We start from the raw sequence: 241,121 nt of genomic DNA on the forward strand, positions 1-241,121 counted from the left end.
ATAAACTAACTAAAAATATCGAAAATAACCGAAATTTGAAAGAAAAAGACAGTACAGTAGAAATGGAGTACATAGTCCATACATTGTAAAACGATACAACGGGTGGTGTCAAGAAAATGTAAACCTTTTGCAAATTACAATAGAGTCCTAAATAAAATGTTAAACCACCTGACCGAGCGAAATTCAAGTCGCGCACGCCATGTTCGGATCGGAACTTACGAAATAAACCGAACATAGCCGAATAGAACGCCGACGGGCGTTCGGTCGGGCAGGCTCGTGTGACACGTCACACGAGCCTGCCCGACCGAACGCCGTGCGCTCTGCATTCATTTCATTCATCGCACAAGTCATAAGTGATGTCGAGAGCTGCGCGACCGCGTAATGTTTAGTGTGATGTGTGATGCTTAATTTAGTCGAGTAATGTGTGATATTACTCTACGCGGTCGGGTAATATTACGCGTAATGCATTACTCGCATCACTTACACATGTCTAACAATTACAAGCTTCACACCGACGCGTCACCGTCGGGTTTTATTTTAATTTTATAATTATAAGTGACAAAGAAAATTGTGATAAGTGTGATTTTTATACACATCTTGGTGATAATATTAGTGTTAAGATTTGTTAAGTTATTGTTGCAACGTGGAAAACAAACGAGGTAAGAAAGTTGTTGAAACTCGGCTGTCGGGAGAATTGTTTGGGATTACTGGGATCGATAACCTGGTCGGCTAGCCATGAGGCGCGACGCTGAGGTTATGTCGCGAGCCGCGAACAGGTATCGGAGTTCAAGTAACGGTCCCTCCGTCCGGAGCGGGCCGCCTCGCGTTACAGCCGCAGAATCCGGTCGTACCTAAGACCAGTTAGTTCATAATAGCGTCTAGATCCTCATTTGCCGTCCTCATTCCGTTACGCTTGCCATCGACCGTCACTGTAAATAAATATTCGGTAATCGGCTTTGCTTTTTAAAAATCGCCGAGTGCCTATACACCCTATACCTTTAGTTCGCTCGAGACCTATGGACGTTCCTTTTGAGATGTGCGCCTGTTTTCCAGCTTACCCTGCCTGCAGTGCGTGCCACGAGCCCCAGAGTCCCAGCCATTAGATTGAGTGGAGTGTCCCCTGTGCCCACACGTAGCCCTGTACGCAGCCAAAATTCCACGAGACACCACGGACACCTCCTCCAGCATGGAACTGGAGAAAGCCCCCACTCTTCACGAGGAAGACTCCAAAGTTACCCTCACTATCAGACTGATCATGCAGGGGAAGGTAAGAGAATTAACACTTGATTATTTTTCAAAATTGGCACTTTTTTATTAAAAATATTTTGGATTATTTTGAAATTGTGAAAGTGTAAACTTTACCTTCTTCTAAATTCCACTGTAGTTTGTACAGTAATGTGGTATTTTTTTTTATTAATGTAGTTATTATGTAGTTGTCTGTTTCCCAATCTGCAAGTAGTGCCAGTAATTAGTTTAGACAGTTAATTTTGGCTTGCATTAAAAACTAATTAGACACAGAGTATTTTAGACCTAGCTAGCATGCGCACTTGTGGTGTTTTTATTACATGTAGAACCTTAAGTATGAGAACATTAATAAATCAGGTATTATTTAAATAAGAAAAGAGTTCAATAACATAACAATTAGTTCACACATCAATTAACTTATACACTAAAACAAAACTTTCTTAACATAATCAACTTGACATACTCTACCGAGATAAAGCATTGTTTTGGTCCCAATGTCAAATAAACAATGTTCTTAAACAATCTCCTTGGGTCAAACACTGTGTACTAGTGTTTGCTACATTATCATTCAGTAGCTTTGTTTGTAAAACAATCAGAGCATTTGACATACCTTAATGATACAAATAAACAGAGGTAGTAGTATTTCTAAAATGTCAACAGATCATTTTACATTTTACAACATAATTTGTTAATTAATGTGCTAACTGCACAGTTATTATTTCATGTAATAAAAACAGTATGTTTGTCTTATCTAAAAATATGAATTCTTAACATTTTGGTTAGCCGTTTCCAATTATTGGACTTAGGTTGCATTCAAGACATGCATACTAGCAATAATATGTATGTGATGTGTATTAGCGATTCAACAAAAAATGTGGTTATTCTAGGTAATATTATAGTGCTGCACAAACACTAATAACTTTAAATTGGATAACCTATCTTGAATAATAAATGCTAACTAAACATGTTGCAATAAAAATTAGTTATGAATGTCATGATTTAATTATTTTAATTTAGAGCATATGCATTTATCAGCTAAGGTGTAATTTGTCTTTTAACCAACTGGCTAATAAAAAGTTTTTTAATTCTTAAATTAATTTCTTACACCAACAGATATTTAAAGCAATGTTTGACCACTTCTATGTTACTTAAACAAAACGTAAAACATGTGTTCAACATCTAATAAATATTCAATAGTACATTTAAATAAATGCTGTACTTTGTGAAAGAGTTGTATGTATTTGTTTGAACATATGGTAATCTAATATGACTTTGGTATTTTAATCTTGTTAGGGTGGGTACACACACTTGTAAGGTTGCTCAACGCAATATCCTGTTTGTTAACCATGTAGGCTTGCTTAACCACTAGGCTTTCAGTTTATATTCCTAACAAACCCTTATAGTGTCAGGGCACTCAATATTTATCTCAAATCTGCATGTGGCACATAACAGGTTATTAACACAATACAACTCACATGATATCGTAACTGTTTTATTTAAGCCTCATTACTCAACAGCATCAACTAATTTAGCACACCTAGATGTTAGATTTCACTGACATGCGAGATGTATTGATGTTAATACCTACCTATAGCTACCTTTACATGTAGGTACTTTTAATTGGCTGTAATCCAATACAAAGTACATTTGGCAGCCGGCCACCTATTGGCACTCGCCCTGTTCATCAAACTTCGATTTGTACCTTTTTCTAATTGGAGTAATGTGTGATATTTAATGTTGTCATTGTGTTTTCTCTGCCCACTTCCTTAATCGCAGTCTGCGATCGGTATATTTATCGTTCACTGACTGGCGCTCATATTATGTTAACTGTATTTTTTTGTGTAAACAATTCGATTAATTAGCTACTTTAATGATGTCAGGTTGTTTTCTCATCATGTACAACATAGCACATACGTATCTATAGATATTGCAAAATTGGAAAGCACCAAAGAAAGTCCCAAATAACTTCATAAATTCCAGGTTTACGTGAGAGTAAACTGCGTACTTTTATTTTCACCGAGTTCTCTTTATCACGCTACGATTCGTCAAAAGACGTAAAAGTGAAACTAAATTCTGAGCAGGTAATCAATTATTTACGACCAGCTCGGTAAATAATTCATAGATTAATCTGCAGTGAAATTGGTGTCTGTCAATCTTTGCTGAAGTGTGCTGGCGGCGTAGATTATGTTTGCTATTTGTGTCGTGTAAGCGGCGGCGTTGAGCAATAGCATTGTTCACATACTGCAGAAGTCAAGATGCCCAGTTGCCAGCACCGATCTGATACAACAAGTCTCTAAAACCGTCTCATTGCAACCCCGGTGCGTCTGACTGCAGCAAAGAATCTCTCTGCAGTGACTATTATTGGCCACTAGACAGGAAATCTTTTGTACTATAAATCTCACCGCGACTACATTAATTACAAGTGCGTGCGCCCGTTGCACAATACTTGCCAATGTAGCGGTCCCTTTGGTTATTTTCGACGACAATTTTAATTAAATCTAATGTAACACTAGTTCTTAGAATAACATCGATTCTGTTTGTTTGCAGGAAGTTGGCAGTATTATTGGCAAAAAAGGAGAGATTGTTAAAAGGTTCAGAGAAGAGGTAAGTTAGCTGCTTGTTAAGAACTTAAATCTATCCAAAACTCGGATAAAGTATCGTCTTTTGTGTTCATGTTGATTAAAAACATTGAAAAAAACTTGCGTGACTTGCTTAAGATAAATAATACTAAAACATTTTCCAATATGCTGCCATAAACGTTAGATTTATACAGCACGAATCCACGCTCGAGTTAACTTAACGCGATGGTCTATTAATATTAATAACATATTGTTTTCAGTCTGGAGCAAAAATCAACATATCCGATGGATCGTGCCCAGAGCGTATTGTCACCGTCACGGGCAACACAAGTGCTATATTCAAAGCGTTCACACTCATATGCAAAAAGTTCGAAGAGGTTTGTATGTTTTTTTATATGCTTTTTAACTTTAAGAATTTCAACCTTCTTCAAAAAACTAAAGGTTTTCTGGGGATAATCTTTGGATCTACTGAAACGATTTAAGAACCGTTGTACTAACAAAAAGCTATGTTACTTGGGAGTGTCATAGACAGCGTATATTTTATCCAGGCACGGAAATAAGTTACCTTAAGACGCTGGTGAAACCGCGGGAATCAGCAACTTGGATATAATTAGACTTTAACTAAAGGGAAAAGTAATGAATGTATTAATGAGTGATACATTAACCCTCTTATCACATTCTCTGTAGGTATACTTCTTGCGCATACCTCATTAACTTGTTGAAAGATAACAGAAGTCACTGTTACTATGCCATTACAATGTAGCTTGTTGTGTTGCGTACGGCAATCGAGAAGTGTAGATGCCAATTTATTGAGTTGTACTTATTTGTTCATAAATTCCCACGAATATCAATTGAAGTTTAAGGATAACTTAAAAAAAAATAACAATTTTCGGAATATTTACTGTGACGTGAAATAGAAGACGAGCCTACGATTCTAAGTAATATATGCATACCTACGACTGCCTAGCTTACTAAAGGATCTATCTAGGAAACCAGTCTACATAAGGCTGGTTTCCAAAACTCGTCGTAAAAGTAAAAAGGGACAAAAAGTGGAAGACATTTTATCGAATTCTTGACTGCTGGGACCTACTCATGTTCCATTTGGTAGGCCAATCTAGGCTCTTAGCTAAAATTGCTATTACTTGAATTAGAGGACGTCAGTCATCCTTCAACGTTATACTTAAACATGTCATGTAGGATAATGTTAGGAGGAATTAATATCGAAGTGACGACAAACGAATGTACCTATGCCGTACGCAGTTATTTTGGCTTATCCCAATTAATTGGGACTTGAATAATATCTGACCTATAGGAGAATACTAACGTAATTGTTTTTGTTCTTTGTACCCTAATGACTCCACTTCTAATGAACTGATTTGAATGATTCTTTCACTTTTGGGAAACTACGTTACTTACCTCCATAATTTTGTCCCATTTTCTGGAAGTTCTGGAGTTCCTCCGGACAGTGGGTGATAAATATAGACAGAATGGAGAGGACTTGATAGAAAGGTCTTTGCACTTTGAAGACGATTAAGGTAAAAAAGGTGAAACAAACCGCAACCTCGCGATTTCATTGATCCGATTTCACAAACGCAAGCAAACCGAGTTATTTTATAAATGTAGATTATGTAAGTCTGTCTTTGTGGATTAGAATAAAAATGCAGGTATCAGAAACTAGGATGTTAGGTTCACCAAAAGTCTCCTGAGTTTATAGGTATGATACTAACTTCTGCCACCGATTTCACCCGCTCGAGGGAACTACTTCCTGCACTCGGATAAAGACTAGCCTATATGTTATTCTAGTAGGTATATGAGCTTTATAAATTCCGACCAAGTTTCATCAAAATCCATCCTGAAACTTTTGAATACTTAAAACTTTCACGTGTACGATATTAGTAGGATTTATTTATTATTCATAGTCTAAAATTCATTCTACTATTACTATAGGTTACATGTAACCTCCGCGGATACCTATAAAAATCCAGCTTGAATATAAATAACGTTATCGATGTACAAGACTTAATGGCTTTCCATAAAAATGGCTATAAACAGCGGTTGGTAGGTGAATGTGTAACATTTAACTGTACATTATGTCTTCTCTCAAGAAACTAGTTTTTTACCGTAATTATGAATTGTCGAATCCAATAGTTGTTAGAAATACACGAGAAGCGCCTTCGAATAAGCATCCTTTAACTTATGAAAAAGAGTTAGTTACTCTATTACGCGATTTTAACCGCGTCTCGAGTATCTACAGATTTTACTTTACCTAGGCATTTTCAATGACAAACAAACAAAGAAAGAATCATAATCAAATACTTCGATTCTTAGATGGATGACTATCTGGTATCACGGACCGACTACGCCAAGCGTCGCTTTGCCTCATGATCGACCAATCCGTGTCGTAACTTAACCAGGGGCTCTTAGTGAGACATATCTCCGCAAATGCGCATGTCTTGATTTCTTCAAAGTAAAGCCTGATTTCATAACATATAAAGCATAAACCTCGCTATAGTTTAGAACTATTGTACATTCCAGTGGTGCTCTCAGTTCAACGAGGGCGGCGGCGGCGGGTCCCGCGCGCCCATCACGCTGCGCCTCATCGTGCCCGCCTCGCAGTGCGGCTCGCTCATCGGCAAGGGCGGCTCCAAGATCAAGGAGATCCGCGACGTCACCGGTGCTAACATACAGGTATGTGCCATGAGCGGGGATGCCATAAGGCAGGCTGGTCAAGCGCTTTCTACTGGGTCAAATATAGTAGGCGCGAACAAAACCACGTTACGATGCGTTCGAGTTCCTTAAAAAATATGTCAAAGATTGGTCTTGATTGATTGATGATTTGGTTTTAAAAGATATGGTGTGTTACGAAAGAAGGCGAAGCTAGTAACGTTCCTCGTTCTCGGAACACCCGCAATTTATGCGCTACTTTCTTTTGCTTATAATTTTGCGTTATGACATCTCCGCTAGTCAGTTTCTCCGTGGTTTAGCATGACTCATATATGAATGAGTCATACCTTTCATTCATAAAACCTTATTTGCCTTTCCGACTCCCACGATAGTATTTACTTTGCCGGAAATAACAAGTATTTAAATATATTGAGGCTAAAGTTACCTAAACAAGTTCATATTTAAAGGCAACAAGTTCAAGAGCATTATCGCCGCAGGCTATGCGCAAGTTCGCCCACTTCCTCTTAAACTTGAAAGTGTAGTAAAATCGCCATTTGGTTATAAACCGCATTCTTTAGGTCGGTCTTGAATTATTTTAGACATAGTTGAATTTGATGCGGAATGACTGTAACTAGCAAACTAATGCATAAATCATTTGCTCTTAAAGTTTTAAGGTGGTCTGGTAGACCATACATACAACCAGTTCTTGATTTCTTCTTTAAAATCATCATCTAAGATGAAACCTGGCGTTAGCATTGTTAGAATATAACCAGGATCAAATTAGACCGGTTTCTGAGCATATTTAGCGGCACGATCTACTTATAGAACAAATAATTTATATTGTTATGTATTTGCAGGTTGCAAGTGAAATGCTACCAAACTCAACAGAGCGAGCGGTGACAATCAGCGGGACCTGCGACGCTATCACACAATGCATTTATCACATCTGCTGTGTTATGCTAGAGGTGAGTTTAGTAAGATTTTTGTTATTTGATGAAATATGCTAAAATACGATAGTAATACTGATGACGATCACAAGAAAAGAAATTAAAGTAACATTTTTTTTTACATACTAGAAAGTACTATATGTAGCATCGTATATGTATTTCAATAAAGCTCAAATTAGTTACCTGGGTTGAGGATATCAGGTATTCTCTCCATTTCATTCACTGATTCTGCTTGCGATTAGATTGGAAGCCAACCCAAACGTAGTTGCGAAGAGTCTTAAAATAATTTCACATCTCTCACGGTTTGCGATCAATCGCTGATAGACACATCAATCTCTGCAATAAAAAACATATTATTGGTTATATAGTTAATTTAAAAATATATTGTTCTAGAGCCCACCGAAAGGTGCCACAATTCCATACAGACCAAAGCCAAATGTTGCCGGACCAGTCATATTAGCCGGAGGACAAGCGTACACAATCCAGGGCAACTATGCTGTACCTGCACAAGATGTAAGTTGATAATAAATACTCTTTTCACGGCCATTAAACGAAAATTAAAGAAAAAAGGAAATCTGGTTCTGTCTTGCCTATTCTGTTCGAAATAATATCTCAAAATTGTTGCAGGATTTTTAGTTTTTAAGATGTATTTGTTACTAATTTAAAGTTAGGAAAATTTTGTTTTAAGTAATATCTAATTAAAAAATTTAATGTTTTTTTTTACATTAATTTTATTTGATTACGAGGGCGGGTCAATAAGTCCGTGACTTTTTGAATTTCTGACCTCTTTACTGAAAAAGCAACACTACTCCTGTTAACAGGCATCTATGAGGTGACTCCTGACAAAATTTGAACTTGCTGCGTCAGTTAGATTGTGTTTGACAGCTATCTTTATCAGACTACCCAGTAATCTGAGGAAACAATGGAACAAAGTGAATTTCGTGTGCTCATTAAGCATTATTTTTTGCGAAAAAAAACCATTATCGAAACCAAGGCTAAGCTTGATAAATACTATGGGGACTCTGCACCATTGATTTCAATCGTAAAAAAGTGGTTTACTGAATTTCGTTGTGGCCGTATAAGCACTGAAGATGCCGAACGCCCTGGACGCCCAGTTGAAGTCTCTTCACCCGAAACAATCGAAAAAATCCACGGTATGGTGTTGGCCGACCGAAGATTGAAAGTGCAAGAGATTGTGGAAGCCGTAGGGATCTCGCATGGCTCAATGGTTTCAATTTTGAATGATCACTTGGGCATGAGAAAGCTTTCCGCAAGATGGGTGCCGCGTTTGCTCACAGTCGACCACAAACGCAATCGTGTAACAACTTCACAGGAAGGTTTGGCGTTGTTTGATCGCAATATGGAGGAGTTTTTGCGCCGTTTTGTAACAGTGGACGAAACATGGATCCATCACAACACACCAGAGACCAAAAAACAGTCAAAACAGTGGGTTTCTAAGGGTGAATCGGCACCAAAGAAGGCCAAGGTGAGTTTGTCAGCCAATAAAGTTATGGCGACTGTTTTTTGGGATGCACGCGGGATAATCCACATTGACTACCTTCAAAAGGGAAGAACAATCAATGGGGAATATTATGCCACCTTATTACCTACCGCTTCAAATACGATTTGAAAAAAAACCGAAATCATTTGGCCAAGAAAAAAGTTTTTTTCCACCAAGACAATGCAAGTACACATGTGCAGTTGCCATGGCAAAAATCCATGAATTCGGCTATGAATTGCTCCCTCATCCGCCCTATTCTCCAGATTTGGCTCCGAGTGACTACTTCTTGTTCCCAAACCTGAAGAAATGGCTTGGTGGAAAAAGATTTGACTCCAATGATGAAGTCATCTCGCAAACAAGGGCCTATTTTGAGGACCTCGACAAATTCTAATTTTTGGAAGGGATAAAAAAATTGGAGAAGCGTTGGACAAAGTGTATAGAGCTCAAGGGGGACTACGTTGAAAAATAAAATGATTTATTTATCAAAAAATCTGTGTTTTATTCCAAAAGTCACGGACTTTTTGACCCGCCCTCGTACTATTGGCTAATTACATATTTTAGTTCGTAATTTTTACAACATTATACGTGACATAATTCCCTAGGTATTGCCTATGATGCTATGGCTATCTCAAAGTGTGTCTCATAATCAGTCAAAGACATTTTTTAATGCGTAATAACTAAGTAAAGTACCTTAGTGACTCATTTAACAAATTATACAGTGAACATAAGTTCTCAAAGACACGTTTTATTGGTTTTGCGACATGTGTTTACAAAAGGGTCGACATTTACACAAACTACAATATGTTCCATCATTGTTTTGACTGATACTGATTTTATTATAACCATGACGTAATATATGAAATAAATGTATGTTTTTCGGCCTTGGATGGTCGGTTTTTGTAGCCAGCCTTTAATTTTGAAACAATTAGCAGCAATCTCACTGCCTTCATTTTCCTTTCATTCTCATTCATCTTCAGTGTCGTTTAGTCGGATTAATTGTTCTTTGCAACAAAAAAAAATACAGTATAGGTTTGTGAAAATCATACTTGCTGATATTGGTATAGGATACATACATACGTAGGAACAATTATCACAAACCTCAAAGGCGGGTCACAGCTTAAATACGTGTTGTGGCCCATACCTCTTTTGTACCTCCGTCGCCTGTTGATGCCTAAAATTTTGTCTGCGTAGCGACTTGCGCGATATTCCGTGACGATAAAATTTTTTTACTGGAACTGGAACTGTTCTGAACAGTTCCTGCTGGTAGGTACTGCTACGCCCTGGGCCGTCTTTAACCTCTTAGGGTCTCTGCATAAAAGGGGATCATTAGGAGTGTTAAAAGAAAAAAGGGGTTCATTAGAAGAGTGAACAACTGTAGGCGTATGGTTTTCGCGGTCGTTGAAGTGGCATAGGGGGCCCCAATGGCTGAAAGGGGGCCTTATAAGACCGGGAAAAGATCGGGTTAGTGACGGGCGTGGTTGGCAGGCGGTGTGCGCGCCGGTGTTCCCGCTGCTGGAGGTGAAGCCGCCGCTCGTGGGCGCGCTGCCGCCGCACCACCTGCTGCCGCCGCCGCTGCACGACCACCACCTCGTGAGTGCCCCGCCGACCTCACAGAGATACGCGCTAGCCCGCCCTTATATACGATACCCAACTGCCGTTAGCTTGCCAGCCTTGCATACTTACCTCTTTGGACTAAATAGGTCGGATACTTAGGTGCCATCTTCCTTTTTCAAACTAATGAGGTCGGATATGTCAGGTTGTGACTGTATAATGTGCGTTGAAAATACTTGGAATCTTCTGAGGGCTGTCGAATTTGGTCGTACAATATTTTGTCCTTCATTTTAGTCTCTTTGTCGGAACATGATGCTGTTTTGGTATTTATAGACAACTTCAGATTTTTCCATTTATTTTGAATGAACTGCGAGCATTGGACGTTTCGAATATAAGGGTGTTTTTGTTTCCTCTGTGTGCAAATAAGCATGAAGAGGAAACAAAATTCGAACAACGCGCGGCCTAGCTGAACCTAAAGTTAAGGGTTTCCAAAAGACCTTCACGTCCGTTACATTGAATGCTAAACTGATCTTGAAATAAAAGAAGTAAAATTTTCTGCTAAACCTGCCCCCGTAGACTTGATAAACCGGAATGTTCTATTTTGCCTGTTAGCAGAAGATCTTCTAGCAAAACCAAGAAACCCATGAACTATAGCAAAGTATTTAAAAGTATTCTCTATGAGGTTGTGTGGACTGAGTGACGTTATGTGATTGGTGCTGCCCCAGAATCCCCTCGAATTGGATGTGTGGTGTCGATCCCCGTAGCGGCCATGAATTAACCCTGTACTATAATAGTTGTAGAACCCCGGTGATGTGGACTCTAGGAATGAAATCCATGTTATTTTGCTCTGCTCTTTGCACTTTATGCTTGAAACTCATCGATATATTCTTTCTTGTTTGCACGTATCCCCACTTTGTATCATTCTTATTCCAATATGTTTTCCATATCGATCCGTAGTTTAGTATTTAATATTAGCACATTTGAACCGAATGTTATGTATATTAGTCGTGTAGTAACGAACATTCACATTAAAAGCTTTATCTGTTTGTTTTCTGGCATTGCCGAGATACGAGCGTAATGTACTTCAGACAGCTCGCACGTTGATGATCAAATTGTTACAAAGCGTTCCTGTACTTGCACCTCTCCTTATTTTGCCTCTGCCTTGCCTATTCCATTTTATCTTTTTATTTTCCACACGAAAAATAATAATGGTGATTAACCATGGTCGCGCATGGCTTAACGTGATTACAAGTTTATATATTAGAATACAGTCAAGTTTGCCTTTCTGTTATTTAAAAGGTGCATTTTTGGGCAGCACCATTCGAGTACTCACGACGTGGTTTAATTTTTTTCTGGAACCGCTATGAAAATTCGCAAATCCTTTACCTTTTCGTCCAATCTGAATCCATGAGCTTGGCTTGTCCGGTATGTTTAATTCGGATGATTGAAAGCTGAAAGTATGGTCCGAATTATTCATACGTCGTCTGAATTGGAGCGAAACATTGCGAATTTTCCTAGAGTTTAATATTTACTTTGTAAAATCTAGTTTCTACCCAGGTAACCCTATCCAGCGATCCCATCCCGGCTATGTCAGAGAAGATGAAAACAAGCAGCTGGAGCTATATATTATCTATATACATAAAATTAATATTAGCATATTGTTAAATACTTTGTTTAGAAACACTGTGTAGTATGATACATCTTCCTACTTTTGTATGAAACTTGTATTGTCTTGTAAAATATACTCATTCAGTAGTATGTAAACATAAGGCAAATTGTATATTATTACAACAAATATTTTGGTAAAAATGCTTACTAAAATACTTGTTTGGAACTCAATATGAAATTGTAGTTCTAAGGTTTGGATTGGGAAGTTTTTAGTACATATAAAAATCCAGACAGGTTGGTTACTGATGATTGTGTATTATCAAAAATGTCTGATACAAATCAATATATACTTTCAAAATGTATTAGTTACACAATCAAATAACCGACTTGTTTAATGTCCAAACACTTTTCTAAGTTCTAAAATTCTTTTCTAGATGGGAGGTTTGGCTAAGTCACCGCTAGCGGGCCTAGCCGCGCTAGGTTTGGGCGGCCTAGGCCCCGCCAACGCTGCCGGATTAAATCCTGCAGGTAAACAGAGCCTAAGTATGTATTATTATTTTAAAATCCATACTAACCACTTAATCTACCCGTAGAACGATATAGTTTGCCCGTCAACTTTAAGTCGTCTCGACCATGATGATTATTTTGCAAAAACTAAATAAAGTTGTTTTTATTCTTAAAATAACTAATTTATTCGCTCTAATTTTGATGGGTCAACATAATTAATTGTAAAAGAACGGAGCATCTTAAAGTTAAACCAAATTTAAAATGTCATGGCCAAGACGGTTTAGAGCAATTCTGTAGTGTGTAGAGCTAGAAAACCAAATAACAAGCTAATAACGCTGCATCATTCAAGCAAGCACAATTAAAAACAGCCTTGTAGAAGCTAGACTACTTTTACACCCAAACCCAATTATCTGCATATCTCGGTATCTGCATACCGTCTGTCTTACGACAGATTTCATTTTTAGACCATTTTTTTTTTATTTGCTCTTACAAGGATTCGAAGTAAGTCAAACATTTTCAGTTACAATCATAAGCCTTGTTAATTTGGTTTATTTACTTATTTTCAGCGCTGGCGGCTCTAGCAGGGTCACAGCTGCGCACGTCGAATCAGTCACGGAACCAGCCCGCCACCAACCAACAGTCGCATGAAATGACCGTACCCAATGAACTCATAGGATGCATTATTGGCAAGGTACGGTTTTGATACTTATATTATACGAGTTGGTTGTAATACCCCATATTATCTGTAGGACAGAATACCGCCTCACTGAGCACTCTGTCAGTATTTTATCGTATTCGAAACTGCTAATAAACCTTCTCGTCTCAGTTCATCCTAAGGTTGTCTGGAAGAGATCGCTCTTAGCGATAAGACATAATGGGCGGTCCATTATGTCACTTATTAGATTAAGATCAAAAATGTAAAATTGGTGTACCTAATAAACAATATCAACCACTCAAGCGTCCAAGCCGCGCGGTGATTCTCGGCCCACCTGTCCGCGCATGAAATGTCAATTGCTTTTTTACGACCAAGCGAGACTCTTTCAACAAAAACGATTACTACTGAAAAACTACAATAGCTAGATTCGAATAAAAAATACTCACGGAAAAGAACGCAAAATTTTATTTGATTAAAAGTAAATTACTTTAATTAATATTATAGGATGATAATAAAGTATAAAGTTGAGGATATCAAAAAAAATATCATATATTTTTTTTATTCAGAGTTTTATAAGAAAAATATAGTGGTTACTGGTAACAATGTTTTTTTTATTATGTTAGTACAGGATATACTCTTTAAAATGATACCAATATCTTAATATAAATATTTAGTTTTCAAAAAATAAACAAAGTTAAGTGTTTCTCAAGCGGTCACTGGGCCTCGAGCGACGTAAAAATGTGACAAGATGGCCGCCCGGCTAATAGCGTGATCACACGACGAGGTTGTTTTAATGACATTTTTTATAAAAAAATTAATTAAACGTTTACTTTTATATAATTTTATTACATATCCTTTTTTATTATACAAATTATGTGAAATAGAAAAAAAGAAAGCGGTTATTGGTATTAAAGTAAAATAAATACACTGTAAAACTGAAAAAAAAAAAAACAGTAAACAAACATTATAATGCGCAAGGGCCTAAGCTCAGTAAAGCCACATTTTTTACAAACCACAAAACATTCCCAAATTGATCATAAAACGCTCCGTGTGAACAAACCATTATTTACGTTGTAAGTAGATCTGTTCGAGGGGAGTCTGCTCACCAACACTAAAATCATGTATAACGTCCTAACATTTTAATCATTATAGACCCCATCTCAATGTATTTCGTTTGTAAATGGCCATTAACGTGCTTATAGTGAATGATTCTCGTATATTTTGCATTCATTTAACAAAAATAACCAATTAGAATACACTGTAAACAATAGAAAAGTATCAAACGATGATCGTGTAGTGATCGTATAACTTTTCCAACTAAATTATACTATGTAAACGTTTTGAAATTGTCGTAATAATACATATTTCGTAAAGGAAATTTCTTCACGTTTATTTTGATATAAAATAACAATCTAAATAAGGTATAAAACAAAAAACTTACCACATTTTTGTTAAGAGCTTCACACACAAAAAAGTCACTTGTCAAAAACGACGAACTGTCACTTTAATATATTTTTTTATAAATTTTATGTTGCCATTGCACAGAAAAAATCACAACTCACTGATGACAAATTTCATAACGCACCATCTAGTACTAATCAACTATATTAATACCACCTGGCTATAGCGCTGTACACGTTTAAACTGAACGATGTCGTTCGGTGACTGTAGTCACCATGGATGCTTAAGGCAAGAGTTGTTTGTGACTGTAGTCACCTCGGACGCTTGAGTGGTTATATCTAATATCTCTCTCAATATCGCTAACGCAGTTGCGCGTAAAAACTAGTCTCTAATCACTGCCTTAAAATAGATAGAAAAGGATAAGGGTCCTTAGAAATCGGCCACAAGTGCGTTCCAATCAGTAACCTAATAAAATAATCTCAACAGGGTGGCACCAAAATCGCTGAAATCCGACAAATCTCCGGCGCCATGATCCGAATATCGAACTGCGAGGAGCGCGAAGGTGGCAGCACTGACCGAACCATCACCATCTCCGGCAACCCTGACTCCGTTGCCCTGGCCCAGTACCTCATCAACATGAGGTAAGTCTAAAATAACTAATTAAAAACTTATTTCCACCTTACAGTTTCCATCCAACTCCGCCGGAGTATTATTTTGTCCGTCCACGAAACTCTTGCCTAGTCCACCCTTAAGGTCGATTTTTTTATAATCCTTCATTATTCCTGTTATTTATCTCACCTTTTGGGCCGTTTCGATATCTTTCTCGATTCATTAGAATTGTTTTTGAGTAATGTGGTGTCTGACCCGAGTTATAGGACTTTTATTTTTCTCGTTTTTTATTTATTGCTGTCGTATCATTTGTTAGTCGATTTTGGCTTAGTTTTTCGAGTTTTTGAATTTTGAACCTTAAGTTTTATATTCACTCACAAACGCTCAAGCACAAACGCCACACTTTTATGTTCTAGTTATTTAAATTGGCGCTTTTTTGTTTTTACTTAATGTATAATATATTTAATGAGTTTTTTTGAGTACATTTACGATATGGAACGAGGGAACGGGAAACCTATTTAACAATTCCTGATCCTTTGCCTTATACCATTATCCTTCATATAAATAAGCCGCAATGATTGTGTTTTACGTATTTTCAACTTTTAATTATAACTTATATAGTAAGTGTTAATTATGTGCTAACTATGTGTGATGAATTTTGAAAAATCTATTCGGGATATTTGGATCAACTGAAATGCAATTTGCATTGTAGAATTTAAGTACATTTTGGGATTTTTGCAGCATTTTCACCGAGCGTTTGTAAGTGATACAAAATATGGCGTAAAATTATTAAGTTTTATGTTACGCAGCCAACAGTTTTAATTTTGTTTTCTAAACCATGTTTTACCTAATCAACGTCACCAAAAAAAAATCGCGAACTAAAATTACCAGTGAATTCAAACGGCGCAAAAACATTACACTCCGAAACTCGGGCCAGCCCCGTCCCAGTCCTAGCACCCTCGAATAGGCCCAGAGGTCCCTTACAACATTCCTCCCCCGCTCCTACAGTGTGGAGCTACAGAAGGCGAACCTGGAGGGCGGCGCGAGCGGCGCCGGCTCGTCCAGTAGCCCGCTCGCGTCCGCCATCCCGCTGGCGCAGCTGCTCAGCAAGTCCGGCGCGCTGGGGGCCCTGTCCAGCCTGTCGGCGCTGGGCGGCCTGTCCGACCTGCTGGCCGGCGCCGCGCCCGTGCAGACCACGGGCGTGCACCGCAAGCACCGCCGCGCCGACGACGACGCGCCGCCCAAGGCCTCCAAGGACCGGAAGTACAACCCCTACTAGCCGCCGGGGGACTAGCTACATAAACATCGACTAGGCGTTCCATATATGGACGCCACGGGAACTACCCGAATCTGTCGAATTTTGCCAATCGAACATTGACTTTCCACTATTGTGATAATGTTCAAAATCTATTGAAGAAATTTGACAGATTGGGGTAGATTGATGTGCAGTCGGTACACGTAAAGGAACAGTAGTCCGAGTATAAAATTTGAGCACTCATGCAGGCTCTCGCCTGTAGACTACGCGTACGTTGGACCGTCTAGTCTAACGTAGCTTTATAAAGCCATCGAGTAAACTGTTCATGACGGCACAGTTAGTTTTGATTCGGTGTTGCCATTTTCATCAAGATTACGGGAGTTAAAATTTAAGTACTCCAAATGAATTTTCTAATTCGAACATCTATAATATTTGTGTCGTACACACAATGATACACACAATACAATAACATTAATTAACATGGCAATAGTATTTTAAATTATTGTGAATTAAGTTATCTGTTAATATGGGTTGATTGAATTTCCTATATCTGGCAATACTAACTTAATGGCTGTCATGTCGTAGTTCCTATTTTGTCCGACTGAACGGCTTACTTGATGGCTCTGTACTGTAATCATGTAACTACGATTGTCATCGAAGGTTTTATTGTTAAGAGCGTTTTGCGCTAGTGACGTCACGTCAGGGTCGGGGCGCCAGGTCCGCGAAACGCGTCAGTTTCGCAATAATGGTCGTTACGGCACGTTCTCTAAAACAGTCATCCATCATCGTCATCTTTAAGTATTATTTTTAAGAGTAAATAAAAACAGTTCTTTATTATTTTGAGAAATCCGTTTTCATCTTTTTACTTATTCAATATTTTCAAAGACACCTTTGAAAAGAAAAGCACTTTTGTAACTAAAATACTTAATCGTAAATTATTTTTCGTTGAAAACTTGTTATTTTTGAAAACGTAATGTAAAGTTCTTTGATTTAAAATACCTATTTAAACCACTATTTCTACATGTTTGAATATAAATATGTATTGTTGATAACCTATTTATAATTAAATCAATAATAAGTTTAATATATTTAAAAGTGTGACTGCGCTAGAGAGCTTTGAAAATGACGAAATATAAAATTTGATCAAAAATGTAATGAAAAAAATCTTTTTTATAAATATTAAAATAAGACTTAAATATCCTGGGACTAAAACATCATCATAAAATGAAATAAAATCACGATGGTAAAAGCTAGTACATAATGATTGTGTAATGTTACATGATGGACTAATCGACGGGAAATTATAAAATGAATACGACTAACGACAACTAGGGATCTTGACAATAGTAGAAGTACGTAGAAGCTAATGGCTGTAGAATATACAGAGTGCTTTGCGTTCAGATGTTATCAAATATCTATTTGGAATCAAAATACAGGGTGTCGCAATCAGAACGGTGCGTCAAACGATACTTCCTGCTGTAGAAATTCTATAAAATATAGCTATAGGCATTTTGTAATTCATCCCATTTGTACACATTCATATTAGCATGTAAACGAAGTATTGTTTGATGGCTGTACCTCTGTAAACACTTGCAAGGGAAGATCAAATTAGAGTTTTTGACGGAATTATTGTAATAACAAATCACATTTTGGTTCAATCATTTCAGTTTACAACTTATCTATTCGTTGCTAAATTGGTTTTCCTTAATAATTTTGGACGCATTTTAGAAATCAATGAACTCTTCAGCTTTGTAAAACTATAAATAAAAAAGTGTATTATGAATGGTGTGTTTTTATTTGGTAATGAGATAGTTTATAGTTTTATAAGGCTGAGCGATCGTCTGTGTATGACTTTGATTTTGTTAATCGTCGGGAAATGATTTGTTTGTAGTAGCACGAGTCGTTCTTTACGCCAAATATATTCCAATAGGAATGGGAATGTTGGATGTTTTTATTATTTATTATACATTTATAGCTACTTATGATTCTATCTCAAGATTATTATAAGTAGTTTGGACTGTTTTATATTTAGGTGACCTTAAGTATAAGGCAGAGGGCGCCGTCACGTTAGACATAGCGAAGCTATAGCAGATTAGTTAGGTGACGGCGGTGCTCTGCCAACACATTATTTTATTAATTAGTGCGAATTTAAAATTGAGGTCCAATTCGTATGTTTCTAATTGTAGTTCCGTAGGGAATGCAGATTATTTAGCTGTCAATATAATTTTTTATTTGTAATAAAAATCATGTTAATTTTAAGGTAGTAAACGTTTTCGTATTCGTTTCAGGTTTATATTACTCGCTAGAATCGTTAAGCAAAAGTGTATTGTTTTAAAGTACATACTTAATAAAAATAATAATAGTACGCGTTTGTTTTTCATTGATAATACGTTTCTTTTCTGACAGAGCGCGGTTTAGTCTTAAGTGCAGGTAATGATGTATAACTAAATGTTTCGAACACAAAGCCTCCTTGAAGACCCACGCCACCTCCCGCCTACCCACCGGCACCAAACATTCCCGTGATACCTGACATGCTGAACTTTGCTCCATCGTGTACTATCCTACTGCTCAATGGATCATCCAATGTCCTGGTAAGAGTTTTCCTTACGTTTAATTTAAATCCTAGCGTTCCAAGTTTGAACTGATTGTTGTGTCTGAACGGGTTTACAATCGGAACCCGTCGCTTTATCCTTTGATTTCCATTCCATCCAAGCTGTTATTTGAATTTGTTCATGATACCCAACACAATTCCATCTCGTTTGTGTCCCAATGAGTGGGGTTTTACTGATTGATATTTTAAAGATTTTGATACTTTTTGGAACAGATGTGACTGATAGTGGCGTTATAAATTCAAGTGTGAAGTAATGAGTGAATGTAATGTTTCCAGGATCACGATGGAGACGGCGGGGCTGCCGCTGCCGGGCTACCACTACATCGCCCCGAACCACATCGTGAAGGCACCGATCCATTGAATGGGGCTCCGCGGCCAGAATTCCGGCGTTGCGTACAAACTGTACAACACTGAACGCACCATTCTGATGCAGCCGCAATACGGGACTCTGGCTCCGATATATTTCTTCAAATGAACGTGACCAAAACAATCTCTCTAAAACGAGGTGACGCTATTGGCAAGACATTAGATCCACGCTGAATGTATGTTTACATTTGTTACGAGTTTATAAGTATTTTAGATATTCTTATATTTATTCTCCACTGTATTTGATTGATTGGAGCAGAACATGTCAGCGATTTATATATCAATAAGACCTGGGGAAGGGGTTTGAAAAATAATAATTATTATAAAAAAACATACGACTGACATTTTAAAATTTTTGCTAATCCGTGAACAGTGAACACTTTAACTTCACAAAACACTTATTTTAAATAGTTAAATATTTATAATGATTTGTCTCGTTCACTGATCACGGCTTATGAATTTATAACAAAGTGTGCAACAGGAGTTAGCTAAGCTGATCGAATTTACTATGGATTTAAGCGGTTGAGTATATCAATTGTCTATTGGATTTATTTTCCATTATGATCAGTACCGACCACAAGTAATAATGTTCAAAGTAAGTTTAATCGAGTGTCGGCGTACATTAGATAGGCGTAGATGCGTTACAATCGACCTCGGACCCGCTGACGTAGCGTAGTGTTAGATTAGCGAACAGAGTGAGAGGGTTTAAAGACAATATTTGTAAATAAAATAATCGTAATTACCTGGAAATTAGGTGTTACAGTAATAGTTGCGGCGCAGGAGCGGCGCGGCTGCACGAAACCGATGGGATCAAATCCTTTAAGAAACTTACTTTAAACGAAGACAGAGGAGAAGATAACATTTCAGTATATCATTTAAAATCGTCTAAGATCACAAAAAAAGACGTTAGGTATAAAAATAGTGTTGCTAAATGTGATAGTCTTCTAATTTATTTTACATTTGAACTATTAAGATCTCTAACGTATACACAATGTGTAGGATACATCGGCTACTGGAAATTTTAAGTCGAATAATTAATATTGGTCTAGGGATCAAAGCCAAAGATTGTTAAAGTTTGTTTAACATTAATAATGTTGCGGATTTATGCTAAATTATTCTGAGAGTAGTTAATGTTTAGTAATGTAATGTAGAACGGTTTATTTGAATTATTTTATCACCCTCTCCAGACTGCTCATTGTATTTAGTCTTAGATCAAATATAGTCCTGTGGTAATCAAATATTTCCAAAAAAAAGTAAAAAAAAACACTTAGGTATAATGTAGGGTAAGATAACTATAGGACCACTGGTATTAAAGAAAGCTTTTCGGTGAAATTACATTATATTTGCTTAAAAGTTGAAGAGTGCCAAGTCGCCACGAATACCGAGTGCCAAATATTGAATTTCAACTTTTGTATTAATGCGTGTAAAGTGCGCATGTCTTAAACATGATATATGGTAACATAACAATACAAGTATCAAGTTATAGGGAGTTCGTAAGCGAGCTGTATTATCCACTTCTTATTAATTTTGCACCCTAGTTGTAAGACTATGCGATTAGACTTAATATTCTCGAAACATATCCCAATAACATATTTCCCAAGTCTTCCCCTTGCAGTATTCAGTAATGAATGATTGTGCCAAAGTTGTGTCTAAATTTATTGTTTAATGTGACGTCGATAGTATTGAAAATTAGTTTTATTTCGTTGAAATCGTCGGTCGATATGCTAGTCAAATTGTTCTGAAAGTAGAAAAAATTAAGAAATTCTATATGCTAGTCAAAATTTTGTTTTTCTATCGATGTATTTGCGTTATGTGAAATTATTGAAAGTTTATTTTATTTTTGTTTACACCTCTCTCAAAGTTTTAACTATTTTTGTGTGCTTAAATTAACGTAGCAATAAAATTTTGATAAAATCAATTATTTATAGTCTATTAAATTGCAATTAAGACAATGTATAGAGCTTCGTAAAGTAAGTACACACAGGTTAAATAGAATTAATCTATAGATATAAATTTGTGAAAAGATAATTTTGAAAAAAAAAATAGTAATTTACTAAAGAGAAGAGATTTCATAGCTGTGATTAACGTTGGGGTTGCACTTTTGTGCTCGAGCTACGTCAGGAAGTGGATCGCGCGGACAGTGATGACGCAGGCAGTAGACTTAGTGCACGCTTGTAGCAGCACTCGCCGTCACACCTTTTGTATCTAACATTACAAAGGTAATTGTAACGCAAATACTTTCTGATAAAGAAGTATCAATACATCGGTGTTGTCAATGATATTAATACATTTTAGGACAATGCAATTTTAAATTATTAGTGAATAAATAATAATTAGTGATAATTTTTCATTATATCCTCGTATTATTACGTTCAGTTGTAATTTATAGTAATCACAGCAATCGATATAATCTTTATTATACTCATTATATAATTATAGCAATTATTATGATTCGTATTGTTATTGTTATTTTGATTTGCTCAATTTTGTCAATGTTGATGTAAGCTAGGCTGCGAAATGACGTTTAGTTTGTTTTCTGTTGTTCGATAAGCAATATTATAATTTAGTGTGCTATGCACATCGTACTCGTGTACGAATTAAGTAAACCTTATATTACATAAATATTACTTAATTTTAGTCGCACCAAAATATGCTATAGGCAAGATACGTAACTCGTTAAGTTACTAATGTATAAATAATCACTTACTACTTAATTACACTTAATTTTGTTACTCTTCAATCAATCTATGTTTTCTTTTTATTCTGTCTATTGCGTATCGTGCTCTATAACATATTTGATAATTAATTTTAACATGCGGTTATATTGTCGATGGTTTTATTGGATTGGAGTTTTCGAATACAGGAATGTTAATTTAGGTAATGTTGAGAATAGTATTACAGTGCCATCAGAAGTGTAAGAGATTAAGTAAGCAGAGCTAGGGAACTCAATCTTACTATGCCGAGTACTCATAACGCAAATGTTCTACACAGTGCAAGATTGCGTTCAATGACAATTAAAATAATAATTATTTACTGTATAATCAGATATCAGTTTTATCCTCGTTATTTGTATGTTTCAAATGTTCTTAATATATTTAAGACACTAAACTAAAAGTTAGTGCCTTTTGTTCTTAGATTTTCTTGAAATTATTTTAATCTGTAAGTTGTACGATTGTGGACTTCATTTGGATCGTGTTATGAATTATATAGCCTTTATTGACAGGGTCAGACAGCGCTGTATAATAGTGTAATTACATTCAATCTTAGCAAATATTGATTAATGTAATAGTGAATTACTTTACAATTTTCGTGTTAGCACATGTATTTGAAGTTCTTATTGCACCGTTTTTGAGAATCCCTTGGATTTTACGGTTAATAATATTAAAATTTGACATAACTACATTCTATAATTAAATATTTTGGATAAATTCTTACCATAAAACCACATCGTTCTCAAGTTTACTGGTGACATATTATGACAAACATAATACATAAACAATATTTTGCTATGGTATGATAAACATATAATCCATATTATACAGGTTCGACACGATTGGGTAAAATGGTTGTGTAAATTATCATGCATATTTACGATATCCAACAATAATTATATTCGCTTGATCCCGTTAAGTACACTACGATTTTATTAGACAAAATATTCATCTTTTAATACTACACTTTCGTAGTGAACAGGGTAACATGATACAGAGACATTTCATCATATCTTCACCTACACAGCTTTATAGTTCAATTGAATGTATTCCGACTATCTAAGAAGGTATTTTTATCCAAGAATTAAATCTTCTATAAATAATGAAGTATGCGCTCTGCTGGTACTAAAGGTACGGCGAACCGTGCTGTATGAAATTGATGATATTGAATAATATTGGTAAGGCGTATTCTACAAAGTATACGAACATACTAGTTGTGTGTATACAAATTAAAATGTAGATCCGCCATCTTATTTTCTGTCATATTGTGAATGTGCGTAGGCTATTAATTTCACAGTTTCGAAACCTGTTTAGTATTAAAGTTAATAGTAATTATTGACTGAGTATAGTTAAGAATTGTAATATCAAAAAACAACAAAAATATCTGATGTTTTTGTTTCACTGCTGTTACAGTAAGCATTTAATTTTTGTATTCATTATAATTAGTAAACATTAAAAAGTCTTGTTCTACAAATGTTATTTGGATATAAACGTGTAGACTTTATTGGTTTTAATCAATGACATAAATATACTGACATTTAAGTTTTGGAAGATGAGTGAAAATGTGTGTAGGTATTGTGATCTCTAATGCGGCTAATTGTCTAGTCAAACTAATGTAATGTTATTGAGTCTGCTGCGGCAGCTATTCTTCAATGTTGATATATTTATGGCGCTGACTGCCACTAACATCATAATATGCCATGCAATAATACCCGGTACCTAATTAAAAGTTAGATGTAACTAGAAACAATTTATGTACATTGGAAACACAAGTGTCGGGCGACATTGCGGTATTTTCTAGTGAAGTGCGCTTGCGTGGGAATAACAATGCTTCCCTGTAGAAATCAATTCTATTGATTGGATTTCTCAGGTCTTCAATAACATTGATACGAGCAGCAGGCCGCTGGACACGAGGCGTAGGTCCCCGGCTGTAGTCGAGGACAGTGACGAGTTGTTGAGAGTGAGAGCTTATCTTAGTAATAAATTGGTTGTGCGGATAATTCACGTAGCGTTCGTTTGCCCGGATGTCGCCGAGAATATATAGGAATGTGCATTGTATAATAATAAAGGATAACTTGCACATATTTTTATCAAATCTGATAAATAGTTTATTCTTTACTGCTTCTAAATGTACTGCAGATGCAAGATGTCGTGTAATCTATATTATGTTCTCACACACTCTAGATGTTCACATGTCATATCTTTCGAATATCACTGTAATTATCTACATATCTAATCGTTTTGTGTATTGAATTGATTAAATGTTATGAATATAAATGTTGTACTCACGGTTACAGTATACTGTCATGAGGTTCATTTCAATATGATATTAATGTTTGTTTTCATTATGTTAATTCAATAAAGTGTGTAAATAAAAGTAAATATCTTTAATTTCTTTAATACATCCTTAAAGTGTCTATTCGTGGCTTCCAGTTCTCTTGAACTCTTACTGCCTGCAGAATGAAGACAAAACTGCGCAGTGCAATGTACCTATTCAGTAATTTCTGGCCTTGCAGTATAAAGTGGGTACCTAGGACACAAATTATGTCCTACATCAGCCAGATTAAGATCACCTCAGTTAACTTGGTTGATCACTTTAAAGAAGGATAAACGCTGAATACAAGAGGAAAGTCTTCAGTAGCATGCGTTTGCCCTCCCAATTACAGTAATTTGGACCTCGATCTTCATGCACCAACTATCTTTGTTTCCAAGACCAGGCTTCCAGGGACACAATTAAGTCGGTGAAGTGCCTACATAGGTATCTTAAAACAAGATAAATCATCAAGATCTAAAATCCTCTCTAAGGCTAAATATACCTACTCATTAGTTTTTCGTAATTCTGCGCTGCGGCTAGGCTGGAGTAGTCACGGGCAGACTAAGGCGTCGTCCTAATTGGCAGCGATCGCGCGATGGCGCGATGCGTTTTTCATCTAAGACGTCGTCCTAATTGACAGCGATTGTACGATGACACGATGCGTTCTCGTCATGCGATGAGTTCAAACATACAGATTTCATCAGAGTGTCCTATTTGAACCTCGGAACCTCGCAAGTGAGATCGTGAGATGAAAAACGCATCGCGCCATCGCGCGATCGCTGCCAATTAGGACGACGCCTAAGGTTTTGGTCGTCTAGGTATATTCATCAATTCTTACAATCATCATCAAGAAGCTATTAAATCCAAGCCGAAAACTGCTCAACCTAAGGATACAGCGAGCTCGTTCTGCGTGAATCAGATTGACAATAATAAAAAAATGTGTGGTAGCTGTTTGTAACTATAAAAGACGACTAACATATTAGTCTGCCCGTGACCATAAATGCTGTAAAGGATCCGAAACGTCGGGAATAAATAAAATGGATATAACCGTGATAAAATCCGTAAAAGTAGGTAGGTATATAAATGTCTAATATTCGCGTACTTAAGTGTCAGAAATTAATAATTGTGTTTGATTACAAAATGTACCTACAGCACACGAGTCGAACCCGGGACCAATACGCCATACGTGTTTTCCAATACAGCTTACTTAAATAGGTAGGTGCCTACATACCCACCCACGTTATGTTAGACCTATCGTTTGGCACAAGTTCCAGGTAGCTTAACTCCACAAAAGCCGACTTACATCGTTGGTTATTCCCGCTCGGTAACACCCTTTCATCAACACTGTTGACGATCGGGAAAAAAAATTCCGTTCGTTCATAGTGTTGACGAACGCTACTTATTATTTTATAGTGTAAAATGGTTATTATGCACATGATAAGGCCACTTTTATTTTTTAGTTAATTGTGTTTTAAAAGATCCAACATAACCCATTAAAACATTTTAAAAATCCATGACATTTTATTTCCATATTTTAAAAATAAAAAACCGGCCAAGTGCGAGTCGGACTCGTGCACGAAGGGTTCCGTAAATTACAGTTAAATCAACCTATCTCAAAAACTATAAGAGATACTTTGATCAAACCAAAAATCGTTGAAAGAGTTAATTAGCATGCATCACCTCTATTTTTTTTAGAATTTTATACCCCGTAGTTATAAAAATAGAGGGGGGGGGACATACTTTTTACGACTTTGAGAGCTGATATCTCAAAAACCGTTCACTTTAAGAAAAATGTTTTTTAGAAAACTTTATATCATTTTAAAAGACCTTTCCATTGATACCCCACACGGGTATGTACATCGAAAAAAAAAATTTCATCCCTCAGTTACATGTATGGGGGGCCCCACCCCCAATTCTTTTTTTTACTATTTAGTGTCATATTTTTGTAGCGGTTCATACAACACATATTCCCATCAAATTTCATCACTGTAGTACTTATAGTTTCCGAGTAAATCGGCTGTGACAGACGGACAGACGGACAGACGGACAGACGGACATGACGAAACTATAAGGGTTCCGTTTTTGCCATTTTGGCTACGGAACCCTAAAAACCAGCATTCATGGACACTGCGAACGAACGAAACTTTTTTTTCCCGACCGTCAACAGTGTTGACGAAAGGGTGTTACCGAGCGGGAATAACCCACATCGTTTAGGTCAGTGGTTCTTAACCTTTTTGTCATGAGGGACCACTTTACCAAAAGTTTGGCTTGCCGGGGACCACCCCATTGATTTGTCTAAATTGAGGGTTCTTTGATGAAGGATACAAGCACACTTTATAATTAGCACTCATTTCTTTATTATTTAGCAAAAAACTAAAAGCTACAGATTTTATTTTAATGAGATTGTTGTGACTGCTTTCTTTTTAGTAACTTCAGAATGTTTGGTACAGCACTAAGAAATGCGCGAGCGAAGCGAGCGCGAAACTTTTTTCGGACTCGTACGGACGTAAAATGTATCCCGAACGTACTTAACTTTTTGTTTGTTGACAAATGCAAAAACGAGGCATACAAACGGGCATACAGTTGCTGAATACGCGAGCGAAGCGAGCGGGATATTTAAATTATTTTTTAAGACCCAGAACCAAAATTACGTAAAAGGGCTACATTTCAAACCTTAATTTTTTTCTGTTGGTCAAGTAAGATGAATAGCAACGTCGCGAAGCATAGCTTCGCGGACCACTTGGAATGCCTCCAGGGACCACCGGTTAAGAACCACTCCATCAATATAACGTCGGCATTAACCCGTTACTGGCGAGCTAATTGAGCTGGTAATAACAGTTACAATACACGACACTGATTGGCCTGGTCGCTGGACAACGGATTTCTATGCTATGGTCGAGCAATAACTAGGGCCAAGCCGAACCCCCTTGTGTGCTGAACCTGCGAAGAGCCTCTTTTACCCGATTGCGCAATACAAAGAGGCTTTGTAACTTTTTGGCACTATTTAGACCTAGTGGCAGCGGTAGATAGAAGGTAGGTAGGTCTGGGTATTTACCTACTGTTACTGTTACCTACAGCCTTTTTATCGTCCCACTGCTGGGCTGCGGCCTCCTCTCACACGGAGAAGTATTGAGCATTAATCACCACGCTTGCTCAATGCGGGTTGGTAATTTCAGACTATAGTCCAGGTTTCCTCAAGATGTTTTCCTTCACCTTTTTATCAGCCATTGGTGTCTAAGATATACTTAGAAAGTACATACAAACTTAGAAAAGATGCATTGGTACTTGCCTGACCTGGAATCTAACCCACACCCTCATACTCGAGAGGTTGGTTCTTTACCCACTAGGCCACCACGACTTTTAAGTAATACGACTGGGTATTTAGGTAACTAAAATTAGATATGCTGGATCAATTAAATTATGAAGTGATAAGCCATAACCTAGTCTACTAGGCCATTTCCTTAATGCGCTTAGCAAGTAAATACAAAGTCAAAGTCAAAATTGTTTACCTACCTACCAGCACCGCCAAGGACGAAACGAAGTGATGATGAACAATTTTCCCACCAGTACAGAACCTAGGTACCTAGTTCTAGTAGGTATCTACCTAGGTAAGCACCCAGGCACCTAGGTGGAAGTTATTTGCCTTCGTAGCTAAAGCTGTAATGAAACCGTTTAGCTATAATTAAAGGTTTATTTCTGCCACGCTATATTAGTATCCAGCGATTAACGCGATATATCAGTAGGTACCTAGGTAATTCCTAGAGCTGCGCTCGATATCGATACATATTTCAGCACCGACGGCGTGCCGTATTAGAGCTGTTGCATAGTTTACTGACCATTCATTGACCTATGGCATGGAATAAAAAATGGCTGCTATGGATACCAATCAGTCAACTTATTGAATGCAACTAGTTGTTCTGTTTTTGTTATTAGTACTTTTCGCCTGAAAATTCGTTTGCGTAGAAAAAGTGTCCTAGCTCCGTTTCCAGGATACCAACTCCGTATATTATTTCATCTGTATCGGCTTAGCCGTTTTAGCGCGAAAGCCTAAATCAATTTCCATACCTACTACAGCGGGCGGAACATCTATGAATTTTAAAATACATAAATCTTGACCTGCGGGAATCAGCATACCTATCTATAACGTAGGTACTCACCCCTTGAGGGTACATTGTGCAACCCGATGTAGGTACCTACTCCCTTAAGAAACCACTATGAAGTTACCTATGCACATCCTTATATACTTACTGCTTTATGTACTTACACCTCTTCTTTTTTTTTTTCCGACGTTAAAAATCATCAAATGACCCCTCCCGCTGTGGGTTAGCAGCGGTGAGGGAGTGTCAGACTCTTACTGACTAAAAACCGTCGTGTTCCGTCATAGGCCTTTTATGTACCAGGGCCGCGGTATCTCTTTCGAACAACCCGCAGATGTACTTACACCCTCAGGTGTACTCTTTTAATACACAGGTACCTACTCCACGTAGATGAATACAACGTTTTGTTAAGTGCTAGCATATATGCTATACCTACCCGCCCCTGATGGGAATCCAACCCGAAACTTTTGGAGCTAGTTTTCATTAATTTATATTATGGTAATTGAGACCTACTTATTTAAGTTATTCTAGACCTTAGATAGGAACCTTATCAAGGAAATCTGTTGAAAGTTAAATACACTGTCACATCGATCTTTATGACATCGTTGTTTTATTCGATTCCGAATCGATTTATGGTGTTTACCTATTTACTAGACTCTATTTTTATCTATCCTATAAGCAGGGATTTCAATGTTGCTCGCTGGCACCTCCAACCCTGACCCCTCTGATAAAATCGACTGATGGTTCGAATCGATTATAATTTAGTAGAAGTTAATAAAATATAAGCCTTTCGATTAGTTTCGATTGAGCTACCAGTTTACCACCTGATAAGAGGTCAAAAAGGTTAATTGAGCCTGATTGATTAAACCTCCGTAGCTTCAGATCGAAGATATAATCTTTGAATTAACCCTGTGTCAGATAGGTAGGTACATACCTAATAAGGTGATTTTGATTATTTCTATCATTCTAAAGGAGAAAATGTAAATACGTTAGGAAATAGAGCTCTTCCTTGATGTTAAGTATTGTTGGTAGATATAAACATTGCATTCATCCGATATACCTAGGTAACCTTCATACAATAACAATTACCTTACCTTATGAACTTACCTATTAGCTAAGGAATATCGAGACAATTACATAACTTCACTTTCAGACAACAATAATGTGTAAGCGTTATTGTACTTATCAGTGGCGTCTGGATGTTAGGCGGAAATTCTTGGTAATTATAACAAGGAGCACTGCCACTCCAGATGTGGCCTGTTAATTGTTTTATGTAAGGCTCACGTTGGAATGGCGTTTCTATCGTTCATCTAGTGTCTAATTTGGATAATTCTACTTATGTAGTACATATGTTTGAGTCAAAGGATTTATTAAACGGTTACCTACGTCTTCTAGTCTATGAGATATACACGAATTATAAAGAAAATTTTAAGTAAAGAACATAGCATCTTTCTGCAACATAACATAAGTATTCTAAAAGGAAATGTGATGTGTTGTTACATGCTCACTATTGCTCACTTATTACTTGTGAACTTCTGAAACAAAATAGCTTGTAGTGAACGCACATAGGACATCATACGAGGCCTCACGTAAAGCGTCTAAAGTTAAAACACATTTGGCATTGGCTGTAACATAAATTAAAAAAACAAAAAGGTTGGCATAAAGAAAACGTGACACAGGCATTTTCTTATTCTTCTTTTAACTGTTTATTTTTCAAAAGATAGCTTTGCTCTACGTGCCTACTTCCTAATTTGCGACTTCGAACAAAATAGCAGTCAAACGTCGTCATAAATCCGTTTCTGATTGTTCTTCGTCAATCATCATAAACAAATGTCCGACAGTCGAATCGACCTGACATGTAACCTGCCAGTCTAAGCGGCACCTAATAATAATGGGTCGTTACGCCACAGGTGTGCACAGTTGCACACAGCTCATAATCACTGCAGCGACAATATTGTAGGTATGCACAGCACGGCTTCTAAGAAGATGGGGATTGACTTCAAGCTTCAAGTTTGTAAGGAAGTTAAGTGGAATATGGAATAGTTTCTAGGAAATGAGTATGCTGCCAGACGCAGAGGAATTAATAATGTCTTAATGGCGTTTTCATCTTTTTATCTGAATTTGAATGTTTGTCATTTCTTCGTGTTTCGTGTACCTAATTATGATAGGTACTCAGAGAAGTTGCAATTGCGTTGCCTGAAAAGGACTAGGTAATTTACTTACGTTAGGGTTCTAATGATGAATGGATAATTCGGTATAGATTTAGGCTGCACTGAATTTATTTAAACATGACGTCATGAAATCGGTACCTGGGTAGGTAGGTATTATACGTATATAGATAATATTCACAGTATGCGAGTGTAGGTAATATCGGGTTGAGACATTATTTCTTTGTCTAGGTACAGCCTCATTCATGTCTAGGTACATCCACATACCGTCGTTATTTGTTTTATTGACTATCTTACAATTGACTTTTAATAGTTATAGGTGTTATCAGATCAGCAGTGCCCCATGTCTCATACGACACACCGTAAAATTCGTCCCTGCACAAGTAAAAGGTGAGGTCTAAAATCGAACTATTTTGGGTAGGGTTTGTCGACGTGTGAAGTAGTTTCCAGGTATTTTCTAGCTAGTCGGGTGTCTATCACGCGATACCTTTTCCTTATTTAGGCGTTCTTCCCCTGTCTAGTGAAATTGTGAATATTCTATGAGCTTTCGTAGGTAAGTGACAGCCGAAGGAGTTGCGTAACACTGTCAGATTAAAATAGCGACTATAGCGAGGCTTTTTATAGCAATGCCGTGCCTACAATTTAAACGAGTGTAGCTATTTATTTTTAACGGCACTCAAACCTTATTCGCAGTATTTGGTTAGCTACATTACCTGCCTCACTTGAGATCGCAGATAGCGCTCGCGTTCCGTCCTGCCATTATCGTGGCTTCACGCGATTCTTGGCACCATGACCTCTGTTTTGTTATTGACTTTCCTCTGACACTAAGTCACAAAGTGGGTCAGGATGTATGGAGAAGGTTGATGAATTCTGTTTGATTGCTCAGCGAATCCCCAGAGCAGTTTATAGCTGCAAGTTTGTTTAAGGCAGTCGCTGGCGAGCATGGAGTCTTTGCTTAGTAATTAGGGCAGTCACTCATATCAGTTGAAAGGAGCAGCAGGGCAAGTGGTGAGGAGCGAGAAAAGATTTACGAGGAGTGTGTGGTGGGGCGGCGGCAGTGCGCATGCCCGCCACTGCGCCACTGAGCGCGCGCTCCCCCTGGCGGCGCGGCGCCGCAGTGAGTTGCGTAACAAAAGCACACTCGGCTCCCGACGCTACGCTGAAAACTTTCGGCCGCACGGCCCGCGCCTACGGGATGGAGAAACGTAAAATCATATAAAACTTTTCCGCGGTGCGCGCCGTTTGACTCGCTAAAACTCTTCCTATCTAATTGGATAGTCCTGGTCGCGGTCGGATCGTCGCTTCTGCTTATTTTTAAGTTGTTAAAGTTTTTCCCGTCAAGTTGACTGTGGCGAAAAGTGAACTGTTGCGGTTTTCGCCGGCCGCTTTTATAATAGTGTGGACGTTCTGAGTGTTGTGTTCACTTGCTTTGTTTTTCTTTGCTCGACGGCGAGTGGTGGCGCCCTGGCGGTGGTCTGCTGGTGGGAATCGATACTGCGGTGGGAGCGGCGAAGGTATTTCTTTTTTTATTACCTTTGAATTAAATTATAGCAAAGTAGCTCTAAGTTTAATGAAGCCGTAACTCGACATACAAGTATTGAGGAGCGACGGCAACCCCGCAAATATGCGGGAAGATTTACCAACTTTCAGTAAAACTTTCACAAATCTAAGCAGTAGATGGAACCTTTAAAAGTGTATAGTTTACGCTTGCTTTATATTAAATTCAGAAGAATTAGAGATTTGAAAAGGTATAATTAACAAATATCTCATTCAAACATAAAACTGTAAAGTTGTTAATTTATGTAGTTAAAAAAAGGAAAATTGTTATAAGTAGCTATGTGTGTACCTAGAGGTAAACTTTTTATAAACATAGCTGCAAGCTAATTTATTCTCCATATTGCTTCTAATGTCAAAAGAACTGACAAAATATACCGTCTACTTTTCTTAGCTTCCAAAGAAAATCTGCCATAAAAATGTTTTGTCTGTCTTGTGTAACGGCTAATGTCGTCCCGACAGTTTGGCTGTCACTCCACAGCCGCTTACACTTTCTACGTCGATTTTTATTTCCATATTTGGGATACAGCCAAACCTATGACGTAGGTCTTCAACTAGGTCAAATATATAGGTCTGGAGTTGAAACACTTTTACGACATATAACATTTTGTTAATTGGTTTTGCATAAATTAATTAATTACATGCATTTATCTATCTTACTATGTATCTACTATTCTATTTATGATTAAGATTCCGGATAGTTGGCGCGCATGACTTCCTTTATCATGTTTTCATTGCACCTCTTTGATTACATTAGTCACTGTTGTACTAGCTACACCTACTTACTATAATTACATACTACAACATGCAATTCATATACAAACTAACTTATAATTACGAATTTATTTCTTTCTTTCTACTCAGCGACTCTGACGTAACAAGCTAAAGTTACTTTCCTTTGTACAGCTTAGCTTACATTTCTTTAGGATTCGAATCACGCCTGAACAAAATATTCATTTACTGACCCTCAGGTACAAAAATAAAATAATTAATAAATCAAATTACAATCACCGGTGACCGACGTGTTTTACGCGCACACAATACCTTTTCAAACGAAATAGGGGTGGGAACGAATTCGTGTTAATTTATTTGTTTAATTTCTGCTAAAGGGTTGGGCGCAAATTAATTTATATTCCGGTTAGGGTGTGATTACGAACAGGAAACTGATAAAAGAAGCCTTATTTATTACACGAGGATTTTCTTTTTTTTTACACGCTTTTTATTAGCTTCACCTGTATGTTTGTATGTTTGTAACCGACTTCTTTGGGCGCGATTTTGACCCACTTTAAATGGCCAGATTTCGTTCAAACTTTGTAGATTTATTGAGGACCGATGACAATACACTAATTTGATAAAATTATTCCATTTTTAACCGACTTCCCAAAAAGGAGGAGGTTACACATACACATCGATTACTCCGAGGTTTATAGACCGATTTACGTGATTCTTTTTTTGTTCGACTCGGAATAGCTGGCAGTTGGTCCCATAGTCATCAGGTTAGGATCTGATGATGGAAACCCTGAGAAATCGAGGGCAACCTTCAAAAGTTGTAGGCATACATAGGGTAAAAACTTGACACTCAGGTGTACGCCTAAAAGCACTATTCAACTGTGAAGATTTGGAGCTGACCTGATGATGGAGACCAGAGAGGGTCGAGGGAACTCGACAACTGAATATGTAAACTACCTCGTGTTTGGGCTTAGATTATTCGTATTGACAAGACCTATGCAACAGTGAAGGTTTGGAGCTGACCTGATGATGGAAACCAGAGAAAGTCGAGGGAACTCGACAACTGAATATGTAAACTACCTCGTGTTTGGGCTTAGATTATTCGTATTGACAAGACCTATGCAACAGTGAAGATTTGGAGCTGACCTGATGATGGAGACCAGAGAAAGTCGAGGGAACTCGACAACTGAACATGTAAAATACCTCGTTTGGACTTATATTCTTTGTATTGATGAGAACTTCCCACATGTATGGATAGTGACAACTATTCGTATCACTGAAAAGCTTTGAATAAATAACCTTTTTACAAAAAAATTAAACCGACTTCCCAAAACACTAAAAAGCAAAAAAAAAACTAATTTTAGGTGCACCGGCCTAGAAGTCGGTGGCAAAATTAACTTAGTAACATCCATTAGACACCGACTTCTAGGCTTTTCAATTTGCAAAATATGATTTTTGTTAATTTACCTATATAATTTTCATCTATAGTCGATAAGGTAAGAAAATTAATTAAAATTTTCTAGAATTTTTCTCTACAGTCGATAAGGCAGGACTCGATGTAAATTTTTATTTCCAATAATTATCTTTAGCCGTTTTCTCTAATATTGACAATTTTTTGTATACTAAAGAGAATTTTAATTCTACAAAACAAATAATAGTTTTGAAACAAACTAAAAAGTAGAAAATAAATAATAGTTTAAAAAAAAACTAAAAAACACGCTTTTTATAGAAAAACGAACTAAAAATTAGAAAATAAATTTTAATGGATTTAAATTAAGAAAACAGTGTTAAAAATTTCAATGAATATAAATTAATAATAGTATGAATACAAAAAAAATATTTTAAAAAAGCGTGGGGTGCTTTTAAGATATTATCGAAATGAAAATCACTGTACTCATATCTGTCAATAAAATATTTAGAACTATTGACACCATGCACCCCACGCTTTTTTAAATATTTTTTTTTGTATTCACACTATTATTAATTTATATTCATTGAAATTTTTAACACTGTTTTCTTAATTTAAATCCATTAAAATTTATTTTCTAATTTTTAGTTCGTTTTTCTATAAAAAGCGTGTTTTTTAGTTTTTTTTTAAACTATTATTTATTATTATCTGACGTGTTAATTGTAAACACCCAATCCTAGGGTTACATAAATAGGAGAAGTTTTCTGGAACACGCCCAAAACCATTCCTCGATTGAGGGTGCCTAGCTTTTGGAACTACCAGTGACGTCACGGCGCCAGGACTTTCGCAAAAACATCGTATTTTCTAGACTGTAATAATTCATGGCGTAACAAAAGGCAAGTCTGTCAACAACTTTAATAATGAGGTCTAGGACGTTTGAAAACTTTTCTGAGACATAGAATCCATTAATTGACCCCATAAAAATATTGACGAGCTCTATGGTAAATATAATGATAGGAATGGCAGTCCATGGTCATCGTTGTTTCGTTTCACAGAAATAGCACCTCAGTTTGGCGCCGTTAAACCCTGAATCAGTTTGATGAACGACCTCGTAAATTAGTTAATGGACGCTTTGAACCGCGTGTGACACTCGTACAGATTACAACGAGCCACTACATCAAATTTTATGTTGATTAAATCATCTATCGACAAGTATCAATTTGGTAATAGTGACATTATTTGGACAAGGAGACGGTTTTCAGCTTTTACCAAAGTCAAATGAAAATTGAAAGCATTAAGTACTTATTGTATAGGGTAAAATTAGGTAAGCTTTGAAAAAACACAAAATAAACATAAGTATATAACACAATAAATAAAGACCCACAATTCATTTAAAATACAAAATCCAAACCACAAACTGACAGATTTGATGTTAATCTGAAATCACATGCAGAGTTCAATCAGAATTTATGACCATGATATGCGCGCCCAAAAATGAAATGGACCCCTATCTACTGTAATTTTATTCAAATGCGTGCTGGTATCTAGTACTTTAAAATGTACAGCTATGTATAGGTGCATTCAGCAAAACCTTCGAAGCAATTCGTCTTGGAAGAGGATTGGACGGCGCGGCGTCACGTTTTAAAATCGCCGGAGCTCCGGCACGTAGCCAGACATTTATTGGATAAGGAAACCCTCTCGAGGGAAGAGGGAAATTATCTTACAAACACCCAATTTGTTCTGTACATTATCGGCCTCTACATCGGAACCTGCGATCCTGTTTGTCTCACAAAAGACGGTTATTGTATTTGCTAGGAACCAGAGTAAACAAATAGATTTTGGAGTAATGGTTTGATGGTAAAAAGAGCCACAATGAGTTTGATATTTCTTTTTTAGTGTGAAAAGTGTGAAGATTTAGCCTTAATCTTCGAAACGCTAAATCCCGCTGATACACCAAATAAACAGCCAACGTGAATATGACATTCAATAGAATGGATAGTACCCATTGAAGCCTTTAGTTACGGAGTTTTCCTACTGGCCAGTTGAAAAATAGACCAAGCAAAGACAAAAGAAAGCCTGTAGAAAATAAATCTCAATGTAGGCCTTGTATGAAATAGTGTTATGAAGATAAAATTGTTGGGCCCAAGCCAATATATGAAGCTAAAACCTTTTGACCTCCTATCGATACATAAAATGAAAACGAGACTACATGAACGAAGTAGGTTTCTTTGTCTAGAACCAGGCTATAAGGACATAAACGGTTAATTGATATTACAGTGTTCATTTGCAGTAGTTCCTACAATTTGTTAATACAATGATGAGGAATGGTTCACGAGATAATGGTACAATAACATTAATCATGGAAACACGCTCGGAATTGTAACACGACATCTAGCTAGGGGAAATAATTTCAGTACTGCAGTGTAATCGGCTATGTTACAGTGGTTAACTAACCACTAATACAAACAATAATTAATAACTAGACAATAATAAAATATGCAATTTGAGAACCTCCTTGTTTTTGGGAAGTTGGTTAAGAAAACAAATAAGTAATTTCTGACCACCATTTTGTTCTGTAGCGATAAGAACCTTTTCATATTACTTTATTCTTGGTTCACGCATTTCTTAATAATAATTAGGAGATACATATACTCCTATAAAAATAATTATGTTACACATTATATCAGGAAAGATTATCCAGTACCGTATGTCCCTTCTCAGCTCCAGGTGCAAAACACAAGAGTTGCCAGAATAGTTTCACCTTTCTCTGTCCACGCGGCGTTGTCTGTCAAAATCGTGACAAAATTAGATTCAATGCGTGACTCCGCCACCTTGTTCTCAACAAAAATAAATCATCTTGTTTCAATAGTACACACATGTTTAGTTACATGTTTTTACTATAGAATGAGATATTGTTTTTGTTTGTATTTCAAATTTAAAAGGAAAATATAATCCAGTGTGAGCTTATTTGAAGCCTGAGAAGTTGGAAATCTCAAGGACTTAAAAACTTTTGATGCCGCCCGCCAGTGCCGCTGCTAGCACATCTACTTTACACTTAAAACACTAATATGTATATTTTTATATGTTGTAGAATTAGGGACATAATCAAGCTTTTTACTGTAGCCAATTTACAGCTGAACAAAGTTCCCTATCTACATTTTATTTTCCCATCAAATGCCACATCATTATTTTATACGTACCGCTTCTATCAACAAAGACTCAAAGAGTAAGTGCTACAATAAAATTAACGCGAGCATTTCCTCACGAGTCCTCAAGACTGATAACAGCTGAGCATCGTAAACAGAGCCGCCTAAATCTCGACGACCTGTAACCATTGTTCAACGATGTTCAGATTCGGTTACAAGTGCGAATCAGTACTTATCAGGAGCCATTTTCCGCGAACGAGACCATGAAAATTCGCTGAGGGTTGTATATTACTATTTTGAGACCATAGGCTGTCTCCGGTAGTTAATGATTCGTAGAATATTACTACATACATTAAACTAAGTATTACTGATTTATATAAGAATTTTAGAGTTTAATTACTTTACAGATCTAGCAAGTATATAACGAAAGGAAAGAAGGAAAAGAAAAGCTAGAAAATTGAGTCGTACATGTATATTATTCTAATATCATGAGGCATATATTAGAATAATCGTGGCATGTCTACGATAACCGAGTTCTCAGCTATGATTGGTAGAAACTGATAAAGTCGCTACGTTCGTAGAACAAAATCACGTAAATACAGGCATTTTCTAACCATTTCAAAGAATTGATCACTGACTATAAATAAGACTGGTCGATAATTTGTTCTATCAATCAATGTGTGATTGAATAATCACTACATTTTTAAACAATCACTAACTTCGACGATTGATCAAAAATTCATGGACATATGTAGGTACCACCGAAAACAATGGCTCGATTTATATTTGGATGACTACATGATTTTTTTAAGAATTAAGACTCAACAAATAATTTATTACTTACGCTTACTGGTAGTGGTTATAAAAATACAATTATTCATTGCTCTAAAAGCAAATCAATAACGAAAAAAAACAACTCTTCCACTAATATTTTGTTCCTATTCAGCTTAGATTTAGCTCTCGGAACCAATTGTTAAGCGAGGAGTTCTATTTAATAATCAAGGACGGTGATAATATTAATTTCATTTTTATTTTAAACTACTCATCATAGTCTTGATTTGTCGCTATTTCATATTAAAAAACTTTTGTCAAGAAAATGAAAACTATTTCTGGTACCCAATTACTCTTTAGTGCATTGTGTATTGAGTAAAGGTTTTTAATTTATGATTGCCATTGAATTATCCAATTAGCCTTCAATTTAAAACTAGGCAAGGCTTAAAAGAAATATCTATAACCAGCAAAGCTCATTAGTCGTCGCGTCACTAAACTGCCTCATACTCGATCGTCCAACGACCTTGCGTGTGTCTATTCCCTATAGTATGACCAGTATTCTATAATAATATCTGTACCATCATCATCTATATTCATATTATAGGTACAGAGGAAACATTTTTTTTTTATTTATGTGCCCCGAAACGTACCTCAAAAAGCTCCGAAACTGTTGGACCGATTCGAAAGATTCTAACACTGTTGGGAAGCACTTGGGGATCGTGTAATCCCCGAGTAACATACGCTATATTTTACCCTGGAACTGAAAGTAGTTCCCCCGGAACGCGGGTGAAGCCGCTCGAAAACAGACTGTCTATGATATTTATTTACGATCTATGTTTAAAAATACATTGCTGAACATTCATAATGCGGGACAGAGCTAGCTCCAACTAGATTACTCATTAACGTATGTGATGTACGCGAAATAAATTAGCGAGCGTGTCGGTCGGATAGAATATAGCACGTGCAGTTTTTGTTAAACGAAATGAGTCTGTATTCATGTATGTCCTCTTATAAAGTTGGACTAATAAAAAGAATACCTTTTGTGACAGCTGCTGCTAATGATGTCCAGTTAGAATTTTCTATCAATATTTATTTACGAATATGTATGAAAACTTTTGACAGGTGTCAAAAGTTTCGAAACGCTAAGCTGCCTTTTATAATTAATGTTTTATGAAATATGCACCAAAACACCGGAATATAGCTGGCCTAAAATCCCGTACACACACAAATGTCAAATGTAATTGAAAAAAAATTGCGGAATAGAAATGACAGCTGCCCGCGTAAATCATTGTAACACGTTGTTTCACCAAGTTTAGAAAAACCTATGTCTATATCACCAGAGTGCGAGTTTTGGCAGTTGCATATAATGAGTGAAAGCTTATATCGGGTGTATCGTTCACAATCACATTAAATGAAATGCTTTAATATATTGATTAATATATGTCGATTCGATCAAAGAAAAAATAAAAATACGTAAAAATAAAGAAATGAATTTTTCAAACAAAGTAAATAGAATAAAAATGTGCGGAAATCAGAACACCATATAAAAGTCAGTCATTACAAACAACTGAAATTCTTAAAACTGACAGCTGTCAACTGATCAAAACATTCGATACTCCTAACTTTATATCTGCTTTACACATGATGTTGTAAATTATAAAAACGAAAAATGACTCCAGTGGCCAAACCACTGAATGGATTAGATTATTTTTTTACAACTCGCCATAGGATATTATAAAGTATATGCGATAGGATTTAATGTGATTGTGAACGACACACCCTGTATAAGTACATACAATAAAGTAATCTAAGGACAAGGCATAAAAATATTGTTAAAACAGTAGTTACCTACTATGGTAGTAAAACACTTTAAAATTAAACAATTAAGTACAACCTGCCCTCTTTATTAAGCATTAAATTTAGTCTTCATAAATTACTGACTTTATTGCTGGGTTTAAACCATCATCTTGAACTAAATTAACAGTCTAAACCTAGCACTGAAGCTGCTACCTACTCTCTAAGACTACGTTTTATAATTTAAGTTTATAATGCGGTCACACTTGCTAGCTTCCAGGTCTGTTTGCCAATAGCTGGACTACTTACTCTTCGACTTCATACTTTTGTACTGCAGTAAGTACAATGGGTACAAAGTTAAAATCTACAGTCCTCATCTAGTACAAAACTATGAAAGGCAAACATTGATGATTGAAAGGTAAACAACCTAGTTAAGTGGACCACAAAGGCGATGTGACAATGAAGTTGTTGTTAGTTATGACAGAATAATACTGTGATATATGACAATAGTTAACGTTGTTAGATAGCAAAAAAACATGTATGAGTTTGAAGCCCATTCAACAGCCCAGACAACATAGGTGTCCAAAAAAGCAACTTCTGACTTCGGGCTAAAAGGAGGCATTAACTTTAGCTTTGAAAAAATATTCTAAATACTCTCCAGAAAAGTTCTGACTCTTATATGTCGCAATATCTTAAATTATGGTCACTGCGTTATAGTATTTTTGAACATATTGAACAGAACATGTCCAAAAATAAACAGGCGGGTGAATTAAAACCTCCTTCTTCTTTGGGGGGAAATGGGTTGATAAAAGTTAAATTATGTCGGTTAACTATAGCTACGTGGCATTCCGTGTTAGCTCGTCCAAGTAAAATATGTAAGAAGTTCAAAAAGGGCACATAACAATACATGCGGTTATTGATCAAGTTGCACTATAAATAGTCTGGTCTGAGGTAGCTCACACTCGTCCACAGCAACCTAGGCCAGCTTTTAATAAAACATGCGACGAAATGGTATCGATTACATTTGAATACGGGTTATATCGAGTCCAACGAGCTGGGCCTGTGTATATATTTCTTGTATCTTTTGGGTGTATCTTTGTATATGTAGGCAAGGGTTAGGTAAGATTTACTTACCTATCTTAGGCAGACTGTATATTGAATAGTGATACAGTTTGGGGTGTAAAAAAACGCGCGGTTGACGCAGATCCTTGCAAAATCTGAGAAAAAAACAAAACCAAATTTTCCAATTAAGTAACAGCGCTTTCACACTAGTGAAATCCCCGCTAATAAAGCAATTAACAACTTCTGTTTAAATATGTGAATCCACGCGACAGGCTTTTTGACGCTAAGAATGTGCCACGCGTAAAAAGCCGAGCGGTAACTAACTTCACTGGTGTTCAACACTTTTAGGCCCAAAAAGCATTTGCGCTGGGGATCCAAAATAGTTAGAAACCAAATTAATTATTTCCTTAGGCATATGTACTTACTTAACTCCGCCCTACAGCCATGCAATAACTAAAACATTAATTTGCTCACGTACGACTACATACAAGGACATGTAGGTATAATATGCGGCATTTCGTAGTGCTCAATTATTCATTTGTACCTATTAGTCACAGCTCGACTTAAGAACTTAACTAGCATTTATTGCTGATTAGACGATCGATACAAATGGTATAACCACGTTTTCTTAACTACATTTGAAAGCTTACATAAGTTCCAAGTTAGTACAGTTTTTAATTCGAAGATGAATTTCTTTCTAAAACAATGCAAATTAACGAATCGATGCTATATTCAAATATACTTTGAAATTTGTGGTACATAAACAGCACTTCCACACCAGCGCATTTTCCGCTCAGTTTTTCCCACGACAGCGAGCAAATTGACAGCTCTCGGTACAAAAATGTCGTTAAAATGCCTCGCGATAGTTTTTTGCCGCTCTGAATATACTGCGCGTTTGGTTTTTTTTTGGCAGTGTGATAAGGCTGCAAAATACTAGGTACTTTTCCTTTGCAATGCTTTTAGCATTATATGCGCCAATTGACATCCACTGCTAAACGCAGGCCACCCCCAAAGCCTGCCAAACATCCCGGTCATAGGAAGCTCGCATCCATCCACTGCCCTCCTTCTCCAAATCGTTAGCTCACCATGCAGCATACTTGAAAACACATATTTATCCTGCCATCTAAAATCAACATACTCATTTTTCACCTCTTCTATTGCATTTCAGTTGACACAAGCTGTGTCAATTTGTCGTCCATAGCGATGCAGCAATGTACGAAACGTACACATTCCTCGTTCCGTTCAAAAATTAAGTAGACAAAAGCGGGAATTCCGTCGACTGGGCAGAATTTACTTTTACGACCGCTCCACTAAAAAACTGCAATTTTCGTTCGTTCAGCAATTCCTTTTGCGCCGTTTCGTGTTTAAAAAGTCACTCAGTAGTAATTTTAAAATGTTGAAAACGAATACTTTTGAGTTAAATGTCATGAATGATGCTAACGTTACCTTTGTAGTTCCATTGAATAAAGGCTGAATATTTTGTGAGTATTTTTTCAGTAAAGGAAATAAAAAATGAAACTACTCTACGTTGATACAAAGGGACAAAATTCTCTTCAACATGCCTTCCATGTACCATGTTATAAAATACCCTGACAAAACATCCCCTATTACTTCAAATACTTATAATCGTATTACTATAACAAAAAATAAATATTACCTTTTACACTTAACCTTGACAAAAATGGCATCAAGGATAGCTTAGCGTACCACAAACGGTGGCTTCAAGCTTCTAAGTAACATACGTTAGTGGGTGACTAATCACCGATTCGAACGGATAATTTGCTTTGCCCGGATAATCCGGATTACCCGGTTTGAGCTCACCATCTAACATTAACTGCTTCCGCAGAGAACGTGCCGTGGTAAATACCGTCGGTTACATGAACGTTTCGCTCCTGAAATGTTCGAAATGTTATTAGGATCAAAGACGAGTGATTAATTGTTGAAAGGTAAATAATATAGACACAGGTAGGTACTGTGATATATATTTTTGCTAGACAAACATTGTAAGCTCTTCCAATATTAAAATGTAGTCTCTGAAGTTTTTTGCCGGTCATTCGCTATAAAATCCACTTCTTGGAACAGTGCACATAGCTTTAGACACTGCAGTCGATACCTTGAAAAAGCACCTTTAGTTACCTACTGATAGCAAACAAGGCTGTTGAGCATGAGGTGCTGTTTTCAGGGTCCTCGTAAGTTCTGCATTACGTTTTCCTTTTTAGTTTATGCCCAGTATATACCAGTAAACTTAAGAAAGCTCTATTAGTTCTGTTTCGTCAAAAAAACAGTGATATATAAAGTTCTCAATCTACGAAAAATACAATCTTTCATGCTCCAGATTATGACAGCTCTAATAAAATATTTTTAGATTCAAACATTACTAGGAACTATTCGTTAAGACTAGCTCAGTAATTTGAAAGATTAACGCCTGAACACACACTGACGTAATCCATCGTTAAGTCTAATTGATTCAGTTGACACTACACTAAACATACATTGTAGTTAAATGTATTTATGTTATTAAGGCTACATCATTTATATTTTATTTTATTTAACTGACCTATTTTCTTTCTAGAAGTGCGATTGAAGGCTTTTAACTTATCAAACGTTTGCGGGATGGTTACTGAAACAGTTTTCGTCAAATTCAATGGCGGTCCGTAGCTAAATTCCGAGCACAAGTTCGCGCATGCGGCCAACAGCCCTTCAGCATCTCTGTCGCTGATACTTATAAAAACGCTTTGGCGCAGCCGTCTCGCGAGTTGTTCAATGAGTGAGAACAAAACTTTGGTGAGGAATTGGCAGTCTAACAAATCATAACGCCCAGACTATAAAAATCTTATTTATCACGAGGCCAGTGGTAGCAGAAACTTTCCACCATCAGATCTTGATTGAATCTTAATGAGTACCTATAATGGAAATAATGAGAGCATTTCATGGAAACCGTTTCAAACCGGCTCCTTTAGCCCGTAGCATAACATCAACTGAGCCAAACTGCTTTCAGAAATAATTTAGTGAACAACCATTAAACCTTTGATAAATAATTAATTTGTGCAATCAAAGCCCTTTCAGTTCGGTTCACATAAATGAGCCGTCGAAATTTCAACGCATTTCCTAACTTACATAATTCATAACTATGTATATTACATGTTTCTCCTACAAACAAATAGTTGGCGAGGCCTCAGGAATTCTGTCCGTACTATGTGATGAATGAAACACTTCGCAAAGGTCTTGGTAAACACTAAACAACACTAATTTGATAACAAAATGTCCGCAGGGCGGTTCCCTTTGTTACCCTAATGTCATTGTCGTGAACAAATAAATACAATTAGGTTTCTTTCATAGCGCGGGTTTGCTTCGGCCGCAACGCGTCACTTGTTATGACAGAATTTATCGTCGTTATAAGAAGGGAAAACCTTAATATTTTGAAAGGGAAAATTTTGCGAGCTTACAGGTTGCTATTATTTTGAAACATCGAAAGAAATGTAGAGGTATAATTTTTTTTATAACAACATTGTACAAGTTATGTACGTAGGTTTGTTTGTGCGTTGCTTCGTTTTGGCAGTGTTTTTAGAAACTATTTTCCTTTCTCTATCTATTATTAGTATACATATAAGATCAACTAAAACCTACCTTTTAATTAAGTACCTATCTAATGAATAGCACAAATTTAAATCAACCAAGAATTTGCGATCACAAGCCGATATTCATCTGCATAGAGGTCGCAAGCGCGAATATCTGAATGAAGCTACTAAACAATGCACAAAGGAATTCTATTTGTCATTACCGACGTGCCCGCTAGCTACTTGCTTTGATCACAAACTGTATAGTCAGATACAGTTAGCTTAGTTACGTATTTGTTATAATATCATAGGAAATCGATTTAAGACATATTTACTTTACGAAGCTACTCAAGGTACTAGATATTACGCGTCGCGTCGCGTCGAGCGGGACGGCTCTGTGTGACGTCGTCCGTAAATCTAGTACATTACAACTGCTCAGTGTCACGTCGCCGTCCCGCCTGCCGCGCCGCGCCCGCTGTGTGCAGAGACCTTAAGTTTTATAAAAAAACTAGTAAAAAAACATCACCATGCTTTAAGCTTATTAAAAGAATCGTCTGAAAAAATATATACTTATTAACAAAATATCAGTTTAATTTTCCGTCACTTGATAACACCAAAAAAAAAGTTGTAAGTCAAATAACAGCAGAATTTCCAACATTATCAGACAAGAACAAGTTTTCAGACAAATAATTATGTAACAACTTCAGACACGGCCGGGTGTCGCAAAAACTTCGACGATTCAGATTTCCGGTAAGACTCAAACTGATCCCGTCACAATTTATTTGATTTAAATTATGTCTGAACAAGCGACTGCAAACTTTTAACCGCTAGCAAATTGCGAAGAGCAATATACCGACTCAAAGCTTTCTGTGTTACAGGAAAATGATTTAACAAATTAATGTTTCAAGCAGTATACTTTGCCTAAGAAAAATAAAATAAGAAGAATATAGTCGATTTGAGTACCGTACCTACTTGCCTGAGTGATCTACCCAGTTTCGAAGACGATTTTTTACAGTCTCTTCACTACTATTACGGCACATTAGATACTAAGCGAACCTTAAACACAAAGGCTGTCTAAAAACTATTCAAACTGAAGAAAACCCAAACGGGCTCATCATAATACAAGCACATACTTAAACGTTTGTACGCACAAACGAGCCCACTCGTCCTCATAACGAATTCACAAGTAAGGACGGCCGACACGTTACGGTAATCAACTTCACCAAATCCGACTTCATAATAATATCATTGCACGGATTATCATGGGAATGTGCCGAGTGCCGCCAGTACCGTCCCAGTAAATATTTGGCGCAGATGGACGGTCCCTAATCTATTTTATTGCGTCCCTCAGGGGACTGTGACGTGTTATGACGTTCGAGCTCATTTCAATTACTCGAGCAGACTGCGGTGGCGAGATAACACTTATAAGTTAAGTGAAGCCTGTTAATATTCCCCAAACTAATAATGCTGTACTTCGGAGTCGCGTGAAATATAAATCAAATTAACTAGGCGTCATCATCGATCAATGTGAACACAATAAATATCTTGGAATAGTAAATTGTGTAAGTTGAACAGGTTGTATAAGTTCGCAATCGTATCAGCCGCGAGCTAGGCTTACCTCCAACTTGTATCCGCCCATAAATCCTGATATTTCCGATTGCACCGCCGTCCTCAGCCAGAAGTTATGCGCAACAATATTGTTCTCGACTTTGTTCTGTAAAAAGCTTGCGCTTCGAGTTTGTAATGGCATCTGCGTGGATTTACTTGTTTTGAAAGAAGATAATACTTAAAAGCTGTTATGTAATAACAAATAAACTCATTGATATATGTGAGCTGTTGTGAATAACACAGAAAAACGGACTCATTTAATTTATTGTGTGGTGAATTACGAACCCAATTACAAACGAAGCCCGTATCATGAACTTATTACACAAATATTACGAACAAAGGATGACACACCCCGTCCAAAGTGACATTTAAAAATCTCAGTAAAACAAGCCAGTTTATTAAACAGACTTTAATTTCACATTCACGCAAACATAAACGCCACGATGACGCACAAATTGCACCGAGTTTTGTTTCTGAAAACGTAAGATTTTGAATATCGTGCTTATTTATTTTACCCTAGAAGTTACCCTGCCCGAGGCGGTCTTTTATTAAAATATACACAAGGAGAGGCTTGAATAAGACATAACGAGTTGACTCGTGCCTGTAATGAAAGGACGCTACGAGAACGACCTAATGAATAATAATTGTCGGTAGAAAGCAATGTCACCCGAGACAATCTGTGGAGCTTGAAATGATATGCTGAGCAGATATTTAAACATTACCGACATTCACAAATTGCGCTAATGCGAATGGCTGAAATTTGTGACCAAAATATGGACTCTTTGAAAGGAATGACCTGAAAAATACTACAAAGATTGACTGAAAAATGGTGTTTACAGATGATTTTATGCGAGTTGATAGCTTCTAGAGTTCAAAAAGAATTTATGGACACCAAAATATGGCTTCAAACTCAACAGCTTACTGCAGTACAAAGCCGTTTACAGACAAAATCGATGGCCAGCACTATTTTTAAAACGACTGAAAATGTATTCTGTTCACAATTCCATCTCCGAATTTAGACTAACGCTGCTTTGTATTCCGCGGAGATCGTAGACTCAGACATCAAAATTTCAGATGCTATTCGCCACATGCAACGTCGACGTACTACATGAAAGTGATGTTATAAACAGACTAGTTATAAAGCAGGTTAATTGTTTATAATGACGAGTTTTATTGTTATTTTATTACCTTTCAAACATCTCTCTTTGGCTCAAGGCTGAAACGATTTGAAAACAAAAGCATGCTGGAAAAGTTTCTTGATCTCAAATTATTTTACATTACGATGTTTCCTTAATTATTAATAATTGAGTTTTGGAACTGATAACTGTTTTGTCTGTTATTGATTAATTTTCTCTACATAACCTAATCGACGTAACTACAACTTTTTCTCTCCTTGTACCCAAGAACAAGAAGAGCTACTTTCGATACGAAACAAAGTTCGTTTCCCAAGCACAGAACATTTTCCGAACACGTACTGGAACTTACAAGATAGTTAACAGTTTACAACGTCTTTATTAGTATTATACTAGATATAACAGTGAGAGAATGCAGTATATTCATGCCCAAGTATTGTGTGTCCGCCCCAGGGGTGTTTTGTAAAATGATCGCCGCATTGAATATTCATACGGAGACTGCAGAGAAGCCCGCCGGTATGCAGTCACCGGAGATACAGGTGATGATGAAACTGGCTTCTACAGAAGCTATAGTAATATTATAAAGCTGAATAGTCTGTTTGCTTTGAACACACTAAGCTCAGGAACTACCACACTGATTTGAAACATTATTTCAGTGTTAGATGATCCATTTATCGAGGTAGTATGTTTGTTTGCTAGAACGCACTAATGTCAAGAACTACCGGACTAATTTGAAATATTCTTTCAATGTTAGATAGGTACTCTATTTATTAAAAAGTACATATGGCACTTTTATCCGGGTGCACGGATTTGTTACAAGAAGGTGGAAAAAACCGCAGAAGCTAGTTGGGGAATAAAATAAAAATGTTACCAAGAAGTAAAATTCAATTTTCGCGTTGATTTGTGGAATCCAAGCTATGATAGTGTTTGTAAATGATAGATGAGTTAGTCGAGTGTTTGCACGATTTCAATCAATTAATCACGGCCTATCAGAATCAGCCGCTGCACATATCTATGCATATCTGAGTGCTTGTGGAAAATTGTTTGCGAACACTAATATTATATTAATGTTCTATTTTTGCTCTTTTATGAAAGCTGAGGTAACAAAAAAATAATTACATAAAAAATAAAATTAAGCTTAAAAGGGGCAAAAAAACCATCGTCATCGCTGTCGACTGGGAGCGTGCCCAAGAGGCTAGCAGCATTACCTCGTTGAATTGCCATGCTAATCCTTTGTCCAAGGTAATAGACAGCCTTTTGGTCGGGAAGCTTCATCTAGCTGCCTAGATAGGTCTTCAAATGTTATTATCAGTGTTCTATTTTTATGTTTAAGTAACTATAGGCTACCTTGGTGGTGAACCTGCTTCAGAGATTGAACATACTATTTGGTGATTAAGGAAGCGTGTATGGAACCTCTTTACTGAATGTACCAGTATTTTTCAGTGAATTCCTCTATTTCGCTAGACAGCTAATCGAGCTCGCTTACGAGTGCAAAAAAGGGTTCCTTGATTGAACTATGTTTGTATCCTTCCTGGGTCCATTAGCAACTTGCTGGTGTAACGATGAGTTTCTGTTTTACCACTACCTACTCACAAAGACTAAGTACATTACTTTATGACTACTCACGATTCACAGTATACCTATATATCTAAGTCGTTTTTAGGTTATTAATTGTCCAAATGGATCTCCTATTTCATTACCAAATAATCCATATTTCACTCTGTATTTTACATTTCACAATAATGGTGCATTAAAAAAGTATGCACGGTAACAGACTGCCTTAACGCACACACAGGATGCATGCGACCAAAGATTACAAAAGCTTCGCAGAGACGACATGACAATGACTACCGACCGCTTAACGAGACACGTCGCCTAACGAGGTTCTCTTGATCGAGGTTTTTTGTCGTCACGTGGACGATCGAGATGAATATCAGGAAAAGCGTTTCTGAATCTTTATCCTCCTTGTGCCTACTATGTTTCGTAGATGCCGTAACAATTTTTTGTAGCTGCAAAACTCTAGCTTGCTTTTTTCTAAATAAGAGTAAGCTTTGGCACCTTTGCTGTTATTATCAATTCAGTTTCCAGTTTTTGTTTTCAAAACAAGAAAGAAAACGGATGTACTAAACGTTTTAAGCTTGTTTTCTTTTACTTACTTACGTACTACTATCTGTTTTCAATTAAATAATAGATCAATTCCAGGCGCACCTGAAATGTCAAACCATCATCCTCCGAGCCTTTTTCCCAATCATGTTGGGGTCGGCTTCCAGTCTAACCGGATTCAGCTGAGTACCAGTGCTTTACAAGAAGCGACTGCCTATCTGACCTCCTCAACCCAGAAATGTCAAACCAAACCTAAATAATTAATTTGACCCGGCATAATATCCAGGTAAATCCATTAAAACCATATGAGATAAAATTAGCTTTACAGTGATTTAATTAAAAAAGGTCTTATGGGCCTTTTTCGGATGCCGGATAATTCCAGTTTAAATTATGTAAATAAGTGGTAGGTATTTGAAGAGCGACAAAGAATGACATAATTATTTCGTTTCTCGTTGTAACAAAGGGAGATTGGATTCGTTCAAATATTTGTACTGAGATCTGGGAATTGACATCGATACATGTTATTTGAGTATGTATGTAAGTGAAGTGTTTTCCATTAACGCAGTGTTTACATAATTTATTTACCTACTCTTTTTGCTCTCGATACTTAATTAACCATGTAAATTATTTTGCCTGTAATTTCCTTTTCTTTCATGGGCAACAATTTCGTGCCTATAGTTCGGCCATTCAGAGAATGCGTTCCTGACACGTCGCGATTGAACTGACGACGTAACTTTGCAATGGCGTTTTTATATTTATTTTTATATTTTTGCTGGTTGTTTACCGTTTTAACAATTGAGGAGCATTAAAACAACATTATTATATCAATAATCAATGAATGTTATTACGTCGTCAGTTCAATCGCGACGTGTCAGGAACGCATTCTCTGAATGGCCGAACTATAGTTCCGTGTTTTAAGGTAAAGCCGTAAAAACGAACTATACTTCCTCTAACTCCATATAATAGGCATGATGACAAATTTTTAAATTCCTTTGTATGATGTAGGTATACGTCTATTTTATATGAAAAATTATTAATTTTAAGAAAATGCGAAGTTTTTTTTATCAAATAATTGCATTTTTCTCTGTCCACTTTGAATCCGGCGCGAAAACGCTTGTCAATGTCATGTCGTCACTTGTGACGTCACGACTGAAATTACAAGACGCAAGTAAACAACGCTCGTGCAATAATTAAGTTTTTTGTGTTATTAAATATGAATTCGAAAGGGCATAGGTGTTGTGGGGTCCCCCAGTGTAAGAACACATCCAAAACAACTCCTGATAAGTTATTTGTGTACGTTCCTTACAATAAAAAAATACGAAACAAGTGGCTTAAACTTGCAAAGCGAGATTCAAAAGCAATATTGCCCAGGGTACAACTTTATTTTTGTGAAGATCACTTTGATGTAAGTTATTACATAGTTCTCTAGATTCTAGCATAGTTCATAATGTAAATAACTATTTCGAGGTTAGGTTTCATCTCTCATTGTTTTTTAATTAAACTAGTATACTTACATGGAAGTTTTAACATTTCTAAATTCAGCTGAACAAAAATCTTTATTTGATGCCAAAAACTTTCCCAGCATTATGATATCAATTCTAGGCAAATTAGCGCTGTTTGCCTTGATAAATCCGGGCTCCATAACTCGTGTTATAAACAATTAATTAATTAAAAACAAAGATCGCAGTGGAAGTTCACAATAACGAAATGTGACGTTCGCGCGCTTTCGCGCGAGTTGTTTTCAGAGATGACGTCACGAGCTCTGATTGGTGTTCAAGATATCATGGCGGATTGCCTTATTTCGTAATTTTATTTTATAAAAATACATATTAATCACATTATTAATAAAGTAAACAATGCGCGTTTTATATTCCAAGCTTCAAGTTTAATTTAATAAATATATTATTTTAATGATTTTTGATTACTGTCATCATGCCTATTAGTTACACAGGACGCTTCAGTAACTGCTCACTCATCTTTCAGTTGTTTTACCGTACTTAGCTACCCTTCATATTAACCAGTTACTAGTGAGGTCAGGGAGAGTATACACTGAGTATTATGTACGAGTATACTCAACCCTGAAGCCATTCAGTGGCGGCCAGATTGCCTCAGTCTTCGCTGTTTCATACATACTGAATTACTGAAGCACTCAACTAATAAAATATTTAAATTTTAACCAACGTGCTATTTTATGACAGCTCGAATGTCTTGCTGTTCTCTCTTGCATAATGAGAAGGTGGAAACTTAATCTCAAGTTGTATCACAAAACCTTCTAATGTAGGTACAATATTTTTTGTTTCATATTTATACTTATGTAAATTGTTGTGTTTGACAGTATGACATAAAAACAACTTACAACTTCAGAAATAACAATAAAAGTCATGAGGTTTTTAAACATCTAATTTCTAATAACCGTAAGTAAGCATGCTGTCAAGTACACCATTAATAAAACAGTATGAAATGACACAGCCTATTAATAAAACTGGGTCAATGCCCTACTCTAATAGAAAACCCACTCCAAACTTCAGTTGGCACGGAAAGTTGTCCGTCCATAAATAAGTTATTCCGAATTTTTCTCGCCAAAGCACCCCTCTTCATAAATAGAGCAAATAAATAAAAATTCGCCGACTGACTTATCGAAGCGAACACTGATGACTATCGTTATGCTAGTCAACACCAATCAATCAGTTTCATCGACCGCTTTATTTAAAAATAGCTGCAATTAAAGCCGATTCGAGCAAAAACTTGGACGTAATGCGGTGACCCAATTCGTGTGGTCACTCTATTGTACTGGCTTGGGAATTACGACGGCTTACGTACTGCTCGATTTCGATTTATTGAAGTCTTCTGATAGGCTTCGGGTCCTGTTGAAGTCTATGCAAACGGTATTGACAATCACAGTTATGTCGGACGTGTTGATAATTGCCAAATAGAATTCTATGTCCAAAGTTCTAGCAGAGGCAGTAAAAAGGATGATAGTGATGACCGATATAAAATAAAACATACCGAAAATATCCTTAAGAATCTCATTCATGTATTTTATCGTGTGAAAGTTCCCTAAACGACATTATAAAGATATTCTTTACGTAAAAATTACTACTTGGCTTGATGTTGGCGTAACACCCAGCCATTCTTTATTTACACCCAAAGATGTAAAAAATCTATTTTTGGCCAGAAAACAAAAGATATTTTTAAGAAAAAAAAAAAATTGCGTAACAGAATAAAAAAGTAAACTTGTATAAAAGAAACTATTATTTTCGGGAAACTTTATCTTTTATGGTCTTGTTTGCTTTCTATATTACTTATTGTTAGACCTTTCGTAAGTAGACAAACAAATTAAATCTCGTCGTATAAGCTTGGATTTTCCGATGTCCGCCAGACAAAATGGCTGTCGTCTCGTATCATAACCCGTGTCAGTCAGACAGATTTATGAGCTATCTTTTTTTATTGCTCTACGATTTATTGTATCCGAATTAAAGGACCGGACATTGACCGAAATGAAAAAGAACACCTGATTAAAATAAATATCTTTCTCGCCTTAAAGTCCCATGATTTTGATAAAATATTCGTTCAAGCGGTCTCTTAAAAACGAATTTAGATATGAAAACACGTGCGGCCTTAAGCCATTTCTAGAGGTTAAACCTAAGGAGAAAGTATTTAGGTACGTAACACCCCTTTGTGACCTAAAAACATTAAGCTGGTTGCTACGTCTTACCCTTCCCCAATTAGCCGGGTGGGCCTAAATGTCACTAGTCAGGAAGCATCGTGTAGGCCAAGGGATCGTGACAAGGCTATCGGGTACTGATCGATATAATTAAACAGTCACCCGGTGCCAAGTTGGCCAGACTGCCCGTGGCCGACTTGTGCCTAGATGAACAGTTTTTTTTTCGCTTTTTATGAGTATAGTTCTTTTGTTTGCATGTCTTGGTAGCTCTATTATTAGTTACGTAAGATGCCCAGTAATCTTAGATACTTTTAATCAGTTTTTTTTTTTTGTAAAATATCCATAGAATTCAATGATTTTATCAAAGCAATAACGATAGAACTGACCTAAAGACGACAAAAATGGTCACTAAGACGACTCATCAATCCAGATTTGTTAATAAAAGTTAGTGCCTATTAATGAAGATATCTGGAATAAATGCTATCGTCTTATTCAGCGTATAGCCGTGTCTTGGCGCCGATCACCAAACATCTGATCGTGAACTGACCAATCCGCATTCTTATGCGCATAGCGTTAGTCATTTGTTTCATCATGTACCTACGTAACATTTGTTATCAAACACAAGGTGTGTGAGATTTCCTAAGTCTTTATGAATCTGTAGGTAGGTATATGAATCTTTGAGTGAGAAACATTTGGTGTAGAAAAACAATTCGGCAATCAACAAGGGATAAACTTGGAACGCCATTACTTACCACCCAAGGAGGTTGGAGTGCGAGGCTAAACCTTATTGGAGGCTAACAATACTTTTCGGGTCATACCTACGTCAAACGTGAAAGATGGGTAAAGTAAGCCCTCGGAGCTCGGGCCACACATATCTTGAGTGGCGCCATGCATACTAACTCCCACGAACTACGGATATTGGGCATATTTTACGATTAGTTTAAGGTTTAGCTGGAAAGTAAAGGATTCATTCTTAAGGCACCTTATAATGAGTGAAAAACGATGAGTTTGATTCTTAAGGCTGTATATTCTCTTTTCTGAATAATTCATACATATTTAGGTATATTCATTATAAACTATTTTTTCGGAAATGGGTAATCATCAAATGACTGGTGAAGCAGAAGGATTATTTTCGCTCATTCGGGTATGATGACCACGAGAAGGCTAATTAGAATGTAACTAATACTCATATCCCATTAACATACTTGGGTAGGCACTTTCTCTGAAACTGCTCAACCACTCAGGAAAACGTTATCATAACTCTTAATTGCAGTCAATTTCCTTAGGACGTCGCAGAGGGAGAAAGAAACTTAGAATCTAGGATAAGAATTTTATATATTCAGAACACGAGCCATCAGCACAATCAAACGCGTTCCTATTACAGAAAGGACTAATTTAATCAAAGAGGACAAGAAATATTAAGTACTAGCAAGTTTCTTGATTCATAAGAAAATGGAATATAATATAAACAAAATGGAAGAAGTCCCAGTTTCATATAAACCTGTAGGTACACATTTAGATAAAATCAAATATAGGTTATGGCCCAAGTTGGTACACAAACTACCAACATTTTCATGAAATAGCGCAAATACATTCAGGTGCAATTTCCAAGCAGAATATTCACATATTTATATTACAATTTAAATTCCTATGAATTTTGCCCATTTCAGCCATATTGCGATATCAGTGTAATATGAATATGAAACTTACAAATATGCTTATGTACGATATTAAGTTGCATATTACCAAACTGCATTTCCAAGCAATCCAAAACAATTTCTTCTACTGTTAGCTCGTACGTAAAGCTCATCATTTTACAAAGAAGTGCAACAACCTACCCAAAGTTTTGCCATTCCGATTCCCACGAAACACTCTCGTTCCATGACACAGCTCATTAAGCACATCATTAATATCCCATAGACGTATCTTCGCGTCACTCCGCCCCGCTCCGGTAAAGGGACCCGGGAAGCTCACACATAAATATTTGACAGTCATATTTGCCCTACCATAGCAATGTTACTTCCGCAACATCAAGCTTAATGTAAGACTCATAAAGTTGGGAGAAAGCTGGACCCTTTTGCCACTTACTTATTGAGAGCATTTGGAAATTTTTGCCTGGTTGCAATGAGGGTGTTGTAAAAGGGTTATGGCGGTATCATTGTGAGATACTCTTCTTGAGAAGTATATTTAAGGTTCAGTAATAAAGACTGGTGTGTACGGAGCATAGCAGAAGCTTCAGAAATGTAATTATTTAATATAACAGCTTCTGGTTGTTCTATAATAATTAATTCATGTGAAAGTTTGATGTGTAAGTAATCTCATTTCTAAGTTCCGCGAAGCCATGGATTAACGTTATCCGCTACATCTTCATAAGTGTTACTGCACGAAAATATAGAATCGACGCCCACGAGTTTCCGAGGGGAATACTAACCATAATTACGAATATTACAGTACATATTTACGTACGTATGAACTAACGAGGTAAGTGCCAGTTGTCTCGGTTAATTTACCCCGACGGAACGAGTGCGGGGTCCACGATTTATATTTATTTTATCGCACAGCCGGCCGTGCCGGGGCTTTTATAAAAAGTTATGCCTACATACGGGAAAAATGTGTTTGTAATTTAATTTCAGGATTACGCAAATAAGAACTGAAATTCAGAAGAAAACAGCTACTGAATGGGTCGTAAAATACATTAGGTACAAACAGTAATTAGTGTCATTTAAATGTAAATAAAGCCAGCCACAAAACCTCACCTTTTATAATGTAAGCAGTGTAATGCTGAGCGCAATGCTAATTAGAAAACGTAGTCTCCCTTTAATTAACTAATAGAATAAAAGTTCTCGACACAATGGTAGAAATCAGTGCAATCACATCTACGTGACCAGTATTTCAATAAGGAGCAACTTTTCCCAACTTCGGACCATAGATATAATAAGTCACACACAACACTAGCGAACCAGAGAGAAAGTTTACGACCTCATTCATAAGTATGGATGTTCTTCTTCGTATTTTTATGTTTCTGATATTTTTATACGAGGTATTTTGAGAAATAAATAATGAGGACTATAATAAGGAGAGGGAACTACCGATTGTATTTTTATAATTTAAGTACAGAATATTCCCTAGAGCAACCGGTAATAGAAATATCTTGTTAAATGACTTATTACTTACCTAATTATGCCCAGCTCATCTAAAATGTACAATTGTAAAAGGGCAGCTGCATATCACTTTAACTAGAACTGGCTCATACCTTATTTATTTATGGTATCACAATATATGAAGCAGAGATAAATTATGGCATTTAAGCTGTTTATTATTTATTTTTAATATTTACATTTACCTTAAAATAACCAATTATTCATTTTAGGAGTAATTAGTCTTATTTTATTATTTTAATATATCCTTAAACACCGATTATTTATCAATTAAGAAACTTACAGTTGATAAATCGTTTCATAAATACTGTCTATTGTAAAACCTATCGCTTGACAAATGAGATTTTCCTCGATTCATCTCAGTCGGAAGAAAAAAGATGATAATGAGAAAACAAACGTTCATTTTTCTCGAGCGGCAACCCATTTTAATTTTCTTACGTTGGATCGTATTAATCAAAATCGCTCTTATTGACTACTACCTGTCTTCCCGCGGGTTCACCCGAACCAACTGCGAACCACTTGTCTTAGCCGAATGAAGTAAAGTCTATGTTACTCGGGAATAAAGGAACTTTCTTATGGTGATAGGATTTTTCAAAAATTCTAATTAGTTCAATAGTTTTGGAACCTTCAAGATATACATATAGAACCTAAACAAAATGCCTTAGATTAGTTTATGTGTTTGTAAAAAGAAACAAGTGAACGACGGCAACGTAATGTAAAGTAACCTACATCCCTTGAACATAACTTTCTATTAAGAAAAGGAAAGCCGAAATTCCCCCATTTAGTTGCCTTTGTAAGGCCGTATATACATCTATGTAGATATACTTACATAGCAAGCTCACAAGAGGAAATTACATGTTAAGGTCTGGGTTAAAATCGCTTCACCTTCTAATAACGTACGTACCTACAAACCTATCGGTAGTTATACTAGATTTGTTATTGGTCAAAATATTTCAAACTAGATTCCGCCAGTGATTTTTCCGCTTCCTGGGGGAACTACTTCCCGCACCCGGATAAAAAGAATACATATTCTAATGTGTAAGCTATATATTGTCAAATTTCATCAAAATCTGCGCAGGTATGAGCGCGTGAGGAAGTAAAGCAAATTAGTAAACATGCTTAATAGGTACAAACCTATAAACTTTCACCATTATTACACTAGTTACTAAATGGAAAAATTGTAATTAATTGGAAATGGTCACATGATTCGATCAGTCGTCAGCTGGACGTTCATTAGTTTAAGCTACATCTGTACTGCACACGATACATACAGTTAGTATATCTAGCATTAATTGCCCAAGCGGCCAGTTACACGTGTATCTCACCTCGCTAATTAATGAGAAACTGCAATAATGTACTCCATGAAACTAATACTATAAATTATACAAGAAATTGTAGGTGGTTATAATTGCACTATTTGAGTTAAAACTTAACTAAAAATAAACAATCTTAAAACTCTGCTTAAAAATAAAATACGCCTTAAAATTCAATGTAATATTTTCAAGAAGTAGGTACTTTACCTATGTAAAAACTGTGCAAAGAGTTCTACCAAGTTTGTTTACCTTTAATTAAGAGCCCACTCAATTGGAGTACCTGATTATAGGTCAGTTACAAAACTCCTTTTCTCTGTCTTCTTTATAACCACAGACAAGTAATCGGTTCTTTCACTCTAGAATTGCAAAGAATTCCTATTTACTGATCATTGGTCGTGCTGCACTATACTTACCTACTGGTAGATTGAACATTCTAGAACAATTAAAGTCCTTAACTATGCAGTTATAGTCTGAAATCATAGGGTATGGCAATATCGATGCTATCGGGAAACTATCAGCAAATAGCCAGCGATCGAATATTGGTATTTATTTTTTATGGAGGTGTGTATTTTGTTAAATACATATTTATTTCACAGGTTTAGTTGGTGTAGGTATTAATTTTGTTTTCGTGAGGTGAAAAACTAGAAAATGAATTGAATTTTCCAAGTTTAAGTTAAAGACGTGAGAAAAACAATATAATTTTAATAAATTGGTATCGAATGTCATTTTAAAAGAATTGAGTGTTTCGTAGAAAACATTACGAATTATACTAACATAATTCGTACAACGTACGTTATTAGTTATTATATAATTCGTATAAGGTCAAACTCACGTGATCACAAGTACACTGAACTACAAAAGCGTAATTACAAAATTCCTTCTCTGACTGCCTATTTTTAATTGAACTGCATTGTATGGCACCGACCACGTGAGTGTAAAGGACATTCAAAGCACGTGAGTAGATGACTGTACCTCTACCTACGTTTAGTGGTACTAAACTCATTTTAATGAGTTATGCCCGATTCGTCATTTTAGTGATTTGGCATCCATAAAAAACGTGTCCCGATTTGTCATTCCATAAAATATTTTATTTTGCTTAGTCCCAATTGGTCATCCGTACTTTATTTTGTAAAAAGTACTGTCAACAAGAAAAGCTTTACAATATTGTAATATGTTTTTTTTTATTTATGTTGGTTATGTTTTTTTCCGAATATGACAAGACGCTATTAATAAAATCGCGATTTCAACGGCGTCACACACCGCACGGCCAAAACCAAAATACCAGGATCGCATAAATCAGATGAGTAATATACCAATCAACGAGTGTCCATGGAACTGCCCACCGTGTACTAGGACCGCATAACTTACAGGAGTATAGCAGTCAAGAGTGTCAGGATTTTACGTTTTTTTCCTAATTGTAGATAAACATACCAATTTACACCATGTCGATGAATTGTATTTTATGTATGTGAACCAATTTTTTGAAAATCCCGGTATAACTTATTTTATATATAAAATCAGGTAATAAAACAGAAGAATTTTATTTTCTAGAAAGAGACAATATATAAAAGGGGCAAAGTATGGTCCGGTTTCTATTGTTTTGTGTAAGTAACTATTTACTATTATCGGTATTAGCAAAAAAACATGTGGTGTAAATGCATTATTAGTTGGTTATTGAGTGCCCTGGAAGTGTATGTGACTTGTGACCAAAACTTAAGCACATATACATAAATAAAATAAATATATTTTCTCAATTGTGTATGGATAGTAAAGCACTGGTACTCAGCTACATCCGGTTAGACTGGAAGCCGACCTCAACACAGTTTGGGAAAAAGGCTCGGAGGAAGAAGTGTATGGATAGTAAGAACAAGAAGTTTAAGAAGATAATTGAACTGAAACGTTCTGTTTAACCGAACAAGGACCAATTTAAAAGAAGAACTGCAGTATGTACAACACAACTGCAGACTACATTCAAATTATTTTTGTTAATTAAATTTTATATTTATGTATACAATCTCTTTGCTAGTTATGGGCCCCTGGTACTTTTGTTACCGGTACAAAAAGTATCGAGTCACATTTTCGGGTTTATAAAATGCCCATGTTGTCTTCACCTATGTTTTAATGTAAATTTTATTATATTTATATGAGAGCTATTAAAACCTTTACCTACATCGAAGTTTTTCATTTAAAATTTCTTCTAACACTTTTATTTCTGACGGTACTCTGATACGTGAAATTTTATGCGGGGGACGAATCGGAACTCAAAATTTAAATATTAAATTATTTATTTTGCTCGAATGACCAATTGGGATTTGGTGTATGGAAAAAATAGTTGGTGACCAATCGGTACTAATGACAAATTGGGAATAACTCATTTTAATTTTCTCTACGTATATACATAAATAATTATGTACCTATATGGTATACAAGGAGTATTGTTAGTAAATATTTGTACGAGTGCAGTGAAAATATATCTACGTGAAAGCTTGTAAGGTAGGTGTCTTTATTTACATACTGATTCATATTATATGTGGCCATGACCTTGACTCAGTCATTTCGTCTTTAGATAGTTTCGCTTCTCAATTATGACTTAATGCATCCGCTGTTTCCGAATATTTTTGTCAAAAATAGAACAATTACGCAATCGTAACACTGTTTTTATAAGCTTTTGACTACGTCTACACACTGTTTTTCATAACAACGTGGGTGCGTTTACAAACATAAGTAGATACATTTTACTAAATACCGACTTGGAACTTATCGATTTTTCACCCAATAGTACTTTTTATTGTGAAGAAAAATGCATAACTGTATTTTTACTGTCTTAGAGTATCCATATAATGCACTTTTTAGTCGGCCACACACTTCGTTTGGGCTCATAAATCAGTATGGTGATGAAAGGTACGCACATTACAAATATCAGGTAAGTATTTAGCCGGTATCGGACCGACTGAAAACTTAGAACAATATTTTCTTTAAAAAGTATATATTTGCCAAGCATCGGGCCAACTGTTTAGTCTGTCGTTTGCGGTTACTCTAAGGGGTTACTTCAAGTAAAATATACAGAATACACTAAAGAATTCGTAATGCATTACAGAAACAAGATTGCGCTTCTAGCATAACATCTGCATATTTTATCACAAAGGAATTGTATCGATTTATGCCACGAATGCACTCGTGCTCTGTGAAATGAACTGGCTAATGCAGCGACCCGTGAAACAGAATAAAGGTGGCCCATTGTTAAGTACTGACCGACCATCGATCAAAGAAATTGCACTACGAACCTATTTTCATGTTACGGAAAAGCGTTCTATACCTAATTCAGTTTTATCAGGAGCTTAAAATTTTGTTCAAAATGCAACATTTGTTTGGAATAAAAGTTAATTTGATGTCCCTTTTTATATCTCACTTGCAACTTCATAATTTAAATCTAGAATCTATGCCGAATATATTTAGACATCTCTAGTAGTCAATGCCTCATTTCCGCAGCAGCTAAAATTAAAAAGTAAACATTCCTTTTTTAAATGCTTGGCATCACACTCCTGATTGCATTCACACGTCATTGCCGCGTCGGCAATTGAAACTTTCGTACAATTTTTAATTAAACGACGATACTTTTATTATTAACATATACGTCATCTATGATAAACTTATAGCTGCCTTTAAATATTCGTACAAAAACAAAAATATTTTCTTACATCGTCACGTTCTTACATAAAGCTATAAAATTCGTACGTAAGTAAACGAGTTTGCCGCCAATTTGGTCAAAACGTTTGCTTATATTGCGACCTGGCGTGTTGCGCAAATTGAAATATCAGTAATACATACATGTATCTCTTGATTACCTTAACATAATATGAAATTCAGCTAATCAAAAGCCAGCTAAAAAATACTATACGAATAATTGCATAATTTGGTCAATTATTTACCTACTAGCTTCTTCCCGCGATTTCATCCGTGTCCCGAGGGATCTTCTTTCCTTACATGGATAAAAAGTAAACTCTATGTTAAAGCTATATTACCACAAAGTTTCGTCAAAATCCATCCTGTAGTTTTTGCGTTGAAGAGTAACAAACATGCTCACGTATTTACATCCCCGTATACTTTCGCATTTGGGTCATAAACAGAACATTAAAATTATGTGTGCGTTGACTCAAACTTAACTAAAACAATGTAAATCAACCATATTTATACTTACAGTTATTTAATATGAGTGTACACCATTAATTTACCAGGTAATTTTTACATTTTAATTATTAGTTTTAAAAATATTAAAATATAAACATCCTTTTTGTACCCCTCCGTGGACCGTTTCCAAACGCGGTTTCAAACTTCATGATCAAAATTAAAATGTAATAATTTACAAATACTAATACATCACCTCTTTTAACCGTTATTAATATAATCAAAATCCATTTTTCCACTGTTATACAATATTTAAATAAAATTTCTTCAAATTATGATACATGAACAATTTGTTATTAGGTCCGCGACTCTTTCCGTGGTCATAATATATACAATGTTTGAATTCTCAATATTTGGAACGCAGCCTAAATTGTTTATTTGAACTGGTAACATTTCAATCGCTGTCAGTTTAAGATACCTTGGTTTCGGTCTGCATGCGCTCCGTCAATTAAAAAACAAAAATTGCTTAAATCAAAGATTATTTCAGTATAATATAAAAGATCATTGCGACTTTTCTGTGACTTCGATACCACGGTAAGTGTTTTATCAAATATTATGGAAATCTATTAACATCAATTGTTATGGGACGCCATTTTTACAAGCATTGCTTTTTAAATTCTAACCTAAAATTTTGACGTGTTTTTACGCTTGATTTGATTGATTTTCTCATCCGTGGACAAACTTTTCCGTAGACAGTCACTTCTGTGGACGTAGACTTTTCTGTGGACATTGACACGGAAAAGACTGTGTCCACAGAAGTGACATCTATTAAGACTAAAACTTGCTTTTTGCAAACAAATTATGTGTTGAACAGCTAGAGCATTTGTTTTTGTTACTTTGCATAGGATATTATGCCATGTATAATATATTTATTGTCATGTTTATTATGGGACTTTTTTACCAATATTGTGTTGCATTTACGTGTTATGTCTTTTTTAATGCTTGGCTTGGTGTGGGTACATGGTTCATTGTCATTGTTTCAGTAAATTAAAATGCCTAGAAAAAATACACTAAAGAATCTTACTGATGAAGAAAAAAAGATGAGACGGCGTGAACAAAAAAAATTAAGTATGCGTCGAGCTCGGGCTAAGTTAACTGAAGCTGCTGTTGAAGAGATACGCAAACAAGATAGAGAAAGATACCATAAGAAAAAGGATAGAGGAGATATTAAAACAATTGATCAGTTTACACCGAGGCAACAGCGGCAAATAAGAAAAATGTGGCGCGAAAAATCGAAGAAACGGCGACAATTATTAAAGATGCGAAAAGCTACTGAATCACTTATACAAGAAAATACTCCACCGGCAAGTCCGTCTTCCTCACTCTCGCGAGTTGAATCTGGACGTGCAGTAGCTGCCCGAAATAAAAGAGCAAGAAAAGCTGAAAATGAGGCTTTAAAGAAAAAGGTGTTTCAGATGGGGAAGGTAATTAAAAAGTATAGAATGAGAATACGAAGACTAGAAGAAAGAAAACAGAAAGCATCGAAGTCGAGTTCTAGAAATAAAGTCTTGAAAACGGATATAAGAAAAGCTGTGCATGATTTTTTAATAAATGACGAATATAGTAGATTAACTGCAGGTAAAAATGAAACAATAACTAGGAAAAAAAGCAAAAGGCAAATTCGTTTACTAAATGACACACTTTTAAACTTACACATAATATTTAAACTCAAAACAGGATTTAATATTTCATATCAGACTTTTAGGAGATATAGACCTTTTTGGGTTCTGTTTCCAAAAGCAGCTTCAAGAAACACGTGTCTCTGTACGTTACACGAAAATAATGATCACATAATACGATCACTTCAAAAATCGAAAGTTGTTTCTTACGGATCTGCATCCGATGCCGCTAAGGCATTGTGTTGTAATAATACACTGACTCCTAAATGTTTAGAGAGAGAGTGTCAGAGCTGTCTTTATAAGAAAATTGATTTTAATAACTTTGCCGAAAACGATTATATAACTTATGATAGATGGGTTACAAAAGACGTGGATGTAGTTATCAAAGGTGTACAGAAAAAGTGCAAGAAATGTGTTAAAGAAACTGTTAAAACTACGATAGGTGCGCTAGTGAAGTTATTACATTTAAATTTACCAGTATTCATGCAACATGTAGCTAATATGATTCATCAAATGAGATCAATACAAACATTTAAACAACAATTAACGTCTACCAAAGGCTTGTTGCATGTAGACTTTTCCGAAAACTATAATTGTAAGTATAGTGCTGAGGTTCAGTCGGCTCATTTTGGTGGCTCGAAGCCTCAATTGTCTCTTCATACTTGCGTTTATTATAGCGCGGCAGAATTTCCGAATAATGGTTTCCAAACTACATCCATGTGTTCTATTTCAAAAAATTTACGCCATGATCCTGTTATGATCTGTGCCCACCTTAAACCAATTCTACAGCGAATTAAAGAACTCAGTCCAAATTTAACAGAACTACATATTTTGAGTGACGGCCCAACGACCCAATACCGAAACAAAACTATGTTTCTTTTAATTGTTAAATTCATTAGTCGAGAATTAAATGACGTGACCGATATTGTTTGGCACTATAGCGAAAAGGGGCATGGCAAAGGTGCTCCAGACGGAGTAGGTGGCTGCATAAAAAGGCTGTGCGACAGTTCGGTTGCGATGGGCAAAGATGTGTCTGACTATGACTCACTTATGTTATGTCTAAAAGAGAACTGTAAAGGAATTGAGATCTACGGAATTGGGGATCCAAATATTGAAGACATTCAAGAAATAGTAGATAAAAATGCGATGAAAGCTTATAAAGGGACATTTAAGATACATCAACTTTCTTGGAATCAAAATGATCCAAATATTTTACATGCCCGAAGGCTTAGTTGTCTGTCTTGTGCATCTAATGCTGTTTGCCCGCATTTTGAAATTGGCCAGATAAAGGTTCCGTCCAATAATACACAAACGCATAGTCCCTTGAGTATGGCTGACGCAAGGAACGTTTCTCCGAGAAGTGAAGACACGGCTAATGCTTCTACAATAACTTATAGGTCAGATCAGATTACACCTGATGGAGGTACTTCTCATAATGTCCCATCACGTCCCTGTAAAAGATTTGGTTTCCTGCCAGACTCTGATGATTCAGACGTGTCTTTACCTCTGCAGGATGAGAGATCCAAGTTCCTTTCAGACTCTGATGACTCTGATGTTATTTTTACACCTCGCTATCGTCATCCATTGCCCACAGACAGCAGCAGCGAAGGCGACTTCATTGTACGACCTAAGCAGTCTCAAAAACCTTTTGTCGATCCCTACACTGATAGTGGCGATGACGAATAAAACAATATGATATGTCTCATTATGTTTATTTCTATATTATTTTACGTTCAGTTTGGTTGACATTATGTTTGATTTAAGTCAACCGAAAATAAATCCCTTCTGTGGACATAAATTCATTATTTTTTCAAAACGAGAGGATTGTTTATTTTATGACATTTTTTATGTGAAGATGATTAATACAGCCAGATTGTTGTAATTTTAATAAAACTCTTTTATTTAGTTTAGAATTATTTAGACAAATTACAACTTTTGTCTTTTCTGTTGATTGTGAAGTCTTTTCTGTGGACAGTTATAAATTAAAATATTGAAAAACTAATTAAAATCAAAGCTTTGATCTCTGAGAATATTTTTATTATAATTATTTTATGTTTCTCAAAATAAATGCTGATTCGAACCAAACAAAATACGACTTTGATTTTATTTTTATTTTTGAAACCCAAGTTTGTTTATGACCCATTTATAAGATGAGTAGCATTATAATTATTATATGTGTATTCATACACTAAAGAAAATAAATAATCATGTACAATTTTGCTACAAACAATTGTTATGAAAATCCTCAAAATTCCTTTGAACATTAATCGTCACATAATCTTCAAGCTAATTAGGACTCTGTTCACAACAACGTGTTTCTAGAACCATCTCAATTATACAAAGCTTTGTAGTGTAAATGACTTATTTACATACTCACTACTCATACTTAATTATTATGATTGAATTTTCACCGCAATGCGCTATCCGTTTGAAGGTTTAAATATGTAGTGAACATTGTCGTATAATTTTACTTTTTAATGTAATCATTCGAAATTAAAACATTTTGAACCATTCGTTTTGTAGTTTTAGATGCGTTTTTCCTTTAAATAATATAATCTATTATAGTTCGGCCATTCAGAGAATGCGTTCCTGACACGTCGCGATTGAACTGACGACGTAACTTTGCAATGGCGTTGCAGTTACGATAAAAATATTTTTGCTGGTTGTTTACCGTTTTAACAATTGAGGAGCATTAAAACAACATTATTATATCAATAATCAATGAATGTAGTTACGTCGTCAGTTCAATCGCGACGTGTCAGGAACGCATTCTCTGAATGGCCGAACTATAATCTATCTATTAATGAGATAACTTCTTAGTAACTTAGATTCGGAACAGATATTTTAATTGATGCGTAATGTCATGACTATAAACATATAGGATAGTTAATGAAAAGACATAAATCTGAAAAACAATGAAAAGGTCCCATTTAGATACTGGCTAAATTATAAATAATGCAGGTTCGTTACCAAGTAAGAAAGAAAAATAAACACAAGAAAAAAAAACTATAATAACACATCCCCAGCCACAACCGTATAATGACAAGGTTGCATAGTAAATCGTTCTGTCTAATTGAGTCGCTTGAAAAATGTAGGTACGCATTCGCTTGAATAATGTGGTTACACGTTGTAGGTACAATATAATAGGTAAATGGGCAAGGCTGCTCATCAGGCCCGAACCGCTCTCAAAGTGTTGCCAGCTAAATTATTCAGCACATCTGTTCACACACATTCTCTAGGGAGGATCCACCTTTGCTTCTTGAAATCCTTTTTGGTGGCAGATTATGTAGGCCATGTTATTTTTGAAGCTTTGAGCTAGAGTTTCAATGCATGTTATTCTAAAAATATAGATCACGAATAGGGAGTTTATGTTTGTTTTGCATAACCATTAAATCGGTGTGATTATTTAAGTTAACAATATTTATATCTTATACAAAGACAAAGACATTAATTCCAGAACAAAGTTCAAGAACGAACTTTTTTGTAACTGACAGCGCTGAACAGCACGTGTATAACTAGTTAACAACTTATTTCGAGGTTACAACATAAAGGGACGGATTTTTATAACAATATAAACTCTAAACACCCCTTATAAAGCCGGGCGGGAAGGCATGACCTTATCGAGTTGACTGCTGCTAAATGACTAATCGATTTCTGCTAGCACGAAACGTTTAAGGGTGTTTACATACTAATCTTTGGGAAAATGTGCGGTAGCGAATATATCCTTTCTTGGAAATATAGGAGTAGGTTATCGTGGTGAAATGTATATTTAGAAACTACTTTTCTCACTTCTGTTGCTGCTGCGATATCATTGAAATTCTGACCTTTACTTGCTATACCACCTGAAAGTGATGCTATTGTACAGAATGACACCAAAACGTTATCAGATTACCTTGCAAATATGCGACAGACAATAGACGACGACGACGACAGTAATCTGCCAGTGTGCAGATATAATGTCTCTGACAATACTAGTTAGTGTGGGCGCACCTTTACTGATCGAACTTCTCGATTTTCATAAAGTTATTATTTAGCTTTTAAGTATAATAAAAATCTTATTTCTTGTTTGCATGGTAGCTGAAAAACTTCTTAGGTTAGGTATTAAGATATTTTTAAAATTATTAAATAAAACTATAGCATAAGATAGAAGTTAATACGAGTAGGTAGTTAAATATCTATTAAAACTTGAGCAAGCCAGATAACAGACTCCGCACAAAAGCTACTCATAGTCTCAGTGCAAACTGCGGCAAACTAATACAAGCAGACATTAACTGAGCTAGCCTCGAGATTCAACCGAAAGCTCTCTAATTAACGCATCACATTTAACGGCGAATCCCCATTCAAATTGCAAACTATCATAATAATTATAACTGTAGAAAACCGTCTATAAATTGTGCGGAACTTTGCCGCCTTAAAACATAAAACTGTTTTATCCTGATGAATACAAATGAGGTTGGCTTAAGTCGCGAGTCGGCCGCTTCCTACCCACGCTACGCCTTGCTTCAGCCACTAATGCGTGTTAAAACCGGCCTTGACATATATTTAGTAGTCATACCTTCCTTGCCTTTACGTTATGTTACCAGTCAATGACGGGGAGTTAGTTTGAAGCTTCACGAACAAAGCTTAGAGGTGTAAAAAGATTTACAATTGTTGAGGTGTAATATAATAGCCATGGTGTTACTAAAAAGGTATTATAGCACCTCAAGATACCCATTCATTTGTTCTGTGCTGATATTGTCCTTAAAAAAAAACGGAAATACAAGTACTTATCCTATAATAAAGTCTAGTAATATTAAGATAGGACCAATGATGAGTAAAGGCAAACAACATGCCGACAATTCATCAACGTTTTTGTGCGGTGCTCATACCACTAAGCCTGTCCTCATTCAGCTAATATTCTGCAGACAAACCGCAATTAGTGTCGCGGTCACTAAGCTTGGACTTAACTACTCATTACATGATTTTAGCAGCCACTGAGCAGCGAAATACCCTCTGAACGACCACCAACACGTTTGGGGATGTTGGTCACTTTTGGCCAAATGTTTGTCAGTACACGCGTGGAAGCGTGAACATAACCAATGAACACAAGTTACTGTTACTGCTAACAGTGAGCTGTTAACAGGTCTTTATCAGCGTAATGTTTGTGTGAACGGAGCGCAAATGACATTTCCCGATCATTTTACGCATTTCATAGATTATTGGATGTGGCGTATTCTGAATTGAGTGCATGTTTAACCGACTCTTATTAGGACTGGTGTCGCTTTGCAAAGCGACTCTCTGCTTTGTAGTATTTAGAATAGCTGTTTATACCGTCATTTTAGCAGATAAAAGATAAAAAAAAAGATAATGTCGGGACACCTTTTAACACACGGTTGGTTAGCCCCATGGTAAGTTATTAATTAACTTGTGTTATGGGTGCTAACACAACTGATTACATAAAGCTACACATATACATATTTATAAATACATATTGTAACACCCAGACCACGGCCAACAAGCATGCTCATCACACAAATGTCGACCGAACCGGGAATCGAACCCGGGACCTCAGATTCGGCAGTCCGGCTTGGTGACCATTGCGTCATAGAGGTCGTCATAATTTTAGCGGATACTTTCACAGGTATTATATGACAGTTTAATCCGCGTTACGATTTAATTTTAAGTGCACAGGCGATTCTTTATAAGATTAGCTAGTGTAAAAAAGAAAATTTCTTTTATCTTTGAAACTGATCAAATTAATAAACAAACATTGTTAGTTTCTAATCAGATGACGATATCTAGTAACTGCCAACATGATGGATAGCTGGAGTGGACAATTTGTAAATAACAAATGCACTTTCCACATTGACCCTGTAGGTTAACCACTAAATAAATATCTTCAATAGGTTGATGTACGTCATAACATGTCATCACAATTTCAGGCATATATTGTTCTTGAAATAGATGTCCCAATATAGTGGCAGGTCTCAGAATTTTAAAATAATGTTTTTTAGATATTTTGCATTTTACCTGGAAGCTAATATTTCCGTGCTTGTGTTTAAATTAGAAAAGCTTTTTAGTTTTATTTTGACCACGGTCTAATGCTGAACGCCACAAAAAAACTATTTTATAATGCATTATCTTGAAATGACTAGTGAAATATTACGTATAAAAGAAGAAGTGCAAGTTGCAAGAACATAATAACCCAGCTTCATACTGTTTCTTCGCAGCACTATTAACGTACTGAAAAGACCTTTTGTCTCCATTTTGATGTGGTACCAGCAACAAATGTTTTCTTTTATTCTATTTTTAATTCATAAAACAACACGCTAGGGGGAGTTCTATCTAGCCGTGCACTTTTAGCTCGCCTGAGGGAACTTTGTACCGGAATGAGATAAAAAAATGGACCAGCTAGATAAATGGCTTCTGACGTTAGCAAATAAAGTAGGTAAGGATTTATACAATGCTACAGAGTGCTTAAGAAAGCGGTTTGTAGAAAATGTTAGAAGTGTAATGGACTTTCTCGTTACTGACTAACGGTAGATAGAAAGGTAATACCTGTAAAAACAAAAAAAGTACATTTCTTCTTTTTGATTCTTCATTTTTGAACACGCTAGCGAGATAATACTGAAGAAAAATACAACACAACCTCTTTTTTAAGAAATAAAAGTTGTTGAAAGTTCTGGCAATACTTTTAACTTAACCGTTTGAATCCACCACTGTGAAATATAACCTAAAAACTTTTATTGTAGTTTTCAATGCAAACAGGTCAATGTTTATATTTGAATGTATGCAGCCTGAGTGAATCGCAGGCGATCCAAACCCATTTTAGCTAAAAGGCTTTCCCAGAGCTCACAACTTTTTGAATATCGAATGCATACAAGAAATACATAGAATAGAAACATCTGAAGGTCATCGTGTCTCACTCTGTGTAGCTGTAGATAAACAAATACGACGCGACATGTGACAACCAGATATGCAACAAAAGTTAACCAATGGAACATCAGCAAGAACTAATTTGTTTGTGTTACAAACATTCAAACGATTAGCACATATATTGTCGTTTGTGACCCTTAAAATAACAAGACAGTACGTCTTCTAATTTGGATCTTAATTTTAATCCTACATGACCCTAGAGACCCTAGAGGACCTCATTAAAAGAGCCTAGAGCCCTAGAGGGCTTCATTTAAAAAGGAATAGTCCTAAGAAATTATTACTTCAAAACCGAAAACTATCAATGAAGTGCTGTGACTGCTCTAAAATGATTCATGAATTTGTTATATGTCATTGATGTCGGACATATATTTTTAGTTCATTTTGCAACACTTTCCTCTAAAAATTCTAAATATAAAATTGTTTGACTAAAAATAAATATATAGAAATGTCTAATTTTATGATGCAATATATTTTACTATTTTTTACAGGTACATTCCATTAAATTTCCGTCCAATTCCAGCACTTCAGCCCTTGAAGAAATTTCAAATGCCAGTTACAAGCAAACTCTGTAAGTCTTTACAAACATAATTACACAAAACGGTTTTATTTAAAAGCTGTTTACTTTACGAAAGGGTTAAACCTATTAATTTTGCTAATAAAACAAGTGCAATTTATTATTACAGTTATTTACGGCTATTACAATTTATACTTACTTTTAAATATTAAGACTATACAGTAGTCCTATTAAATTCTTATTATATATCACACCAGCTTCCGCCAGCGGCTTCGCCCGCGTAGAGTTCGGTTATATCGCGTTTTCAAGAGAATCCTTCAAAAGTCCGGGATAAAAACTATCCTATGTGCTTTCTCAAAGTCAACTCTATCTCTGTACCAAATTTTATTAAAATCAGTTCAGTGGTTTACTTTCGCATTTATAATATTAAGGGATTTATTTTTGGAATACCTATGTACTGGACAAGCTATAGTAATCAAATATATTTTACATCTTACTACATGTTCTAATATAATTGAGATCACAAGCAAGGAATACTTCGGTCTATAATACATATTTCATTCTATGCACGTCATTTACGAAAGTTAACAAACGCTTGGGTCGGCACGTCCGGATCGCTACGGGCTACGGCGCGGCGTAGCGCACACAATATACTGCGCGTCTTGAAAAAGATTTTAACAACGCCTAAAGAAGCCGTATGCCTACTATGTATTATTATTAAATTTTGACTCAATATAAATTCGATAGCTCAATTTTTCATTTTTGTTGCCCAAAATATAATATAAATATTAAATAAACGCATTTATATTACGTTGCAAGCAAAATAAGTAAATAACTATAAATTCACACATCCGACTTCTGACATGTTAAATGCCATATAAAGTGGATTCACAGGCGACAATTGAAAACCACAACGTGACAGTTTGATTTCCCAGGGGATCACTGCCCATACGGGCCGTGGTGGAAAGGTGAAACTGAAATAAACAAAACTTTCCATACCCTTTCATAATAAAACAAAGAGAAAATAAAACAATGAAAAATCCCAAAACAAACGTGTTCAATAAATACCTTTATTCTATCTCTATGTAAATAAATGACGCACATACCCACATGGACTGTTTTTTTTTTCAACCTAAAATAAATTCCATGTAAAAAACCTTGATCAAATATGAAAACCAACCAGTTCTGCGAAATATAAACGAATATTTTTTTGGACATAACAGTCCTCTACAAATATTTCCCATTTTTTTTTTGGGAAGTCATCAGATGAATCCTCCCGCTGTGGGTTAGCAGCGAACTGTTACTGAATAAATTACTATATAAATATTTCCCAGCTATCAAGATTGTCCTACCACAAGTACGAAGTCAGTGTCCTCGCACAAGTACAGTTCGTACCCGATACAGTGAGCTAAGCAATCTGCCTGATGTATCCGCCTTCTGAGTGGCGGCACAATGGATATTCAATAGTGGGCCGGAGCAGAACGTCACGAACTGATAAGTTCCGATCAAATAAAGGCTTACAAGACATTTATTCTGAAATGTATGAAGCTATGTAAGCATGTGATTTAGGGGCAGTGATTGTGAATATTTGATATGGATTTTTAACATTTACCTGATAAAGTAATTCAACAAAAGAGCCACATTTAAAAGACCAAAGACCTTCTTTTGTTTTTCTTTGTTAAAGCACATTTTTACCAATTGAAATAAAGTACGAAAGAAAAAAATCGTCTGTTTTTTTCACGTGTAAAGAACATTTGTTAAAATGAACATCCTTCAGAAATAATCGTCCAGAAATAATCCAATTTGCACAAAACTAAAAAAAGAGGCCAGAACCAACAAACCTATACTTATACCTTCTTTAATGAGTAACGTAGCAGTCAGTTTGTGATCGATGGGCCTTTTTGCAAGGCACTGCGGATGTAGTTTGCGCGGATAGCGGAAAGATCGCAACCTTCTACAATTAATATACTGAATTGATATAATGAAGACATGCAGCACACTATTGCTTCGAAGGAAAAGCGCCTGATTTAATTTTATATGATAAAGGATTTTAGTTCTACGAGGATTTATTACTATTTTTATGACAGCTCAGTAAATGAAAAGGTTCCGGGTAGTGTGAAGGATGGATGTTATGAAAGTAATAAGGCATTTTTATAACGGAAGAATTATTTTAAATGGTGGTAGAGTAAATCCTTTTGTTTTTACAAGACATATAATTTTCTTGGAGCGTTTTCAGGTTGTAACACTTCAAAAATTTTTACATTTAAACTGTTTTCAAAACTATAATCGTTCTAAATGTTTAGTTGAAATATCCGTCATTGTAATTATGAACCTGCATGACTACATCAGAAACACAAATTCGCTTATTACAAATTCATACAAATCTGCTGTTTGATTCACTGGTTACGTATCTATTGAACCTCACTGACCACAATGAATATCGAAACATTAAAGTTATTCCTTTTACATCGACTACTTACACAAATGTACAGCCGCTAAGTTTTGTTTAATTTCATTAAGGCACGTAAGCCACCGTCCCCGGGGCGTCGTAAGAGTCTAAAGGATTACATCAAGTGGAAAACCACCGCAAGCCACGTGTTCTGGAAAAATAATACCTTCTGCGGGATTCCGTATTCCCTCGGGTATGGCAGGATTTGGGCAACAAACGTGCCTATAGACAATGGCGCCAAGATTGTGAGGGATGACAGCTCGTGTTTCGTGGCATAGATTGTTGGTCAATATTTTTTTTTTTTGATCGGTATAAACATTGTACCAACCGTTTTTTGTGTAAAAAGCTATAGACAAAATGTCTGAAATAAAAAAAAATCTGAATAAAATAAAATAAAAGCGGTATAAACACTGTACCAAATAGTAAAAACAATATCAGATAAATGACTAATTCAAAGATCAATATATAAGGGTTGGTGCGTAGGGCCCATGATATGTAGGTAAGTGCCTAAATTAAATTGTCCACTACAAGATCCATTCATTCTATGCATAGTATTTTCTTCGTAACGGAACCACTCATTATTTTTAAATGTTATACAATTAGAAGTAAAAATACGGTTGGTACGGGACTACTAACTTTGAATAATTAATAAATTGAAAATAACTATCCAGCCAGTCTTACAACATCCTTTGTTCTCGATAACGTCCAACGTTTGTAACTATAGAAAACTCTACTTATTAAAGGAGTCCCCATTAGGAACTTTTTAGTTTAAACGTTAGATTATTTCTAGAACACAAGTGGGGCTCTCATTAGTGAGCTCTTCGAGATAACTCCTTAAAGAAAACACGGTCAGTAACTACGTTCCTGTATTAACACACAAAGGAAAAGCGAAATAAATAGAACTCTGTATAAACAAGACAAAGATAATTAACAGCAGTAAAAGTTTTAAAGTACTTTTTCTTAATAACGTTGCTTTGAAGATTTTTTACTGGAAATCCGGACACATTAAGCGTCTCACGGAAAAATTACCCGTGGTCCCTCCCTCCCTTTTTGTATTCTAAGGGTGGGCCAACATCGGCTTTTGCAGACAGCTTTCACTTTATTTTTTTGTAAATACGTCACGAACGATAGTCGGACGCTAAGTAGGAGATATGGTTGCTTGGCTTTTATCGTTTTATATTTATCAACGTGTTTTACGTAGGTTGTGTTCTAGATCTTATATCTGGGGAAGAACACGTTTAAAATTGCGTATTAGTTTAAGTTGAGAATACATTACTACCATATAGTGCTGAATGAATGAATACAATTTTGAAATGAAATTATCTGACTTTTTTAAATTTATTGTAATAAAATTCAATAAAAAAACGAACATAATAATATAAAAATGCTAACGTAAAACTAATGTTTCGCAAAGTACGCGTGTATGCTAATGACCAGTCATTTACATGGCTCTATTTATAGAACAGACCAAAACAATATGGTGTAATTGAAAATAGCTTCGTTACATGGTATTAAGGCCGAGTGGCCATGAATTTTATTCATTTACAAGTGACACCCGCTTATTATTTTCTTACAATTAATTACCTAAATAGGCCGACCCAGGCATAGCTAGGTTAAACTGAATTATTAACAGTAGCTTGCAATTCTACATTACAATATGGCGTAGACAGTGACCATAACGTAAATGGGTTTCCTAGATACATACCTTACTTAGTGCTAGCTTAATGTATTTAAAAGATTTATCATGATTCATTTCTTATTGATTATCTGGCCTCGATTTCTAAATGGCTTCGACAGTTGGTTGAACCCTTATCGTACATAACTTTCGATCAACCGTATTATTCATGCCTTAAGATAACTACGAAAATTCTTTCACGCCGTATAAAATAAGCGGAATAAGTATTTGTTTGCATTTGGCCTTATTCAACTTCTTACTGAAAACTTTAATTAGGTGATACCTACTAAGTCACCTACATAGAGAACTAAATAAAGTCTCCCAATATTATGAGCTACCGTTCTACGAACACTCGCATGATACATGAAGCTGTCATATTTGATCTCATAAAGCGGCTGAAGCGTGCAAAATATATTGCCACCAGCTTTTGTTCACGAAGACGCTGAAATTCATATAAAGCGCTACGTGCTGTATTTACAACGTTGCATAAGTAAAGTTACACCAAACAATCATAATAAAAGTGCATAAAATATATTACCGTCTTTAAAATGTATCGCGGTCCAGCAAAATGAAATTATGTTTAAATTATACGGAGAGTTTATTCCCTGGAGTGAAATTGTTACTTATTTGTTTTATTTTTCTTGGTAATAATGTGGAGCCGGAATTTTTGCCTTGTTTTTGAACTGTCTAATACTAAGTAGATGTAAGTATTTAATTAATCTAGCAAATTACCTACATACCTTATTGGCTGTACCTTGCTACATAATGACAACCGATGTACCTAAACATAATGATCGTAGATTCGCTTTCATGCTTCACGTGCTACAAATCATTGTCAATTTACCTTCGAGTACTTACATAACCCTAAAATCCTGTAGTAAACAATATGCCAATACATTACAAATTACTATAACTGTATCCAAAATGTATTTACGTCCATTTATTTGAATGATATGCTTACCGACTGTAAAATTATCTCATTCACCATATTATAAGTAGTCCATAAATGGAATTTTGATGACAATCAAAACAACAAATACATCAGCAGTTAATATGTGGACCTCGGACCATCATCATGATTCTAAAGATCATATTCTGTGTTATTATTGTGTTACACGTCCAATCAACAGTGACTTGCTCGAAGTACAAAATGATTTATAAGGGAATAGAATACTGCAAAGATCCGGATCCGCCATACGAAGAACCGAGGAAAGTGGACGTCAACATTGTAGCTGTGAATAATACCAAGAACTTCTATTACAACGCAAATTTCACTGTATTAGAAAACTTATCTGGCTACTCATGGAGATTAAAAAATGGATACGAAAGATCAAGAAAACTCAACTTCGAGAATGATTTTGCTAATCTGTCCTGTAGAAGTTATCTCCCTAAACTTATTTATAGTATATCGGCGATCAGGTTTGATAGTAAGACATGCGAAATATTTAAAGGAAATTACTCATTTCGTAAGTTGGATGTCTCTAAATTGGACCGCGCATCAAAATTTTTACCAACGCGACGCTTTGGAATGAACGTGTTTTATTTAAGTTACTATAAACCTGGAGGTACCTGCTTTTGTATGATGTCACGTGTCTTGTTCGTGAAGGCATGAAATATAAATGGGATTTTTGTTTGAAAAGTGTAAAGTTTTGTTTGATTTTTCTACGGAGTTCAATCTAAACTTGCTTGAAAAATAAACGTTAATGCCATTTTAAAATAGGGCCTATGCACACCACGTTTTCTAAACGCGCCGTCGACGCGCTTTGGGAACGCGCGTCGCCGGCGCGTTTTTATCCTGCAGAGCAGTTTGTTGTCGTTTGTATCGGTACAAACGCGCGGCACCGGCGCGTCTGTATCGATACATACGCGCGTTTGCATCGCGTCTGCATCGCTACAAACGCGCGTCGACGGCGCGTTTTTATCCTGCAGAGTAGTTTGTTGTCCTTTGTATCGATGCAAACGCGTGTCACCGGCGCGTCTGTATCGCTACAAACGCGCGTCGACGGCGCGTTTAAACAACGTGGTGTGCATAGGCCCTTAATCAACTTGTTCTTGTAATCGAAAAACATTTTTAAATTGTGAAAAATACCAAATAATACATACATGATGAGTGAGTGATATTTCATTCGAAAAAAAATCACGTAGAAAAATGCAATCATTAAGACTAAAATATCATGTCAAAGGTTTTCGTCACACAAATCATCGCAGTATCCTTTAAAAAAATACAACAACAACGAGATAAACATCCCAAGGTTATTCAAACTAAAAATAAGACTAAATATGTTATTTACTAAGCACTAGTTATACAGCAGGTGTCGTATAGGGGTGGTAACACCTCATTATGCGCGCGAGGTCATCATGAAAGCATTAAAGAGCGGCTTGTAGGAGCGGGACTTCAGGCTGTCCCTGACACCAACTAAATGCTGGCCCGCGCTGATTCTCCGCGTGTGTACATGCACTTATTAATATGCATCCTGTATAGTGTAATTGCTTTTTTACTGCGGTAGTAAAAAATTGTGCAAGCAGTCTTGAGGGATATAGATTTTGAAACAATGTTGAGATAAGTCTCGATCGGGACGTTTCGGCCGAAAATCTCTGTCCACACATGACCACGATAGACGCGATGTAGATGAAACATCATCCTCATCCTCCGAGCCTTTTCCCAATCATGTTGGGGTCGGCTTCCAGTCTAACCGGATTCAGCTGAGTACCAGTACTTTACAAGAAGCGACTGCCTATCTGACCTCCTCAACCCGTTACCCGTACCCGTTACCCGGGCAACCCGATACCCCTTGATTAGACTGGTGTCAGACTTACTGGCTTCTGACTACCCGTAACGACTGCCAAGGATGTTCAATGACAGCCGGGACCTACAGTTTAACGTGCCATCCAAAACACAGCCAATGGTGTCTAAGATATACTTAGAAAGTACATACAAACTTAGAAAAGTTGCATTGGTACTTGCCTGACCTAGGATCGAACCCGCGCCCTCATACTTGAGAGGTTAGTCCTTTACCCACTAGGCCACCACGACTTTTTGCGATGTAGATGAAACGTGGGAAAAAAAAGAGATGGGTAATACATCGCGGTTTAACCCGGATTGTGTATACCAATGTGCACAATTCACGAATGCTTAAAAGCCAAAGGCTTAGTCTAAACAGGTAAACCACAATGTTTGTTTACATTTATAAATATGTAACAACCGGAAGCCGACCATGTCGTATCATATCCTTTTACCGCTTACGGTTGATCCCGGTTTGAGCGAAGCCCTGAAGGTATCAACGGATTTAACTTCGGACAAGCAAAGGCATGTAATATAAACACGAAGATGTAACAAAAATACGCAAAAACCTTCGTCAAGAAAATACTGTTTTATTTATACAAAAACACAGTAAAAACGTCGTATTTTTATATAAGTATCCCTTTGAAATATTCATTTAAATTCATCTACAGAACTCTCACGCAATTTTCTTCGTCCTACATTCTGAACTAAATAATTTACATAAACAAACAAGGAAATAGTACATTCTACTTTTATTTACTTGGGTTTAAGTACCAACAATAGAAATAGTCACGCATGTTAAAATGTCATCATGGCGTAGGTTTAACGTAGTATGTTCATATTTACTTAAACACACATTCAAGCTTTCTGCTATCTATTTTGAGCTGAGTACTAACAAAAGTTTTGAGACAAGGGCTCTCTGCTCTAAGATAAAACGTCTGTTAAGTGGCCTCTCAGCTAAAAAGGCTTGAGAGGCCGTTGTGAAACTAGTGGTGACGAGACTCTAACTGGTCTTTGTCTAACCAAGAATAAGAGACCGCCATCTGCGCTGAGGATCCTTGAGATCTAATCAAATAAGTGGAGAGACTTGATCGCTCTAATTTGTATTATCTCGCCTAGCGTACCAAGCTACTTTAAATATTTAGGTACTTACATACGAGTCTGTTAGAAATTTATTAAAAGTTCCTCGTGAGATGAAAATTACTTCTCTTATGGAGATATTATTATTTAGTATTGTTGCAGATTATAGATGAAGAATTGATGCCTATCCAGCGACCCATAAACAACAGAGTAAAACGATCACGTTTGTTCAGCATGATATATTAACAATACTCCAAAGTTATTCCGTATTCCTTTGAAAAAACATACTTCAGTAGTTGATGGGAAAAGTTGTTCCAGAAGACTTATTTCGGTAGACTGAACACCCTTTGTTTTAGGTGAAGGAAAAGGTCAGGATCGAGTCACGTTGCCAGTAACAATTTTATTCCATTGCTGGCTGTATTTTTTGTTGATGAAAAGAAAGTAGCACGCATCAGAGTTACCCGAAGGATTCTATGCTGGTGTTATATAACATTTTGTTCTTTTTTATGGTACTTTTTTGGTATGATGAGCTTTAGGATACGTTGTAGAATGAGGCATATTATGTCTAATACCAAACCATTGCTTATTTTTTCTTTGCATCATGTATCTATCTACTACATGTACACAACAATGACTTGCAATCATCATCATCATCATCATCATCTCAGCCATAGGACGTCCACTGCTGAACATAGGCCTCCCCCTTTGATCTCCACAGATACCTGTTGGAAGCGACCTGCATCCAGCGTCTTCCGGCGACCTTTATAAGGTCGTCTGTAATAAGACTTGTAATAAGCACAAAATATAATTAAACTAGCGTAAGGCCTCAGGCAGACAATAAGAGCAATCCAGTCGGGAGCCAATCTCCTTGACAATGACGCAACCGCTCCAAAATTGTAATTAGTTTCGTCCAAAGAATTGTATACGGAATTCCCAATATAAGCGAAAACAAACCTACCTACATTGATTGATGGGGCCAAAATCCATTTCGCCAAGTACTCTCCCAGGAAAAAATGTGTTCTAGCAAAGCTTTTAGGCTTTGTATTGATATAAATGAAACCACTTTCTACCCGTTTGCGTTTGTTAAAGCTGGTTTTTTGCTTATCTCCGATCTTTTTTTTCGCAATGACAAGAGAGTTTGTCGGGTTGCGACAGTGTATCTTGTAGAATATGGAGTCAATTTTTACATCGTTTTCCATATGTAGGCATATTTTCTTAATTTAAATAATTAATTGCTCTAGGTTGTTACACAAGATTTAAAAAAAAAATTAAGATTTTTTATTTAGAAGGTTGCTTATTTTATGTGACATAAAAAAAAAGAAATTTGGATGTTAAAATATTAGATCAATCATATTTATTCCAATTCCAAAAATTTCAATTTAAAAACGAAAACCTTTTGTCAGAAACTGAGGCCAGCTCATATGCAAACTCTTTCTAAAGTCAGCTTCTATCTTTGTTGCGTCACGTTCGAAATTTAAAACGTGTGAAAACGTATGTACAACGCAATAACCCGACGTCAAAGGACTCGTTTAGCCGAAGTCTGCAGGAGTTCCACTTTACGCCTAGCCAGTCAGTCGGATCGATAGCGAGCAGGTAGCAGTGACGTAGCCAACTCAAGTTCTAGATACCATGAGTTCACTGAACTTACGACGGCATTATAATCTGACCTCCAGGACGCCGCATATTTTCTTCTTTTTCTTCATTGTCGTACAATACAATAGCAGTTAAGTAGCTATCTTCTCTTCTTTTCTTTTATCTTTTATCTTTTAAAGTTATAACCGTGTTATAATATTCTAACATTATTAATTTAAGCTCTTGATTCGGAATTTTCCACATATAAAAGCTGGAATTAATCTCTTAAAATGAACTGTGTTTTACAAATTAATACTGCCCTAAGACATTGACTTTTTAATTAAGATAAATGAAGAAGAACCGTTGAGAGAAACCGTTAATGACTGCTATTACAAGGCTGATCAATTGGTGATGTCACACGCGATATTAAAAGCGTCCTGATTGAAAATTATGATAGGCAATAATATATCTTGGACACCAGGAAGCAAGGTTCAATTTACTATGTATGAATTCGAACCTGACGGGATTATTTTTATTGTTCTGTATGAGCCTTGATTAAATGTTCTATATTTAGAACGAACGTGAGTATTTCTGTAAGAGGTTCCTATTTAAAAGGAAAACAGAATTCTCTGAAAGCCCTACGAAGAGAGAACGTCGCTATTATTAAGATAATTCTGTCCCAAAGGCGTGATTACCTAATTATTTGTAAACTTTTGTACAAAAATATAACACTCGCGTTCCATAATGGGACCCGGGAGACACTTGAGCTGCAGAAGTTTGTGATTAGATTTCTTCGTATACCTACTTACACAGACAGACGCTCTTTCTTAAAAGGTTTAGAGATACGACTAAGTTTCTTTTATCGTTGTGTTTAACTTACAATTAGATAAGGACTTGAAGTCAGGATGAAGAAGCTTCACTGTCTATAAAAAGTCTCGAAAAATATTTATACACCAGTATAACAAATGTAATTTTCAAATTCTGATAGAAAAGTGCTTCATTCCGTGCAAGCATGATTCAAATACGTGTGCGTGCGTATAAATTCATTAACATAATGAATATGTATTTACGAAGAAGTTAACAAAACGCTCGGTGCTCTTCCAATGCATAATATCATGCCGAAAATATCCTAGGACGGCAAACACTACAAATGGATAGAGTCACGCAAACAATCGTAGCCTTGCTTGACGCCATTTAAATAAGTAGTTGTTTTCGCTATTATATGACATTGACCTATAAACATTAAATACATTAAAAACGTGACCCTCCTTCTGCGGCAATAATAAAACAAAATGCACCGCGAAATTAGACTCATTTCACTTTTGTGTATTTTTGTTAGCATTATGTTCATAAAAATGGCCGTGGCTACAAGGACACATAGGTATGCTTCGAGACGGTGTGACGTCCATAAATCAATGCTTTTGAAAAAGAAAAACTAGTATTAAAGAAAAAATACTGTAACTAAAAACGTAGCTTTATATACGAAAGTTAATCACGTTCTAGTGACATTTTAGAAAATAAATAGCATGAATTCAAATTATAACATGCAAAAACTCGTACCATAAATCTCGTATATTACCTGAAGCAGGAAGGGGAGGAAAACTCAAAAATGAAATGCTCTTTAAGTATAAAAAATAACAACAAAATATTTCGTAGCTACAATTTTCTTTTTCAAAATCACCAAACTGAGTATCGTTTAAAATAACGCAACCTTACGTAACCTAATTATTAATTAATTTCTATTAAGACATTACTTTGTAGTAATTTTCCAGGAAAGTAGGTAGAATCTATTTACGTGTGTAAAAGTTAAATAGAAACGTCAACTGCCACAATCGGAATGAAATTTTAAAATTACTTATCTTCCGTAATGTGGTTCTTTAACTTTTGGAACTTTCATTCTGTATGTGCGTTAATGGGAAAGTTAGTAAACAGACTTTGGAATTACTGAATCTTTTATTTTCAAATACCTACATTGGTTTATGTTTAGCGGGGAAAACCTTGTAAACATGAAAATTTCAGACTGACCCAAATTTTCAGAAGAAAATTAACAATGGATGTTTGTCCTCTAAGTTTATTATCCTCTAACAAAATAATTAATACGTTGTTATAATAGGAAACTTCATAACATCCATCGGTGCCGGCGGCAGCGGTCCGTCGATTCTAAATTAATTTCCAACTTTCTGATTCTGTTTTCGTAAAATACTCACTCAATGATCACTCGAGCTTAACAGTTTTAATCTATCCAATGTATTTAAAACAAACGAAGTATATTTTTAAATTGCTTTAAAACTAGAAGTAATTCGATAAACCAGTAGGTAAACTGACATAGTAGCGTGACTGACAGTTAAGTTTATCAAATATTAACGAGCACTTTCGATTTACCATAGCTACAAAAATATTTGACTCACTATAAATTATTAACGATTCCACTGGGACGTACTAATAATAGGTTCTAATTACTTTATATGAAATTGGATCAAGTAGGTAGGAAATATTATATTTCAAATATAAAAAAATATAAACACGAAGCTGAAAATTAAGTAAAAGTAAAACACAAATACTTTTTTATAAGATTGCCATAACATGGTATGATCGTTACCACGAATACCCGAAAACATTTTGTATATTTTTGGTGAACCGTGTTTACGTTTGATAGACCAAGTTTACATTTTATTCCACTCCATACTCCATTTTGTTATCCTATAATATTGAGTGTGAATACTTTCCCTGAATATAGCTATTCAGAACATAGGTAGGTATCTGAGTATAAATGTTACGTAGAAGGAGTATACGAACTAAGTAGGTCTGAGCACGCCATGCCCAAGTCAATGCTCGGTAGGTTATCGTCGTTCCTGAAAACGTTTAGAATACCTCGTGCTTTTAATTAAGCAGAAAATGTATAAATGTTAGTTTTTATTTTATTTGCAGTAACATTTTCAATGTTTGACTCGTGTTGAATTCATTTTAACGTTCGCTTCATAAAATGAACTTGGAAAATTAAAAGTATATCGTCGTATTTATAAAAACTTTCTTTTTTTACGTGCACTTTATTCAAGAGCAGAAAATTTAAAGGTATAACTGCTATAAAGTCATGCATGGCCCTTTTTCCAATTCTTGCCATATTTTTGTCCAACCCTTCTTCGCTGCAAATCATATTCGTTTTTCCCGATACGACAGTTGTCATTTCTTGTTATTGTTTCAATACTTCCTAAAGTTTGCAAAAGGAACGTGTTTCAAATCACTCAGATGTCAGTTCCGTTTAGGTTACCGTTGTCATAACAGTTCTTTGCAAAAATGAAAATATTGGTTTCTTCAAAAACTGGGTGCTTTTATCTGAAGTTATAAAACAAAGATGAATTAACCATATAATATAATAATATGCATAGTAGGAATGATATAATTCTTGATTCATAGTTTGTTGACCCGAATCCCTTCTGGGTCTCAACGAGCTCAACGAAAATTACAATCAAATTATTATGCCCCTAGTTTTCATACAACGTCGTAATCGTGTCCAAAAGTCTGACAAATGGGGTAACTTTGGTATAGTTATAGTTATTCTATCCCAGTAGTTAGTAAGAGGAGTTAGACTTTGTGTAAAATATCGAGTTCTATGTTTAACAAAGTTGTGATCAGTCCGACTCTATAGTTGACGTTGGGAGAAGGGGATGTATCTAACCCGGCTTGAGACCATAAATCATAAACTGTTGCAGGAAATAAAGGCTGTAACTTACTTAGTAGAACGGCATCGTGTGTCGACGTCAATACATAGCTAATCGCTGGATTAGGGACCGAAAACAAATGAACCAATCTCATCAATCCAAACTAACAACTTTGTCGAAATCAGCAGATGTCAAATAGAAGCTGTTCAATTGTCGTTATCCCGTCGGTTTAATTACTGGTACAGTGTGAACAAGATTTAGGGCAATATTTACATTTTACTGCAGCGGTACGTCGCCTCGTGGCCATCCAACCGAATGTAATTAGTGTGGCGAGGCGAGACAAAATGATGCTGCTGTTATGTTACTGGTTATGTCATGGAGTACATAGTGCATGGAGAGATCTGGATTGAAAGTTAGTTCTAATTGTACCTATTTTTAAAGTGGGTATTTATTCAAATTAAAAAGGCACTCCTAGTTAAGATAAAAAAAACAATCTCGTTTAATGCCATGCCCTCAGATTTCATAATCGCTTCCACATCCACATATCATGCTTAGATGCAAAGCTAGAACAGATAAAAGACAAAATGATGAACGCGTACCTACACCATGAATGGAGACATCATTTGTAAAAGATCACTCCATTTACTGCGCACTCCACATAAACGCAGGTTGATTGTCGGCGCTCAACAAAATTATTCTACGTTGGAAAACAGCGTGTGTTGAAAACATTTTTCAATAACGAAATGGTTTTGCCGAGCCATGAACATAACATCATTTGTTCTTATTAAATTGGATGGCGAGCCGGGCTGTTTGTGAACTTTCAGTAAATATTTATTTAAGTTATTTTTATCAATAAACTTTGTATGGGTAGCATATTGCATATTTTATTCGAGTACTGTACAAGAGCCTGTGCAAACCAAAAGTAGTAATGAAATTGTAGCCCATTGCAATTTCCCATGATCCAAAATAAAATTGGATTCACAACCCTCTCTCTTAAAGCCATGTTACAAAACTGACATGTAACAACCTACCTACATACATTCCAGTAATATATTATCCGTCCGTACTCACCGCGTCATTAGTTCCATACTCGTAATAGGTAAATAATTAATGACAATTTGGCGGATATCACGGAGCGGGTATTGATTCCTTGAATTAGTTTGCGGGTCGCGTTCGAAACTCCGAGCTTTGCGGTATCTGGGCTCTAGATCCCAACACGCCGATGTTAGAGGCATGTCGGCCGTAATATATTGTAGTAGACGACCATTTTTTTCCTAATATATTGAGGAATACAGAACTGGTTCTTCCTTTGTTTTCTGTTTCTATAACTTGGGCGATTGATTGTGTTCGTCATTTGTTTTTGTGAGTACCTCAACTGTAATCTATTACTTTAATAGTATGTGCTGATCGACTGATGGATAACTGTTCTAAATACCTAACCATTTGTGGCATACATTTTTGACTGATTCGAATAAATATCTACCTTGACACTTCAGTACATAACTATACTACCTACCTACAAGTAAAAGTTGCCCGTAACCAAATTAACATTAATGCTTATTATACGCCAAGGTGGTCATAAATACACAACTTTAATTCTAAATCAAATAAATAATAGCTGGCAATTCCACTATTTTCATTTTCAGAAGTAAAATAGCACCCAGAGTCACGAATCAAAGTAATTTCGTCCGCGGCGCGATCGAGTTATTTATTGAATTTTGTAACAGCCGTGTTCGACAAACTTGTTATATAACTACGCTTGTTCCACACTTACTGGATTTTGCTCAACACTTTGTTCTCATATACCTAGTTATTTCTTTGTTTGACCTGATTGGGGGTTAGAAGACAAATCGCAATTATGTTTTTAACATTATGTAAGGGCCCGCTTATGTCATTCAGTATCTCATTTTGTATAATAGGGTAAGGGTTATCACGTAAAAAAATAAAACAAAACAACGTCGATCTTTTGCTCCGTAGAAAACACCGTCCCTTTTAAAATGTAATTATCCCGAAACCACTCTAATGACAGTCCGGTTTTTGTGTCGCAAATCTGACATCCCTGTGGCTCAAACCACTAAGTTCAAGTACCTACCGCTATAAGTTAGATTGAATTAGATGCCGAGTACCTGAGCACACTACTGCATTTTATCACTACGGCCAATGTTTATTGCAAGAGGTATTGTTTTAGAAGACGGGAAGATGGCGATAGTCTTTTTTCGATACACGTACGTACTTTGTACAGAAATGTCTATAACTCAGGAATCGTGTACGGTCTTTGGAAATATAGAGCTGTTGCAGCGACATGAAATATGGGCACGTTAAGGCCGCAATTTCTCAGTGGGAAACTGTGTGGTTCCTTGTGTTTTCATCATATAAGGCACTATAACTTTTGTTAGTAGGTTTGTAGGTATAGTAAATAGTGATTGCTTTTATGCAGTCGACTTTTGCAATTCAATAAATTATTTATTTTGTTTGTTGATCTTAGTTATATTTACGAGCAAAGTTTTCAAATAAAATGTTGTTTCAAAAAAGTTTACATGCTCTTAAACTTAAAATCTTAAAACCAGACACTAACAAGAATACTTGCAATATCGACTGTAAAATAGATATTATCCATCCTTCATTAATTTTCATCAAGTAACTTCTGAGACAATATTAACTGGATTTTCATTTTAAAGACACTCCATCACAAAAAGTAGCGCCTATCTTTGACGTATAAAGTCGCAAACAAAACGCCCGCGGTAAGAGTTGCACTCGGCCGCGTTTTATTATTGCTCTTTTTACGTCATGCTCAATCCCAGGATTATCTCGGAAACAACTGTGAAAATCCCTGGATTACATAAGAGGATTGGGTTTTGTACTCCGACGGTATTTGGTCTAACTTTAAACAGCTATCGCTTTGCTGTTCTTTTGGTTTTCATTACTTCTTGCCATTCGTCAAGCTGTAATTCTACAGTATGCTTATTTAAAAATAAACTGGTGAAAATTAAAAAAATATACAAGTATGAAAGCATAACGCACGCAGCATTTTTTCTAAATTTTAAAATTTCAAAAAGGAACGTCCTAGAGACACTCAAAACAAACCTGTCTGCCAAGCAACACGAGCATACCAGCATTTATAAAGTATTAATACACAAAATAAAGATCCAATAAGTTCAATTAAAAACACGTAGGCGTTCGCCTTTGCCCATTCACCGGTGTAATTGGTTAATCGCGTTTTTACGCATAGGGAGGCACGGTAAACCGGAATTACACGAGTCACATCTCCCGCCTACATCGAGATTTAACCTTCTAAGCTGGAAGATATAGGCATCTACTTATGCCTTATACTTAGATCGTAGAGAAGAATAGGGTAGGGAAGGTCTTGTCTTTAAAAACGCTGGTCTCCTTGTGAGTGATCCAGTACTTTCTGTAATTACGCTTTTTTTCCGCAAAGTAGCAAAAAAGTTTAGGTTTCCCATTTTGAGAAAGAGTTAGTATATGAAAGGAGGATTATTTGCTTTGTCCCTAAGAACGTAATGTAGATACGTATACAAAAAAACAATCTCATATTTTGAAAATGTGTAAATAACATATAAGTTACGTACGTCATAATTTTATTTTCGCAACGCAGAAAGCAACATTACAAACCATGGAAACAGTGGGTTCCCCACAATTTAATAAGCCAACCCGTTGAAGTAAAAAGAAAATTTCGAACAAAGCGTTACTGAAAGAACATTCTGTAGAGAAACTTGAACAATTAACCATAACATTGAAGTTATTCCGTCGGGAATTCCGCCGAACTTCAATTATTATTCTTGATTTATTTCCTTTCAATTTATTGCTTTAAGACAATACTTTCCAATGGATCGAGGTAAAGTTGACTGAAAAAATCAATGAATTAATGTACCTTCATTCGCATTACTTAGATAACCTTACTATTTTTACCTACGTTTATTATTTAAATATTCTGTAAGAGAATTTGAAATTGTACAATAAAATATTACGACTTGAAGTAAATTTAAATAAAAAAAAAATAACTGCAGAATAAAGCTTAGAAAATGAATTAACACAATTACACCTTTTTTTACAAACATTCTGAAATTAAAACAAAGATTCTATATAAGCATGTCAAGCATTGTATCATGAAGGTGATCGTAAATCAGTAGTGTTGTGCTCGGCGAGTGAAGGATAAACCTCGTTATCTCCGGGAGGTCCACTTCACTCACTTAGCTCACATTACAACGGACAACGTGACTCAGTCCACACTATTTATTGCTCCTCATACCTAAGCTGTAGGTAGGTACCTACTGTGGCTCTTCAGTTTAGATTCTTTAGATACATAAGGCATGAATATCCTTTGTATTTCCTTGATAATGCCCTTGTTTTGGAAAATAGTACAAGGGTGTACCCTATGTAGTTTGTAAAGTTTTAGCATGCCAACACAACGCCTCTGATCTAATTATAATAAAAAGGCAATATGAAGTTTTCTCTCAGAAAATCGAGAAAGTGATTTTTAATATATAGCATTTACATGTGTACCAATATACCTAAGTAAAGGAACTCTTGCTAGCTGGAAATATCACTAAGAACGACTGCGGTCCCTTTCCGAATTGAAATTCCATAAAATTTCAACCCTTGATAAGAAAGGCCTTTATTAAACGGACGGGACTTTGAAATTGCAATGAAAAGGGGTCGAAGCTTGAAACTTTCGGTAGCTGCGAACTACGAGTAGATTCTATATACAATTTACTTGTGGCTAACTTTTGACCTAGTCGTTGGCAGTTTAATTACTGCTATTACAGTTACTATACTAGTTAAATTGTATCACTTGCATACAATCTGAATAATTTATACAACTAATAAGAAGGTATACTGTAGGTATGTTTTTCATTAATGTGATCAATTTCGAAAACCATTCGGATGCAATACTCTCACCAATTGATTTATAAAAAATACTTGATAAGACTAAACACTGGCCCTTATAATGTTTCGGCAGACCCTCCATATCTGGGCCTTTTCAATCATTGCAGTGAATCTACATATATCTGCCATGCGCCAAAGCAAATCTGAAACTGGAAAGGAGGTTAATTGAGTTTTGGTTTGTCTATGGTTTCAAAGTTTCACAAAAAAAAACTCAATATCTTTGTATTATCGTTCCAACATAAACTTACCAAACTTTTCACAACAGAACAAAATGTTGACAAACTTCAAAAGTTTTCGTCGTTTAAAACACAAACGCCCCTCGTTCCTCGACCCTGGACGAGTAGCGTTCTCGTCACAGCCGGGAACAGCCATAATTGCGTGCTGGCAACGCTAATAACAAAGTTTATTCGCAGCACGAATTCCTGATGCGAACATTAAAAGCACTCAGACCATCCGACATCTTAACCACACGCCGCAATAAACAGAAATACTTGTTTACCTTTTAGTTGCACGCTTTCATGCCTTGTGTAGTCTTGTAAGGGAATTTTACGAATAGTGAATACTGTTAGAAGTATTCCAAGACTGGTCTTCTTGTAATAAGGTCTTTATGTAATGTAATAGTATTGAATGTTCCTCCGAAAATACTGGCGGGCAGGATAAATTCATATTTCTATACTAATTGCAACTCCTTCAACGTGCGTAACCAGAGTATATTATTATTATATAATTTTCGTTGGAAAAACACTAGTAAACCACTAAATGTAAGTTTTGCACAAACTGTTTTTCGCAGAGAATGTGCAAACGAAATTAATAGCTTCAGAATATTCAATTTTTCACCTGAAAAGGTGAAAAATTCTTTAAAAACTTTTATATAATATTTATTGTGTATTTTATATGATGTTTTAATATAAAACAATATGCGTCAGATAGTGTTCATTTAAAATTGAAGGAAACAATGAAGATATATTTAATTGGTTTTGCATGAACCATATCTATATTGCATGAGGATATTTTAAAATTTTTATTCACAAAATATTTACATTAATTGAAAAATAATGGATATTGTATTTGGATATTTTAAATATTTTATCAGCTTCGAGGGAATTCATTGTTGGTATGATAACTGAGAATTTTAAATTTTACACTTACTTGTTTATTGCTATGATCATTTTATACAATTTAATTATATATACTGAACTTTCTAAAAAAGTAAATTGTTAAAGATCCATAGTGCATTTAAGATCCATAGTGTATTTAAGTCCTAACGAAGAGAGAAGTCTTATTATATCATCGTCACTAGACGGAATAAACTTTATATTAATTAAATGAGTCAACCTTTTTTACTCCCCGACAAGCAAATGAATGTGCATACTTAGTTATTCTCTGAGAATCCTTTATATAATTATACTTTCTCTTCATTTGAAATGACGTCACAGCTTTTTATCTGGCACATGCAGTTTCTTGTTCATTTAGAAAGTAATAGATTGACGCATTTAAATATCATCTGCCTGTCTAGCCTTTTCCCAACTATATTACGGTCGGATTTCAATCTAACCGGATTCAGCTAAGTTCCAGTGTTTTACAACCCAATACCACTAAATAAATAAAATAATAATTTATTGCCATAGAAATACATACTGCAGGATACCACAGAACAATTGACATAATAGGTTACATTTTTTTTAGATTTGTTGATTCTGGTACCCAAAGTAAGATTTAACTTGTGTTATGGGTACCAGGGTCCTCGCACAAACATGATTTGCTGATAACGTGCTCGCGTGTGCTTAGATTAAACTATATAATTTAACATACATAATCGGCAATACAAAAATAAGAAATTGTGTGTGTGTAAGTGTGCATGTGTGTATGCGTGTGTGTGTGTGTGTGTGTGTGTGTGTGTGTGTGTGTGTGTATGTGTGTGTGTGTGTGTGTGTGTGTTAGTGTATTTATGTATCTATGTGTACTAAATTGTATTCATGATTACCTACAATATTGATATTTTAAGGAGGTTCTCAGTTTCATCATATGTTTTATTTAGTAGCCAATTTGAAACAGTCCTTTTACATTTAAATGTTATTAATGGGTATAAATTGCAACTTTTATTAATTAAATTATACAGGTGACATCCAATTACTTGAAGCCAGAGAGCAGCTATGCCGTTGAGTCTGACATACTTTGTGTGTACGACGTTTAGATGCCATAGATTCGTCGTATTCTAGAGAGCTGTGCATCCTTAAAACTGTCCCTAAAATAAAAAGTTTTAAGGACAGCTCTCTGTGCACGTTCTAGTGGTAACAATAGAGTTTTAGCCGCACCTCCCCATACAGTTACACAATAAGTCAGGATAGACTGACATAACGCACAATATACCATCTTAAGGGTATTAAAGTCAAGGGAGTACCGAAGTTTTTTGAAGATGTACATTGTTTTACGGACACGGGCGGTAAGTACGGTTATATGACTTTTCCAGCTAATAAGTGGATCAATTAAAACTCCTAAGTATTTTACTTGGGTAGATCTTGTTATAGTTTGGCAGCTAAGACGGAGTAACATATTTTAAGTGCATCGCCTCGGATTCCCATCCTCTCCATCTTTGCCAGAAGCTGAGAAACAGAGACGGTGTCGAAAGCCTTAGTAAGGTCCAGGAAGATGCAGAGGCACTTTTGTTTTTTATCAAGAAAGTTAACTATTTTATCCACAAGAGAACTTACACAATCCTCCGTGGATTTACCCTCTCTAAACCCAAATTGGTTTGGCGCTAAGATGTCATTCCTGTTTAAGAAGCTAATGAGTCTAATATTGAGCAATTTTTCAAGGACCTTTGAAAGCGCAGGTAAAACTGAAATTGGCCTATAATTATTCACATCGTCTCTGTCTCCGCTCTTGAAGATAGGATGGACGATGGCTCTCTTAAAGACTTTGGGAAAGACTCCGCTGAACATAGCAATGTTACATATATGGGTAATCACCGGTACCAAACTGTTAGAACACTTTTGTAAAAGCTTCGTTGGGATCTCATCCCACCCAGCTGCGGCGTCACAACGCAGGGTTCGGATTATTTGTTCTACTTCACGCTCATCTGTTGGCATGAGTACAAGAGAGTTGGGAACACTAATATCACCTTCAGGGTTTGTCGGGTTTTGTCTGTTTGTCAGGATCTTTAGTGCTAGGTCATTGCCTATATTCGCAAAGTATTTGTTGACCATGTTAACAGATGCATTTTTATCGGGACCTATAAACGGGGTAAGACCACTAGGTAAGACTGGTTGTTAGACTTACTGGTTTCTGACTATCGATAACTATTGCCAAAGATATTGAAATGACAGCCGGGACCTACAGTTTATGTTGCCCTCTGAAACGCATTTAAATTATTATACGGTTCTAGATATAGACTATGTCTAATCTATTCTAAGCGTCACATAACAAGAAGAAATAATAAAAAGAATAACGAAGGCGATCATATTTTTATGTGTTATATCAAAATCTGAGATTTTAACAACGTTACTCGTCGACGCTCGCCCAATAAAGAAAATATAGACCAATAAAAATACAGACATGACATAGAGAAATAACGGATGATATTTATTTGTTCGGACGGTCGGTGGGAACGGAGACCGCTGACCACACGGGTGACTTCGTTAAATAAAGGAATCTTACCGTACCTAGATAAAAATGTATTTTTTATTTGAAGCAGAAATACATTTTAAATATACAAAAGAAATTAATGACTGCTGAAATGCTAACGAGCCCTTCATAACAATATATCAAAATGCAAGCAAAATCATTAATATTTTCTCTTGTCATTGTATTTACATAATGCAAATTTTTGTGTAATACAACAGGTGCAGAAAGCTTTCATAACTTGGTGTAATAACCTGACCTTTTTATTAAGGGTTATATAGGCATCTTATATCGAATATAACGGGGGTTATATTGAAAAAGTTAATAAAATCCCGCCCAATTTTATGCGCGCCATGCAGCGGAACAAGACCTTAATTGACGTCATAAATATTTGTTAACTTATTTTATTTGGATACCTTTATAAAATAATGTCCCCTGTCGAAATGCTTTTTTTCTGATCTTATAAATTACCTCTTGAACTTTGCGACTTTTATAAGTATTTAAGGCGATATAGTTTGTGATATTTAAAGTACGTTTAAACGCTATGAATAATTTGGAATCTTAATCAATAGCAACCGTATCGCAAGATAACACTTAATTAGCTTATATCCTTAGTTAGCACAGAACCCTATCAAAGTAGACACACACAAATACATAGGTACACACTCACTCACATACACATCATCACATACATAATTTCATATATACACACACACACACACACACACACTCAGTCCAATATAGCAACAATCATTGAATACTCATAAATATTTCCCCACACGCTGAAAGCTTGACAACTAAATAATACGGGATCTAAATGCCCAGGCCCGGAAACGGTCATAAGCGTTGCGGGCCGGATTACTGAACGACCGGCCCGGAACGCCGGAGGAGAACCGGACGCATCACAAGCTGACCCGGACCGAATCCGGACAAGCCGGAGATCATACGGAAGCAGTGGAAGTTTTTAACAACTTCAACTTTTTGAATGAACATTATTTTAATGCAGTTTTGTTTGAAGTGGGGATTTTTTGGTGTAATGTCGCTTGAAATTAAGTTTTGTAGTGGTTAGTGTTGTGTATTTGTTTAAATCTAGGTACGTTGTTTTGAACTGTTGTTAATACGTAGAAAAAAAATTACATACAGTGCGGATTTAACTGGGTCTTTATTAAGGCAATTAATTATTTCAAAAATCTACCGAGTAAAGAATTAACGTTAACGTTCAATGGTAGACCCTCAGTGATTTATTTTCCTTAACATTATGACTAATTGCTCTGAAAAAATATTATATTATAATTCCATTATTCTTTCGAAGCTTTCAGCGGTATTAATACAGCAACCGATGTTTTAACGAGTGTTTGGCAATAACGTACCAATTAACATCATTTATTTTTCAATATATGACCGGTTTAAATATAAAACTGATGTAGGCTATTTGTGTAATTCAAATTATTTTGTCTTACAAATGCATTCTAGTCCTACGGGGTTCATATTATGTTCCTGTTTTTCTAGAGATTTAAATTTGACTACGAAAACGCTACGAGAGCGGAGCCCCGTAGCAGCGTAGCGGCTACACCTGCTACGAATCTCGTCCTCTTCTTCTCATAATTACATTAAACGGCCTCTGCCGCTGATAAGCCAGGAACAATACCCTTTTTTTTTTTTTTTTTTTTTAGCGACGTAAAATCATCAAATGACCCCTCCCGCTGTGGGTTAGCAGCGGTGAGGGAGTGTCAGACTCTTACTGACTAAAATCGTCGTGTTCCGTCATAGGCCTTTTATGTACCAGGGCCGCGGTATCTCTTTCGAACAACCCGCAGCCCCGGCAGGCCTTGGCCCTGCTGGGCCCCGCTGGGGTTGCTGACATCTCTTTGAGGAGCGCGTGGAACAACGCGCGCCGTCGACACGGGTCGGTCTGTCGTCTAGAAAGGCAGAGGGACGATGAGCCACCCGAACTCACCGCCCACAGACCCACGCCTACGGTGGCCGGGAGTCATCTCGCGACACCCGGCGCCCATGGTGTCTACCTGGTCCAGCGCGGCGGCCGGGATGAGAGGTGCGAACTCTCTGGCGTTCCGCCTCCTCCTTCTCGAGCATGACCGCTTCGCAGAAGGAGGCGACGGCATCCCATTCCCTCTCGCCCCGGACCATGGCCTGAACCAGGGCCGGACGCGAGAGGTCGCCGCCGCCCAAAGCCTCGACGAGGACCCGGCGGTGCCCTTCCCATGCGGGGCACACCTGGACTGTGTGGTCCACCGTGTCCTCGGGGCTGTCCGCACAATGGTGACACCCGGGCGCCTCCTCACGACCGATGCGGTGCAGGTACCTCCCGAAACAACCGTGTCCGGTGAGGACCTGCGTCATGTGGTACGTGAGGGCGCCGTGACTCCTCCCGAGCCACTCCTCAAAGAGGGGACTTACCGCCACGATGGTGGCGTGCCCTGCACTGGGTTGCGACAGTCGCTCCCTCCAGGCCACCATGAGATCGCGCCGGAGCTCCGCCCGCTGCGCGACAACTTGCCGCGGCAACGGGGTTTCTCCCCGGCGCTGAGCCTCCTCGCGCCAGTCGTACAGGCGCAAGAAGACCCTCGCCTCCAGATCCCACGGTGGCAGTCCAGCAAGTAGGCCAGCTGCTTCGCGGGAAATCGTGCGGTACCCCCGGATTAGCCTAATGGCTATCACCCTTTGGGGCACGTTCAGGTAGTGTACAGCCCGCGGCCGTACCGAACGTGCCCATACCGGGGCCCCGTAAAGGGCCATGGACCGCAAGACTCCCGCGTAGAGTTTACGGCAGGGGGCGTTTGGGCCTCCCAGGTTGGGCAGGAGCCGCTTGAAGGCAGCCCCTGTCTTCTCCAGTTTGGGGCCCAAACGTCGGAAATGTTCGACGAAGTTCCACCGGCCGTCGAGGACGAGTCCTAGGTACTTCATCGCCCTCTCGACGCCGATGGTAACCCCCCCCACCGTGACCTGGGAGCCTGAAGGTGGCGCGTTCCGAAGCCCATGAAAGCACATGGCCTCGGATTTGTGCAAGGCCACCTCCAGGCCCAGCAGCTGGATCCTCTCGATGACTGTCGCAACCCCGCGCGTCATTATGTCGGCCGCCTCCTGGTGCGACCTCCCTTGTGCCAGAACCAGCGTGTCGTCAGCGTAGCAGACCACGCTGACGCCGCTAGGGAGGTCGGCGCGCAGCACCCAGTCGTAGCCGATGTTCCACAAGAGCGGCCCCAGTACCGACACCTGCGGAACACCGCACGACATTTCTCGCCGGTTCCATTCCCCGTTGTGACCAGGGTAGATGATGGACCTATCCGACAGATAGGCCTCGACCACGCGACGAAGGTAGGTCGGCACCCGGTGATACCGGAGTGCCTCCCTAATGCAACTCCAGGGAAGGGTGTTGAAGGCGTTGGCGATGTCAAGAGACACCGCCAAGACGACCCCCCCCCGGGACACAGCATCCCCCGTCGTGAGAGCTCTCACGCGCATGATGGCGTCCACCGTTGAGCGCCCCTTGCGGAAACCAAACTGGTGGTCCGCAAGGTCCGGCCCTATCCCCCCAAGGTGCGCGACGAGGCGGTGTGCGACAACTCGCTCAAAGAGCTTGCCCACCTCGTCGAGCAACACGATAGGCCGGTATGCGGACGGAGAGTCCGCAGGGCGCCCCGGCTTCCGTATGAGGACCAGTTTCCCTGTCTTCCAACGAAGTGGGAACTGGCCCCTCTCCAAGCATGCGCTGAGAAGCCCTCTAAGTCGAGGCCCGAGAGCCTCAAGGGCCAGGACCCAGGCCTTGCCAGGCAGGCCGTCAGGCCCTGGGGCGGTGTTTTTGGCTTTCAGCCTAGCCACCGCCACTCTCAGGTCCACCCCAGTCACCTCGGGGACATCGTCGTCGTCGGAAGTGTGGTCCGTCGTTGACACCGCGGGTTGCAGAGACATGGGCGGGGGAGAGTGTTCCCCGCGCGAAGGGAACAGAGCGCTCACCACCTCCTCCACCAGCTGAGGCCGAAGACTCTGGGTCAGCGGGGGGGCCCATGGGCGGAGCTTGCCCCGCACCATTTTGTACGGGCGCCCCCACGGGTCCCTGTCCAGAGACCCCAGCAGCTCCGCATTGGCCACCTCCTTGGCCTGGATGATGGCCAATTGGAGGGCGGTCTTCGCAGCTCTGTATCCCTCGTACAGCTCTGCTTCCCTGGCTTCTGCATCCGGAGGGCGGATGCGCAGCCTGCGGTGTCTGGTGTACAGGTGCCTCGCAGCGACGCACGCCTCTCGAAGGGCGGCGATCTCGCGAGACCACCAGTACACCTGGCGTCGGGCGCGTCCTGGCGGGGCTCGGGGCATGGCCACGTCACAAATCTCGGACATGGTCTCCCGGAACCACTCCGCCTCGTCGTTGATGTCGGCGGGCCTGTCCGGTGATGACACCCAGGCCTGCACGACTGAGGCTTCCAGGAGAAGCTCCCGGTCCAGGTGCCTCAGCGCCCAACGTGGACCACTCGGGGTCTGCAGGACCGGCGCGCTAGGGTTCTGGGCGGAGACGTCAAACCGGATGTACCGGTGATCGGAGTAGGTCTCCACCCTCTCCTCCACGCGCCAGTCAAAGACACGCGGCAGCAGAGCGGGGCTGGCGAACGAGATGTCCACCACTGACTCGCCCCGCATCCGTACACACGTGGGGACAGAACCCCGATTGAGGACGACCAGGCCTGCTTCCAGCGCCCAGTCCTCCACCATCCTACCCCGTGCATCTGTGCGTCGGGAACCCCAGGCCAAGTTCTTGGCGTTGAAGTCCCCTAACACTATCACGGGGAGGGAATAACTTCCGACGACGACGGACAACTCCAGGAGGGAGTTGTGGAACTCAGCGAGAGTTCGGCTCGGGGAGAAGTACACCCCCACGACGACTATCTCCCCGAACTGTGCTGCGACGCAACCCCTTCCACTCTTCACCCCTTCGAGGGAAGGAGTACCAGCGGCGGCCGACGATATGATGGTCACTGAGCCGCTAAGGTCCTTAACCCAGTCATCCCTGGGAAGGACAAAGTACGGCTCAGCGACCACGGCGATGTTGATCGACCACTGCGCCATGCTTTGGAGCAACAGATCCTGGGCACGGGCGCAGTGGTTGATGTTCGCCTGGAGGAAGCGTAATGGAGCCAGACTAGCACTCCATCACGTCTTCCTCCTCTTGAGACGCCGAGACGGGCGCTGCGACAGCAGCAGTGGCGACGTTGGCAGCGGCGGCAGGGTTGGAGGCGGCGGCGGCCCCAGGAGCTGCGGTGGTGGCCACTGCGGAGGTGGTGGTGGTGGCGGCGACGGACGGCCGGCCCTTGCCCCTACTCTTGGTCTTGGCGGGTGGGGCACAGGACTTGCTCCCCGCCCGGTGTTCGGCCGGCTTGCCAGCAGCCGCGCATGCAGTGCAGTGCGGCGCGGCACTACAAGCCACGGCCTTGTGACCGGGCTGACCGCAGCGGAAGCAGAGGGCGCTGCGGTCGACCTCCGAGGTGCAACGGACACCCACATGATGCCCGACGTGGCATCGGAAGCACCTCAGCGGTCGGGGGTCAAGCAGCTTGACCTGCGCCGACACCCAGCCAACCAGCAATCTTCGGCCGTCGACGATGCTCTTGGCCGCCGTCACGGGGCAGCTCACCGTGATGGTGCACGTGCCCCTGAAGTCGGGACGTATGGTGCCCGCCTTCACTTCGTCGGCAGAGCACCCACCCGTCCTAGCGACGGCGGCCACCACCTCCTCCGCAGTAACTGAGTCGTCCAGGCCCATGATGCGCAGATCCGCGCACTTGTGGGGCCTGGAGACTCGGGCATCGTCCGCACTTATGGACGCCCTGAGCCTCTCGGCTAGAGCGTCTGCGGCGGGCCCACTGGCCGCTCCTGGGACCTCCAGCATTCGGGCGCCCGTTGCGGTCACCCTGAGCCGGAGGCCGGAGGTGATACCTAGCTCCTGCAGGTTCACCGCCTCCTTTGCTTGGGCGAGCACGTCACGGTACGACACGCCCCTTTTGACCGCGTCCGGCTGTAGTGTGACTACTACAGCCGCGGTCTTGGGGGCGCGGAGCTGCGCCGCGGCGGCTCGCTGTCTGCGCCGCTGTTTTTGGGCCTTCTTTTTGGCCGCTTTGGCCGCCCTCCGTCTCTTTTTGTTTTCCCCCACCACCTGCCACTCGGACTGAGTGGCAGGGGAGGTAGGGGCCGCAGATGGATTCGGCTTCGGAGGGCGTTTCGCCACTGGTGCCGACGACGGAACCGGTGCTGGTGTTGGCACCGGGGTCCTCTGCGCCTGGACCGTTGTTGCGGCCTTGGGCTTTGGCTGTGCAGCCGCCTTCCTGGGCGGCCCGCTCGGCGCCGCCACAGGTGGCTTGTTCGGCGGTCCCCTTCTGGGCGGGGGTGCCGCTGCAGCCGCAGCCGCATAAGAGGCCCTTTGGGCCGCTGGGGGCTTCGGCGCCGCGAGGGGAGGCCGTAGGACCCTGCCCTCAAGGACGGAGAAGCGGGCCTGGAAGGCCGCCATCTCCTGCCGGACCAGGGCCAGTACCTGGCTCTCCACCGGGGAGGGCTGCGGCCGCTGCGAAGTGGTCCCGCTGCGTTCGGCCTCCTGCTCTCTTATCTTCCTCAGGTCCGCCCGTAGACTCCTGTTCTCCTCCAGGAGCGAGTTCAGGGCGGCCGTGAGGCGAGCCACTTCCTCTTGCAGCTTGGCCAGATCGCTCTTTGGAGCCTGGCCGAAGCTTGCTTCGGCTGCCGCAATTATTGTGGCCGAGGCCGAATCAATCGCCTTCCGCTTGCTGGTCCCGAGACGCTTTTGGGACACGCCCTTGAACGCGGCCGCCACCGTCTTGGCGAAATTGGCCCTCCGCTCCTGGTCAGAGCCGACGGCCGCCGAGTCCTCCTCGGAGGAGCTCTGTTGAGCTGCTCCTCCCTTGTCTTTGGGCGCCTCAGCGACCCTCCCCTTCTCCGGCCTCCGGTCGGCCTTTTTGGCCGGGGCCCCGCGGCCGCAGGAGGAAGACCCCAAGTCGTCCTTCTTCCTCTTTAGGAAGGCATCGACTCGGTGGTCCTTCTTACTTTGGGGGACCCTAAGGTCTCCCGCTGCTCCATCGCTGGACGCGGACTCGGAGTCCGAGTCCTCGTCCCACTCCCTTTCATCGTCTTTATTTTTATTTTTTTTTTCGATTAAGGTTTCCATACGGTTCCCACGATTATGAGAGCAACTAAACGTCGACCCCGGCAGTGGCCTCATACCGGGGCAAGCCTACATACTGTTGGGGGCGGCTGGCCCCAACAGGGGGGAGCGCTAACGACCGTGTCCCCCACGGCCATTCATCCCCTCGCCGCGCTCCCGAAACTTGGGATTGGGTGGTTTTTTATCTAAGAGGTGTCCTTCCTCTGGGCCGGGCGATTAAGCCAAGCCCTCGGCGGCGGCATTAGACATGCCTCCGTCTGCTGTCCAGCCAACCCGGCTCAGCAAACCCGCCAAAAGGTTTGCTCTTCGTTGTACGAAGAGCAAACTAGCACCGCTTTAGTGCGCCTGCACCTCCGCGGGTATGGCCGCATCCTTGCCATGTCCACAAGCGTCGACTGGTCAGGAGCGGCCCCTCCCTGGGTCCCTCTTTGTCTGGCCTCTCCCCTGAACCTTTCCGGCATGAGTATCTCTACCGGCAGAGCTTCAGGATCATTGAGGCACGCAAGCCCCACCACGACGACAACGTGGGGACCCCCTCGGTGGGGAGGAACAATACCCTTAATTACTACCAACGACAGTCTCAATGAATTTTATTAGGATTTGTTCATTAAGCTTGGTACAAGTGGAAGCTTTCATAATTCACGTCATCACAAATTGTTTTGATCTCGACTGCTGATTTTCTCAGCACACTGCATCTACATACTACTTAATGTAAATACACCTGGAGTTCAAACTTCAATGCAAAGTTCAACCAATCCGGATTTGGCTCCGTACTTTCATGTAAACGTACGCAAACCCAGTGAATCGAGTAATCTCATTAATTAATTCAAAACTTGGAAACATGGAATAGGTAACTGTATTTTACATTACTGGTACGTATTAACTGTGTGGAATAGGGTCATGTAATACCCTGGCTAATTAACACGTATGCATGCCGTGTATGCTATGACATACATACATGTGCATTATACCTACAGGTTTTTCTAAGAGCAACCTATAAAATAAATAAAGAAAAGGTCGATCGAATCCGTCTACGGTTACCTCTGTACATGAATAAGTATCTAAAAAAAGCCTCTGTATATACAAATTATTAATCCAACAAAAAATAAGAAAAGCCATCCAATTCGGGGCAAAGGCATCCCTTTACATAAAAAATGTGCATAAAAAGATTATTCTTCTAAAAAGGCCCATTTAGTCTCTTCCTCGAGATTTACGCACGAAACTGACATTAGCATAATGTCGCACCAAGGCTCGGTTTAAGGAACGAATTACAGTATTTTATAAAAGGAATCAGTCCTGAAATTCAGACTTCTTTTTCTAGGCTTAATAAAAAATCCTGGCCGCTGTCTGGATTCCCCGTCATCAACTTAAGTTTATTGCCATATTATCTTAATAAAACAAATGCCTTAGATTACTTAGCTACTAGCACTAACTTCTCCTTATAATAAGAGAGGAATACAAATAAATAAATATAAATCACAACAAATACAAATTTTAACATATTATGCACTGTCAGTCTGCAATTTCAATGGAATCAATAATTACGATAAAAATACAAATATCATCTACCCGTAGATAACTTCTAGGTATTAATATCAACATCCCTTTGTTTAGCACATTGGGAACAATAAAAAAACTTAATGCATTTAGATACAAATGAATGAGGCTCAATTTCGGGAACACTTGATTTACCTATAAAAAAAACTCGTTAACTGGGCAATGGACTGCCAATAACAAAAAAAAGCTCTTTTTATTTCTCGTATTTAACCCAAAAGGATGAATTTTATTTTCATTTGGGGGTTGTGTTTATGAAAAAAAAATATAGCGAGTATGTACTTATATTAAAATGGGTGGCAGTTGTTGTTTTAATTAAACCGGGAGAGAGCGCCAATGAAAAAGGGTAGGTTTTTGTTGCCAAATAGAAGAGTGGGTTACACTCACATTTCGAGGGTTCAGAAAATTAAAATCTAAATTAAAATCGTCAAACTTTCCAACTTATTCTAACTAGAGATGACCAAACCTTTCACAATAAGGTTGCTCAAATGATAGTATTCTTTTATGTCTGCTATTTATTATTCCTGCTTTAATATTAAATGTCAAGAACCTTGTTCGAAAAGAAGTTTCATAAAGAAAACGACGGGAGCTCTAGGATTTAATTTACAGTCAAATTAGCTCGTTAATAGAAATGAGTATAAATAACTGATAATGACTCGTTTTAATTTTCATAATGTAAGTTAGTTTTTCATGGTGGCAGGACGGCAAGGTCGCATGTGGCGCCATCTCGCGGTGGCACCAAGTCGCACTAAATGTTACGAGCAAAACATGTAACAGGACTGGGCGAACATAATAGAAATTTGCACTGCTCCGCCTTTATTTGAAGTATCAAATTGAGGGTATTGGCCTTCCGAAATCAATAGGTATAAGGTTACATAACTTGTTGCGATAAGATAAAGTTTTGGTCGCAGTACAAACATTTCGCTTTCCACTTTATTGTTCGACGTAATAAGTGAAACCACAGTTCGAGAGTACGATTTATCTGCCCATATAAATGGAAAATCATATATTAGATCAGCACTTCTCGGGTATACCATTTTTTCTCATGAATTTCTTATTTTCTTTCACTTTGGGGAGAAAAATGGATTTGCTTTGGGGAAATATATACCTATCTAAGTTATATTTTCTTTGTTCCTTTTAGCAAATTGATTTATTTTTGTAAACCACTTGTTAACTATTTAGTTTGAAACGTATTGAGGCCTATGTTCAGCAGTGGACGTCCTATAGCTGAGATGATGATGATGATGATGATGTATCAAAATCTTACGAACAATTAAATGACCTTCATTTTCTTAATGTAATCTTTTTGTTTGATTGTTTCAGATAGTTGGCGCGACATGTTGTGGCGAACAAAGAGGACGCGGGCGGGTTGATCCATCTCTCCACATGCCGACAGAGCTCTGCAGTCAGCAGAAAGGTATGAAAACAAACTTCTTTTACATTACCATGGAGTAATTTGCGCTTACACATCACTACATAGTATAAAACAAAGTCGCTTTTTCGGTCTCCATATCCCTTTGTACGCTTAAATCTTCAAGCTACGTAACTGATTTTCATGCGGTTTTTTTTAAATAGATAGAGTGATTTAAGAGGGAGGTTTATATGTATAATAACATACACTTAATAGTGAGGAAACACTGTTATCCCCTGCGAAGCCGGGGCGGGCCGCTAGTAGACTATAATTTACCTACTTGTTCCTTAACCAACATAAATAATCTTCAAGAAACGTAAAATGAAGCTCGTAATTCTATCTATCACAAAACAGCAATTTGTAAGTTTTGAACAGAATCCAATTCCGATAAAAATATTCAGCAGATCTAGGTACCTATGCGAAATAGCATTTCATCGGCAAAATCTACAAAGAGTTTCCATTCAATGCTATCTTGCGGGAATGAGTGAATCGATGCTGTACGACGTACGTTATGATTTTCTAAGATAAGATAGTAAAAACAAGGTATGTAGGTAAGCTTATTTCTCAGAACCTTACCTATAATAAAAATAACTTTGACCATTGGGCAGCACGGCCAATCACAAAGAACATGTTGCCGGCAGCAGGCCAACTTTGCAAAAGGAACGAGTATGAAGTAGGCCCCGGGTCATAAATTTCGATATTTCCCCAGACACCGCCTTTCTGACTTCATACGTCACGAGTATCAAGCGCAATAAACCTTTTGTTACAGTTTTTGTGTCAATATGGTTCACTTTACTTGAATACGAATACATTTGATTCGTAAATAAGTTATGAACGGAACTTTGCTTCAATATTTGATCAATAGCGTACTTAAATAATTTATTTCCTTTTGTAATGAATTATTCCTTTACAAGTACGGTAAGTATTAAAAGAAACACAACACGTAGCCGTTTATAAGAAAATTAAAAATGTAAAATCCAATTATGAGAAGGCATGTAAATGTGAAACATTATATTTAAAGGGGTAGTAATAAAATTGCATACAGTTAAACAATATAGGGAGGCGGTGTCGCGCTCGCGCCAATGATTCGCGTGTCGACTCTTATTGACGTCATAACATAATACCTACAACTTTTGAAAGTAGGTCATGTGTTTTCTGCGCTTACAGTAAAAAATAATATCATGTGAAGGCCTTGCAGCACGCCACGTACTACACACTACGACACCGCTCGCATGACCCTACTCGTGACTGTATTTTGATATATTTTATTTGCAAATTTCAAATGTAAATGAAAAAGGGTTGATATACAATGTGTTTATTACATGTTCGGGGAAAATCAAGATTGCTAAGGTATTTTATCACCCTGGCAGGTTGTATGATCTGAGAACATATTTTATCGGGTGTAGGTATATCTTAAAATGAAAATATGTAAGTAATATTTTTGGTCAAAAACGACTCTCTAAAAGAAATTACACTTACTTTTTTACAGTAGCGATTTTCCTAAGATTTTTCCTTCATCATTAGGCTAAGGTAAATGCCTGGTATACTTAGTATCTGAATGGCACGCAGCTTCTAAAGGAAAACTCTTTTCTGTACACAGATATTTCAACTTTCAACTTATGTACCTTCATTTTATTTACCCCCAGTAAGTAATCCAGCTTTACTCCTGCGAGGGTTCTGTTTGCCCTTCTAAACAACTGTCTTTGTTTTGTACACAACACATTCTCATACTAGAAAATTTAAAAAACACGCCATGCATCACATACAATTTGATAGAGATTTAAGTGGCATTCAAAGAGTTTGTGAACCCCTTAAACGACCTTAACAACTTTCTTGCAGCAAATACCGTAGGCAGGCGTAGGCTTTTAGACAAGAAGATATCCTTCGGTAGTCATTCTATAAATGAGTTACTTGACAAAAACCAATACATTGATTAAGCTCCTCAACCTTTAAATAAACTCAACCTGTAAACTTTCAGATGTCCTAATATGGGTTGGTCATGCGTCGTGGCACGCGTTGTGGCCATCTTCCTCATGCTCAGCCGAGCATCAGCCCTCACATCAGACATGTAAGTTACAAACTACTATTTTAGTCTTTTCATTTACTCAAACATAATATACAAACGACTTGTATATAAAAGACATTGTACACTTGTATACAAAGACAAGGTATATAGAAATGACATCTTAGCACTTGTCGTTGACTAAACAATATATAATTCCTCATGAAACAATATGTAAGAGGGTGATAAATCTGAAAGAGATTTGACAAGATGTACAGAATTTAGCAATAATAGAAAAGAAGGCAATATTAATTTAGTTACAAAAATGCTTAATTGACCAGAAGCGATATATAAAAATAAAGAATTGTGTGTTGTGAAAGTAGCGCTTTGTGAATTTATGCTGACGATAGATTTAGATGGTAATGAGTAGAGCGTGGAAGGACACACGGCGAGCGGCAAGCGGCGAAGCGTATTTAACTCGCCAGCCGCCCCACGCCCGGCCAAGCGTGAAGTTCCTCGCTCCATTAATACACCCTGCGGCACTATGCAAAACAAATTGTCTGTGGCGAGGGTTTTACCCCCAGTATGTTTATTATCCCGTCTACATCATCACTTTCCCTTAAATTGTGTAAACATAACTTACTTAGCAGCGTAGTGTCTTCGTTGTGCTCTTGATTAATTGCGCACAGTGCTAAATCCGTCTGGTTGAACTTTTGATTAAGTTTCAAATCTGTTTAGCATGAGAACCACTCCATGCATCTCACAAAGCTTTTGTTTCCGCGCACACTTACCAAAAGTTACCGTTTGACGTGTTTCGATATGATTAAATTGTTGTTCGATGTTACTGAACTTCTCGTAGTAGTTAGACAGTAACCACTGTTATTCGATAGGTGTTTGTTTCGTAGTTAGTTTATGTTCAATGTTAAAAATAATAACTTAATATGGCTTACCAGCTGTCATTGAATACTTCACTATAAAAATTACGATATTTATTATTAGACCGTGTCATTGCTCTGTTTATTAGCTTATTGGACGGCTTTTGTAGCAGCAAGGTAATAAGTGTTAATCTAAAATCAATACTAAGCGTACCGCTGTGCGTTTCCACACGCTTAATTTGCAATGATATATGTTAAGGCATAAATCTTTCTTAGTACCCGCTTTCAGGCCATTATTTCGATGATTTAAAAGGTTCTTTAGAAATGCAAAATTGCTTCACAGTTCTTATATAAAAGCCTATTCACTATTCTACAGATTTGCAGCGGGAAAGTCGGACAAAGAGATACTGGACAACCTTCTGAAAAACTCCCGCTATGACAAAAGACTGCTGCCACCAGTAGATGGTAATGTTATCATTTTGAAACTTAAATAAAATATGTAAATCAAAGTTTTCAAATTATATCTATCGTTTACCAATTACTTGCTCGATATAATTTGAAAATTTTCTGTTGTTGCGTATAAGTAGAAGGGTTAACTAGGTGATACAAAATTGGTGTAAATTGCAGATCCAGAATTCTGTTGTGGTCTAACTTCGCCCAACGACTCTCTGGCTCAAAATAATGTGGGGCTCTCGTCTCTGCGGCCTCGCTCGCACAATCGTGGTGCGTTGTGTTCCATGTTTATGAAAAGAGAAAACCTCCCACATGTATCTGGATCGTAGCAACTTTATGTCCTTGTAATTAATTCCTTGCACGCAACTTCAATTCTTCTTATACCTCACGCAACTGTACCTGGTCCTATGCTTTAGAATTTAATACCTGTGTACCTATCAGTCACTTATTCTTTTCTTCCAGTATGCTATGAATGCACCTGATTACATTGATGTACTAGTTTAGAACACACCCACTTTTATATTAATGAATTTAATTTCAAATGTTTATTATTTTCTTACTCGTCGGTAAGCTACATTGTATACTTCTTTCTCTATCTCATAAATAAAAAACACAGCGTTTAATAATTCAACCATGGAATATATTACGAGTTTTCTTTTTACGCCATGCTTTTTGCCTCAAATGATTTTCTCTTTTCACAAACATCAAACACAAATTATGAAACCTTATCTGTCGTAAATTCATACTTCTTTTCCAATAGAAATCGGATCTGCCAACTTCTTATTTACAATTTTAGTTATTCTAGCAACATGTGTAGCATACGATTGAGTTTCGCAATTTAATTTTATTAAACCTACCTTCCAATCATTACTTCTACTACATTCCAACATGTTTTGTTAAAGCGGAGATCCACCAAAAATACTGTCAAGTTTAGACAGATGAAAAGAAAACTGTTAGATAGGTCAAAATAGATAGTGTCCTACAGAAATCCAGCACACTTGTTAGCAAGCATGTACTTTAAGTGTATATCGTTGTTGTTTTATATTATTTAACTAACTCTACTTATTTTTAAATATCATCAAATATTATTTTCAGGTGTCCTCACCGTAAATGTAAGCGTACTACTTCTTAGCTTAGCCTCTCCAGACGAATCTAGTCTTGTAAGTATTTAATATCTAATTTATTCTCTCTACCTCTCTGTCTTTCCTTTGTAGTTTCAATTTTCTGTCTTAATCATCGCTTCCAGAAATACGAAGTGGAATTCTTACTTCAGCAGCAGTGGTACGATCCTCGACTGCGCTATTCCAACCAGTCCCATTACGACTTCCTTAACGCCATCCATCATCACGAAGATATCTGGTTGCCGGATACTTATTTCATCATGCACGGTGACTTTAAGGTCCGTATCGAACTTAACTTGGATAAGATTCTTGTCTAATTAAATTATATGAAGATACAGTTTACAAAATTATATTTTCATCTAATTTTATACATAATTATTTCCACCATGCTTTCTTCTGAAGGAGTTTTCCCAGCACTCATGGGTATTTATAACTACATACAATGCTTCACGATCTAAAAGGACCATTATTTGTACATACAAATATTTTTATAGCTGACACTTCATGCTCGCCTCGATTTCTTTCTGGTTTTAAACATGCAATCTAGAGTTTTGTCCTTTTGGAGTTGATTTTTGTAGATTTCATCGTAACATTTGGTCCGGTGGTTTTGGTGATAAGTAATATTTGTGAACACCACGTAGGAGTATTTAGGATAGGAGCGTAATTTTATAGTGCAAATGCTTTATTTGGATTACTTCTTGAACAAGATTATATTCTTAACTGTGCTTATTTTTCAGGACCCGATAATACCGATGCATTTCGCTTTGCGAATATATCGCAATGGTACTATAAACTATTTGATGCGGCGGCATCTCATCCTGTCGTGTCAGGGACGGCTCAACATCTTTCCTTTTGATGACCCATTGTGTTCATTTGCCTTAGAAAGTAGTAAGTCAATTGGTCCTATTATGCATCACTCCCTAACAAGTCAGAATTGATTGATTCAAACGTTGTTTGTTGAATTGTTTTATCAGCACTGTTCTCAGATGTAGAGAGGTATGTTGCATCTGTATGACAAAAGTTGTATTTTCCAGTATCGTACGAGCAGTCAGCCATCACCTACGTGTGGAAGAACGACGAAGACACGCTGCGCAAGTCACCGTCACTGACGACTCTCAATGCATACCTCATCCAGAATCAAACCATTCCCTGCCCTATCAAAGCCAGTTGGAGAGGTAAACTATAATATTAATCATATCTACGTAACTATTACATACATTAGATTATTAGATTAGATTACTCGGGCTGGTTTCCGCAACTCCACGACAAAGCGCGTATTTTGCGTGTGAGGGTGATAATGGGTGTTTATTCACTCGATCCACCCCAACTCCTCGAGAAAAGCCAGCAGAGGTTTAATTCTGCTGACTATCTCTTGGATAGTACCTGGGTTACCGAAGTACTTAGCCCTGTATATGGCGGTTTCAGGGCAGTCTAGTAGCACGTGTGCCGCTGTTTCTTCTTCCCCCATGCAGGCTCTGCATAAGGGACTGTCTGTAACTCCTATAACATAGAGGTGTTTATTGAAGGAGCCGTGTCCAGTTAGAACTGCCGTAAACTTACGTAAATTCTGCTTTGATAGGCCCATCAGCTGTTTAGTGAGGCGATCGTTGATGGTCGGGAGGGCCATCTTCGCCTGCCTGCACGCGCTGTGGTTAGTCCAGAGGTGGTTGTGTTTGTGCCTAGTACGCTGTCTTACCAGTGTTCGTAGGTGGCCGAAGGGGAGTGGCAGTATGGGTTCTGGTCCTACTGCTGTTTGGTCTGATCCCCTTCTCGCCAGCTCATCCGCTGCATCGTTGCCTCGGGAGCCACTGTGTCCTTTTATCCATTGAATGGTTATGTTATTTAAACTGCCTACCTTGTTTAACCGTTGGTGGCACTCGTGTATAAGGCCGGAGTTTGCGCAGTGTTTGCTTAGGGCCTGTATTACTGCCATGCTATCTGAGAGTATTCGGATAGAGTGACCGGTTACTTCCCGCTTTATGACTGCTTCGGCCGCTAGGGAGATGCCTATACATTCAGCTTGGAATACTGTATTATGTACTCCTAGGGGTGTGAATATGTGTATGTTTAGGTCTTCTGAGAAGATGCCTGAACCTGTGCCGGTGCTTGTTTTGGATCCGTCGGTGAAAATTCTTAGTTCTTTGGGATTATGTCCCTCGTAACGATGATCCTCAAAAAGTTGGATCCTGTATTTCTTATCGAATATAAAGACTTTGGGTATGCGGTCGTTTATAGCCTGCATAATGGGAAAGTCTGCATAAAGATTGTTTAGTATAGTTGTGTGTTTTGTAGGCAACTTGCTCCAGAGATTAAGGGTTTTGAGTCTTAGAGCCGTCATTGCTGCTTCTTGCTGTGCAAAGAGGTTCAGCGGCGGCAGACCTAGCATGGCTTCCAACGCTGCCGTTGGTGTTGTCCTCATGCCACCTGTGGCTGCCATGCAGGCTTGTCTTTGGACTCGCGCCAGTTTATTTGCGACTGTAGTTTGGTCGGTTTTGGGCCACCAGACTAAGGCGCCGTAAGTGATCATGGGGCGGATCACTGTTTTGTATAGCCATAGTATTATCTTAGGGGATAAGCCCCATTTCTTCCCTATCATTTTCTTACATTGCCAAAAGGTAATGCTGGCTCTGTTTACTTTATTGTCTATATGATTACTCCATTTCAGCTTACTGTCCAGAGTGACGCCAAGGTATTTGACTTCGTTGGATAGTTTGAGTTCTGTATTGAAGAGTTTAGGTAGTTTGTACGGTCCCAACGTTCGTTTGTTTGTGAACATGACTAACTCAGTCTTGGTGGGGTTTACTGAAAGGTCAAATTCCCTGCACCACTGTTCTACGATTCGTAGGGCCTGTTGAGTAAGGTTGCAGATAGTGTCAGTTACCTTGCCTGAGATGAGGATGGCAAGGTCATCCGCATAACCTATTGTGTAGTCGTGGTTTGCGTTTAGTTTTGTGATGAGATCATTAATCACTAGATTCCACAGGAGCGGGGACAGTACCCCTCCCTGTGGACATCCTCTGGCTATTAGTGCTGATTTGTCATCATCTTCAAAGCGTACCACGCGTTTGCTGAGCATGTTTGTGATCCAATCAGTTAGCATCGGGTTAACTCTGTGTCTGAGTAAACTCGTTGTTATGCTAACGAAGTTTGTTTTATCAAAGGCTCCCTCAATGTCTATAAAGGTGCCAAGGCAGATGCCTTTTTGTTCTATTGCCTCCTCTATCCGGCTTACTACCAGATGAAGCGCTGATTCTGTTGATTTCCCCGAGCTATATGCGTGCTGATTCGGATGCAGGGGGTTGTTTCTTAGCGCACCGTCCCTCAGCTCTCGCTCACATAACCTTTCCAGGGTTTTTAGAGCAAAGGATGTCAGGCTGATTGGTCTGTAAGATTTTGCGCTTGTGTAGTCTCCTTTACCTGGCTTTGGGATAAAGACTACTTTGACCTCCCTCCATTTTTTGGGGACATATCGAAAAGCCAGGCATGCTCTCATTAGTCTTAATAGTCTATATGAGATGTATGGTCCTCCCCATTGCAGGAGCGCTGGGAAGATTCCGTCCGGACCTGCTGCTTTGTATGGGTGGAAGCTTTGAATTGCCCAATGGAGTTTTTCCATTGTGACGATTTTTTGTGCGTATGACCAATCTTCTTCAGTTGGTGTTTGTGTTACCTCATGCCATTCTACATTTTGCGTGAAAACGCATCCTGGGAAGTGGGTCTCAATTAGGACGCGCTTCGTTTCTTCCGGCGATGTGGTATGTGTGTTGTCTGGTTTTCGGAGAGTGCCCAGACCAGGTGTGTTTTGTTGTGCTAGGATTTTCCTTACCCTGTTTGCTTGTTGACAGGACTCGATGTTACCACAGAACTTGCGCCATCCCCTGGTACTTCGGAATCTGATGCATTTCTTGTACCTTGATTTGGCCGCCTTATAGTCGTCCCAATCCTCGTCGGCACATGTATTCATTGCTCTGTTTAGAGTTTTTCTCACTTGTTTACGCCTGCGTTCTAGTTCCGCACCCCACCATGGTTGTTTCCCTGGTGTTTTCTGGTATGCAGTTTCGGGGCAGGCTGTTTGATAGCTGTCTATCATTGACTGTGTGAGGTAGCTTACCTGTTCGTCAATTTGTTCTGTGTCCACGTAATTTGTAGGGTCCCCGAGTTGCGCAAGTTTGGTGCTGAGCGTACGGGTGTACGTCGCGCGGTCCGTATTGCGTGGGTTCCGTTTCGGTGGTGTTTCTTGTATACAGACCTGTAGGTCAAAGCGGATCCATCTGTGGTCTGAGCAAGATGCCTCCTTAGAGACATGCCATCCTGTGATTAGCTCCGCTACGCTCTCTGATGCGAGAGTCAGGTCTATAATTGTTTGACTTCGTCTAGTGACGAAAGTTGGTTCTGATCCAGTGTTTATTAGTGATAGGTTGGTTGTGAATAAGTAATCAAATAAGGTCTTACCCCTATCGTTGTGTGTATCCATTCCCCACAAAGGGTGGTGTGCGTTGGAGTCAGTACCGATAATCACTTCCTTCCCTTCTCTCTCGCAGTGATTCACCAGGCGGGCGAGGTCGTAGGGAGGAGGCTCCTCTGCTTCGGGCATGTATACCGAGGCGAGGGTGATCTCCATGTTTAAAGCAGGTTGCTGTATTGAGATGGCAGATTGGTCTCTGCAACAGAAATCTGATAAAAACTGTGTTTTTATGTTTTTTGTTGTATAGATGCACGCCCTGGGATGGTCGTGATGTATGTCTACGTGAATCTTACCTCCAAGATTGGAGAGTCCTCTGATTTGGCCGGCCCTGACCCACGGCTCCTGGATTAGGGCAATGGCCGTGTGTTGAACCTCCAACCATTTGCGCAGCTGAGCCGTCGCGGTTTGGCTGTGGTGGAGGTTTGCTTGGAGGATTTTAATTGTCGACGAAGAAGGGGACGCCATCGCAGATTGCGCCCTCCTCGTCTCCTCCAAGCTGTAGCCCGGCCAGCAGGTCCCCGGACTCGACTTCGTCCCCCTCCAGGTCTGAACCCGTCAGAAGGGCTTCTTCCGGGTCGTCGTCCTGTGAGGGGACGGTTGCGGGTACGGGCACCGCAGGGCCCTCGGTGGGGCCAGCGCCCTCGCTGGTCGTGGTACTTGTGCCAGGCTGTTTCTGGATGGTGAAAGTGGCGGGGTCCCATCCCGGCGGAGTATCGGCAAACTTGCCGTTGTGACCCTGGAATTTCACGTACACCGCACCCAGCCCGAAGGCGAGGCGGCGCCCGGACTTCATCAGGGTCGCGATTTGTTCCTCCGGGATTCCCACCACCACAAAGCTGGCGCCTTGCTGCTTCTCCTGTCTTTGGAGCACCCACCTGTCGACCGCGATCTGCGGGTTCTGGTATGCCAGAATCCGCCCGATGTCTCGCGAGTCGGTGATGGCCCCCTGTTCATTAGGGATCAGGATGCCACACCTGATCCTTCGTGTAATTTCCGACTGGCTCTTGATGATCAGCTGGTGGCCGGTTGAAAGGGCCAAGTCGGCGATGGTTTTTTGAAGCCATGTCAAAGTGTGGTCGTTGGAGCACCACAGCTTCAGGACGCCTTCTGTGTAAACCGGCTTACCATTAAAAGCTGGCCCCGGTTGTTTGTTGTTCGGGGACCATGCCTCCTTTAGGATGGTCTTCTGTATCCCCGTCAGTATCGTGTCCGCTACGTCCTTTGTTAGGATCCCGGTGTGGCCGCATGTAACTGCGATGCACAGGGACTCCTTGGTTGCTTGAGCGTAGCTTACCCGAGGAGTGGCCCGCTTGGACGGGTCCAGGCACTGTCGTTTGCGCTTCCCACGGGGCGAAAGTGTCTCGTTCAGAGCGCGTTTGGCAGCTGTCTGTACCTCACCTGCAGGGCTTATTGTTTCGTCCCCTTCCTTCACCGGCCTGCCGGCCCCCGCGCCCGGCGGACGACCACTCGGTCCAGGTCGGCTTTCGCCTGCCTGGGCCTGTGTACGCCCACCGGCACAGAAGCATGGCTGGCCGGAGGTTGGGGCAGCGGGTAGAGCTGGTGTGTCGGGCGCGGCGTTCGCGTTCATGCGCGCTCGCCTGCGCTGGCGTGGGTTGATCTTCCTCTTCTTGGAGCTCACGCCATGTTGGTTTTGGTTAGGGCGTTGGGGTTGTGGAGTTTGTTTCCCCTTGCCCTTGCGTTTTTGCACCTGCCATGCGGAGGAGAAGTAGTCCTCAGTCCGGGTTACCGTATCCGCGTTGACGGAGGCAGATGGCCCGGAGGTGCCGGCATGTGGAGCAATTTGCTCGGTGTGCTGTGTTATGTGAGGACCGCCGAGGGGGTGAGCCGCCGACGGAACCGTCACGGGGGTGCTTGGGTCGGTACTGGTTTTACCCGTACCTATAACCCTCGCCCTGTTTGTGGAGTCGGTACCAGCTTTACCTGGTCCCTTCCTCCTGCTTTGACGTTTGGTCTTCGGCACGGTTCTCGCCATGCCTGGACCTTTGTCGCATTTGCCCACGGGGGCAGAATGCGCGGTGTTCGCGCAGGTCGTAGGAGTGTCGTCGGCTTTCGCTGACTCCACCCTTACGCCGGTAAAATTTATTTTAGTGTTATCCATATTTTTGATTATTTTAGTTTCATCTACCGAGCTCCCACCCTCCATGGAGCCCGCAACTGGGAGCGCCCTACTGAAGGTAGGCACGCTAGGACTACCCGGTAGATATAGGAACGCGAGGCTGGCTTACAGTGCGACATCGGGCACTCGATCAGGCTGGAGTCTGGAGCAGAAAGTCCCGACTTCCAACCTTCACTTGCACCGTCAGCATGACCTTCACCACCGCTACGGCCGCCCAAGGACGGCTTTCGCGGACCCCACGTCCCTCGCCTGTGGCCCTCTGACGGGACACGATTGGCCATTTCCCTAACCCATGGCTCTAAGGTAGGGCAACCGTTTCGCGTGAAATCCAGACCAAAGGGGGCGTGTTGCCGCACGGACGCATTACCGCCAGCGCCGCTTGGCTCAACCCCCCAGGATTCCTTCATCCCCACTTACGGCGCTCGACTGCGCAGGTCCTAGCGCAGGTGACTGTTTACTCCTACCCGCCATCATCAGAGAATAAGTGATGGACGGGCCCGCAACCACTTAGTCACAAGGATCACGGTAAGGAGTGGAGTTGGATTGTGGAGGGGTTGGGGGAAAAACTGGGAAAGGGTTAGGAGTTTGACTGGGGTTGGAAGTGACTGTATGTGCGAGGGATGGGTATGTGCGCTGTGCACACGACAGGACTTTGAAGGGGTGGGATGGGGGAGAAGCAGCTCTTAGCATAGGCAGGAGGGCGAGACCGAAGTCTTCCCTGCGACCTAAGGTCCCGGGTGACGCCGGTGTTACAGGCTCGAACTGTACCACGCACTTGGAGGCGGCTGGGGAGAACGTCAACCCCATACATATAACATATAACATACCAACATCGCTTCTAAAACGTTATATAATGATGATAATCCTCCAATTCATATATTTTTTTCGCCCTATACGGTAGCTTAGTAACCAAAATTAGATATTTTGTTGAAGCACATCTTATATTTTGCACAAGAGATGGTCAAAGGTTGCCTAATTATATTGAAATTCTGATTAACTCTTTTCAGCTTGGTCTTGATTTATGTAAAAGGTTAATTTTATAAATTTATTTTGTGTGTTATTACGAATATATATAGTAGTCGCTTGATAGTGTACGTTATGCGATCACACGTTGTCCAAAACATATTAGGTGTAACCCTAGCTAACCAGCATGTTCATCTAGGTTGTTCCTCCGATCATACAGTGTGATCACTAGTGTTGAATATTACTATGACTAGTAGTGTATAGTCATTAATACAAATTTTGCTATTTCTGACATTTAAATGTACTCATTAGTTTGTTGAGAATGTAGAGTGTAAGAATTTGTTAACGTCTTTGCAAGCAGCTGAGGGTAATTCACTTTACGAGGAAGACGAAGAGATGACATGTAATCTTTGCCAGAGACGCTTTGAGGAGCAAGGTACTTAAGTTGCACCGGACGAGGCACCGTTCTGTCCGGTGTCGTCGTATTTCAAATATTTTATGCTTATGTGTGAGTAAATGCGTAATTGTGTTATAATAATAAAGTGTTGTACAATGTGTTGTAAAATCGACCATGATGATGGAAAGTCGAAGGTTTGCTCCTTACGATTCCTCTGTTATATATCACCAAGCATCCATGTTGTTTTAGTTAAGTGCTCATCAGTTTTTATCATTATTTTCATGCATGCACATATAAAATCCATATTTGACTGTGAGAGCATGAGTTTGAGATAGTACGCTGTATTGTTTTTGATGAACGTCATACATAATGCTACAATGTATGTTCATAAACATAATATGACACGACAACACAACACGCATTACTCATACATACAGAACTGTAGTTAGTATACTTAGATGATGTTTTGGCTGTTCATTTGTACTTTAATTTAAACAAGGCCTCTGAATTGAGTTACTTGGAATTTTGTATCCTGGATCCTTATGTTTATTTTGAAATTAAACGATTAACTAACAGTGCGCGTGCTACGATACTCCAATTGTACCTAATAATATTCACTCCACAGGTAACTACAGCTGTCTAAAGGTCGACTTAATATTTACTAGAGACCGAGCGTTCTACTTTACTACAGTATTTATCCCTGGAATAATTCTGGTGACCTCTTCCTTCATCACGTTTTGGCTGGAATGGAATGCAGTACCAGCCCGTTCTATGATAGGTAAAAATGTGGCTGGTAACCGGAATGCTCTCGGTCTTGCGTACTGCATCAATTTTACTCTTCGTAGATGTGGCTGCGGCTGTTGATATAACACGCTATTTGTTGCAGGTTTCGCTTATTATATGTAAATAATACTCATACTCAACGTTTCTAGCCAACGAATCATTCTCGCCTGCCAATTTTTCTTTTTATTTATTTTTAGATTATGCTTGACATTTTTAGGTAATTACAGCTGCCTCAAAGTGGATCTTATCTTCACGCGGGATAGATCATTTTACTTCACCACAGTTTTCATTCCGGGGATCATTTTGGTGACTTCATCGTTTATTACTTTTTGGCTGGAATGGAATGCAGTGCCTGCTAGAGTAATGATAGGTTGGTTTCACTCTTTTATTTGCTCAATTCTAAATTAATACAAAAGTTAACCACGTTTACCTTCAATGTATGTCAAAAGCCTTTTATGGCTACTAAATTTAAAAAAAAATACTTTCGTGAGTATTGGGGTAGGTTTTCAAAATTTTATGCAAAACAAGCCTTGCTTTCATTGATTGGCTATTCGTAAGTAGATATATGTAAATTAGTTTTGGGTAATCGCATGAAATTTCTATTTTGTGTAGAGCTTTACAGTTTACATTCTCAATGTTTTAGTAACAGTATCATCAACACGCTTATTTTTTCGACTAATATCTTTAACTATATTTAAGTTGAAAGTAAATAGCAAAATTGATGAGATTCTTACATAGCTTTGTTTTGTATGCAGGTGTAACAACGATGTTGAATTTTTTCACTACATCGAATGGATTCAGATCGACATTGCCAGTGGTGTCGAACCTGACAGCGATGAACGTGTGGGACGGCGTGTGCATGTGTTTTATCTATGCGTCCTTACTAGAGTTCGTGTGTGTCAACTACGTGGGTAGGAAACGACCCCTACACAACGTCGTCTACCGACCCGGTGAAAATCCAGTCACACAGGTGAATACTCCTCTTTATCTCTCTCAATTTCACCGTCTAGAGCGTCATTAGTGCTACTTTGTGTCTATCTCTTTACATCAACTGCAACATTAATGACGATCTATTGACAAAATTGAGATGTACGTGTATTTTTTCTGCAAGGTTTGCTACGTATGTGTATCAAAGTAAATTTTGTAAAACGTGTTATCGATGTGGTTTTTCTTGATCATTGTCTACTTCCTTGTACAAAATTCAAAATTTTGTTAATAAGTGTCTATTGAAAGGCTTCGTGGGTATAGTGAAATACATTTAAATTACAATACAACATTTGTCCAAAGTTTCAGTATACCTACTTACATGTGGAATGCCCTGTACATACACTCAACACATATCTATGCTACTAAACGTTACCTCTCCTAACTGCCGTCCTTGTAGACAGCAAATTGGTATTAGATTCTTAAAATAAGCACTTTGATATTTTATGGTATTAGGGTATTTTGTTAGAAAACCCACAATCAATTCACGAAGGAATTTAAAAGTTCTACAAGTAGAGATACCGAACAGCTTTCTATTTTGATCCATGGTATAAATGAGATTTTAGAATAACAAATAACTTCCCTCGTGAATATTTTAACTTTTTTCTATCTTTACTCTTTGCAATGTTTTCTTTCAATCTTACAACAACAAGACATGGCATGATTAACGGAGTACGTAGGTACTTTATTCATACGTGTAACGGCAATGTCATGTTGTTTGTTTTCTTTCTATAGCATGCTTCACCTCTTTAACGTCTTTGCATGTATTTGGCTCATATTTATACTAAATTTAATGGGTAAGCAAGAATTCACCACAGTATCATTTGCAATCGTCACTTCACAAAAGACTACTTTGTGTGGCCATACATCATAACGTACCGTTCGTGTTTCTCAGTCATCATTACTTGCTTTTCATGATAAAATCCATAGCTCTGTATTAAAACTGTGTATCTGGCGTCTTTTAGAAAACATTGCAAAGGTACATACATATTGATTTCTACTCTGTGATTGATTTTCTGTTTATAATTTGTCAAAGTGGGTACCGTATCTATTTCAAAGTGCATACTATCCATTATAAATGTGGCCACTACAACCTAGTCTATGTTCACGATTGCACATCGTTAGACCATCTGTCACGAGTGAACAAACTGTGTGTGTGATGTGTTCGCAGCGATTGCCTGCAGTCCTGAGCAGAATTGGCATTATACTGGCCAGCCCCTTGGTAAGAACATTCGCCGCATTCATTGGCACTATCCAGACACTGTTCGTATATTTCCCTCTTTTGGTCAAGAAAGGCTGATTGCGTAGAATATAGCTTTTTGAATATTGCTTTTTTAACCATGATCAAACAGGTAAGTTTAGTTCAAAATTGGCGAAAATCTGTCTTTCTTGAACATTTAATTACAATTGTTATCTCACGCAATATGCATTTTATGTTTATGTAAAATAATAAAAATAATATTTTAAGGAAATATACGTGGACCTTGTCGTCATGTTCAGTCACAAAACGGTTATCGAGACCGCATGCTGTAATACTACTTACAAGCTTCAGTAGATTTGACACCCATTTTTCTTACAATTTTATTTATTTTAATTCCTCTTCCAAAATTGTTATATCTTTTTTCCCTTTAAATCCTAGGATATTAATGCATGCACGTCTTCCTAAACCTTCCTCTTAACCCCATACAAATACTTTGACAATGTTGATACTTCAATTTTGATCAAACAAAATTATTTTATCACTTAACCCTACTACACCAGGGTATTTTAACTTTACTTGTACTGATTCGATAATGTGAAATATGTTACTTTTGATAATAATCAATAGAACGCTTCTAGTTACTTCTTACACATTGATCAATACGCTTGTACAAACCTCAAAATTAGGTTCTGCAGCTTCGCGGTACGTTTGTACTATACAAAGTCATGCTTCGGCTAAACACTGGTATACATTTACGTAGGAGGCGATGGCTTTCCTCCAATGGGCCAGACAAGAGCCTCAAGTGGAGAGTAGCAGCGCTGTAAGTGACGTCACTGAGAATGACAATAGTTAGCCCCACATCACCAGCATCATTACTTCTGAGACTGATATCATGAAAACTAACGCATTATTTTCTTTAACGCTGCTTCGGAACGCTACAGCCTGTAAGTATACGATCATGTCAGCTTCAAACCCCAACTTAACTATTTGAACATATTCCTACGTAGTGAGAAGTAGGTACTCAAATGCCTCTTGGACACACATTTGAGTACTTATTCGAAACTGTGTACAGTCATAGGAACATAACCTAGATTCCTAGATTAGTTACATAACTAAGCATATTCGTTCTAGTTATATAGTTATTTAGTTAATCTGACACGTATTAATCCGATTGTGCTTTTTTACTTGGTGACCATTTCACTAAGACGTACTCGTAGTGATTTAAATAATTAATTATTTAGTATTAATATAATAATAAAAATATAATTATATTTTATTTCATGTATTGTTCAATTCAATTAGTAACACCTATTAAAAAAATAGATAGTACCTACTTAGTAAACATGTCTGTCTCAAGAACATTTGATCAAGTAAAATAAAAGGAATAAATCTACTGGTGTTGCAGGGTGATAAAAAGCGTGAGTCTACAGGAGGAGCGGACCTAGTGTCTTGTACAGCGTGCACGGGTCCCGGCGCCTGCACGCACACCGCCAATAATGGCGGCGTCTCGGAGGTAACTGTCCCTCCTCTCTCTCTCAACCGCTAACATAACTTTATAAATATTTTGCGAATGACCCTACATTACCATCTGATTTCATGGATTAAATTATAGGTATTGCACTTCACTTACGTGCATTCAACGATTTTCAGCTTCATCACCATAATGCGTCGAACAGGCTTATTTTATTTTCACGCTATTGCGTAGATCTTGCAGTAGATTCTTACATGGTAGCAACTTCAGATTTATTGAAAAAATTCTTCACCTGCCTTAGGTTTGGATACGTAAACAACAGTGACACAGATTCACGGTTCCATAAGCCTGTTATACACCGTAGCGGCTTACAGTATCATCATTCATTTGCATAATAATTTCTTTCAGCCATGTTTCGTCCAGGTTCGCAAAAAAGAACCACCGCACCCGATCCGCGTGGCGAAGACGATTGACGTGATCGCACGGATCACGTTCCCCACTGCCTACGCCGTGTTTCTCATCTTCTTCTTCATTCACTATAAGGCGTTCTCTTAATGCTGCCTTCACTTACCGCTGTCGCTGGCCGCTTCGTGTGAACGGACATTTACTGTGTTTTTCTACTATTCTTTTACTGCGTCACAAATATGTATGAGATTACGCTACTCACTCTATTACAATACATATTTGATGATTGTCAACGGTCGATAAGAATTGTGATTATACCCGTTTATAGTGATCGTACTGTTAAGATAATTATAGTTTAAGAGACTTGAAGCAGAAAGCTAACGTCGCAGCTTTCCATAATTTAACGTCAATAAATTGAAAGATGTGTGCGATTTTTCTACAGGTTTTGAAATAGTTTTCTACATGTTCATAGACGGACGTTTATAATGTATATCTACGCGTAAGAAATACTTTCTTGTGAATACACGAAACTTATGATAGGATAAAGAGGGATCAAATTATGTAATTGTATGAACATTCTCGTATCAACGTGATCACATCGGATTTTGTATGAATTTAGAGAGATCGTCTAGATTGTCGAACGGCGGAGTTTATTATGCCGAGCGCTGCCTTCGATGCGGAGAAGTAAAGAAATCTATTTCAAACCTAAAGACAGACCTAGCGTATTTTATTGCTTTTAAGTTATATTACTAGTAAGATAGCAAAAGACATGATTACTTTTTATATTTATTATTAGATGATAATCACCATAGATTAGTTTGTCCAAACCAACACCTACATATGTTGTGATAATTATAATGATATTTGCTTTGTAATGGTGAGACGTAGGCTATATATCGTCGTAACATTTCAAATAAAATGATTAAGTTTCTAAATAATATAATTCGGAGTAATGTAAAAAATAGCTGTAGATGCATAGATGAAGCTCAAGTCATTATTATCTTTAAATTCTAATACATAATATTTAAATACCAAATGAGTTCACGCTATTCCAGAGACGTACGATGGAGTATACCGATTGTGTTGATATTGTACCATGAACATGCCTTCTACATGTCAAAGAGTTATTTTTGCCTGATATAATATTAGTGGTTAATACAGAAATTGATGAATATAATACTGGCTGTAAATAATATTGAAAATAAATTACACCTATCAATACGTAAGGTATACTAACCTAATGAATATTGTAACCGATACTCTTGTATAAGTATCGTGAATATTGTGCTGTGAGACCATACCGTCACCCTATTTGTTGCGTAAGTAGATAACTTCACCACGTTAAGATATTTGTAATATTATTATAATATTGTCCTCTATCATCACACTCTAGTTATACGTAGTGTCCACAAATGCTAGAAGCCGTTAATATTTAGGTAATTTATATTAACAAACTTTTGTCCAAACCGCAATGCGCTTTAGTTTCCATATGTCTGTAGGATGTGCGTTTGATTGATTCGAATACCTACCTACCTGTCTGTTGATATCGACAAAAAAAAATATTATGTACGATAATTCATTTAATTTTTGACATCACCGGAAAATGTCACTGTTAGGCAAAATACTCGCCGCCATTATGGGACATAAATGCAAGTGGTCGATAGGCACACTTCTGCCTGTTCAAGTTTACACACGGCGGCGGGACATAGGTACGTTTCAAAAACATAAAGTTATTCACTGAACACCATTGATATTATGCCTTTTGCTTGTTAAGAAGTGGACCAAAGAGTCAACTGTTTTGAAAATTAGATTTTATATCTAAATTATTATAAAACAATAAATTATAAGAAAAAGCGTTTTGGCTGTGCTTTGAAATCCAATTATATGAAAAACGTAGGGATGCCTGATTGAATTAATTAATTATAATGTTCTAATTTAATTCTGTTTAAATTCATTGTAACGGGTGGTCAAATGCTGAGTACCTGCAGAAATAAAAAACAACGCTTTTGGCTGTGCGTAAAATTGCATCGATAATTTTCTATTTGAATACGCGAGGTGTCCATAATTGTATATTAAAAATAAAAGCTTGGATGCCTTATGTACCTATAAGTACCAAAGTGTAAACTTAGACACATAATACCTAATTTACGACTTAAGAAATACAGTCAACTTCTTGCAAGCACAGTTATCCTGCGTATATTCTACAAGTCTCACACTTACCTATCTAATGTAAAACGTTATCACCGCTTAACACAGCAACCTATGTTTTAATTTTTACACAATATTTTGCTACTGATCTCTTTGAGGATAATAATGCATAATATATCAATTATAGCTGTTTTCTTACGTTAAAAATAGGTACATTAAAATTCAATGAATGTTTAAATACAATGAGACCATTCCCTTAATATTTGGATAGATACAAAGTGATACTATTTTAAATTCGCTACGTTTTTATAGGTACTATTTAAAATGTAAGATAAAAGTTACATATCATTCGCTTTATAAGATTCAACCTTGTACCTATAATATTGTGCTATCCTGTTGATAAAATATTATATATTCTATGCTGCCTTTACATATGTATACATGTATAAGTTATACATTTTATATGGGTAGGTATTGTTTATTTATATTGTTAAGCTCAGTTCCGTTTTGAAAAAGTTCTGCCAATCTTTATAAATTGCTGATCACAATTATTTGGAAAATTAATTACGGATCTTGAACTACTTGGAACTGAACCACTTTTATATTTTGTATTTATGGTGCACTACTCGCTTCCCTCCATTAAACTATGCTTATGATCACAACCTTTGTATTCCCTACTTTGGTGCTTGTTTGTAAATTAAATCTTGTTAATTTTTATCACTGATTATTTGGGCTGAGTCCAAAATATGAACTGTTAATTTTATTTATCGAGTCTAAATTACTCCTTATTGTTCTACATTTAAGCTGTTGTTCTCTATAAATTTTATGTTAAGGGAGAGATAATTGCCAACAGGTGTATCTATTTGGAAAATCTCTTGTTCTAATGAGTTGTTATTGTTGTCTATGAATAATATAAAATGTTAATAAATTATTTCGATTTATATCTAGATTATGTTAAATAAAAATCGAGAGACATCTGGTATTGTTAAGTACTTTCTAAAATAAGTTTCTACACCTCCTGTTTAAATTAATAAAATATGGTAATAAGTATTTATGAACGTTTATTTTTCTATGATATATCTTGTTCACATTTTTCTAGTCATTTTTGTCAGTGAAAACTGGACCTCACAACTAGAAAAATTATAACCTACAATGCTTCGCTGGAAATGAGAGATTAGGCTAATAAAGCCGCTTAATTATAGGTATTAATTAAGCAACTTTAATTAATATATAGGGACTTATGTACAATATAATATGCTGTACCATAAAAACAATAAGATGAGTAGATTCTTCAGAAAAGCTTATAAGAAGGTTGGTTGCCCATTTAAGATTTAAGTGCAAAAGCTACGTAGTTACCAAACCACGTGAGAACGTTTCTAGGGGAGGTAAATTTTGAAACAAGCTACGGTACTACACCAGCTACTGTGTTAAGGACGAAATACGCGATTAACTCAATCACAAAAATTTTACTTGAAGTTCTTATCTTCTTATCTTCTTCTTATCTTATCTTAAAGTGTCTTAAACTGTCTAAGATTACTTGTTTTTAAAATAAGTAAAAATATTTAACTTCTGATTCAAGTAAGTATTCATATAATTCACGTACCTACACGAAGGTAGAACCGATTGTAATTGGTGCATAACACAGTCGCTGTAACAGACTTTAAGCAATTTCCCATTATCCTGATTTCCTCAGTAGAATCGATGTTCACCATCGACAAAGTCCTTCGTTATGTTTTAAATAAAGTCGTTACTTTTCTTTGATTACATAAAATGGGTTAAATAAATATAAATTGAACAATACATTTTAATAATAGGTACAATTATAATTAGGTAATAACCTCCATATTTAAAACGTACAAATGATAAAAAAATAAGAGAATTTTGAATCATTAAAGTTAAGACACACTTACCTAATTGCAAATAATTTAATGACTTAGAAAGTGTTCAAAATAATAATTTGCAAATTATAGAAGTACCTACTAGCAAATATGGAAAACCCTAGCACATTCCGTTGCTGGTTTTTGCATCTTAATACCTATATATATTTGTAGATATATTGTATAGCTTAATTTTAATTAGTATAGAGATTAAGAATTGATTGTCAACATTTGATGCATGAAAAGACACTAGTGAGATACCTAACTAATAACAATGAAACTCTTCTGTATTAAAAATATTGTTATTCATTGTTTATAAATAATATTGTACCTAATCGTAATAATTGATTCTGTATTATTTCAAGCCGTGACGTGTTAAACCTACCTACAATAAAATTGACTTTTGAAAAAAGCAACTGGCATTAGTTGCTTTGGATATAAGGATAACCTTTTGAAGTAGAAAAAGACCATCTATAAAAGGATGACAAATAGTCTCAATTTAATTAGCCCAACATCATATTCTTTATAAGTCAAGTTCGCCATTGCACTAAAACGTACAAGCTTAGGTAGTGTTTAGACGCGACACTTAACGAGTGGTAGGTAGGCGAATACCTACCCAAATGTTAATATTATATGAAAGTGACATAAGATATGTACCATAATTGCCTACCAATTTGAGATTACAATTTCCTGAATCATTTTGAGTTTCTGAAAGATCCTCTTGAACCAAGAGTTAGTTTATAGGTATAAGCAAATAGAACCTTCAGTAGCAACCTAAATACCAGACTTTTCCACACCTTTGATTGAGTACGATCCCGGGACCAAAATAATTTCTAAATTTCTTCAATCCTTTTCTGATGATAATATTTTATCTAAAAATACACCGGCCTTTTTTAAGATCACGTCGGTTTAAATATCAGAGGTTAGATTTTTCAACCTATTAATTTTAGTTTAAAAAAAAAATGACGGAAGAAAATAACTAGTACCTGTAGAAACAATTGGTTTCCTTTTTCTTGGAATAAGAACCTAAGCAGGTACCGAACATCAAACATAACTGTAGCGAATTAAAGCGACTTTACATTTGGCCTTAACTTAAAATTTGCAATAAACAAATTTTTTTTCAATATTCATGAATGTGCCCCACGAAACCGTTTACCTACCTTTTTATTTCTTAGCAGAATTTTACCAAAAATGTAGAATAGTAAGTACAGCTGATACCTAATTGTTGCCTGATTGCCATTTTTGACTGTTTTTGGGTTTAATGTTCAATGACCATAGAATCTGAAAAAGAAAAAACATTAAAAATACTGCGTTTATTAAAGTACCTACTTTGACACTGAAACTATAAAACAAGTTACCCAATTTTGCTTGGAATAGTTGGTATTTAGTATCAAAGCAATCAGGGAAATTATATAAAATAGAAATTAACTAACATTATAGCATAATAAATTCGTTATTTTTCTTATGTTCAATGCAATGTATCTCCTTCAATAGTTATATAATATGAATAATTTTTATTGAAAATGTTACAAATTCACAATAAAGTACCCATTATTTGTGCCTGCAATTAGATTGTTAATAAGGAGCTAAATACAATGTTTAGGCACTTGTACCTAGATACATTTAGAATATATTTGTACCTGCCACCTATACCTATGCCTCACAATTGTTTGTATTTAAAGCCGACCTACTGCTGTTTGGGTTATGGTATATAAGTCCTTAATTAGGTACAAACTGTTTTGTTATGCCACTAGATATTTGCTGAGTCAATAAACACCGTTTGCTTTTGTAAATACTATAATGTCAGCCCGCTGACCGCCCGTTCGTATTGTATTATGGCATTGTAAATAATTTTAATGTAAAATTTATGAATTACAATTTTCATCAAATAAAAACACAAATTCGATTTACCACTTTTATTTATTTTTCAGCAATTCCCAAATAAATTACCTACTTACAAAAACACTTCCGGACGAAGATTTACAAATTTCAACAGTTAAGTGTAGGTACTAATCTCAGGACAAAAACTTATTGAACAGCAAGAAAGCCCTTTTCTAATGTTATAAATTCATTCGAACAAATATTTGCTTATTTTTTAAAATAATGCTAAAACAATACAAAGAGGAATGCACTATTTAGCTAAAAAAATATATAAGTATTGGCTAATTTTTATTAAACTATAATCTTTCTTCCTAAAGGAAGTCGGTTAAAAAGCGGTAAGGAAGCGGAACACAAAAATATTTCCGAGAAAAAAAAAGGGCTAGAAGAAGCAATACGGACTTCAATGAGATAGTTGTCTGCACAATGAATAATAAATTCTTACCTTCATAATACATAATTTCAACACAAAAAAATGCAAGAGAAAAGCTTGAATCTAGACAAAATCACTTCTCAAGAATTTGAACTCCCGCCGAATGGCTGTCTGATTTTATTAGTTTATGGAACTAGCGAAGCTCCAAGAAAATGTAATGTTTTAGTCGATTATTTTTATTAGAATTGTAAATATGGTTTTATTTTAACCCCTCTGCTCGACAAGATTTTGACATATGACTATACCGTTGATTCGGCGGGATATTTTGAATCGCGACATGGAAGTCAAAAATTTGTACTAACTTTCAACACATGAATTCTAAGTCCGTAATGCCTGATTAGAAGTATTTTACCTATAACTTTAGAGCTCACTTATTTGACAACAACGTGCAAAGGTCAAATGGGGTCAGTTAATTCAGAAAAATATAATAATTACGGTGTTTTTAAGTCTATCGAAAAGTTAGGCATTTCAAATTTGGTGAAAACTTACCAATAAATAATCGCATCACTTTCTCAAACACAACACAAAAGTCATATTTATAACATTTTCAATCCATTGCAATACATTTCGTGCACTTATTTATGTTCAATAACTAAAAATCAGCACATAAAATACACAATAAAAATGAACAATATTTACAAGATCAAAGTCACAGACAAGTAGAGTTTGGAATAGAGTTTTATTTTTTTTTTCAATCATCGGTGTGCATTCGATACCTAAATCGGATATTTATTATAAATAATCGAATACCAATTTTATATATTTTTTTTAATAGCAACTTATTTCAATTTTATTTATTAATTTTAAATTATAGGTTCAATTTGTTTTTGTTGTTAAGAAAAAAGATATTTAAGTTTTATGAAAGTTTTTAGCATTAAATTTTTATATGTATTATTTATTTTGGTGTTGCGTCATTCGTAATAATTTTTAACTTTAATTGAATTTTTATTACCTATTACGGAATTTTAATTTATTCTTATATTATTTCTCAACAATTCTAAGATTTTTGTTTCGGCGGAGGGTAAGCCTGCTCATAGAGGTATTTAGCCTACTTCAATCGATCTCAGTGGCGTGCACTTGGAGAGGCCTATGTCCAGCAGTGGACTGCGATAGGCTGATGATGATGATGATGATGAAGAGGGTAAGCCTGTTGTTCTGAAATATAATGCGATTTGTAACTACCAAAGTAATGTACTTATTTGGTGATGAGAAACAATAATAATAATTGATTGATTTTAAAGTCACCAAATATTTATAACCGAATCCCAAAAAGGAGGTGGTTCTCAATTTGGATGTTTGTTTTTGGTCGAAAGGGTATATTCCCCATATTTGTTATTAGGTCCAGGATCTGATGATGGAAACCTTGAGAAATCGAGGGCAACTCTCGAAAATTGTAAGCATAGATAAGGTTATAACTTGACACTCAGATGTATGTCTGATAACACTATGAAACAGTAAAGGTTTGGAGCTGTCCTGATGATGGAGACCAGAGAAGGGCGAGGGATCTCGACAACCGAACTTCTCTCGTCTCCATCTCCTTCACTGTTGCAGAGGCCTCGTAAATACGAATAATATAAGCATAAACACGAGAAAGTTTAAATATTCAGTTGTCGAGTTCCCTCGAACTTCACTGGTCTCCATCATCAGTTCAGCTCAAAAACTTCACTGTTGAATAGTGCTACCAGGCAAACACCTGAGTGATAAGATTTCAACCTATGAATTTCTGCAACTTTCGAAAGTCGCCCTCGATTTCTCAAGGTTCCATCATCAGATCCTGACCTGATGATAACGGGACCACCTCGGAAGTATACGCTATCAAACAAAAAAAGAATCATTAAAATCGATAAATAAATGGCTGAGTAATCGCGTAACAAACATACAAAAAAAAACGGTCGAATTGAGAACCTACGCTTTTTGGGAAGTCGGTTAAAAATAAGTCGGCGGCGGCCATCTTTACATCTTGGACCAGCTTTCGATGAACAGCGAACTATTTGCCCTTTCAAACAATGAAATCGTCATAAAATTTTGCGATAACTACACCTAACTACGGCTCTCGTCAAATAGCTTTGCCGCTCAGTTAAAAGTTGGAAGTAACGAATCGCCATTAAGTTTGGCAGGTCTACAGGAATCCTGCACATAAAACACCCGAAGAAATAAATAAGTCTTCATTTGCCGTCTTCAGAAACCCTAAAAACCGAAGATTTTTTTTATTCCGGCTACAACGTATTTTCTACCACTGATTTTCTAGCATTTTTTTCAAAATAAATTAAGTCATTTTACTTTTCCTAATTTATTTTCAGATTATGGTAAGTACCTATACAAAAGTGCAATTTAGTAATATTATAATATAAAATTATTAAATCGATTCTTTATTTTAACGAATCGGATCATTCGATGCAAAACTTCTATCACCGTCGCAATCTTGTCTATGCGTCTTCAAATTTAAAAAAACAACTAATGTAAACAAACATGGCGAGTTCGATCAGAATTCCCGGTAATTACGATTGGATTTTAAAAAGGTATATTTCTAACGGGATGCTAAATATGAAAGGTTTGAATGCGTAAAAATAATTTAAATTTATTTAGTTATTTTATTTAGTACTCACAAATGTGGTTTGATTGGAAAGAAAATAAATATGAGCGTAAATAATTAGGAAAGTGTATGACTGATTCGCAGACCCCCAATTGGGGTCTAAACCGAGCTTACGGTGACATTGATGTTTAGACCCCGATTGGGGTCCGCTACGGATTTGACGGTTAATATATTAACTGATTTGGAAAGTAGAGGACCAACTTTATAAAAGTAATAAATTGTTTTTTTTTTTATTATTATATTAATGATATTAATGAAAATTTTGACGTTTGTTAAAATCTTGATTGAAAGGCACATCACTACACCGTATTATTAAAAAAAAATGTGGTCATGACAACCGATGTGAAACTGAACCGAAATAAAAAACAATTTTATTTCATTAATAAAACTGATGTATATAGTGACAACGTACTCTATATATTCGAAGAAATGATAATGTTTCACTTATGGTCGGTTCTACAGTGGTACCTGCGACCTTTCATCAAATGGTTCCTCAGAAAAACTACGAAGTTGTGTGAGCTACAGAGAATTTGTTACGGTGATAAACCTGGGGCTGAAAGAACGCGAAATGTGGAGAAATCATTGATGCTATCTCGTACCCGAGATGTGCAAGAGGTCGTAACGTTTTTAGACACTGTTGTGCGTGAAAGGAGATTTGTTGCTCGTAATTTTCGTGAAATCTTAGACCCGTCAATTAATATCATTGTCAGGGTAAAGAAAATAAATCCAAAACTACATGGGCCTTTTGTAGTATCTTTCCGACGATGCTTAGAACAAATCTGGAGCTATAAATGTTTGGTAGACGACGTCGAAAGGCTACGACAGACACAGTTTGACAGCAACAATGATGAGCATGAGAATAAATTGCTTAAATTGTGGTCCCTTCTAGTGCCCCATGTTACCCTTGACGCAAGGGTGACAAAGCAATGGCAATACATAGGATTCCAAGTAAGTTTATAGGCAACTAATATAATAAGAAGAACTCCAAAAGAAGTGACATAGGTTATAGTTTATCCCGGTACAGTAAGAAGTTTCCTCGGGATGCAGGTGAAGCAGTGTTTAAATAGATATTATATCTAATCTAACAAGTTGTACATGTATTTAATAATCCTGTGCAATTTTCAATTAGCTAATGATAATACAAAATAACTAATACTAAACTCATTATATTAATAAATATTTTAATTGCAGGGTGATGATCCAAAAACAGATTTCCGTGGAATGGGCATCCTTGGACTGGATAATCTTCTATATTTTGCTATGGAGTATCCTCAAATATCAAGCCATGTGTTAAGTCACTCACTGCATCCCAAATATGGCTACACCTATGCTATAGTAGGTATTAATATCACATCTATGGCATATTTTTTACTAAAAGATGGTTCTGCTAAAACTTATATGTTTAATGCGAAGCAATATTTACCTAATGTGAACCTATTCCACAAATTTTATTGTTACTTATTTTACGAATTTGATAAAATGTGGATAGAGTCAAAACCGGAAAACATAATGGAGTTTTCTGAAATTTTTAAGAGGTTTGAAAATGCGGTTAGAATGGCTCTGGCTGATCCTGCTTCAGTATTTAGAATAAATATTAATGTTGACAATGTTTAAATTAAATTTGACCCACCAGCTAATAATGCTAGTGTTATTCAGATCACTTAATTATTTAATACCACAAAATATTCTAGGTAGCACATGAGACAGAGTGACAATAATGAATTTAAAGGTGATACTTAAATAATACACAACATAATTATTATGTTATTTGCTAATAACACGAGCTTACATAATAATCTAAGTCAACAACTTAGATTTTTTGATGGATTGAGGTTTTTTTTTTTTATGTAGTTAGTTACATATTATTATGACAAACATAACTTATTTTCAATGTAAAGATAACAGAGAAATTACATACAAAATTAGAGATATTAATGTGGACCATTAATTAAGATTAACATAATTTTTATTTCTGATCTCTTCCTTGACTAATAAAAATAACCGTAAGCTCTTGAAATAGTGCAATACTTAGGACAACTAAGTTAAGAGTTTAGTTTTTGCTGTACACAAACAAACAACTTATGTTTAGTCACTGTGTATAAGTTTTATGTTGGGTTGGTTTAGTATATACCCAAACAAAGTCAATTATTTTAATTTATGTCCGAAATATATTATACTCATTTTATTATGCTTCAAATTGATATTCTGTGATTGTTAATCATTTTAATCCTGAGTACCTATTTTAATAATACTGATGAAACCTGCATTTTTTTTCAAGGCAATAATTTATTTCTAAATAATGTTAATGCACGATTTTGCTTAAAAGAAAAAACATGATGCTTCTTGCACTGCTGACATGATTTGTCAAATACTACACTTATCTATAGTAATATAATAACGGGAAAACATTTATTTATTTGCATATACCCTAAAGTTCCGAAACTACTGGACCAATTGGAAAAGTTCATTCACTGTTGGGAAGGTAGACTACCTCGAGAGTAACGTACAATTATCTTTTGTCTGAGTATGGGAAATAGTTACATCGGGACGCGGGTAAAACCGCGGGAAAACAGCTTGTTTTCTAGCGTCACTGGCTGTATAATTTTATAGGGTAGTTAGGTTTTTTACAGAATACTAATTTTCATTTATTTTTTTAAATTATATGGATGGAAATTAAAGCAATGCCAGCAATCTATGACTACTTTTTAAAATTAGGATATTTATGATAGAATGCCATCACAAGAGCAAAATAATCACAACTAGATCAAATGCTTATGCGCGTCTAAAAGGGCCATGCAATCTTGGCAAAAATGTTTTATGCACATTCACGTCCGCGCAAGCTATGGCTGAGGCATGTCCTGTAATATGGTAGATGCAGACTCTTAAACGAGCTACACAAATTTATCCATATATGTATTGCCATCCTGGAAATGTTTGACAAATATTACCAGGGCATTACTGCAATATTGCAGTCTGGCTGGTATTGCTTGCAATGTTGCTGGCTAGTGGCCACTGTGCAGCCACATATTGCATAAAAATGTAGCCCATCTAGACATCGCGCCTTCAACATGTACAATATTAATATAGACGAAATGTTGCAATATTTGGTATGTTGGGTGTTTATCAGATAATAATTAGTAAAAGTATGAATTAATTTATGATGTAACATGAGTGTTGTATGTGGCTTTTGCTATTTATTTATTTATTAAGAAAAATGCACATATTAAAAGTGTTGGACTTAACATGTTTATTTTCTTTTCTACCTTTGATTATATTATTTAATTAAAACACATTTTCAAGGTTTCTTCATGTGTATTTTAATGTCCTTGTCTACAATATACATAGTAAATAAAATATATGCAATAGTACTGAATTATAAATCCAAACAGCAACAAAAGTTACACTTTTGGATTCAGACCCTTTATCACCAAGTTACTTATTCACAACACAAATTAAGTAAATGCAAATTCTATAAAAATAAACGATAACTATAAATAAAATATTAAATGCATAAAAAATAGTTTTTATAGAATATAAAAATAACAAGATTATTTACTCTTCTTGTCTTTTTTCGGATCCTTGGCAGGTCTTGATTTTCCTGCTTTGAAAAGTGCTATTGCTGCAGTTATAGCTACTAATCCAAATCCTGCAACCCCGATTTGCCATATCCAAGGGTGTTCAGAGAGTATTTCTAGAGCAAAAGCTATGCTTACTTTAATCATTTGGACACACCAGTCTACCAGTTCATCGCTGTAATGAAGGAAATTAATTTATTTATGGGGAAATTCAAATTGATCACTATTCCATCAATAATTAAAATGGTAAATTACTTACAAAGGTGACGCCAGCAGGGGCACAGTTTCTCCTTTAGAGTTCTTATACCAGTCTTGAGCAAAAGTAACAAAAGATTTCACATCTTTCTTAGGCAAATCAAATCTGTACACCTTTCCAAGACGGAAGCTGAGAAAAGTGATAAGGGATTAATAAAAATGCACAAAATTTATTTTAAAAATATGTACAAAATGACACATAAAATACATCTTTATAAATTCATACTTAAAATATTAATAATTTTATAAATTCGTATAAGATTATTAAATAACTTACAAGAGGAAACTAGGCAGTTTGTTGACATTGAACCTCTTAGCTGTGTTGAGACCTGCCAGGTTGGCATCCATTCGTGCAACGTTGATGCGGCCCTTCAATGTGGCTCCCACACTCTCCCATACTGCATGCAACCTCTGACACTCCACACAGGATGCTCCATAGCTAGAAATAGAATGAAGATTTATAGAATGAGTTTCAAAATTTTCCAAGTTTTAAAATTAACATTTGTTAAACTAGCACTTGTTTTAAGTTATAGTCCTTTCAGAAATCAAAGGGCAGACCTATGCAGCAGTGGATATCGTATGACTGAAGTACTTAATGATAATAGTAGTGAGATAATAGTCCAAGAAATTTTCAGATTAAGGACTATTATTAGTCTAAATTATATAAAATACACTGCGCTTGCTAGTCCGTGGTCTCCACTCCAGCACTTTTCGGCTCCATAGGCCACCTGCTCTGCAAGCAATATGGCCTGCCTGTGGAGATCTAAGGGGGAGGCCTATGTTTAGCAGTGGACGTCTTATGGCTGAGATGATGATGATGATGATATAAAATACAAACTGAAATACTTACAACATGACAAACCAATCACCAGTGGTTGCACCAGTAGCTGCCTGAGTCAAATGCTCAAATATTTTATCAGTGAGCTCTTTAACTGAAGGCGCCTGGTTCTTCTCAAAGAACCCGTATATTTCATTTTCATCAGGTTCCCCTGAAAAATTTTGCTTTGTATAAAGTTGTTGTTGATATTGGAGTTTTTGTGTCAAAATATCTTTAACTTATCTAATCAAAATTAATTATCAAAAATCCCAAAGTAGGTTTGTAGTTCGAAAGATAGCTGTTGGACTGCGGTTCACAAGTTTCTAAGTTCAAATATAGAAGAGAATTGTAGAAATACATAAACAGTCTTACCATTAAAGAGTAAAGGTACACCATGTCTAAAGAAGACAAGTGCGGGATCCTTGGCTGGGTTATACAGCCTGCTCAAGTGGCTGTTTATTGCTTTCACACTAACAGCATTCAAATGCTTCTTAAAATCATCCTGTAGACTCTCTATGTGAGTTTCGAACTCCACACATTTATCACAGTTGGGTTTGCCTGAAAAAGTCAATATAAAATTTTAAACAACATATTTGGTACATTATGCATTGGTGTAGTAAATTAAATACATTTTATGACTCTGACTTGTGGTGTAGTCAAGTAAGTCTCTGCTAGTTAGGACCAAGCTGTGTGATACTAACAAACACTGATTAATAACAAAGAACAGCTATTATAGGAATTGGGATCATTACGCTTTGTGGTTCATTTAACAAAACCATAGGACCTAAAAATTCTGATTCGAGATGAAGACAAAGGATGTGACTATAAAGTAAAATAGTAGTGATTATAAAGTAGACTTATGAGTTGTGTTAGCGAAGGACGCTGTAGTATGGACAAAAAATACCGGCAAAGATTACAATCACCGCACATTCTGGTTGTGAATAACTTTACAATTTCTTCATAAGAAAATCAAGTTTCTATGCATAAATATGCAATTACTTACTAAATAAGACAATAAGCTTTTCTTTTTCTCTAATTAATTCAAGGAGATCATCATCACTAACACTTTGTAAAGTTTCGCTGCTTGCTTTTATGAATGAAAAAAGAAAAAGTATAAAACACACTTTGAAATGCATTTTATTTACAAGTAACTCTTATCGATAGAAAATAGAACTCAAACTCTTTTTACTTGGTAAAAATCTAAATTAAAACAGTGAAATAGTAAATAGAATTTAGTTATTAAACTCGGTCAGTCCATCACTGCACGTCACTGTCCTTCACCTTTCACCTCACTCACTCACACATTCGTAAACTAGAGAGGAGAAAAGTGAGTGAGATTAGGGTCATAATGAAAGACTGTCCCGGATGGATGTAACCCCAAGCAACGTGGCAATGCAAAAATAGACCTATAGAACAGTAAAACTCAACTAGCATAATGATTTAGAAAGTTCGAATTTTCAGACCCCTTTCATTGCTGCATAGCTATTAATAGTTTAGCAGCCGGGTCATACTTTAAATAAGGGTGTGGCATAAAAAAATATATCGTTACATATTTCAAACTGGGTTGAATGACGAGACCTAATCGGTGTTTGTTATACAAGGGTCATTTGTTGAAAGTCAATTACAAGGTTGTAAGGGGTCAGTCGCACTGTTTCTTTTAGTCGATTAAAAAAAAATTACGCCATCGATAGCATCGCCTAAATAATATGACATGAGAAGAATTGTGCACAGGGAATGTCAATTTGACAACATTTGTATTGTAGTTCTGTTCTGTTATTATCTGTAGTCGACGCAGAGACGTGAGGTGGTGTGATTGTACACGATTAAAACAAAAATAATATTGTTGTGAGATTAATTTCAGTTTGTTTAAGACCTACACTTAATTATTAAGGTATCTTGAAGTTATAATTATAAAGTTTGTTATTTATTGTGTTCTTTTAAGTCAAGAAAATAAAGGAAACCATCAACAGGTGAAGGCTTATTAGAATTTCAATGTCACAGCCTTTTCTGACCCACCTCTTCCCTTGTTACCAATCTAAACATGATAACCTTGTTCGATCAAACAAACTTAGCTCGTAGGCTCGTACTAGAACTGTCTCGGTTCTTGACGAAGCCGCATATAGCCTCAATAGTTGGCAATTTATCGATCTCTAAAAGATTAAGAAAGCTCTTAAGAAGGGAGGATAGAATGAGTCATAGTTCATAATTTGGTTGTGCTGACCTAATCCCAGTCCATTGTGATACTTGAATATTATTATTTTCTTTGTAGTTCGTAAAAAAATGGCGGAAGTTGAGGAAAAAGTGGTGATGACACCAAAATGCAAGACTGCTAATTCAACAACCCTTGTGATTGAGAGGAAAGTGGTGGAACTAGAAGCCAGTGATAAAATCCATGTAGCCGGCGGAGACCACACAGGAATCATTGTCAATAAAGAAAAAAATTATGGTATGTTCATTTCATGACCAGTTCTAAGCCCAGTGTAAATAATATACTTTCCCTTCAAATGTAATCCTAGAAACAGCTTGTTAAGTAATGGTTTCTGCTCCCTGCTTATAGTTAGCATAACAACAGTTAGATACAATTTATATTGGGAACGGCCGTTACCAGTCATGAACTAAAACAATAACATTAACCTAATTTTGGGTCCCGCCCACTGTAGGTAAATAAATAAGATTTTATGGATACCTTGATCATTTGAAAGTCAAGTGAGATTTATTGTTTTTTGAGGGTAGAAAGTTAAATCTTTTCTTAACAAAGTAATCCAGAGAAACCAAAATATGTCTTTTTAGGTATTTTATAAATGTTGTATTTATATATATTTATTAAATTTTTAATTTAATGTTTGACAAATCAATTCTTTGGATTGAGAACTAGTAGCTGCATATTTGCATAAAATATTACGAGCCTTGTTGATAAGTTAAAAGCTTTATATTCATTAGACCCTATATTCATGCTTTGTAGGCATAAATAATATATTATCAGTACTACCATGTAAAAGGTTATCAACAATTTGACCTTGCAATTTCCTGTAGGCTAGCTTTAAAATACATTCTAAATGTATTTTTATATCCCTGTTTAGTACACATTACATTATTTAAGTAACTGTTTCCTTTCGGTTTTCCTGTTGCCAAAGCTTCTGCAAAATAATAAATAAACATTGGTTTTAGAAAACATCAATGTTCAAAAATAGAAACTATTTAATTAGAATCAATAATTTACAATGCTAGCGATCCCACTTTCATTAAACAACAATAATAAATTTAGTAGCAATAAACACAAAATATGTTTTATGCAAATGAAGATAAAAACAACCTTAACGAATATGTCATAAAGTCTAGAATTGCATATACTTGTACTAAGAATTGTTCTGAAGACTTATGAGTAATCATAAAATGTAACTATTCCTCAACGGCAATTAAAAATTATCATTCATTAAATTTATCAACTCACTAAGCAAGACAATGAGCATTGTTCTTTATTGGTACAATGTGCTTGCAGCTTGATAGATACGAAAATTAATTGTATGTAACTTAAGTTTTTTATGTTGGAAAAAAAAACAAAAATGTACACAGCATTTATGATTACTCAGCATTACTAATGTCTGAGTCTTGAAATATCTTGCACTCTATTTTGTAAAATCCCAGATTTTATTTTTTGTTAAAATTAATATTCGTAAAATGTTTTCATATAGTTAAAAGATCTATCTTTTTTTTCACAACATAAGTATGTGTGAACGATTTTAATGATGTTCTCATGATGAACAACTTTGAATCATCATTGTGTACACTATTTGGCGATAATGCATTATGTATTCATGTTTCAGAGAATGGAGTGTCGGAGCCTTGCCATGCCCAGTTGGAATTCTACGTATATTTGGTGTCCGGCGCGACGGGCACTCACACAAGAGAAGCCCGTGCATTGCGATTCTGGTTCAAACCAAGTATGACGCCAAATGAAAGACCTTATGAAGCACAAGCTTTCTTCAGAGAACTTGTCAGCCCACAAGATTTTCCTAAAGGTAATATTTATTTTCTTGCCAAAAAACATATTATAGTTAAATCTAGAGAATATTAAATCTTGCTGATAGTTACATTATGCAGTTTAAGAGTATACAAGTGTACATATTGTGACTTGTATGGAACTGTGACCATTACTGAATTACTTTTCTAAACCGAAAAATGAAGCCTCTATTAAGTATTTAATACTAATTTTTGTAACTTTATCTTGTTCTTGGGAAAAGGCTTGGGGCATGATGATCTTATTTTGTTTCTCAATTTCAGATTATGTGGGCTACATAAAGAAAATAATGAAATTAATGCAGCACAAATATAACCAGCTAAAACTACTTGAAGTAGAATTAAGACAAGAAGCGGCCGGACCTCCTTTACCTGGTAAGCTAACCTCTTTTCTAATTATAGTAGTCATTGCACATACATTGGGATAAATAACAGTAATAGAATTAAAAATAATGAGTACATCTTTAATATGGGGTTGCTTGAGCATAGGTGCACTTATAAACAGTTGAATAATGAACCTTTTATTTCAATGGCCTTTTTATTTATTGAAAAGCTGGGTGCAGATCTAATCAATGTGGAATTATGTTATTTTACTAAGGCTTAGGCTATAAAGATAATTATTTAATAATCACAAGTTTATAGTATTGATTTCCCATGAAGTGATTGTTCTTCTTACAGTTATATTTTAAACATAAGATATGAAATCATTGGATACGATTGATAAAGAATAAAGGTTTTTGTTCCAATATTTCCCTTACTATAATTGTCATTGAACATATTCTACTAGAGGGTTGCTCAATAATGAGACAGCTATATGACATAGATTTTCATTATTTCAGTCTGTACCCAGCGTAAATAATTTCTCTTAGTTTTTTACCCTTTATAAAGCTTAATACAATAATAATAAGTACTTACATATGTTTTTAATTTTATGGTACAGAAGCAAATGGCGTTATAACGAGTAAGAGTGTTATATACAACTTTTCTAATGGCTGTATGTATATTATTTTAGTATGTATTACTTTTATGCATGTATGTACTGTATTCTGTATCTGTTTGAGTGTATCTTCATCTTGAAATACAGTTAGTGCTCTTTAGTTCAGTCACAACCATAGAAACATCATCAAATTTAAAAATCAAAACTACTTACAATAAATATAACATTGTAAGTAGAATATTTTCTAAGACAGGATGTCTTAAATCTCCAGTGAAAGTGGTTTTACTGTTGAGTTAAAACTGGATTTTACAATTGGCAATCTACAAACTTTCTATTTATTATTATTGGGTATCAATCATATTAAAACTATCTTAGAGACAAAAAAATGCAGAGTAATAATATTTACTAACATGACATTCTCTCAGCACTTTAGTTATCATTAGATGATAAACCACATTTCAGATATCAACAATTGAATAACTTTAGGATTTCCTATTGATAAAAATATGTATCATATTTTCTTAACTGCTTGATAAACATAATATTACCTAATAGTGTGATAATATTATAATTTTAGTTTTTTTGTCATATCATAGTGTTATATTTAGTAATATACCTACATTTTTTTGTTTTGGTAACACTTTCATACTAAGCTGCATTCATTAGTGGCGTTGAAGTGGTGTTTATACAAATAGTAACCAAGTTATTAGGTCAATTAATTTTAGAATACACGTTTTTCCTTTCAATGCAATACACTAATGTACTGATAGCATGTTTGAGTTTGATATTGTTTGGATAATAATTTAGTTAATGTACTAGGTACATATTATTACGTTATGATTGTCCCATAGTCTGAGCCCTGAAGACTCTGGGTTCGATTCCCGGAATTGACAATGTTATTGAGATGTGTAATCTGATATTTATCGACAGCGACCCGGAATCTAGATTTGCGCAATTTTCTTTATTGGAATTATATATAACTGTAGCTGGAATTGCAGATTTCCAGATTGAACTTACCCTTTAGTCATATAGTTTTAGCAACAACTACCCACAGTAGCCATCATGACATGTCGCCTGGCTGTTTTAATTAAGTTAACATCTAAGAATTAATGCATAATAATCGTCTTTAAATTCTTCAGTAATAGTAGTCATAGTATATTTTAATTTTTATTTGTCTAACCAAATAATATTAAATATTGCCCCTATACTCCCCTCCCTAGCTGGCATACAGAATATATTGTTTTCAAATCAGTGCTAATGTCCGCTATAAAATTATCATATTATCGTCACAGAAAATGACATCATAACTTTTATGCAATGGCAGCGACAAAAATAAAGATGACGCAGTGATAAAATATTTCTATGACGAATCAATGTATGATGATAACATGAGATTTTTTTTTCGACCTTGGATCGGAAATCTCTAAAAAGGACCTAGTAAAGTAAAAAAATAAGAATTTTTCAAAAATATAATAACTTACCTAAAATAACGACTTCAATAGCATACCTTCAACTTTTTCCTAGGTGTGAAAAATACTATGCTGAAAACTGCATCAACATAGATTTAGCCAAATGTGAGATTATCGCACACAAACATACCTACCTACAATTCAAACTGAGAACCTCCTTTTTTAACTGGTTTAATAAAAAAGCTATGAAATTGTTGTTTTGGCAATGTTTAATGCATTTTGTTTTATTTTAGCGTACATTGAAGACAGTGTGTTGAATCAAACTCAGGATACGGTTATATCAGAACAGAGAGTACTGGACATGATAGAGAATGCATATCCTAACCCATTGACTGTGGACGATTTTGTCACGTAAGTAATTAATATCTAATTAAATATTTCTAGCCTTTTTGATACAATTCTATCTACTAGTTCCACTGCTTAGCAGTTCTACAAATATTCCAATCTCTATAGGACACTTGACAGTATTACAATTTTTTTTTTCTATAGTATATATTTTTTCACTGACAAAATCCTTGTATATTTTTATTTCATTGTGTAATATTGAAATCTGAAACATACTTATAGATCACTTAGTACTTATATTTACTAAACATAATTAAAATGTCTATGCTTTAATTCTACAATTTCATATTTATTGCAGAGCTGGAAAATGGTCGAAAGCAGAGGTAAAAGATGCGCTGGAGTCGCTAGAAGAGAAAGGATTGACGCGTGCCATGTCAGAAGGATTGTATGTTCGACAACATAGTGTAGATACACAGGTAATATTAAAAGGAATATTAAAAAAGAACACCTATATACTAAACCTATATACCTATATACTAAAAATAATGTACATAATTTGCAATCTTTTGACTTTAATTAAGTCGACGTCCTGTAGACCACTCTTATCTAACTACATCGTGGCCGTTTATATTATACCTACTTATTTCATTCAAACGGATTAAACAATATAATTGAATAGGTAGAGACGGACTGTCTTAGGTTCACACAAAATTAATAATAGTACCTACTCATTCTTATTTTCTTAAAACACTGCACTACGTCTTTTTTCCAGTGTGAGAAATACCTACCACATGCATAAATGCAGTGGTGAACATAAATAGATAGCTGGCCTCTTTTAATTCTGAATTATTGCAATACACTTCCCAGAAACTACATTTCAACCTAATGTTGCTTTAAATTGGGTTGAGAATTGTTTGACGTCACATTTCTTGAGCATGAATTATTGCTGAAGGAACCACTTGTTAAGGCGGTTGCATCAAATCCCTCTTAAAATAAATTTAGAAGCAACGCCATCTATCATTACAAACAAGCTTTACCGTACCTATCGAGAGCTAAACCAATAATCGCAAATATTGAACTTTGAAATACAGTAACATCCTTTTATATTAGTAATAAACTAGTACATAGGTAATCAAACAGATGTCGCTGTTGGTCACTGTAAACAATGATTTATATTGTTTAGTTTCCTTGGTTGAGTAATGTTTTAACTTGCATACATAGAGATACCTAAAAAATGTATGATTCTAATACATGCAGGAAAGTTCAATGAACGCTTTAGAAGCTCTTAAGGAGGAAACAAACAGAAATAAAGTGGATCAAACTGATTGATGCTGTAATATATTTGTTAAATTGGTTTAACCACGGTTTAGCCTTTACGGATATACAATCAAAGAATTTTGAGACTAGGTAGAAGATACATACCTAATTTTGAAATGACGAATTAAATCAGAAAGCATAGTTGACGGTCTCACTTCTGTACCTACATTTCTACATACATTTTCATAAGAAAAAGAATAAGTAACAAAGCCTCATCCAAGAAAATTCCTTCCTTTTTCAAATTGTAAGAAAAATAACTGAATAACGCCATTGTTTTGCACCAGGTCGTGAAACAAATGCTATAGTTGTGCTCGTCGCGCCAGCCGAGCATAGCTTTTTTAACCGCACTGTATAATCAATAAGCAAAGATGATTATCTCACTTCTGTACCTATATTTCAACACGATTTTTTATAAAATAAGTCCTTTCTTCTTGGAAATGTTAAAAAATATATTGAAATCCACCAATGCTTTGTGGCAGGTTGTGAAACAAATGCCACAGTTGTGTTCTTCGCGCCAGCCGAGCATAGCCGTGATAACTGCTTTGTATTGCGAGAAGCAAGCCGTCGATGCCATGATGGATAACCAAGAGACTTACGTGAGATACACCACTGTTGGTAAGTTGAACAAGTATTCTATTTTATTCAGACACTACAGGACTGATAAAAAAAACCGTGTTAGATTTTTTTTATTACAATATTAGCTGTTTCTCACGATTCCACCGATGTCCCTTAAGAACTCTTTCCAGTACCTACCCAGAAAAAATAGTGTAGGATACTGAAAGAATTTTTCAAATCGGTTCAACAGTTCCGGAGCCTAGTAATCGCAAAGCGGGACGCAGTCGATACCGTGGGAAACAGCCAGTATTGAAACGATCACTCCAAAACGACTAATTCCATTGACATGAGGTTTAAGCACGTGTGATTCTATAAATAAATTATAAAAATCGATAGTACAATTCGTGACCTGCGCTCCTACAACTTTTTACGATAATCGTTAAATAGAGAAGAGTACTATAAAGAATATTTTACAACTTATATCGTAAGCGGAAAAGATGCGTCAGAGGTTCAGGCGGATAGTCGCACAGATGTTGAAGATAAGATTAAGGGTATTCCTAAGTGATTGTATAATAATCTAGTTAGTGGCAAGAAGTTAACGAAAACATCTCTTTTGAGTCATGAAAAATGTTAATCTTTTTCCCCTTCTAATATTGAGGCTATATACTTACGAAGTTAGAAGGTATACATAGGTAAAAAATGCGTTGTAAACCGCAAGGTAACATTAGTATTAATTTTACTGCAGTCATCCCTTGGAATTAGTGCCGCTCGTCACGTTTCAGAATTTAACCTTCTGAGGGATGAGCAAATAATATTATTAAAAATATTACTTCATCAAACGCAGCCTTGCAGTCAGAAATAAAATAATCAGTATATATTAACTAAGAGATCATTAATCATTCATAACATATTCGACTAAAATATTACACATTTTAATTGATGAGTCAGCCTTGAAATGTACCTAAGAATGTACAAGTTCAAGTAACGTACTTGACACCTTATCCTTGATATCCTCGTAATGATTCATGAATTACAATCATGACTTATCAGTCTAACCACCGACCAGTGTTAGTTTGTTCAATAATGAGGTTTGTGAATCGAATCGAAATACCTATCGGTATCGCTATTAGGGGCATTGTTTACCAAAATGATTTACGTTGTGCATGGAAAATTATTTTGTTTTTTAATTCTTTGTTTATATTTAGTCTTTAATGGCCTTACTACAAAAACTTTAAACCCTGTTTTACACTTGTCTAATAAAATTTTGGCTGCAAAATGAACCATATGTCAACGTCATAATTTGTCATTTTTTTAGACAAGGCATAAACTGACGTTTAAAAGTTTTTGTGGTAAGGCGGTAATCGTTTTAAACATAGACCTGAAAGGATAATTAGAGAATGTAGCAACTTATTAATTCAGCATTCAGTGTCATCTTATCTAAATTCATGAGTATTCAGAACTAGAAATGGCAATGAAGTATAAAAGGAAATAAATACTTGTGATAGTACCTACATCCTTACAGTGTACTCAAGCACTGTTGATTCTTAGTCATTGTCAGGAAGTATCCAATTTGAAGTAATGCCCGTATTATTAAGAAGTCTCGAATTTGTCCGTTATTATGAATTCGACCCCTATGGAATCCTATGCAATCCTATGCATTATTGTCATTACTCACGACGGAACGGAGCAGGTATATGCGCTTAGGGTGAGAGATGTGCGTTTGTGAGTTTGTGTACGTTTGAGCAAAGTAATGTAATATCCTTATCCCTCCTATCTTCTAAACTAATGATCTGATTTTGAGACAGTTTTCAATAACGGATTTGTGTTCGATGAGTTCATGTTCTTAGATAGGTGTCATGGCTATAACTCACTAGGGGGCGCCACAATATTAGTGCCAAACAATGTTGCAATGTAATCAAAACGTCTGATTACAATTCTGTTTTCATCAGCAATGTGTACGTGCTTAATACATGTTCCCAAATAATAAAAATTACGCCTGTAACTCACTAGAGGGCGCTACAATATCAGTGCAAAATAATATTGCAATAACATATTATATAGACTATAATTCGTATATGCTCTCTAAAAAGTCTGAAATAAAATTAAGCAAAATTAAAAATTTTGAAAAAACCCCCGACGGTAAAAATCTTATTGAAAAATAATAAAATAACTCAAAACCCCCGACTTAACCCAATTATATCTCTATCTCTAATTATATATAGGAATATCGTCGGGGGCTGCCTTTTCTATATGACATTTAATAATTAATTGAGTGTATTTTATGTCATCGTTAAACATCTACAATTCTTCGATAATTGTATTCACGACACTAGAAATCCTTTAGCTGGTTTAATGGCAGCCCCCGACGGATATTCCTATATAATTGGGTTAAGTCGGGGTTTTGAGATATTTTATTATTTTTCAATAAGATTTTTACCGTCGGGGTTTTTTTCAAAATGTTTAATTTTGCTTAATTTATATTTGGTTTCGGTCTCACTACATCTATACTAATATGATAAAGAGGAAACATTTTTTGTTTTTCTTCGAAACTAGGTACTGATCCGATTTAAAATCTTACACTGTTGGGGCGCTACACTCTTCCCGAGTACATAGTCTATATTTTATCCCGGTTCGGGCAGTAGGTAGTTCCCACGGGACGCGGGTGTAGCCGCGGGAAAACGGCTAGTCCGAAATAATACCTACATACTACTCTTACACCTTGCTTGCGTCACATGAAAAGTCCTAGTTTCCCTGAGTCACAGTATAGGTACCTACTCAACTAGTTTCCCAGAGCCTTAGTCACTTATATCGAGATTGTTTTATAAATATTGACGTCAATTTAATTTAACGCAATAATAAGCCAACCTACGACTCGTCATTAGAAAACACGTAGGTAAACCTATGATTATCCTAACACCTCTATGAACATGTGATTGAAGAGCTTTGGCTTAATATCAGAAACTAGAAACTACTAGTCCGGATTCAAAAAAAGCTTTTGTGTTAGATAGAGAACATTTATCGAAGAAGACTATTGGCTTTTTATACGGGTGCGCAAAGGGCTTCCCACGGGACACGGGCAGAAGTTAGTCATCAAATTACGCAAGTTCATGCTAGTTACGATGCGACTATCCTTGTAAACTTTATGGAAACTAAGCTTCTAAGATACACGTGACTATGTTTACCTATTTATGGTATTCCCCTTATTTTGATTATGTTATAAATATCCCAGTCCTGTGTATTTTATGAATGAAATAGTACAGGAAAACAAATACGGAAAACTTTAATGCACAACATCACGTATGCAATCATATTTACGTCAATCGTAACCATATTGGATAACGGTATTATTGGGAAAATATCCCACGGTGATACATAAGACAATGTATAATAGGGTTGTTTCCAATTTTCGGAAATCTATTTAGATAGCTTCTAAATAATTTTAAGATCACCCTCTCTTTCATTTTTCGTCTCAAATCTTTTTATTTTTTATGTATTACATGTTTTTCTATTTGTCTTAAAATATTGCTCAGAAAACGCTAGATCACGTGACTGTGACGTCAACGTTCTCTGTTCATTCCTTTACATTTTAAAGCACATCTAACGAGAAAAAACTAACATACCAACTAATGGATTTCTTAATTTTAATAATGTATTTTCATAAAATAGCTACAAAAACTATAATATTTTATACATATAGATTATTCTTATACATTTGCACAAAAATAAAATACCTCAAATGTTTTGAGTTGTGTACGCGGAAAAATGAAATGGTGCAAAGAAACGTAAAGTTTGTGTTTATTTATATTGAGGTTATGTTTGTGTCCGCGTTCGAAAAGATTTGATGCTTTTTCAAAAAACTTAAATTAAATGAATGTCTACAAGGTTTGTGTTGTGCGAGACTGTGGAAATACGACCATTAGTGCTCTAAATAAACTGTTCATCCACGTACCGCTGAATAAAAATCTTGGTTATTGGCCAAGAATTGAGCGACCATAAAAGAGTCTACTCTTGGCAGATTGGAACTATCAGCTTTCATAAATCCTTTCTCCATAATTCTTTAGCAGTTGTATCACTTCAATGCAATTAACACACAGAACTTCACAGAAGCAAATAAACAAAACATTAATTCTGAGGTTATTTCGATATATCTGTCACTGTCAAATACTTGTCACTGTCAAATATAGAAAGGATGACGTCATCGGTCTCTTCTCGTCCTTTTTAATGGCGTGACGTCACAGGCTCAAAATTAAAATTTCATAAATTAATTAAAAAATATATGGTCAGTTATAAATAATATAATATAGCTTATCGTGTTTCTAGTTTTGTGAACTTTCGTTGCATTTATTTAATTTTATCTAAATGAATACTAGGAAACAACCCTATTATGAGATTGACTATAAATAATTATGTGTAGGTATAAGTAGTCTTGTAATTTTGTTTTTACGTACAGTAATTGCGAGTTCCTAATGATCATTCTTCGGCTGTTCTGAATAAGTCTGGGTTTCTATCGTTAGAAGATTTTTGTGTTTTATAACTGTTGTTGTGAACCTGCTGGGTTAAAAAAACGGCTCCATTGTGACCAGAAAAGTCTTAATTACCCGGCTGATATTTTATGTCATAAACATAACTCTGTAATTGAGAAAATAATACAAATAAAATTATGTGAAAAATTGTATTCTATTTTAAATATGTCACGCTTTGTGTGCATAAGCAATTATCTTCACAAGGCACATACACAAACAACAAAATAAGTAGGTTTAAAATTACGTAACTATGTAATTATAATAAGCAACATCTAAGGACAAAACAGTAACTTTTAAATAATGAATGTCTATAGATAAATGGTGGGATCTTGACGACTAAACATTGGAGACACGTAATTTTCATAGATTTCTAAATTGTTGATTCATTACAATGACAAACAGTGATTCTTTTTACAACAAGTCACGTCTACGTCTCGTTACTGGGCACTTGATAATCGCTAAAGTAAATCGTATTGTACTAGTTGTAAGGTCGAGTGTCAAGTGACATAATTCAATTAGCTTTGAAGATTGGCCTCTAACGAATATGTAGGCGTGGCCATCAAGGTGATTGTATTTTGTTTTTTAAGCAACCATTTTAGTATTCAGTATAAGTTGGTTTTCTCTATAAGGCAATATATACAAATTTACGTATCATCCTTCACTAAAACAAGCGCAAAATTCTCATATATAAGGAAATTACCAATTAGATTGTAACATCATTAAATAAATGCGGTTTTGCTAATAATTTTAACCAATTTGCATAAAGTGCAATATAGGCAATAGTGGAACGATTACTAATGGAAAGATAGTAATTAACAATGCAGGAAGGTCAATTATACATTATCATAATAGTATCCACGTCTATTTACTAATTGCAATATATCTAAATGCTTGAATAGGATATAATTGTTCATAGACAATTGCAAGGATTTATGATATCTAAATACCATACTTAAATACTTCAACGGCAAGTATACACAACTATTGTTCTTCATTCCTGTATTATTTTCTCGATATAAAACAATATACATTTCTGTAAACAGCTACAATTAAATTAATATCAATAAAATATAAATAGATTGGACAGATTCATAATACTTGTGATGTCAGACAGCCTGAAGCATTTCCAGACAAATACAAAAGGTGTAACAACAGATTCTTACAACAAATATTGGTATATAAAGGACTTTACACTATCCAAAATGGAAATCCAGTCCTGATACCCTATTAACATCACCATTGACGGTTAAGAATCTTATGTTCGCCATCTCATGTACTAATTCCACAGTATGCAAGTAGGAATCTCCTATGTATATATCCATCATTGTGCTATCATCCCTCATTTTAAATTGCATACGGAAGTGATAATCTGGAAGTAAACATAATGATAGTTATGTGTCTGTTAAAAACATATGGTAAATATTATATTAAAACAGTGTATTATTAAAGACCAGTAAAACAAACTGATAGGGAAGGTTAAGGTAATCTTAAAGAATTTATAAAATTAAATAAGGTGTATTTTGAGGAAAGAAGTGCTGCATTAAGAGAACACAAGACTAATAGAAGTCTAGTAAAGTAATGACAATTTATTTTTTATTGTTACTGATGGCCGCTACTTGTTAAAACTGAATTATTTGTCAGTGCAGTATTTTGGACTTTAGTGATGCCTTCAAAGTTAAAGAGATGATTGGAATGATAAGAAAACATGCCCCAAACCGTTATATACTCACAAATAACCAATGTTATTCCTTTTAGATGTCATGCATCTACAACATTTTAATACAATGTACATACTTTTACCTGCATAGAAATTTACGGCTGAATCTTCGTACTCAATAGTTGGTGAACCATCCTTCACTTTAGTTATAGTCAGTTTGTCAGAGTACTGAGGTGGGAAATACATCTCTAACTGACAGGCAAGGTTGCTGTAATCTGGTGAATTATACCCAATCACTAATCCAATTCTCAATCTGAAATTGTGAAAATGAATCATTAGGTACATCACTATTTGATAATGAAACAAAAGACGAAAGTTAAAAAAAAATACATACAAGCTTGGCTGATTTGTTGTTTCACAGTTGACAGTAATTCTGTCATTGGGTTCCAATTGTTTTGGTAAAACAAATATTCTTTCCATCTTTAATTGTGGCGTGGGCCACGGCGGAGCTCGAGTCAGTTTCCCGGTCCCGTTTAGCTGCACACTATACGGCTCGTCAGCGGGCGTCCCGTTTCTAACATAAACAATACGATATTAGTGTTACGATGTAACTACAATGTAGAATCACGAAATACTTTGATTATGTAGATCCTACATAATCAAGAGGTATAGTTCAAAACATTAAATTATGGATGATAAGATGAGATATGGTTTAATGTTTACATAGCATTTCCACTACACTGATCCTAACCTATAAACTGCATAGACACTACATGACTTTATATTGACTCAGGTGGCATTTAACTTGCAAATGATAAGGACGGTGATTATAATTAAAACGTATAAGTTGTACACTTTTTACATGATTTTGCGCAAAAATACAAGAGCTCTTTCTGTTATTGTTTGACGTCTAGTCAAAAACTGACAGGTCAACAATAGACTATCTATGACATTGTCAAATAAAAAGCTGCGTCCGGGAATGTTCTTGATTCTATTTCGTCACGTTCAACACTTTTCTATTTTCAAGTGTTTCACTCACTTTATTAAAGTCATTTTTAACTTTTCGATATAAAACTACGTACTTAAAATCATACCCAAATAGGCACTCCCAACAGGATTTTGCCATCTCCAACTATTTTGGTACACAATATTTTTCTTACACGTCAGACGTTTACAGGCGTCAGTGTTTCACCGTGCCTGCTAAAGATGAATCTGAGATTCAAGTTGCTTTACGATGACGTAATGATGAAAACAAACACACAGGCACTGATTCCACCGACCTCGAAATCGTCTCGTAGATTGTTCTACGTCATTTCATCGACGCGTAGCTCACTTCGACATTTCACTTGATACTGCAGGCTTGTTTTCTGTTGTATTACATTCACCCGCTGTATATTTAAGAACGTGTAACACTTAGAACAGATGCTGCGTGAAAACTGGTTAGAGAATCCTCGCTTTGATTTTATAATAGCATCGGTATTGTCGATACATGTGTATATTATATGTTCGTGTATGGATTGTATTGATACACAGCTTGAGAGTTGATAATATTGATAATGATAAACGGTTCATCGTAAACTTAACTATAGTGTCTACCTATGATTACCTACTGATTCAAGTTTATTGTGGGCTCTTGCATCATTGTCGTCGAGTTGATAAGCGTTTTTTTTTTATTTATTAAATAAAACACATCATCACTTCAAATTCCTACGTTTTAAAAATCCAATGTTGAAGAATCTCATCAGAAGAATCCTCTTATCTGCTTATTATTGCCGCACTTCTCACTGTTATAGTTTAAAATAAATAATGATTTTTTCATTTTCTTTTCATTAAAGGAGATGATCAAATAAAAAAACCTTGAGTCGACCGAAACTTGGCCATTTTCGATGATATCATATTTTTTGTTAAAAGTCTCAGTAGGCTCGGAGAAAATATGTGAACCAAATGTTTGGTACTAAAAGGTGAAAAACACTCACTTAATTTTACTCTGTGTTCCTTTTGCATTTGTTTTCTTTGCTGTACTTTTCATAGCTTATTTTTTGAACACTAACAAAACCAAATACTTTAACAGCAGCCTGGCCTTCCAAAAGTTTTCCTTATACTGAATGAATATTTCCAATACTTTATCAGTAAGAACTGATAGTAGTATCTTTATATGGGATTCGGGACTAGTCATATTTGTAAATAAAAAAATACACAACGTAATGAATGGCGGTACGAGTTTACGATATTCGTGAAGGTCGAACGCTCAAGTCTTTTAACTTTGGTCATTTTACAGCCTGTGAGTAGGTTCATTTTAATGTGTCTCCACTACCCATATCAGTAAGTTCGTGTTTATGGCATGGATGGAGTATTTTGAGGATGTTTGTCAAGAAACTTCAAAAAACTTCCTAGGAGTGTCTACGTAAATACATGGTGTGTATTTAGCAATAAAGATTAGGTCTTAATCCTGGAGCCCGATTCTCCTAAGTTAATACTGTCAAAATCGAATAGAAATCGAATCGCAATATGATCGCAATAGCAGTTTTAACAAAATTGGGCATTCTGCTACTAATAAAAGACCAATCGTATTCGATTGACATTTGATTGGTGTGCGATTGGTCTGCTATTTTGGTAATTTTGGTCTATACGGTAGTTTGCTGTACAATCATTTTGCAATCGTAAATCATTTGCAGACAAAATGATTCATTATTGAATGACAGAAAAGGATAAAAACGTTTATTTCAAAGAAAAAATAGCGGAATGCCACATATGCTGCAATCGTAATAGAGTCGGGATCGGATCTCAGTCGAATCGAGTCGAACGTGAATCGTATGTTGCTTAAGTAAAATTAGGAGAATCGGGCCCCTGGACACACTTTGTAGTCTTAACACTCAAGACTTACTTTGTTTTATTTAGATACAATGTCCCTTATCGTAGATACCTACTTATGTTTCGATATCCCAAGTGCTTAAAATCAAGTCTCCAGCTATTAATGTGCAAGAACAAGGCTTTACAAAGAAAAACACAATTTTTCTAAACAACGAACAAGCCTAGGGCCGAAGCAACCAGACATTTTGAATTAAAACTGACGGTTACTCTAGATTTATTTACGTTTAACTACAACGTGTATTGAAGACTGGCGCCAAAGGATTTTGTAAGACAATAGTAGTCCATTCAGTTCGCTCGACATCATTATAAGCACCACAAAGTTTATTGCCTCAACGATGTGGCGTGACGGGCGTGGGTTTGTAGACTAGACAAACAATACACACACGAAGATGATTCTTGCATAAGACTTAAGGTTCAATAAAGAATATGTGGATATGGGAGATAAAGCCGATTTTGTATTTGTGAAAGCGACAAAGGGTCCTTAAGTTTTCTTTAGTGATGCTATTTTCCCTCGTTCTCTAAAGTTATTTTCATTGTTCCAGATGTTCAATAAACCTTTTCTGGTTACTCTTTCAGTCTATATATTCACGGTTGCAGTTTTCCCAAAACGGATCCATATCGTTTACGCGGACTTAAATAGTTCTCATTGAGCGATTATCAAACTGTTTACGTTGGCATTGGTAATCGATTAACATCCCTTCTAAATCATCAGATGATCAGTCTCAGGACTTGCTAATGTCAAAAATTAAGGACATAGTACTATTTAGCTGATTACCCATGAACAGGAAAGAGTCCCACCTATTGTTAATCACCGTTGCCTAATCATCTATAAAGACAAAAGCATTGCAAATGCCATTATAATCCCAGAGACCATGTTTAATGTCTCATTATGCCGATACATTAGACCAGAACAAAAACCCCAGTTTATCGTAACATAGCAACACTATTTGGCGGCATAACACCTGTTCGCTCCTTTGTCCGAATTAGGCACATTACAGTTTTGTAGTTAAATCGGTTCATTAGAGAGATTCCGATGGTTATTAGCATATAATTGCAATGGAAAGACGTCATAAACGTGGTTACTAACTCAAATCTGTAGATGAATCATAGTGATGGGAATGTGATCTACGATAAATAGAGATATTTGATATTAAATGGAGAATGCAATATTTATATTCACAAAGATATTAAACATACATTTGTAGCCATTGTACCCACCGTAAATTAGATGATGGTGATTCAGCTAGGCAGCCGCACTTGTTGGCAACAGTACAAAATGAATTATTTCACTATTTATTGGGATCAGATTTTGATATAATGTATTATAAGTACGTTGATCCAAAAATAAGCGTGTTGCATATCCAGTCTAACTTCACAGATGAAATGAGCAAGTTACCGTAAGGACTAGGCGATCAACTTCATGACGCATTGTTTGATCTGATTTATTCATTACAATTATCATTAATTCGTTAGTACAAAATAATACGTAAGTAATAGATGAATAAATAATAAGTAATGATTCTTAATCGATGTGCATAAATAATATTATTTATGTGCCTATTATATTGCGAGGATTGGGTATTCAATAAAAATCGTCGTATTTTTCTACTTTAAATAACTTATATTTATTTTTTGTACTTAAATTACCTAATACAATTATATACACGAATGAGTAAGCATCTTTGTGCCGGAACCAGCCGCACAAAGTTTTTGACTAGAAAAATGTACAATACATGTCACTTAAATCTATTTGAGCGTCTTAACCCATAGGGCGAAAATATGTAAATCACATTCTAAATGTAATTACAAACATTAAGTACATGATTTAAATCTAAAACTAATTATTTGGTATCAGCACCTGAAGAGGGAGACTAACTTAAAGAGTATTTCTTTAAACTAGCATAACTAACAAAACATGAATACATTTTACTTAAATATTGACTATAAAATGCTTTCAGTCCAATAGAAGTCTAATGCAATTAACAATCTCATAGTAACGTATTTCTTTATCATAATTATGCGTCACATATCAAGCATAACGACGTATTTAGGTAACGTAGTTAATTATTCTAATGATTTGGAAATTCGAAATGTAGACTGCTAACTCTAGAGACACCATCCTTGATTACGATTGTATCAACGTCTTTGAAGCTGTGCACAGGGCATAACAGCTGCGAGCTAAAGTCTTCCCCATTGCCGCTGAATAACATGCCAAATAAATCCGTGTTCATGGTATCTACTCGAGCTATGATTTTCAACGCGAACGTTGGTGTCTCTGTAAATAAAAGTAAATAGTTTGTATTGAATAATACTAAAACAATTCTAGATTATGTCGATACATTATTCTATTTCATTTGTTTTCTACTGGTTAATCTGATAACGCAGCACAAAATTTTCTTTAGCTATTAATATTAAAAACAAAAATCGGTGAAGATACCAACCTCCTGACTCCACTGAAAGACTGTATTCAGCTCTTTCATATTGATCTACAGCTGGTGTTATATAAATATTCTCACTGTCTTTAATATCATAATTGTATGTGAGCCGACAACTTTCTTTCCCGCTCTTGGAAGGCAGCTCCACTATCATGCTGAAAGTAAACAATATAATTATTAGCTTCCTCAACTCTGATGTCTCAACTTTTCTACTCATGACCAGCTTTTTCCAAAATACATATAATGTCATTTTAACTTTGATACAAACTAAGTCAATGTGCTTAACTACTTACGTTGTTCTTGTCATATCGATGGTGCCCTTGATAACTATAACAAGGCCGTCCTTAATAATTGATGGGCCTGGCATTCCTATCTTTATATCACCTTCCGGGTCCACTTCAAATCCTTCCGAATGGGCAAAACTAAAAACCAAAATGATACGTTAGTTATTTCACTTTCTCACTGGATGGACATAATATTTTTCACAAAACTGAGGCACTAAATAAATGTTCACTTTATTACTTACCGGTGCTTTGTAATTAATTTTTCTTTATGTGGACGTGCTGCACCTTGATTGTAAGTTATCGCGAGCACAATAAACACGAAGGCTTTCGACACTGCCATTTTTCTCAATCACTAAATGTCTTCACAAACAAAATAAACCAGTCACTAGTGTGTATGGTGATAGACAGAAGTCAACTAAGGTGATTTAACCGCACAATTAATTAATTTGTAATTAATGTATTGGTAGTCCCAATAGTAGGACTATACCAATTTGCAGTTGGTTGACACTAACGAATAATATGGATGATCCTTCTCTATATAAATGCTGGTTGTTAAGTGATTCATTTGCAAATAGTCTAAATAATACGTCATAATTAACAAACGTGCCTACTAATATGGACGTAAATGTCAATATTGGTATCATATTTATACCACAGTATCCTTATGGGGGAGTTCCATCCAATCCCATAAGACAGGATAAAGTTCAACGGGTGGGTAATGGGTTATGTATATACGCAGATATTCACGTGCTCATTTCATGTTTCTTAATATTATTATATTGTGGAGTTATGTAATAGCCGGCAAATAATTTGTACTTATTTTTGTTAGTTAGTAGGAAACAAAAGGTACAATATCCTTACCGTCTTACCACAAAAACTTTTTAACGTCAGTTTAAGACTTGTCTAAAAAAATGTCAAATTATGACGTTGACATATGGTTCATTTTGGAGCCACATTTTTTTTAGACAAGTGTAAAACAGTGTTTAAAGTTTTTGTATTAAGGCCATTAGTGTTTAATTAAAGTCACTTAAGTAACTCTTCCTAATATCGAATCGAAATAAATTGAAATGTAAAGAATATTTATCGGTAATATTTATAAAAATCAAATCTCCAACTCCGCGTTCCCTTAAAATCACTAAAGTATGGACAACTTTTCAAATTTTTTTTTTTTTTTTACAAAAAGTATCCCTGTAATCGCTATAAGATCTCCGTTGTTTGACTATGTTTTTTTTTCTTCAGGGGAATCAAACGTGTACACATTGGGCACGATAGGCAACCATCGGGTTGTCACCACCAAACTTCCGTCCGTGGGTCGGACTCGAGAAGCTATGACCGCAGCTGGCAACACCACAACAAGACTGCTTGGAATCTTCCAAAAGGTTAGTCAATATTCTTCCAAAAGATGGTTGAATCAAAATGCGGATTCCAAATGAATATTATTAAAACGCTTGAGACCATTTATTTATCATCGAGAAAAGTTAAACAGGATCGAATTTATTCTATAAATAAATAGTCTCATAGATATTACAGCAATAAAACAACATCTTACCGCATGGGAAACACTAAGAATTCCTTGGATGGCAGATTGTTGGCGTTACCGCACTAAATTACACGAGCATAGAAGTAGTGTTGTTTTTGACTCATTCACAAGTATCTCCACTGGTTTTTGAATAATTAGTAACAATATTCACTGTATATATAGCTTTTAATTAACTTCCTAGTTATCCTGCACAAGTTATGCCTTAGCAAAAAAATCCCGTGTAGGAATAATTTTTGCTGGTCATAATGACATCAATAGGTATTATTACCCAAAAATATTTTCCAATGTCGTCAATAAAATGAATCAGGATGAACATTAATGGATAGGAGGTTACGAGTGTGACGGGTTAGTTTTTTAATTACTACATGCTTATATATTATATTTTCGTTCCTTGGGACCGGCCTTTCCTAACATTGATAGAGGTTTTCATTATGATGGAACATCTGTGCTGAATTAAAATAATAAGCGACTTTATATGTATTTTTTTTCTCTAAAATTAAAAGTTTAATTTAGCTTACGTTGCGAAAAATCTGAAGACACGATACGCTGTCCTGAGTGTGATTTTTTAGTTGAAGAATCGGCAACAGAATCAATTTACTTTCTCGATAACTATGTCATCGGATTAACAATACGAGTACGAGTTCTGGTATCGAAAATCGGCATTCCATCGCTTAGACGTGCTACCAGACATGACTCAGACATAGCCGATATATCACAAGGTTTGCGGGTCGGGGTGTGAGAAAATTTACATAGACGTCTATTGTTAAAGTTCTGGGATTGTAAGTAGGTTCTATCACTTTGATTGACTATAATTTGCCTATCTAGAACTGGCCGGCAAGAAAATTGTGGAGCTGGTTTCCTCGTAATTGTTTATTCATATGCCGTATAGTATAAAACTTCTCGTGAATGTAGTGTCTGCGATAATAACTAATGAAGGTTATTTTTAAACAGAATCAAGATATATCGATATTTTACCCATTGATACACCATGGCCTTGAGTCGGTTCTATTTTGTATCGATGCGTGAAATACCAGTGATTGCATGGGATTGGCATGTTTGGTTACCGTAAGGACAGAATTAGCTCAGTGGAAGTAACGACCAGAATAACTTTGTTGCCATATGTTACGGTATGTGGCTTCGAAATTGATTTAGTATTAATTGATATGAACTTCTTAAACTTTTAAAACCCAGATAGATGACGTTCAAGTTATTTTTATCAGATATCCCTAAATCATCATCTTAACATCGTAACATGTTTTGGGAATATTCGATAAAAAGAGCATTTCAGGAAGCCAATGTTTTTTCATAAATGGATGAATAGTAATAAAATCTACGGTTTACAGAGTTTACAACAGCAGCTTTATTCGTGGTTAACATTTCTCATTTTATATTCAGACAAAATGGGTCTACATCAAAACAACATTAGTTTATTGCTCAGAAGTAAATCACCTGTGATATCTTAATTTCGTCGCGCTTAACCGCAGCGCTGTAGGTATGTACTACATTAGATTATTATTATTAGTATTGTCTCAACTTATATGTAGGTAGATAATATATAGGTGCATCCACCTGTACCTACCTGTTTATTTTCAGTTCAATTGTTGGATTGTGTAATAATTTTATAAGGAAGGAAATTTAATTACAATATTTAAATATAATTTTGCAATGTTACGGCCATAGTCTGACCATGATATTCTAATTCTGTATTGCGTAGTTTTGTGGGAACGTACCTATTTATGGAAATCCTATTATAGTAGAGGTATATAGGGCCGCAGTAAATGTATGTGGGAATTTCCGAATTAGTCCCAATATGTTCAGCTTCAAGTTGGCGACTATAAGGGGATTCTTAGGAAATTTTGTACACGTTTGAAAACCAATATCCTAATTTATATTATGAGATTTTTTGAACATTGTGTGGAGGTATGTAGTCAATATTACTACGGTACGGTTTTATAGCCAAATACTGGCACATTAATATCCGAAAGGTGTGCATTAATTATACATTTTGATTAGTTCCCAGAATCACATTTTGTGTGCTCATAAATAAAGGTATTTAAGCACTTCATTGTGAATTGGCAAAGCCGAAGTATTGGACACCTCACAAACCTTGGCGGTTTGGCAGGTTATCCCGTTACTCATAGTATAAGAGACTAGCCGTTTCCCGTGGTTTCACTTGCGTCCCATGGAAACGACTGCCCGTATTCGTATAAAATATAGCCTGTGTTCACCGGGGATAATGTAGCTTCGCAAGAATGAAACAATTTTTCAAACAGGTCAGGTAGTTGCCGTGCCAACAAACTAACAGACAATCAAATCTTTCCTTCTTATAATATGTATTAGTTTAAGATGAAGCAAGTAATTCTGTCCGCAGGTGGAGTACGTGTTCCTAGTGGGAGTGGGAGGAGGGGTGCCACATTACACCGACTATGCGAGACACGTGCGATTGGGTGACGTTGTCGTCTCGTCGCCTGCGCCGGATTTAAACGACAAGTCAGTATCCCAGGCAACTATATGAGAAGTTATGTGAAGTCTGATCGATTTGCAAACAGACAAACACCTGACATATTTAGGTGGACAGCGGACATATTTAGAAACATGTGAATGTATTTTCTTTTTCAAGCTAGTTGTCCCATTTTTATGAACTCTTTAAATCTGCAACAGTAATGCTTGATGGGAACATGAATGGTATATTATGACTTGTGCCGTCGGCTTACATAATAATATTACTATTATCACACTGATGGAGCATATTCATTCGATGATGATAAAATCTCTTTCCTTATGTCCCCTAAAAGCACAATTTACGCGCACATGAGACACACATCGCGTTGTGGTTAAAAAAAATGACAGAATTTTACCTCTTGGAAATTCCGGAAGAGTATTTCCTTACAGATATACTGACGCCATTGACCTGTACATATTTTAAATGTCATGATCATGGTGGAAACTACAAGCATTAAGGTCAATAGAATTACGCATTACCTACACTACACATGAGTAAATTGAGTTTAGGAATTATTCGCCCATCCCTGTGAATTCGTCGTTTGGTCCATATCGTTTTTCATTTGCCCACATAAATGACGGTTGTGTAGAAGCATAAAAAATAATTAACAATTTTATCTTTTGCTTACTCTGTTTTATGACTCGCTTACAAAGATGAGAACATAATATAATTTATTGTTTTTATTTCGATTCCTTGGTTTTGCCCGAGAATCGAGAATGGAACATTTTTCTCTACTGAGGTGTCCAGTAGTGACGTTAAAAAACTGCGTCAATTCTTATTCGTCATTGTGTATCGAGAATTTTAGTGCAGAAACTTTGTACTATGATGAAATTACTGTTAATCCACAGATTTGAGGTCGCCTGTCTTGAAATTATCACGCCCACTTTGGAAACTGTATTAAAAGTAAATAAATGAAAACGCAAAAGACATAAAGTCCAATCATTTCAAAAGATAAAATTGTGCGTTAAACATTGCCTCAGGTACGTCATTACCAGAAAGTTATATTTCCGTAACAATGATATCGACTAGCTTTATTAAGTATCCTCAAACGTATTCGACAGTACCATATATGGATGTTTTAATTAGTTAGAGCATATCGGGGGCAGTGAGATGAATTATCCCCTAGCAACAAAATTTGTCGTGATCAAGCCACATCGTAACAGGAACTTGCGTAATCTAAATATATAAAACTCAAAGGTGACTGACTGACTGACTGACTGACATAGTGATCTATCAACGCACAGCTGAAACCACTGGACGGATCGGGCTGAAATTTGGCATGCAGGTAGATGTTATGACGTAGGCATCCGCTAAGAAAGGATTTTGATCAATTCTACCCCCAAGGGGATAAAATAGGGGATGAAAGTTTGTATGAAACTTTGTCAGTTTTAAACCGATCGGACTGAGACTTTGCATGCATAAAGCTACTATGGCGTAGGCAACCCTTAAGAAAGGATTTTGATAAATTCCATCCCTAAGGGGATAAAATAGGGGATGAAATTTTGTATACATCTTCTTAGATTTTATGAAGAAGTCCTGATGACGAATCAGAATTTTATGATGACGTTCGCTTAAATACGATTTTGATTAATTCAACCCCCATTCAACCCCCACGGGTGATAAAATAAGGGATGATGAACGCTGTGCATTTTCGTCTCATTTCTGAATCGCGGTGTTAAGATTCTCCGCCAGTTAATTACCTTCGAACTGAACTGTAGGTAATCTGTTTGTTTGGGTGCTAAACTATTGCTAACTATGGAGGAAAACTACTTGGGCTATTGTGATGGGATGTTAGTGGATGACAATGTATTTGGTACATGTAAAAACGGCAGGTGGAGACTCGCCACCTCACTTACTGGGCCCCCGGGAACCAGTCACTGAATAGCAACAAGAGGGCAACAGGGACATGAGCGGCTGAAGGGTGAGGATCCCTCGGCGGACTTTAAACGCAGATTACGCGCTCCCTGTACTTACCCTCCGAGCAGGGCTACTAATCCTGCTCTAGCACTCCACTCCACTCTGGACGGCCAAGCCAAGCCAGAGGCGTGAGACCTACCCCCGTCATGGTTCACTCTGACCGGCCGGAGATGGGGGACAGTATACTCTCCCTGGAGAACTCAGTATATATAGCCCCGCGGGGTCGCTACTCCCCGTCATCAGCCTTAGATGTCCTGCGGTGCCTATATCTCATTATTATTGTCGTTATTATCTCAAGAGCCTTTGTCCCAATTATGTTAGGGTCGACTTCCAGTCACGATGCAACTGAGTACCAGTGTTTTACAAGGAGCGACTGCTTATCTGACCTCCACAACCCGGTTACCCGCTCAACCCAACACCCCTTGGTAAGACTTACTGGCTTCTGACTACCCATAACGACTGCCAAGAATGTTCAATGACAGCCGGAACCTACAGTTTAACATCCCCTCCAAATAACGGTCATTGGTATCCAAAAAATACGTAGAAAGTACATACGAACTTAAAAAAGTTGCATTGGCAGGTACTTGCCAGACCTGGAATCAAAGACCCACGCTCATACTTGAGAGATTGGTTCTCTACCCACTAAACCACCACGACTTCCACTAAGTCACCACGACTTTGTCATCTATTTAATGGTTTTTTTACGTAATAATACGTGTAATATTTTTGCCACACACAACTTAAATGCCGACTAATTAGAATTACTACTTTTATCCCTATGGTCACGTCTATTGCGGTTCAGTTCTCAGCATTTTGTTTAGTCTGCTGTGCTTTTGCCGTTAAAGTACAAAAATTAAATATATGGAACGTTTCTAATGGTTATGCGTATTCCGGTGTTTTCAAGTCAACGGGCCCTTAAAATTCAATATCAGAGATCTTTGATTTTGTTGACCCCGTAGTCGCTGGCATAAGGGACAGGATCCGCGTACGAAGTCGCGGGCAGAAGCTAGTTTAATATATACGACGCGTGGATTACTATAGTTCGGCCATTCAGAGAATGCGTTCCTGACACGTCGCGATTGAACTGACGACGTAATAACATTCATTGATTATTGATATAATAATGTTGTTTTAATGCTCCTCAATTGTTAAAACGGTAAACAACCAGCAAAAATATTTTTATCGTAACTGCAACGCCATTGCAAAGTTACGTCGTCAGTTCAATCGCGACGTGTCAGGAACGCATTCTCTGAATGGCCGAACTATAGTTTATAATTAATACGCGAATAATACTGATAAAATCCTTATATGAACCACGAAGATATGGAAAACTTATGCGCAAGTAAACGCATGTTCATTAATGCAAATCAAAAACGTCTTGCTTCGGAAGAGGAATCTAAAGTAAACTGAAAAACTTGTAAAATATTAGGAGATTAGAATCGAGAAATTTTCTTGAAAGACCTTGAGTTCCTTAAAACTAACGCAGTAGCAAAAATTACTGCGGTCACATTCGTGGTAACAGCTAAAAGCTTTCCACTGCTGGGCAAAGGCCTCCCCCATGGATTGCCAGTGCTCGATCTTCGGCAACTCGCCTACATCCACGTCACATTGTAATGACAATAGTAATTAATAGTCATGATTACTTAACACAATTAATAAACCAAACTTCCATTGTGACTCCCAAAGCTCTATATGGTAATTGGAGTACGTGACTTCAAATTCCGCTTGTTAAATATTGATAATGATTTTCCATAGTGTGACGACTTATATTATGCCATATCGAGGAGGTACATAGTAAGTATGACGTATTCGTTGCTATGCGCACGATTACTTAGATTATACCTATATGTACGTCCTATATCCTTTTATGGTAAAGAGATTAGTTAGGTTTGTTAATAACTGTTTCGCCTTTCTTGTTGTGAAATATCATTACGTGTAAATTGTTTGAGAATATCGAAAAGAAATATTTATTTCAGTCGATGGACTTTTCACCATGTCGGAAAATCAGTTTTATCGGATAACCGCAATTTGTTATCAAATGCTCCATGGGAATTCACTCATTTGCACGGAACGGCAGTAAATAGATACTTGTTGACATAAACTAAACGTGATTAATTCAAATAAATATTAATAAAAATGTGGAGTGGGATGGAAGTAGGTGTAATTTATACAGATTAGCGATCTGTAGAAGGAAAAGCACGAGCAGTTAACATATGACTATATAGCTACATAAAGTATTCAAACGTAAAATATGTGCATATTGGGGATTTACGTGTATATTTAAATTGTTGTATGTTTATTTATCTCACGATACATAAGTTACCAAGGAAAATGTGTTTCTTCAAGATCTCCATCAAAGACTATAAAACCACTTGACTGCGCATACAGTGCCCCGACGCTCGCCAAACGTTAGCGATTTTGCGCGTACTATAAGGCTACGATCAGTACGATCCTTTAGTAGCGACCAAGTCTATGACCTGCGAACACGCTATATTATTGAGGATTTTATTTAGTAAAAAATAAAAAAAATGCCTACATGCGCGATGAAATGGTGCAGGAAACAATCCAGGACATCTAGTTACAAAAAGGATGGCATTGACAAGTATCAATACCAAAATTATTGGCTTTGATTTAATTATATTACGAAATGCATAAGTGTTCGCGCAAACACAGATGCACACACTCGTCCTCTCCCTCCTATCCCTAGTGGAACGGAAAACCGCTACGACTAGAGGAGAGTTTGGATGATGTGTCTGGCCGACGGTAACTATACGCTCTCTACCGTCGCCCTAGGCCTTCCACAAATGCCGTGCTGCTACGCCGAGTCCGCCAAGCCCGCCACATATCTGCTGTGGGTTGCCTTCCTCGCCGAAGCAGACCTTAATATTTCCTGCGCACCTGACTGCTTCCGAAAATGGACTCCGATTACAGCTAAGTCCCGTGGCGATGGGTTGAGGTAGAGAGGTCTGGTTTGATGCGAATCAGGCTTTGTCTGATGCCTGCACACGGGCGGCTCTGGGGGTGTATGTATGTACGCCGTGGTCGCTTTCGTTCTGCACATGGGGTGACAGAATGGATTCGGCAGCACCCAGGGCGACAAAGCAGCCCTATTTAGGGAGGCACTGCTTTCCCTGCTCAGCCAGGGAGGGGACTAGAAAAGGTGTCCCAAAAAATGCTCACCCTGACCTAAGAGAGGGTAGTAACCACGGCTGCCTCTGCATCTATTTATTGCGTGGTCGAAGTTCTAAAGTAAATAAAAATAAAACACCATCTACCAATTTGACTTTCGGCGCGTGGAACGTTCGGACACTTCTTGATAGTGATGCCAACGCCTGTCCCGAGCGAAAAACCGCCATAGTAGCACGAGAACTTCATCGCTATAATGTCGATGTGGCTGCTCTCAGCGAAACACATCTTGCTGACGAAGGGGAGCTGGTGGAACACGGCGGCGGGTATACTTTTCTGTGGAAAGGTACTGCTGCCTCTGAACCGCGGCGGTCTGGTGTTGGTTTTGCTATCAAAAACCATCTTTTGAGGCATCTTCAGGAATATCCTGTTCACATTTCTGACCGCGTGACCACACTGCGCCTTCATCTTGACCATAACAATTATCTTAATGTCATCAGTGTCTATGCTCCAACGCTGGACAAGTCTGATGACATCAAGGATAAATTTTACGAGGAACTGACACATTGTCTCGAGCGCGTACGCCCCAGTGAACAGATCCTACTACTGGGTGATTTTAATGCCAGGGTCGGGCGGGACTACGAAGCCTGGCCTAAAGTTTTAGGCAGACACGGTACAGGCAACATGAACAGTAATGGCCGACTGTTGCTTAGTCTTTGTGCTCAATTCGATTTGGCTATTACGAACACTATGTTCCGACTTCGCGCCAAGCACAAGACAACGTGGATACACCCACGATCAAAACACTGGCATTTGATTGATTACGCAATTGTAAGACAAAGAGATATTTCCCAAGTCCAAATAACCCGCGTAATGCGAGGAGCACACTGTTGGACTGATCACCGGCTTGTTGTCACTAAATTGAATCTTTGCCTACGTCGTCCCCGCAGATCAGGCAGAGCGAAGCCTGCGCATTTAAACGTAGATTTGCTTCAGAATCTCGGGACTAGACAACAGTACGCAGAAACCTTGGCTAGTACGCTTCCATCACTAAGAAACGGTGCGAGGGATGCTGATGCTGAGTGGGGAGCTTTATCTTCTCATATTCTGGACACCGCTAAAAGTACTTTGGGTCTTAAAGTCCGTAAGAACGAGGACTGGTTCGATGAGAATGATGATGCTCTCATGGCTGCAATCGGCAAACACCGTGCCCTTCTTAGGGAAAGTAGCGGAAAAAAGCAAGGCAGAAGTGCTGCAGAGATAAATAAGAGTGACCTGGAGCTGCGGAAACTAACTAGGGAAATAAAAAATCGGTGGTGGCAGGAAAAAGCTCGGTATATGCAGTGGCTCGCAGATACTAATCAGCTCGGAGAGTTCTACGGTGAGGTTCGAAAACTGATTGGTACGAAAAATTCGCTGAAGGTTCCTTTAAAGTCCAAGGACGGTAATGACCTTCTAGAATCCAAAGACGCCATTTTAAAGCGGTGGGCAGAGCACTTTTGTTCTTTGCTTAATTGTGATCGATCAGCAGATCTAGAATACATCAGTTCGATACCTCAATTACCTGTAGCAAATCTGCTGGATCAGCCACTGTCACGTAACGAAATTGTTCTTGCTATTAAACAACAGCCAAACAAACGCGCGGCAGGCATGGACTCTTTACCGGGAGAATTGATCAAATATGGTGGTGACGAGTTGCATTCCGCCATCTATGAACTTTTTGTCCATTTGTGGGAAACGGAACGTATTCCAGCAGATTTCAAAGTCTCTCGCATCTGTGCTTTATACAAAAACAAAGGCGACCGTTCTGACTGCAACTCCTACCGCGGTATTTCTCTTTTATCAGTCCCTGGGAAAGTCTTTGCTAGAGTATTACTGAACCGCCTAATGACCCTATCTGAAAAGATTTTGCCGGAAACCCAGTTTGGCTTCCGACCTGACCGTGGTACTTGTGAGGCTATTTTTTCATTGCGTCAACTACAAGAAAAGAGCCGTGAACAGGGGCGACAGCTATACCTGTGCTTCGTTGACCTTGAGAAGGCTTTTGACAGTGTGCCTCGAGAAGCCCTTTGGATAGTACTGAATAAGTTAGGATGCACGGATAAATTTGTAAGGCTTCTGAGACTCCTGCATGATGGCATGGAGTGCTGTGTCGCTGTCGATGACGATCAGTCAGACTTCTTTCCCGTTACCTGTGGGGTGAAGCAAGGGTGCGTGCTTGCGCCTACACTGTTCACGTTGTACTTTGCAGTCGTAGTACGCGATGCCTTACAATTGTCATCCGATGGAGTTCGCATCCGTTTCCGCACCGACGGCAATCTTTTCAATCTAGCCAGGTTTAAGGCACGCACTAAAGTATCGTATGCCCTGATCACCGAGATCATGTATGCTGACGATCTGTGTTTCGTGGCGGAATCCCCAGAAAGCCTGCAACAATTGATGTCCAATTTTCACGAGGTTTGTCAAAAATTTGGCCTGAAGATCAGTGTCAAGAAGACGGAGGTTATGTCCTTGGACAATAACGGTCACGAGACACTGACTATAAGACTCGGTGAGGACTCGTTAAAGCAGGTCGATAAATTCCGTTATTTGGGGAGCACATTAACATCGAAGTGCGACCTTGATGTAGAGATCAACAGCAGAATCGGTGCTGCTGCCGCAGCATTCGGCAAGCTGGATGCCAAGGTCTTCCGTTCCCATGATCTTAAACTGGCTACAAAAATATCGGTTTATATGGCAATAGTATTGCCTAACATCTTATACTCTGCTGCAACGTGGACTGTGTACCGCCGGCATATCCGCACACTAGACCAATTCCACCTCAAATGTCTACGTAAAATACTTAAGATCCGATGGTCTGATCGTGTGCGAAACACCGAAGTGCTGCGACGAGCCAATGTCGGTGGCATTGAGGCTTACCTTATGCGGCGACAGCTTAGATGGTGCGGTCACGTGTCACGTATGGCGGAGGAGCGAGTGGCTAAGCGCATCTTTTATTCCGAACTAAAGGAGGGCAAACGAAAGCAGGGCGGACAGTTCCTCCGATATAAAGATGTGCAAAAACGTCACATGAAAAAATGTGACATTGAGCCTTCGCAATGGGAAGGGCTAGCAGCCCAACGGCCTGATTGGAGAGCTCTAGTTAGAAACAAAGTTTCTGACTTTGAGGAGCGTCGTCGGTCAGAGCTTGATTCTAGACGCGACGAACTGAAAGCCCGACCACCCGCGGCAATCAGTTACAATTATGATAATGGTGTGCTCACATGTCCGCAATGTGCGCGGACCTTCTCAAAGAAGATTGGCTACTGTAGTCATATGCGAGCACACCAGCGACAATTATCTGTACGGAGTTGAGGCAGTCGCCGTGACCGAAATCGGTCTGGAGTCATCATCATCATTACGAAATACCACAGGGGTCTATTTAAATTGGTGATTGGTGAACCGCGCTCACGCTCGTTGATGTCTTTTGGGAAAGTCCTTTTCTTTCATTAAGAAATTCTAATATGTCCATCTCTTTCTTGCCCTTTGTATTCCTATCGATGAAATTTGGGCTGTTACCTTTAAGGATGAAGTGGATATCGATAATAGTACATTTACATTAAATAAAAAAATATGTTTTATTTTGGCTAATGAGTTAATTAACTGACCATAGCAACGTTAGAGGCAGCTGTTCCTGGTGCCTCCGCAAATTACTTTTAATGTAATCGAAAGAAGATTTTTGAAGATTCCAGAAATATAGGAGAAGTGGATATATACTATCAATGGGGAAAATTGGTCCCCATTGGTTACCAAAAACAATCAGGAACCTAAAACATTAATTCTAAAAACTTATACTAAATTAATACATTTTAAGAATCAATAATTTTCTTGTACGGAGTTCTTTTTTGTAATAGACTGATTTTTATTAAATATTCTTATACGATTTTTATTGAGTATTTATTACTATAGTTCGGCCATTCAGAGAATGCGTTCCTGACACGTCGCGATTGAACTGACGACGTAACTACATTCATTGATTATTGATATAATAATGTTGTTTTAATGCTCCTCAATTGTTAAAACGGTAAACAACCAGCAAAAATATTTTTATCGTAACTGCAACGCCATTGCAAAGTTACGTCGTCAGTTCAATCGCGACGTGTCAGGAACGCATTCTCTGAATGGCCGAACTATACGATGAAATACATTTTATCGATATTTTTTAATTGAAAGAGAGCAATCCCTTGCTGAGCGTACTCATGCAACTCGACCTTGAACTGACCAATAGTAGCCGCGAATTATGCCGCGTCCCCCGGCCCGCAGTGGTGAGTCATGTTCTTAGAAGAAATTGGCGAGTGCGCTCTCTAGTGGTTATTTACTTTATGATCTCCATAGATGTCTACGATGAGATTTTACGTACCTACCTACATGTAGGAGTTCAAACCGATTGTCGAACAAGGCGGCTGTTTTCTCTGTAAGGAGATCAACCAGGACCGCAGGACACATTCTTATAGTAGCCAAGCATTTGCGCAGACACAGGTGCACTCTCTTCTCTATTTCTTCACTCTCCTAGCCCAATGAGAAGACAATCCGATACAACCGGAGAGAGATCATGTCGCACTATAGACAACGAGGAATAATTATAAAACGAATCTGATGCAGATGCAAAGATGGAATGTCTTTCATCCTTTCTACTTCTTGTGTCTCACTCTATAAGCTAGGTGAACCAGCATTCGTTTTTGTTGAGCTCTCCAGCTAATTGTGCCAGTACCCTCAAGGGAGTATTACAGCTTAAAATAACGACCAGTACGCATTTCTTGGTTTAGTGGATATTTTATGAGTCTGAGCTAAATATGTAGGTAAGCGTGACGTTGTGCAACCGAAATTTTGTGGTCCCCAAACAAGTGACAACTAATGTTTGCGTGTTTGTCAAGTCCTGCTTTTATTTTCCTATCATTGTTTTAGAAACCGATGAACATCTCGTAAAAAATATTTAGGTAATTCATATGAATGAGGTCAGCTGAGTGAAAACTGGAAATTCCGTGATCGTATTAATTTAACGACCCTTTAATCCCTAATTGTAGTTATTCGCCAACAAATACTAAGCAACCATTTGCATAAAAACCTTTTCTTGGTTACCGATAACCTCAATAGATTCGTTATTTTGCTGGCATAGCTGGTTTAAATATCATGTTTAATTATATAATTCGTAGTCTTTCTTTGGCGGAAGGGCTATATTTGGACTAAGTAATTACATTTTAAGGCAATTTTGAGAGAAGGATGCAAAAGGCAAGATGCTATAAAATAAGATTTATTATAATTCTTTAGAAGTGATGAGCGTGGGCGCTCCAATACCTACCTACCTATGGAAGATCGAGTCGCTCTAAATGACAATGACATTGCCTGACCCCAATCGAGAGCAAATTCAATATACTTACCTAAGAAATAACTATATGTAGTAGTCATACACATGTAGGTAATATAAGTAATTATAAAAGTAAACATGCCTATGACTGTTATGCGTGGGAAATTGTTTGCGGTTACGATTCGTAAATCGAATTCCTTATATGGCGACATTTTTTGTCAGTAATCGAATCGTTTAATACATTGCCTAACATTCGTCATTGCGTCATTGAGTCACTAAATTGTGTTAGGTACACAGGTCTTACCTAGTTTAAAATGTTAGTACCCATACCATAAAGTAATAAGATTTTTTTTTTCACAGATACGTGTACATATTCTGCGAGAAAGCAGAACGAAATGCGAAAGGAGGTTGGGACTATGAGGTGAAACCTTATAAGCCTGCAGACTTCCTTCTTCAAGATATTGCCCTAAGGCTCACTAACGCCAAACCTCTTTGGGACAACTATGTTAGCGAAGGTATGATAAGTTAGAAAATATATAATTACCTAAGTAATGAATGGCTGAATTAAGAGTTATTTTGGATTGATAAAAAGCTAAGCTTCTTATTATTTACTGGTGGAAAATGCATATTTTACCTAGCGAGTATGATTGTGGATCCCAATGTGGAACTTGTATAGGAACCATTATTTCGTTTTACCCAACAGATAATAGTGGTGTTGCTTGCTCCTACACAAAACTATTTAGTCTGCATCTGTAATCATATTTCTTTATGACTCAGGAAAAAAGGCGGGATGTTTTACCTTCAAAAATGTATGTTAATGTTGTAAACACAGATTGCAGCATATGCGTTACGGAAATAACTTTATGAGTTATGAACAAAGCTATGAAAGATAGCGTTTGTTTTGTTTGATAAATTCTTTGCATAATTTTATCATGGAAACGAACCAGGTGTGCTTCGTTTCCGATTATTACGTTGTTCAGCATGTGTTTGGAATAATAATGGTTGAATTTAGAGGTTATGGTTAACACGTGTTCGCTTTTTCCCGCGTTTTCACCCACATGGATCACGCACTCAAGTAAAATATACAAGCTGTTGATTTGCATCCGTGCCATATTCAAGGACGTAATTATGCTAATGATTCTCGACCCAAATCAACAAAAAAATTGGTACGTAATTTTTTTAAATTTTTTTTTCGGAATTCCGTCAATGTCATCTAGCCGTATTTAAACTTGGCGCGTGTGTTACTGGCCTTAAAACCGTGCTGCGCCCTCACACAAACGCAAACCCAAAGCATACGCAACGATTATTCATAAATTTCATTCATAAAATTGGATTACTTCTGAAATACTACGACATTACAATGACAAAAAAAGCAGTGCATATTAGCGATTTCCCGTCTACTGCAATTCCAATCGATTATTTACGTATTTTATGTCCTCCTCCTGAAGTATGGCACAAATGCAAATCAACACCACAATTATCTTCTAATTTCAGTAAATCGATTTAGTTACCTGTCGGTACTTGTGCTGACAGACTCACAGGTAAAATTGCTTATATAGTCATTTATAATATTAGTCAAAATGGCATCGGGGACAGCCGTTTACCGAACTTGACTGTCATACTGCAGTTCAATGTGACAAGCAGACAACTGATTCAGAAGAAATGTGAGTCAGCATAACCGGTGTTTAGTGCGACAGTAAGGAAATCGACTCGGTTCAATAACCGAGAGCACGTGGTTTTGCAAACTACTTACAATTAGTTATTAGTTTTTTGCAGGGCACCAACAAGTTTCTTGCATAACTTAAATAAGTTACAGTTAGAGGACAATGTTCAAACAAACTACACTCGACTATGGAACAATTCAGTACTTTTAGTGCTGGAGTTGTAAAATAAAATTAACAATAGCTTCTGCCTAATTGAAAACGTTACTCTTTTTTGATAGTAATAGTTCATCTTTTTATAATAGTTCATATTTTTATTTTTCTTCGTGGGGGTAGGCCCATCAATAATTCTAAAAGTTACCGCAGCCCTGGAATTCAAAAATCAGTAGGAACGAAGACAGGTTTTAATTTTTTAAAGTCTAAAGACACAAATAGGGGAGCCGCCGCGGGCCCATATAATTCAAAATGTAGGTATGTCAGCGCCAGTTGCATTCAGTGCTCTCGCGACATGCATTTTAAAACACGTGCCCTGACCTTCTTCCACTCTGTGCCCTGACACTTTGGCTGCACCCACAGTGGAAAAGTTCATCTGATGATTTCCCACTTCTTACTTCCAGGTTTGGAGCGACTACGAGGAGTACCGGGCAGATGGGAGCCGCCGGAAGGCGCGACCGACCGCCTCTGTGTCGACATCGGCGAAGGCGCCTTTATCGAAGTGTCGCATCCCGCGCCACAAGGAGACCAAGTGTATGTCTTATTATTGGCATACTCACTAATAACATTTTTATATATTAAATGTATCGTATGCTTTATTATTTTTAAATGATTGTCAAGGAGCTTTCTCCGCCACATCTTTTGCAGTCTCTAAGGTTCTTGGTGGTCCGTGAATAACGGATACCTCAATAGCTTAAGAAATAAGACAAATGTCCCATAAGAGCGCACCTAAATGTTGAATCTTACTTTATCGAAAATATTGAGACAATAATCTAGGTATACTAATATTATAAAGAAGAAAACTTTGTTGGTTGTAATGGATAAACTCAAAAACTACTGGACCGATTTTAAATATTCTTTCACAATTAGACAGCTAAGCTCTGCGAGTAACATAGGCTATATTTTATCCCGGTGCGGGCAGTAGCTCCCACGGGACGCGGGTGAAACCGCGGGAAAACGGCTAGTCCAGTAATATTTGTATGATTTCACTATAAGATACGGCCTTTGTACAGTTGACCTTAGGGTCAAGATTAAAATTATTGTCGATTCAATTCGTCTCGTATGATCATTGGCAATTAATTATATTAATGTTACTAGACATCGGTAAAATGGGGTCAAACGTTTTCATGTGAATTATCCTGGTGCATCCTAGGTCACACGCACATAATAATGTTTTATGTTCACTTATGTCACTAAGATATTATTGTACATAGTTCCTGTAATTACCTTTATCAACTTACTAGAATAAGTCTGTAAATACCCATTCATGCAAAACAGGGTTTTCCAAAAGCTGAAATTGTTTACAAATATGGTTGTTGTTTACTGATTATTATGAAATAAATAATATTCGTTTACTAAAATTAATTTTAAAGGAAAAATGTATCGGAAATGTTTGATTGGGACTTGCCAGACGCTAAGATTGGACCGTTTTAGCCAGATTTATCCGTGTCAGTGACGCACTTTGCCCTGTTCACACGTACTTTTCAAATAGATTAAAGTGTTTATTTAATAACATCCTGTAGTAAATGGAAACAGCTTAAAGTTCAATGGACAACTTGAAGTGTAATGGATGGTAGATATGTTCAGTACAGACGAATTGCTGACTATTTATAAAATGTATTCTTATTTTGTTTATATCTTGATTATTTTTAACTTTAGTTTCATGGAGCTTTAATATCATGTGCCTGACTGATGCATACCTGGATTAACTATTTTTCAAAAATAGATCATCATATTTTATTTTCTAAGTTTGTATGTACTTTCTAAGTATATCTTAGACACCAATGGCTGATAAAAAGGTGAAGGAAAACATCTTGAGGAAACCTGGACTATATAGTCTGAAATCACCAACCCGCATTGAGCAAGCGTGGTAATTAATGCTCAATCCTTCTCCCTGTGAGAGGAGGCCTGTGCCCAGCAGCGGGACGATAAAAAGGCTGTAACTGATCATCATATAAATACTTATCTCCAACTTTCTTTAGACTCTGTTCTCAATGCTACCTCTGTTCTTACACCATTGATTCGAGTCTTTCCCTCTTATTATAAAAACTGCCACAAGTAGTGGTTTAAACCAGACTGAAGACGTCTTGGTTTGTTACGGTACTTACGATAGTCTTTACATCCTTATTACAAAACGTAGACTAAGAGAAGACTGTTTGGTACTTCGATTTGTCTGGGGTTCAAATAATATCCACAGATTATAAGCAACAAATATTTAAATCATTCTTTCAATCGTTCCGAATTCTATGCGCCGTTCCTTTTTACATTACTTTATTAAGTGCATTTTGATGAAAAATAAATAACTATGATAATAAAACAAATATCTATGCGGTTGAAAATATTACGTTTTATTATTTAAAGGTAATTTTATATTTCTAGTATCTTTTAACGATATACACGATCCAATTATTCTCTTTTAAACAACTATCGAGTTTGCGCGTATAACGGAACGTCAGTTTGTTATGTTTTGTTTTTAGGTTAGGAATAACTTGGAATACTTTCATCCCGATTTAAATGATTAAATAAGACGTTGTGCATCTCATTAGAACCTCTTCAAAATTAAATGCACAATAACTTATAAGTACACAGTATATCGCGTGCATTAAATTACCAAAAAAAGGAAACAACATAAAAGTAGAAAACTATCTTTTATTCCGATGTCTATTTATACAGTCAAACGCACTGATACATGTTGGAAACACAATCACACAATCTTGATCCGAATCTTGTTCGTATTATTTCGAAAAACGTAAATCGATATTTATATCGAAAATTGTCGTCAGGTAATTTGAAGAGATTTTCTCGATGACGCACTCTGTTGTGTCTCCGGACACTCTCAATAGTATTCTAACACATCCAAGTATTCCAAATCACACCTATTTATATCCACTTTCGTTTTTTTCATCACAAAACAAATAACCTCAAAAGTAAATAATGTCGGAATTTGACGTTTGTCGACTAAGTACTGCAGTTAAACTAGGGGGCTCGATGGTTTATCTTTTGTACTACAGATAGTAATAGGACTTGCGATAAACTGCGTTTTGTAATAACGTTTTTTCAAGGTCGTACTTAAAGCTGGATTAAAGGTAGTACAAAAGCCGATACTTATTTGTTGCCGCGTTTTATAATAAGAGGGTTTTGAGTCAAAATCCTAAAGGTACCTAAGGTTGGGTGCTATTAGCCCGGGAGCAGTTGGATAATATCTAGATCAGGCATACTCGACCGGCAGCCTCTGTGATTTTAGCGTGTTGAGTTTTTTAGCTCGAAAACATTTTTATTTTTTAATAAATATTATCAAACCATATCTTTTACGAGTAGGCAAATAACATTAGTAACCTTATAGTTATGTCCTGGTGTAATTAATGTGTTACAAGACAGTTTTATTTTTTTGCCTCCTATCCGCAATACCATCACCATTATAAAACCTTTCGGTACTCCTAAGTTTCCTTAGCTCCAGTCAATGCATAGTAAATAACTCTTGTTTGTGGTCGGGTAAAAATAATCCTGATGATGATGATGGATAAAGACTTCCAAATTTTTCCTCTCATATAATGAAAAATCATTGAAGTTTATTAATTTATTATTTATGTATTTATATTGCAGTGACAGAAAAGGCAGTCTCCGCGTGCACCTATCGCCCGTGGCAGGCGGCCGCGCGGTGAGCGGGTCGGGCGAGGCGCGCGCCGCCTTCGCCGCGCACGCGCGGGCACTCGCGTATGACTGCGAGCTCGACGCTGTGTTGGACAGCGTCATCGGCAATAGGAAGGATTGCTTCGTTTCTATTAGAGGTGAGATTCATTCATCTTTACAGCAGCCCTACTAAACCTCGGCCGCAGGCGCTGTGATGTCCTCCTACCCTTATCGGCTACGGCGGCTGTTCTCATATAAGGAGATTAGCCAATTGCGCAGGACATACTTCACTGAAAATCATTTGCGCAGATACAGGAGCACTCATTATTCCTTCACTCTCACAATCCCATGGGACGGTAATCCGACACGACCCGAGAGAGATCACGCGCTGGACCGACTTTGACTTGTGAAAGTTTCGAAAACCCACAAAGCGATTTCGGACCGACCCGGGAATCGAACCCGAGACCTCGAGCTCAGCAGCCCTTGCGACTGCTAGACCAACGAGGCAGTCAATACTTTGTGATTCGCCGAACTGGATACTACCTGGGTACCAAGCACCAGGGGGTGACAACGTAATGCCAAGCAGTTGATGCTAAACTAAGAAGCCTAAGCACATAAAAATATCATCATTAAAACAAAAAATATTTTCCGCAGGCATATCAGACTACCGCGACGGCACCCGCGGCAAGGAATGGCAGCCGCACGCCGCCCTCGCCGCCGCAGCTGTAATGAAAGCTATCGTCGCCGCCATGCCGCCTCCTACTGACTAAACAGTACTCCTACACTACGCACACGTCACAATAAGTATTTATATTGCATTTTACTTACGAAATTTATTCTAAAACTCGCGATTTATACCTACACATATGTACCTATTTATAAACAATCGAGACTTAAAAAGGTACGATACCTACCGAAGTTTCGGCCAAACTGCATCGTCCCGACTGTTTATAAATATGCAGTTTATTCTATCACTTAACCGGCTGATGGAACCGCAGAGTATAGGACGAATGGAGCACCCATTGAAGAATTATATTGGTAAACGTTAAGGAAAATTCAACTAAGAACTTAATAATTTGATAGATTTTCAATTCTGACTCTTAATTAAATATTGAAAATCCCACAGGGAATTCTCTTTTGATGCATGTGCAGAAATGGATATGTAGGTCTTTAGCAGATGCATAGTTTGGAACACTCCATTCGTTAACTGATCTGTGTCACATAATTTAAATATTCGACACTCGTATATACACAGCTATACGTTTTGTTTTTATTAAATGACTTTACATTTTTACACTATTATGTAGCTACTCGTGTTGTACAATTGTTACGATTTAGTACCTAAGTATATAGGTAGACGAAATATTAATGAAAAAAAAAAAAACTTAACTGTACCAATACATTATATGTAGATGTAAACCATTCCAAAATAACATACTTTACCTAATTTAAACTACCTGGGTAGTATTTCAAGATAGTCCTTAGCACGTATGAAAGTTTTGCAAGACTTAGATTGAAATTGATAATCACATTTACATAATTATTACGTGAAAAATTTGAACCCAAATAAAATCCTTATTAGTCAGAAAATAATGTTTTACGTACGGTAGTTATTTATACAGACTATTAATCTGGTTTTTATATCTAATATACAGGTTTACTTGCCTTAGCGTTGGCTGTTATAAAAGTAGTAAAAATAATAAATATAATTGTCTTATTTATAGATATTTACATAGGGTAGTTTTTAATAGTGCTAAAGTACACATAGTAGCCTTTATGAGAAACGTTATTTGTGTGGGTAAACACACGGTTTGTAGGAAAATCTTTTCACTTGGTGATGTCCTAAGGACAACTACAGAATATTCTTAGACTGTGACTAAATGCTTGAGACTGTATCAGATTTCTAATTCAATGGTACTACTATATCGAATGTTTAGCTTTCTTAGTGTACTGGAAATTAAATATAAGTTTATTGCTTTTTATGTTGTGTTGTGTTGTATTGCCAAATCAATAGTTTTTACTCAAGGGCTCAAATATATTCTGTCTTCCTTTATTTACGTTGATATTACATATTTTTGTATGTTAATCGCAAGAATGTTTCAAAACAGTTACCAGTTTTCAGATTATTATAATAATTTGCTTGTATTATTTAGTTTAATATTTGAAAGCCACGAAGTATTCCCAGTCCATTCCAAATCACTGACGAAATTAGAAAGATGCCAATACTAAATTGTTCACTTTGCATGAGCTTAGAGTGTACCTTAGATATAAAATCATTAAGTACGTATTTAATATTTCAACAAGTAATTTATTATTATTTATTTATTGAATACTAACTCACTGCCATTAATGGCCTATTTATAATTATAAGATTAACTTTGTTATTGGACGATGTTATATCAAAATATGTAATACATATTTTAAAACCAAAGTTTAGACGTTTGGCTGTTTTTTGACAACCTGGTCTAGTCGCCTAAAATGTGAACATTTTGTTGAGATATTTTATTTACACGTAATTCTTAAGGATCATTGACCTATATATAAATTGTGAAGTCGCATAGTTTTATCCTCGTTAATGTTTGTGAAATGTTTTCATGTTCCAATTTGATCACTTCTCCCAGTATATATAGTTTTTCAAGCATCCTTATATATACATAATTATAATTGGGGCCATATAGCCAGGATATGTCAATCCTGCTGTAATTTTTGTATATTTATATATGTATAAATATAATTTACTAGTATTTTGTAGTGCATTGTGTTATTATTTTAGTTAATCAGTTATGATAAAATCATGTTAAATTATTTTTAATGTTTGATATTATATGTTCGTAATGGACATCTGTCGTATTTTAGTACTGTGTTAGCAAGCTATTATACTGTCATTCTACTGTATTGCACAAATAAAGTCTATAAAAATAAATTGATTGTGTATTTTTTTTAATATCCTAATATTCAAAACAACAGTGGGGATGAGGAAAATCATATCCAACAAAGATTTTAAATCAATATTTTATTGTTTTGGAACTACAATGATTATATTGAAGTTCTAAGAGGAATGTATTTCACATAAAGTATGCAAGGATTAGTGTTCTTACAATTCAATACAAATAATGCTTAATTTAATTCTTGGTGGAAATGGCTGTACAACATATTCGAAAATTAGGTAACATCCTTCCAGCCTTTCCTTCTGATTTATTCTGAAATGTAAATTATTTTAGCAATTATTAAGTACTAAACAATAATAGCCCATACTATTAATACCCAATAGCCCAGGCAACTTAAAATGACCCAAATTTTCTTTTTGACCATCAACAAATAGACCAACCCACAAATTATTATTTCACATAACATCCCAGCATTTATTAAATCACAAGCTTTAGTTCCTAGGTGATACAATGCAAGTGGGTATTTGTAAGATAACAAATAAATTATGTCTTGGTTCATTTCAGACATTAGTTTGACCCATGTGAGCACAAATGCATAAACCAGCCCAATATGATGGCTCATGGTGATTGGTAAGGTTTGGTATTGTCTTTGCTTTGTGTTATATTACTTAACTGTTTGTATGCTACTAATTATAAGACAGTAAAAAATCAATTGTGTCTCGGGCCTACCTGTGCTCTGGCATACATCAGATTAAATTAATATTCTAGCCAACTTTTGATTGTTAGCCTGATACCTTCTTTGTCTTCAAATGGAAAGCAAAATACTATATTTTACATACCTTGCCTCAACATATTGCAGCTTTTGGAAGCACTCATGCATAATAAATAGAAAAAGGATATCCTCTAAATAATTCTGTCTACTGTGGAGGTTATATATTTTGAATAAAAATTACATTGCATTTGGCTACTCTAAACAATTTAGGGGTTATTCCCGTTCGGTAACACCCTTTCGTGAACACTGTTGACCATCGGGAAAAAAAAGTTTCGTTCGTTCACAGTGTTGACGAACGCTACTTATTATTTCGGGTAATTCCTGTTCGGTAACACCTTTCGTTCCTGTCGTCAACACTGTTGACGATCGGGAAAAAAACTTTCGTTCGTTCACAGTGTCCATGAATGCTGGTTTTTATTTGTTTGGATTTTTAAAATGAGCTATTGGTATCTATGCTTTCCATGATGCAGGTAACCTTAACCATATTCATATATATTCTTTATTTGGAAGAATTTAAGTTCCTATGTGTCATACAGGTTTATATAATTTTGATTAGGATTCATGTTTAGCTACGAGGGCAGACTAATTTCTTGTTTCATATTTCTAAATACACCAGTTCTAAGGACAGTGCAAATAGGTTTACATTCAAAGCAGGATGTAACATATAGGGTTAGAGTACAAGGGATCATAATTATGGTTATATTAGTACGTGGGAACACAGAAGCAATGTGTCATAATCAAATATTGTTACTTGCATCAGTCTTAGTAGCATGGCAGCCTTGTTCAATCATCATGTTATTGTTGATCTTCTATAAGTTTATAAAAAAGTAAAAAACACAATTTGACATACAATTTATGTGAAAAATTCATAGAAATTCATTATTTAGTTTATTATGCTTTGTTCAATTGACATTATCAGAGTAAAAAAGTAATTCATTTACACTTAAAAATATAAAATATGACTTCAGTTTCTTTATAAATAAATATATTAAGATTTAGTTAACCTACTTATTGTTGATTTACTCACCAACATATTTAACTTCATCAAAAGCTTTTCTTGCTTTCTTGAGTTCTTCATTCATTGTCAATAAGTCTTTGACACGCGCATACTTGCGCTGGTCTTTACGAACTAAGAATATAATGTCTTCTACCTGAACTCTGCCTGTTCGACCAACCTCCATTGCTCTGAAAGTTTAAAAAAATATACCTTAACAAGTTTAGCAAAAGAAAGAGTTACATACTCTTTCTTGGTTTGTGACCTTACCTATGAGTAGTTTCAGTAATAAATTCGATAACTAAATCTTCTAAGAAATCCACACTTTCTGTGTACGGATTTTGGTCATCCCCAAAGCCATACATCATGCATCTTAATTCTTTGCTGAACAGCCTTTTGCGACCTGAAGCTGTCGCCCCAAGCTGCTGCTCAGTTTCCTCTTCATCAAACTGTAATTAAAGTAAGACGTTTTCATATTGACATTGGTGTAACCACAAATTTTAATGCACACACACTTCAGTGGTTTTCTAACAAACCTGGTCATAAGAATCTCCAGCGTCAGGGGGCGTCGTCATTGTAAAAAGATCGTATATTGTCTTATAAACACTTTATTTATTTTGGGATAGTGTAGTGTTTTTATTTATTTTGGGAAAGATATTGAAAATGGTTTCCTTGATATTTTCATAAGTCAATGTCAAAAATGACGTGACAGGACTCCTGGACGAAAATTATAATTTCGTTTAGTAATTCGTTCGCAATTTAATTGATCGTCTTGGCTACCCATAAAGCAGGCAGCCGCAATTAGTATTTAGAACTATTTGATTCTTGGACTAGTTAGTCGATTTTTTATTCTTCTATTATAGCACTACACTAGCAATTTTGACAAATGACATGACAAATCTAACCTGTTTGATGGTGGATGACAGCTTCTTGTTGTTTTAGACCATTGACATATAAATAAATAATAACATAACATAACATAACATATAATTCTAAGCTCGATGTTTTAGACAGAGAGTATATAATCACTACGTGTTTTAGACTTGGTTCTGTAAATTGTATTATGTTTCATGGATAATTGAACTAAGGAATACTTTGGTTATTATCAGTTACATTACAGACACAATCAAACTGCAAAATGAATCCTATGACGTAAGTACAGTTTTAATATGCATGATGAAGTAACCCAATTGATGGCGGCGAATCATTTGGAAGCTGATGTATTGATTTCAGCAATGTGAAGAACGTTCTGAAGCTAAGTGAAAGGGAGCTTTCTGGAAAATCAAAAACCTCTTGGCATGATCAGTACAAGGACAGTGCTTGGGTATTTGTTGGGGGCTTGCCGTATGATCTCACTGAAGGCGACATTATCTGTGTTTTCTCGCAGTAAGTTTTAACATAAAACATTATCATTGGAGTTGAATACATTTAAAATTGTATACAGATAAATGGTGATATATCTAGCATGTAAAAACCTGGGTTCTTAATACCAGGGTTGTTGTATAAGTTTATACTTTTTGCTGATGTTTTAATTAGAATGCAAAAGCAATAATAATCCGTTTAATTCCCAGATATGGTGAAATAGTGAACATTAACTTGGTCAGAGACAAAGCAACTGGCAAATCTAGAGGATTTTCATTTATATGCTATGAAGATCAAAGGTCTACAATATTAGCGGTGGATAATTTAAATGGAATAAAAGTATGTAATTTTTTTTTATGATATGTAATTTACTTAGGTGCTATTTTACTTTTGTAATTATATTTTGCAAGGTGTATTAAGTTTAATTAGCTATTGTCTATTCCATTAGTTTAATCCTTTGCTTTAAAATATTTTTTAACATTTAATAACATATTTTTCCCAGATCCTTAACCGCACAATAAGAGTGGATCACTGTGAACAATACCGAGCTCCCAATGCAGACATGTCAAAGGTTGATGAAGTGACAGCAGCCATCAGAATGGAAGGCTGTGCTCCACAGCTTGTGACGAAAACAGAAACTGTTGTGAAACCGGTATGTTACACATTCATTTACTACATGACTTGTTTAAATGGCATTCCCAATATTCTGTTTATCTGCTGATTTGCTTACGAGAGATTGGATTTTGACAATAATGGCAAAATGGAGATAACCCCAAGCAAGTAATTTCAAATTCTTAATTACTGTAAGCAAACCAACACATAAATAGAATATTGGAAACATCCGTAAGTGAAGAAAAAAGTTTTAACAAGTAAAATTTATTTCCAGGAAAAAGAATCCAAGAACTCTGTAAAGTCTGGCAAAGTCAAAAAGAAAAAGGAAAAGAAGAGTAAAAAAAAGAAAAAGAAGAAAAGTAAGAGCTCTTCTTCAGATTCAGATTCTAGTAATTAAGTTCTTGATGTAAGTGTGAGAGCATAATAAAATAGCAATTATGTGAATAAAAATGGTAAAATTTTATTTGAAACAATACATCACAGTTTACAGTAACATGCAACATAGATCATCATTATTTAAAATTAATTCAATTGAACAATACTGACTAGATAATATACACCGTGACTTTTTAGTCGTCTTACAAAGGTGGTCCACTCAATGTATCCAACATAAAATACCACTAGACACGATTATTAATTTTATAGCCTTACTTAATTAAGATAATAGGTGCAAAGAAAAATACTGAAAAAAAAAAGTTTACGTACCTAACAAACGGTAGAAAGTAGGTACCTTCCCAACGCGCCGCGCTCCATTGATACAAGATTCGGGCAGCGCTCACAACAGGGTGTTCTTATAATCTACGTCATACATCATAATAATGAATTAATTTTTATTTTTAAACTAGCTTTCGCCCGCGGTTTCACCCACGTCCCGCAGCCGGATGGTGACAAAAACTGTCGTAAAACCTTCTACCGGGTCTAAGTTAATTCCCCTCTAATTTTCAGCCAAATCGGTCAAGCCGTTTTCATGTTATGTCGTGACAACGGAAAGCCGGTTTCATTTTTATATATCAGGTGTGTCGCTCATAATGACATTAAATGAAATGCGTTAATATACTGGTAAATATATGTCGATTAACACAAAGATAAAAGAAAAATACGTAAAAATAAAAAAATGTTTTTTTCAAACAAAGTAAATGGAATAAAAATGTGCAAAAATTAGAACACCATATAAAAGTCAGTCATTACAAACAACTGAAATTCTCCCTTGAAAACTGACAGCTGTCAACTGATCAAAACATACGATACTCCTGACTTTATCTCTGCTTTACACATGATGTTGTAAATTATAAAAACGAAAAATGACTCCTGTGGTTAAACCACTGAATGGATTAGGTTATTTTTTTTACAATTCGCCATAGAATATCATAAAGTATATGCGATATGATTTAATGTGATTGTGAACGACACACCCGATATATAGATTATTCAAATCTCATAAATATATATATATATATTTTATATGAACGTTTACTAGTCATTGGATACATTAAGTGGGCTGCCGTTGTAAGACGACTAAAAAGTCACGGTGTACATTTCTTTAATAAACTTTGACGCCACACAATATACTTGAAAAACATTAAAAAAAAGGATTATTTCACTTCACATTTCCTAGACAACAATAATTCGTAAAAATTTTATCCTTACACATTACAAAGGAACATTGTAAAACTCACAATTTGGAATGATTGAGAAATACTTTCAAATGCTATGCATTTCTTGTCTGACAGGACCTATAAATCTACATTCCCCAATCAATACGCAAAATATTCGATATATTGTTTAGAAATCTAATCTACTTGATTATAAGGGATCACAGGGTTATTTGGACTCTTTAATTATTGAGAATTTTCTTAATAGTAGCAGATATGGAGGCATCGCTGTATGCTATGATGCCTTCTTTGTTGCTGTAGTTTTGAGATTCCATATCCATTTCATCATTGTAAGTAATTGGGCCGTGAGTAGAGAAGGTAATGAGATCACCACCCCTAGCTCGGAGGATGGAGTGGGGGGCACAGGTGTCCCAGCGGAAAGTTGTTCCCTGTGACATGATGTATGCCGCAGCTTCTCCTGGAAAAGTTAATAGTGTTGTTTAGCTTAGATGTTATTATAGAAAGTCTATTATGATATGGTGGAGATTGCATATGGAATAATGTAATATTGCAGAAAAAGATTGCTGACATAGAGGTGTGAGCCATGGGTAGCCTTAGCCCCCCTTTGAATAGAAAAATACGCTAGAGATTAATTCTCATCCTGGGTGTCAATGCATTGGCAATTCGTTTTAAAAGTTATTTACTAATAGTTGTTATTTCTGAACTTACCTAGCACAACTTTTAGAAGCTTATGACCAGCCCCAGGGAGAGACTTGACTTCCCATCCAGCTTCTCGGAATGTATCAGCTATTTCTGGCTTCTCAGCTGAGCTCATGAGAATAATATTATTTTCATTGTTTTCCTTTACATCACTGCCTCCCCATTCATGAGTATCTTTGTAATTAATGCCCCATACCACTCGCCCTTTGCCACTAAAAGGAAGACAAAATTGAATTTAACACTTTTAAATTGTGTAGTACAGACACAAAATTTGGAGTATCATAAACACTTACTTATTATAAAAAGGTTGATTGATGACTCCAATAACAGGCTCCCCAGTAGACCTCACATAGGCACCAATGAGGACTGTCACACAAGGAAGACCATGATCTGCATCAGCTTTACCCTGGACACCAGCTATGAACTCGGCTGTAGCATCTAGGAACAAAAATATTATCCATTCATACATGTCTCACTCAAACTATTAAAGGAAAGAAGTACTGTAATGGGAAAAAAAATACCTATAGGATCAATCCAAATGCCTAAATCGGAAGTGTTAACTTCTGGAAGATCTTTTGGCAAATTATCACAAAATATATGTTCTGTGTCACGGTGCGCCGCTTCTGCCATTCGTTTTGCGACTGCAGGCGCTACTAAATACTGTAAAAGATCTGTAGTGCCTTCAACACTATCACATAATTCGATTCTTACACCTCCAATCTCGGAACATTCTTCGCCTCTTACATGCTCTGCAAGCTCCGGAAAATGATCCGCTATTTCTGTTTTAGCAGCTTCTTGAGCCAAAACATCGGCAATAGTTTTGAAATCTCTTTCAAAACGGGCGTTGGCATCGCCTTCGAATTTTTCTGCGACCAATAAAACTTCGTTTGTTGATCCTGCACAACAGGAACGAGCTACACATGCAGCCTTCTCTGATGCGTTTATAAGAGTGTTCAAAATATGTTTCATTTTTCACAATTTAACAACACATTTGATAGTAAAATCAATAATTAAATTTACTCTCAATCTCTACACAGAACATCTAAAAATAGACTTGTCAATGTCAACTTTGTTTACATTTAAAAAATCAATAAACACTAGGGATGTCCATATAAACCAAGGACTGTCACACGCAATAGCAATCGACTAAAAGCAATTTTATTATATAGCAATTACTGTGACGTATTTTCCATCATAGTTTCTGGATTTGCTTGATATCGTTATATCTAAACTAACGCTATAAAATTCTTGGTTTTATAGCGTTAACCTTTACAAAAACAAAACTGCGAATTATTTAAGAAAAAAAAAAACAACTATAGACAAATAGACGATCGCTTGGTTTAATCATGGCGGGAAAATAATACCGCCAATTCAAACGAAGTTAAAAAAGAAAAGTAAATCGGGACGACGTCGACGCCCAGACAAAGTTGGATCGGGACTGGAGGTTCATGAAGAAAATTCAATCAGGTAGGAGATACATTTTTATATCCATAAAACGTAGCATTAACTATATTACTCGTACGTAGATACCCAATTTATGCTATCATTTACATAAGCACAAGGCATAACACAAGGGAGACGCGAATGTCATAATTATTATCACTATAAATAAACTTTAATTATTAAATAACTTTATTGAGTGAATAAGTACTTAAATACTTTCTACCAGATCAAGATTTTCCATTCAGCCGTGCTTCCGGAGTTGAAATTATGTCAAGTGAATGGTGAGTGGGCATTGTTTGCTACTCGCTCTACCAACTACCTTCGCGATCTGGGAGACCATTATCTTTATGATGTAACTTGTAAAAGGCGAGGAAAAAATAGGGAGGTACCTACCTAACATATGTACAGGATAAGTAATACGGTAATACTTACCTACTTAGTTTTAGCGATTTCGTTAGTGGGAGTTGAATTTCTTATGCGTTAAAGAATGCGATTAAAGCTTAAACCGCTGTTGTACTCAACAGACTGCTATGTAGGTACTAAACCTAACGTACAATTAACCTTAAATCTGTAGGTTCCTACCAAAAATTACTTAACATATTACAATTTAAAAAGAGAGAATTGTAGTCCACAATATAAGAAATCTTACTTTAATAGAATCTACCTACCTAACTCAGGCTACCTTCTCTTGCAATTTCAGCAATTTGCACAGCGCATTGCACTCGAGTGTCGATATATTCACAAAAAAATAAGTTTTCATCTAAAAGGCATTCTCAACTAACAGTATGAAATCGTTTTGTCATTATTTAATGAAAGTGTTCAAGGTTGCCAAATATCAGCGAGTGAGTGAAACAGCAGCCAGTCATCATGAATGCGTGATACTTGTCGTGAAACGGTGCGTGCTTGACCTTAAAGGCGCGTGCTGATCGAACTATTTTGTTAAATCGCTACTAAATTAAATAAAGTACCGAATAAAGCAATATTGTAGAGACATGTCGCTGTTTCGAAGTAGTTCATGAACACTATTATCAATTTTCTTTTATGTTTTATGTTCTACGTAGTTCTAAGTAAGTCAATGTGTATCTCATTCATAACAGTGCATGTAAAACTGGTTAAGCAGAAAGCCATCCCCTATCTAATAGTAGCAATGTGCTTTTTGCATAGATATTTCTTCAGGTACCTACCTGAATCCATTTTTCAGTTTTTTTTTGTTATGTCATTGTAAACCTTCATGCCACAGAAAAAAATACACCATAGCCTACTAGTAGTATAAATAGTTTGCAATATAAAAGTCTACATGTACATTCTTCAAATCCTTTTAAAATGAATTATCAAATACCTACTTAAAACATATGGCACTCTAAGAACCTACGTAGGATTTGCTGTACCTCTTTCTATTGCGTGGGACAATAGGTAGGCAGGTATGTAATATGAATGTGATAGACCGATTAGGGACCGACAACCTTATGATTTTAAACACTTTCGTAGAAGTAATTAACAAAAAGTTTGTCGATATAAAAAAAGCAGACCGCACCTCAGCAGTCCTCAATAATGTAATATTGTAGTTCTACTAGCTAGACAATAACAGTTACTTTGACAATCCATCCTCCGAGCCTTTTTCCCAATCATGTTGGGGTCGGCTTCCAGTCTAACCGGATTCAGCTGAGTACCTGTGCTTTACAAGAAGCGACTGCCTATCTGACCTCCTCAACTCAGTTACCCGGACAACCCGATACCCCTTGGTTAGACTGGTGTCAGACTTACTGGCTTCTGACTACCCGTAACGACTGCCAAGGATGTTCAATGACAGCCGGGACCTACAGTTTAACGTGCCATCCGAAACACAGCCAATGGTGTCTAGGATATACTTAAAAAGTACATACAAACTTAGAAAAGTTGCATTGGTACTCGCCTGACCTGGGATCGAACCCGCGCCCTCATACTTGAGAGGCTGGTCCTTCACCCACTAGGCCACCACGACTTTTAGTTACAACAGTTACTTTGACAATAAGGTAGGAAATTAGATAGCCTGTATTTTAGACCTAAAGCGGTAAGATAAATTAGCACAACAGTTAGAAAGGTAGACCATGGCTATTGTCTATCCATTATCTATTAAGTGTCATGGGCACAAATCACTTACCTAATAATTCGCTACCATGGGCTTATCGGTTACTTACAATCTGTAGTTATCTGTAATTTAAATGTTTTGATCAATGTTTACGTCGTTATCAGTAAGTTTTTGCCAGGCTGGTTTGAAGAAACCTTGAGTCAATTCGTGCAACCTACAAACTCAGAGATAGGTTAATAGGGACTACTCAGGGTTTTAGATTTCCAAGATAATTAAAGTTCTTGTCCCAAGTAGTTTCATAAAAGTTTAAAAATATTTTTTGAACGAGGAATAACACTAATCACGAGCTGTGCAGAAGTAACTTAAGGACTTATATTGCAGTAAATAGTGGGTGTGTCATTCTTAAAAGCAACCGATGTTTATTTTATTTTTATCCATTAAAAGTGTTGCAAAGGCTACCAGAGCATTAATTTAATATTATAATAATTTCAAATATTTTGTTGCTCAAGCAGTTTTCGCGCAAGGAAGATTATTACGAAATAATGCCTCCTTTCAGTTAGGAATTATTTTGACCGAGTATTTTTACGCCTTTCTCTTAGTTTTGCAGACCTTGTGTGTGATGCCTGCTTTATAGTTTTGTTCAAAATAATTAATAAACAAACGACACTATACTTATTACCGTAAATTAAGTATTTTTCTTAAGCAGCTTACGAGCAGGCTAATTTTAAAGAGTGACCAACCAATTCTACTCGTTTGTAATGATCTTTCCGAATCGGAAGTTGACTGTTGATGTAATACCTAGGTACCTATGTTTTACGCCACCATTCCTCCATGTCTTTCACGTTATATAGAGGTAAGCATTCAATGCCTCCCTAGTATGCTGGTACTACCTCTTCTGAACTCTTCTCCCCCCTTTTTTTAAATGTATGAAGTTGTGTATTTCTTGTTGGAATTCCTAATAAAATAAATAACAATGAAATGAAAACGTAAATAAATTCCTTCAGTACTAATTGAATAATATGCTATTTGCGTGTAAAATAGCGCACATTTGTTCTAGCCGAGTTATGACAACTTTTTATGCGTTACTTTTAATAATAACCACAATCCACATCAAATCAATTTTATTATTACTTTTATAATCTACATCAGTTTTATTTGTGGCGAACGAATCTTGACATAAATATTAACTGTTGCATATTTTTTTACGCTACATCTGACATAATATTGTCAATTACAAAAACCACAAAAAGTGAGTGAATGTGGCGTAGCAACATCTAAATTCTAAACTCGTTCGCGCCACTGCAACTACATCTTACCTTGAAGTAAAAGTTTCATTCTTTTCCTTCCAATGACAACCGCAGTTAATCAATTAGTAAAAAGTCTTAAATAAATAAAGGTATAACATTTCTATCTCATTAGTCAAAACAATAGATATGTTAAGCTGCCTGACAATATCCTCAGTAATTAATTTGCGTGTGTTTTGGGTGTCACTGTGTCACGGCAATGATAAAAACAACTACCATGTCGCCTTTATCTAATAACAAGTTGTTGTAATAGGCGTCGGTTGATGTAAGGCTTTTACATAACATTCGGTAATGACATATATGCAGCTTCACGTGATGCGTCTTACGAGATGTTTTCAACAGTAGCGGGTGGTAATGGTTGCTGTGATACTATGTTACAGAAGAGACAGTCGAGAACATTCGACACTTATGTTCTTCTAAATAATAACTAAGCTGTCTGTGGTGGAAGTGTCTATGTCGACAGAAATCGGATAATTATGTCGATATAATTAATACTTGTTAGAGTAGGACTAACATAAAAATAGGTTTATGATAAGTAGTTAGTACCTACTGCTAATTTCATAGCTTATCATATTTTAATAACTTATTTCTGTCAAAATATTACCTTTGTGATTGCACCTTTAGCAAATGTAAGTGAACTTGTTTTCCCACTTAATACAATACAGGCCTGCATAAAATGTAGGTATGCCTTCCATTTGTCAGTCATACTAACTTTGATAACAACTGCTCAGTAAAATATCATTGACTCAGCTTAAGTACAATTTTATTAGGTACCTTTGTCCTTAGGTTTCGTTAATTGAAACGGCTGGCTTATGCAGAATTAAATCTCAGTCTTTGATTTTAAATCTATACGAGAAAAAAATATTGTAAGGTGAATTGTTTGAATAATGAACAGTAAAATAAATAAATTTACCTATGCAGTGGGTATTCGTGCTTATACTTTATGTATGCAAGTAGGTAAGGGCGCGCGTGTATTAAACAATTTCTTCAGCATAAAACGTTGACATATATTTGTCGCAGGGATATGATAAAAACGGGGATTTGATCAATTCCCTAAGGGTTTGATCAAATCACGGAGGATGTTAAAATAACAACACGATTTTATCTTTTCCCTAAACAAATCTAGTGAATTGAACAAATCCCTAAACTGGTTCAGTGAAATGACAAAAAACATATCAGGTTCTTGTTTGGGTCGCGCTTGCAAACACTAGGCAAGCCGTAGGTGTCTGTCACGCACGATGCAAAACGTATAGACGTGCCTGTAAGAAAAATAATGTTTTATCTAATTCACGATGCCACAAATCAGCTACATGTTTTAATAAGTTATTATTACAAATAGGCATATCTTACGCAACTAAAATACAAAAAAAAATGTTTTGTTCATTCTTTAAAAAATAAATATTGTTCTGAGTAATGGTGATTTTTATATCAATATTTCCTTGTATTGCACACACCTGATTATCATAATTAAATAGATATATCTTACCAAATAAACCTTCAAAATATCAAAGCAAAATTATTTTTGTCATTTCACTGAACCAATTTAGGGATTTGTTCAATTCACTAGATTTGTTTAGGGAAAAGATAAAATCGTGTTGTTGTTTTAACATCCTCCGTGATTTGATCAAATCCCTTAGGGAATTGATCAAATCCCCGTTTTTATCATATCCCTGCGACATATTAATTAGACCACTTTCTTGTATCCAACACAGTGCCCTTGATTTATAAAACCTTGTAAAAGGACCTTGACTGAGTCAGATTTTTACGATATTCCCGGCTACGCAAAGAACTTGTAATAAAATTGTGCTATGACTAATAAGTTAAAAGGTATGATCGGCACAAAATCGAAAAAGTACATACTTATTGTGAGAAAACCCCAATGAATTAAAAATATTTCATCGACAAGGATTCCTTTTGCCCATTATGTATTATATAATATATCACAACGAAATCAATTTGAAGAATGCAGTTCCATAATTTTCTTATAGGTAAGTAAATGCAAAAATAATATGTTGATAGGTCGGTACCTCTCTGTATTGTGTCGATCAATTTATGTCCTCCTGTCCACTTTTTTGTATTGGTATCACTACGTAGGCCTCATAGTGGTAGTTGATAATAATGGTGAGTTCAATGACCCCCTTTCAGGTCTATGGTAAACAAAAACTAACCTTGAATTGACACTTACCTAAAAAAATAGTGTAAATTCCTACTTGTTACGGTCTTTACCACTGTCAGAGTAAGTTCCAAGTAGGCATTGGTTTTTATGTTTGGTTATTTTTAACAGAAAGTAAGTTTTGCCTTCAAAGACGGAAGTGCAAAAATGTTAACATTCTGTGGCAGGATTTTCCCTACTCTTAATGTTAATTGTTTGGTTTTTTGGGTTAATAATAACAAATATTATTTCAAAATAAGTATCAGATAAGATGCTTTTTGTTTGATATACAAATTATTGTATAACATCCTTCAGATTAATGAAGATTCAAGGTATTCTGTACTTAAACTAGGTTACCTTTTTGGTTTTGTCGACTAAGTTGTTGGTTAAATTAACAGTAATGTTAGTAATGATGTACATAAAGGATAAATCGTTTTTAACTATTGGTTACCATTAAAATATGGAAAATCTAACGTATTAGTCTGTGGTGCATTAATCTGTCTCGTTATAGGTTTTATTAAATTTCATCTGCCAGTCATAAATAAGGCTAGTGATGCTGATCCACGTGTACATCAAATCGATAAGAATCATTCGCATACATATTGTTTAACTGTGTGAATAAATAATAACATTTTGCATTTTCAGTATTTTATTTTGCAAAAAACATTTTTTGGGTAGGTAGAGTTGGTCCATGAGCTTTCGAAAAAAACAAGTTATGTTTTTGAAATCCTTACAAAATAAATAATTAACGCATTTTTGGTGAAAGTTCCGAAACCACACTCGTTTGGAATACGTCCAATGAGTTTTAACCTCGTTATGATAAAAGTTGTAATTCCTTGAAAGTGGTAACAATCGCTATTGCATAACATGAATCACATGAATCAGGCTTCGTTTTAATGGAATATAATCATAAAAAACGTCTTCATATTATATTATTACGATTTATTGTTTTAAAATTATGTTTATTTATTGAAGTAAGCTATTTCAGCTATTTTCAGTGCTTTCTTAGATAGATTTATGAACGCCTTGACCTTTTCTCGTATAATAATTCTAATTACGGGTGTCGTGATCTCACGCAATATCGGTTGTCCAGTGTCCATGCTAAAGGGGAGATAAGGTGATTGTCGTAGCGACTAACGTAATGTAATAGTAGAAAAATGTTAAAGCCATAGTATTTGGTACTTTGAGATAATAACAGAAAAAGTTTAGTAGGGCAAGGGCGCTTACAATAGTTACGTTTTCGAAACTAGACTACAGCTTGCTTATACAATATTGAACGTGCACTTTTGCGTAGATATGTCATGTGTAAGAAAATCATAAACTCTTAGGTAAATACTATAGTACTTGAGGTATTCTGTGTAAATTCCAATGAATTCATATTTTCATGTTTCATTGTTATTTTTTTTACTTGTTACAAAAACACTACAATTATTTATTGTCTTAGGTATTATGAAAATATTAAAGATTTATCTGATGTTTTTCATGAAGGGTAATGAATTCATGGTCACGCATTTTTTTTACACTTCTAGTTATTTATGTGTGTGTAAGTTAATCCTAACAATGCAAATTATGATCTTGAATAAGTATCTAAGTATTAAGGTAATCAGTGAGAATGTTACGTATATTTTTAAAAGATTGTCTAAAAAATAGGTACCTATTGTATAAATCTTCAGAACTATTGAGACGATTGTGAAGATATAAATTATTTACCTATTCAACTAATCGAGGTAGTTATACCTTTAGCGCTCTCGCACACTGCACACTACACAATAGGTCAACAGTTGATCCAATGAATATTTTGATTCCAATCAAAATTATCAGTCGGTCTAATACCGGCTAAATACCTGATTTTCTGATTCTTTTATTGTGCAGCGGACTCTTAAAGTATTGATTATGTACCAATGATTTATAAATGTTCGATGTTTCTAACGAAGTATTTTATTATTTCCTTTTTTGTTATTTTTCTATTGTTTTGTTTTTCTCTTCAAAATACATGAGTCATTTTATACGTACGTATGTGTTTATTTTATAGCCTTTCACATGCATGTCACATTAATATTATGTTAATGTGGCTCTCGGAAGCCTTTCTACAGTCAGTCCTATGTTGAATTAACTTTGAAGTGTCGCTTTGTTGCGTTGACCCTTACTAAATGTTTATTTTAATAATGTTTCCAAACATCTGTTGCGTAATTACGTAGTTTTGGCGTCCTAATTATTGATTTATTATTCCAGTCAGGTGTGGTGGGTTACTGGTGAGTTTGACGTTGCCTAATTTGAACTGGTGTACTTGAAAAGATGGGGTAGATTAGCAGTATGTGACGCAATGTGCGCATGATATTCAATATAATTTGTGTGATGAGCATGCTTGTTGGCCGTGGTCTGGGTGTTACAATATGTATTAATAAATATGTATATATGTAATTTATCAGTTGTGTTAGCACCCATAACACAAGTTAATTAATAACTTAGCATGGGGCTAACCGACCGAGTGTGAAAAGGTGTCCTGCCATTATGTCCTGACATTATTAATAGTTTCCCGGGTGCAGCAAATGCAATTTTCTTAATCATGAATATCAAGAAATCCGATAACTGCAATCTTGATAGAGGACCGATTCGATTTCGAAGTCCTTTGTAGAATTAATCGGGAATGGGTTCCTGGGATTAGTTTTTAATGAAAACCTCATTAAAACTCAAACTAAGTTCATAAAAAGTAGATCTTTTTAATTTATGGAAAAAGTGATGACATTTTGCCTCTTGGCAGATATATCAAATACAGTTTATAATGATGCAATTTAATATTGTAATTAAAATGTTGTAATAAAGTTTTCTTACGTAAGATTTTTCTGAAACCCATTTAGATATACCAACAATAGCATTGTGATCTGGCCACGTAATGACTAATGTTACAGTAATATAACTAATCGATATTTCAGAAATAGTATTACATGACATTTTCCGGTACAATTTCCTAAGATTTAATTATAATTGTGATTTTAAATGATAAGTGATAATATTGAAGATATTTTTTTGTAAAAACACGTGGTTCTCATGAGTGTATGTAAATATGACCTTCAGAAATGAATCTATAGCGCCTTTAAGTAATTTACAATAGAATACAGCTTTCCCTTGGTTTCAGAGGTTTGTACAAGTTGAGCGCTCGTGGAGAATAGACCTCTATACGTACTTATACTAAGTTTCGATGTACGGTTTGGCGCGGTGTTCAAAATCTTATTATTGTGAATTGTTTATACATATACAAACTGGTGTGTGCTAGTGCTGTTCAGTTGACGATACATAATTCAAATCAATATGTTTGAAATAATAAGAAATAATATGAGCTGGTAAGTTTTATTTTTATATTTAATTTATTTAACGTTTTCAGTGCTAAAAACATTGATATGGATTCGCGCCTAGATTAAATAACTGTATCTAGCTTATTATTTTTAATTAAAGCAGAAAAATAGTCCATTAACGCCATTAGGACTGTTACGTACTTTGATACTGAGCTCTTCCATTTCACATTTATTTTTCAGTTATACTAAGTATGATTATTTGTTATTTGTATTTGATATGGCAAGCTTATTAGCGTTTAGTAGAAGCTCAGCATGACGTCCCGCGTTCGCTTCCTAAGTCGGGCAAAATGTAATGAGTTGAATGTCGCTAGCATTAGGTTCCGGTGGATAGCAGTAGGTTCTTTGAATTCATTTTAGTCTAGGTGGCAAAATGGTGGTATAACTGTTAGATACTAAATATTGTTTCGAATAGCTAGACATTTTATACATAATGGGAGATAATTTTTATTCATATTAGCTAACTTTTTTATGTTAACTTCGACTGAATCAAATATAACAGAATTAACGAACAATTTCTCTGCCAAGGCCTTCTGTTCTCACGCTCTAAGATCGTTAAAGAACCTCGATCTACATTGTTGCATGCAAGCAAATATCTTTAGCCTCCATTAATTCCAGGCTTTTTACAAAGTATCAAGATTGTCTTGCTATCATTATTAGGACGGATCACCGGCAAACATAATGAAGCAATTTGCAGAAACAAAGAAAACTCGGTCAAGTGCGATGTGCTCTTGTTCGCATCTATAAGGTTCCGTTCATTGTACAGAACGAGGATGCCACTTTCAGGCCTTGAATTACAGTAAATCATTGGCAAGTTAATCATATTTACCGGTTTTAAATTAAATTATGTCACAATAATGTAGCAAACAAGTTTATGAGCCAGTTGTATGAGACATGAATATGAATTGAAAAATGTTCGGAAAATATTACAAACAGACTTTAATTTGTAATGTTTGTATGAAACGTTAGAAGATGTGTATAAACTATTTCAGACAGACTAGACACCAACCCCAACACAGTTGGGAAAAGGCTAGGCAGATGATGAGGACGAATCAGACAGTCAGTCAGTGTATATTCAGATGAAGCTCACTCAAAGGACTCCTTTGGGTACTTTAACAATATTTTTCCTGTTAGGTACGTGCTATTTTAGCTCTGTCCATCAATGTAAAGGTAGAAGGTCTTTATAGGTATCAAATACTGCACAAACAAGGTAAACTCAACTTTTTATGCAGTTTTCCGATAGGGGAAAAACATGTCTTTTTTGTGTCATTTTGTTACCTTGTCTACGTAACGATTAATAAATACCTCCACAGGATATTTAAATAGGGGGTTTGCACACTTTTGTTAGTGAAATTAATAGGACTGTAACAAAATTAACGATAGGTACCAACGTGATCCCATAAAAGTTCAGGATGAATAGGTTGGATTTATTTATGGAAGCTCTTATGATTGGATCCACTTCTTACATGGAACCTTAAAACATTATCCTAAATAATGCAATTACGCTGGGATATCAATCAAACTACATGCACGCCTTGTTGTATCAATGTAAATACATAAATTAATAATGATATACAGAGTAGTTCAACACGCATCTTACTGCAGCTTTTGTGTTGTGCTATGGTTCATACATAAACATCTTTAGTATAGAAAACTCTTATTATTTTTGATTATCTAATATGCTCGTGTTGGGTTTGTATACCTAACTTATATTACGTGTATACAGCAATTTGGAAAACCGGCTCTGGAATTAATACATATTACACAAAGACATGTAAAACTGTGTGAAAACAAACTTTTTGGGTATTTGTAAAAAGGTATTAGAATTATGTATAGGCATCTGCTTTAACACAGTTGGTTAAACATGATAACTGCTCTTTAATTAACTATTTGGCTTCATAATTTACTGTTGTTTTCATATAAACCTACAAGGCATCAGAATCACAAAATAAACTCGAGGAAACTTTAAACAGGTTAGGCTAAAATTCCGCATTTGATTCATTTTTATATCTTCATCACAAAATATTATTCCTATTGTAGGATTTTTTTTGTTAGGAAATAAGTTCAATGATTTGTGTGTGTTAAATAATCATGGAATTGTTTATTTATTGCGGATTACTTTTATACTGCCTTGCACAATACATGATTAAGGCCACATTAAAAAAATGAAAATATAAAAGCATTTCTAATTGTTTCCAATTTAGCCATTTGTCATAATGCCTAACACTAAAAATCCAATCAAGAATATAATTTTGATTATCCTCTAAAAATACACAGCTTGGAAAATAAATGAACTTAACGAGATATGAAATCATTAATAACTCAGTTACTATTAATACCTTCCGGCCGAATCTATAAATTTTCTGTGTTTACATAGTCGATTTATTAAAATTTTGAGAAAAGTAGGAGACAATACCTACGTACTATATGTATGTATATAACACTCTAGTCTCCTCACGCGATTTTAGTGCAGCATCGTGAAGGAATTATCTCATGTTATGTTTGTGTTTACTTTTTCTATCACTATTGTTTAATTATATTTTATTTTATCTTGAATACTGTTTTGATTGATAATATGGGAGATATAGGAAGAGTAGGTAAAAACATTAAGCATATCGTAAACTGCAGACTAAACAGTCGACCGGCGACTGTTGCCTCGGTGGTTGGAAAAAATATTTTTTTGAAAATCGTGAATTCGATCAAAGCATATAGTCGATCTGATACCGGATAAATACCTGATCGTTGTTACGTGTGTACTTCCACTTATGTTCATACTGATTTATGAGCCCAAACCAACTATCGGACGACTAAATGTTACGTACTCTAACTCTACTTTAGCTTCCGTTATCATAGATCAGATTTTTAAAAAGACATAAAAGAACGCCAAAAAAAGAAGTTTTTTATTTATCAAATCTTCATCGCCTTCAAGAAATAAGTAGGCTTTTCGAAAGATGCAGCCAGATAAAGCTGCAATTCTATGTGTTTCAATGCGAAAATGTGGAATAAGTGTTATTAATTTTCTTTTCAGGAAACAGTGGTGGATCATCCTGACAGTGGTAACAACAATGATATCAGGATATCGACAAGGGCCATCACACATCGTGTTCATCATGGTCGATGATATGGTACATGCATTTCTTTAAACTTTTTTATTTTCTTATTTTGAAGCTTATAAAATATTAATATAACTGTTGAACTAAACATTTTTCTCACTGATGGCCCGTGGTGAGTTTAGAATGTGTTTTGTTTGTGTTTTCATTAGAATATAATATGCTATTGGTTTTCTGCAATCTTACAAAGAATAGATGAATAGCAATACGATATAATCTTAAAACAAATTTGGTAACAATCTTACATTTACATAAATGCAGGTATTATGTTTTGAATGAGTTATTGTTTAGCTCTAGTATAGCATTACTTGGATATTTTTAGTGTTATCATGAGAGTTATTAAAAAAGCGAGTAAGTAAATGTTATAACGTCACAGTTTAAGAATGTATTTGTTCTTCTGGGACTTCCCTGAAGATGGGAAGGATTGATAAGTCAGCTGTTACTCTTGAATTTTCAGTCGTACTTTTTCTTCTTATATTGATTGGCTTCTTAGCCTTGTAATTAATTACTTTTCATTGCCAAGTACGTCCTTAGTGCCAACGATTACGGAGAACAAAGTCAAAACAATTACATTTTCAACCGCCCTAATCGAATGTTACGCTAATTGTGACAATGCAAAAAGTTCATAAAACATTTTTCGAGTTAGTTGCTTCCTGTTTTATATACTTTGTCAGCAAATTAAAGTTTTTGCCGATATTAAATAATGTTTTTTGTTTAAACTACTTAGTATTATGTCTTTTAGTGATAGATAACGTGATATTTGCACTTTTGATAAATTCAGGATAATGTTGTTAGAATAATATTCAGAAAACTTTGTACAATGTCATTATATGGAAGTAGGTAAGATTAAACTACCAAATCTATTATAATAATCACATTTTCATCATCCCACACCGAGTTACGTGTCTGTAATCATCTAGTGGCCCGAATTACAATTTCATACCGATTTACGATTATACAAATGCTATTTGAAACCATTCACCGTAGGAATAACATACAAAGGTATTAATAAAAGTAACACTGTAATTACATGACCATTGTATGTAAAATTTGCATTATTATGAACCCGTTGAACAAGTGTTTAATCAATTTGTTTGCACTTCAAATTACTAGTTTGAATAACAATAAAGGGAATTGGGTGTAAAATAAATCGTTTATTTTAATTAAAAATTTTCTCTCAGCGGAAAAAAAGTTAGTAGCAAGAAACCTTACGTTTACCGGACCCATGTTAATAAATAAGGCTTTTAGCTAGCAAAATATTTTACTTGTTGCGATCAACATTTAGCCATTTCAGGGAAAAAGTTGCAAAAAAGTTGGTCGCAAAAATGCACTTCGAATTACGAGTACTATTATACAATTTTAATTATTCCATCAACTTTATCATTCATGTTACTTTAACTCTTCCTTAATAATTTAAATCCATGAAGTTCCGTTAGAAATTTCCACTAACTTAACAACAGAGAATAGAAAATTGTAAACAAGTCGCCGTTAAACATATTTTACTTATGCTCAGAATATTTTATTTTTTTTCTAGAGAACACAATAGCGGGAATTTGTGACGAACTCCTTAGAATAATTCATACTTTTATTTTTTACTCTTTGAATATTTAGTTCAAGTTCACAATTCCGCTAATAAATATTAATTTAAGATAAACTTGGTACCTACTTGAATAGCAATGCGAGGTTTTATTTATGGAAACAATTTGTAGTTCCTTATGAAAACCCATTTAGTTGTTAGGTTTTTGGTTATTACCCATTTAGTGGTCAGATTTTATTCTATTTAGTCTTTCAACATATCATTTATATTTTTAAACTAGCTTCTGCCCGCGACTTCGTACGCGGATCCTGTCCCTTATACCAGCGACTACGGGGTTAGCAAAATCAAAGATCTGAATCGTCTGATGTTGAATTTAAAGGGCCCGTTGACGGGAAAACAACGGAATACGCAAAATCATTCGAAACGTTCTATATATTTAACTTTTGTACGTCAACGGCAAAAGCACAGCAGACTAAACAAAACGCTAAGAACTAAAGCGCAATAGGCGTGACCATAGGGATAAAAGTAGTGATTCTAATTAGTCCGCATTTAAGTGGTTTTTCTGAACGGACCCTTAAATAACAAAGTAGTGGTGACCTAGTGTTTAGAGAACCAATCTCTCAAGTATGAGTGTGTGACTGCGATTACAGGTCTGGCAAGTACTTGCTAATGCAACTTTTCTTAGTTCGTATGTACTTTCTTAGAATATTTTGGACACCAATGACCGGTTTTTGGAGGAGCTGTCATTTCTAGTGTGTCCCGGCTGTCAATGAACATCCTTGGCAGTCGTTATGGGCAGTCAGAAGCCAGTAAGTGTGACCAGTTTTACCAAGAGGTATTGGGTTGAGCGTGTAACCGGGTTGTGGAGGTCCGATAGGCAGTCGTTTCTTGTCGTTTCTTGTTGTGTACTCAGTTGCATCGAAGCCGACCTTAACATAGTTGGGGAAAAGGCTCTTGAAGTAATAACAATAATAACAATGAGATTTAACGCAACAAAGTCGGAGAGCTCGTGATGTCACGTCTATGTAAAATTTGTGCTAAGAAGTGACTTAATACAAAATTCAAGCGTTTTGTATCTTCCTTGTTCTTTGTTTGTGAAAGAAAAAAAAACAATACTTGTCCATTATTTTAGGGTTATCTAAAAGACGGACTATTACTTTCTTTGATTCACCATGCTTATTTTGTATAATTTGTATCAGTAAACGTGTCCGACTCGCGAGACAATGAGTAGCATATTCTTTACTTGAGAAGTTCTCTAGACATATGGATGTAGATGCGTAAATATGCCAATGACGGAAGCGCGCTTCGCGATCCGATGAGATTTCCTCGGAGCAAGTAGCAGACTGATGTTCTCGAACAGCATCAAGTCCTTCCAAACGCTCTTCGGTATATCTTTGGGATCTTATGATTCTCTCCCTAAGAACATTGGAAAAGATTCGACCCATGGTAATAGTTTTATTGTGAAGAAGATACCTGATCAATTAAAATCTAGCTGACTGCCCCCTCGCCCCCCGCGGTACTGAGTAGGCTACCCTGTCACGAAGATAAATGAAAAAGAATACAACACTCAAATAGCATTAAAACTCGAACATTCATTCTATAAAGTTTTGTAGTAAAAGAGTAAAATTGACGATGATATACCATCACCATTGAAAGTCTGTCCTAAACTATTACCGCCTTCACTGCTTGGAGGTACTTCCAGCTTATTATATCACTATACAGTGAAATTAGAGATAGCTTTCATTTCCACATCAGTTGTTTCTGATCTTCGATTCTCATAAGTCAACAGAAAATATACATCAGATCGAACAACTTTTGCTAAAACGTCATTTCAAGTGTAGTAGGGCACTTGGAGTTCAACTTGAGATGTTTTAGATCTTCGATTTTTGTAAGTCAACAGAGAGTGCTCATCAGATTGAACAACTTTTGCTAAAACGGTATTCCTATGTATGCTATTGTGTAACTGGGCTCTTGAAGTTCCACATCAGGTGTTCCAGATCTTCAATTTTTATAAGTCAATAGAGAGTGCTTATCAGATAGAACAACTTTTGCTAAAACGTCATACCCGTATATGCTACAGAGTAGCTGGGCTCTTGGGGTTCCACACCAGGTGTTTTAGATCTTCATTTTTTATAAGTCAACAGAGAGTGCTTATCAGATAGAACAACTTTTGCTAAAACGTCATACCCGTATATGCTACAGTGTAGCTGGGCTCTTGGGGTTCCACATCAGGTGTTCCAGATCTTCAAATTTATTCTCTCAACCGAGAATGCTCATCACGTGGAACAATTTTTGCCATGGCACCATTTTTGTATCTCTTATAGTTTTGTTGATCTGTTGCAGTTCTGCACCAGGTCTTCAAGTTTTGAAGATAAATTATAGCCTATATGTTGCCCAGACATTATACCGATACAACAAAGAAAAAATCATTGAAATCCGTCCAGTAGTTCCGAAGATTAGCGTGTACAAACAAACAGACATACAGACATACAGACATACAGACAAACAGACAGATTTTTTTTTTTGGATTTGTGCTCGATTACTGTTTCTGAACTCCACTCAATTATAATTTTTTTATTATATTCAATGTACAGACAAAGTTTTTTTACAGATTTATTATATGTATAGATGTATAGATATTAGATTATAAAAATAAAAAAAAAACATTTAAAAATATAAAAAATAGATGGCCACCGATATCAGGCACAGGGTCCAAGGTACCGGTGGTTAGGGTCCCAGAGACAGAAACCTCCTCACAATACGCGCCGTATCAAGGAGTACTGCCTTCTGAATCAATCCCTTGATCCAGCCGAGACGAGACGACGAGACGAGAGCCTCCTGAGGTGTTGGTCGAGGCTCTTGGCTATTAGACCATTGGCCGTAATGACAATCGGCACAATAACAGCCGTGTCGACATCCCACATGGCGTCAACCTCGTGTGCGAAGTCAAGATATTTTATTTGTTTCTCTTTCTCAGCTTTCACGAGGTTCTCGTCATGCGGGACGGCGACATCGACTATCATCGCGCGGCGCGCTAATCGATCTATCACCACTATATCAGGCTTATTGGCTGCAATAGTCCTGTCAGTGATGATAGATCGATCCCAGTACAACGTGATATGGTCCTCTATGTATGTACCTCCGGTAGTTATTCGTCAGGATAACTTCGTCCATAATTGCACATACAAACCCTTCGGTTTCTCCAAATAGGTCTTCAAATCGAAATCGAAAAAGACTTATAATTAAAAAATATTTATATCTGGTCCAAGAAAAAAAATGTGCATTTTTTCTTTATTTCTTATTCATTCTGCGTTTACTTTTTGAGCCCTCAATTTAACAACACCAAAGTAACAAAAACAACTGGCTCTCGATCCAGTCACGGATTCTTTTTAATTGTGCTTAATTCCGAGTTTAATTTGAAAGTCCTTAAACAAACAATTTTAAAAAATTCGCGCTTGCTACGCTCGCGGCTGTTCACTTGACAATGCCTTTCCTTCTAACTTGATTAGAGTACTTTTGTCCCAAAACTCAAAAATTTTCGCGCTCGCTCCGCTCGCAGGTGCTTTACTTTCCACTTGTTCTGTTTTTTCATCCTTTTTTAGCCGAACCTAGAAGGTAGCTTGCCGCTTTTAAGTCTTTTTATTAACAAAAAAATAACTCCTAGTTTCCGTATGAACTTTCTTATTTACGACGTTCGATTGACGACGTTGATTCTTTAAATATAAACTGTAGTAAAAATAAAATTTTATTAATTTGTTTAACTTGAGCATTTCTACTCAAACATGACGTTTAGCTAAATCAAAACACCAGACCTACTCTCGCAGGGCACGCCACCATAGTGGCGGTAAGTCCCCTCTTTGAGGAGTGGCTCGGGAGGAGTCACGGCGCCCTCACGTACCGCATGACGCAGGTCCTCACCGGACACGGTTGTTTCGGGAGGTACCTGCCCGGGTGTCACCACTGTGCGGACAGCCCCGAGGACACGGTGGACCACACAGTCCAGGAGTGCCCTGCGTGGGAAGGGCACCGCCGGGTCCTCGTCGAGGTTTTAGGCGGCGGCGACCTCTCGCGTCCGGCCCTGGTTCAGGCCATGGTCCGGGGCGAGAGGGAATGGGATGCCGTCGCCTCCTTCTGTGAAGCGGTCATGCTCGAGAAGGAGGAGGCGGAACGCCAGAGAGTCCGCACCTCTCATCCCGGCCGCCGCACTGGGCCAGGTAGACACCATGGGCGCCGGGTGTCGCGAGATGACTCCCGGCAACCGTAGGCGTGGGTCTGTGGGCGGTGAGTTCGGGTGGCTTATCGTCCCTCTGTCTGCTTAGACGACAGACCCGTGTCGACGGCGCGCGTTGTTCCACGCGCTCCTCAAAGAGATGTCAGCAACCCCAGCGGGTCCAGTAGGGCCAAAGCCTGCCGGGGCTGCGGGTTATTCGATAGAAATACCGCGGCCCTGGCACATGAAAGGCTTACGACGGAACACGATGGTTTTTAGTCAGTAAGAGTCTGACACTCCCTCGCCGCTGCTAACCCACAGCGGGAGGGGTCATTTGATGATTTTTGACGTCGTTAAAAAAAAAATACCTACTCTCGCAACACATACTTTACACGTAGGACAAAGGGCCTCGCATAGACCTGCCGCACATAGCCTCGCAATCGCTAGGGCCGCCGCTGACTCCAGTACCCTCTTAAGCCATGTATGGGGGACCGAGTCGTAGGCCTTCTTATAGTCTATCTATCCAACATGTCGACAAATTCTTTCGGGATCGCCGAACCTGTTGGCTGATGACCATATCAGAGAGGAGCGGCTCCTTAGTAGCACGGGACCCCTTCTTACATCCATTTTGAGAAACTGACATAATTGAATATTTTTCAATATGTTGGTTTATTTTTAATCTCAAAATAGATGTAAGAAGTTTATAGACCGACGGTAAACAAGTGATCGGTCTATAATTTTTGGGTTCCGCGCTACTGCCTGATTTATAGAGCAGATGGGTAACTCCTGTTGTTAGAAACTGTGGGAGCGACCCGGCTTCTAAGGATGACTGAAACTGTGATGCTAAACAGGGGTGCGAACTTTGCAGCCACTTTAACCAGAAATTCGGTCCTGGTGATTTCCAGTTTTGCCTCGGACGAACTGCACAGGCTACGTCGGAGGAGGTAATATTTACCTCCTCCATTTCTGGTATTTGTTCACACTCCCGTTCAAGATCACGTGTCCAGTCACCCTCCTCGTGAAATACGGGAGTCGACCAGAGGTTGCGCCAAAACATGTTTGTGGCACCATCATCCGGTCGGCTCCCGTCCATCACGCATTGCTCAGGTTGCTCCCAAGTTCTACCCGTCGTTTATACCTTCGAATACGGCTCGCCCATGCACAGACTTTTTGCTTCAGGAAGTCAATGCGCTCCGTGACACGCGGCATATAATCATGAGGACTGAGTCCAGTCCCCATGAATGCACGCCTCACAAAGCGCATCACCCGTGGTCGGGTATTACCCTCCCTGAAGCAATATAGTTTGCCAATGAGTACTCTGGCCCCCTCGATACGACGCTCAATCCTGCATTGCCAAGCTGGTACCGCTGATTTTAGTCGTGTAGCTCTGTTACTGTCAGGGAATTTGACATTAGCAGCACGACATGCAGCAACAGCCGCGCAATACATAATTGAGTGTGTATCAAGGAGGTCTTCGCTGTTTTCAAAATATTTTTCCAACAGCGAATCCAGAGCACACACCAATGCCCTATTCTGTCTGTGCATAGGCAGGCGAGGTAGTCGCGGTCGGTTTTCGACGGGTGAGTACCTAAACTCCTGAATCGCATCTTCCAGAGCACTCCCCAAACGTTCGTTGCACTGAGTACTTACCGTTTACAACCCTATCGTCCTCATCCCGTTCAAGGAGATTGGACCGCGGCGTGACTCCGCCTGAAGGTGGCGGTGGCATTGCGGCCTGTGACGAGGTGGTGACCATAGGGCTGCTCAGCATCTCTAAGCGCAGCCGATCAAGTGCGGCGTCGTCCAGTCTGTGATTGCGCTGGATAACCCGCACCTGATCCGACAGTCGTTGGGCCGATACGTTGACGGCTGGCTCAAGCACCTGGAATAGAGACAGCATCCTATTAATTTATTGTTATCTATGATCCAGTTTAATGGCGGAATACTTAAATGCACCCTGTTATGCATTGAACATTTTCTGTAATAAGTACCCCATTGTTTACAAAAAATATCTATCCCTAGATCTCAATGCGTGACTTTTCAAAAACGGTATTTTAAATACCAAAATCGTGTCGATATTCGTTGTCGATAAAACTGCATTTGCTTGAGTACACTGGGCGGTGACACCGACATTGCTCCATGTCGGATGTCGGGTTGCGGCCGACCCTATTGTTCTGTATTGGCGAACGTTTAGGAACCCGTTTATCTGTATTTTAAACCTTTATTGAGTCTGGGGTTGACATTTAACAGATGTTTTAAGCTATTAAGTAGTTTTAGGTTTGTTGTCTTTGCTTACAAATTGATTATGAATCAGATCGGTACTCAACAGTTTATAATTTCAGAAACTTGTATTATTTAATTTAGATTCAGATTCTTAGCTGTCAACTCTCATTTTGAGCTTCGTACGTTTTTCAATGCTGTTTACATGTTTTGTAAATTACAATTTAATTAGATGTTGCATTTACGTAAACCGAACATTTTTGGAGTATTAATTTCACGCTCTAGTGATTAAAAAGAAACAATTTATTTATTTAATTATCATCTGTATTCCATTAACCAGGTTTTGTTTTTCACTGGCCATGAATTAAAGTGTTGATAGCTGTCACTGATAATTATTATTCATTTGCTGCATACATTTCAGCACTTTCAAAAAGTTAATGGTCTGGTAAAGTTGACTAACTACGTAACTAACGTAGCACTTGATTCATGAGGCTGTAGGTCAGGGTTTTTGTTCAGTTAATAATCGTGTAGAATATTTATCTTTCATATTTCCACAATGCCAAGAAAGAAAGGGTTCTCTGCTAATCTATGAAAATTGAAAACATATTGTCAATTTATTTTTCATTCACAGGGTTGGAATGACGTATCTTTCCACGGTTCAGATCAGATCCTGACGCCAAACATTGATGCCCTAGCGTATCACAGTGTAATATTACAACAATACTACAGTGAAGCTATCTGCACCCCAGCTCGCACTGCACTTCTCACGGGGAAATACCCCATGCGGTTGGGTAAGTACCCTCATTACAATAATCACTTCAGCTGCTCTAATTACTATCGCACATTTATGCATGTAAGAATTTCATTCCCATTTCGAGAAAGTGTAATGCAGTCGAAGGCAAACGACCAAACGAGAGTTGCTTACCTTCGGCCGTGATATACGCAATTTTGTGTAGGTATGCTTTCGCAAAACTAGGGCTTTTGGCAATGAATTAATACTGTAACTTTTTATGCCATGCTGCAGTGCACGTGCATACGATAACAATTTAATTGTTTTATTCATAACACGTCGTTTACACCGGTTTTGAAAGCAAAACAATTGATAAAATTCATAATCGATATTAATTGTGTGAGGGTTTGTGTTTTGGGGCTTTTCAATTTATCCTTTAACAATGGCAATCATGATACTCAATAGTTCAATATTTGTGTATTGTATCTACCTATTTTCTATTGTCGTAGTCCCCAGTACAAACTAAAATGTTAATATATGTACCTAGTTACTTAGTTAAGGTCTGAAAGGGAACACCATCCTTACAAGGAATTGATATTTTTCTAATTTGTCTGAATACTTACTTACTTAATCAACGTGTTAGACCCCTTAGAATCACGTTTTGTGTCATTACTATCAGGCAGCTGAATCATTTTCAATTAAAAAGATTTATGTGTGTTGGAATTTTAGCTGAATGTAATTTCAAGCGTGTTTTATTTAGCCCAACAGTTAAGTATAATTGCTGCATAACACAATGGTTCCTTTTAGTGTTTAGAGCCTGGCTAAGCACACAGATTAATTAGTATCTATGCATGAATTAAACCAATTATGTTATGTTATACCTACATGCAAATAAGCATAATTAATGGGTTTATTTAATTACTGGTTTTGAATATGGGTTAAATAAACCAATTGTCATAAAGTAAATTTGGAATTTGACAGCGGTAGGGATCGTGTTTGAAAACAAACTGTATCGGGAGTTATAATTATTATGTTTTACTCGCCGATTTAGAATCATAGTCGCGGGTTAGTTGTTAATGTCAAAAGTCGATAAGCTTACAGAGTTGATGTTAAAATAACTGTTATTTGCTGCGAAGATTAAAGGTTGAGTTGTTTAAATAATGATTTCGAGTTTGTTGATGGACAATGCAGTGATTGCCGCGGTGTGCGGCTATTTGTCGCGAGATCGCGTGCGGCCCGCTAGCGGCGATAATTACTCACTTTTAATTGATTGTACACTTAAATAATGTTTTGTTAGCATTAAGATGAGGCCTTTGACATCTATTTTGCAAGTGATTATTTATCATGAACTTAATAATCAACTCGTTTTTCACCTCTTATTTGCTCTTATACGTCTATTCCTTATGAAAAGTTATAAACTATATATATAATAAACAAAGTATCGCCGTTCGAAAAAGGCTTTTCGTTACAATCAATGAGTATTTTTGTGTCAATGAACACATTACGATTTACCCAGATTTCATTCGGAATTCGGTTAACATGCATGATTTTTATTTACACAGGAATGCATGGTCAGCCTCTATTCAACTCTGAAGATCGAGGCATACCTTTGACTGAGCGTCTTCTGCCATCGTACTTGAAGGACTTGGGCTACTCCACTCACCTTGTGGGAAAGTGGCACGTCGGGATGTCCAAGCCGGAGTACCTTCCGACCTCGCGAGGCTACGATCATCACTACGGCATGCGAGGCGGTTACGTCGACTATTACACTTACAACAAAGTCGAAACGGTAAGCAAACCGTCTCCTGTTGACTCTCACAATAGGTTCATTTATTCAGGTAATTAAGTGTGGACCCAGTAACCGAGCCATGAAATTCTAAAGGCCAACCAATGCGGATATGCAGTCACGTTTTGTTAGGCATGAAAGTACTTCAAAGTGAATGGTTTTAAGCACTATTTGTTTTAGGAATGGTAACGAATTATAAGTTTTCGGCTACGGGAACGGCATGTTTATTTACAAGATCGTTATTTATTCGCAGTGGCCAAATGGACGACTAATGTTCGGTCTAGATCTGTACGATGATGCAATACCGCAAGATTTCGAACAACGGTACATTGTGGACGCACTCACCGAGAAAGCAGTTAAAAGTAAGTTTGTACAGTAGTTTCGTTTACAATGCCGTTGTGAAGTTTTGTATTATCTCATGTTGCAACCGCCTTTATGCATTCAATAACGATGGAAATGCGCAAGATTTCATCTTGAATTGGTATTTTAAATTGAGTATGGTGGCGTAAAGGTTATTGCAATACTCATTTAGGTATGGAGTGTACTTCCATGATTGCAATGTAACCCATGCCTCGGGTTTCCTATTGCAATCATACAAATGTCCATTACTCAATCCAATCCAATTTTTGATTGGATGTAACAAAAACTACTTTTAAAATAAAATTGCGATCCTATTGTTTGAGTTTGGAAATAATTATGATATCCACAAAACCAATTAAACATGTTACTTTTGTTTCATCAATGAATATTTGCGTATGTATTTAGTTTCCTGTATATTAGACATCGTAATGAATATTTGCATTCTGAATAGAATTGCCGTTCTATTCGAACCCCTTCACTGAAATGTTGTTCTAAGTATATCTGATACAGTATTTTACGAAACTTTGTATACAGGCGCTATCTCAACAGTGTTTCAAGTAATAGATTTCTATATTGAGAATTAATTGACACAATTCGAGTAGCAAAATTATTACCTAATGCTTAAATTAAATCGCTCTCTTAGTTATCTCTTAGTTTTTAGCTCTTTCATTGTGAGTTAATGCATATTTATAGCCAATGTTGTAACCCAAATTATTAAGTACTAGCGACCCGCTCCGGCTTCACACGGGATAATAGTATTTTCCTACTATTTAATGTATGTTATGAGGTGCATAATACATATAAATAAACCTTCCTCTTTGATCACTCTATCTATTAAAAACCCGCATGAAAATCATTTGCGTAGTTTTGAAGATTTAAGCGTTCAAAGGGCCAACGGGACATAGGGTCAGAAAAACAAACCGTCAGTTGCACAAAGCTCCATTAAAGTTGAAGCTTCTTTCAATCTATTGCTGACTCTTTCTTTGTCAACCAAGATAAAAAGTGCGAGCCGTAGATTTAATGAAACTTTAATTTTAATGGAGCTTTGTGCAACTGACTGTTTGTTTTATACTATGTAGTGATTTTGAGTGGTTATTCTTGTTCTTAATATGTGTATTTCTCCAGTAATCCACCATCACAACGCGTCGCAGCCTCTGTTCTTACACGTGACGCACAACGCGCCGCACGCGGGCAACGCCGGGGGAGCGTTGCAGCCGCCGCTGTATTCCGCCGTCAAGCACCAGCACATCGCCAACTCTGATAGAAGATTGTATGCTGGTGAGTTGTTCTTATGTCATATGCCTTTACTCAATTATATTACATTAATCTGCCTAGCGTTTACCCAACTATATTAGCGTCGGCTTCCATTCCGACTCGATGCAACTGAGAACGGCATCACCGCTCGTTTTCGTGGAGCGATCTGTCTATCCGACCTCCTCGACTCAGTTCTCCTCAACCCGGGTTGATTTGTTCCTACATATTACACTGTAAAATACGTCCACGGTAAAAAATTACGCCTGTTTAATAAATAGTTTCAAAAGGGTTACAGGCACCGATAAATCTATTTCTTTATACATAATTCTTGCCTTTCGGCGAAAATTTTGGGACACATGAATGTCATCAATCACAACACATATTTTGCATAACAAAGTAAAAAGCGGCAATGTATGCGGTAATCCACCATGTGAGCTCCGTAAGTATGATGAACAACCAAAGATATTTTCCTTCACGTATGTTAGAGCAATGAGTAGAGATAAAACCGATTGCACACAGTAAAGCAAACTATCCGGGTACGAAGTGAACCAAACTTCGTTAGTCAAGGCTGTAACTAATCGGCCAACTGTTCTTGAATCCATATTTAAAAGCTTTAATTACCTTCTTATTAGGTGCTAACGTAAAGAAATAACCATAAAATCATTTGAGAACTTTATTCTTGTTCTAGTTTTTTGAATTTCGTTTGGGAAGTATTTAATTTGTAACGGAATATCCGTGCTTTACGTGTGCGGACTGATGAAGACCCGGTCTGGCACACGATATGCATTTCCCAGGTATTGTTTGAAAGCTCGCTGCGGAATGTGGCTTTCGGCTTAGTGGGTTCCCCGTACAAGGGGATTTTGGAATACACTAGGAGACTACGTAACAACTTTGCCCAGTGAATCACACGGTTCAACTTTTGTTTAATTAAATATTGTATTAATTGTGTAGTTCAGTTCTGATTATCCGTGAGCTACTTCTCATAAATTACTCGGCGCATGTAGCATGTGGTCTCTCTAATATTACTTCAACAGATTTCCGATATACTTTGCGAGTATGTCCCAAGGCTTTGTCCGTTTGTATCAAATACTAAATTCTAACATTTTTATTTCCAGAAATTGTGACACACGTGGATCGTAGCGTCGGCAAAATAGTTCAAGCTCTCTCAAATAGAGGAATTCTTGACGATACTATTATAGTGTTCGCTTCCGACAATGGAGCGCCGACGGTCGGCGACTTAAGAAACTGGGGCGTCAACTTACCCTTCAGGGGAAAGAAATATACGCCTTGGGAGGGAGGAGTGAGGGTCCCAGCGTTTATATGGCAATCTGCCCTCAGGCCTAGAGTTTGGCAAGGGTTGATGCACATTTCTGACTGGCTGCCGACCTTAATAACTGCCGCTGGAGGAAAAGTACCCACTGGTATAGACGGAGTGAGTCAGTGGGAGTCCATAGTACAAAGTTCAGCGTCTAAACGTAGTGAGGTTTTAATAGCTGTAGAAGACAGCAGTACTAATTCATGGGCAGCCTACAGAGCAGGGGATTACAAAATTGTGGTAGGAAACGTCACAGGTGTTAGTAACGGTTATTACGGATCAGAACTATTGGCGAATAAAAAGACTCCACCCGAATATTATCCTTCTTTATTATCCTGTTCAGTGACGAAAGCTTTTGAAGATGTTGGACTGTATTTAGATTTTGATGCTGTGAGAAGTACAAGGAAAGCGGCTACTATTAAGCAAGAGGACACTGTAAGAGATGCCACACCTTGTGTTCCTACACCTAGTAAGTTATTTAAAATTGTATTTATTCACGTAAGAAAATCTCTTTAGATTTGTTTAAAATCCTTAACTTTACTTGTGCAGAACAATGAATATCAATTTTTAAAAAGCAAATCACAGATTTTAGTACGTTCCACGCTATTGCACATGGCCGTAAGTTCTGAAACCAAAATGGTGGATGCAGTATCCCCAGCCATGAAAACGACATTAATCGTCTTTTACGACATCTATAGAAATCTTCCGTTGAGTGCTTCAATTTAAAAGAAATTTCGTTATAATTTTTAAGAACTTCTTTTTCAAAAACCATAAATGTGTGTGATATTTTCTACAGAGCGAGTACGGGCACAAATATAAGTACCTAAATCTAAATGTGTCTCTAAATGAATTGGGATTTCGGGGAATCCGTTATTCATCAAGATCATTCATTTGTAGTTGATTAAATACTCAGAATTCGTAATATGACGCATTAAGTATATTTTAATAGTCAGTATACATATAGTCAGTATAGTAGTAACATGTTCATAGGAAAATAGCGGGTCCTGTTGCTGGCAGCCCGCATGTCGTAACTAGGTTTCTAGATAAAACATAGTTTCGGACCTTCAACCGATTCAAATGTGTCTTAATTAAAAAATATATTATTTTGCTCTAATAGAAGGGAGCTATAATATTATATTATTTTGTAGTTTAGTATCAAAAAAATAAGACGGTATTATTTCTTCATCTACCTGTAATCGTTACGAAGAATTAAATAATCTGATTTAGTTAAAGTTGTATGAGGCCTCAGGGAAAAGCCTAATTTATTTAGATAATAGAAGTTAACAATCTAAAATTCAATTTTTCAGCTCGCGGTTGTCTTTTCAACGTACGTCGAGACCCTTCGGAGAGTCACGACCTTTGGAATCGAGCTGGTAAAATTGCCACGTTGCTGACCAGCCGACTCAGGGGTCTGTGGGCCACACAGCAAAGACGAGGGACTCCCCGACTCAATGTAGCCGCCGACCCTGCCAACTACAACTACGTGTGGACTCCTTGGCTCACACAAAATAACGTCACCAATCAAATCAATGCTAATACCAATGATGGAAGAATTAATAACTTTAACCTGTCGTTCGACTTCAGCCAACAAAAGACCGGAAACAAGAACACGACAGTCGCAGCCGTCATCAACTGCGACGGTACGACTGGCTTGAGGAACTTTTTGTGTATACTTAGAAGTGTGTTTTAATTACAACTTAGAATTAAAATTGTTGCTTTTGTACAGGGGACTTGTTCGACAATGTTTTGAAAGATTTCGTTTTCCAATACCTGGAGACACTTTTTATGTGTCAGGAATCTTTAAGATGCCATTTAATGTTTAACGATATGTTTCGAGATCGACTTCAAAGAGATTTGCTGTAAGGTATGATTGTTCTTTACTGGTAAATGCATCGATTTATTTTCACTTAGTTACCTACTGTTACCAAAATGTCATCTATGTAGACAAAGTCACTTCATCAATACCATTAGTATTAAGTGTCTCTCTAAGCTTACGTTAAAATACAATAAGTGTAAGTATTAGTAGAGCCAGTGTTGTGTAGTGATTATAATTATGTATTTGTATTTTAATGTGACGTTTTATTGTTGATCTGTTATTTATTGTAGATGATAAATAGGTAGATTGAACTAGCTCACCAACCTTCTTAGAGAAACGTATGAGTCTATTGGCACCTATAGCACCTTTAGTCCGTAACGTAGGTAAAACGTCGTGGAAGGTCCGTCCATAATATTTTAGGAAAATATTTATTATGAAATTCCGACAATATCCATACCTCTACCTTGCCAAATTGCGTATCATTTAAGAGCTTGATGGATTTAATTATATGACATTCCGTACACAAGTTCCTTCTAGAAGATCTAAGTTTCTTCTGAACCTGTATATCGAATAAGACGTTAAGAAGTTATATTATGGGCGGTATGTTCTACAGACTTGAAGCTTGTGTACCTAAAAGTAACTTGGGTTTACTCCAACGGATCGTGATTTGATACAAAACATAAAACGTCCTTCTAAACGGTCATGGTCCAAATAAATGCGTATCACCATGACTTATTACCCTTTCGATATTAAAAAAAAGATCATTCGTTTTTTGTCAGTCAACACGTGCCCCCGTTTTTGTAATGAAAATTCGTTTTACCGATTTTGATTAAATCACGATCCGATTAATCAATGTGAAATACGAGTAACTACGATCGATTTCACTAAGCGTACCTAATGAAGTAGTTTGTTTGTGAAAATCCGGTAAATGTACTGTATTAGAAGTAAATATAGGTACCTATGTTGTTTTTAAACTTATAAAGTAATTGTTTGTGATATTTAGCATTAAGGGCCCATTAAATAGTTAATTCATTAAACTTTAAAAACTATGGTTTAAGCAATGGTTTGTAATATGTAAATAATTTGTTTTATTTTTACTAAAGTCGTTGGAGTTCTGAAAAAAGGTCGCTGTAGTAAAATAAATGATTTCGGCTTCTAGGTATTATATTACATTTGTGCATTTCCATGTATGTATTGCTTTACACAATTAATCCTTAGCTACAACTAATTCAGTTCCTTTCAAGCAGTTTTGCTAGTGAAAGTAGGCTTGCAGTCCCGATATAGATATTCCAAAACGGTAAATCAAACAGATAGCTATCAGAAATCCCAAATGAATTCCACATAGTATTCGATGCAAGGGAACATGTGATCAATATCTCAGAATACAGAAAGCCGCAATCCTAATAAGCTTGCTTCCTCCGACATCTAGGAGTTTGAATTAAATCGAATATGATTTAGTTCGAATTAGTGTTCTGACGGAGCGGTTGCGAACCAATTGCTATTGTGATATATCGAGTTCATAGTGACTATACTTACCTTTTAATAGTTCCGTGATTTCGATTTCCTTTCATTCAGGCACCAGTACCGAGAACCTGCTCATATGGGAAAATTAATTTGAATATTATTCTGATATTCAATTACAATTTGTGGATGTCCAAAAGGACGAGCAAAATAGTTCATTATGAGTATGACAAGCCAACCGTTAAAGTTCAATGTTGAAATAGCAGTCGTTAGCGGCAGTTCCGGTTAGTATGAAAATGTGCGGTACTGGCCCAACTAGGACGTTTGACAACTACATTATGTACGCAAAGTTGCGGTGGCCGGTCGACATGTCCATTCCTATTTCTACGAACCGATTCAAACTGTTTCGGACAAATAGAAATCTTTTTCAATATTATAGTTCTCCTCTTCCCGTTACCATTTTGAATATAACGTTTGTTGTGGGTGTATTTTGCAAATATACAAAAACAATTATATTTTAGTAGCTGCAGTAAGTTTTGGCATATATTCGCTTTAAGAGCACAAAGCACTGCATAAGACCCGGCCCGACATATTGGCACTCAAATAGCCAAATTTTTCATAAAACTTTATGTTCACACAGTAAGTTGGCACCGTGCTCGCTGTAATTACTAAAGTTAAGCATGTCATAATGTTGTTGATGAGTTATTGGTTGACCCACATGTTCGCCGCGCTAAGTTGCATAATTACTGAAGCCTGAAGTTCACACTTGCTATTCAGCAAACTTTAGTATGCTTAACAATTTTATCACCTCTGCATGTTTTGTCTTATTTTACTTGCACATAGAACGTACAGAAATGGCTGTTTTAACAAATAAAGTAGAGAAAAAATGCTAGTCTGAAAAAAATAAAAGAAACCCTGTCAGTTGGTTACTATCCCACGCAGTTCGTGAAAAAATTGGTATCTAAAGTTGCGCTATTGTAGATAGGAATAGATTGGCAATCTGTGAGTGAAGCACCAGCAATTTCGGCCCAATCATTTGTAGATTCTATAGCTAGTGTAAACAGGACAGTGATGATAGCGTCAATCCAATAAACCGTAACATACTTTCTTACTATCTATATCCTTTTGACGTATAGGTTACACTAAAGCCCAAGTGCGGCTACATCTAGGTGCAGCCGTACATCATCATCATCATCATCAGCCTATCGCAGTCCACTGCTGGACATAGGCCTCTCCAAGTGCAGCCGTACGCCCATAGCCAATGTTCGGTTCAACCTATTTTTCATCGGTTAGAGCTAGGTTTTCGATACAACTAAGTATTTTTGCTTTTCTTTGAGATTCTCATCTGGTTTCTATTGAAAGATTCTCTCTCATCTGATATATACCTAAAAATCTGATCTGATATATACATAAGTGGGGCAGGTCGATGATTCAGCTGCCTTTAAAATTTTGCTGTCACAAAGTTTTACGCATAAAAATAAATAATAGGTATACTGGAAGTAAGATTGTGTTAAAATCATAACTTGTAAATATTTCGTAGTCTGAGTCGTTTTCTTGCTATGCTAATTTATTATAAATATATTCCAGTGTTTTATTTGTTTTCTTGCATTTTTAAATAGATAAGCTTATTAAAACTAACTAAAATAATATGGTAATCCGGTTACACATTCGCTGGCATGATACTTGCATGACTGAAATCAGACAATTTTGTAATTCGGAGTAATATGTTTATTTTATTAACTATGATAGTTTAAATTTTATGACGATCTTCAGATGGCACTTGGTATTTTAATTATATAAAAGATTATTTCACTCATTGTGTAAATCAGCCACCAGAATAATATTAAAACGTATGCAACTGCATTTTAACCTGTGGGTATGAATAAAAAACTTTGCGTTAAAATATTCTTCAATTTTGGATAAATGGGGTGCAGCGTAGTATAATAGAGTAGAAAACAGTGGGATTTTCATAGAAAAGTAATGCTGCATCTGGGAAACCAATATGATGAAAGTTCACCTATCATTCGGATTCTCACTTTGACGGTGACTTACTTGAATCTGCCAGCAGGTTATAAAATAGGTTATTAGTCCAAGTAGCTGCGCTAAAATATGATATCGTTGAATAACGAATCGTGTGAACTTGTGTGTTCACACAGTGCTAAACATCAACACTGAACACTCGTGCCATTTTAGTGATAAATACGTATTCAATAATATCTATGAAACAATTAGACAAAAGTTGAATGTACGATAGCTGCGCGGAGGTACTGTTATGTAGAATAGACGAATAGTTCAACTAATCAAGTGACTAGTTTATACAGATTGAGAAAAGAAACAAGTGAATACATAGTTTAGTCTGTAGTTTCTAGGATGGTGGTCATGAATGTGTTCATTCTCTTATTGATGATGGGAACTCTATCATGTGCAGCAAATCGTCCTAATATTGTATTTATTATAGCAGACGATATGGTAAGTTCAAAAATACCCATTTATAGTTTTGTAAAAAAATAATTTACTATTCATAGTAAATATGTTTTGATATTTTACTGTTATTTTTATAATCAGCACTATAGTGTGATATCTGTGAAAAAAAATAACCATCTTATCAATTAAACGTGACCTATATCTTTCCGTTCATGTACTTAATTGTTATCATTATTAATTGATTTATTAATTATGCTAATGTGATTAAGCATACGACCTTTTTAACGCTATCTTGAATTTGTATTAGGAAATTAATTCATTTCTATTCTAACTATACAACAAAAATATACATAATAAAAGAGATACATTATAACTACATAAACTATCTTTGTAAAACAAGCAATATTATAAAATTAAAACTAAGGAACAGTCACAAAGTGTTAATTTGGGGTGGTCTGATAAAAAGCCGTCAAAATGAGACACCATAGCCTTACGAAGCATTAATTTTTATTTCAAGGGATGGAACGATGTCAGTTTTCATGGGTCAGATCAAACCTTAACGCCTAACATTGACTTGTTAGCATATTCGGGTGTTGCACTCGGACGGTACTACAGCCACGCTGTGTGCACGCCTTCTCGATCAGCCCTTCTTACTGGGAAATACTCTTATAAGTTAGGTAAGCACTTATTTTGTATTACTACACAAATGTATATAATTATTGTACCACTATAAAAATAATCCGTCCGTCCGTGCAACGGAGAGCACGTAAATATCGCTCCTGCTTGTGATCTCGCTCCGTTGGTGTCGGATTGCCGTCCCATCGGGCGCAGAGGGTGAAGGAATAGTGAGTGCACCTGTGTCTGCGCATATGCTTTTGCAATATAATATATCCTGCGCAATTGGCTGATCTCCTTACGTGAGAACAGCCGCCGTAGCCGATAATCGGCTAGGAGGTCATCATCATCATCATAAAAACAAACCTTTTTAAAAATATGAACTCATTAATCAATAACTGTATTTTCCCAAACTTGATAATATGTACAATGTACCTACATATAATCAGACTTGACTCACACGTAGGAGTCACGATAATTCAGGCTTTATATTATGTAGGTATCATTGTATTCCCTGAATTATCTTGACTCCTACGTATGAGTTTGTAAATCATAGAAATGATCAAATAGTCGTTATCGATACCTGATAAACTGGACTTTTTTCCTCTTTAGGGATGCAAGGTTATCCTCTCGTCTTAAGTGAAGATCGGGGTCTGCCAACCAGTATAACGATATTACCCGAGTATTTAAAAGAGGCTGGTTATTCGACCCATATAGTGGGTAAATGGCATGTCGGTTCATCCAGAGAGGAATATTTACCAACTAAGAGGGGCTTCGACAGTCATTTTGGACATAGAGGAGGATATTTGGATTATTATGAGTACAGTTATGAGGAAGACGTAAGTTTTGGTGTTAATCATTATCATATCAACAATAAATCCACATGGTAGTTTAACATTAAGTTCTTTAAAATTAATATGGCATACAATAATGCATAATATAATAATAATTTGGATAACATATCGAGTCTTATCTGAACATTGTTGTATGTTTCGACGCAATGCACCGAGTTTAACTCTGTTGACACCAGTTCAATAAAAATAACTGTAAATTACGGGTCAACGGCAGCACATTAATCTATAAACTATGCTACAGTCCACAAAATTATATTTCAATAATACTGTATTTTTACTTATTGACAAACTTGTTTTTAGTGGGGCAAACTCGGTCGAGTTGCTGGTTTAGCCTTATTTAGAAACCAAACTCCTGCTTGGGATGTTGAGGGGTACATCACAGACATTTATACAGAACAGGCTACATCAAGTAAGTATAAAATTATAATTTAATTAAATAAGTATTTACGTTGTAAGTACTTAATAATGTGTATTGAGTGACTGATACATAAAAAGGGGCTTGTATTATCTGCTGCCATTTGATTTTATTATGCAAATTATACCTACTTAAATATTAACACGATAATATATATTATAAAATAAAAAATATATTGATAGAAATCGTAAATGCATGTGCATGCAATGAATTATTGCAGGAGTGTAATTAGTAAAAGACAATAGGGACGTGACAGATAAGGTAATGTTATTTTAATAAATAATAAACTGTGCTCAGAATCACGTGTAGGTACATTACCTACCCACTTACTGTAATACATCACTTACATAAAATAACTACCAATATATCATATATAAAGCTATTATTAATGTTTGCAATTAATCTGCTAATAGATTTCATGCTTTTATCGTATCCATTTGTAAAGCGAAATAATAGATAGATTACATACTGCAATTAGGTATTTGTTCACTAACAATAAAACAAATCCTACTTATCGAGATTTAGCATACATAGTATTATACAGAATAATCTTCCTATGCGGAATCTGAAATCTATAATTCTATCAATTCAATAGGAACGTAACAATGCAGTCCTCTTCAAATATGTATTGTATATTCCATAGATTTATAATCAAACAAGATCAGTTCTTGTACACCTAAGTATGTATCTAGTACCTACGTGGATTATGAATACAAACCATTCTATCCAACTATCAATTATATTGGCTTAACACGTTATCATTGATTTATATTTGCCACTGCAGAGGCCCTCATGGAGTTATGTTTTTTATCCTAATACTTTTTTATCCTTACCCATAAGTTTGAAATAATAAATATTTTTAACACTCTCTGAGTTTTCTCTGATGACAATACATGACAAGCTAAGAAACGAAGCGTGTTTTTTAGTTTTTTAAACTATATATTTCCTTAATAGTAATAAACAAGCACGACACATCGTCTCCTTTATTCTTGATGGTCGCGCACAACGCCCCGCACGCTAGTAACGATGGAGCGCTTCTGCAAGCACCGCACGACACCGTCAGAGAGATGAGATACGTCGAGTCACCGCAGAGAAGGATTTTTGCAGGTAATAACAGTCCCAGATCTTCATCAATTATTATTAACTAGTTTCCACCAGCGTTGATTCGCTGTTTTTAGCATACTCGTCAAACTTATTATAACTTAGATAATTTCAATTTCAGCCATGATCAAAAAACTAGATGACAGTGTCGGTGATATAGTTGCAGCTTTATATGCAAAGGGAATTTTAGATAACACTATTATAGCGTTCGTTTCTGACAACGGAGGCATGACAAGCGGCGAGTTCAATAACTTCGCGTCCAATTATCCACTGAGAGGAATTAAAATGTCACCATTCGAGGGCGGTCTAAGGGTTGTCGGGTTATTGTGGAGTGCCAACTTGAACAACACGAGTCATTACTGGGACGGGTACATGCACGTCATAGATTGGTTGCCCACACTTTTGAGTGCTGCTGGTATAGAAACGCCAGCAGACATTGATGGGATCAATCAGTGGGATAGTATCAACTCAAACTCGCCTTCTGAAAGAATAACGATGTACGAAATAGATGATATGGTCGGATATGCCTCAATTATATACGGTGACTACAAGCTCTTGACTGGGGAAGTTATTCAAAATTACTGTACATATCAAGGGTCTAATCTTACTGGCCTCATTGGTAAACCTCCGTGTTATGTCGATGCCATTGTGGACAGCACCATGTATAGAGTACTTGACTTGATTGGCCAGCCATTTAACATACATGACTTGAGTCTACGAAAAAATACAATAGTACAATGTGACACACCTCCGACTGATATATGTTTTCCTGGTGTCGGTGAGTTTCTTATAAAACATTTTATTATTGGTAAGTAAGCATAATTTTCCCATCATATTTTTTTAATAATTGTGTACTATTTTCAGGCAAGGTATGCCTTTACAACATAAGAGAGGATCCCTGTGAAACGACAGAATTATCCGCCTCTTACCCGCACTTAGTATTGAGCATGCAAGCTCTGCTGCAAGCGGAGGTATCGAAGAGAATTCCTCGAAAGAAGGTGACTTATAGGAATCCATTATCCGCTCCCAGTCGCTTCAACTATACATGGGATACTTGGGTCCAATGACGATTTTCAATGAAATCGTATATTCGGACTAAGAATATAATAATTTAAAGTAAGTCTGTAGAATTACGCAATATGCAGTAGAAAATCCAAAGCGCACTTAAAATTAAGTGACTACTTGTAAGTTCTTTTAGGTTCATATGTAAATAACTGTAGAATATGATTGTAATGTTATACGTATACATAAAGGCTGAAATGTGCTTCTTGAAGTTGTAAAAAGGGTTCTCCTAAAAATTTTAGTTTAGATTTTTTTCCATTGAACAAAGGAACCGTGGTAATGTAATGAATAATTCTCATAGTTGTGCTGCGTAGTGTTCCCGGACAGAGATTGTTCAAATATTTACATACCAGTATTACGGGCGGTCTTGCTTGAATTTTGTCCTTACCTTTTTCATTGTCACTGATTGTGTGAGCACGTAGGCACTTGAGATAAAAATCTCTTAAATCTGCGTGTTTATTGTTAGCTTAGGATACCGTGAAAACCGAGCTTAATTAGTGCCAATTTACGCTCGGGTCTATAATCTCTGCAATCTTGTAAGTAAACAAGGAGCAAAAATAAACACTGAAAATGTATTTTTATTATTCTTTTAGTGTTACGTCTTTTTTTAAATTTTCGGTTAGTGTTTTAAAACTATTTGAAAAGAAACTGAACATGACTACTAAAATAAAATATTTAATAAAATTCTGCCCTGAAGATAGTGACAGAAACATAGAAAGTACTCACATTTTATGTAAAAAAAAATAATTTGTCAAATCGACCCAGGTCTCGAGAACTAAACATAAAGAAACACCTAAACGAGTACTAAATATACCATTTAATTAACAAACTCCTTTGTTTTATTTTTATTTCTAATAAATATATTACACTTAACCGGATTTATATTAGAGGGAATAGACAGGTACGTAGGTATGTTCACTAAAATATTAAATTATTTTGCAGCATGCACTTGAAAAATCACGATATCTATAGGTTTTTTTACCAACATGTTTGCATTTTGTTATCCTATATTTTTTCATAAACCTTTTGTATATTTTTTAAAAATAAATCTGAACGATTTATTTTGGTCAGTCATTTTTAGGATTTAGAAGTTTTTCTAAGGCTTAAGTGATTAAAAGACTTTCAAGCTTTTATCCAATAGTTTTGCCATTTGTTTGATTAAAACCGATGTAATTTTTAAAATTAAAAAAAACCTGAAACGCATTTAGTTTTCAATGAAATGGGGTTTATTTGCTTTTATTTTATATTGCAAAAAGCATTAGTTATCATAACACAATGAGTATTAAATCAAAAGGTGCCTACTTTTTATACTGCTGTAAAGGGACGTAAAATAAACTATGTAGATTTAATATTAAAAGTGATTGAATGTCCAACATGGAACGGTGAAGTAAGGACTGAAGAAGGACACTCGATATTTTTACAACGCCGTAAAATAAAATGGGATCAAATATAATGACCACCATAAAATGCTTTGATACCCTAAGTTTTGCAACCAGAAATATCTACTGAACACCAGAAAAATAAAGTCTAAAAATGTAATAGTACCAGCTATTTTAGTCACGACTTCACTTTAAATTGTATTCGACCACCAAATTTAGTAAATGATCACCAACTCTTGACGACCAAATTAATGTATTATTTTTGCCTAAATAAGTCACTGTGATTGCCATAAAATGTAGGCTTATTACCAAATAAAGTATTATGATGCCATATTAAGTTATGTGTCCGGCTTGCAATGCATGCGTGAGTGTCAGTATGACGAGTGACAGGGGAAAATGGAAGAAAATGACATATTGCGCCGACGCCAAGTAAAATTGGGAACAGGGCAGGAGAAAGAAGAAGAAGAATGTGTTTCTCAATACACTCTTATCGCACTGTTTAGAGGCATGCAATAGACAATTTTCCACGCTAGTGCAGGAAAAGGGTCCCCATAATGTTATTACATTTATTTTATCAGGCCGAACTTATTTTTTTGGAGTCAGTTTACTTAAACAGGATAGCAAGATGTAAAAACTTTTTTGATGATCATTTACTACTTTTGGTGATCATTTACTACTTTTGGGATAACAATGATTTTTTTGGACTCATTTTGCTTAAATAGGATAGCAGAATTTAAAAACTTCGGTTATAATCTTACTTTAAAATGGTGGTTTAATTTTGGTGATCATTTACTATTTTTGGCTTACGCATGATTTATTTCGGAGTAATTTCACTTAAATAGGATAGCAAAGTGTTAAAACTTTGGTGATAGTTTTACATTAAAATGCGAGTTTCATTTTGGTGATCATTTACTATTTTTGTCTGCTGTTTGTTACTATATCTGGTGATCAGTTAAACATAAGCCAAATAAAATTATTGTGCATAAATCGAACAAAATCATACTTTGTTCAGTCGTAAAATAAGGACACCAGTAGTCCTTTACTAAGGTAGAGACACTTTGTAATATAGTTAAATCATAAGTTGAAAGTATTAAATTAACGATGTTTTGATAGCCTAATTACACACCAAGTGTTGCCACTACTCGGACGAAGCAAAACAACTCCGAAACGTTTTGCAACATTATTGAATTTCATATATGTCCTAGTGAAAACCTGGCGGATACTAGAAAGTGTTAGTTTCGCCATTGATAGAGTTACAAACCTATGAGTGTAAATAAATCATCATTGAAAATCTTAATAGTCAAGCAATCAAAACTTTATTAACTTGATTATATGAAAAAACTTTTTTACAAAAAAATTAAACCGATTTCCAAAAACACTACAAAGCAAAAAAAACTAATTTTAGGTGCATCGGCCTAGAAGTCGGTGTCTAATGGATGTTACTAAGTTAATTTTGCCACCGACTTCTAGGCCGGTAGGTTTTTGGAAGTCGGTTTAATTTTTTTGTAAAAAAGTTTTTTATTTACAGCTTTTCAGTGATACGAATAGTTGTCACTATCCATAAGTCGAAAGTTCTCATCAATACAAAGAATATAAGCCCAAATACGAGGTGTTTTACATATTTAGTTGTCGAGTTCCTTCGCCCTTCTTTGGTCTCCATCATCAGGTCAGCTCAAAACCTTCACTTTAGAAGGTTGTTTGTTGTTACATGTTTGCCTACAACTTTAGAAGGTTGCCCTCGATTTCTCAGGGTTTCCATCATCAGATCCTTGACCTGATGACTATGGGACCAACTGGCAGTTATTCCGCGTCGAACAAAAAAAGAATCACGTAAATCGGCCTATAAACCTCGGAGTAATCGATGTACATACATAGAAAAAAAAAAAAAACATACCTGCCGAATTGAGAACCTCCTCCTTTTTGGGAAGTCGGTTAAAAATATATGAAACAGGCTTTCGATTTCATGAATGATTCATTCAACCTAGAACATAGTTACCAAAGCGGAACAAAAATGCAAATATACAAAAGATAAGAAACAATCTTCATAGAAGTACGAGTACTTCATGATGGGAAGCAATAAATAGTGACACTTGAGCAATGGCACATATTTGGAGCTCCTTTTATTGTGCCAGAGTAGCGTATTACAAACAAAAACGTCTGCTTATTATAACAATATCTTTGTGGAGCATTTTAAGTGGCCATAAAAGCGTTCGTCGGCAAGCTACTTAATATTTAGCTTGAATATTTTAACTGTTTACATGTTAAGCGCTTCAGGTTATTATAATATGCAGTTTCTTATCATAAAATTATTCACACTCCATACTTTCACGTCGTTTTTAAATTCGTTTGCTCAGCTCTAACACCCACGTTAATGCTGTCATGTTGACCAAGGTTAAATAGATTACCTATTTATCGGAAACCAATGTGTCGGATGAGCCAGTAGGTCAAGGTTATTTTTTCAGGCGTTTTTCCTCACCTATGTTGGTTTACTTTATTGTAATAGAGGCTTCGGTGTACTTTAAGGCTTCAATTAAATGGTCTTAGCAGAGAAAAGCGCTGAATTTGATGATGGTGTTATTTATATAAACGTATCACCCTGACAGTGAATAATTAATGGGATAATACATATTTATTACTTAAGTATATATTAGTTTTATCCGCCCTTTGTGAATATTTTTCTTGTAATTCTAGGTAAGTACCTAACCTAAAACATATGTAGAGCAATAAAGTACAAAATAAAACCTCCGTTTGGTACGTAGATCGCAAAATACATTGGTACTACGTACGAAATCTTTGTGACGGTTTGCAAGAGAACTAGCTAGCTCAGCGTCACTCCGAGTATTATCTACGCGACTACCTCTGTATAGCGGGAGGATATTGCTTTCAATTTGGCTGATATATAATATGTATGGCAGCACTATATGGAGTACTCCTACTCCTGTCCTCAAAGAGGGTAATTTTGATACAATAATATTGTAATGTACATATCGTGCTCAGTACCAACTACAGTAGGTACAACCTAAATCACAGGTTCTGAATAAAAATGCTCGCTTTCTTTTCTTACTTGGGTCTTGAGATTAGAGGTTTTGAAGCCTGACGAATATAATTGCAGAATTTTTATATGATCATTATGCAGCTAACAAATAATTAAGGTTTTGTAAGTACAAGAAATAACAAAATTCAAACTCTTCCATGGCTTCTAAGCAATGAAAGTTCACAAGTTGAAAACTCCGGAATAAAATTTCAAATATTAAAAACGAATCTTTACCCACTCAAATTTAACTTCATAGTCTAAATCTGGAAAGTTGTACTTAAGTAGGTACTTTTACACTAAGGCCACAAGAATATGAACACAGTGTTACTTTTAGAGAAAGTTTTGGCTTGGTGTTGCCTTGTGGACTGTTTCGTCGGCTACCCACTACAGAATCTCATTACGCTAGCATTATCCTGAGCAGCGCCGAGAAATAATTACTATGTCACCACAACGTTAGCAAATGCTAATGAATATACATTGACTATAATCTGCGGGGCTTTCGTTACGTCGACAAATGAGTTAGCAAGTAATAAAACGGATAAGGTTAAAGTAAGTCTGCCATGCCTACAGGGCATTAGCAGAACACCACCTTACTTGAAACCTAGAATTAGTTTTGGCTACCTGTCATCATGCCTTGAAAATATCGAGTTCTCCTTTTTAGTTGGCAACACGGATTTAAGCTATAAGTAGGCATATAGGTTATTGCTTGGAAATAATTATGTTATCGTTTTAAAACACCCAAGCAGATATGCTTATCCTTTTTAATAGCCCTGTGTAATTGGATTACTACCGAATTTATGCCCAATTATGACAATGGATGAGTAATAATAAAATTAATTGTGCGATAAGGAATTTATTGCGTCCAGAGTGAATTATCATAATAGAATAGGTACAGTGTATTTATGTGGTACATTTAAATGGTTAATTTGATCCTGCGGTAAGAGTTTTTCTTATTTAATGAAAATTGCTATTAGCGTGCTATGGCAAAGCTGTGGTTTTAAAGGGGTTGTTAATGCTGCTTCTTTCTAGAACTGGTTTACAGTCCATAAGTAAACCATCATGCGATCTTCATTCGCACGCTGCATTCATTAAATTGAATATTCCGTACGATTGACGACACATCTGTAAATAAGTTTTCATAAAGATTAAATACACCTGACTACTTTGCAAATTGAAGTTCTAGATTCAGGAGTCAAAATAAATACCTCCAAACATCGGAATTGATAATCTCTCTACTTTTTGGGAAATCTGTTAATAAAATAAATATGTAAAGCACCACGAAATGTTACAGATGGTGTTGAGACGTAGGTTACCATAAAATAATGTACATACCTATTTTAAAATGCTACTGCTAATATGAGAGAAATAACAATACTACCTGATGCGACTGGCCCAGAAGAATTTTATTGGCTTACGTACCTCGGCGAAGGTGTCGAGATTAATCACGTAGAACACCGTGGTAATCCCTAAAGGAATTCTGGCTCTCGTCATCATGAACAATACAATTTGTCGTATGCGCTTGTCGTAACATTTCTCCCATCTGCACGAATATATTGCTTGACGAAATTTTTCACTCTGTAACAAACAAAATTTTGTAATGTTTACGGCTTAAACGGTAACTACTAATTTGATAAAGATTTTTTCCTATTTTTTTATAGTGCAAAAATACGAAAATGGGCGACGAGTAAACATCGATAAGAGCCTAGACGTGACTAGTAGCCGAATGCAACTGAATTACTTAACAGTATTTTACATGGAGCTCTTGCATATCTGATCATCGCAATTCACAATAAGTTTCTATGTACTTATATTCTCAGATTTTCTAACTCAGAAAATCTTTAATGGAATCTACGACTTAACTTGGTTATGGAGACATTAAGGGAATATCTTATGGCAGCTCATCTTGATTAATTAATCTTAGCTTCATCTTATAATAAGCCCTTTGCTATTCAGTGACTATAATATGGGAATATAAAATCTTAATATGCAGGCAGAGTCTTACCGTTTCCATTAAAAGATCGCTGTAATAGCAAGGCATAAAGAAATGTAAAATGCTAGCAGCAAAGAATGAAATAAACTCGACGTTTATCCGTTTAACTCGCAATTCCTGGAAGAATTAATTATAATTTATTGTGTATAAATTCATCTTGTATTCCACGTGCAGTTGAATCATTTCATGTTTAGCAGCTGTGTTTTATAGCTTTGAAAATAAAATATCTTTCATTGAAACGAATAAATATTATTTAGTTACCTGGAAGAACCTATTCGGAACTTAACGTATCAATAAATAATAAAAACTAAATTAAGTGTTTATTTATCGACTAATTTACTTACTTCGACTATTTGAAACATAGTGAGTGGCAGTAAAAATGTAGTCGCTTTCATGTTGTATTCGTATAAAATGGAATAGTTCTTTTTGACGCGATCTACTAATCTGCAAATAAATAATAATTAAGTGAAATAATTTGTAACGTAAAACTTAGTGTTACGAAAATGAACACATACTTGTAAAGATCCTGAAGTTTGCAAATGATTTTCTTTAAACCTTCTTCTATTTCTGCACGATCTTCGGCTTCCACAAATAATTTACTGATGCGAAGATTGAGCAAGTCAAGTTGTCCACACGTATGTAACATAAATATGGGAAGCATGGGGTCGAACCCAACGTACATTGAAGACGCGTAAACATCAAATACGAAAGTGACTACGAACAAAATCCAAAAAACTACAGTCACATTTTTGTAAGCTTCTATTGGCTGAGGGTATGTTAGGTCGAAGAGAGGTACGAGAATAAACTTGTCTTTCCAAGTGTAATAAGCCATTAGAATAAAAGCTTTTATGGGGAAGATGGCGCTAGTGCCGAAACCGAACACGAGCCAAAACTTGCACACGGTTTGGCCTCTTTCAGCATAACGCACTACTATTTCCAAATCTTCTTTTGAAGTATTTTGTGCACGTCGGTAGTCTTCCTCCATGATGTTAATTATTTCTCTAATCGAAGCTTGGTGATACAGGAGCACCATGTACTTAAGAGTGATCGTAATTGAAACGATAACCATAGTACCATTCTTGCTGGCCTCAGAAAACTTACCAGTTTTAATGTCGTGACAACATATAGAATATATAAGAAATAGACAGCAGCAGAATGTATTTATCATTATGATAGAAAATTTAATGAACCACCGTGTATCTCGTATGATTGATGGATGCGATCCATTTAAGCGCATGGACATTGTTGCAATTTTGAAAAGTTTTTCAAATTTCAAATTAGATTTTGTCATGTTTCCACTTGCCTCTACGAAACGACAAAAACTGATTTGAATTGCAGCTTTATAAAATGAAAAACGTGATGAGAGTTGTGAGAATTCCAGTGATTTTGTTGTGAAAATAGAGCATGTTATTGACAAAGTAATAATGCGTCCACGGCAAAACAATACTTTGCAAAGTGCCTTAGTTGCCTTAGTTCACGCTGCGGCTTTGCTTATGAAGACCTTTTTTGCTTAAATTGTCAGGCAAACTTCGGTTGAAATAGCCTCTCTCTAGTTACTAAAAGAATTTCTCTATTTTCTCTATTGTGAAAGATTCGGTACCTATTTTATGAGAAATTCATTGTCTACTTACTTTAGGAGAAGCTTAATTACTTACCTTTTACTCGTTTAACAATATTTTGTATACTATAGTTCGGCCATTCAGAGAATGCGTTCCTGACACGTCGCGATTGAACTGACGACGTAACTTTGCAATGGCGTTGCAGTTACGATAAAAATATTTTTGCTGGTTGTTTACCGTTTTAACAATTGAGGAGCATTAAAACAACATTATTATATCAATAATCAATGAATGTAGTTACGTCGTCAGTTCAATCGCGACGTGTCAGGAACGCATTCTCTGAATGGCCGAACTATAAGCTCCATAATTAAAGTTTCTTCTGTCAAAATGGGAATACAAAATAGTCAAGCTGGTAAGTAATACTGAACAACAGAATTTACCAATTCATAGTAGATCCACAGGCTGGTATCATTGCTTTGTAAGAGACAGAGTAACTGCGAAGCTAATACGTTGTTGCACGCACCCCCGCATTACGTGCTCAATAGAATTATGGCTGTCATCAATCAAGCTTCGGCAACATTACTGAAACTTCTAATTTTGTTGTCAAACCATTTTTATGGGAAATGACATGTATTGTGGAGTTTCCACGTAACCTTCAGCACAACTTTTTTGTCGTGTGTTGTTTGTTTGGCTTTTTTGTACCTAATATTGGCAGGATCAGTTTAAAAGCATTTTTTATTAAATCTGCGAAATGGTTTCTAGTTTAATCCTGACTTACAAAAACCATCGTGTAAGTAATTCTTTAGTTACTAAGCAATTAGAATAGTTATATTTAATTCAAGTATTTGCAGCGATATTAATGTAAGTTTAATAAATTGTTAATCAAAAATTTATAGACTAGGTATTCTATAAAGTTGAATATTTTGTTTGATGGTCGTTTCACCATCTGGTTTACAATGAGCTGAAACATAAAAATGGCGAGATAACGCACGGTAGCTTATTTTTGATAGGCCTATAAAAAGTATATCAGAGATTGTAAACACGTAGATGCTGGATAATAGGAAAGACGCCGCTATATTTTTGTTTGTCAATTTACTAGAGCTATAAAAGAGCAATGGTTCACTGAGGTTGTAGGTTAGTAGAATTTTACAGATAACGGGTTTTAATTGAATGATATTTCAACTCAATATACATAGTTTCAGGTTTACCTATTGTATAATGTGCTTTGTTTCATTCGCAGTTACGATTGAAAATGGTTAGACAGATATCAAAATTGGTACCTACCCATTCGAAAATTCTGTTGATGTGAATTCGCTGGTTCTCTCGTGACGAAATTAAGGTAACATCAACAGTTTTGTATCGCTTACTCATTTAGTTGTAGATTTTGAGAAAAAAAAAAACGAAAAATGTGTCAACCTCAAAGTCCATTTCCAGTAGTCCCCGAGATATCCTACTTTATATTTGTTCATTTGTATTCCGGCCGCAACCTAAAAGACCCCGCTGCTGTCTTGAATTCCTTATTTTGAATCACGACATCTCTTTTTTTAGAATCTCTAAGCCAATTTATGAAAAAGATAACGAAATGAAGAGTGGTATGTAATGTAACTCTCATTTGTTTACGCAGGAAGATGTGCTAAGCTTATATTAAAGTAAGTACTTATGGATAAAGTAGTGAACCTTATTCTTCCTTATATTGCTGTATTCATGTTAATGCAAAAACGCCACACAAAAATTTCGCTAAGCGGGTTCGACATTTGCATAACTGTTAATGCCCTTTAAAAGCAACGTGTTCGCACCGAGTTAGGAAAAATGTTTTGCGTTTGCTTTTACAAAGTTTTATTGCTATTGCCGACGCCTTGCATGTTACCTACATTTATAAATCCCTTTATTCGGTTTTGTGTAGTCATCTAATGTTGTATATATGAAAATAATTTGATTTAAAGTTTGTATAACTTATCGGGTAAATTGTGTGGGTAGATAACCTAATATCGGAAAGGGCATTGGTCAAATAAAATCAATTAAACTTAATCCGTATCATGATTCGACTTAGACCTTGTTCCAATTCGGCTAAAGTGACGGTTGTCGACGAAGCAAAATGGGTCATCTCGTCAAACAGACAGCTTAATGGATCGCCCTTGGTCTGCGAGACCGGGCAGCAGCTGACTCATTCCGGGGGCATTACCATGCTTTCGCTGCTACATTATTAAGCGGAGATCGTAACCGCAAACATAGAAAAAAAACTATCAACGTCTTTCTTTAAAGCTTTGTCTTCGCTCGGATGTCTTGAGTTATATTATTGTTGGAAGTAATAGTATCAAAATGGTACTTACCTAAAAAAGATATTTCAAGATTGATTCCGTGAATTAAATCATTGATGTGATGTCGACGTATCAAGAAAAAAAGGGGAAAAACAGAAGTTTAACGAATACTTAAGTGGACCTTCAATGTCACAGAGCAGTTTTCAGCTAAATTCAAAAGATTAGTGTAGTTATAGATACTCGAAAGTAGATTCGGGGCTATTTTAGTCACCTCAATCATATCGTAAAACTATGTATACAGAAAACTAGGCAAACTAGCTGAATAGAAAAATGGGATTGGGTTTAGTAAAAATAGTAGAATTTTATTATTTTTCAATTTCAAATTCATAATATGAAAAAGTGACTAATAAAATTGATATGTAAATTCCTGAACTGAAAAATATTTAGATAGAAATCTATTTTAATCTTTATGAAACTATCGATGGTAGGTACAATTTATTTGTATTGCTTTCCAATCTGAATACCTGACGTGATTATTTTTAGTTTTCATCTATTTTGTCATATTGCCCGGAGCTGTGCATCGATAGAGGTTGAATGCTGGTGAAAAAAGAATGATTTGTGTATTTGCAAACGTTATTTGCGGAACTCTTTGATGGATATGCGGTGTGTACGTCACAACGGGAACTAATTGAAGCGGACGCCGGACGTCGGGAAAAAACTGCAGCACGATGGGAAAACAAAGGGTAGAAAATGGTTTTTGTAGCAATCGTCTCGCCTGACGAGGGCTGGGGATGGGATATATTAGCTGTTTTGTTTCAGGAATAGGCTGCACACGTGTTAAATGCACATCCACGCAACACTAGACAGGCAAGAATAACAGAGTGAATGTTGCCCTCTGTGTCGCATTCATTTATCTTTTAGAATAATGAAAATGCTTTATTCTGTCAGTTTATATGATAAATGTTTGGCGTTTGGAACGCTAAGGCCCGATGCTCCAGCTATTCAGGCAGAAGTAACAGGTGGTCCGATCTATTAATTTGCCCAATGCATTTTGTGAACATTTGCGCTACTTCGTAGGGTTCTATTATAGAAGGAAATAAGGGTATATGTATATGTGGTTTAGAAACTCCAAAAATATGCACATGTAAGTTCCTGTAATTAATAAACTATGAGCTCACTATTCTGGTATTGTAAGGCAGAGTCGCAATTATAATTCAATTAGGTATTTCAGGCAAGCAGCAAAACAAAGACTGCCTCTACAATTAAGAGCAAAACCGTAGAGTCATTAAGTTGTCGACAAAACAATGCCATCGCATCTCACTTAACATACATACCTCTGACATTTATGTGTACGTGGGGAACGTTCAGAAATTCCCTGATGACGTTACACGTTATTATAATTAGGCATCCAGCTCGCATCCGACGCCAACAGATTCGGAAACGTTTACATGTAGCAAGGGATTACCAACGAGTAAGTAACCTTTGCTTTGTTTTAGCATGAGGTAATGATTCGCGGAAACTGAGCTGCATTAAATACTACGCTTCCGAAAGTTATCTTCCTATTTTAACCATCTGGATTACTCGGAATCGTATTGCTGTTGTTTACTGATTGTGAATTTAAGCTAAGCATTGACAAAGCTGCTTTCCGTTTTGCTTGCAGTTGTACCCGCATCCTGTGGGAACTATTTATATTTAGAAAAGTAGGTACAGGTACCTTACCATTTTCATAGCCCATCTATTACTGATCTTTGATTGGTCAGAATTATTACGTGAAATGGCCTATGTATGAATTAAACTTTCTTCACTTTGAAAAACTGCGGACGAACTAGGGAACCGCCTTTTTGTTCCGAAGTTAAAAATAGCAACAGGGAATCAGATCAATGTGAGAGCTAAACCTTGACCGAGTGACAGGAATCTGATGAAATTGGAGCAGGGGGACCAGAGCGATGCACCGTGTCGAGGTAAAGTGACCTTTTGAAGAACAAAATATGTGGAACTTCACGCTATGGTTTTTTTTTTATTTAGAGGTAAGTATATTCAAGGTTCGGTAAGCCTGGTAACCAAAAAAATGCTATGTAGGTACTAATTTATTATTTAGAAAATTCGTACCTGTCCATAAAACAACTGTTGTTATAAAAATAAGGGCATTTTATCACGCTAACAAGTTACAAACGGTAGTATCTCGCAAGTTACTAACTTGTTTTTCACGTCCTTCTACCCGCTGGGAATAAGCACATAAATATGAATACAAAGTTTTCTTTTGCTAAAAACACATTCGTGTGGTTAAAACGTAATTGGGTTTGGCGTTAGAAAGTTATAACACGTTGTAATTTATAGAAAAACTTGTAAAGGTCGAGCTGAATTAATGTAAAGAGGGTTTTTATTTGGTTGTTAAGAATTTTTAGTAGGTTAACTGAAAATTTTAACTAATTTTTATTGAACGAAATAATAAATACGGTACGCTATCTATCAGAGTAAAAAAGCTGGATAGGTAATAGATTGTTGTAAATTGTTCAAGTGCATAGCACTTATTTACTGTGCCAATTTGCACATAATTTAATTTTTTATTTAGATAATATAGTAACAAAATGTAATTTGAAAGAATGGAGTGATGTAACTACATCAAAGACTAAAAAATCCATTTAACTGTGTTTCTAGGTAAATCTATGTAGGTGCAACGTATGCTGAATCACTAACACACTGAAATGAAATAACATGCAAATGGTTTGTGGCATTTTTAATTTGTTGAAGGAGCGGCGGTACTGCGCACCGTATGAAGGCAGTGTTTCACTCCACTAAATTGGAAAACTGCGGATTTCACTGCTCTGTGGTGCAATTTTACAAGACTGTAAAAACGTAGGTAACAGATAATACCCTGTTTATGTAGGAAATGGAGCGATATTTCACATTTAATACATTTATTCGGACTTTTGTGGGTTTTAATCCCATCGGCCAGCTTCTAGGAAAGGCCCCTATGCGCTTCTTTTAATCCCGTATAAAATGCAGGCTTAAAATACTCAGATTTAAAAACTTATTAACTAAAAGAAGCGAACCTTTTCAGCTTTAATCTTAGAATAAAGAGTAGTTAGATAGTACTCACCAACTTACAAGTACCTACTTACCCCTATTACAACTTTTAAGAGAAAACTTTAATAGAATTTCTCTATCTAAGATAGGCAATCGAAAACCAAGTCGTAATGCATTTATAATTCGCGTATCTCGACCTCGCACACTTGGCCTATCCTTTTGTTACCTAAAACAGGAAAGGCGATATCTCTATGTTCATATTGTGTAGAAAGCTATTGTCTCGTCTAGTCGGCAAACTAGTCGGATCCATATGTCTACCGGCGAACAGAACGTAATTAATCAAAACAGTCGGCGTTCAGTCTAGTGATTAAATTGATGAAGATTGTACGCAGCTGCGGTGCGGTGTTGGAACATTGTCAAACTCTAGTGTACCCACTTCCCACGGAAGGGCACATGACCTAAAGGGTAAGGTATTGTTCCTCAGGCAACTCTATGAATGATTATATCTGAAAATTTCCCTTGAGTGTAGTAAAATCTAATGAAATTTTGGTAAGTTATGATGATACGAAAGTCTAATTTTATAATGACGGAGTACCTACGCAATCTTCTTTAAAGACTTCTTGATCCCTTTTTTTCATTTATTCACTTGAAATGGAATTCGAAAATATATCTCTATACTAGCTTACGATGCCTTTTAGTTCCTATATCAATCAGACAGTCGCGGATGTAGTACTGCAGGATCGATCATTTTAGCGCAGACAATTAATTAATTGGACGTGGAACACCGTCTCGTTATGTGATGTCACACGCAGAACGCGGCGCGAAATAATGATTGAGTGACGTAGGCTGTACGTCTGACAGCTATAGATGTTCTGACGCTGTTCTACCTTAGGAGCTAAGTATAGATGGGTACGGACATTTTTAGAGTGTAAATTATTAAGGCTGGTGTAAAAGGTCATTTATTTATGGATAAACTGTTGTCTATTTTTGGATATAGGCAATATTAATTAATTTTAGGAAATAAAAAGTAACTTACTTGCCTATCCTTTTACAGAAATAAGCGAGCGTTTGTTTAAACTTAGCTTAGTACTCGTTGTAGTTATAGCGACAGCCCCCATCAAAAATGCAATGTGATGCCGGTGCCGCATGAATTCTGCAGAGCAAAATGAAATGGAGTAATTAATTGCTAAAGTGTAAAGCACCACAGTTCCTACTATCTACAAAATAGGTGTGAATTCTAAACCGTTTGGATAGGTTCCCATCTTAAGCGTCTCTTCACACGAGACTCTCTTTAAATCCTTTTACAACTTTACCATTAAAAATCTGATTCCCGAGAAATATAAAAATTGCTAAGCTGTGTTTAGAAGAATTTTGTAGACCTTCAAGTGTTGAATAGGTGATATAGGTATGTTATAAGTATATTTATATTTTTCTACTACATTCTACATGAGGTAAAATCAAAAGTGAAATCCTGTAATGGGGATTTGTGTCAATCTCATTAGGCTCACCCCATAGTGCATGGGTTTAAAATATATCTGGCTTGTAACGGTTGAATACACTTTTAGTATAAGTATATTTTATGAAAAAATATGTCATTATGTTGTGTAAAAAAACAAATTATGGTCTTTAGTCTGCAGTTCACTGGAGTAGGTAATTACTTTTTAAATGTTACCAAAGCAAATTGTTTTTCCAAAGTGAAACAAAGTTGGAAGTAACATACAGTAGGTAACATTGCTTTGTGGTATAAACAGGCACGATGTAAGTAGATTTCTCGGAAGCATTTTACAAAGAGCAATTTCAACTAAAAACTTTTTTGAGCACTCTAACGTACTAATTACGACATATGGAGTTATCCCGAAATTGCCAACGTTCATTGTTACCGTCGCCGTCAAATTGGATGCTGTGTAATTTACTCAGAATATGTTTAGCAGAATGTCTATCAAACTGACTGATGAGTTGGTAATGTTCATTATTAGGCAAACAAACATGCCTATTATTGTTTTGTATTTGCTTTGAATCAGCACAATACACGCTGTAAGAGGGAAAGGGGATGTTAAATGAAGCATAACATCTTTTTGATTTTGACACTTCGTTTCTGAAGATTATCTCTATTACTCAATTCAAAGATATATGTAGTTTCCTAAGAAGACATATCACCTATGTACATGTTTGAATATAGAATAACAGTTAATAACTTTTACAATAGAATTGAGCTTAGTGCAAACCTTTGTACAATCTATCTTCGTTCCCAGTTTGCGCAGTGATAACTCCGCTTTCATTAGATAAAATATTAGATATGCTCTATCATAATTGAAATCTGTAAAAGAAGGTGCATTCATAGTCGACTTCACTCATTTTTGGTGGAAAACTGTTTTAATTAAAAAGTGCTTGCTTACAAAAATATACTGAAGTTGAATTTTTCTCTAACCTCAAGAAAACATATTAAAACCTTATTTAAATATCGTTTCGGAAAGATTTTGCTATAACCAATTATTTGTTTCATTATTCAAACTGCATTGAAAATATAAATATCCATCTCTGATTTTACAGAACATTATAATACAATTTCATTTATGAAACATTTGCAGCGTACATATTGTGGAATATAAACCCGACTATCGCATCCTAACTATTTGCATGTACAAATTAGTTAGAGACCGTATCGACATTGAATAAGGTGCGGTGGAACATGCAATCAACTAAATTGAGTTCACTGTTACAGATAGTTTAACGTCACTCCGAGTTTGTCTATCATTTTACACTTCTCGAATAATTAACAACCAACACCGTCTTACAATATAGATGTAATTTATTTAATCTCTCACGTGGGTTTAATTATAATTATTATGATTTACTAAAGTTTCGTTGTAATTACAAGATTGAAGTTATTAATGCCAATGTTTGTGTGGTTCTAATAAAGGTTTATTATAATTGGAGAGGAATGAATACCTACCTAGTAAGTATTTGTAAATGTACACTTTGACATTTTACTAGCTAAACTTTCTCATCCAATTAAGAATCGATTTGATTTCAGTTCCTGAACCTTTAATTGGGAAGCTAACAAAAGAACATACACAAAGTCACAGTCAAAGGCATTGTGAAGGGAAGGCAAGTGACACTGTCGTGTGTAACAATACAGTAAGTTACAATTTAGTGTTTTACTGCAGGGGTCTAGGAGAACACGCTAGTTTGGCGACGTAAAGTTCGCCCTCACCAGGGAACATTTGTCTCGTTAGCTCGCGAAAGTAGATGTTGTTTTAACAACGTACCGACTGGGTTACACGGTCCCTTTGATGAACATTAAACCAATGTAGCCTGGTTAAATAAATGCCCGTAATAAGTAAACAGTGGCGATATGGAAAGTTGGGGCAATTTACGAGCCACGGAACATGCGGCCGGAAACGTTGGCAACAAGAGGTGTTAAACTTTTAATTAGTTCGACAACTTTCAAAGAAGCATTAAAGCTTCCTGGCCGCTTGAGCCCGACCTTTGTTTTTCACTTTGTAATCAATGAGGACAATTTACACAAAAAGGAGGTTTTATTTTTTCAATTCTTTATTTTCTTTGCAAAATATTTTATGAACATCGATATATTTGACCAAATGGAATCCCAGAGCACGTACTCGTAGGTATGCGGATATGAGAAAATAAGATTTGCAAAAATGTTAGGGTACATCGGAATTTTTCGGAAATATTCTATCGACAGCTGTTGCATGCGAGATTTTGAAATGGAATTCACTCGCAGAAACTTTGGTGTTCACTAACTAGGACTAACATGTCCAGGTTTTAGTTTTTAGTTGGTTGAAACTTGCTAGTGCTCGTTGTTCTCTTTGTTTTCGTATGCCATTAAGTTAATTAACATACGGTAATCTAAAACAGGAATAAAGGAAATGAGGACACCAATTCTCCAAAATGGCTGAACCGATTCTTATGTTACAGAAGTCATAAGCTTTCATCATCATCATCATCATCTCAGCCATAGGACGTCCACTGCTGAACATAGGTCTCCCCCTTTGATCTCCACAGATACCTGTTGGAAGCGACCTGCATCCAGCGTCTACCGGCGACCTTTATAAGGTCGTCTGTCCACCTCGTAAAAAGCTTTACTTTGGTTGTACTATTCAAAGTTATGATAGGTCCGTTAAAAATCATCAAGTGCATCTATCTATACACTGTGTTGCAAAAACTTTGTAAATGCATTCGTAAATAAAAACATGCCACAAACCCTTCTTATTATACTATGACAAAACTGGCACTTATTCCATAATCCGACCAAACACATAGAAGTGCCTACGTCGTTCCTAGAAGACGTATTGTATTTACTGCTTACTGTAGGTCCATTCTAAGCACGAAAGTGCTATTAAAATTGAAGCTAAATTTTATTACCGTTGCGAACGTACTATTTCGGATTAGGTACGGTCTTATAAGTAATTTATTAACTAATTAATGTTATATGTTGGCGTGAATGGAAGTATTTTAATTAGGTAAGTAAATTTTGTTGGAGAATGAAAGGGTTAAGTAAACTAAAACCATTTAAGCTATGTTTAATAGATGCCCACAAAATTGTAATTAGAGGAAAACTTTTACGTCAAAATTATGAAGTTGCTTACTTGACTATCATTTCCACCTAATAAAATAGCATATAGATAGGTAGCTACTTGAATAACATAAATCATAAAAATCATTACATATCTTTAATTAATGCTTTTAAAAATAACCTATGCCTATAAAATAAAGTCCTCCACAGAGTCTGTCTCTTCGGTATAAGTAGTTGTCGGTAAACTCAAATCTACCTTATGAATTCTCGTGCTGTTTTCACCAATATATGCGGGACATAGAATAAAAAGAACTTCCGAATCTATAGAATATAAAATCTGAGGGCTAGATGCGTCAACTCAAATACGCTAGTACTTAATATCGCATAGTTAAGAGGACGAATTGGAATTTTTGGCGCCAAGGATGTCAATTTTTCTCAGTAAATACAAAACGGATCAAAATACAACTTGGTTACCTGAAAGTTCATGATATAAGCCTTATTTTGTTAGTTGTAGAAACATGATTAGGTAACTTTTATAACAGAGAAAAATATATCAAACATACCTCTTTTTAAAAAGAGATTCACATATTATGGGCAAACGGGACCGATTTAAGCCTCTTAACTTTTTTAGTAGTTGAGTATATACATACTCTTTAAAATGGTAGTAGGAATTTTTATTAAATTATCATTTCTAAATATTAAAATTACAAAACCATTTTGTCGCTTACGACTTTTAGTTATAAGCTAGCGCGCGTATTGTTATCCTCGCCCCGCTCAGACGCTCCGACCCCTTTTGGCGCCTTAGATGCGCGTGCCGGTTATGGAATTATTGTTGACCAATTCCTCGCCTTAATGCTTGGCATCACTTGGAATGCGTCGAACAAGGCACGTCCACTCTATAGGTCATGGCTAATCTAGCATTTGGCACGCATAAAATGTTGCGGGTTTGCGGTTCTAGCTCTGTCATCGATGAAACCACGGAACATTATATTCAGTAAATATGTTATTAATTTGATGTTATTGTAATTTATTTGACTTTTGTTCGAAATAGTGTTTTACGTTTAAGAGAATTATGCTCTTTTCTTATACCAGTTAACAAAATTAGCCCGGTTTCGTGAGCTAAATCATAATAGCCTCCTAGAGGTACAGAATCCTAAAAATATTTGATATAGGGAATTATCTAGGTTGTTGAGGCTATATAACTTCTAAGGGTGCGTCCACATCTGGCGAATGTGCCGTGAATATGCAGGTCGCGAGCCTTTTGCGACCTGCCCGCGAGCTGCGCGCGTGCATTTTTGTTCGTGCGCCGCTTCTGCGCCGCCCGCGCGTTGTTCGCGCGCGACCTAAGCGCCGTACGCTATCCGCGCGCTGGCGGCGCGCGACGCGCTAGTTATTAAATAATTCATATCTTACCCGCTCAATTCGTTTTTGATTACTGGAAGCTAAGCTCGTGTTGTCATGGAGTGGACGGAGGAGAATTGTTTACGCTTAATTGAAACATATAAAAGATATCCAGTATTATGGGATCCTAAACTGTAAATGAACCTAAATTGTAAGGGCGAGTACTGAGTGCGCGCAGATCGCGCGCCGCTCGCGCGCTCTATACGAGCCTTGCATGAGTTGCGCTAAAGAGGCGCACCAAACTGTTGCAGTGACAGCACGCGCGCAGCTCGCGGGTAGGTCGCAAACGGCTCGCGAGCTGCACATTCGCCAGATGTGGACGCACCCTTACACATTGAAGGTTTTCTTCGCAAAAGGTTGTAGGTTAAATTGCGGTATGTAAACCGATATTTATTCCAGGAATTTAGTACCTAGATACTCTAAACTCTTTATTAGAACATTCATATATCTAATAACTGTACTTGCTTGTACCCAAGTTACAGATAAAGATAAATCAATACTTCAAAAGTAAATAACGCTAGGTATAAATAAGTTCAATACGAGTCGTTGAATTCCAAGCATTGTTCGCTCCCAGTGCACTGTAAACATCTTATCTAACTGTATATTGTTTAAAGAAACCCGAAAACAATGGCTTAAAAATGGAGGGATTTCGAACCTGGAATTGCTGCTTGAGAGATTTATGAACATAATATACAGGAGTAGAGAGTTAATGCCTTTCCTCCAACGCAAATAGTCATATTATACAGAATGTTGCCAAGGAGCCGTCTATACACACGCGTAGCTACATTATGTGTGATACCGACATATTTATGTGAATTATGTGTTATTAATATTGGGAGAATGAAGTTGAATGTACCTACCTACTTGAAAATATATATGGATTAATGCATATATTTGCAAACGTACATACGATCTGATGAAAGATGTACTATTTCCAACGATCATCAATAAGATCAAGGTGTCCTTATAATTTACTCTCAGTCATAGTCATGTAAAACTAGTTTACTTGTTGTATACTTCAGAAAATACTACAGTTTTCCTCTAATTAACCCTTTACGGTAACAAACGAGTTGTTATGTTTTATTCAATGAAAACGGGTAACCCATTAATAACACACAACTCATTAAATAACATTTAAAAATTCATTATATTTTAATAACAATGGCAAATTGGATTGCGGTTTTTCTTTTCGATTTAAATATTCAGTGTTCGGTGAACAAAGTTCTGAAAACAACAGCCCAAGTGAAATTAATGGAATCTGTATTTTGTGCCGCTACACGTTTATAGGTACTTGATTTATTTAACAACAAGTTAAGAATTTTTGTACTTCAATGTGAGTAAAATTGTGCATGTACCTAAGTATGAGAGAAAGTTAGCTTTTAAATATCCACACAGGAGTAATGTACAAGTAATCAAATAATGATGATTTTGTTAATGGCATATAAATTTTAATTGCATTTCGATCGTCTTGCAGTGCTTTTTATCTACTAATAATTTGGTTTTGAGTTAATTTATCAGTATGCTACGATGTCGAAGAGGTGGCTCAATTTTAAAATGGATCTTCGTTAGTACGTATACCTGATCTTAAAAAAGTTCAAGTATATAATAATCCCTTGCGGCAGCTTGAAGAAAGTATAATCATGCAGCGATTTCACTTTCGTAATATGCTGGAACCAATATAAGTGAACAAACCTTACTAGGTTTCTACTCACTAGTTGAATGTTGCTAATTAAAATATTAAACGTATAAACGCTGTCTCAATTTTTGTATTCTAAATATTATAATTTGTTGTTTTACGAGTTCCTTAACTAATTACGTTGTCTTCCTGATCCCGCAACTGATGTAGCCAGATGTTCTCATTTCTCATGCAAATGCTTGTTTTATAGCAAAAACTTGGCCAAATCTCTTGTTTTTTATACCGCCCTATTCTTCAACTTGAAACACCATACTTTGTTTTTCAGTAACTTTAAGGATGTCTGTTAGAATTTGATTATCATAATGTTGATGGATACCAGACTGTTCACAATTTGTGAAGGTCTCTTAATAAGCAGACAAACCTAAGGTTTCTTTTGTGACCAAATAATCCCCACACTGGCGTTAAGTAAAGCCCTTTCCACTTCATTAGACAAAGACAGATTTACAGGGAAAACTTAAGTGTACCAATAATACTGCTAAAAGTGCTATGAACAAAAAACACATGAACATCAACACTAAATTGATAACCCAATGGAATACTACCTAGAACAACCATAAGCTACAGTAGTCTAATCAAATTAAGTTATGAATATGATGATCTATTCAAGAAAATTATCTTTATAGTAGTCAAAACAGTCTATTTATGGTTTCACGCTATTAGTTTAACGACGCGAAGAAAGCAATTTT

At 36.7% G+C, this 241,121-nt stretch overlaps 13 protein-coding genes across 66 annotated transcripts; 7 read left to right on the forward strand and 6 right to left on the reverse strand.

Annotated features, from left to right (window-relative positions):
- The first annotated feature begins 499 nt into the window (after window positions 1-499).
- On the forward strand, window positions 500-24,587 carry LOC124632173 (poly(rC)-binding protein 3). 4 transcript variants are annotated; one of them, XM_047166884.1, is made up of 11 exons: window positions 500-659; window positions 1,054-1,267; window positions 3,793-3,849; window positions 4,085-4,201; window positions 6,360-6,512; window positions 7,346-7,453; window positions 7,829-7,948; window positions 12,530-12,638; window positions 13,169-13,293; window positions 15,145-15,299; window positions 19,410-24,587. In XM_047166884.1, the coding sequence occupies exons 2-11, from the start codon at window positions 1,187-1,189 to the stop codon at window positions 19,492-19,494; spliced, it is 1,110 nt and encodes a 369-aa protein (XP_047022840.1). In that variant the 5' UTR covers window positions 500-659; window positions 1,054-1,186; the 3' UTR covers window positions 19,495-24,587. The 4 variants fall into 4 exon arrangements, with proteins under 4 accessions (XP_047022840.1, XP_047022841.1, XP_047022837.1 ...); XM_047166885.1 differs by having other exon boundaries at window positions 12,530-12,623; XM_047166881.1 differs by lacking the exon at window positions 19,410-24,587 and adding an exon at window positions 16,276-18,887.
- Window positions 24,588-31,885: 7,298 nt separating this feature from the next.
- Window positions 31,886-126,098, forward strand: LOC124631596 (glutamate-gated chloride channel). 43 transcript variants are annotated; one of them, XM_047166039.1, is made up of 18 exons: window positions 31,886-32,303; window positions 102,823-102,916; window positions 104,889-104,978; window positions 106,164-106,252; window positions 106,415-106,510; window positions 107,336-107,400; window positions 107,487-107,639; window positions 107,764-107,784; window positions 108,099-108,249; window positions 108,396-108,536; window positions 115,288-115,362; window positions 115,949-116,101; window positions 116,324-116,476; window positions 116,862-117,076; window positions 118,262-118,312; window positions 119,052-119,111; window positions 119,697-119,804; window positions 120,171-126,098. In XM_047166039.1, exons 3-18 carry the CDS (start codon window positions 104,899-104,901, stop codon window positions 120,315-120,317), a joined length of 1,758 nt encoding a protein of 585 aa, XP_047021995.1. In that variant the 5' UTR covers window positions 31,886-32,303; window positions 102,823-102,916; window positions 104,889-104,898; the 3' UTR covers window positions 120,318-126,098. The 43 variants fall into 43 exon arrangements, with proteins under 43 accessions (XP_047021995.1, XP_047021996.1, XP_047021999.1 ...); XM_047166040.1 differs by having other exon boundaries at window positions 120,186-126,098; XM_047166043.1 differs by lacking the exon at window positions 119,052-119,111 and adding an exon at window positions 119,233-119,235.
- Window positions 126,099-129,398: 3,300 nt separating this feature from the next.
- On the forward strand, window positions 129,399-132,338 carry LOC124631841 (ELMO domain-containing protein 2). Its single transcript, XM_047166470.1, has 2 exons — window positions 129,399-130,044; window positions 130,288-132,338. Exons 1-2 carry the CDS (start codon window positions 129,427-129,429, stop codon window positions 130,708-130,710), a joined length of 1,041 nt encoding a protein of 346 aa, XP_047022426.1. The 5' UTR covers window positions 129,399-129,426; the 3' UTR covers window positions 130,711-132,338.
- Window positions 132,339-132,388: 50 nt separating this feature from the next.
- On the reverse strand, window positions 132,389-135,086 carry LOC124631842 (thioredoxin domain-containing protein). The gene is made up of 6 exons (XM_047166471.1): window positions 134,747-135,086; window positions 134,116-134,301; window positions 133,777-133,915; window positions 133,204-133,365; window positions 132,931-133,056; window positions 132,389-132,846 (listed from the first exon to the last, which is right to left on the reverse strand). The coding sequence occupies exons 1-6, from the start codon at window positions 134,877-134,879 to the stop codon at window positions 132,645-132,647; spliced, it is 948 nt and encodes a 315-aa protein (XP_047022427.1). The 5' UTR covers window positions 134,880-135,086; the 3' UTR covers window positions 132,389-132,644.
- A 429-nt stretch (window positions 135,087-135,515) lies between these two features.
- Window positions 135,516-176,950, forward strand: LOC124632114. Of its 3 annotated transcripts, none has more exons than XM_047166781.1 (14): window positions 135,516-135,634; window positions 136,013-136,189; window positions 137,568-137,762; window positions 138,025-138,135; window positions 138,701-138,754; window positions 140,400-140,517; window positions 140,810-140,927; window positions 142,248-142,383; window positions 155,333-155,472; window positions 158,005-158,123; window positions 168,884-169,038; window positions 170,802-170,931; window positions 174,001-174,185; window positions 174,682-176,950. In XM_047166781.1, exons 2-14 carry the CDS (start codon window positions 136,024-136,026, stop codon window positions 174,795-174,797), a joined length of 1,743 nt encoding a protein of 580 aa, XP_047022737.1. In that variant the 5' UTR covers window positions 135,516-135,634; window positions 136,013-136,023; the 3' UTR covers window positions 174,798-176,950. The 3 variants fall into 3 exon arrangements, with proteins under 3 accessions (XP_047022737.1, XP_047022736.1, XP_047022738.1); XM_047166780.1 differs by having other exon boundaries at window positions 135,527-135,713; XM_047166782.1 differs by lacking the exon at window positions 138,701-138,754 and having other exon boundaries at window positions 135,527-135,713.
- Window positions 146,982-150,625, reverse strand: LOC124632115. Of its 5 annotated transcripts, none has more exons than XM_047166784.1 (4): window positions 150,480-150,625; window positions 148,898-149,077; window positions 148,641-148,816; window positions 146,982-148,215 (listed from the first exon to the last, which is right to left on the reverse strand). In XM_047166784.1, the coding sequence occupies exons 1-4, from the start codon at window positions 150,530-150,532 to the stop codon at window positions 148,040-148,042; spliced, it is 585 nt and encodes a 194-aa protein (XP_047022740.1). In that variant the 5' UTR covers window positions 150,533-150,625; the 3' UTR covers window positions 146,982-148,039. The 5 variants fall into 5 exon arrangements, with proteins under 5 accessions (XP_047022740.1, XP_047022741.1, XP_047022745.1 ...); XM_047166785.1 differs by having other exon boundaries at window positions 148,647-148,816; window positions 150,480-150,623; XM_047166789.1 differs by lacking the exon at window positions 150,480-150,625 and adding an exon at window positions 149,598-149,777 and having other exon boundaries at window positions 148,647-148,816.
- On the reverse strand, window positions 152,973-155,016 carry LOC124632116. The gene is made up of 4 exons (XM_047166790.1): window positions 154,336-155,016; window positions 154,103-154,231; window positions 153,816-153,964; window positions 152,973-153,649 (listed from the first exon to the last, which is right to left on the reverse strand). Exons 1-4 carry the CDS (start codon window positions 154,431-154,433, stop codon window positions 153,444-153,446), a joined length of 582 nt encoding a protein of 193 aa, XP_047022746.1. The 5' UTR covers window positions 154,434-155,016; the 3' UTR covers window positions 152,973-153,443.
- Window positions 176,951-177,023: 73 nt separating the features above from the next.
- On the reverse strand, window positions 177,024-179,383 carry LOC124632119 (transcription initiation factor TFIID subunit 13). Of its 2 annotated transcripts, none has more exons than XM_047166794.1 (5): window positions 179,218-179,383; window positions 178,952-179,130; window positions 178,715-178,872; window positions 178,439-178,496; window positions 177,024-177,227 (listed from the first exon to the last, which is right to left on the reverse strand). In XM_047166794.1, the coding sequence occupies exons 1-4, from the start codon at window positions 179,254-179,256 to the stop codon at window positions 178,483-178,485; spliced, it is 390 nt and encodes a 129-aa protein (XP_047022750.1). In that variant the 5' UTR covers window positions 179,257-179,383; the 3' UTR covers window positions 177,024-177,227; window positions 178,439-178,482. The 2 variants fall into 2 exon arrangements, with proteins under 2 accessions (XP_047022750.1, XP_047022749.1); XM_047166793.1 differs by having other exon boundaries at window positions 178,443-178,496; window positions 179,218-179,382.
- A 252-nt stretch (window positions 179,384-179,635) lies between these two features.
- Window positions 179,636-181,105, forward strand: LOC124632117 (RNA-binding motif protein, X-linked 2). 2 transcript variants are annotated; one of them, XM_047166791.1, is made up of 5 exons: window positions 179,639-179,833; window positions 179,915-180,067; window positions 180,253-180,382; window positions 180,546-180,695; window positions 180,930-181,105. In XM_047166791.1, the coding sequence occupies exons 1-5, from the start codon at window positions 179,820-179,822 to the stop codon at window positions 181,050-181,052; spliced, it is 570 nt and encodes a 189-aa protein (XP_047022747.1). In that variant the 5' UTR covers window positions 179,639-179,819; the 3' UTR covers window positions 181,053-181,105. The 2 variants fall into 2 exon arrangements, with proteins under 2 accessions (XP_047022748.1, XP_047022747.1); XM_047166792.1 differs by lacking the exon at window positions 179,915-180,067 and having other exon boundaries at window positions 179,636-179,833.
- A 1,006-nt stretch (window positions 181,106-182,111) lies between these two features.
- LOC124632122 (inositol polyphosphate 1-phosphatase) lies at window positions 182,112-184,018 on the reverse strand. Its single transcript, XM_047166798.1, has 4 exons — window positions 183,489-184,018; window positions 183,261-183,405; window positions 182,977-183,179; window positions 182,112-182,725 (listed from the first exon to the last, which is right to left on the reverse strand). The coding sequence occupies exons 1-4, from the start codon at window positions 183,934-183,936 to the stop codon at window positions 182,490-182,492; spliced, it is 1,032 nt and encodes a 343-aa protein (XP_047022754.1). The 5' UTR covers window positions 183,937-184,018; the 3' UTR covers window positions 182,112-182,489.
- Window positions 184,019-193,145: 9,127 nt separating this feature from the next.
- On the forward strand, window positions 193,146-212,701 carry LOC124632102 (arylsulfatase B-like). Its single transcript, XM_047166769.1, has 8 exons — window positions 193,146-193,275; window positions 196,313-196,409; window positions 204,993-205,152; window positions 206,654-206,880; window positions 207,131-207,239; window positions 208,363-208,515; window positions 209,607-210,275; window positions 211,114-212,701. Exons 1-8 carry the CDS (start codon window positions 193,244-193,246, stop codon window positions 211,494-211,496), a joined length of 1,830 nt encoding a protein of 609 aa, XP_047022725.1. The 5' UTR covers window positions 193,146-193,243; the 3' UTR covers window positions 211,497-212,701.
- A 2,537-nt stretch (window positions 212,702-215,238) lies between these two features.
- Window positions 215,239-220,383, forward strand: LOC124632096 (arylsulfatase B-like). The gene is made up of 7 exons (XM_047166763.1): window positions 215,239-215,552; window positions 216,025-216,184; window positions 216,735-216,961; window positions 217,277-217,385; window positions 218,346-218,498; window positions 218,614-219,270; window positions 219,357-220,383. Exons 1-7 carry the CDS (start codon window positions 215,454-215,456, stop codon window positions 219,557-219,559), a joined length of 1,608 nt encoding a protein of 535 aa, XP_047022719.1. The 5' UTR covers window positions 215,239-215,453; the 3' UTR covers window positions 219,560-220,383.
- A 4,421-nt stretch (window positions 220,384-224,804) lies between these two features.
- On the reverse strand, window positions 224,805-227,297 carry LOC124631855 (odorant receptor 67c-like). The gene is made up of 5 exons (XM_047166484.1): window positions 226,473-227,297; window positions 226,302-226,401; window positions 225,970-226,074; window positions 225,387-225,542; window positions 224,805-225,089 (listed from the first exon to the last, which is right to left on the reverse strand). Exons 1-5 carry the CDS (start codon window positions 227,246-227,248, stop codon window positions 225,036-225,038), a joined length of 1,191 nt encoding a protein of 396 aa, XP_047022440.1. The 5' UTR covers window positions 227,249-227,297; the 3' UTR covers window positions 224,805-225,035.
- Between the last annotated feature and the right edge of the window lie 13,824 nt (window positions 227,298-241,121).

Source organism: Helicoverpa zea, chromosome 7, assembly GCF_022581195.2.
Source record: "Helicoverpa zea isolate HzStark_Cry1AcR chromosome 7, ilHelZeax1.1, whole genome shotgun sequence".
Classification (NCBI taxonomy): Eukaryota; Metazoa; Arthropoda; class Insecta; order Lepidoptera; family Noctuidae; genus Helicoverpa; species Helicoverpa zea.

Excerpts from the sequence above, each read along its gene's own strand:
- LOC124632173 (XM_047166881.1), top strand. The coding sequence starts at position 1,187 with ATGGAACTGGAGAAAGCCCCCACTCTTCACGAGGAAGACTCCAAAGTT. Across the intron at positions 1,268-3,792 it reads GACTGATCATGCAGGGGAAG|GAAGTTGGCAGTATTATTGG; the intron begins GTAAGAGAATTA and ends GTTTGTTTGCAG. Across the intron at positions 3,850-4,084 it reads TTAAAAGGTTCAGAGAAGAG|TCTGGAGCAAAAATCAACAT; the intron begins GTAAGTTAGCTG and ends TATTGTTTTCAG.
- LOC124631596 (XM_047166039.1), top strand. The coding sequence starts at position 104,899 with ATGGGTTGGTCATGCGTCGTGGCACGCGTTGTGGCCATCTTCCTCATG. Across the intron at positions 115,363-115,948 it reads GAGACGCTTTGAGGAGCAAG|GTAACTACAGCTGTCTAAAG; the intron begins GTACTTAAGTTG and ends TTCACTCCACAG. Across the intron at positions 117,077-118,261 it reads GTGAAAATCCAGTCACACAG|CGATTGCCTGCAGTCCTGAG; the intron begins GTGAATACTCCT and ends ATGTGTTCGCAG.
- LOC124631841 (XM_047166470.1), top strand. The coding sequence starts at position 129,427 with ATGACAACCGATGTGAAACTGAACCGAAATAAAAAACAATTTTATTTC. Across the intron at positions 130,045-130,287 it reads GGCAATACATAGGATTCCAA|GGTGATGATCCAAAAACAGA; the intron begins GTAAGTTTATAG and ends TTTTAATTGCAG.
- LOC124631842 (XM_047166471.1), bottom strand. The coding sequence starts at position 134,879 with ATGCATTTCAAAGTGTGTTTTATACTTTTTCTTTTTTCATTCATAAAA. Across the intron at positions 134,302-134,746 it reads AAAGCTTATTGTCTTATTTA|GCAAACCCAACTGTGATAAA; the intron begins GTAAGTAATTGC and ends TGACTTTTTCAG. Across the intron at positions 133,916-134,115 it reads TGTACCTTTACTCTTTAATG|GGGAACCTGATGAAAATGAA; the intron begins GTAAGACTGTTT and ends AAAATTTTTCAG.
- LOC124632114 (XM_047166781.1), top strand. The coding sequence starts at position 136,024 with ATGGCGGAAGTTGAGGAAAAAGTGGTGATGACACCAAAATGCAAGACT. Across the intron at positions 155,473-158,004 it reads TGCTTGGAATCTTCCAAAAG|GTGGAGTACGTGTTCCTAGT; the intron begins GTTAGTCAATAT and ends TTCTGTCCGCAG. Across the intron at positions 174,186-174,681 it reads TTGCTTCGTTTCTATTAGAG|GCATATCAGACTACCGCGAC; the intron begins GTGAGATTCATT and ends TATTTTCCGCAG.
- LOC124632115 (XM_047166784.1), bottom strand. The coding sequence starts at position 150,532 with ATGAAAAGTACAGCAAAGAAAACAAATGCAAAAGGAACACAGAGTAAA. Across the intron at positions 148,817-148,897 it reads ACAACAAATCAGCCAAGCTT|ATTGAGAATTGGATTAGTGA; the intron begins GTATGTATTTTT and ends TCACAATTTCAG. Across the intron at positions 148,216-148,640 it reads AAATTTCTATGCAGGTAAAA|ATTATCACTTCCGTATGCAA; the intron begins GTATGTACATTG and ends GTTTACTTCCAG.
- LOC124632116 (XM_047166790.1), bottom strand. The coding sequence starts at position 154,433 with ATGGCAGTGTCGAAAGCCTTCGTGTTTATTGTGCTCGCGATAACTTAC. Across the intron at positions 154,232-154,335 it reads AAATTAATTACAAAGCACCG|TTTTGCCCATTCGGAAGGAT; the intron begins GTAAGTAATAAA and ends TTTGGTTTTTAG. Across the intron at positions 153,965-154,102 it reads ATCGATATGACAAGAACAAC|CATGATAGTGGAGCTGCCTT; the intron begins GTAAGTAGTTAA and ends GTTTACTTTCAG.
- LOC124632119 (XM_047166794.1), bottom strand. The coding sequence starts at position 179,256 with ATGACGACGCCCCCTGACGCTGGAGATTCTTATGACCAG. Across the intron at positions 179,131-179,217 it reads CTGGAGATTCTTATGACCAG|TTTGATGAAGAGGAAACTGA; the intron begins GTTTGTTAGAAA and ends CTTTAATTACAG. Across the intron at positions 178,873-178,951 it reads ATTACTGAAACTACTCATAG|AGCAATGGAGGTTGGTCGAA; the intron begins GTAAGGTCACAA and ends TTAAACTTTCAG.
- LOC124632117 (XM_047166791.1), top strand. Across the intron at positions 180,068-180,252 it reads ATTATCTGTGTTTTCTCGCA|ATATGGTGAAATAGTGAACA; the intron begins GTAAGTTTTAAC and ends TTTAATTCCCAG. Across the intron at positions 180,696-180,929 it reads CAGAAACTGTTGTGAAACCG|GAAAAAGAATCCAAGAACTC; the intron begins GTATGTTACACA and ends ATTTATTTCCAG.
- LOC124632122 (XM_047166798.1), bottom strand. The coding sequence starts at position 183,936 with ATGAAACATATTTTGAACACTCTTATAAACGCATCAGAGAAGGCTGCA. Across the intron at positions 183,406-183,488 it reads CATTTGGATTGATCCTATAG|ATGCTACAGCCGAGTTCATA; the intron begins GTATTTTTTTTC and ends TTTTGTTCCTAG. Across the intron at positions 183,180-183,260 it reads AATCAACCTTTTTATAATAA|TGGCAAAGGGCGAGTGGTAT; the intron begins GTAAGTGTTTAT and ends TCTTCCTTTTAG.
- LOC124632102 (XM_047166769.1), top strand. The coding sequence starts at position 193,244 with ATGTTTGAAATAATAAGAAATAATATGAGCTG. Across the intron at positions 193,276-196,312 it reads ATAAGAAATAATATGAGCTG|GAAACAGTGGTGGATCATCC; the intron begins GTAAGTTTTATT and ends TTTTCTTTTCAG. Across the intron at positions 196,410-204,992 it reads TCATCATGGTCGATGATATG|GGTTGGAATGACGTATCTTT; the intron begins GTACATGCATTT and ends TTTCATTCACAG.
- LOC124632096 (XM_047166763.1), top strand. The coding sequence starts at position 215,454 with ATGGTGGTCATGAATGTGTTCATTCTCTTATTGATGATGGGAACTCTA. Across the intron at positions 216,185-216,734 it reads GAAATACTCTTATAAGTTAG|GGATGCAAGGTTATCCTCTC; the intron begins GTAAGCACTTAT and ends TTTCCTCTTTAG. Across the intron at positions 217,386-218,345 it reads TACAGAACAGGCTACATCAA|TAATAAACAAGCACGACACA; the intron begins GTAAGTATAAAA and ends TTTCCTTAATAG.
- LOC124631855 (XM_047166484.1), bottom strand. The coding sequence starts at position 227,248 with ATGACAAAATCTAATTTGAAATTTGAAAAACTTTTCAAAATTGCAACA. Across the intron at positions 226,075-226,301 it reads CTATGTTTCAAATAGTCGAA|GAATTGCGAGTTAAACGGAT; the intron begins GTAAGTAAATTA and ends TAATTCTTCCAG. Across the intron at positions 225,090-225,386 it reads ATCTCGACACCTTCGCCGAG|ATGTGTCGTCAATCGTACGG; the intron begins GTACGTAAGCCA and ends ACTTATTTACAG.